The sequence below is a fragment of the Homalodisca vitripennis genome, chromosome 6 (assembly GCF_021130785.1).
Source record: "Homalodisca vitripennis isolate AUS2020 chromosome 6, UT_GWSS_2.1, whole genome shotgun sequence".
In the NCBI taxonomy this organism is placed as follows: Eukaryota; Metazoa; Arthropoda; class Insecta; order Hemiptera; family Cicadellidae; genus Homalodisca; species Homalodisca vitripennis.
Window position 1 is genome coordinate 136,610,622 of NC_060212.1, and position 288,358 is coordinate 136,898,979.

Genomic DNA, 288,358 nt, shown 5'->3' on the forward strand with positions numbered 1-288,358 from the left:
GATATATTGGTATAAATAATTGGTATCTCAAGTTATAAATAGTAACTACTTTGGTATATATATATACTCATTTAATTCCATGGTACGCACTCGTTTCTATCAGTACTTATACGTTAAACAAATAAATAAGTTAAATAAATGTACTAATGAAGATAATTTGAAAGAGTTTTAAAAATAAACATCACATAAGTATTTACTTTTTTAGTTTTACCTTTCAATAAAAGTGTTAATCCGTAATTATAGACTAAGTACTGAACTTATTTAAACTGAATCTGATTGACTAAAAATGAATTGGTAGCCTAGTTATGATCAGTGTATGTACTGAGCAATTAGAATAGTAATTTACAATATAATGCACATTCTAGGTTTGAGGAAAATTAACTGTGGCATAATTCTAATTACCTATCTAATTACACTCAGCAAGGTAATTGAATTTACCCAAATTCATAAATGTTGTATTATTAATTAACGCCTCTTTCCCAAGCGATTCACTAGTGGTTGAACGTTAACGAAGCCTAACACTTAGAGGGATTAAAGTAATTAGTTTCTCTCCTTCTGTACGTTATATATAACAAAATATATTATGTATATACCCTAAATCTTTCATGAAGGCTAATTTGTACATAGTCAGTATACAACCGCTAAAACGGCATATATACCTACTTTGAATTAGGCTGAGCGCTAATTTAATAAGTTTTTCAATAAATAGAATACAATCAGTATGTCTTTGTAATATGAGATATAGTGACGAGTGTAACATAAATGTCTTCAAAAAATATATTTAATTTGCACATTTTTATATTTTTCATAAAATATCATTCCTTCATAGACAAGAATGAGTATCATTACTCAGTAGGCTGTCATTCTTTGTTAAATGTAGGGAGGATGTAACGTTATTATTTATTCAATTGTTTCACTTTATGTACACTAGCCCTCTCAGTAATGAAAGTATCCACTTCAAATTTTGTATTCCATGTCAGAAAAATATGCTTTGCCCTACATTGATTTAGTTTATTTGGATACAGCTAAGTATAGTCAATTCATTTATATTTTGCAGTATTTAATACGGTTTGCCTGGTTTTTAGTAGATTTAAAACGATCAAGTAAAGCGACCTTTTCTTGTATTATTACTTATGCTATTATAATCGTAACTTAAGTTAAGATAAAAGGACAGATGTAATGCATATATGCATGAGCGTTATTATTTACAATGAATATAAATCATTTTTACTCCGTTTTTAGCTAGAAACAAAAAGGAAAAATAATTTTTATTGTGATGAGTGCTAAAAAATGCATTGCAAGAATGCAAGAATTGCAAGAATGCTGTTTGATTGAATGCTAAAAAATAAAGAATAATATAATAGTTACCCTGGAAGTTTCTCCTAAAAGATCAGTACACCATCGACTAATATGACTTTGTTTAAGAACCTTTCGGTCTATCTCGTTATTTCGTTTTTAAAGGTTATAACATTTGGCAAGCCTGTGACAGGCAGTACAACCTGTAATATTTTAAAAAGATGGTTTAATATATCCCCACGTTTTAATTGTTTCTTTGATGCGTCATTCTTGTCTTCTGTGGTTTCGATTGCCTCTCCAAATCATACTTTAGTGATTTTAACCGACGTCCATAGTTCAATATTGTGGGAGTACAACGTGTTAAAGTATGAAATTATAACTCAAATATTTTTATTTTAAAATATTTCCTTAACACTTTTTGTAAGCATAAAAAATGTCAAACTATAATAAAAAAATTTGGGGGATCCCAGAAAAAATTAAAAAACCTGATAATCAATATATGACAAGATGGCACAAATATCATTTTTATATCAACAGTAATAATTTTCTATATTTAAACCATTCCTGGTTCATTTTAAATTTACTATTTAGAATTGAACGTATAAAAACTGTATCAAAAACCACCTTCATTAAACAGAGTATAGAACAACTTATAAAAGATAATGGTATACTTAATTTTGGATATGTTTAAATAATATGAGATGCATATTTTTATTTATATAAGTGGAATATTGGAGTGAAGAAATATGTATTAATAGTTTACACTTTAATTATATTACAAGGAATGGTAAAAATAGATAAAAATAAACAATTATATACATAACATACTGAAATAAAATTCCCAAGCAAAGACTGTATAAAACTACGTTCTGCAGTAATTTTTAACATGCCCAACTGTGTGCGGATATTGAAGTCACGTGCGTATACCGGAAAGCGGGGTATTGGTTATTTCCTATATTTGGTTGTGAACCGTTCCTATGCAGGCATAGGGAAATGTTTGTTGTTCAACCCATGAAAGGAACATCATTTATAATTATTTCATATCAGGTTTACAGCGTTCAAAATGTAATAGTTTCTTCTGGTAATATTATAAACGTAATTAAATTTAATAGGTGTCTATGGATTCTTTGGATTCCAATCAGTTAATTTCAGGTGTAAACGTATAGATTAATCAAAGGTAGCTAATTAGTGATCACGTTCCAATAGGTATATGTGAATCGCATCCCTTATTGAGAGGTCAACATTGAAAATAAACGCATATGTAATAGTGTTAGTAATTTTTTAGATATCAAATAAAAATCGTCCCTCACGAATCTCTATATAGTTCTTGTTATAATAAATTATAAACCTCAATTACAACATATGCTGTATCACATTATTTATGTATGGAAGAATGTTGATAGTAACACAAAAAACAGTTCATCGTAGGATATAAGTTTTTAATACTAATGACTCCAACAGTACTTTTAAACATCAACCAAAACAATACTGCGTTACTTGTTTTGATGTTACAGGATCATTCACAAAGGGATAAAATATATACTTAGTTGATTTCTGAAATTCTAATACCTAAAGGTCTTCTTAATAAAAAAAAAAACAGGTACACACATTCATAACATATATAAGGCATTTAAAACAAATCCGTAGGCTTAGCTGAACTTGTCAGATATAGATAAGTAGTAGACGATACAGTATTATTAGGTTACATCGTTATCGAAGCTATTTTCACTGGTATAATCAGCTAGACAAGGTCAGTTAATTAAGATATTATTAGTTTTCCATTTATTAAAAATTTTAAGTTGTAGTATGGCTTAGTTTTTTTTTTCCGTTACGTTTAACGAGTGTATCTACAAATATTGAACACGTTTATAATTTTCTACCCTCTGAAAACATGTAAAAGCTCGTGTCTATAATAAATATTGTTCATTGCGTAATAAAAGTTCACCAGGTGTTGCACGAAAGTGGAAATTTGTTTGGTTTTCATTCGAACGGGCATATGTTCACTAAAACGCATTTTGTAACTAAGCCCTGTTTTACTGATGTAAAATTTAGGAAAATCTAGCTGTTTAATCTTATAAACTCCTGTATTTTCAGGACTGTTATATAACTGTTATGAAATGTTTGATTACGTGCGATCAGTTCTCCAGCTAAGTTGGATATTTAACACTTAGTCCATACTTCTTTGATACTTTTAAATGCATATTTTATGCATTAACTGTATATTATATCTCTGTTATTCTTGGTTTTTTGCTTGTATTTTGTGTGTTTTAGTGAGCTGCTCTACCAAAAGATTTAGATATCAATTTAAAAGTCTATCACTAGATTTGTTCTCGATATATCCAACGATATACGGACCAAAGAGCAACAGTCATTTTCGTTATGACCAGCTAATTTAGATCACCCGGTGTTGTCAGAATAATATATTTAGACATTCATGAGGAGCAATATAAATTAAAAGTTCAATAATAAAAACAATATAGTTCGTTGATGATTTGCAACTCAAACTGATTTAATGATATGTATTGTTCGAATTTCAAATAGATTCTTCTTTAAACTTTCTGTCTTGTACATAATTTATTACATAAGAACACATCACTGGTATTGAGTGAAAATTTATCTTAAGTAACACATTAGTGGATACTGGTATTACACATTGCATTATATATGGCGTATACTTTTCGATTTGTATTTTCTAATTACAACTAAATATTTAGTCTTTATGTGGCATTTTATTTATTTCGGAGATTCAATTTATGTGGCCGTATTAGTATATTTTCTTGCCTTAACATTCAAATAAAACCCAACTCATTAGTGGAATATAGTGAAATTGTGATTTTAGAATGTATTACTGTATGATAGTAGACTAGTTGGAAAAAGTGAAGTAATATATTATTAACTAATATTATATTATTTTTTTAGGACTTACTGAGCTTTTCTAATTTCCGCACAGGTTTTATTCACAATTTTTAGGATCTTTATACCTTCAATATGACTGTATGCAAGTAGGCTGCATAAAATTATCTGTCCATTTTATCAATTATTCTTTACCTTTATTACTTTTAAACCCTCACGAGAGCCCCAACACTGTAACTTCTTTATTTAGATATTTAACATGTGTAAAGTAATCTAAAGCGATATGGCAATCATCATCAATGCAATAAGCAGCTCAGTATTGATCAGTCGAATGACATGTATCTGTAACCCTTTAAAGTATGCATATTTATTGAATCGATTAAAAAGCCTATCTCTTTATACAAGATATTGATGTGTGTATTCATCTTATCTCTTAGTTATAATTATTTTGAGAGAATTCTGTTGTTTTTGAAGGATTTTTATGTAAATCGTGTGCAGTGTATATATTTGCGTAGCTTGAAAAGTTCATCCACGTAAAAAATAGGATTACTTAATATATTAGCTTAGTTGTATTTAGTAATAAAAATTATAAAATTTACAAATTCAAATTATTATAAGTATGATGAATACTGCAAAAAAGAATTAGAGCGTTAGAAAGTGTTTTCGATATAGGAAAAAAACATCTCTGTCTGTCTTTAGGATATTTCGAAAATGAACTAACTTACAAACTTAAATATTTTAATTAGGATTTGTTTCTATAATATGAAACTTCACGTTCAATGATGGTCACTCCATGGCATCTGGCTGAGTGTTAGTAAATATATTTAAATTCGTCTGATGCGAATTATTATTCTTTCAAAATATGTGAAAAATTTAAATAAATATTTTATTTTTCCTGTGTTTTATTTGAGTAGGCGCGCAGAATCGTAAAAGTCGGATTTTTACATTCTTTGTTGTCTACACCACACACTAAGATTGTGTAGCGCAATCGTTTTTTGTTTTATTATACTTTAATCTTCATCTCACAGTTATAAATAAGTTGAGATCCATACGCACCTTTTTGTATTGTAAGCTTATACCCTTTGACGACATCATTGTCTTATATTTATTTATTTACCTGGTTTGCTGAGCTTCAACAAAGCCTTTCTCTTATGCGGCTCCAGAAATTTCATGTCTGACAGTTTGTCTCTCTACCTGTCTTTTTTTCCACAATACATATTGAACGCGACCTGACTTATAAATTATAAATCTTACATGAAGCTTCGTTTATATACAAATATTAGCAATACTCAATTCGATAAAGAAGTGTTGAAATTAGCGTTAGTAAGAATTTTATGGGACATTACTCCTATGTGAAATGCTCCTTCCTGCATAGGGGTAATAATATAATCAAAACCATGACATGATCAATATTGTTCTTTCAAAGTCCTCATACATTTAGACGCATAATATTAATAAAAAGTCGTCATTTAGTTTAAACTATGAAGCTGTTAACCATGAATACTCTGTAATTAAAAATATGCCTACTTATATTTAAAGACTACATGGATGCTTACCATGTATTAAATCACGAGTGCGTTAAAAGAAAATCTGAGGATTTTCTGCGTTACCTCTCCTCAATGACATTTTCCATCAAAGGAACTTTGTTCGACTAATGCTATTTCCATTCCCAAGGTGTTGAAACTCTTATAAGTAATGAGCGCCTTTTAAGACTGGCCTCATGAATTTCCTAGTGAACCTTTCTTCCAAGTGGCCTTTAAGTTTAAATTTTGTAGAATAAAATACAGGGTGAGGCTGACCACCCGTACAGTACGTATATATAATACAATGTATATTATCCGTAAAAAATGTAGCTTATGGGAAATCCTTTATACTTAAAAGAGTTTGGATTTCCTGCAAGTAGCATTTTGTAACATAGTTTATTTTATTAGATGTCTTTTTAGATTTAATGAATGTCTTATGGTTTAAATTACCACCAATTACATAAATACTAAAATTTACTGTTTTAAATCGACTGAAGCCTTTCTTTGGAGACATAATCGTTCACGAAAAAAAACCTATCTTATCAGTTATTTTTTACTGGTCCTTCAACATCTAATTGATATACTGTTATAATACCTATCCTTTGCTAAATACGATATTTATATCTGCGCCACAAAGATCCTGCATGTTTATTTCAACTATTTTATATTTTAGCATACATATTTGCTTTGCAAATTTAAGTGATATTTAAATTTTGTTGGGTTATTTCTTATCTATTCTTTATTTATAAATGTACTACAAAAATAACGATTTATTGTTTTCAAGCTAACGGAGATGTTGCTACCTAGTCAAATCATGACTCTTTTGACCTTCTTCATTATTCACTTGGTTGCTTATATGTGACGGAATAACCTAATGTCTCTTAATATGGATGCATGTAAGGTTATTACTTTCAGAAGTTACGTTAGTGCTATTAATTTGAATACAAATATGTTTTTATGCGGCCTGCTTTAATAAATAACTTGTTATTTTTTTCTGCAAGGTGTATTTAGCTGATAATAGAAATGTATGTCTACTATAAGAGTAAATATTTCTTCACCATACTAACTATATAAATAACAGCCTATTACATTTTATTATATACATTACAAGGTAGACTACTATTAGTGCATAATTTCATTATGCGTAATATTTTTATATGCATTATGAACCTTCATTTTGATAATATATAGTAATTAATAATCGAGTCCATTATTTAATATTGCTAAAACCTTAATTGGATTCACGCCTATTATGACTTTCTAATCTTTCTGCCTAATTTGCAATTTACTCATTATTAGAAATTTATAATTTATTATTCATTGAATATTTATAGAGTAATCAAGTGAACTTATTTTCAGTTATTTTTGTAAATTTTTAGAATAATATCATATTTAGAATAAAATTGATTATTATATGCAAGTTAGTTATATTTAAGTTTTATTCAAGTTATATTTATTACAACCATCAAGCGTCTCTTGGTAGGGATTTATTGGCAATTTTCGAGTTCTCTCGTATCCAAGCTGTAATTATTACCCTTTTCAATTATAGTAATTATTGAATCGTTTGTACCTTTGTTGTGTAAATTTATATATTTACATAGAATGTTGAAATAGTTAAAGACCTCTACTAAAGCTGGACCAAAGCGTTTGGTATGGATTTTAATAACTACATGTATAAGCTGAGATTGAAAATGTTGGGGTGTAATTACCCTAATTAGTTTTACCAAAAACCAAATAAAAATTAAATGTTTTTAGCAGTGATATTTCATAACTCAGATCACTCGGGACGATTAATGTAAAAGTTGTTGAACTTGCAGGTTCTGTGAAGTAATCAACTGCAAGTCATTATCGGGTCATTATCATGTTTCGTTTATCACGATGCTAAGAGAAGCTTATAAACCAGAAAAACTGTAGTGTCCTCTGAAAACAAACCAACTGCAAGTAATTATCCATTAATTGCTCCTCTGTTATCACTGTACTAAGTGAACCTTAAGAACCAGCAAAATTGGATAATTTGTAAACAGGTAAAATTAAAATATAATTTGGTTCATATGGTTTAAGAGCTTCCATTGTAACATATGTTTTCTTATGTTACTATTAAATTTATCGCACCTTTAGTGCCCAAAAACTTAAAACAAATAAAATAATTATATGAGAAAATATTTATTAAAAACGTAGTTTGTGTTTAAAGTTATAAATGCAGTTTCAGAAGAAAACTGATAAACATACACATTAAACTCCTCGACTTTTCCAAAACACTTATTACACTCCACACACTAGAGTTAGGCACTACTATAAACCGATTTAATTATAAGAGAACTCCAAACTCAACTTCTTGTTGAGAACTGCTACCTACTCCTACTTCTAAACCGGTAAAGTTACTCGGTTCTTAACTTAATATTTTATTGGAACAGAAGTTTTATGAACAGACAGATTTAGATTTAATTATTTAGCTAGTGTGATCCTAAATATTACAAGTTAAGAGTATGTTACAAGGTAAGAACAAGATCACCATCTTTCAAATAAAAGGTCACTCAGAGATCTCACATTCAAGAATCCAAGCTCAACGTTGCTTAAATTGGTTAAACTCTATAGCCACTGTGTTATAATAGCAGTCCACGCTATTAGATTATTAGAAGTTTTACAAAATATCCATCGATAAAACAATATTTACATAAAAGGTATGTTAGTTTATTTCTTAAAAATAAACGTATTTTAATATACCAATAAAAATTCTTAACATAACATATAGATTCATTATATGAGGTTATTTTATTTTATATGCAAACAAGATAGCATTTCCAATTATTTAAAAGATAATAACAACCATTGTAATGTAATAAAATACTTTGTTATTACTTATTAAATAATAGCCTATAATAAAGAACCATTCTTTTATAAAGTCTTCAATAAAACATACACTATTTCATATAATAATATCCTCTTCCATCACTATCGTAAATTACTACATTGATGACACTAATTACAGTATTGCTGATACAAATTTATTGTTAGATCGTTTAAACCATTATACACATCGGGACATGCGTGAGCTTTATTTTAGTATTTTAAGATCGTGTACCAAATTGAGGAAATACATTGTTCAACTCCAGTATCAACAGTAAAACCAGGAAAGCAATACATAAGAGAATTGAAATACACGAGAGAACGTAACGAAGTGTTACCAAACAATCTAATAAAGAACTACACCATATACAATACATTCATTAGTTTTACTCAGCATTTTTACAAATATATTTACCAATACATTATTATTATTGTGTTTGATATAATTACATTGAATGATAAGTTTACGTTTAAAAACCAATAGATATTTACATTAGACCAAAAGAAACTAACCTAGTAAGTTTTTTCGTTTTTCAACACAGCAATTTATGACTATTATGAATTATTCCAATGTAGTAGGTACAAGGTAACCCTCTTATTGTTTTATTAACAATGTTTTTACAACAGAGTAAAAAAAACAATGTTTGCAGTTTGAGACTTTTAAACGTCTTGAAAGCCATAATGGAGCTCAATGTACATCCTTCGGTGTTTAGGTCTCCAAAATTGTTTAAAATCCACACCAAGTTTTATTACTCACTATCACATGAAGTGCAATATGGTCCTCACCGACTATACTATGAATCTTTTCTCAAACAATGTAAAACCTGATAAAAATAAAAATCTTTTAGAAAATTACACCTTTAATATAAAGCACCCTGCGATATATATTTACAGTAGAGTAACAAATTATGAATATGTAATCTCATAAATTGAGATATTTTTCTTACTGATGTCAAAGCATCACATATGTCCAGTTAATGAGGCATATGACCGGTTTTAAAGAACTGTTTAATAATTTTTAGATCCTAATTCATTTCTAAGGACTAACAAATATGTCAGAAGCTAGCGCATAATGTAGTATTTTCTTGATGAGAGTTAATAATATGATTATTTTTTAAAGTAAATAGAGATAATTCCTTAATGACATGAAAGCCTCCAAATTTTTCTAGTTACTGAGCTAAATGACCCCGGTTTAAAGCACTATTAGTTATTTTTATTGTCATAATTCGTTTTAAAACAAGACTGACAATTTTGTATTATTTTGTGGAGGAGAGCCAACAGTATAAATATGTAGTCCCATTAATAATATTATCTTTATATTTTGTACTGTTGTACAAGTCTCACATATTTACAAGTAATGAAGCTTATGGCCAAAATTTAAGACTATTAATCATTTCTACCATTCTGAACTAGAACCGTAATTATGTTAGAAGCTACGACATATTGCTGCTTTTTGTTAAGGAGAGTTAATAATATTAATATGATGTCCTATAAATATTGATATTTTCTTAATTATTTTAAAGTCCCCCATGTTTCTAGTTATTTAGGGACATGGCCTAAGTTTAAAAGGCTATTAAAAATTGTTAATATAATTACTCAAATTTAATATACAAGAATCGAAATTGTTTCAAAAGCTATAAATGGTCTTACTTCCTAGTAATAAATTGCTTATTTTGATGACTTTGTTCTAATAGCAACGATTTTAACTCTAGCGCATTGAAGCTCAGCTATTTTAGCCCTACTATCCATTCTGCCCTAGTTTCCGAGATAATTGCCATTGTTTAAAACGAAGTAGGACAGTAAAAATAACTAATAGTTCTTCAAACTGGGGTCATTAGCTCAGTAACTAGAAACATGTGAGATTTTCATGTCATTAAGAAAATATCTCTTTCTTTATTATTCTTAATTATAAAGCTCTGGCAGAACACTTTATTTTACCCAATATTGCCTTAATAGTTTATGTTACTTATCCAACTAAGTAAAGATTACATTACAGACCTCTAAACTTATTGTTAATTAAATTTTAAACAACATCAAATACTCAATAAATATCCTGCAACCTTCCTAACCTTACTATCAGGAATTATTAACGCAAAGGAATTGTTTAACGTGTTTTCTTCTCCATTTTCAACATATTTTCGTTCAGTTATAATATACACTGAGAGTAACCGAATTAGAATAAAACTATCCCCGTTTTGGTTTAATATTATAAAGCAATACATAAAACATAATCCAGTAATAGTTTAATTTTATAGTTTGCCACTGTACGAGTACAAAAAAAATATTGTAATTTACTTCTTTAACATAGTGCCAAAATCAATTACAGCTATTTTAACCTGTGCTAATTTTATCAGTAATAATTTTTATATTTCTATGGTGAAGCACATGTGTTACAGTTAGAGCACAAAATCGTATTTGTTTAAACAGTCTTGTTTACCTAAAAAGTCTATATCAACGCTGACTATGCCATAAGAACTACTTGTTTTGAAATCACAGTCGATTTACGAATAAATAAATTTTTCTTGCAATAATCCATGTTTACAAAAATTATTTGTTATAATCGTAAAAAAATTCTTTTTACTAATCTTTTTGGTTTTAAAGTACCAAACTTTAAAGCACTTAATATGATAATTAGCTGAAACCTATTAAGTATTATACGTATAAGGTAATTTCAGTACCTAACATAAAAACGTCATCACAGTAAACAGATTATTGTAGGGCAAAAGTTTATAACTAGTAAAATGTAATCTTAGAGATAGAAAAATATTTTCTTAGCATTCACATGTCATCTAAGTAGCACAAAGGGTAATAAACAATCTTTTTGGTTGGAATATTTCATACTCAAAATTCAAATCCAAAGTTTTTCTAAGACTTAATAAACAAATAAGTTGTGTCTAATGATTGTCTGCCATTCCCTTAGAACAAAGCTACTTGCAGGATTACACAGACTGAGACGAGGGGCTTTTAACTGATAACACTAACGAGCTTCTCGGTTGAATACAGCCCTTAATTATTCTTGCTGGTCACAACTTTTTTCAACAATTACTTTCTCCAGTTTACTCCTTATCTCAGTTTCTGTATTACGGTACTTAAGTATCGATGTACATAATTAGTGCTTACAAAGCAACACACTTAATAACTATGTAAATCGTACGTACCATTTATTTCTTTACGAAGGCAATGATTTGTAAATTGTATACCAAGAATACATTTTGTGATACGCAAACAATTATTAAACTACCAGAAATCAATTTCATAAGTTTCCCACAGTAATTTCTAAGTACAGTTAAATTTTTCAGAAACTCATTAAAACATAGTTTAAAAATTCTAGACTTAAATAATTACAAAAAGAAATAATCGAAAGTAATTTTTTAGCTAACATCTAATTGACTGCTATCGCAAATTGAATAGGCCAAAAACGAAATTTTTACGATTGTTGGAAAAAGTTTTAAGTTTATTTTGAGTATAATAAAGTGTATTAAATGAAACTCTCATAAATAGGTGAATACCCATAACTGCTGATAACGAGAAGAAGGCTCGCTCAGCCGATTAATACAGATTTTATAGTAGACATTAAATTTGATTACTTCTGTTTATGGCTAAAATTAATATCTACGTGTTCGTATATAACTTTTAACTTCCTCTATTAACAGCACTTTGTGATGTTTTTACTCTTGATCTTAAACAACGCAATTTGGTAGTAATCAAAACTGCTATATTATAATGAAAATAATATAATAGACATATAATATAATGAAAATATGTTTATGCATACGTAATTCCATATGTAAATTGTATATGTCGTGGTCGGTATTGTACAGTGTCAGTAACGTTGAATTAATATTTATATCATTATTTATTATACGTGTGTATTTTCTTAAAAATACGTTTTAGTAGGAGGTGAATATTCAATGAAATAGTTCACTGAAGTGTGAACTTCTAAGAGATATTAATCAATTTACGAATAAAACAATTTATAATTACCTACTATATTGAACTACATTTCTTGTTTTGTGGCTATGTTGGAATCAGTCTAGTTTTATTTGATACTAATATCAAATATTATTATTTTTTAATAACTAAGACTAACTAACAACTTATGCATTCATTACACATATTATATATCTATATATATATATATATATTATATATATATATATATATATATATATATATATATATATATATATATATAAATTAATGCTTAAATGTATTGTAAACGACCAGATCATTCTAAAACACTTTTTTCTGCAATAAAACATAACAATAATATATTACCATCCACTTCCAAACTTTAAAATTACCATCACCTTGAAATTATAAGAGATATTAATCAATTTACGAATAAAACCATTTATAATTACCTACTATATTGAACTACATTTCTTGTTTTGTGGCTATGTTGGAATCAGTCTAGTTTTATTTGATACTAATATCAAATATTATTATTTTTTAATAACTAAGACTAACTAACAACTTATGCATTCATTACACCTATTATATATATTATTTTTAATGTAATATTTTTAGGATAAGAACTAATGTACTTACTTATAAACATAAATATTGATATATTTCTGTAGTAAGTAGGTAATTTACATAAAAAATATATGAAAAAACAGAATTTTGGTTAAAATGGCAGTAATTTAAATTAGACGACAACTACTCTTTAGATTACTAAATGCTAATGTTGACTTAGTACCTGTAAGTTTGTACAGTGTTTAAGGAAAGACAGCCCACGTCTCCTTAAGCTTATTTTACAAAGAGAACAACTACATAATTGACAACGGTTTAATGATTTGTATATGAAAAAAAACATTAAAAGTAAGCTTTTCATATAGGTTTAAAACTGTTTGAACAATAAATCTTTGAAGTTAAAAAATCAATAATGAAAAGATATAAACATGCATGCTTGATTTCATTTATTTTTCACCATGTACTCATAGATTAGAAACGAAGTTTGATAATATTACAACGTAAAAAATAGTTGTGGTATTGTAGTTTTATTAAAATATAAGAAATATCCATGTTAAAATTAAACATGTATAATGTGATTTTCTGTGTAATTATTTATGATTTAGAGATTAGATTTAAATAATTTCTTATGCATATTTTGCTGTTATTTGAGGGAATGCAATAAAATTAAAAACTTAAACTCCTGCCTGGAGGATCAAACAATGTTAAATTCAAGAAATAGAAAATGACATCCAGCCTTAGCAGCACAAAAAATGTACAATGAGAGTAAAAATAAATTGAATATGTCAACTATTTTATGATTAATATTTTTTAGAAACGTTCAGAGGACCATTCAGGCTCTCCAGTTTCCAACGATTTCAAGGGAGACAATGTGGGGGTAGGATATTTCAAGGGATGGGTTAAAGAAGCTACTCATCAACAGATGTCTTTTTCTAGTACTACCACAAGAGTAGTCGCTATACCAGGCGTGCGAGATCAGAGGTGGACAAAACCAGAGAGAGCTCCATGGGGAGATTCAGAGGTCCTCAATGACGGATAGTCCACCTTCCCTGGATAACGTACCATTTAGCACGTATAGACATGGTAAAATAATGGATAGACAAGTTATAAAAAAAAAAATAGGAAAATCATTAAAAGGAGAATTGTCAGCTAGAAAAAGTGAGATAGGTTACTGATTAGAGAAGTGACTGCGTGCAAAAGACTCACAGGATAAAAACAAATAGTTAGTTTGTGTCGGGGAGTATTGATATTAAAATTATACAATACGTTGAACAGTAAAAGAATTTGGAAAACTGTGTTACCTGATGAATTATTAACAAGTTAAAGTTTTAGAAAATCTATCATATATATTATTGATTAATCATAAATGTTCATAGTTTTCAGCAAATTATACATTCTAAAAATATTACTTTTACGATACAAGAATCAATACAATTCGTTTCTATATAATCTTGCCAACGTAAAATTAAGGTATTACATTTACGTTATCGTGTTGGCATTACTACTAGACAAAACCAGAGTCACACCTGAACAGACATGGAACTATTAAGGGTGAAGTAATAGCAACAGCTGTCACACTAATGGCTCCATTTCCAATAATGTGTATTGTGTAGCTCAGATCTGTTCCGATTGGGTCTATTAGTATTGGAATGACTCTGCATTTTTCATTAAACTTTAGATTTTCTATCTTCTTACATTTCAATACCAAAATATATTTACTACATATGTGTATTAATTGTAATGGTATTGTAATTAGAAGCAAAATAAAATTTTTTATTAAATTTTTCCAACTTTTCTGCAATAATAAATTAGAAACTACTTTTATTCGTTCCTTGAACTGAAAAAAGAATGTAATTTAAAATATCACAAACCACATAAAAAACCACACTACATTTCTCCCAATATCTAGCAACCGATACAGGTAAATAATAATCTTAATTTAATCTCCTTACTAATGCTGTTAGCAGTTATGTCGAACATAATATACTGAACTGGTACAACAACAGTGTATAGACTACTCTCCTGATACTGGCGTGGGAGAAGTTGTTGGCTACCCAGAGATCAGTTTTGATCTTCCAAGATTTTTGCCCCAACTCTACTCATCTCTTGCAAGGCTTAAATATCAGGAGCGTGCATGATTGTGATATATTATTTTAGTAAATTTAAAAATAAACAATAGCTTTTCATAATTTTCATTTATAGTCCAGTGTAACAAATATTTATGTTTTATTCTCAGGAATAAAATTGTTGTTTATTTTCTCAGCAGTCATACCCATGTTAATAACCAATTTTTATATTAAAATATGTTGAGTAATATTTAAACCGCAAAAAATATGGACACAGAATCTCATAATTGTTTAAAGGTACACTATTATTTTTAAACTATTGTACCTAAGTGATTCTATCTTTGACCAACAGCCAAAAAATTTATTTGAACATATCTATCAATCACCACGTTAAGATCTCCAGGCTCTTAAGGGAGGGTATCTATTCGTTTTATTGTTTTTAATTAATGTATAAATTACCCACGCTGTAAAAAATATAAATACATGACAGAACTTAGCGAAGTCTTACCAACTTATCAAATAAAGTAACTCCACCACATTGCTAATATCAACATTTCATTTGATTCTACTCGACTTTTTTACAAATTTGTTTGTGAATTCTGTATAAGAATGAGTTACTTTCTAATATTGGTGGGATCTGTGAAAATTATGGTTTACCTCGTAGCTAAGGCAGCAGATTTTCGCTTTCCCAAACGTTACTTTTTATATGTAAACAAATCTTTTCCTATATTAACATCTTCTTCCCACTATTAAAATTGAAATCTTTATATTTTTACAGTCCTGTTTTCAAACAGCTGTTTTTACAGAAAACTTAGTTAAACATGTATTTCTCGTTTCTGTATGGAAAATTAATTTCCAGATTAAGATACGTCTGATAACATTTTAAAATATATATTGTAGTTTTTGCAGCTTAATTTAGAATATTGTTGAATAATCCTCTTTAAAATTCTATTACGGGGTTAAAATGTTCGGATTCACCTCTCGTGTAGATGCAATCTCCCTTCTCAATAGGTCAATTTTGAGACTAGTTATGAAATGTACTACTTTGATCAAGGCAACAATTCAAACTCTACTATGAAAATGGAATTACCTGCATCGTATTACTTAAGTTACGATGATAGGAGGATATAGCACTATAAATAAAGTTTTTATGGCAGCACAGTTTTATGTATTTGATTTGATTTTGTAGAACATAAAATCTTTTGTTTTAATAACTCCTTGATATCTATAAGAAAATTCTATTTTGTAGTGGAGGTAAAAGTTATAAATATGTTCATAAATAGAGGTATATTTAAATTGGTGTTGACATCCAAGATTTTATAATCCAACCTACAAATAACTTTTAATGTCTTGTTGAGAAGTTTCGAAAATCCCCTTTTGATTACACTAGGAGTTGTGAAAACATCAATGGAACTACTTTTAGGCTACTCATTCGGCCATTTGTTTCGTCTTAAGTGTGACAGATACTCATTGTTAGGTTTTGCCTGCTAACCTACTATAAACACAGCTTTTCCATCTACTAATGTGCAGTAAATTTACAATCCGTTGGCGCTAACATGTCCTTGACTACTTGGATTTAATGGCTATAAAAACAGTGTTTTACGACACCTTCTACCGTTGTGAGTTATAATAAATAATCACAGATAATGTCACACACACAAAAACAGAGGATAAACAAGCTTTCCTACCTAAATATTGGGAGCTGTAATGAAAAAAAATGAAAAGCTGCAAGATATTTTGTAAAATCTCTCAAAAATTATAGACTTTAGTTATTTAAGTTAATATACGTTATAATTTATAGCGCAACATTTTTACTTTTAAATAATAACTTTTGAGCAGCACACATATAAATGTGATTGGCGAAATTATTTGCGAAAATATTATCGGAAAATTAAACAATATTTCCAATAATGTTTCAATCATTTCCGTATCATGCAATGTGTATTGATTCTGTATTCACTTGTTCTTATAGATCATATTCTATAGCGTATTTAAATGCTGTAGCCAAGAAAAGAAATACAAGGAAAGGAAACAATGTGTTTGTGAACACAACAGATATATTTTAGAAATCATGAACACATTATGTGGCAATCGGATATGCCGGTATTCCCTAGGGATAAATGTTTATAGATAGTCCATTTAAAACCATAAGAAAGAAGTCAAATGTTATTATGTTGTATAGTAACAGAGAAGATCAAACAATAGTTATTTCTTTCTCTTACTTTAGAACAGATTCGTATTAACAATAAATTGTTTACACATATTTAACGTTATAATAATTATTATGTAGTTAAATTTGTTAATAAATCTGTTTCATGATTGTATTTACTACAAACCAGCAGCCTTAAACAATAATTTACTAAATTTGACTTTATTTATGTATAAGGCTTGATCTTGCAGACCGACTTTCTTTAAACCTAGTGGTAAGAGGAGTTACCTTATATAGCTCCTAACCTTATATTGTTAAGGATGTCTCTAAGATACTGGAAAGAAGTGATTAAATATTGTATGTGCTCAACAAATATATCTCCGTATACTTTTTTAAGTACTGCCAAATGTAACAAAATTGTCAATATATAACTTTAGTGACTCGTTGTTGTATCATAGTATTTATAATATATTGTAAGTATTTAACAGATTAATCATAACCAGGATTTAAATATTTACTTTTGGTTACCCTTGGCTCCGCAAACAGTTTTCAAAACTGCCGCCAAAAACTTACTTAGTAAAAAGAATATGGCTAATATGATGAAGGCCTATGATATTTTTAAATACAACCAGTTGTTCATAAGGTGCATATTATTTACACATAAGCTGGAGACATTGTACCGTTATTATAGTACATATATTAATTGACTTTGGAGCTAATATTCTATAAATCAGAACAACTTTTCGGAAATACTTAATTTATTCCGATTTAAAGTTCACCCAAAAATTTTACAAAGTTTATAAACTTTAGATTTGATTCTCTTCAAAAAACTTCTCACAATCGGTCAAATCTAATTAAGAGTCTGATAAAAATTAAAATGAAACTAAAAATGTATACTTCTCCAAAATGGTTTAGATTAACAAAATAAAATAAAAAGTTCTCTTCTCAAAATATTCAAAATCAAAATAACACAAAATTTCATATTAACTTTACGATTAAAATCTAATTTACAATGCTTAAAAAAATTGAATTAATTCTCAGACTCTGTAATATGGCAAACTTTAGAAATTTAAACACAACAGTATAAAATAAAAGATATTAAGTAAACACTGGTACGGGACTTACTACTTTGAAGACTATGGAGACTGAAAAGAAACTATGACGCACTTAAAGAAAATTTAAAAATATTTTTTTGGCCTATGATATTTTTAAATACAACCAGTTGTTAATAAGGTGCATATTATTTACACATAAGCTGGAGACATTGTAACGTTATTATAGTACATATAATAATTGACTTTGGAGCTAATATTCTATAAATCAGAACAACTTTTCGGAAATACTTAATTTATTCCGAGTTAAAGTTCACCCAAAAATTTTACAAAGTTTATAAACTTTAGATTTGATTCTCTTCAAAAAACTTCTCACAATCGGTCAAATCTAATTAAGAGTCTGATAAAAATTAAAATGAATCTAAAAATGTATACTTTTCCAAAATGGTTTAGATTAACAAAATAAAATAAAAAGTTCTCTTCTCAAAATATTCAAAATCAAAATAACACAAAACTTCATATTTACTTTACGATCAAAATCTAATTTACAATGCTTCAAAAAATTGAATTAATTCTCAGACTCTGTAATGTGGCAAACTTTAGAAATTTTAACACAACAGTATAAAATAAAAGATATTAACTAAACGCTGGTACGGGACTTACTACTTTGAAGACTATGGAGGCTGAAAAGAAACTATTACGCACTTAAAGAAAATTTAAAAACTCGATTTAAATTACACCCGGTAAAAATTACTCTATATCCCAAACTATAGGATTAGAGGAAGAACTACTGCTTCTAAACTCGACGTCTGTACGCTGTGATCGACACTCCAAAACTGCCCCCCTCTCTCAATCCAACGGGCTCGAGAACGTATCACCGATGACATCTCGATCAGCTGATTTCCTGGTCTAACCAACAAACAATGTCCACGCACCGCGTCTAGTTAACAATGGAGCCTACTTCCTACCGCGATTCAGCATAATAATTATAACTATGGTACAACATCAATATCAACTATTATCAAGGATTGTGTTTGAAAGAGAATTTCTTGTTCGGGAGAATACGGGTTTTTCATATTATAGCGAAGAAAAATATACATACTTAAGATTAAGCCTTTACCGTAAAAAATTATCTTGCTTAAGGATAAAATTCAAGTATATAAACAATAAAACTCGTACTTACTAAGCAACATCATTTCAATCATCGTTTATTGTATGCGTAGCGTTACAATACCTTATATTTTTCGGGCTGTACTCTGGAAAGAAAGGTTTATTGAGTTGCTTTCCATTCAACACTGTAAAAATGCCTTGTCACAATGTGAAGGAAGAAAATCTGTTTCAGTGTTAAAAGGGTTTTCTTATAAAAGTATTTAAATATTATATATAATACATTACACATTTTTAATTTATCAAGAAAGCAATCTTTAAAATTATTGAAGCAGCCCCGTTAGAAACAAATTATAAATGCAAGCATTATTTTTCTGCCTTATTTTTGAAATTGTTATCAAGTATTTAATACTATTACATACTCAAGCATTATAAATAGTTTATAATCAAACATAATCATATTGAATACAATAATAATATTGTATTCATATTATTACCATGGTTATTGCATATTATTTTTGAACAATTTAATCTGCTGGGTACAAAAGCAAACTATAGCATGTCAAAATAAATAATAAAATAGAATAATTTTCTTTAGGGTAATGTTTAGTTTCCAAATAACACTGGGTATATGAGTTGCCTGTGAACTTCAAAGTACGTAACTGGCTATCTTATTATTGATTTAGATTATGTTGTAAATGTTTAATAAAATTCAGTTATATAAAATGTTTGGGGTAACAACGTCTATATAAAAACCTAGATCTAAATAGATAATTTTAAATATTCACTTTCTAAACGTAAAATAAGATTTTTTATCATTAGATTAATATGTAAATATATAATGAGTATAAAGGAATAAGTAATTTGGTGTTAACAACATCAAGAAAGTAACATGATATTATGTATGATTCCGGGACTCTATTTCCTTGTTAAAATGCATCACATCAAGTTCCTAATATTGCACTTTAAAATATATTACTTAACTTATATCAGGTAATATTTAGAATAGCCCATTATAAAAATGTTCTATAGTACATTTGTAATATAATATTAGTTTAGGACCATCAATACAAAAATGACTATTATATTTTAATGGGAAAATGCCGATCTATTTTAGAGTATATTGGAAATTTCAACTGCATACACAATATAACGTTCATACACAGCCTAATACCTAGAGGGTCCTTGGCTTTTAAGGACTAAAAATATACTTATTACATTTTGTTATGATTTAAAGTGAAATTTTTCCTCTACCCTATTAGAATATCTGACTATCTTTCACAAACTTACAACCAAAGTATCAAAGGATTAAGAATGTACAGTTCCATGTTAACACTGAAGTTCTTGTAAATTTGCCACAAGGGCTATTCAAGTAATCCCCTACAACAATGGCTCTCTTCTTTTCTCTCATTCAGCTGTCTTGTCCGGCTGGCAGACTAACTGTTCCTTGCCCTTTATCTAAAATATGTGCTTACTGATAAACGTCCAGAAATACTATCCTTGTATTCCATTGTATATTCCTTTTGTGGAGTAAATTCTTTATTCGAAGTAAAAATTATTAGTTTTTTTATTGACTTACTTATAGCCGTTAAATAAACACTATAATTCGGTTTATTTGGAAATTTAGGTATTACTTATAAACTATGCCATTGGAATATGAATCACCTTTCAAATAAAAACAAACTTCCATATATTTCTTAGTTCTCTATATTTATAGTGAATTAAAATGTAAAGCGTTTTCTAGATAATATAATAAAAACATTCTAGTTTTTAAATATTTTTGGTCCTAAAGGGAACTGATTGATTTTAAAGACATGAATAGTAATATTAAGATGGTTTACAAGACGTTTACGGTATTTTAGTTTGAGAAATAATAACATTAAATTATGACTTGAAGGTGAATTAATCATAACTGTGTATAATCTACAGATGCAATATAGAGTTTCATAATTTATCTAATATGATATAGGCTACATATAATATTTCGGTAATCGAGTTTTCCCTTTATTACAAATATAGATTTCTCTATAAGTTACCTTACATTTATTATCATATTACGAAGTAAATTCAGTTTTTATTACCATGGGAAGTGTGCATTATTAGATATGCTGTGTAATGTTAAAGATATTGGTGCAATAATATAATAAGTAGGCTCATATAAATTTTTTAAGAATTCCATTATTTTAAAATTATGGAAACTTATAATATAAAGATATAAGCACAAGTTTCCAAAGTCGGTGACTTACTTTGGTTATAACAGCAGCTATAAATTAAATTTTTAAACATAGCCTATTCTCTTGAAATGGTTACATCTTATCGTATACCCACTTTCAATAAATTAATTATAGTTTTGGTTCTGTGAACGTTTCGTAAAATTGTTATGACCGCTATATTAAAACTATAGACACACGTAAGAAGATACATAATTATAATGGCTTTGTCATTTCAATTATCTGCTTAAATAATAATAGCGTAGCGCTTCTTGGAATTATATGCTGTCTATTGATTTATGGAAACTTGAAAGCAAACATGTCGAAAAACTTATGTTTTTTAATTTGACATTTTTTTAATACGAAAATACCATTTTTGGCACAAAAATTCACTCCAACCTTCCTGGATAGTTGTTGAAAGTTACATCATTATCCACCTGGGTTTCCAATAAATTGCTTATAATGTCACTATTATTTTGTTAACTAATTAGAAAGGCTTTGACTGTTTGCTTTTATGTAATTATTTTATTGGTATAGTAAAGAAATTAAAAAGTTATTGTGTATTGAAAATTAAAAGAATGGGCACACCGTTGTGAAATCTTGGGTCGGAAAAGGGAAGTAGACCTCTATCCGATAGTAACTCTATGAAAGGGGCAGTTACGTTCACTTACAAAATTATTGATGGATTTAAGGTCATTATTCTAAGGCAATTAGAGATAATACCAACAACATGGATGATATGAAGAAAGTAGTGTGAGCTTCTTATTTTCATCAAATGGAATCAGACAACAACCAATGTCCTTGGTTGTGTTTTGCACCTCCTGAAAACTTGTACAAATTCAAAAAAGCTGAAGTTGAACATAATACACAGTCACAATCACTTTATCTCTAAACCAATAATGATTGCCATTAAGCCTATTATCAAGCTCTCTCACATCCTGGTCTGCTCAGAAAACGTTTACACGGAAGGACACAAAACGCAAACAAGTCCTTCAACAATTTCGAATGAAGCAGAATGCCCACAAAAGTGTTTTTTGGCCTAGACTCTCAAGAGCTAGGTGTTAGGTATTTAGTTATAGTGTTTAATGATGGAAGGGTTAGAAGATTTAGAGTGCTGTGATAACTTGGAGTGAGTGACCTGAATAAGAACACGATTAATGCCCTACAAAAGGTTGATGTCGGTCGTCTACTCCAACCTGAACGCGCTGAAGAACGCGATGAAGAAAACCAACGAGAGACGAGTAAAGTGAAGGGGACAGCTTCTTGTAGATACAGCTGAGTATGATGACCAATATGTTCCAGACAGATTTTAAAAGTGTAAGTGGTGTTTTATCTATATTTTGGTACAAATAAGAAGGTTTATTATGGTTTTTCAAAAATCTCACTTACACAAGTATTTTTATCTCAAACAAATATTAAGCAGAATTTTTCACTGTTTACTGTAGACATAATATTTATATTGAAAGACACATATTTTTTATGTAATATGTAAAAATGTAATTGTAGTACAATAATTTTTTTTAATAGGAAGTTTATGTAATATTTAGTTTTTATAAACAATTATGTATTTTTAAATATTAATAGTGAAAATAGTTTAGTAGTCTTTTAAAACAACATATAACACCGTGCAAACATTCAAAATTTTTTTGCAGTTACACGATTGCTCAGATGGGTGGCTGTACGCTACTATCGTCCAAAAACAGCATTTAATTCATCCCAGATTTTATCCGAAAACTGGCACAATATTGCTTCTAACGGTACTGTAGAAGCTCCTCAATAACGAGACAGGTCTCTTCACAGTCGCCTGCACACGCTTCGCATAAATTGTTCTCCTCTTCATAACACTTTTATTTCAACTACGTTTTGTTACATCTTTACAAATCTACATAATTGTACATTTCTGAAATTTTGAGTTGCAAATGCGTGTATCATTTCAGTTCTAAGGCTTAGTTATGCCAGTTATAATCTATCTTCTCAAAAAGTTGAATTTCCCAACAAGAAATATTGTAAAGACTTTAATTTCCTCCACGGAGATATATTGGTCACTGATAGTATAAGTCTGATAATCTATATTCCTTAAATGTGAGTTGTTGATGAATAATATATATAAAATAAAATAAAACTAAAAGTTTAACAGGTATGAAATGAGTTCATTAAAAAATACTGTTAAACTCTACAAGCAAATAATGATGTGTTATTTGTTGAAAATATTTTTTTATGGAATAGTGTTTGACCCTATGGAAAAAACTACTCGTTTAGTTTTCTACAAGGTGTGGTTTAAATCTGAGATATCACCAACAACGTAGCCGTTTTTATTTCTTTTTGTCTATAGAACTTGTCTTGTCTTGTCTTTACAATGAAAATATATTCCATCGAATATTACTATCGGCCATTCTAGTGATATTAATATTATTAGGTCATTTATGATTTGCATACATAACAGAAAACCTTTTCATTATTTAGTTTTCTTCTATGTTATCTATGGAGTATAGATTTATATATTATTTAAATATTTAGCCCTAACTTAAAGTAACCTATTTGAACTGAGATAAATAAATAAGGAAGATTACAAGTTCTCAGAATATACATTATGGAAAGGAAGAACTGGATAAAAAGGATAAAACGCAAACATATCTTTCTCAACGGTGGACCCTGTATACAGTGCTGTGCGCGTATTGTGCAGTTAAATTAGTACAACAAAAATCGTTACGTTCTCAGTGAATGGAATTCTTTTGCTCACAGACTATAGCTCTTCATTAAAAATCGTGTGATAAACTACCCAATCAATTGGACAAACACGTATTTAAACGCGTTAAAATATATAGCAAGCAAAACATAAAAACGGGCCAAACAAGTTTCATATTAATTTCATGCCAACGATGTTAATAAATTTCATCATCTATTCTGAGTGTTTAAAAAAGTTTCTGGCTTCTTAAAAGCGAGACAAACGTTTTTGACGACTAAATAATTTGAGGAAAATGGTCCGTTACTTGTAAGAAAATGGAATGTAAGAAAATGCAGATTGTAAGATTAAAAATTATCATGTCTATAATAAAACAAGTGAAAAATATTAAAATGTAACGACTAGTATTCATCGATGAAACGTATTTCTGTATGTAAAGGCGTGAACTGAATGTGAAACGACCTTACCAATTACACCTATAATTGGAGGAGTAGTTGGGATTGGGATATGTGTTGAAATTGAAAAGAGTATATTTAAATATTATGTCTCAAATAAAGGAAGGGAATATTTAGTGTAACAATAAGTAAACCAATTAATTATAAAAAATAACATACATATTATGAATAAATAGGGAAGTTTCAATTAACTATGCTCTCTGCAACCAAGATCAAATAAAACCGGCGCCAAAGTTATGCTCTTTGAAAGCTGATACGGGGAAATGATTGGATGATTGAACTATTCCGTACTACACGGATAAAATATTTACAGTTTTATACACAACTCAAACCAATATGTCAAACTTAAAAAGGTTAGAAAATCCATACACCAGCTTTTCATACAAGCGAATCAGTCCAATAAAATACCACTGTCAAGTGTTACAAATACCATAGCCTCATTATATTATAGTAGATTCGTTGAAACAATTGGATCTAGAATATTTAAACTACATAAATAGGAAGAACAGTGTAAGCAATGTGTATACGATTAAACGTTGTGGGTTGAATACATCTTATGTATAGTGGCAATTATATTTAGAAGATATTGTAATAATGATCGGTAAAAGAGATTGAAAAGTTATATTTTGTTGGTATGCCATGATGGCGCTGATGAAGCTATATTTGATGATGATACCGATGAAACCATAAATGACAAAGTAATAGAACTAGGGAGAGACATTTTGGGATCAGAACATTTTAAACGTATGAATTCATCTCTTTTTGAATTTTTTTTTTATATTGATGAAAATTGCATATGTTTTAGTTATATAACGTATTCTGTATATTTAATTCAGATTAACATGTGTAACTGATAATCTTTGCAGACAATACTCTACTTGTATGAGGGCTCAGATTTTGTTTATGATTATAACGAAATGAAGACTATCAATAAAACGTGCACCAGTGAGAAGACTGTCACTGCTCCGTCTACCGAGAAAAAGTAACTAGCTGATATAGTAGTGCGATAGTGTTGCAGAAGTGATATTGTGAAGAGAGTAAAAAGAATAAAAATTACTGATGTTGAAAGCCAATTAAAATATTAAAGATAGTTACATCGTTGATTACTATGATCATACTGGATTGTAAGAGAGTTGGTTGCAACACTTCTCTTTAAAGTTTTCGCAACAGTTAAAGAGGATTTTATTTCGCAGGATTTTAATTTAATTTATACCACCCTATTGTATTTATCGTACTGTAACGCGTAACAGATTTGTATCTACAGACAGTCATTAGTAATAACTTTATATCTTTGGTTTATAAATTTTAATATATAGTTTCAGTAAAAATATTTCAATTATTGTTTGGTTCTTACTAAGGGATAACATGTTAGAAAGTTTATGATGTATTACATTCGAATTTAAGATTAATATGTCATGTGCGTCGATACTAGTCCTTAATTCGTAATAACTGTAGACAAGACATAACCACGAACCCAATAACAGGTTTACTGTAGCTTTCTACCTTTTTGTGAAAGATATATTAATACCGAACCGCTTTAAAAATTTTTTTAGTGTAGGTAATTCAGTTCAGTGATAATATTTGGTGACGACATAAACATAAAATACTTAATGTGGGTAAACCATTACTATTATCATTACTAACACAACAGGCAGTGCTTACTGTGGTGCCAGTTATAGTCAAAGTTAAAGGTTATATACTAGTTATTTGTTTAACTGAATATGCTGTATAATAAAAAAACAAATATACCACAAAAACTGGTTTTGATAATAATAGGACATTGCAAAAATGCTTTATAGTCTTAAAGAAATTTTGAAAAGAGGAAAAGGGTGCTGTAAATTGTAACAATAGACTAAATTCATGTACTATTATTTAGATTAACATGTTCAAAATAGCATATCAAAATACTAAATCAATACTTATTGGTTTTTTTATACTTCCTGATTTACTAACGCATCAATAAACTGGTTTATTACCAATTATTTGGTTATGGCCAATTAAATTTTCTCACCATTTACTGTTGAGTACTGAATCTAAAGCATATTCTGAAAGTTTTGTACTTATATAAATAAGAAAAAAAATATTTGCCAGATGAATCTTATAATCTTCAAACAGTCATCATCATACTGGCTCACTCGTCTCATATGATTATAACACAATATTTAAAGCGAGATGGTGATGTCGCTATTTTTGCATAACTTGGAATATCGTTTAAGAAACAGTGAAACATTTTTTTATGTACGGAAAACTGTTGTGGTTATGTTTTAAAGTCTCTACTTGTCATATAGCCTACCAAGGGTTTCTTCCACTAATCTAAAATATCCAGCTTTCTAATAGCTAATTGGAGATTATTAGTTTAAACGGTTAATAAGATACGAAATTTAAAGTATTGTAACGGAATTTTAAGTGCGGAATATATATTGAATATTTTGTTTAAAATAAAATATTTGTAATCATAACAAAAACGCAATTATACGTGTTTTATTTGCCGTCACCTCTACACAACACCATCATTATGATCACTACGATATAAAGCTCCTGACATATATTATATTATTATGTTTTGAGGACAAAATAAATCATAGATATATAATACAATTTATGTGGTTCCCCTGCCATGACCTGCTTGAATGACATGACAATAAGTCAATTCAAAACCTATTTATCCGTGCACTTAGTTTTTTTTATATAAAACTAAGTGTTATTTGATAGAAAACCGTTTAGTCTAGTAAAGTTTAAAAAGGAAAATGTGATGGATTTTGGTAATTAATTTAATGGTGTCGAACCATTTCGCGGTGGTAGGGAGTGGCCTGAAACGTCTTGCAAAGTGTAGTGGTATGGAGTTATGTAGTTTTTAAGCATAAAAAATAGAATATGACAAAAAACATTCACTTAATTGTGTGATTTGATTTAAATGCACTCATTTATAGTAAAAATAACCTTATGACAAATAGATGGAAGCTAGAAGATAACTCGTCGAAGGCTGCTATATATCAAGTTGGGATTAAAATTAATACTAAATGTTTTGTTTTTATTCACGAACTGTCATAAATCATGTAAATAACAATAAAAATAATGTAATGTTATTTCGTCGGAAAATCCATTTATCCGAAACGTTACAATTGTAACCAGGCTATAATATTCAGTTTAACAATTTTGTTTTGCGAGCTGATATTCCTCAATAATTCGTTTTTAACCACAATAACTTTTGTTATGACCAAAGATAAAAATGTCACATAAATTATTGTAAAGTTTCGTTATATTGTAGCCTATATGTAAATGAATAACGTACATCAGAAAACTCGTACAGGCGATATTAAAAACAGTATTGCGTTATAAACAGTACTAACGTTTGTGTTAAATCTTACTATTTGGGTCACACAATTGACGCCACCACTTACATTACTGATGCTCGTAGTGGCGGTGTTAAAACATCCTTGAGGCCTTGAAGCATCTATACATGAGGCCTTATTAAGACCAGCTGAATGCGACATTGCAAACGAGTCGGGACTAATGTTAGACAGTTGAAGGTCAGATGACACTTTATGTTCGCAAAAGATTTTTGTTCTACAACTTTCAGATCATTTAGTATTGTAACATATTAGAAATGAAAAAGAGTGTTGTTTGTTAATTTATATTCCCTAAGCTCTATACCTATTTTTTACCTTCATGGGTGATTACAATCCTACAGATACATACTTTAAATAATAAAACACAGTTATACTAGCTAAAAGTAGCAGAAGTATTACCTCATTTCATTCATCTACTTAAAGTATATAAGGAAATTTCTTGAACTTTACAATCGCAGAGGAAAATATCTATGCAAATCCTCAATTATATGTGTGAAATCAGTGTATCTAATCTTATTAATAATGGCATATTTAAAGTCAAACAAACAGCACAATCATTTCAGGGCCGATGCAATAACTTGTTGTGTATAACTTTATATAACGGGTAAGGAGACATTAATACGATCAGCATATGACTGATACTGATCTCTCATTAACCGAGAAAACTACACTTTGATGGGTGATGAGTACCACCATGGGTTGTATTGAGAAATGTTTGAAACAGCCGATGGGCACAGATCAGTTTCATTCTACTGATCTGAAACGTGCGTAAAGTTCATCTACATGGTTTACAGCAGGGAGAATCTATCAAACAATGTTGTGAAAAGGCACCGGTATGCATATTCATCTAATATCCATGCATATATTTCTAAATATACCAATAAACATTTAAAATATTTTTTTACTACCGTTAATTCAGTCTTTAATTTATTAACTTTAATAACTATAATGCGATCTTTAATATACATTTCTTTAAGCAACCAAATACTTCATTTGCTGACAAGATTACATACACGGTAGGGCTTTTCTACAACATAGTATAATACAGTTAATACTAATAAAATTTTATTTCATGACATAACTAATAACGATATACTTTTGTACAGCAATGAGTGAAAAATACATGCTTAGTAACCATGCGCAATAACTGATTGTGATCAGCTGTTTATTGCTTCATGAATTATGATATCGAATTCAACATCTAGGAATATGTTGTGAACGAATGCTAACTCTGCGTTAATGCAAGGTAACGCTCTAATAGCTATAAAGCGATATTTACAGTATATTTCATTAGGCAACTAAAATCTTCATTGACTGACAAGACAATGTACAAGGTAGGACATTTTTAAGACATGAATTAATACAGTTACTACGAATAACGTAACATTTTATAACATAACTAATCACGATGCAAATTTGTACATCATTGAGTGGAGAGTACATGCTTGGTAACTATCCGCAATAACTGATTGTGATCAGGTGTTTTATTGCTTCATTAATTAAATTCAACATCTAGGAATATGTTGTAAAGGAATTATATTTATACATCAATGCACGGAACGAGGGGATTTAAAAGCTACTGATAAACAATAAAACACAATGCTAACAGTTTCATTATTACTAAATGAAACTCGAACTTATCTTGTTTATCATATTGATTGTAAGGGGAGACACTATATTATTTCTTTCTGTATTCTTACTTTAAACCTACAGGTATAACTGTTACATGTATTACGCAAACCCAACATACTATGTAACAACAGAAGTTTATTACGCTAAGCAACATATTTATATCTGCAGAAATATTTTTCTTCATTTAATTAATTTTTACGTTTCATTTGTTTAGTATATGGACTCAAATCAACAAAACTATATAATTATCGATGGTTTTTCTCATTACGGACAAGAAAGTTGTATCGTAAGTGATTAGATATAATATTCTACTTCCATCGCTGTGAAGTGTGAAATTTCGTTCATTCATTTATTTCAACCTCCGTTCATATGAATTGGGATTGTAAATTTTTTTTAAAACCATACATTTATTATAAGTAGTGCATTGCTTAAACAACCCAACATAATTAATACTAGAACATGTTTTTTTCACTGCTCTATTTTATACATCAGTTGCACTTAAAAAATAATATTGGGGTTCACATTTAGTACCATTGCTAATAAAGAAATCAAATTTACCCTACCTTTATTACATATTGGTGGACTATGATTAATCAGTAAAACAAGATTATTAAAAATATTCTGAGCTATTTAAAGGCAATCCTATCCATAAACCCCCATGTTTTATACTGAACAAACCTTTAGACGGCTACTAAAACCATTTAGCCTAATGGTAAGCTACTCAAGTCACATTTACAGTTAAAAAAAGAAAGCAAACAATAACCTTAAAATAAAGATGAAATTTTTGAAGATACCTGTATTTCATATTAGTTTTGAAAGAGTATAGTTATATTTTCGAATTATACCCCTTTTCACATGACTCTCCATCTCTTACTATCATCTATGATAGTAATGTTTACACAGAAATGCATTGAAAATCTTGTTTTAATAATTATATTGGAATTTTGTTTCTGTCAGAGATTTCCTATACGTTTAACCTAGAATATAAGTTAATGTTCGTACTACTAAGTAGTAAAATTAATGTATGATATATTTTATGTACTCAAACGGTTTAGCAAAATCATAAGACAATTACTCGGTAACTTTAAAAATACCACTTATTATTGCTGAATAACAAGAACAAGTACTTCAATTTCAATTAAATTCATATTTTCGGTTGTCATCTTGAATACTATATAATTTAATGATATGTATATATATATATATATATATATATATATATATATATATATGTGTGTGTGTGTATATGTATTTAATATAAAGTCTGAGTATGTGATTAAATTAAAAGTTGGTAATTCCATACAAGATACAAATTAGATTTTATTACAATTTACTCGATATAAAAAAATGTACCTCAAGGGTCAGTTTTAGGGGCAGTACTTTTTATAATCTACATAAATGATCTTTGTGATTCAAATTTAAATGGAAATATTACATCTTTTGCAGATGATACAGCTTTATCGTATGTAAAAAATAATTGGGATGATATAGAGCAAGAGATGAATTCAGACCTTAAAGCACTGCAGTGGTGGTTTTAAAAAAATAACATGTTATTAAGCCCAGAGAAAACTAAGTACATCAATTTTAGTTTAAAAACAGATCAGCAAATTTTTAGTAATTCAATTTTGTATCGATGTGTCAATTGTTTGTGTAGTAACATTCAGTGCCAACAGAACTGTGCTGTAGTATCCCAGTGCGAAAATTTAAAATATTTAGGAATCATGCTAGATAGAGAAATCAACTGGAAAGACACATATTGAAATTTTAAAACGCAAACTAAACAATATTTTAAGATTTTGTTATTTTTACAATACATTTGCACCGAAGAAGTTTTAAGAATGCTGTACTTCTCTTTGGTCAATAGTAGGCTTGACTATGGAATATTTTGTTAGGGTGGAGCCTATGAAACAAATCTAAAGCCACTTCTAACTCAACAAAAGAAATTCATAAGGTTGATTAAACGAAAACGAAGAATGGAGAAATCTTTTCCTCTTTTTGTTGATTTAAATATTCTTCCCCTTAAATATAGGTTTGTTTATAAAGTTTTAAAAATATTTTATGTCATAAGTGGCAATTTACCTGAATTAAAAAATAGTTACAAAAACAAATTAAGAAAGCAAGAACCAATACCAGTTCCAAAGCCTTACTTAGCATTTTTTTCAAATAGTTATTGTTTTTTGGGACCTAAAATGTTTAGTATAATTTCTTCAATTATTAGTTGTGAGAATATAAAGTTATTTTCAAAAACATTAAAGAAGTGGTTATTGGGTTTTGATAAATTAGATTTTTTTCTCTGCATAGACTCCTAGTTAACATTAAAGAAGGTAACAGTAAATTTTAATTTGAATTTATTTAAGTATAGATTTTCATTTGCTTTGTAACTGCAGCAGCACACTTTTAATCAATTTTGTTTAGGAGCTTAAAAAAATCAAAGTTTTCTTGAAATTTTCTTTGAGCTGAAAAAGATTTTTGTTATAAAAGGTAACCTCTCCACAGGCACTTGCCTCTAGAGGCCCTAGTTATTTTTGAAAATATTTCTTTTAATTTACGAGTGTGTTTTGTTTTAATTTTATTTATAAGAATGTTAAATTTTTATTTAAGTTTGCTCATTAGGTTTGTACATTGTGTATACATTTGGTTGTTTAGGTTACTTTATTGATTTATTACATTGTGTATACTATTGTAAATGTGTTATTGTAATATTTTCAAAAATAAATCATATTCTATTCTATTCTATGTTGTTATTGATATTCATTCATCAGTTAAATGATTTTTATCATATTTTTTCCTTATCATTACATTAGGTTACTATCATCTTTAAAAAATCTTAGTTTGCAAAATACATAACAAAAAGCATATTTGAAAAAAAAATAATTGGTTAATAAAACTCACTCCTCAACAAGTAATTTAATAATGTATCACAACACTGTCCAAAATATGACATGAAGTTTCTACTATTATAATTTGCATGTTATTGTTTCATTATATAATAACCATTAATTAGTTATTATTTTGGCAAATATTGTTAAAATAATATTTATTAAAACATGTGTTGAGAAAGGCATTTATGAAGCGTAAAAATTTTCTTTTATATCAAAGAATGAAAAACTACATATATGAGAATTTTATCTAATCAGTATTAAGTTTTCCTTGATGGGCAGCCATCATGAATCTAAGTTCTCTACACGTATACCAGATACTATTATTTATTGCTGTTTATATCATAAATAACTATAAAAATTGGGTTCTGAGCTTGTACCAATGGCCAAAAGTGGTAGCTTTATGATTCATGGTCATGAACTTCGCATACAAAATAAGGCCCAAAATTATATTGGACCTAAGTTTACAACTTATCTTAACTACAGTCTACTTTTTAATTTCTCTTATTATAAATTGCACCTAAATGTAAACATAATTTAATTTTTGCAGAACAGTGTGCAAACGTTTTACAAATTTCCAAAAGGAATAGTAATAAAACAGGTTTCTTTATACAAAACTACAACAAGTCAACTCCTTATAGCTACAGCTGAGTGTTTGGAAAGAAATTTACTGTTTCCTACGTAAGACAGTTTTCGTGGCAGTATATCCACAAGACTGCGTGAATAACCCTTGTTTCTTTCACCATCAGTCAGCTGATATAACAAAGTACACTTTCACCCGAGACAGCCACTGGTAGTGGCCATTATTCCCCTCCACTTGGATATACGGCAGTCATCCACATGAGGGATATGGGCCGTAAGACTTCAGTCTTATTCCGAGTCTGGGTATGGATCAATCACAACTTGTGTAATCTTTTTTTATATACCTGTACGTGCATTTAGTGTTGGAGATTTGTTTTGAGCAATATTAAAAGCTTTCACACACAATATTATATTCGCTACAGGCCTTTACACAAAATTCTTTTATGTTTTAGAAGTTTATAAGCTGGTAATTTGGTCCTGATTTAGAGTAATATATTCTTGTCTAAAGATGTTAATACACATTTTACTACATACATGATAATATTTTTGGAGGATGTACTTGAACCCAACTTAACTTAAACATAAACCCGCTTTACACTGTTGCTTATTTTCTTACTAGTACTGAAATATTTTTAAAATTGTTATGTTAGGTCATCTGTAATACGGTAATTGATTACACTGTATATACTTTTTTATTCCGCAACAGCTTTTGTATTTAAGAAATGAAAATTATACCAAAATGATATACTAATTAATCGAAAAAAAAAAACGCTCTAGCAGTAGTAATTTCCAGTTTTCATTCTCCTTGCATTCAATATTAAGTTAGATATTGTACCTAAATATTATTTTAAAACTAAAAAACCATATATAATAAAACTGTTGAGGAAGTTTCTTTGATTTACGCTACGACTACCTTTCATTCTTATGTACTGCTTTACAAAATTTTGGAGGAATTGAATCACTAAAATTTATCCCTAGCAGACATCCTAGCAGTTTAAATAGGTGTAAAATTAAAATTTGGGTGATAATCTTAAGCTTGCAAGAATACAATATTTTAAAATTATTTTGTTTTAATTTTAAACGAATTACTTCTCAATAGCTTCGAGTAGCTAGATACAGTATATAATTAAAGCAATGAAGTTTTACAGTATTGTGTGCCTTTTATAGTGCTATTAATTTGTATAAGAGCATTAATTTTATGCTAATCAAATTAAAAACTTTATTGCTCGTAACAATTGCGCATTGTATTGCAAGCGTCATAATTTATTCTTATTATAAACACTCCAACCACATTATCACCAAATACAAACTCATGCAATTTGGTTAAACTGAAAAAACATAAACAATGTATATTCAGTATACATAAAACAATATTTCGAGTAAAAGTGTTCTTGTTCAACTATTTAGTATTAACACTACACATCAAACTTATATACGTATGCCATTTGCTTTTTAATATCTCCCCTCATAATTATCGCAGCTCGTTGGCTGAGTGTCAGTAAAGCCTATAGAGACTGGAAAGATTTCATGTTTAACTTATGAACGCCTTTCCGCACGATATCACCAGAATGAACTAACTTGTAGACTTGAAATGTTACAGTCTTGTACATACTTTTAAAATCACGTATAGTGATGAATCGAGTCACTATAATATGCGTGAATGTAAACGAATATTCCTAAATAGGTCTATTATAAGTAGAATAGGGATAACTCATTCAATCGAGCTTAATAGGCTTGTTTCTTTAAATTTAAATCACTTATACATTATTTATATAATTAACTCAGAAATCTTGTAATTAATAGTTGTCTATATAGGACAATTACTAGTATTGTTTAAAATGTAACTTACTTGATGTTCTTCTCTTGTTTTAAATCGATTTCTTATATTTTAATAATAGCAATGTTTTAAATGAGAAATTTAGATTTAAATACATTTTAAAAATCTTAACTTAGTTAATAAATCCAAATAGTAAAATTTATTCACTTACTTTAACGGTTACTTAGATTGACAACCATAATGCCCAAATATTAACTCCATAGGGATTTTTGTTTACTAAATTCTTGCTGTATGTTATAAACTCTGATTAAGCACGACCAAGCAGCTGATACAACGGTGAGCCTGCAGCCTGGCACCAAACAAAAGCATTCAAGACAAAACTGGAGACAACATTGAGGTTTAGAGGTCCCTAGTTATCTGCGTTATGGGTTTCAGAATCTATAGCCACTATAACTATATTTTATGATGATGTAATTTTTTTTAATTCGTTCATTTTACCCACCAAAATATATTAGTTCATATTAATCGCAGTTTGACTTAATGCATTTCAAAATCAATAATGAGACATAGTTCATATTATATTGATTTTAATTAATTAATTTTAACAATATTTTACATAACAAACGTTATAGTCATAAAGAATTAGCACAAAAGTAACATATCAGGAATAAATTAAAATTGAAGTATAATTAAAAAAAATACCTTTATATATGCCTTATATAAGGTAGCAGTCGGAATGCACTCTAAACTAATTAAAAAGTGAACAGGACTTACGGAAATGAATGGATCGTTTCATACCAAATAGTTAGAAATTAATACGTCAAATACGCCTTATTAAAGCATTCCATTAAAAAGGAAGTAATATAATACTGTATGTATGTAACGAGCGGAAGTCAATAGTACACATATGTTCATGGGAGATGTCAAGATAAGCGCTAAGCGTTTTGACCAGCTTTGTTGTACACTTGAGGTCCAATCAAATAGAAAAGCGGAAGAAATAGTAATTAGTAAAATTAGTACACGAATCTATATTAGCACTTCTATTTCAAAATGTAAATAATGTCAGTTTCACAGTTAGTCACGATAGTAGATAGTGATTATTTGCACAGTAAAACTGACAGTCGAAATCGTAAATCCAACCAATCAGATGACCGTAATGCTTCCATCGCTGATCCGAATTCATACTGAAATTGGCAAAGCTAGCTGTAAAATAGGTTGGTCAGCAATCCATACTGTTATGTCTCCGTATATATACGATAACGAAAAGATTTTTTGAGGGGTAACCTTAATGGGCATTATTGCCAAAGATTATTTCAAGAAATATTATATTTACACTTGGAAAATATTCAAGACGCAATAGGGGGAGGGGTCTTGGGGGTGGGTGAATTCTCATTAAAGACTATTTATAAATTATGTTAAATAAAAATAAAACCGACACTACTGCAGTATATTGATGTTAACACTTATATTTGAATTTAAGTACAATATTTAAACATTTTCAATTACAAATACCTGAGAAGTATGTCCCAGAAACATTTGAGAGTTTCTATAACAGTTTCTGGGGGCATGTATAAGGTATTAGTTTTTTTATATTGTAACTGTTCCAATATATGTAGTTAAAATTACATTTATAATGTATTAGAAGACGAAACGAGATAGGCTGCTAAATACAAACGTATAAGAAAAGATCAAGCGTAACGATTGAAGTGTCAATATACTAAGAGAAGCAGAGCGGCCATCAAGAAGAGATGTACATTATTCCCGAACTGTATGAACGGTAAGCCTCATTACTCGCTGACACATTGTCTTCGTTTATTTACTGTTGTCGTACATAATATTATCCGTGAAAAACATCGCTACTCTGGTTAATAGTTATATAATAATTAAATATTTCATAGCTTATGTAATGTTATATCAGCTTTAAATATATAACCCATTTGATGTTGTTCATCTTAAATTCTAGTCTTAGTTAAAATTAGAATTTTAAGTTAAAAACTATTGTAAAATTATAAGTAATATAGTGTTGTTTTATCATCAATCCATATTCATACTAGTTGACTTATATGTCTTGGTAATAGCATTAATATTACTGTATATTTACAAAGCAACTACTAGTTGAATTTATAGCTGATTTTGTATTTGACGTTATTTTGTTTACTGTTGAACTTGTGATTGAAATAGCTAAATTTTAGTTAATTACTGACAGCACCGCTTACTCTTGTATCATACATAAACAAAGACCTGATTTAACCTTCAATACGTATGTTATGAACGAACAATTAGCATTGAAACGTGTAAATTTGCAATTCTATCTAATTCACGAACGCGCCCTTTGTAACGTATTTACTTACTGGTTGATAATTAGTAGTGATATTTCTAGCACAAATTTTCAAATAATTTACTATATTTCCCGAGATATTTTCTTTCAAACTTGTCATTAGTTTTTTGGTATTATAAATATTTACAAATAAATTGTTTTTTCATCAATGTTCGATAATATGGGAAGACAAAAGCAAAATATTTTGTTGTACAATAAATTCGAGTGGTTTTATCACTTCCGGAATTAGGATAGGCCGGAAAGTTCTAAGGCGTTGGTTATTTAAGGATATTACTTATTTGCTGAATCATATACTTCGTGGTGTATCCGTAATTTAATTCATGAAGGAGGGAATCGGCGTCCTGGACTTTACGGCATTAAGTTATTAAAGCGCATAGGTAAAAAAAGAGTGAGACATCCTTATTATAAACAAAATTAAATTATAACATTTTATATCTAGAAGAGGAGAGGGTTGAGGCATGTGGAGTGGTTGACAAGTTGTGTAATATAGGAAACCTGACATACCGATATTCTCTTCACCTGCCATACAGCACGGCACAGGGAATTTATTTTATCTCCCTTCGAAAACATTGTAACAGGGACGTCACACTGCCTGGGACTTAATAATAGATATAATTTGAGTAATAGGTAAATAGTAGTAACTTTAAGTTTCACTTGCCAATGTAGTAGAGGGTAGAGGTGTAAAAATAAATTCACAACTCTGCTAAATTGAAACGCATGGCGAGGGTTACAAATTTCACACCTCGGAGGATATCAATTAATTTAAAAATTATAAGAGTAGTTGCGAAAAAGCACGTGCACGACACCTCACATGTTGACTGAAGTCTAGGTGGTCTCAAAATAATCAACCAAAAAAGGTACACTCCCGATTTCACGCTATAACAAGTTATACTATGGAGTTACGACTTCTTTCTCTCATCAGAGTCAAGTTAAAGTAAGTTAAACATACAGAAATTTCATCTGTTTGTATGCAGCTTCAAAATGTAGTTAATTGAGAGGTATATGTAAAACTACACATAGATTAAATTACTACAGTAAAAATCTTAAACAGTAAAATATAGTTTTAATTTATAACGGTAAATGTTATACATATAATTTCAAATAGTTTCCGGATATCATAAAAACCTGTTCCAAAATTTTAAGCTAAAAGTAACAGCACATGTAAGAAAAGCTTTTTAGCTCTCTTGGATCAAGACGAAGTATAAGACGTTCCAATACCTGTGTAATAATACATTATAATCGAGGTAAATCTGTTATCGTTCAGAAAATATTTTCAAATTAATAACTTTAAAGCATCATAAGCACTAAGTAGAAAACACTATCGGCAGGCATCGTAGTAATGACCACAGTGGAATTGTTTTTATCCCTCCGTGTGAGCTTTTTATCTCAGCTTTATTGAATATAAGAGAGAGATTGGAGAAATAATCTATAATACAGGCATACCATCAATTATAACTGATGTCGAAAATCAGGCAATTGACTATAAAGGGTTTAAAATTATTGAATTACGATTGTACAAGTAACATACCTCTTTGAACCATATCTCAAAACAAATGTTTCACCAGAAGAGTAACGAAAACTAAACCTATTTATTAGTTGTATGATGTAGGTTCTCAGTAGTTGACTGAACAAAAAGGAAAAGTTTGGTTAGGAAAGTACGCGGACAGCATTCAAGCAACTGTTTAAGAAGTTTCTACTAACTTAAAGTAATTCCAGACTGTGGAAATGAAGTAGCCCACTAGGAGAATAGACTGATTTACTCACTACTCTCACTCTCGTGTCTCTTACTTCATTCTATCTGAAACAATTATATTGTTAGTTTTAGGGGAAAATCTGAATATGGATTTTGGTATTTATCAAAGAATACAAATATTAATTTAAATTTAATTGAGTAAAATAATATCTCCATATTAATGATATATAAGTAACACCATTTTAGGTTGTACTAAGTATATGTTATAAGTTTTATATACTAATTTAGATAGATTTAAAAATAATTGTATATTTCAAAACTAAAATTAATATTTTCATGAAATATACTTAAAAGCTAGGGCATAAGAAACGAATATTTATGTATGCATTAACAAACATCAACCAAGCACTCCATGCCAAAAATAAAAATTCTGTGCAAATAATCAGAGCTACGATTATACGTATGTACCGTCCACGTAATCCAAGAAATCAGAATTTACAGAACCATCTGTCTACAAAATTGTTATTCTTCATTTACGTCATTGCTATCATGTTTAACCATACAATTAGTTTAAAGGTTTATAACTATTCCTATTTTCAAATACTACAGCTATTCATAATACTGTCCAATCACATTTTCTTAACGAAACTTGTTAGATTACATTACGATTGTATTTTAGTTCTTCAAATCATAGCAAGGAGTAACAAAATAGAATAAGATGCTGATATGTGTATTTATTTTAACCACCATTACTTAAATTACAGATGCCTGGATACACAAAGTCCTTCATACCTACTAAAAGTTTGTGTGAAATTTCTATTGGGAGGCATATTCAACCTGACAAAACAGCTATATAACAGGGAGTCCATAAAAAAAAGTTTTTAAATGAATATAGCTAATCCAACATACTCATGGGAAATATTCCTTTCGTGTACGAATTTCTTCATGGGATCTTTTTAATACAACAAAGAGCAACGAGATGGAATATGTGGCCGGGATAAAGTTTTTTTAGCTATAATTATCATTTACCTCATGGATGATAAGTAATATTTTATACAATAAGGAATATGTCAAAATCTTATTCTTAAAATTCTTTTATTATGCCCAGTACATGATTCAGCACTTTCTTTAGCAAAATGATATCATTTCTAATAAAGTCACCAAATTCCGTCTTGTAGTTCCTGAAAATCATAATTTGTGTTATAATTAGGGTGGAGAATACACGACATCAGCCATTAAAAATAAAAAATAAAACTCTATAATATAAATTAACCGACTTCAATAATTGGACGAATTGAAAGGAAAAAAATTGAAAAATATATTTATTTTGATATAATGAAAGATATTCTAAACAAATGCTAAGCAATTTTTTAATTTAGTGTCAAGTTTTATAAGTAATTATGTGATGAAGTAGATGCAGTTTGAAAAACAAACACGGTTATGTAAAGCAAGTTTAAAAAGATACAATTTTTCAGTACATGGTCTAATAATATCGTTAAACTACCCTGCTGAAAATAAAAAAGTAATATAAATAAATCCCTGTACTTATGATTTATATTTTTAAAGAGGGTAAAACCTGTTATAAGTATAGATAAAAAGTAATGTAAAAAAAGGCTTTTACACTAAAATCATTTTTACCAAATATTTTCTTTTCATTAATTCCCCTAATTTTGGAAATATAATTTAGATTAAACTTCATGGTATAATATGCAAACCTATCTAACTTTGTTTAAGATAGATCACGTAATGCGGCGTATATGAAGGGAACGTAAAATTTTATTACTAGAAACCCTCAGTACAGACTCTACAAGTTCACATTCGAAGTATCCTGAACGCCACTGAAGTTACAATCTCCTTTTATAATATCGGTTAAATTATTACCAAATAACAATAACATTAACAGACTGAAAATGCGTGCTTGCCTGAAGCCTTTTAACGTTTAAATTAAAAGCATCGTTACACCAAATGCCTACAGTTGTGATCGTTTAATAATCATACAATATGTATAATACACTAGAGGAGACCCATAAAAAAGATAGATTAAGTTACTGATGATCGCGTATCGACAGTGTCAAACACTGAAGAGAAATCAACACACAATTTAGTACAGCATTCCTGTATTATTTTCCAACTGCAGATTAATCATGCAAGACAGGTAAAAAATCGTTTTCATTGGAATATTTTTTAATCCGCCTTGAAATTGTCCATAATCCTTCACTTACTTACCTTATTTACGCAATCTTTTATTCACAAAATTGGAGAGTATTTTTGAAATACAATCAATAATATGCAACCTCCTATAATCTGTAAAACAACTATATCAACCGTTTTATATAATAGATGTGTGTAAGCTAGAAGAAAGTCTACGTTTTTAATAACATTAAAAATAAAAAGCATTTTATTTATCAAACTTGCAGTCTAATTCTAATGAAACTTACAGTTTAACCATTCGTAAACAAGTGCTTTGTTTACATAGACCCTACTCAATACGAATATAAATTCTTGCATAGAATACTTATCAAGGGACTGATAGCTACAATAAGGAAGTACGAATTCCACACTAGGACCAATCACAGATGGATTTAATGAGGTGTTTTTTAAACGGCTTACTCATCCGGTAAATGGAATATTTCGTAATTTATTTTCATTTTTTATTCTTAATCTATTATTTGCCATTCAACATTGTTTTACTTCTGATGCTTGATTTTAAGTATGTACTATTCTATTAATATACGATCTGTTTTTTCTTAGCACACAATCATAAAACTATGTAAATCTTCTAAGTAATTATTTCTAACATAAGGAGAAATTGAGTTCCTAAATAAATAAAACACCAAGCTTCGTTACATTTAAACGCTTTTAATCAAGCAATGGCTGCTTCTGTTTTAGATAATAAATATTACCACCAGCTTTAATTCTTCATGTGCAGAATCGGTAATTAATATGTGATCGTTATTAAAATAAATTCATTTTCTACTTAAATAATGAGGCAAACATATGCCAAATTTGAACTTTTTAGGATATTGAAAAGTTGGTTAGGAATTATTGAGTGATTGAGGATGTGAGAAAGTACTTCACATTTTGTAAACAGAAATTACGCACTATAAGGGTGCTCTTAGGTTCTAGTGGTGAATTTTAAGTCTGTTAGTTTTGCTTTATTTAAAACTGTTTAACATAGAACGTTTATACTAATAAGAGGATTTTCTAAATAAACTTTAAAAATAAAATGACCTAAAAATAACTACTTTTATTATTATTACTTCAGGTAAAACGTGCCGCAAATACAGTATTCAGAAATAGCTTGCTTGAGCACGTTAACCAGTGGTACCCAAGAAAATTTTCAAGAGGGCAGTAATTGATATTTGGGCAACATTTTTATCTTGGGTACATCATAACATGAATACATATTGACACACTTCTTCAAATCTCCAAGCAACTATGAAAAAAATTATTCTTACTTATGTGTCGATGACTGTTTCAAAGCATTGGACTTTTAAAGAGAAGAAGTAAACATTCAAACTGTTATTAGTTAATATGTTTACAGACACAACTCCCGGTTAATTGTAACTAAAATAAATCCACAATTTTAAAGAAATGGATATGTTTATAGTATTTTTTTATTATAAGGTATAAACACCATATTCTTTATTTATATGTCTTCTTTGATACATTTTTTGTTGTTAAGACAACGAAATTAAACAACTGAGTCATAATGTTATATTATCTTACTCTAAATTATAAAATAATATTTTACTCTAAGAAATATGTTGTAAACTATATTGCAAAGTACATTTAAATGATTTTTCAACCGTTGGTTGTTGCATATTTACAAAACTAAAAGCACCATATGAAAAGCAATTTCTTTAAGTCAACTGCACCTTATTATCATTACCGCTTATGTAATGTCGCTTTGTACTTAGAGGCAGCCTATAATACATTCTATGGTTAGATAAAACACTAAAAGTTCATTTATTCTGAATAGTATATATTACAATAGTAAATACAACTGTTTCAGACAACAAGCGTTAAGACCTGATTTTGATATACATAACAAATATATGCACATTACCTATTTCACTAAGTGTAATAGTTCATTAGTAGTTGATCTAAGAAATTTATATTAAAAGCATCTAAAGTGGCGTTTAAAATAAAACTTAATATATTTTGTTATCTTTGAATAATCTTTGTTTAAAAATTGGAACATGACATAAAACATACATTAAACCTTTAAGAATTAAGGTTAAGATTTATATATGAAGAAATATTAAAATTGTGTAATTCTTCTTGTGACTATTCTTTTTCTAAATAAAATCTTTGTAACTAATACAACTGAAAAATAAAGATATATCTCAAGATTGAGGAGATTTCGGTACATACTAAAACTCCTTCTAAAGAGCTTCTAATAAATTTTATTTCATGAAGGACATGTATGTAGAGATCCTAAAAGTTTTATGTAATAATAATAATAGATACTTTTATACAGTTATTACTATTATTAAACTGAACAATTTGATTTTAGACAAACTATGTTAAAAATAAACAATGATAGAACGTGTTTCTGTAATATTTAAGTATTAAATTTACAATTGAACCTATTTGTATAGTTTGGTATTTATTTGTGTAATTTTATGTACAGTAGGATTTGTGAACTCGTTTGAAAATTTAAATAATTTAATAATAAACATGTATCTAAAAATGTACAAATATTAAGGCAACACACTGATATGAAAATCATAACCAGAGACCTGACTGGGACATCGCTCTCCAGTCATTTGTAATGTGTCAAACCGTGTGCGGATATTGAAGTCACGTGCGGTTACCGGAAGATGGAGTATCGGTTATTTCCTATATTTGGATGTGAATCGTTCATGTGCAGACAAACTCAAATTCGGTTTAGCACAAAATGTGATACAATGTATGATGTTTTAAGTAAGCTTTATAGCGATAACAATTTCAGAATAGTATGTAATACGTATCATATATATATATATATATATATATATATATATATATATATATATATATATATATATATATATATATATATATATATGACTTACCCTGCATATATATATTCAGGGTAAGTAAGAAATATGGTAAAATATTTTAAGACGTGATTGTAAAGCTATAAATGAGAAAAAGTGTTATGTAAAGGTAGGTTCGTAAACATTCCATTAGTGAGTAATGGCTGGCGAAATATTGTGTTTTGTTTTCAGTTCACCTGGCGAAATTAAGTGATTCTGAAATGTTTTGTTCTTACTTTTTAACTCAAATTAAGTGGATTTATAAGGAAAAACTCCTGAAAAATTAAATAAAACCACTCTAGAGCTTGTAGTGTGAACAGTTTTTGGGAAAAAAGTATGAAATTTGCCCAAAAAATAAGAAAAAAATACCGTCTTAAATGTTTGATGTCCAATAACATTCTGTTAAATGACCAATAAACAAATTGTTTTTCCTAATATAGATTTTAGAAACTTTAATTCTGAAAACAACCATAATAAGCAAAGTTAACTAAATGTGTAAAAAAGCTAACTCCTCACGCATTACACTACACAGTAAACTCTTGCTTTTTAAAATAAGAAATGAGTATCTGATTGGTAGCAGCTGGTAATAATCATTTTTAAACAACAGCTGTTTAATCATTTTTAAATAATAAATAATCAGCTGGACATTTATAATTAGATGACATATGCCACCTCATTGTTAAATAAAACAAAAAACTGTAAAGATACTGTGTGTTTGTGTTAAGTATTTTAACCAGTTGTTTACATCCATTTAATAATTGATTTTGTGTTGCGTGTTTAATTTATTAAAAATGGAACGTAATATTCATGTGTATTCAAACTCTGAATTACCAGGCATGCATTTAATGTATGGTTTGGGACGCTGCAATGGTACTGTATCAAGAGAACTTTCCTAACCGCAGTTGTCCAAGTGCAATATTTCTTTGCCACTATTCATAAACGGCTATCTGAAACAGGTTCTGTGAAGTCTTCCGAGCATAGTAATGCAGATATCGCCCGATCATGTAGGACTGTTGAATTAGAAGAGTTGGTTCTTAATGAAATTTCTGATTATCCTGAAAAGAGCACTAGAGAATTACCACTACAGTTCAATGTCAGCCAATATAGTATTATGAGAATACTACACTAGTACCAGTTACACCTATACCACTTCCAGCATGTCAAAACTCTTTTGCCACAAGACTACGATCCCCATGTTGCTTTTTGTCGATGGCTTTTGTGGAAAATGTGCTGATCCAAACTTTTTAAATACAATTTTGTTTACCGATGCGACTCACTTTACAAGAACAGCTTTCATTAACTTCCATAACAACCACACTTGGGCAGACAGAAATCCTCTTACTATCAAACCTAATCGCCCACAACATCAGTTTTCAGTAAATGTTTGTGCTGGAATCTTAGCAGATCATTTAGTCATTTACGTGCTTCCTCCCAGGCTTAATGGCGTGGTGTACTTGAACATTTTAAGAGACGATCTACCTAACCTGCTTGATGACCTCTGCATTTGCGCCAAAACATGTGGTTTGTGCATGACGGAGCACCTGCGCACTACTCTCTGGCTGTTCGTGGATACCTAAATGAGAGTTTCACAAATCAATGGAAAGGCCGAGGGGGACCAGTTTTATGGCCAGCAAGATCACCAGACTTAAATCTTTTGGACTTTTACCTTTGGGAACATTGAAAAAAACATTAGTTTACTCTTCACCAATAGATACCATTCAAGAACTCCGATTAAACATTTCTAATGGAATAGAAACCGTTAAGCTGACACCTGGAGTTTTTGAACGGGCCCGAAACTCGATGAGAAGACGCCTGAACGCGTACATTTTGAACAACGGAGGTCATTTTGAGCATCATCTTTAATATTCCGGCGAGACTTAAAGCGATTGCAGATATGTTTATTGTATTTAAAAATAAAATGTTGAACTAAAAATATGTTTTTGTTTTTCATCAGCTGTTACCAATGAGATACTTATTCCTTATTATAAAACAGCAAAGGTTTGCTGTGTAGTGTAATACCTGAGGAGTTAATTTCATAACTTTTTTAAACATTTGGTAATTTTTTATTATTATGGTTGTTTTCAGTATTAAATCTTCTATAATCTGCATTAGGAAAAACAATTTGTTTATTGGTCATTTAACAGTGTTATTGGACATCAAACATTTAAGGCGGTATTTTTGTTATTAGTTTTTGGGCAAATTTCATACTTTTTCCCAAAAACCTGTTTCACACTACAACCTCTAGAGTGGTTTTATTTGATTTTTTAGGTGTTTTTCCTTATAAATCCACCTTATTTGGGTTAAAAAGTAAGAACAAAACATTTCAGAATCACTTAATTTCACCAGGTGAACTGAAAACAAAGCACAATATTTCGCCGGCCATTACTCACTAATGGAGCGTTTCCAGGCCTACCTTTATATAAACATTTTTTCTTAATTTTAGCTCTAAAATCACGTCTTAAAATATTTTACCATATTTCAGACTCACCCTGTATATATAAAGGTGTTTCATAAAGGTGTTCCAATATTGTGGTATTTTGTTCTAGACGTGAAAATGAGCAAAAAACTTCATTTGGAAGTATGTCCTAAAACTTTCAGTTTTCCGTCTATCTCTCTGTATGTGATTTTTACGAAAAAAAGTTATATCTTTTATACCAGTAAAGATAAAGTTATGAAACTTTGCAGTTGTGTTGTCCTTTTATATGCCTATTTTAGAAAAAAAATGAACAAATTATCTTTACCCGTTTCAAAATGGCAGCTAATCATAAATCTTGATGTTAAATTCCGCAAAATCTATACCCTGTATGAAAATTGTACAAGAATAATAACATTTTGCAAACTTTATACTAAATCTAACAGTGGTTGTTTCATTAAAATCTGATAAGAAACAACTGATTAGTACTACCAAACATAATACCATGTTTTTACACACTACACAACAGGAAGTATAGTTTTCTAAACTGTTTTACTCTGAACAGCTGATTTAAAGTCAATGAGCTGATTAATGTGAACAGCTGTTTATTTAAGCTATTAAAAGTTGTTTAATTATGAGTTGGTAAAATTGGTAATATTATTATTTGCCATTCCTGTTGCTAATGAAAAGAAACTAAATCATAAACACTTACTAATTAAAACAAACAATACTTTATACTAAAGTAATTGTAATGGAGACAAAAACAACTTTTACATTACGGAAGAAATAGGTTAAGTTAGTAATGAGTAAAATGCAAACCATGCCAGAAACATAAATAAGGACAAAATTAAGCCAGATTATATTGATTCCGTAATTTCAGCTGAAATTCCTGATGAAACAGTTGACCTAAAATCGCATGAAGCAGTTACCAAACACATTATATATGGATCTTACGGAGCTTTCAACCACAATTCACCCTGAATGGTCGACAGCAAATGTTCCAAGCGACACCCAAGAGACCTGATTCATGAAACTATCACGAGGAATTATGGAAACCCTTGGATCGTCGGCGATCGGTTGCGTACAATGGGCGATCGGTTGTGTGAAGTTACAGGACAAAATGTTGATATGCACAATCGTTGGATTGTGCCATAATCGCAAATATTGTTCAAAGCATTTGAGACTCACATCAATGTGGAATATTGTAACTCTGTGAAGTCTATATAGTACACATGTACATATGTTAACAAAGCTAGCGATATGGCCATGTTCGTTGAACCAATGCAAATGGTGAAGTATAACAGTACCAGAGGGGTCACTATGTAAGTAACAACAAAGCAGTTTGGCGTATCTTTTCATTTGCGATCCATGAAAGGACACCCTACGGTAGTCCATTTGGCAGTATATATAGAAAATAGTCAAACGTGTTTATTTTAATGTAGGGTACGCGGCAGACAGAGCGGCACGTCCACCGTCGACAACATTAACAAGTTTCTTAAAAGTTGTCAAACTGATGATTTTGCTTGTACTTGACTGTAGGCTGATATGCCACACTAATACACATACAATGATGAATGATGAATCGTTTCAGCGTCGAAAAAAGGAACACCAGTAATAGGTCATCAATTGTATTTGCTTCAGACGCTCAGGGTCGCGTCTAAAACGTGCATCCAAATAACGACGAACGTTAGTTGTTGTAAGTGAATGTTCGTGGTCCGACGTCGTTTTGAACAACTGAGAAAAGTTAATGGACATATGTGTGCGACTTACCGTTAGGCATTTCAACTATTACATATGTTCCAGAACGATTTGCACTAGGATAATACGCTAAAGCACTCCGTGATATCGTTTGCAATTATCCTAACGTTATGTTTCCCCTCGAATTCAAAAGATTTGTGGGTTAAGTATAGGGATGGCATGTCTGAGGATGTTTTTCATCGTGTATGCTGTCAAAAATTGAATCATATACCAAAAATTACTGCAGAAGTTTACAATGAGACATTGATAGTGACAGAAGGTATGTGTTTATTTAAGGCAAATAATCAAATCAAATCTTTTTTATTGCGAAGACAATATTTACATTGTATGGCAAAAGTCATGGGTTTTTTTAAATTTCTAACATTCATACAACAATACACACTCACACATACAATTTTGCAGTTACGCCTCTTTCATCCATCGCCAATGCTACCCACTTAGTACAGCGGAGTCAGTCTTCTAATTGGGCGGTCTCCCAGTCGAATGCCAAAAACTCACCTGCATTATAGAATGCTTGTAACACCAATAGGCGTTTAAGGCGAGTCTTTAACGCCTTAGGCGTTGGGGCATCTTTAATTGAATTGGGCAGTCTGTTGATGAAATGAACACCCGCCTGCAAGGGCAGGCGTTCATAAACCACCGTTCTGTGTCTCCCAGTTCGGTAGTTAGCACTCCCACGTGTCTCATACATGTGTATGTCTCGGCCTCTGGTTAAGGCACATTTACTCATACAAAAAAAAGTTGTTTCCAAAATGTAGAGGCACGGCAGAGTCAACAGCTGCAATTTCTTGAAAGCTTCCCTGCACGACTCTCTAAATTTGATTTTGGTGATTATTCGAATTGCTTTTTTTATGAAGTCTAAATACTCTTTGAAACTGTGTGTTTGCGCAAGCTCCCCAAAGGACCACACCGTAAGCCAGATGGGGGTAAATCAGTCCATAATACGCCGTAATCAGTACCTGACTCGGGGAGTATTTGGCTAAAGATCTCAGAACAAAAATTCCAGAGCAGACTTTGGCGCAAACATAGTCAATATGCTCATTCCAAGTCAGCCCTCATCAAGGTGCATTCCTAGGAATTTTGAAGAGCTGACTTCTTCCAGTGTGGAGTCATCTAACAAAATGGCAGGCCCACACTGGTTGCCTGCGGTGCGCAAGGCAAAATTCAAAACGTTGGTTTTTGAAGAGTTTGTTGTAAGATTGAGGCTGTGAAAGTATTGGACACAGTTGTTGATATCAACATAAGCCTGTTGTTCCACCACTTCACTTGATGTTGCATTGAAAAAGAGAGTCGTATCATCGGCAAACTGCACTAATTTTCCATGCAGAAGCGATGATTTAAGATCATTGACGTAAATCAGGAAAAGCACAGGACTGAGGATGGATCCCTGTGGGACTCCGTAACTCAGTTCTATTTGTTTGGACGACTTGCTAGATATTTGAACAACTTGGGATCTGTGAGTTAAAAACGAACAAAGCCATTTAAGAGGCACGCCTCGAATACCGTGGGACTCAAGTTTGTCAAGCAGTGTACCGTGGTCAACGCAGTCGAATGCTTTGGACAGGTCTAAGAACACACTCATTGAGTGGTTACGACATTCAATCCCCTCTACAACCATATCGACAAGACTCACGACTGCGTCTGTTGTCGATTTGCCCTTCCTGAATCCAAATTGTTCACTTGAGAGCTGATTGCATTTGTCCAAAAAACCGAAGCATTCTTATAAGAAAAAGCTTTTCAAAAATTTTGCTCAGCACTGGCAAAATTGAGACAGGCCGGTAGTTAGTGATTGAAGTTGGGTCGGCTTTCTTGAAAATTGGAACAACTTTAGCAATTTTCAGGAGAGAGGGGAATGAATAGTTTACCAATTGAGTTAAAGGTCTCACTAAATGCTTGCAGCATTTTTTTATGAGCCACGGGGACATTAGATTGAGGTCATTTGATTTTTTTGGCTGGGAGCTGCTGAATAATTCGGTGAAGCTCATCCTCAACGACAGGAGCCAACGCCATTGACAATGTGGGGCTCTGTCTTCGCGAGGGGCGTACTTGGGGTTCAGATGGCCGAGGACCCTGCCCACCAGCAACGGATGCGAAAAATCCATTGAACTGATTGGCAATCTCTGCTTCGTCCTCCACAAGCCTATCCCCAATTTTAATTTTAATTTCTTTGTGAGCTTTTGTTTTATTGTTAATGATGCCCCAAATTGTTTTTGAAACGTTTTTGGAAGAGAGAATGGATTTTGAGACATCATATGCTTTTGCGGCTTGGATCACTTTCCTGTATATTTTTTTATAATTTTTGAAAAAAATTTTGAATTGTTCGCTTGAAGTATTTTTATAAAGTTCGGAGAAGAATTTTAGTTTCTCTCTAGAAACTAAAATACCCGTTGTGATCCAGTTGTTTTTTTTAATTTGTGTGCAAACATTGATCGTTTTTGTAGGGCAGCAGATGTTAATGTGGAAATTTAGAGTGTCGTTAAGCAATTTAAATTGCTGCTCTACAGGTTAAAATGAATTTAGAAAATTTAATCTTTCGTTAGAAAGGGAAATGTTGAGGTGAGCAATGTTTTCTGGCCTTATGTCTCTTACTGTTTGTTTAATTTTGGGCTCCCTTTTGAATTGTACCCCACTAATGATGACTTCTTGGCCATAGTGGTCTGAAATAGCTGTATTCACCACAGACACTGCGACACTTGGGTGGTTGGTTATGATGTTGTCGATAGCCGATTTTGTTGTAGCCGTCACTCTCGTCGGAGTTTTGACTAGCAACTCCAGGTCAAATGACCTAAGTAAATCGACTAATCGAATTGTGGAATGGTGAGTGTTATCCAAGGCGTCTATGTTGAGATCCCCCATCACGACAAATTCTTGACGTTGTTTAGTCAGGCATGTCAATAATTTTTCGAATTTAGAAAAAAAGATGTCTTCATTACCACTGGGAGACCTATAAATTCCGATCACGAGTAATTTTGATTGTGTCGTTTGAAGTTTGATCCCGACTGCTTCAAAATCTTTTTCGGTTGATTGTTGGATCGGAAAAGGTGTAGCTAACAAATTTTGTTTAAGAAAAATAGCAACTCCTCCTCCTTTGGAGTGGTTTCGACAGAACGCGGAAGCCAATTTGTAATTTGGGATTTTGCACAGTGCGATGTTTCTCCATGTTGAAACCACTTTCGGTTACCACAAGCAGATCAGTTTTCAAATCCTCGCACATAAGTTGAATTTGGTCCAGTTTGTTGGTTGCAAATTGAGAATTTTGATGAAGCAGTCTGAATTCAGTTTGTTTTTGAGTGTTTGTTTGTTTTAATTGAGTTTTGTTAGTCAATTTTGTCCGCTGTTTCCAAGTGGGGTTCCTAAAAAAACAGCGTTTGATTGAATCCTTTCATCAGATGCATGACGTACATTTGGAGATGAAGATCTTACTGCATCTGCGTAGCTGTCGTAGGGTAGTGTCCAAGGTGTAGTCGGACTGGGTGGCACACAGGGAACCGCAGTGTCAGTAGTCAACCCCGGCGACAGTGTCGGCGGAGACTGCGGCTCCGCGGTGGCGATGCTCGGAGACCCAGCCGGGCAGCAGATGACGGCAGAGGCAAAGACGGTGGCGGCTGTGTCCGGGCCCACAGAGACGGAGCTTGCCCTCCTCAACCCATCCACCACAAGTCGAGCCAGTAGCCGCTTCCCTCCCATTGTCAGATGCTGCCCATGGCGAGTGAAGTGCCGCCTCCCGATGGTGTTGAAGTCCAGCAATACGGATCCTTCACATCTGGCACACAACTCCCTGATGTAGTGGTTGACCAGGTTAGTCTGCTTGTTTATGGGGTGGTCGGTGGAGAGGTCGTGGCGATATGGCACCGTCGACACCACGACCTTCGCTGTGGAGGTGCGCACGATGATCTGCTGCTCTAGGTGCAGAAAGATTGGAGATGATTCGCCGGCTCCGACGTCATTCGCTCCGGCAATGAGGACACAGCAGCTTCCCGGAAGAGGGGACTGCCCGCCCTCAACCACACCTAACAGGCCGGCCCCAGGCTTGCACACCCCGAACACACTCGTCTTCGCGGTGACGAGGGACTGGACAAGTCCAGCCAAAGAGCGAAACATGGCTATCCCCCTCGACAGTCACTGTTGAGAAGACCACTGGCGTAACAGATGTCTCGGTGTTGCGTGTTTTCTGCTTGGGTTGCTTTTTTTTGTCGTTTTTTGTTTATTTTTATTTTGGTCATGCTTTTTCATGTTATATTTTTTTAAAGTAGTTATTTTAGGAGTGATGGTTTCAATTACTTCCGCGGTTTTACTCAATATGTCATATTTGTTTTGTACTTTTATTGTTTGATTCTTGTTATTCCTGCAAACAGTCCATTGAGTGGAATTTTCCTCTTTCGCCTCTTTTACATGTGCAACTGCTTTTTTCCCGATTTCAGTACTTCGATCTCCGCTTCCAACACTTCGATGGTGGTTTTGAGGCTATTTACAAGGTCGCGAACCTCAGTGCACTGTTTGTTTTTGCATTCGGATGACCGCTGCTCGCCGGGTTCAATCGGTACAGTTTCAGCTTCGGAAGATGAAGTTGAGGGTGTCTCAATCCGCGAGGGATTCACAACGAACAGTTCACCAGTAAACTGTAGCAGGCGCCTATCCGACTCAATCGTATGGTCCAATACGTCATGCAACTGCTTGCGGAGTTCGGCTACCTGAGTCCTCAGAGAGGAGTTCTCCGCTTGTATCTCAGTCAAACAAGTTGATTTGTGCGTATTAGGGTGAGGGCCGTCTGGTAATGAGGATTCCACATTACTTGTAGTCGGAGTCTCGGGCTGTGTCGGCGTGACAACAGCGTTACTAGGAGCAGCAGCAGACGAAGGTGTGGACGCCGCGGAAGTGTGAGGCGAGAAGTTCGCATTCACAGACGACAGTGAAACATTGTGAAGAGGAACACTAGGGGAAGTTGACTGCGCGTTGCCCGGAGATTTCATCTGTCGCATCGTGACGGCATGCGCTCCAGTGTGTTTCTCATTAACAATTGACAGTCGAGTCAAATTCGCATCCGTTTTTTATAGACGCACCACAGTTCTTGCCAATCAGACAGCGCCAGCTTATATCTCCTGATTTTAAAGTTCTTTGCTGTCTATATTTGAAATCTTTAAATAAAATGCATGGCTTGCCCGCGGTTGTTTTTACAACTGTAAAGTCCATTTTCACAATTAAAAGTTTAAAATACTAAAACAATTTCTTAATAAATTAATATTAATGTCAATGCTTATTCAATAATAAAGCTATAATTTAACTAAAATATAAAATAAAATTATTTACAATATTTACAAAAGATCTATTAGTAGCAAAAATATAACTGATGGAAGCGAGATTTGAACCTAGAATCTTCGACTCCAGAATATTGTACGCTACCGATACCCCCAGCAGAGCTGATAAGTAAGCTTATCACTCGTGTCTGATAAAGTGCGGCGCTCCGTGATAACGTCAAATAGGGTATTACAATAGACACGTCAGTCCTTGTTAGTTAATTGTTTTGGTTATCTTTGTAGTTCGTGTCTACTTACAGTATAAAATTGGCTGTTTCTATTTACTAAACGTACGGCCAGATCAACTAAAATCTGTCACGTCCAAAACATTAATCACGAATTGGATAAAGACCGTTTCAAATTAAATTTTATCACGGAACGATATAACCCACTGTTTGTAGTGTAGGACCAGGCCTATAAAGTATTGTCGTGTTTTACAATGACAGCACGCAATCGTAATATGCACTATTACGTACAATGCACTAAAAAACTAGATGCAAAGAAGCATTGGCCGAAACACTTCATACTAATTTTCAACAATTAAATCAACAAAAATGAATTACGTACGCCACTGCGATTGAAGCTGTGAAAAGCGGATGTGGTGGAATGTATATCCTTGATGCTCCCGGAGGGATCGGAAAAAACGTTCTTAATTTCCTTCCTTGTTTTTGATACTATTAGAACTGTTACACTTCAAACTTTATTTTGTAAGCTCCTAATTTTCCAAGCAACATCATGTTTAATTAATAAAAATTAATAATAAAAATATTATTCGTAACAAGATTTTTTTCATAAATTGCGAATTCCTTTTGTTTGTTTGAAATTAATTTTATAAACAAGTTTAGCTTTTTATTTATAGATTGAGGTAGTACACTGTCATAATTTAGATTATTGCTTTTTAATGCAATGTACATTACATCGTTGCGTTGATCTGTCTAGTCGTAAGATTATCACAACCGACGCTCTGTTAGCACTTGTGAAAACCAGTTATCTATTACTGACACAGTAGTTCTTACACGTATAGCTTATAAAGGAATTGATAAACATCACATGTGACATATTGTTGTCAGGCATAGCTCTAAGAATCTTAATTGTTTGTATTAAAAATCACGAAATTTTAAATTTATTGCTTGCAATCTGTGCTTAAGACGTAATTCTTAGTAATGGGTTTAAAATACGTAACAATAATTGATAAACAAACTAATTGGGTACGTTAAATAATCATTATATTTTGTTACATTCATATGTTGATATTACTTTATTTTCGTAATTATGTGTATTTTTACTAAAAGAAGAGTAAACGTGATATTTATGTAAATTTTGAAAACAAATCGTTCACAAAACAAAATTAACTTACATCAACACTTAAACAAAATGATTACATAGCTAATCACCTTTAGGTATAAATGGAGTAAATGTTATCAATATCCAATAATCGTATCTCAGACGAACAGCATTGGTTACGGTACTACCACTGCGCAAGTTATAAGTATAACGTTTCTTCACTGTCATATTTTATATTATAAATATTTTACTGTTTATATTATAGTAGTGCTTTCACACGTGTTTTGCATGATTACATAGATTCTATTCAATTACAATTAGAATATCTTACCTTACTCTGCATGTCTTTTCAAATAATAAATTAGTAAAATATTTAAACTCACTATTAAGCTATTTTCCAGCGTTATATGTGAATATGTGAAAACATGTCTGAATGATCATAAGTAGTACATCCAACAAGTATTTAAGCGTACAATGAAATAGCGATAAGTGCTCTCCAATAATACGTGGAAACGTGGCAAGCGAGAAGTTGTTGCCGGGATTATTATAAGCCGACATTGCTGATACACGTTCTGTTGTAGAGTAAAGAACTGCTGTATTATATACAAGTATACTTTATACAAATATCAAAAAATCGTTAAAGATTATTTACATTTTGTACAAACAATATTGATGTAGGGTAAAAGGTACAGTTATAGATACTTTCAGAAAGATATATCACATGTAGTAATATTTTATATCTTAATATATTTAATAATATTCTTTAAATATTTTTTTAACTTAAAGGTTTGACATGGAAACCTTGCTTTAAGAATTTAGATCCATATTTGATTATTCTATTTCTTTATTTATGTTTATATATTGGTTGTCATGCCTTCTTTATTGGCACCTAAGGAGCACAGAAGTTAGCACTGCGTGTGTTATATACCTACTAACATTTATAAAGCTATATTAGTCCTACCTTCAGTTAATAAAATCGCAAAATAAATTTATTCATACACTATTATTTAATTTTAAATTTTAAGGTATAAATTTAAGGTTTATTGTCAATTTAGTATTATAAAAAGAATAATAATACTAAAATAAAAACTAAATACTGCATTCTAAAAAATGTGTGTAAAATACCAGTCGTTAATTTCCAAGATTAATAATAGTATGTGTAAACTTGAGTCAATTCAAATATCATCACGTGAATTAAAACAAGCCTTACAAACATATACTGCGTTACAGTTAATTTAACACTCATTTGGTGTGACACACGTTTTTACCAATATCCCACTCTACTGCGTCATCAAATTTTAAGTTACATCCCACATGAATAACAGTCCAAAAAAAAATTTTAATAGGTATAGGGAAGATTTAAAATCGATATCTCAATCCGTTTTGAATATATACAGGCGTATCAGGACTTAACTTACACCCGATATACACAAAAATACGAAAAAAATAATAATACGTATGGCCAATGCCAATGCCTTGCGAATATTACCAATATACATTCCTGATATCTTTTAGTAAGACTTTCAGGTGCCAGCTCATTCCTTTTCTTAGTATCTAATGTACAGTATCTGGTGTGCATATTTTTGGTAAGAATTGTATTTTTCTAGGTGGAATTACCATGTATGGGATTAATTTCCATAACTTTTACTAGGATCATCACAGAGACTAGAATGACATGTGAAAAGATAAAGGTTATGATATAAACATTTTAAATTACCTACTCTAGCCCCATTTAAAATGGGGGTGGGATAGTTAATTTATCAGAAAGTCCAACACAGTATTTTAATAGGTATGATTAATATTGTGCATATATTTTATATATATGTATGTATATATATATGTTAATCACAATTAAAAAATTCCCTACTCAACTTATTTTCGTTACCAAATTACGTGTTAACTTCGACACCAAACATTCTTGGAATAATGGTCGGTAACGGCTAAGATAAAGCTGTTAAAATCACTAAATTTCTAAGTTTAAAGACTGATAAATGGGAGTTTTGAAGTTAGAAGTAAACACGTTTCCTAGTGAGCACCGATAAGATAACAAACAAACTTTAATAGTATTGGTTTTAGCATTTTTTTTATTTTAAATAGTTTGTATCATAAAAGGTTTGTGATAAAATGCAAGGTTAAACTAGGTAACATGAACTGCTACAAAATATCATAAGTAATATTTTTGTTCTGCAGTGGATATACAAATATTTTGTAATAAAATTGTACCTTACAATCTTTATAAAATGTATCCACAAGTTATAAAATTGTTTCTTATTTTACTATATACGCCTGTATATATTCCAAACGGATATATATATATATATGCACAATATTAATCATACCTATTAAAATAATGTGTTGGACTTTTTGATAGATCAAATATCCCGCCCCCGCCCCTTTTAAAATGGGCTAGAGTAGGTAACTTTAAATTTTTATATCACAACCTTTATCTTTTGACATGTGATTCTAGTCTCTGCGACGATCCTAGTAAAGGTTATGGCCTATTAATCCCATACATGGTAATGCCACCTAGAAAAATACAATTCTTACCAAAAATATGCACACCAGATACATTAGATACTAAGAAAAGGAATGAGCTGGCGCCTGAAAATCTTACTAAAAGATATCACGAATGTATATTTGTAATATTCGCAAGGCATTGGCATTGACCATACGTATTATTTTTTTTCTTATATTGTTTCTTATATTTGTATATATCTGGGGTAAATGAAGTCCTGATACGCCCCTGTATATATTCCAAACGGATTGAGATATCGATTTAAAATCTTCTCCATACCTATTAAAATACTTTTTTGGACTTCTTGGAGGATATAAAAATTCGCTAACCTTTAATTCAAATGGGTTAGAGGTTAATAAGAGGTTAAATGAAAAAATTAATAGTGAGGGTCTATCAATATTTAGGGGATCCCAGAAAAATTAAAAAAAACCTGTTAATCAATATATGTCAAGATGGATGGTACAAATATAATTTTTATATCAACAGTAATAATTTTGTAAATTTAAACCATTCCTAGTACATTTTAAATTTACTATTTAGAATTGAACGTATAAAAAAATGTATCAAAACCACTTTAATTAAACAGAGTATAGAACAACTTATAAAAGATAATGGTATACTTAATTTTGGTTATGTTTAAATAATATGAGATGCATATTTTTATTTATATAAGTGGAATATTGGAGTGAAGAAATATGTATTAATAGTTTACACTTTAATTATATTACAAGGAATGGTAAAAAATAGATAAAAATAAACAATTATATACAAAACATACTGAAATAAAATTCCCAAGCAAAGACTGTATAAAACTACGTTCTGCAGTAATTTTTAACTTGCCCAACTGTGTGCGGATATTGAAGTCACGTGCGTATACCGGAAAGCGGGGTATTGGTTATTTCCTATATTTGGTTGTGAACCGTTCCTATGCAGGCATAGGGAAATTTTGTTGTTCAAACCCATGAAGGAACATCATTTATAATTATTTCATATCAGGTTTACAGCGTTCAAAATGTAATAGTTTCTTCTGGTAATATTATAAACGTAATTAAATTTAATAGCTGTCTATGGATTCTTTGGATTCCAATCAGTTAATTTCAGGTGTAAACGTATCGATTAATCAAAGGTAGCTAATTAGTGATCACGTTACAATAGGTATATGTGAACCGCATCCCTTACTGAGAGGACAACATTGAAAATAAACTCATATGTAATGGTGTTAGTAATTTTTTAGATATCAAATAAAAATCGTCCCTCATGAATCTCTATATAGTTCTTGTTATAACAAATTATAAACCTCAATTACAACATATGCTGTATCACATTATTTATGTATGGAAGAATGTTGATACTACAAAAACAGTTCAAAGTAGGATATAATTTTTTAATACTAATGACTCCAACAGTACTTTTAAAAATCAACCAAAACAATACTGCGTTACTTGTTTTGATGTTACAGGATCATTCACAAAGGGATAAAATATATACTTAGTTAATTTCTGAAATTCTAATACCTAAACATCTTCTTAATAAAAATAAAACAGGTACACATTCATAAACATATAAAAGACATTTGAAACAAATCCGTAGGCTTAGCTGTACTTCTTAGCTATAGATAAGTAGTAGACGATACAGCATTATTAGGTTACATCGTTACCGAAGCTATTTTCACTGGTATCATCACTTAGACAAGGTCAGTTAATTGAGATATTCTTTATTTTTCCATTCATTTTTAAGTTCCAGTATACATACATCCAAAAGTTTTAAGTTGTAGTATGACCTAGTTTTTGTTTCCGTTACGTTTAAAGAGTGTATCTACAAATATTGAACACGTTTATAATTTTCTACACTCTGAAAACATGTAACAGCTCGTGTCTATAATAAATATTGTTCATTGCGTAATGAAAGTTCACCAGGTGTTGCACGAAAGTGGAAATTTGTTTGGTTTTCATTCGAACGGGCTTATGTTCACTAAAACGCATTTTGTAACTAAGCCCTGTTTTACTAATGTAAACTTTAGGACAATCTGGCTGTTTAATCTTATACACTCCTGTATTTTCGAACTGTTATGAAATGTTTGATTACGTGCGATGAGTTCTCCAGCTAATTTGGATATTTAAAACTTAGCCCATACTTCTTTTATACTTTTAAATGCATATTTTATGCATTCACTGTATATTATATCTCTGTTATTCTTGGTTTTTTGCTTGTATTTTGTGTGTTTTAGTGAGCTGCTCTACCAAAAGGTTTAGATATCAATTTAAAAGTCTATCACTAGATTTGTTCTCGATATATCCAACGATATACGGACCAAAGAGCAACGGTCATTTTCGTTATGACTAGCTAATTTAGATCACCCAGTGTTGTCAGAATAATGTATTTATACATTCATGAGAAGCAATATAAATTAAAAGTTCAATAATAAAAGCAATATAGTTCGTTGATGATTTGCAACTCAAACTCATTTAATGATATGTATTGTTCGAATTTCAAATGGATTCTTCTTTAAATTTTCTGTCTTAGATGTTTCCATATGTTTGCGACAAATCAAAGTACATAATTTATTACATAAGAACACATCACTGGTATTGAGTGAAATTTATCTTAAGTAACACATTAGTCGATACTGGTATTACACATTGCATTATATATGGTGCATACTTTTCGATTTGTATTCCTAATTACATCTAAATATTTAGTCTTTATGTGGCATTTTATTTATTTCGGAGATTCAATTTATATGGCCGTATTAGTATATTTTCTTGCCTTAACATTCAAATAAAACCCAACTCATTAGTGGAACATAGTGAAATTCTGATTTTAGAATGTATTACTGTATGATAGTAGACTAGTTGGAAAAAGTGAAGTAATGTATTATTACTAATATTATATTATCTTTGTTAGGACTTACTGAGCTTTTCTGATTTCCGCACAGGTTTTATTCACAATTTTTAGGATCTTGATACCTTCAATATGACTGTATGCAAGTAGGCTGCATAAAATTATCTGCCCATTTTATCAATTATTCTTTACCTTTATTACTTTAACCCACGCGAGAGCCCAACACTGTAACTTCTTTATTTAGATATTTAACATGTGTAAAGGAATCTAAAGCGATATGGCAATCATCACCAATGCAATAAGCAGCTCAGTATTGATCAGTCGAATGACATGTACCCGTAACCTCTTAAAGTATGCATATTTATTAAATGTATTAAAGAGCCTATCTCCCTAATACAAGATATTGATAAGTGTACTCATCTTATCTCTTAGTTATAATTATTTTGAGAGAATTCAGTTCCCTTTTTGAAGAATTTTCGTGTAAATCGTGTGCAGTGTATATATTTGCATTGCTTGAAAAGTGTATCCACGTAAAAATAGGATTATTTATTATATTAGCTTAGTTTTATTTAGTAAATAATATTTAAAATTTCCAAATTCAAATATTTATAAGAATGATGAATACTGCAAATGAGTATTAGAGCGTTAGAAAGTGTTTTCGCTAAAGGAAAAAAAAATTCTATCTGTTTGTCCATCTTCAGGTTATTTTGAAAATGAACAGATTTATAAACTTAAATATATTTTTACTAAGCTTTATTTTTTTTCATATTTAACTTCACGTTCAATGCTGGTCACTCCATGGAATCTGGCTAGGTGTTAGTAAATATATTTAGACTCTTCTTATGGAAATTATTATTGTTAAGAAATATTATTATTCAAAATGTGTAAAGCATTTAAATAAATATTGTAATTTTACTGTGTTTTGTTTGTGTAGGCGTTCAGGAACATAGAAGGTATGATACTCAGAGAAGGTTCACGGAGAGAAGGTTTGTGAAAGTCAGATTTTTATATTCTTTGTTGCCAATACCGCACATTAAGATTGTGTATTGAAACCGTTTTTTTTATTATGCTTTAGTCTTCTTCTCACAGCTATAAAAATAAGGCCTAAGTTTGAGATTTATAAGTACTTTTTTGTAAGCTTATTACATATTGACAACATCATTGTCTTATATTTATTTATACCTGGTTTTCTGACCTTAACAAAGCCTTTCTTTTATACGGTTCCAGAAATTTCATGTCTGACAGTTTGTCTCTCTACCTGACTGTTTTCCCACAAGACATATTGAACATGAACTGACTTATAAACTATAAATCTTACACGAAGCTTCGTTTATATACGAGTATTAGCAACACTCAATTCGATAATGATGTGTTGCAAATAGCTTTAGTATGTATTTTACCGGACATTGCTCCTATGTTAAATGCTCTTTTCTTCATAGGAGTAATAAGATAAACACAACCATGAGGAAATAAATATTGTTCTTTCAAAGTCCTCATACATGTAGACAGCATAATATAAATAAAAGGTCGTAATGTAGCTCAACCTATGAAGATCTTAACCATGAATACTCTAATATGTAATTGAATTATGCCTACTTATATTTAAAGACTTCATTTAGCCCTACCATGTATTAAATCACAAGTGCGATAAAAGAAAATCTGAGGACTTTCTGCATTACCGTTCCTTAGTGACTTCATTTTCCATCAAAGAAACTTTGTTGCACTAATGCTATTTTCATTTCCAAGATGTTGAACTGTTATAAGTAATGAGCCTTTTAAGACTGGCCTCCTGAATTTCCTAGTGAACCTTTCTTTCAAGTGGTCTTTAAGTTCAAATTTTGTAGAATAAAATAAAGAGTATTAAAACGTAACTGGCTCGCTTTTACCTTTATATTGAACAACACATGGTTCCACAGATTTTATTTTTATTGGAATTTCAATCATTTAATTTAAAATACTTTTATTTATGGCAGGAGGAAAGGGGATTTTTGTCTCCTTCTAGTTCTATGGTTGAAAGGATGATAAATAGTTTAACTTTACTCGTATCGTTGAAACTATTGCCTAAAATATAATGAATCATTTTTGAAAACGCTGTATATATCACAGTTATTAAAAAAATGTTTAAACCGTCAGACCCGGGGCCATGTCTTTAGACTTTAATATAAATTGAATCTACAGATTAGAATACCTCTTTGTGACTTTTAAGATTGTTTGGATTGCCAATTATAAAGAATACGCACTTGATGTATCAGTTTATAAAACATAACCTGTGTGTGAAGACGTTGGTAACTGTTAATATTGTGTGTGTGTGTGTGTGTGTAATATATATATATATATATATATATATGTGTATAATATATATATATATATTTTTTAAATTCAAAATAATTCAATCTCCCTGCGAGAATTATATATTAGATTTTTTGTTGGAAAACTTTCAACTTACAAAGGCACCTTGTAACTTCAAATCTTATGACGTCTTCCCACCGGGATGTTTCATGCTGACACGAGAAGGTGTTTTTTTAGCCTTACATCTCAATCTAGTTTGAATTAAAGCAACTTTAGGGCTTATCAGACTTTGAAGCGGCTGAAATATTTCTAATAGCAGTATATATCTAAAATTATTTTAACAGCTTTAGATTATTGCCAAGCATCCCTAAAACCAATGTAAAGTTATAAAGAATTTTTACAAATTTACAATGAAATAAGTCATTGATTTAATGATATTATCTTGGAGTAATTATTACAAAGTTGAAGGTGGAACATATATTGGGTACTGTTAACTTAATAAAATTTAAAAATATAAAACCAATATTTAATACTTTTATTTTTGTGAGGGCCCTTCGATAGTCTTCTGTGATGTGTCTGACGAAAAATAGCCTTCCTATCGAAAGGCCTTACAAAAATAAAAGTATTAAATATTGGTTTTAAGTGTTTAAATATATAATTAAGTTAAATATGTGACAAGTTGCCGAGAGAGGAATTGTACTGTATACATAAATTATAGTGCAGTTACAAAAATGTTAGTTTTTCATTTCAACAGGTAATGAAATAACATAACATTCGTTCAAAATATAATATTATTATTCATGGTATACTATTTCATTACCTGTATAATGTAAAAATTTGTTAGTTACACCATATAAAACTCAGGAAACGACTGGATTTGGTTTTTTATGACTTTTGTCTTTTTGGAATTGGTTTTCATTTTGAAATAGGTTCATAAGTTTTAATATATAATTTTTTAAATCTAAATAATTAAAGGGAAAAACATCTGTGATAATAGTGATGTGTTATAACAGAAAGCAAGTAAAATGTATAATAATATTGTTTATTTATAAGCGAAAACAATCTTTGATAATAGTGATGTCTATATGAAACTAGTGTAACGATATGAAAAAACAGCCTATTTTATTTGTCTGATATACATTACGGCAAGGTAGACTACTAATATTGCATAATGTCATTATTATATTGGTATATGCATTTTAACCTTAGTTTTTGATACCATATAGTCATTAATAATCTAAACCATTATTTTAAAATTGCTGAAACCTTAATTGGATTCACGCCTATTATGACTTTCTAACCTTTCTGCCGTAATTTGCAATTTATTCATTATTAGAATTTTATAGTTTTATATATTCATTCAATATTTATAGAGTAATCAAATGAACTGATTTTGAGTTATTTTTGTAAACTTTTAGAATAGTATCATATTTAGAATAGAATTGATTATATTATATACAAGTTAGTTATATTTAAGTGTTATTCAAGTGCTATTTATTACAACCATCAAGCGTCTCTTGGTAGGGATTTATTGGCAATTTGCGAGTGCTCTCGTATTTAGCTGTAATTATTTCCCATTTCAATTATACTAATTATTTAATCGTTTGTACTTTTTTTTTAATTTATACATGAAATAGAATGTTGACCTCTACTAAAGCTGGCCCAAAGCGTTTGGTAGGATTTTAAATAACTACATGTATAAAGCTGAGATTGAAAATGTTGGGGTGTAAATACCCTAATTAGTTTTTCCAAAATTAAATGTTTTTTAGCAGTGATATTTCATAACACAGATCACTCGGGACGATTAATGTAAAAAGTTTTTGAACTTGCAGATTCTGTGAAGTAATCAACTGCAAGTCATTATCGGGTCATCATGTTACGTTTTATCACGATGCTAAGAGAAGCTTATAGACCAGAAAGACTGCAGCGCCTCTGAAACAAACCAACTGCAAGTAATTATCCATTAATTACTCCTCTGTTATCACTGTGGTAAGTGAACCTTAAGAACCAGCAAAATTGGATAATTTGTAAATAGGTAAAAATAAAATACAATTTGGTTCATAAGGTTTAAGAGCTCCCTTTGTAATATATACTTTCTTACGTTAGTATAAAATTTATCTTACCTTTAGCGCCCAAAAAACTTAAAACAAATAAAATAATTATATGAGAAAATATTTATTAAAAACATTGGTGTTTTAAGTTATTAATGCGGTTTCGGAAGAAAACTGATAAACTTACACATTAAATTCCTCGACTTTTCCACAACACTTATTACACTCCACATACTAGAGTTAGGCACTACTATAAACCGATTTAATTATAAGAGAACTCCAAACTCAACTTCTTGTTGAGAACTGCTACCTACTCCTACTTCTAAACCGGTAAAGTTACTGGTTTATTAACTTAATATTTAATTGGAAAAGAAGCTTTATAAACACACAGATTTAGATCTAAGTATTTAGGTAGTGTGATCCTAAATATTACAAGGTAAGAGTATGTTACAAGAGATGTCGTGAAACATGCCTTACTGAGCTTTCACGGACAATTAAAGAATAATATAAATAAATTAAAGTCTGTTATACCAGGAGAAGGTGCCTACAATTTTTCAATTTTAAGATGTTTTAAGAAAATACAGACGTATAATAAATAATGATATAAATATTAATTCAACGTTACTGACACTGTACAATACTGACACGACATTCAATTTACATATGGAATTACGTATGCATAAACATATTTTCATTATATTATATGTCTATTGTATTATTTTCATTATAATATAGCAGTTTTTATAACTACCAAATTGCGTTGTTTAAGATCAAGAGTAAAAACATCACAAAGTGCTGTTAATGAGGAAGTTAAAAGTTATATACGAACACGTAGATATTAATTTTAGCCATACACAGAAGTGATCGAATTTAATGTCTGCTATAAAATCTGTATTAATCGGCTGAGCGAGCCTTCTTCTCGTTATCAGCAGTTATGGATATTTACCTATTTATGAGAGTTTAAAAAAATATTTAAAAACTAGCGTTTCATTTAATACACTTTCTTGTATCCAAAATAAACTTTTAAATATTTTCCAACAATCGTAAAAATTTCGTTTTTGGCCCATTCAATTTGCGATAGCAGTCAATTAGATGTTAGCTAAAAAATTACTTTCGATTATTTCTTTTTGTAATTATTTAAGTCTAGAATTTGTAAACTATGTTTTAATAAGTTTCTGAAAAATTTAAGTGTACTTAGAAATTACTGTGGGAAACTTATGAAATTGATTTCTGGTAGTTTATTAATTGTTTGCGTATCACAAAATGTAATTTTTAGGAATACAATTTAAAAATTATTGTCTTCGTAAAGAAATAAATGATACGCACGATTTACATAGTTATTAAGTGTGTTGCTATATAAGCACTAATTATGTACATCGATACTTAAGTACCGTAATACAGAAACTGAGATAAGGAGTAAACTGGGGAACGTAATTGTTGAAAAAAGTTGTGACCAGCAAGAATAATTAAGGGCTGTATTCAACCGAGAAGCTCGTTAGTGTTATCAGTTAAAAGCCCCTCGTCTCAGTCTGTGTAATCCAGCAAGTAGCATTGTTATGAGGGAATGGCAGACAATCATTAGGCACAATTTATTTGTTTATTAAGTCTTAGAAAAACTTTGGATTCGAATTTTGAGTATGAAATATTCCAACCAAAAAGATTGTTTATTACCCTTTGTGCTACTTAGATGACATGTGAATGCTAAGAAAACATTTTTCTATCTCTAAGATTACATTTTACTACTTATAACTTTTGCCCTACAATAATCTGTTTACTGTGATGACGTTTTTATGTTAGGTACTGAAATTCCCTTATACGTATAATACTTAATAGGTTTCAGCTAATTATCATATAAATTGCTTTAAAGTTTGGTACTTTAAAACCAAAAAGATTAGTAAAAAGAATTTTTTTACGATTATAACAATAATTTATAAACATGGATTATTGCAAGAAAAATTTATTTATTCGTAAATCGACTGTGATTTCAAAACAAGTAGTTCTTATGGCATAGTCAGCGTTGATATAGACTTTTTAGGTAAACAAGACTGTTTAAAACAAATACGATTTTGTGCACTACTAACTGTAACACATGGGCTTCACCATAGAAATATAAAAATTATTACTGATAAAATTAGCACAGGTTAAAATAGCTGTAATTGATTTTGGCACTATGTTAAAGAAGTAAATTACAATATTTTTTTGTACTCGTACAGTGGCAAACTATAAAATTAAACTATTACTGGATTATGTTTTATGTATTGCTTTATAATATTAAACCAAAACGGGGATAGTTTTATTCTAATTCGGTTACTCTCAGTGTATATTATAACTGAACGAAAATATGTTGAAAATGGAGAAACACGTTAAACGATTCCTTTGCTTTAATAATTCCTGATAGTAAGGTTAGGAAGGTTGCAGGATATTTATTGAGTATTTGATGTCGTTCAAAATTTGATTAACAATAAGTTTAGAGGTCTGTAATGTAATATTTACTTAGTTGGATAACTAACATAAACCATTAAGGCAATATTGGGTAAAATAAAGAGTTCGTACTTAAGCTTTATAATTAAGAATAATAAAGAAAGAGATAGTTTCTTAATGACATGAAAGTCTCACATGTTTCTAGTTACTGAGCTAATGACCCCAGTTTAAAGCACTATTAGTTATTTTTACTGTCCTACTTCGTTTTAAACAAAACTGGCAATTATCTCGGAAACTAGGGCAGAATGGATAGTAGGGCTAAAATAGCTGAGCTTCAATGCCCTAGAGTTAAAATCGTTGCTATTAGAACAAAGTCATCAAAATAAGCAATTTATTACTAGGAAGTAAGACCATTTATAGCTTCTGAAACAATTTCGATTCTTGTATATTAAATTTGAGTATTTATAGTAACAATGTTTAATAGCCTTTTAAACTTAGGCCATGTCCCTCAATAACTAGAAACATGGGGGACTTTAAAATAATTAATAAAATATCAATATTTATAGGACATCATATTAATATTATTAACTATCCTTAACAAAAAGCAGCATTATGTCGTAGCTTCTAACATAATTACGGTTCTAGTTCAGAATGGTAGAAATGATTAATAGTCCTAAAATTTTGGCCATAAGCTTCATTACTTGTAAATATGTGAGACTTGTACATCAGTAGAAAATATAAAGATAATATTATTAATGGGACTACATATTTATACTGTTGGCTCTCCTCCACAAAATAATACAAAATTTTCAGTCTTGTTTAAAACGAATTATGACAATAAAAATAACTAATAGTGCTTTAAACCGGGGTCATTTAGCTCAGTAACTAGAAACATTTGAGGCTTTCATGTCATTAAGAAATTATCTCTATTTACTTAATATTCATATTATTAACTCTCGTCAAGAAAATATTACATTATGCGCTAGCTTCTGACATATTTGCCAGTCTTTAAAAATGAATTAGGATCTAAATATTATTAACAGTTCTTTAAAACCGGTCATATGCCTCATTAACTGGACATATGTGAGGCTTTGACATCAGTAAGAAAAATATCTCAATGTATGAGATTACATATTCATAATTTGTTACTCTACTGTAAATATATATCGCAGGGTGCTTTATATTAAAAGTATAATTTTCTAAAAGATTTTTATTTTTATCAGGTTTTACATTGTTTGAGAAAAGATTCATAGTATAGTCGGTGAGGACCATATTGCACTTCATGTGATAGTGAGTTAATAAAACTTGGTGTGGACTTTAAAACAATTTTGGAGACCTAAACACCGAAGGATGTACATTGAGCTCATTATGGCTTTCAACACGTTTAAAAGGCTCAAACTGCAAACATTGTTTTTATTCTGTTGTAAAAACATTGTTTATAAAACAATAAGAGGTTTACCTTGTACCTAATACATTGGATTAATTCATAATAGTCATAAATTGCTGTGTTGAAAAACGAAAAACTTACTCGGTTAGTTTCTTTTGGTCTAATGTAAATGTCTATTGGTTTTTAAACGTAAACTGATCATTCAATGTAATTATATCAAACACATTTATAATAATTTATTGGTAAATATATTTGTAAAAATGCTGAGTAAAACTAATGAATGTATTGTATATGGTGTAGTTCTTTATTAGATTGGTTGGTAACACTTCGTTACGTTCTCTCGTGTATTTCATTTCTCTTATGTATTGCTTTCCTGGTTTTACTGTTGATATTGTAGTTGAACAATGTATTTCCTCAATTTGGTACACGATCTAAAAATACTAAAATAAAGCTCACGCATGTCCCGATGTGTATAACGGTTTAAACGATCTAACATTAAATTTGTATCAGCAATACTGTAATTAGTGTCATCAATGTAGTAATTTACGATAGTGATGGAAGAGGATATTATTATATGAAATAGTGTATGTTTTATTGAAGATTTTATAAAAGAATGGTTCTTTATTATAGGCTTTTATTCAATAAGTAATAACAAAGTATTTTATTACATTACAATGGTTGTTATTATCTTTTAAATAATTGGAAATGCTATCTTGTTTGCATATAAAATAAAATAACCTCATATAATGAATCTATTATGTTATGTTGAGAATGTTTATTGGTATATTAAAATACGTTTATTTTAAGAAATAAACTAACATACCTTTTATGGAAATATTGTTTTATTGATGGATATTTTGTAAAACTTCTAATAATCTAATAGCGTGGTCTGCTATTATAACACAGTGGCTATAGAGTTAACCAATTTAAGCAACGTTGAGCTTGGATTCTTGAATGGGAGATCTCTGAGTGACCTTTTCTTTGCAAGATGGTGATCTTGTTCTTAAGGTTAAAAAAGGCTCCTTATCTTATTACTTATTATTTAGAAGTTCACACTTCAGTGAACTATTTCATTGAATATTCACCTCCTACTAAAACGTATTTTAGTTTTTTCACTTAAAAAATTATCAATGTACACCTTTATTTATGTATCTACGTTTATGTGTCTATATATTATGTATATATAATATGTGTAATGAATGCATAAGTTGTTAGTTAGTCTTAGTTATTAAAAAATAAAAATATTTGATATTAGTATCAAATAAAACTAGACTGATTCCAACATAGCCACAAAACAAGAAATGTAGTTCAATATAGTAGGTAATTATAAATTGTTTTATTCGTAAATTGATTAATATCTTTTATGATTTCAAGGTGATGGTAATTTTAAACTTTGGAAGTGGATGGTAATATATTATTGTTATGTTTTATTGCAGAAAAAAGTGTTTTAGAATTATCTGGTCGCTTACAATACATTTAAGTATTATTAAAACTCATAATATTTCTAGAAAGTGGGTGTATAAAGCTTTATGTAGAATAAAATATTGAAGGTTAATTGTGAATTGTACATTTGTTATTCATAGATGCAGACCAAACAAGGTACAGAAGCTCAATATATACATAGCTTAGTCAAGTTTGTTTACCAGTATTAAGGAATAAACTTTTAAAGAAGGCGACCATTCCCATTTCAGCAAATCTTTTATCTGGGACAATTCATAACAAAAAACTAACTTTTTCAGATTTTTTAATTTTTACCTGTGCCGAAAAACTGTTTTTTCTTGCATTTAATTTTCATATCTATAGATCAAGTGATTTGGTGTGTCTGAATTATTAGGTAAGTTTTCAAATCAATAATTGATTATTTTAGAATCAATAAAAAAATGTATAGAACTTTTATTTCAACAAATTAATTTTCTTTATTTATGGAGAATTCAGTCAGTCGTTCTAGCATATTAACTGCTGCCAACGTATTAAGTATGAGCTTGTGCATGGAGTAACATAAATACCCTAATAATACTATTCTTGGAAGGTGCAAGAAATATCAGACCTTACAACTTTTCATAATTTAGTTACAACTCTAAATCGTTACGTAAGAAAATAACTAAAGTTTTAACTTTGCTCTAATAGCATTATTTGATGAGATATTAAATTCTAAAACAATTAAATAGAAATTGAATCTTGTTACAATTCTGTAATATTATCATTAGACTTGTTTTATAAAACTTTGCCAATGTAAACGGAGACGTTACGAACAGTTTTGTAACGAACAATTTCATTCAATTCACCTGAACGTCAAGTATGAATGTTAAATTGACGAAAAGGTGATAATATTGCTAAATACCTAAATCATGTTTGACCTTTTACAGCAAACAGACAGTAAATTAACTGCATGCATTCTAGCAGGCTTGAATAATTCTTTTTAACACTTGACTGTATTATTACATTGGTATTTAAGATTTAATATTTCCCACTAATTGTACCTAACCTTGGAGGTGGGTAGGAAGACTTACCTTTAATAACTGTCAAGAATTTCTCTCCGATACTGTAAAGAAGAAGACGATGAAATATTTTGTGTGCTCAATAAATATTCTGCTGTGTACATTTTCAATATTGAAATCGGGCTTTCCTTGACAGACGGATAGCGTTTTCATAGTGATAAACTGAATCATTTCTTTAGATGTGCGTATTTCTGTAAGCATTATCTTCGTCGTAAAAAACTTTCAAGACTAAAATATTTTACTTTTTTAGTTTGATTAAGCTGGAACTCTTGGAGGATAGGTTTTGTGAATTTTCACTTAAATTTAGTATTAAAATAAATAATTAAAAATAATTTGTTTGAGTTATCTTAGAAATAATAAAATAATATTCACATAAAACACATACTGATTTTATATCCTGATGGATATGTGAAAAGAGAATATTAGCATTTTCAAAAAAAGTATGCTCATTGTAGGTATCTGTTTGTGACCACACTCACTTTTTATTTGAAACATATTTTTGTTAGAAAAAGGCTACCCATATGCCTGCAAATATTCGTAATAAATTCTTCAAAGAACTGAAACAATTGTGTGTACTTCGATTTTACAGCAGTGAATGTTAGATAAGTAGTAAATTGAGAAGAAAAGAGAAAGTTAATATCTACATTTACTTCAGATTGCTCCTTTTGATAAGATTTCGAAAAAGTTCCAGTTGTTCTCATCTAAGACACTTGCTACAGGTTGGCTTATTTCACATCGCCAAATGATATTTTTACAGTGGCTTAAGGAAAACACAGATGTCCAAAAATTAACATGTCTCGACAAGCTATTCTTTCCCGAACTATAGCTTGAAAATCAACATGACTTTCATGCCTACAATCTAGTAAACGATTATTTAAAAACATTGTATAAACCTGACATGTTTCTCTCCCTGTAAAAGAAGTATAAGCTTTTTGGCGGTAGTGGATTCTCAGCCGTACGAGTGTAGAGCAATTACGGCAAATTTATTTCTAACTGTATTTGTAACTGTCTTAGAGATGAGTGGATATGTCGACTCCTTATATACCTTTTATGCTTATATCATTCTTTTCTGCTAACATTAATTAATATTTCATCTTTTATATGTAATTAAAGCAATCAAGTACATGTATTTACTTAAATGAATTCTTAACGGAAGTGGATATGTCGGTTACCCAAAACGTGCTGTATTACTACACACCTAATCAACCACTCCCTAGTTAGAGTAAACCTCATAGTGCGAACATACCACAGTTTGGCTACCACATGGTGATTGGCTAACCTTTTGATAATAAGTATTTGAAAGCATGTGACTTCGAATGTCAGTCCAACAAATTATAGTACATGTTTGATTATAAATTATAGATAATTATAGTAAAAGGCTCAAAAACATTTTAAACTATAAACAGAATTTTATTCACATGTTCTAAAGAATATTGAATTAAATGAATATATTCACACTTTAATAAAAATATGTTCAAAGAGCGATTGAAAATTATGTAACATTCAAATGGGAAAATATGTGTTTAGCGTAGAGTATAAATGGGTAATTATTAGCAAATCTATATTTTAAATTATGTGTTTTTATATCTCTGAGTACACTTTTTCCAAATCTATCTGAACAATTATTGAAATATACATGTGAACATATCATTACTATATGCATTACAAGAATTTGTAATGAAAGGAAAAAATATGTATATTTAATAATGTATTTAATAACTCTGGTGTTATGTAAACCATATTTCACACAGGTAAAGCGTTATTTTAAAATAAATTAGTTTTACTGCTTGATATACGCATCTGGTGATTTGTTGTTAATTTCAGTATGCCATATGTTTTTACACCTAAAGAATATATATTCCAATCCTTAAACAGTTGTGCTTTGTTTTTTAACATACAACGAAGGGAAATTTTCGTATTATTGTTACCCTTTTAAATCGGTTTCCGTTCATATCTGCTAGGATAAAACAATAATCATAAAATTTCATACTAATACAATCAGAATTGAAAAGTGAAGTGTACATTGTCTTGTTTTACCAGGTTAGGATATACCTTTTCTAACACTTAACCGGAACAAACGACTTAAAGTAGGCCTTCAAACCACCACCAATATCCAAGTAGGCAGCAGGCCGTTTGCAAGGACAGGAACCGCATCAAAATAAAGTATTCGTACGTACTAAACCATGCAGTTAGGTAAAACATTATTTATGTGTATTTTTTTATTTGTTGATTACTATTTCTATAATTGAAAATATGTATAGTTAAATATACTGCACTAAAATATCCTGGCATTAATAGGATTATGAGCAAATTATTTAACCGGTAATTTCCCAGTTTTACGTAAAATTTCGAAGTAAAAATAAAATACATATCAAATATTTAAATTTTGTTAAACCTTTGAAGAGGTATTACATGTTACTTTATTTTTAATGAAATATTTTTATGATAAGAACTAATTTACTTACTTATAAACATAAATATTGATATATTTCTGTAGTAAGTAGGTAAATTACATAAAAATATATGAAAAAACAGAATTTTGGTTATAATGGCAGTAATTTAAATTAGACGACAACTACTCTTTAGATTACTAAATGCTAATGTTGACTTAGTACCTGTAAGTTTGTACAGTGTTTAAGGAAAGACAGCCCACGTCTCCTTAAGCTTATTTTACAAAGAGAACAACTACATAATTGACAACGGTTTAATGATTTGTATATGAAAAAAAACAAATTAAACGTAAGCTTTTCATATAGGTTTAAAACTGTTTGAATAATAAATCTTTGAAGTTAAAAAATTAATAATTGAAAGATATAAACATGCATGCTTGATTTCATTTATTTTTCACCATGTACTCATAGATTCGAAACGAAGTTTGATAATATTACAACGTAAAAAATAGTTGTGGTATTGTAGTTTTATTAAAATATAAGAAATATCCATGTTAAAATTAAACATGTATAATGTGATTTCCTGTGTAATTATTTATGATTTAGAGATTAGATTTAAATAATTTCTTATGCATCTTTTGCTGTTATTTGAGAGAATGCAATAAAATTAAAAACTTAAACTCCTGCCTGGAGGATCAAACAATGTTAAGTTCAAGAAGTAGAAAATGACATCCAGCCTTAGCAGCACAAAAAATGTACAATGAGAGTAAAAATAATTTGAATATGTCAACTATTTTATGATTAATATTTTTTAGAAACGTTCAGAGGACCATTTAGGCTCTCCAGTTTCCGACGATTTCAAGGGAGACAATGTGGGGGTTGGATATTTCAAGGGATGGGTTAAAGAAGCTACTCATCAACAGATGTCTTTTTCTAGTTCTACCACGAGAGTAGTCGCTATACCAGGCGTGCGAGATCAGAGGTGGACAAAACCAGAGAGAGCTCCATGGGGAGATTCAGAGGTCCTCAATGACGGATAGTCCACCTTCCCTGGATAACGTACCATTTAGCACGTACAGACGGGTAAAATAATGGATAGACAAGTTATAAAAAAATAGGAAAATCATTAAAGGAGAATCGTGAGCTAGAAAAAGTGAGATAGGTTACTGATTAGAGAAGTGACTGCGTGCAAAAGACTCACAGGATTAAAACAAATAGTTAGTTTGTGTCGGGGAGTATTGATATTAAAATTATACAATACGTTGAACAGTAAAAGAATTTGGAAAACTGTGTTACCTGATGAATTATTAACAAGTTAAAGTTTTAGAAAATCTATCATATATATTATTGATTAAGCATAAATGTACATAGTTTTCAGCCACTTATACATGCTAAAAATATTACTTATACGATACAAGAATCAATACAATTCGTTTCTATATAATCTTGCCAACGTAAAATTAAGGTATTACATTTACGTTATCGTGTTGGCATTACTACTAGACAAAACCAGAGTCGCACCTGAACAGACATGGAACTATTAAGGGTGAAGTAATAGCAACAGCTGTCACACTAATGGCTCCATTTCCAATAATGTGTATTGTGTAGCTCAGATCTGTTCCGATTGGGTCTATTAGTATTGGAATGACTCTGCATTTTTCATTAAACTTTACATTTTCTATCTTCTTACATTTCAATACCAAAATATATTTACTACATATGTGTATTAATTGTAATGGTATTGTAATTAGAAGCAAAATAAAATTTTTTATTAAATTTTTCCAACTTTTCTGCATTAATAAATTAGAAACTACTTTTATTCGTTCCTTGAACTGAAAAAAGAATGTAATTTAAAATATCACAAACCACATAAAAAACCACACTACATTTCTCCCAATATCTAGCAACCGATACAGGTAAATAATAATCTTAATTTAATCTCCTTACTAATGCTGTTAGCAGTTATGTCGAACATAATATACTGAACTGGTACAACAACAGTGTATAGACTACTCTCCTGATACTGGCGTGGGAGCAGTACGTACTTAAAGTACTCTACTTCTTCTCACAATGATTTGATGTTGTTTAACCAAACATTGGTAAAAGCCAAGTAAATATTGGAAATACATCGGCAATTTTTCCGGCCGTTGTTGGCTACCCAGAGATCAGTTTTGATCTACCAAGATTTTTGCCCCAACTCTACTCATCTCTTGCAAGGCTTAAATATCAGGAGCGTACATGATTGTGATTTATTATTTTAGTAAATTTAAAAATAAACAATAGCTTTTCATAATTTTCATTTATAGTCCAGTGTAACAAATGTTTATGTTTTATTCTCAGGAATAAAATTGTTGTTTATTTTCTCAGCAGTCATACCCATGTTAATAACCAATTTTTATATTAAAATATGTTGAGTAATATTTAAACCGCAAAAAATATGGACACAGAATCTCATAATTATTTAAAGGTACACTATTATTTTTAAACTATTATACCTAAGTGATTCTATCTTTGACCAACAGCCAAAAAAATTTATTTGAACATATCTATCAATCACCACGTTAAGATCTCCAGGCTCTTAAGGGAGGGTATCTATTCGTTTTATTGTTTTTAATTAATGTATAAATTACCCACGCTGTAAAAAATATAAATACATGACAGAACTTAGCGAAGTCTTACCAACTTATCAAATAAAGTAACTCCACCACATTGCTAATAATAAAATGTCATTTGATTTTACTCGACTTTTTTACAAATTTGTTTGTACATTCTGTATAGGAATGAGTTACCTTTCCAATATGGGTGGGATCTGTGAAAATCATGGTTTACCTCGTAGCTAAGGCAGCAGATTTTCGCTCTCCCAAACGTTACTTTTTATATATAAACAAATCTTTTCCTATATTAACATCTTATTCCCATTATTAAAATTAAAATCTTTATATTTCTACAGTCCTCTTTTCAAACAGCTGTTTTTACAGAAAAATTAGTTAAACATTTATTTCTCGTTTCTTTATGGAAAATTAATTTCCAGATTAAGATACGTCTGATAACATTTTAAAATATGTATTGTAGTTTTTGCAGCTTAATTTAAAATATTGTTGAATAATCGTCTCTAAAATTCTATTACGGGGTTAAAATGTTCGGATTCACCTCTCGTGTAAATGCAATCTCCCTTCTCAATAGGTCAATTTTGAGACTAGTTATGAAATGTACTACTTTGATCAAGGCAACAATTCAAACTCTACTATGAAAATGGAATTACCTGCATCGTATTACTTAAGTTACGATGATAGGAGGATATAGTACTATAAAAAAGTTTTTATGGCAGCACAGTTTTATGTATTTGATTTGATTTTGTAGAACATAAAATCTTTTGTTTTAATAACTCCTTGATATCTATAAGAAAATTTTATTGTGTAGTGGAGGTAAAAGTTATAAATATGTTCATAAATAGAGGTATATTTCAAGATTTTATAATCCAACCTTACAATACTACAAATAACTTTTAATGTCTTGTTGAGGAGTTTCGAAAATCAACCCTTGATTGCGTTAGGAGTTGTGAAAACAACAATGGAACTACTTTTAGGCTATTCATTCGGCCATTTGGTTCGTCTTAAGTGTGACACATACTCATTGTTAGGTTTTGCCTGCTAACCTACTATAAACAAAGCTTTTCCATCTACTAATGTGCAGTAAATTTACAATCCGTTGGCGCTAACATGTCCTTGACTACTTGGATTTAATGGCTATAAAAACAGTGTTTTACGACACCTTCTACAGTTGTGAGTTATAATAAAAAAATCACAGATAATGTCACACACACAAAAACAGAGGATAAACAAACTTTCCTACCGAAATATTGGGAGCTGTAATGAAAAAAAAGAAAAGCTGCAAGATATTTTGTAAAATCTCTCAAAAAATTATAGACTTTAGTTATTTAAGTTAATATACGTTATAATTTATAGCGCAACATTTTTACTTTTAAATAATAACTTTTGAGCAGCACACATATAAATGTGATTGGCGAAATTATTTACGAAAATATTATCGGAAAATTAAACAATATTTCCAATAATGTTTCAATCATTTCCGTATCATGCAATGTGTATTGATTCTGTATTCACTTGTTCTTATAGATCATGTTCTATAGCGTATTTAAATCCTGTAACCAGGAAAAGAAATACAAGGAAAGGAAACAATGTGTTTGTGAACACAACAGATATCATGCAATGTGTATTGATTCTGTATTCACTTGTTCTTATAGATCATTTTCTATAGCGTATTTAATTCCTGTAACCAGGAAAAGAAATACAAGGAAAGGAAACAAAGTGTTTTTGAACACAATAGATATATTTTAGAAATCCTGAACACATTATGTGTCAATCGGATATACCGGTATTCCCTAGGGATAAATGTTTATAGATAGTCCATTTAAAAGTATAAGAAAGAAGTCAAATGTTATTATGTTGTATAGTAACAGAGAAGATCAAACAATAGTTATTTCTTTCTCTTACTTTGGAACAGATTCGTATTAACAATAAATTGTTTACACATATTTAACGTTATAATATTTATTATGTAGTTAAATTTTTTAATAAATCTGTTTCATGATTGTATGTACTACAAACCAGCAGCCGTAAACAATAATTTACTAAATTTGACTTTATTTGTGTATTTATATATAAGGCTTGATCTTGCAGACCGACTTTCCTTAAACCTAGAGGTAAGAGGAGTTACCTTATATAACTCCTAACCTTATATTGTCAAGGATGTCTCTCATATACTGGAAAGAAGTGATTAAATATTGTATGTGCTCAACAAATATATCTCCGTATACTTTTTTAAGTACTGCCAAATGTAACAAAATTGTCAATATATAACTTTAGTGACTCGTTGTTGTATCATAGTATTTATAATATGTTGTAACTATTTAACAGATTAATCATAACCAGGATTTACATATTTACTATCGGTTACCCGTGGCTCCGCATACAGTTTTCAAAACTGCCGCCGAAAACTTACTTAGTAAAAAGAATATGGCTAATATGATGGATGCCTATGATATTTTTGAAATACAACTAGTTGTACATAAGGTGCATATTATTTACACATAAGCTGAAGACATTGTACCGTTATTACAGTACATATATTAATTGACTTTGGAGCTAATATTCTGTAAATCAGAACAACCTTTCGGAAATACTTAATTTATTCCGATTTAAAGTTCACCCAAAAATTTAACAATGTTTATAAACTTTAGATTTGATTTTCTTCAAAAAACTTCTCACAATCGGTCAAATCTAATTAAGAGTCTGATCAAAATTAAAATGAAACTAAAAATGTATACTTATCCAAAATGGTTTAGATTAACAAAATAAAATAAAAAGTTCTCTTCTCAAAATATTCAAAATCAAAATAACACAAAACTTGATATTAACTTTACGATCAAAATCTAATTTACAATGCTTCCAAAAATTGAATTAATTCTCAGACTCTGTAATGTGGCAAATTTTAGAAATTTAAACACCACAGTATAAAATAAAAGATATTAACTAAACGCTGGTACGGGACTTACTACTTTGAAGACTATGGAGGCTGAAAGGAAACTATTACGCACTTACAGAAAATTTAAAAACTTGATTTAAATTACACCCGGTAAAAATTACTCTATATCCCAAACTATTAGGATCTATAGGATTAGAGGAAGAACTACTGCTTCTAAACTCGACGTCTGTACGCTGTGATCGACACTCCAAAACTGCCTCCCTCTCTTAAGCCAACGGGCTCAAGAACGTATCACCGATGACACCTCGATCAGCTGATTTCCTGGTCTAACCAACAAACAATGTCCACGCACCGCGTCTTGTTAACAATGGAGCATACATAATACCGCGATTCAGCATAATAATAATTATAACTATGGTACAACATCAATATCGATTATTATCAAGGATTGTGTTTGAAGGAGAATTTCTTTTCGGGAGAATACGGGCTTTTCATATTATGGCGAAGAAAAATATACATACTTAAGATTAACCCTTAACCGTAAAAAGTCTTTTTACTTAAGGATTAAATTCATGTATATAAAAAATAAAACTCTTACTTACTAAGCAGCATCATTTCAATAATCGTTTATAGTATGCGTAGCGTTACAATACTTAATATTTTTCGGGCTGTACTCTGGAAAGAAAGGTTCATTGAGTTGCTTTCCATTCAACTGTTTTGTACACTGTAAAAATGCCTTTTCACAATGTGAAGAAAGGAAATCTGTTTCAGTTACAAAGGGGTTTTTTATAAAAGTATTTAAATATTATATCTAATACATTACACAGTTTTTATTTATTATTTATTATTATAAAAGCAATCTTGATAATTTCTGAAGCAGCCTCATTAGAAACAAAATTATAAATGTATGCATTATTTTTCTGCCTTATTTGTGGATATTGTTGTAAAGTATTTAATATTATTGACTTATTAGATATTCAAGCATTATAAATATTTTATAATCAAACATAATCATATTGAATACAATAATAATATTGTCTTTATATTATTACCATGGTTATTGCATATTATTTAAAAAAAATTTAATCTGCTTGGTACAAAAGCAAACTATAGCATGTCAAAATAAATAATAAAATAGAATAATTTTCTTTAGTGTACTGTTTAGTTTTTAAATTAAACTAGGTATATGAGTTGCCTGTGAACTTCAAAGTACGTAACTGGCTATCTTATTATTGATTTAGAGTATGTTGTAAATGTTTAATAAAATTAAGTTTTATAAACAACATGTTTGGGGTAACAACGTCTATATAGAAACCTAGATCTAAATAGATAATTTAAAATATTCACTTTCTAAACGTAAAATAAGATTTTTTTATCGTTAGATTAATATGTAAATATATTTTATGCTAGGATATTTAAATACACTTTATAATGAGTATAAAGGAATAAGTAATTTGGTGTTAACAACAACAAGAAAGTAATATGATATTATGTTTGATTCCGGGACTCTATTTCCTTGTTAAAATGCATCACATCAAGTTGCTAATATTGAACTTTAAAAGATATTACTTCACTTATAGCAGGTAATATTTAGAATAGCCCATTATAAAAATGTTCTATAGTGAATTTCTAATATTATATTAGTTTAGGACCATCATTACAAAAATGACTATTATATTTTAATGGGAAAATGCGGATCTATTTTAGAGTATATTGGAAATTTCAACTGCATACACAATATAACATTCATACACAGCCTAATACCTAGAGGGTCCTTGACTTTTAAGGACTAAAAATATACTTATTACATTTTGTTATGATTTAAAGTGAAATTTCCCTCTACCCTATTAGAATATCTGACTATCTTTCACAAACTTACAACCAAAGTATCAAAGGATTAAGAATGTACAGTTCTATGTTAACACTGAAGTTCTTGTTAATTTGCCACAAGGGCTATTCAAGTAATCCCCTGCAACAATGGCTCTCTTCTTTTCTCTCATTCAGCTATCTTGTCCGGATGCCAGACTAACTGTTCCTTGCCCTTTATCTAAAATATGTACTTACTGATAAACGTCCAGAAATACTATCCTTGTATTCCATTATATATTCCTTTTGTGGAATAAATTCTTTGTTTGAAGTAAAAATTATTAGTTTTTTTATTGACTTACTTATAGCCGTTAAATAAACACTATAATTCGGTTTTTTTGAAATTTAGGTATTACTTATAAACTATGGCATTGGAATATGAATTTCCTTTCAAATAAAAACAAACTTCCATATATTTCTTTGTTCTCTATATTCATAGTGCATTAGAATATAAAGCATTTTTTAGATAATATAATAATTCAATAAAAACATTCTAGTTATTAAATATTTTTGGTCCTAAAGGGAACTGAAATGATTTTAAAGACATGAATAGTAATATTAATATGGTTTAAAAAACGTTTACGGTATTTTATTTTAATAAATAATAAAATTCAAATATGATTTGAAGGTGAATTAATTTTAACTGTGTACAATCTACAGATGCAATATAGAGTTGCATAATTTCTCTAATATGATATAGGCTACATATAATATTTCAGTAATCGAATTTTCCCTTTATTACAAATATAGATTTCTCTATAAGTTACCTTACATTTATCATCATATTACGAAGTAAATTCAGTTTTTATTACCATGGGAAGTGTGCATTATTAGATATGTTGTGTAATGTTAAAGATATTGGTGCAATAATATAATAAGTATTCTCATATATTTTTTTTAAGAATTCCATTATGTTAAAATTATGGAAACATATAATATAAAGATATAAGCACAAGTTTCCAAAGTCGGTGACTTATTTTGGTTATAACAGCAGCTATAAATTACATTTTTAAACATATTCTCTTGAAATGGTTACATTTTATCGTATACCACTTTCAATAAATTAATTATAGTATTGGTTCTGTGAACGTTTCGTAAAATTGTTATGACCGCTAAAATTGTTAAAAAGCTATAGATTATTAAACACAAGTAAGAAGATACATAATTATAATGGCTTGGTCATTTCAATTATCTGCTTAAATAATAATAGCGTAGCGCTTCTTGGAATTATATGCTGTCTACTGATTTAAGGAAACTTGAAAGCAAAAATGTCGAAAAACTTATGTTTTTTAATTTGAAAATTGTTTAAATACAAAAATACCATTTTTGGCACAAAAATTTCACTCCAACCTTCCTGGATAGTTGTTGAAAGTTACATCATTATCCACCTGGGTTTCCAATAAATTGCTTATAATGTCACTATTATTTTGTTAACTAATTAAAAAGGCTTCGACTGTTTGCTTTTATGTAATTTTTTTATTGGTATAGTAAAGAAATTAAAAAGTTATTATGTATTTGAAATTAAAAGAATGGGCACACCGTTGTGAAATCTTGGGTCGGAAATGGGTAGTAGACCTCTATCCGATAGTAACTCTATGAAAGGGGCAGTTACGTTCACTTACAAAATTATTGATGGATTTAAGGTCCTTATTTTAAGGCAATTAGAGATAATACCAACAACATGGATGATATGAAGAAAGTAGTGTGAGCTTCTTATTTTCATCAAATGGAAACAGACAACAACCAATGTCCTCGATTGTGTTTTGCACCTCCTGAAAACTGGTACAAATTCAAAAAAGCTGAAGTTGAACATAATACACAGTCACAATCACTCTATCTCTGAACCAATTATGATTGCCATTAAGCCTATTATCAAGCTCTCTCACATCCTGGTCTGCTCAGAAAACTTTTACACGGAAGGCCACAAAACGCAAACAAGTCCTTCAACAATTTCGAATGAAGCAGAATGCCCACAAAAGTGTTTTTTGGCCTAGACTCTCAAGAGCTAGGTGTCAGGTATGTAGTTATAGTGTTTAATGATGGAAGGGTTAGAAGATTTAGAGTGCTGTGATAACTTGGAGTGAGTGACCTGAATAAGAACACGATTACTGCCCTACAAAAGGTTGATGTCGGTCGACTACTCCAACCTGAACGCGCTGAAGAACGCGATGAAGAAAAAAAACGAGAGACGAGTAAAGTGAAGGGGACAGCTTCTTGTAGATACAGCTGAGTATGATGACCAATATGTTCCAGACTGATTTTAAAAGTGTAAGTGGTGTTTTATCGATATTTTGGTACAAATTAAAAGGTTTATAATGATTTTTCAAAAATCTCACATACACAAGTAGTTTTATCTCAAACAAATATTAAGCAGAATGTTTTATTGTTTACTGTAGATATGTTTTATTATATATATGAGTATTTATATTGAAAGACTCACATTTTTTATGTAATATGTAAAAATGTAATTGTAGTACAATAATTTTTTTAAATAGGAAATTTATGTAATATTTAGTTTTTATAAGCAATTACATATTTTTAAATATTAATAGTGAAAATAGTTTAGTAGTCTTTTAAAACAACATATAACACCGTGCAAACATTCAAAAATTTTTTTACAATTACACGATTGATCAGATGGGTGGCTGTACGCTACTATCGTCCAAAAATAGCATTTAATTCATCCCAGATTTTACCCGAAAACTGGCAAAATATTGCTTCTAACGGTACTGTAGAAGCTCCTCAATAACGAGACAGGTCTCTTCACAGTCGCCTGCACACGCTTCGCATAAATTGTTCTCCTCTTCATAACACTTTTATTTCAACTACGTTTTGTTACATCTTTACAAATCTAAATAATTGTACTTTTTCTGAAATTTTGAGTTGCAAATGCGTGCATCATTTCAGTTCTAAGGCTTGGTTATGCCAATTATAATCTATCTTCTCAAAAAGTTGAAAATTCGCAACAAGAACCATTGTAAAGACATTAATTTCCTCCACGGAGATATATTGGTCACTGTCAGTATAAGTCTGATAATCTATATTCCTGAAATGTGAGTTGTTGATGAATAATATATATAAAATAAAATAAAACTAGAAGTTTAACAGGTATGAAATGAGTTCATTAAAAAATGCTGTGAAACTCTACAAGCAAATAATGATGTATTATTTGTTGAAAATAATTTTTTATGGAATAGTGTTTGACCCTATGGAATAAACTACTCGTTCAGTTTTCTGCAAGGTGTGGTTTAAATCTGAGATATCACCAACAACCTAGCCGTTTTTATTTCTTTTTGTCTATAGAACTTGTCTTGAGAATTAAGTATGCCGAAACGAATAGAAACTTAATTCTTAATTTCATTAACTGGTAATCTTGAATCATAAACCGTACACAACGAAAATATATTGCATCGAATATTACTATCGGCCATTCTAGTGATATTAATATTATTAGGTCATTTATGATTTGCATACATAACAGAAAACCTTTTTATTATTTAGTTTTCTTCTACGTCATCTATAGAGTATAAATTTATATATTATTGAAATATTTAGCCCTAACTTAAAGTAACCTGTTTGAACTGAGATAAATAAATAAGGAAGATTACAAGGTTCTCAGAATATACATTATGGAGAGGAAGAACTGGAGATAAAACACAGACATATCTTTCTCAACGGTGGACCGTTTATATAGTGCTGTGCGCGTATTGTGCAGTTAAATTAGTACAACAAAAATCGTTTGGTTAAGTTCTCAGTGAATAGAATTCTTTTGCTCACAGACTATAGCTTTTCATAAAAAATCGTGCGAGAAACTACCCAATCAACTGGACATACACGTATTTAAACGAGCTAAAACATATAGCAAGCAAAAGATAAAAACGGGCCAATACAAGTTTTATATTAATTTCGTGCTATCCATGTCTAATAAATTTCATCATCTATTATGAGTGTTTAAAAAAGGTTCTGGCTTCTTAAAAGCGAGACAAACGTTTTTGACGAATAAATAATTTGAGGAAAATGGTCCGTTACTTGTAAGAAGATGGAATGTAAGAAAATGCAGCCTATATAAAATTGCTAATTGTAAGTTTAAAAATTATCATGAATAAAACAAGTGAAAAATATTAAAATGTAACTACTAGTATTCATCGATGAAACGTACTTCTATACGTAAAGGCGTGAACTGAAAGTGAAACGACCTTACTAATTACACTTATGAAACACTTATGAAGGAGGAGTAGTTGGGATTGGGATATGTGTTGAAATTCAAAAGAGTATATTTAAATATTATGTCTGAAATAAAGGAAGTGAATATTTAGTGTAATAATAAGTAAACCAATTCATTATAAAAAATAACATACATATTATGAATAAATAGCGAAGTTTCAATTAACTATGCTCTCTGCAACCAAGATCAAATAAAACCGGCACCAACGTTATGCTCTTTGAAAGCTGATACGGGGAAATGATTGGATGATTGAACTATTCCGTACTACACGGATAAAATATTTACAGTTTTATGCACAACTCAAACCAATATGTCAAACTTAAAAAGTTAAGAAAGTCCATACACCAGCTTTTCATTCAAGCGAAATCAGTCCAATAAAAATACCACTGTCAAGTGTTACAAACACCATAGCCTCATTATACTGTAGTAGATTCGTTGAAACAATTGGATCTAGAATATTTAAACTCCATAAATAGAGAAGAACACTGTAAGCAATGTATATACTATTAAACTTTGTAGGTTGAATACATCTTAGGTATAGTGGCTATTATATTTAGAAGATTTTGTAATAATGATCGGTAAAAGAGATTGAAAAGTTATATTTTGTGTGAAATACCAAGATGGCGCTGATGAAGCTATATTTGATTATGATACCGATGAAACCATAAATGACAAAGTAAAAGAACTAGGGAGAGACATTTTGGGATCAGAACATTTTAAACGTAAGAATTCATCTCTTTTGGAATTTTTTTTATATTGATGAAAATTGCATATGGTTTAGTTATATAACGTATTCTGTATATTTAATTCAGATGAACATGTGTAACTGATAATTTTTGCAGACAATACTCTACTTGTATGAGGTCTCAGATTTTGTTTATGATTATAACGAAATGAAGAGTATCAATAAAACGTGCACCAGTGAGAAGACCGTCACTGCTCCGTCTACCGAGAAAAAGTAACCAGCTAATATTTAGTAGTGCGATAGTGTTGCAGAAGTGGTTACATGATATTGTGAAGAGAGTAAAAAGAATAAAAATTACTGATGTTGAAAGCCAATTTAAAATATTAAAGATAGTTACATCGCAAATACATTTTGATTACTATGATCATACTGGATTGTAAGAGAGTTGGTTGCAACACTTCTCTTTAAAGTTTTCGCAACATTTAAAGAGGATTTAATTTCGCAGGATTTTAATTTAATTTATACCACCCTATTGTATTTATCGTACTGTAACGCGTAACAGATTTGTATCTACAGACAGTCATTAGTAATAACTTTATATCTTTGGTTTATAAATTTTAATATATAGTTTCAGGAAAAATATTTCAATTATTGTTTGGTTCTTACCAAGGGGTAACATGTTAGAAAGTTTATGATGTAATACCTTCGAATTTAAGATTAATATGTCATGTGCGTCGATACTAGTCCTTAATTCGTAATAACTGTAGACAAGACATAACCACGAACCCAATAACAGGTTTACTGCAGCTTTCTACCTTTTTGTGAAAAATAGATTAATACTGAACCGCTTTAAAGATTTTTTTAGTGCAGGTAATTCAGTTCAGTGATGATATTTGGTGACGACATAAACATAAAATACTTAATGTGGGTAAACCATTACTACTATCATTACTAACACAACAGGCAGTGCTTACTGTGGTGCCAGTTATAGTCAAAGTTAAAGGTTATATACTAGATATTTGTTTAACTGAATATGCTGTATAATAAAAAAACAAATATGCCACAAAAACTGGTTTTGATAATAATAGGACATTGCAAAAATGCTTTATAGTCTTAAAAAAACTGTAAAAAGAGGAAAATGGTGCTGTAAATTGTAAAAATAGACTAAATTCATGTACTATTATTTAGATTAACATGTTTAAAATAGCATATCAAGATACTCAATCAATACTTATTGGATTTTTTATACTACCTGATTTACTAACGCATCAATAAACTGGTTTATTACCAATTATTTGGTTATAACCAATTAAATTTTCTCACCATTTACTGTTGAGTACTGAATCTAAAGCATATTCTGAAAGTTTTGTACTTATATAAATATAAATAAGAACAAAAGATATTTGCCAGATGAATCGTAAATTCTTCAAACAGTCATCATCATACTGGCTCACTCGGCTCATATGATTATAACACAATATTTAAAGCGAGATACCAGGGTGATGTCGCTATATTTGCATAACTTGGTATATCGTTTAAGAAACAGTGAGACATTTTTTTATGTACGGAAAAACTGTTGTGGTTATGTTTTAAAGTCTCTACTTGTCATATAGCCTACCAAGGGTTTCTTCCACTAATCTAAAATATCCAGCTTTCTAATAGCTAATTGGAGATTATTAGTTTAAACGGTTAATAAGATACGAAATTTAAAGTATTGTAACGGAATTTTAAGTGCGGAATATATATTGAATAGTTTGTTTAAAATAAAATATTTGTAATCATAACAAAAACGCAATTATACGTGTTTTATTTGCCGTAACCTCTACACAACACCATCATTATGATCACTACGATATAAAGCTCCTGACATATATTATATTATTATGTTTTGAGGACAAAATAAATCATAGATATAATACAATTTATGTGGTTTCCCTGCCTTGACCTGCTTGAATGACATGACAATAAGTCAATTCTAAACCTATTTATCCGTGCACTTAGTTTTTTTATATAAAACTAAGTGTTAATTGATAGAAAACCGTTTAGTCTAGTAAAGTTTAAAAAGGAAAATGTGATGGATTTTGGTAATTAATTTAATGGTGTCGAACCATTTCGCGGTGGTAGGGAGTGGCCTGACACGTCTTGCAAAGTGTAGTGGTATGGAGTTATGTAGTTGTTATGCATAAATAATAGAATATGACAAAAAAAATTCACTAAATTGTGTGATTTGATTTAAATGCACTTATTTATAGTAAAAATAACCTTATGACAAATAGATGGAAGCTAGAGGATAACTCGTTGAAGGCTGTTACATATCATGTTGGAATTAAAATTAATACTAAATGTTCTGTTTTTATTCACGAACTGTCATAAATAATGTAAATAACAATAACAATAATGTTATGTTGTTTCGACGGAAAATCCATTTATCCAAAAACGTTACAATTGTAACCAGGCCATAATATTTAGATTACCAATTTTGTTTTGCGAGCTGATATTCCTCAATAATTTGTTTTTAACCACAATAAGTTTTGTTATGACCAAAGAAAAAAAATGTCACATAAATTATTGTCACATTCATTATTCATTGGACGAAAATATTGCATGTAGAAGATTAAATATACAACCTGGATATGAACCACGATTTTAAATATAAAGCTGTCTATATGATTAAGTACTTAATTCATACAGGAAATACAGAAGTGCAGTAAATCCACTTTAGTAACTAAAACATCGTTTGAAGCAAACTCAAACTAAAAAACGTGCTGTTTTGGAGAGAATATTTTTAAGAGCAAGCCATGATTTTCTTAGCAATTGTATAACTTCAATAAATGCTGAGTAAAATATTTTTATACATTCCCAGTTTTAATTTTTGAAGGTTTTTTGAAATGGCTATACGCAATATAAAGAAAGTAGACGCAAAAAGATGACTGATATTGTAATAATGAACTAATTCTGAAGAAAGAGTTCATAAAAGATTTTGGAACTAGATTAATTTAATTGAAAGTTGGGAAACAAACAAATGTGATACTGATCTTTGTATCACACTAATAACTAATTTAACTACCACTCCACTATCACCAATCGTGTTTAGTTCAATCTTTTTGATTATTTACTTCTATTCTGATACTAATCTTTTCGTTCATATCAGAAACTAATTATCTTTTTCATTCCTAAAATACAAAAATTTTAATATGAATATTCAATTGTCTACTAGCTAAGAAACAGTAAACTAAACAAACTACCAGACACTTTTATGATCTATCGCTCTTGAGTAGAATATGCTATTGAGAAAAATTACCCAATTTAATAGCTTTTGCTACCACCTAACAATTACTTTAACAATAATTATTGGGTATTGCAATATATTATCACTTCTTAATTACTAAATATCTAACTTTAACTTTAAATCAAGCCTTGTATTCATAAAGATAGGCTACCGACAACCAATCATACATTTAACAACCTATGCACTCAAGTCTTATTGCTTAAAGATCGACATTATTTTTTTTCTGTAACAAAAATCTAGCAACATAACAAGGTCAATGGAATGATTTTACATTTATTTATAATTTTTTTGGTTATTGAAAATTATACTAATCGTGTTTCTTTCAATAAAATTTTCGTACCAGATTATACCGTGTTCGTATAATGTTATACCGTGTCGTACCGTGTTCTATAAACACGGGCTTTGAAGAGCTGTGTTTAGTTGTCGAGGATTTTGCTTTTGATTTTCTGGGTGTTACTAAGACATGGCTTACACCTGCAGTTTCTTCTGATTGCTTCAGGATTCCAGGGTATGGCTTGTTGCGCAGTGATAGACTGCTGGAGATTGGTGACCGTGGTGGTGGTGTTGCTCTCTATGCAAAAAATGAGTTGAGTTTAAACCAAATAATTCTTGGCAATGTCGATGATAGAGTTGAGTATGTCTATGGATCGGTTTTGTTGAGAAGTTTCAAGTTTTGTTTATGTGTTGTATATAAACCACCAACTGTTCCTTATTCTTGTTTGAGGTCGATCTTCCACTCATTGTTTGTAGATGAAATGCCAAGCTTTCACGGTGTAGTTCTATTAGGAGATCTGAATATTAATCTTCTTGAGTCTTATAAATCTGATAGTAAGTTTTTATTGAATATTCTCAGTTCTCTGAACCTTTGGCAGCTCGTAGAAAGTCCTACACGTATAACAACAACTTCTTCAGCCTTAATAGATCACATAATTTTAAATAATGAGATGGATGTCTCAAATATTGGCATTGTTGATACCTCGTCTATAGTATATCATAGGGGAAAACCTATGACGGATCACAAATAACTTATTGCGATATCCAAAACGAAGCCAAAAAAAGAAAGATATATTTCTTATAGAAACTTTAAAAAATTTGATACCTCAAGGTTTCTGAAATTGGCGGCTGAAGCCGATTAGGACAGCATTCTCTTGAAAGTTGATATTAATGATATTGTCGGCTGCCTGTCCGAAAACGTTGTAAGAATATTTGATATATGCGCACCAATGGTCAAAAAGAAAGTAACAAAAAAGAGAGCTCCATGAAGATGTGAAGCAATTAGGGAACTGGCTAGGCAAAAAAATAAATATAAAGCTATGTGTATCATAGATAATAGCGTGGAAGCAAGAAGACGATACTGCGAGGCAATAAATAAACTGAATGCATCTATAAGGAAGGCCAAAAAGAAATATTACATTGATAATCTGAACTTAAAAAACTCGAAAGCTTTTTGGGCTACTCTTCGATCCTCGGGTGCATGTGAATCCAAAAAGGCAGGTGATGTTTATGGTTTTCCACCTGATGATTTGAATGACTATTTTTCTGGAATGGGTTGTGAAAAAAAATCAGTGAGGAACAGCTGGAGTGTTATGGAAACAGTAAGTGTGATAGAATTAAAAACAGTTTTTCATTTAAGACCGTTACCGAACAAGACATAAAAAGAGTGATGAACAGCATATCCTCTACGGCCTGTGGAGCGGACGGTATAAATATTGTGATGGTGAAGAGTCTCAGTCCTTTCTGTGTTGGTGTTATCACTCACCTAGTAAATAGATGCTTGGTGACTGGCTGCTTTCCTGATTCTTGGAAGCGAAGTATTGTCTTGCGTCTGCCAAAATCTAACAATCCTTCATTACCCTATCACTTCAGACCTATCTCGATTCTTCCAGTGGTCTCCAAAATATTAGAAAAGATAGTAGTTGAACAAGTTTCATCCTTATAGAACAAGAACATGTCTTGCCTGAACCTCAATCTGGTTTCAGAAAGGATTTCAGCACTTCCTCTGCTCTTGTGGATATTCTTGATGACATGTATTCTGCAGTTGATAGGAATCTCTGCTGTAACTTGACGTCTTTAGATTATTCACAGGCGTTTGACTCTGTCAATCACCGAATGCTCATCGCAAAACTAAAATTTTATGGGTTTGATGATGGCTCTGTAAGATTCTTTGCATCTTATTTAAGTAGAAGATCTCAAATCACCAAAATTGGTAATTATTCATCTAACATACTGCACAGATCTGGTGGAGTTCCACAGGGCAGCTGCCTCGGTCCTATTTTGTTTTCCATCTATACGTCTGATCTCGCCGACACGATAAGGTTTTGTTCCCTGCACTCATATGGTGACGATTGCCAGCTATTGCTTCCTTACCCATCCTCAGAAGCAAAAACGCCACTAACAAAAATTAACAATGATTTGTCAAAAGTGCTAATGTGGTCGGAAAAAATGGGTTGGAGTTAAACCCAGATAAATGTACAAGTTTAAATCTGAGATTTAATAATACCGGCCAATCTCTTCCCGGTGACGTCATGTTGAAAAACTCGCCCCTGTCTAAAATATAGTGAAACTGTTAAGATTCTGGGTGTTAAAATAGGCTCAAAACTAGAGTTTACAAGTCATGTAAAATATAAATATCAGAAGGTCATTTGTAGATTGAGGATTGTTTGCAGGCTGAGGTCGTTCCTGCCGGTGTCAGCTAAGCTCCATATTGTTAAGTCATTGATATTACCTTTAATATATTATGCTCTCCCCGCAGTTTGACCAAAGAAAAATTAATAATTTTAACATTTACAAAACAGAGCCATAATATTTGTGTATGGTTTGAGGAAATATGACCATATAAGTTCTTATCGTAAATTGGCTCAAATTCCATCAATACAGGACACTTGCAAAATTCAAACTGTGTCTCTTGTCCACAAGGTATTGACAACCAGTAGGTCAACATATCTAAAAAATAAATTAGTTGCCCGGTCAACAATCAGGGAGCGTAAGACGAGACAGGATTCCCTGCTGGCGGTGCCGCGCGCGCGCCTTGAAAGAGGGAAAAAGGGCTTTTCTCACTTCGGTTCCCAGCGGTACAACGGCCTGCCGCCTGAAATGAAATATTTAAGTATGAGGGCGTTTAAAGACAAATTTTAAAAAATGTTAGCTTAAGGAATATTGTTAAGTTATTTTTATTGTTTGGTTGTATATTGTATGTTTAGTTTATACATGACCTGAGTTATTTTGTAAAACAACATCAATGTTGAAAATCGCTCATGAATAAAGGCCTTTTTATTTATTTATTTATTATTATTTAAAGGTCGAATGACACTATTAGAGACTATAAGTTATACTTATTTTATAGATTAACTTTCACAGATTACAATATAATTGCCTTTTAATAAGGTTGTTTTTTAGTTATCGTACTAAAGATTTTGCAATTTTGTTTTCACAGTCTCAAATTAATGGTTTATCCCGGAATAATTGTAATTGAACTAGCCTTAATTACGAGTAGTATGTTTGTATTTGAAATTGGGACACACACAGAGTCCCACTATTGTATGATACTCCTACCCTGTGTCATCTTGTATTTTTAATAAAATATATAAATAATCTGCGAGATATCTCCGTTTATGTGCAACATTGTAGAATAGTGTCATAAGTTTATTTATCGTCACAAAATATTAAATAAATATAAATTCTTGAAAATATCTTAGAACAGTTGGTATAACAATGTACCTTAGATCGTAATTAAATATATTAACAGTTTATTACACAGCTTGATTTTATTTTTAAATATGCATGTAGGAAGATAGCATCAAAACCAAAATTAAATTACGTAAAGTAGTTGATTACAACTCCATAACGCTATGAGGAGTGTGTATGGTATATAAATCTCATGATTATATGTAGACACGATCGCGCTTGACAACATTCGTCTTTCTATCTTTATTATTAATATATTTTCCATTTATTATTTAAATATAAACGGAAAGTTTATAAATGTAAAATATTTTTAATTAATCTATTTTACAGGATATATTGTATACGTATACATATATTAGTAATATATATGATAAAACATAAAATTAATCTAAGTAAATTTACATAGAACACGATACCTAACTCCTAATACGTATTGGCTCACCAAACTCTAAATTATAGGCTGACTCATTATTTGGGAACCCTATCACTCAAATGACTCAATTATTGCATGAAAGTTTTTCCATAGTAATGAATGTACTATACTATGGTGCATGTTAAATCTTAACTGAGTATTAGTTGTTATGCTTATCTATCAAAAGGCTGACATAATATTCACTTTTTCTGCCTGGGGTGTGTAAAAACGTTGTTTCTGTGTGATTTAATGTCTATCTAACTAAACAGATGACATTTCAGGAATAACATAAAGAATGTAATTTAACTGTTTAGGCAACATCAGCTAAGACTCTTACATAACTCATGGTGCTATGTAAATATATTTCGTGGTACATTATTATGAAATAATACCTGAAATTAGATTTCACTTTAAAATATTATTCTGTAATACTGATTCCGCAGAGTAAAATAAGAACCAATTAAAATTTTATTTTAATTTATTCTTAGCATTTATTTTAATTTTTACTCACAATGAAAAATAGAGTGTGTTATTCATCGAGATGAGTTAGTCAATAGATGTATCGCCTCGCCGCCCTGGGGAAGCTGTAAAGAGTTCAGAAGGTGCAATGCAATAAGGACTTGGTTCAAAGCCGAGCTTACTTTGTGAATTTTGTGAAGGCAGCTGAATCTTGGAAACTCGACTCAATATGTTACATATAATACTTTATATGTAATAAATCTTTCATGTTTCTCTGAAAAAGATATCAGTTATTTTCGTCAAACACTATGACGTAGATATGTTTAGGCACTTATCATAAGTTTATAAAACTTATATAAAAGTATTTTATTTATAAAACCAATCTATATTATATTAATAGTTTTAATGATTGGCATCAAAATTATTCTAAAACTGTGGGTAAAACATATAATGCACGATTATTTAAGATGTATAATTCATTCTGTTAGCCCAGGATAGATTTCAATGACTAAAAATATAACAGGTTATATCCTACCGTCAATGTCATCCTGTGCTTATGACCACATGTTCTTAAGGTTAACCTTCATCGTCAAACCTCAGTATCGTTGGTATGGTTTTGTCATAGAATTAAAATTACACAACACCACACACCATATATATATATATATATATATATATATATATATATATATATATATATAATTTCAATAAACATTGAATCACAAAAATACATGCAATAGCCGAATTTTTACATGTTTATAATACTCCGGTTCGAGTCCCGGCGGAGCAAGTACTTTTTGTGATTCAATGTTTATTTTAAAAAAAATTAAATTCGGCTATTGCCATTTATACAAATTTAATTAAATGTAAATAAAAGTCATTTGACAGGTATTTGGTCTTCCGATCATATGTTAGTTTGGTTATTTAAACACATATGTGACAGATACGGCCAAATACAAAATAATTGAATCGTAAAAAGTAAGGGCTCTGTGGTGTAATGGTAGCACATTCACCCGGCAAGTGAGAGATCCGGGTTCGAGTCCCGGCGGAGCAAGTACTTTTTGTGATTCAATGTTTATTGAAAAAAAAATTAAATTCGGCTATTGCCATTTATACAAATTTAATTAAATGTAAATAAAAGTCATTTGACAGGTATTTGGTCTTCCGATCATATGTTAGTTTGGTTATTTAAACACATATGTGACAGATACGGCCAAATACAAAATAATTGAATCGTAAAAAGTAAGGGCTCTGTGGTGTAATGGTAGCACCTTCACCCGGCAAGTGAGAGATCCGGGTTCGAGTCCCGGCGGAGCAAGTACTTTTTGTGATTAAATGTTTATTGAAAAAAAATTAAATTCGGCTATTGCCATTTATACAAATTTAATTAAATATATATATATATATATATATATATATTTTTATATTCAAATACTAAAATCAAAATATAAACAAACACGATCGCGCGATTCTTTCTGCAGGCTGAAGCGCAGTAGCGACAAGTGGACGTCTGGAATTAGATAACGCCACTCTCTGGTTCTGTCCCCGGATCGCTGATATTACTCCGATCAGCTATTCTGATTGGAGTTTGACCTTATACAAAGACAGTATATTGTGGTCAAAACAGGACATGGAATTAAGAACCTAATGCAGGATAAGATAATGCAAATGATGATATCATTCATGAACCAAGAACACTACACTTTAATGGGTGATGTGTACCACCTTGGGTTGTATTGAGAAATGTTTGAAACAGCCGATGGGCACAGATCAGTTTCACTCTACTGATCTGAAACGTGCGTAAAGTTCACCTGCACGGTTTACAGCAGGGTAGAATCTATCAAACAATGTTTTGAAAAGGCGCCAGTATGCATATTCATATAATATCCATACATATATTTCTAAATATAGAAGTAAACTTTTAAAATATTTTGTTTGCTTTCGATAATTCAGTCTTTAATTTATTATATAACTATAATGCGATCTTTACTATACATTTCTTTAAACACCCAAATACTTCATTTACGTACAAGGTAGGGCATTTCTATATATAATATAATACAGTTAATTTTAACAACATTTTATTTCATGACATAACTAATAACGATATACTTTTGTACAGCAATGAGTGAATAGTACATGCTTAGTAACCATCCGCAATAACTGATTGTGATCGGCTGTTTATTGCTTCATGAATTATCATATCGAATGCAACATATAGGAATATATTGTGAACGAATGCTGACTCTACGTTTATGCAAGGTAACGCTTTAATAAATATAATACTATAACTTTCATTAGACAACTAAAATCTTCATTGACCGACAAGATATCGTACAAGGTAGGACATTTTTAAGACATGATTTAATACAGTTACTACTAATAACGTAACATTTTATAACATAACTAATCACGATGTAGATTTGTACATCATTGAGTGGAGAGTACATGCTTAGTAACTATCCGCAATAACTGATTGTGGTAAGCTGTTATATTGCTTCATTAATTAAATTCAACACCTAGGAATATGTTGTAAAAGAATTATATCCATACATCTATGCACGGAACGAGGGGATTTAAAAGCTACTGATAAACATTAAAACACAATGCAGTATTACTAAATGAAACTCGAACTTATCTTGTTTATCATATTGATTGTAAAAGGAGACACTATATTATTTCTTTCTGTATTCTTAATTTAAACCTACAGGTATAACTGTTACAAGTATTACGCAAACACAACATACTATGCAACAAGAGTAGTTTATTGCGCTAAGCAACATAGTTATAATTGCAGAAATATGTTTGGCCTCTTAATTATTAAACACTTAGAAATCCATTATTTGTAAACGTATAAGAATATATCACAAAGGTATAAGCACATAAATAGTTTCCAAAATCGAGGACTTGCTTTGGTTATAATAGAAGCTAGGTATTATATTTGAAAACTATTTATCCGGAAATGGCTAAATTGTGTCAAATACCTACTTTATATAGATTATAGTATTCTCTCTGTGTTGATGAACACTTCTTAAAATTTTGTATGGCCAGTATCTATCAGGGATATTAAACGCGCTTAAAAAAAATTTTATAAATGCCTTGGTAATTTGAATTCTCTTTGCTAAAAGAATAATAGCGTAGTGATTCTTGGATGGATAAGAAAATGTCCTGTTTTTCAACAATACTTTACTGGTTGGAAAATAGGTTTTATATGGGTAGTATTGAAGATACTTACAAATTGTACCAAATGAGCCTACAAATCTTTTTTGAATGGCAATACATTGAAGTGATATAAATATTATTATTATGCGATTACATTGAAAGCCCCCAAAACATAAAGTTTTTACCAATAATATCAGTGCATTATATACTATGTCGTTATTAGCTCAAGCTAACCTTTATCCAAGAATTTGCATTGCATAAACATGTTTTATAACTATATAATGATTATTACCTACATAATAATGTGTGAAAGAATTTGTATTTTTAGATCAAATATTTAGTGAGTAACGTACGGTTTTTACTAAAGTATTCCTTTTTGAGAGTGAAACCTACAGCAGTAAACTTTTCTTGGCAGTGTTTCAGGTCTAACTATAAAGTACCGTCAAGCACTTCCTGTCCGAGTTGTATCCACTTAGTGAATAAGAGTAGGTTATATACAAATCTTAGATCCAGTAGATTTTGCATGAATATAATTCAACTAAATACACTAAAACAACTAATGTATTCATAAAAGATACTATTAAAAGAAATAAAATTATAAACTTGTAAAAGTATTGACTTGAAGTATTTTATTGTCTGTGAATTACCGAAACCCGTCACTGTATGGGCTGAACTATCTCTATTTGTCTCTTTTAATTCATGATGTCTCAAAAACTAACTGAGCTATAGACTTCCTGAATTATTACAAGATCGAGGTTTATAGTGCGTGCAATTTTAGCTGAGCATTTTCTACTAGCATCTGATAGTGCAGGTTCACCTAAACCTATAAAAGCATTTTTGTCCTACCATATCATCGTCTAATATGGATATAAATACTTTCATTACTGTATTAATTTTGGCCTTTAAGACACATTTTTATATGGTCTTTGTCAGAGACCCCATTAAGAATAGTTCAAGTGTATTTTAAAAATAGAGATATTTCAAAATTTAGCTATAGAGACCTAGCTTTTATTTGATGGCTACGACACGGCTGAAGAAACACTACGCTGCGTTTACTTTGTGGTAATTTAAAAAGCAATGAGTTATCGTTCATCGAAACACAGTGATATAGAGTAGCCAAAATGGAATAATTTTGTAAAAAATAAGCAAATCCACTACTAATGTGAAAAGCCAAAATTAACAACACAGCAGTCAAGAACTCAGTAGAACAGATGTTCAGAATTACAATACTGCAACAGACCCCAATCCAAATTAGCTGTCAGTTGAATTTTTTTTTGAAAAAAGAAAAATTGAAAGTAACACTATGGAATATTACAGTAAATAATAGTTAGTTTTTCTGCATTAGACAATATAGCAAGGACAAACAACATTATGACAAATAGTTCTCAAATGTAGTACATGTACAAGTAAAGAACTATTTTCAAAAGATTTGAAAATATACTAGTTTTGAAAAAATAACTATGTGTATTAAGGTTTTAAAAAGGCGTTTATACGATAATCAAGGCGATAAAGAGGTTCCTGTCAAGACTTTACTCTAGGAATCCTTCAGTACGCTTGTGTTTTATGGACCAAATATTACCTTTGCACTAACGTATAAGGTAGTCGGGATTAGGAAACTGAATACTGTATTAAAATAAAAATATCAGCATGCATAAACTATTTGTTTTCTATTGCCTTGGAACAGTGTTAAAAAATCTGGAGGTTGACGTATAAAATTTTTTGTAATCATAACAGAAGACAAGAATTTTTTAAAATTTGCTATTGTACAAACATTATTTGTGGTGCAAAGATACTTTATTATTAAGCTTTTACCCTTTGTATATTAAGACATAAGTCAGAAACATGACTCTTATTACCACATGGTCAGTCTTAATTGTAACAATATACATTAGTAATGTAGTCACGTGCCCTTTTACAATTATAAATTAACACCTTGTACCCACATACTCATTAAATTTGAAATAGTGTTTTATTCTATTTAATATATAAATAAAAATGACCAATGTTATAATGTTGTTATAATCTCTTTGAAAATGTATTTAATATGCCATTTTCTCCAACAATGGTATCGTGTAAACTGAATTTTAAAATATTCACTAACACTTAGCCAAATTGCATTGGATATAAACTACAATATTATTAATTTTTCCCAATCGCAAAAGAAGTTCCATGTGGAGTTTCAAGCCTTCAAGTCGGTTTATTTTTAATATATCGTTCAGACAGACAAAATAGAGATATTACATTCTTACAGCTCCTTGCGCAATAGGCATGGCGAAATCTAAATCAATTACTCTGCATACCACTCGAATTATGAACTATATAGTACTATATTGTGTTCATTCTCTACATTATCCACATTTATTTTATATTTCGTTATAGTGTATAAAGCTATTCAAATTGTTTTTTTCTCTTTTCTTTAAAATTAAAAAGTTAGTCTTCCCTTTGCATGTTTAGATTTAAATTAGCTTTACAGATACAATATCTATTATATAATATCAAGTGAACTAACATCTAAATTAAGGGGAAATATATTTATTAACAAGCGATTAACGTACGAAACTTTAACTGGACGGATCTTTGAATTTGATCATCGTTTCATACTTTCAATATGATAAAAGTTTTTTGCTTTATATCATGAGGTTTTCAAACAAAAAAATCATATTTACGATAGTATACTAAAAATTTTTACATTGCCAATCTTTTTCCTGTATGACATCTTTTAACCAGCAAGGTCCAAGCATTATTGGTTAGTAATTAAACGCAAAGTTTAGTGATTTGAACTTGGCTTTCAGTGTAACTGTCCAACCTCCATTGTGGTCTTTGGTAATTGGGCTACTTTGATAATGAAATCAGCAGAACCTTTCGATTTATTGATGCTGCTAACCAAATAATGCTAACCAGTTAATTTTGGACTCATTTAGTACAGTTAGAACAAATCTTTAATATATCAGTTCGATAAGTCAATAAATTTCATTCATTACTTAATTCAACTTCTTTAAGTAGATTTAAAATGTCTTTTTTTGCAGGATTTTTCCATTAGGAATATTTCTTTTAATGTTTGCATTGACAGAGGAATTGTCATACATAAAATTTTATACAAAATAAACGATTAAATTAAATCTTTTTTTATTTAACATTTTATAATTTGATAAGAAATATTGGTGCTATTGTAATTCAGTATGCAAACAACTGTCTTATTCGTATATGTCATGACAAATATAATTATGGAAAAAGGTAAATTAAATATGACATATCAGAAAGTCAGGAAGTGTTTCTAATTTCCGGTACTGCCCACAAATCCATTTTCTTGAAACGTTTATGGTAAATAAATAAAAAATTGTACGCAATACTGCATAAGTTACATCTTCAGAGATGATGTAATACATTGTCACAAGTGCAAAAATATATATTCTAATGTTGTTGTACAAATTATGATTTAGATTTGCAGCAATATATGCAACATGTATAAGGCTAGTGTACTTTAAAAAAGAATTCGTATTGAAAAATCGTCATTATTAAAAAAAAATTAAACTGTAAAGATAAAATAAAATAAAAATAAAAATATGGATATTCATACACCAGCAAGAAAGAAAATTTTAAAAAGAAAAATTACAACTCTACTAATTGTATTATGTATGCAGCAGATTTAGTTTTAATATCAAAATAGACTGAATATAGTTAAGGTTGTAAATATTTCAAATATTCTAATACTAATATAAATGCAAAAATGACTTTGTGTGTAATTGACTTTTACGGTAAACTATTTAACCGATGGTATTATACATTTATGTGGACATTCTTACGGTCCCTGGGATGAATACGCCTCTTATAATTCAGAGATCCTTTGGGCTACGTCCCACTTGTTCTTAAAATAGTAAAAAATTCCGTATTGGCCTCTTAAATTTGTGAAATATAATTAAAAGAGCATTTCTAATAAAATAAATCAATTAGAAAAATTGTTTATTATTTTCAATTTGTTCACTTTTATAGTGAGTATATTTTCAAAGAAATAACAATTGTTGTCACACACTTTTATATTTCAACTATTACATAATTACTCAACTATCTAAAATAATATCCTACAAGATAACATCATCAGAGTTTGAACACTGAGGACTCCCTTTTGAAGCATTCGGCAAGAAGAATGCTAGATGAAAGTTCTCTGGACAATGCTATTAAACTATGGTACCTACTCCAGCTCTAAATATTGTAACATATTAACAATACTTTTCAGGGTATAAAGTAAAATCGCTTGGTGTCATTGATTATGTACTTTTAACTGAAAATGTTTATCAAATATTAATCATTACATCTAAAAGGCAAGTTACCATTAAACTTTTACTATACATTTATAGACTGATATCAAACCAATCTTAGTTCTATTAGGCTTTTCTGATTTTAACATATATTCTTGATCAGTAATCGAGATAAAAATAAATACGGAACGAAACAAACAAAAAAAGTAAATTGCAATGGTCATAAAAATAAACTTTGTTCATATCAAGGCAATCTCTGCATCATCGTCGCCAATATTTACTCGAACTAGAAATGGTCATACAAGTACAATGCCTACTAAGTTGTGTGTAAAGTAGTGGGTAACTGTTAGTGGTGCAGATATGGAAATCAATGTATTATTTTACTTTACACTGAAACTGTTATAAAACATAAAGTTTTCGACTTAGACTAAAGTGCGATTCTCGGAATTGTGTTTGTATGCGTATTTTCTTAATCAGAACCCAGTTGTGGAAGAACAATACTTTCATCTTTTAACAATTAACTTGTGTAATATTATTTCATAATTATATTTAATATTATTTCGTTAACTGTAGAAAGTAGAAAAAAAATTTAAATTGGCTTGGTACTTATAGTTCACGGGAACCATAAGAACTAATACAGTAAAAAACTTCGAAATTGTGTGCGAAGTTACAAATACTGCTAGTAATAACTTTCAAAATATGTTATTATTTTCTTTCAGCCTAAGTTATTGGTAAAATATTTCAGCTTGCTTTTTTATCCCAAACAATAAAATATATACAGACGCAGTTATATGTACCCCACTTCTTTACCAACAAAAACCAATTTTAACAGTCTTTAAATACGTAACAAAAATAAATTATAGTACAATGTATTTTACATCTTTGTTACCCTAATTCACCTTAGTCACTTAATTCACACATGCATTGTCAATAAAGCTTTCTTTTTATTTTTCAGATAAACCCAACTGCGCTGAATTGTTGTTGAATGTTGAAACTTTGTGATTTTTAAACTTGCTATATGCTATAAAGTTATAAAAAAATAAATTATTTTAATGTGTATATATATAGTCTCTTAGAGCAGTTTCAAAAGACAACTACAATTTTTTAAATTAAAATATTTAGATGTAATTAACAACTTTGTCAAGTACACTTGTAAAACATAAACAGAATAAAATATACAAACAAAAGAAAACACACCTGATAATAAACATTCTAGGTGTAAATACAATTTTGACATGTAAACAAGTTTTGATTAGTTCTTAATTTAACTATAATAATATAATCTAATGTAATTTTGAATTTAGGTTAATTTGTATAACATAATCTAATTATTCAAGTGGAAAATAATAATTTAGGGAATGTTAAGTCCATATGGTTGTTTCGATTTTAGTATAAGTTGGTGTGCCAGTTCATTATTCCATATATTTAAATTTTTTGCGGAGCTGTTTTCACAAGGTGTAATTTTGCTTATAGCTGAGTTTATAACAATCTTCAAAGCTTTTGTTATGGTGAATAGCGTGTAAGGCTACTGATTTTTTTCGACTTTGTGATTGATAGAAAAACGGTGACCGGTCATTCTCACCCGCAAAGAATTTGAGGTTTGCGAAATGTGGTTCTTCGGAGAAAACCTACAGGTTAGCTGGTAAATTGAATTGTTGGAGGTACAGTCCAATTTACCAGTTATTGGATAAGTTTTGTTTGTGACGCTACTTTGGAATTGATCGGTCTTATCCATAATTTTGCAAATACCATAACGTGGTTATTACATGGTTCACAACCAAAAGATAAATTTTCAGAAGTTTTTTCAACATGAATATAAGTACATATACATTCCATACTGTAAAATTGAATGTTTGCTCATAAAGTATTTCTGTTTGTCGTTAATATTATATTTTGATTACGATAATTCGTGCTGATTTTTATACTGAACCAGTTCAATGATGTCTGATTCGTAATCCAATGATGTTGTATTAATTGTTTTTTTTTATAGCTTGACACTAGTAAAGCTAATGCAATTACACGATAGCATAGATAGGTGGCTGAAAGCTAGTATTGTCCAATAATAACTCATTTCATCCCAGTTTTTATCCATAAACTGGCACAATATTGCACTCGACAGTACTGTAGAAGCTCTAAAACAAAGAGACAGGTCTCTTCACAGTTGTCTGCACACGTTTCTCATAGATTGTTCTCATCTTCATAACGCCACTTTCATTTTACTGCGTTTTGTTACATCTTTACGAATCTAAATAATTGCACTTAAAAAATATGTTGCATTGCAAATGCGTGAGTTATTTCAGTTCCAATGCTTATTTATGCCAGTTATAGTCTCTCTAGTCACTCCTACCAAGCAAACGTTATAAAGACATAATTATTCTTTATGTAGAAGTATTGATCACAAAGTGTATAAGCCTGATAATTCATATTCTTTGAATTTGAGTTACCGAATATAATTATATTTGTTATCATATATAATTATATATGAAAACAAATATAATCCACTGTATGACTGGTATAAAGAGTTCATTTAAAATAATACTCTTCAACTTTAAAAGAAAACCATGAAAAATTTGATTTTTTTTGTGGAAAGTACTTGTTACTAGAACAGGTTTTGACCCTATATAACCAAATCATAAATTTCTCGGTCGGTTTTCTGCAAGGTTCGATGCAATTATGACGTCTCACGAACTGTTTTTATTCCTGATATTCCTATAGATAGAACGTCCCTTGAGAAGTGGGTTTGTCGAAACGTATAGAAACTTAATTCCCAATTAAATAAAAGTTTACTTTAATCATAGTTCGTTTAGAATTAAAAAAAAATTATGGTTGCCTGTAAAGTCGGTTTTACGGGCGAAGATTTTACGTGACGTCTTTTTCTCGGTAGAATATTTATTGATATGAATATTATTAAATTACACAATAGGAACAAGGAATTGAATGAAAATAAGAATTGCACAAATTTTAACTATAGAAATATATTTTGTTTACTAAAACATTGTACATAATTTGAAATTAATTAAAATTTTTTATTGTAAATGGTAAAGTTGAATAAAACATTTACTAAAATTGGAATTTGAAATTCTTGCTAAACACAGTTAAATTCTAACTCCGCGCGTGGTGATTGGTCGGTTTAGTTCGTTTGTTTGGTCGCACTGTTATGACAGGTTAGAGGATATAATTTGTTATTTTAAATGTTTGACTAGCAATACGCGCTGTTTCTTCTCAATCGACTGAATTACGATTGATTGCAGAGTGATTTAAACTAATAATTTACTTAACACTATCAACATTTGTCAATAGTATGACATAACCTATAAACTCAGTTTCAAAACTTTTGTGTCAATCTAACAATTAATCAATCAATTATAGTTTACGATAATGAAATATCAGTGTACAATTATTTACCTTTATTGTTGTAGTTGTTGTAAATGACGAATCTAAGCACTCCACATTTTCACGAATAAACATAGTTATCTGCTTTATCCCGTGCGGCGGACCCACAGTTATCTGCTTTATCCCGTGCGGATCCCGTGCGGCAGACCCACTGGACGGGCATCGTAACGTTACCGGGCGTTACACTTTTTCATGAGTGACTCCGAGCCGCAACCTAATTTAAGACGTTGTCACGTCAAAAAAAAAAAATAATAATAAATAAATAAATATATATATATATATATATAATATATATATATATATATATATATATATATACATATAAACAAATATTCTTAGTCGTAAAAAAACTTAATTTTTACGTCAGTTCAAGTACTGAAACGAAGAGACGGCTCTGATAAATACGTTACATATTTTAATCCGTGTTTATACGGATAACTTGTGTTTTAAAAATTCATTTAGGCAAAATTAAAAACAGTTTTGCCTTGTATATTACACTCATGGTTGTTGTAAACTGTTTTCTTTGTTAAAAAAATTTACCCCACTACTAATTTTCCTAATAGCGTTGTTCAAAAGGCTTTGAATTAGCCAGACATGAGGACTTATTGAGAGAAAACAAATGCAAATTAGCAAAGTGAGTAGGGACTAGTGTTAGACAGTCTAGGCTCACGTGAAACTACCTATTCGAAAAAGATTTATGATCACTCACGTAACTTTTTGATCACTTAGGTCTGTTACAAAAGAGGAATAAAAAATAATCTTATATTATAATGTTATAACCCGAAAGCTCATATTTTCCCTTCATTGGTCATGACAAACCTGCGGATAAATATTTAAGATGAAGAAAACACACAGTTTTACTAGCTGAAAGTAGCAGGATATATATCCTGCTATACATCTACGTGAGTTTTATAAGGAAACTAGCGGGCCCGGCGCGCTTTGCTGCGCATTTCAATAATTTTTTGCAAAAGTTGCCCGCGGCTTCGCACGCAATTTCCCGTTGAAAACAGTACACTATATTCACTTATTCTTTTTCTATCACATTCTAAACATTGCTGAGATAATTGATAGTCGTTCCATCGTGAGCCTCTTGGGCGTATTATGAAGGTATGTACCATATTCCTGCCTCTATCTAGCTGTTACCCACGGCTTCGCACGCAAATCTTAAGAACCGAAGTCCTTATATTACTTAGTAAATTTTTTTTTTACTATAATAAATTTTAGATTAAATTAGTTATATCTCCGATGCCACGATTGAGCTTGCTTTGTTGTCTCGATCGAGAGAATATGTACACACGGAGTTTTGAGAACCATACTTCTGTCAAAAAAAAACAACTAAGGTTGATTTTATAACATTCTTTATATTTGTAGCCAACGTAAGATAGTAATTATGATATCTGCATTACTCTTCTGATCAAGCATGAGCATGGTTTATATTAAACAATCGAGATGGCAGTGGCTGAACAGTATGTACGTATTCTTTTAGAGCTCCCTATTAAACCCTTTACAAATAGTAAAATACCAAACTAATGTTCTACTTTTGACTTTATATTACAACATAAGTAAATATCTGTGTCTATATCAAGTGGAATTTGCTACAGTTTCTTTTAAATTTGATAAAAGTGAATATAAGTGGTGCTTACGTCATCATAACCTCAAAATGGCGATGTGTGCAGTCTGTAACAGATCAATAACTGCTAAGCAGATAAAGATAACGTGCTGTGATTGTGAGAAAGACTTCCATGGGTCATGCGTTAAAGTAAGTAAAGCTGATATTGAGTATCAAACTGGTGCTGGAATTGTATGGAGATGCGATCCATGTAATGAGGCACGACGGCGCAGTATGTCATTTGAAGATGAGGCCAGTGATGGTAAGTTGACGCTTAATGATATCTTGAAAGCTATACAAGAACTTACAAGTGAGCATAAATCATCAGTTAAAGATTTCAACACTTCATATGAAGTATTAAATGATAAGCTAAACGAGAATACCTTGTTACTTAAAGAGCAGACTACAAAAATTACAGAATACATGGAGAAGATTGACCAACTCTCAATAGAAAATAAAATATTGAAAGATAGAATTCAAGTGTTAGAGGACAAGTTGGACGAGACTGACCAGTATTCTAGAAGAAATTGCGTTGAAATCCAGGGTGTGCCAGTTAAGGATAATGATGTGATGCAAGCAGTGAAGGATGTGGGTAGTGCCTTGGGATTTGATATTCAGGATACCATGATTGACGCATGCCACACTCTAGGAAAGAAACCTAATTCCAAGGATCCTCCTGGAATTATGGTCAAATTCGTGAGAAGAATGGATGCGGATACATTATTGGCAAAAAGAAGAGTTAAGAAGGACCTTTCTACAAGGCATCTGAACTTGCCAACGGACAGTCCTGTTTATCTGAACGAGTCATTAACCCCAATGAGAAGGAAGCTGCTAGCTATGGCAAGGGATGAGAAGAGAAAACAAGGCTACAAGTGGTTGTGGGTGCGGAGAGGAAACATTTTTCTAAGAAAAGTCGATAATGGACCGGTAATATTAATAAAAAGCCTCTCTGACCTTGGAAAAGTATAGGAAGATTATTGTTTCTTTTAGTAAATTTGAAGGTATGTCCATACTTACAATGCTGTATTCTTGTATGTTTCGTAGCCTATAAACTATTGAATATGACTATTAAACTACTAAATATGTATATTGTTATTAATTGATTTTTTTTCTTTTTTGTATGAGTTGTTATAAAAGTATTGAATTTATTAATCAAAATAATGCTATAGCAGTTGTGCATCAAAATATTAGAAGCATGAGGGCAAATTTTGATATATTTCTTTCTGAACTTTCTGTTTTAACATATTTTCCCAAAATAATAGTTCTTACCGAAATTTGGATAAATAATGATGAAGTACATCTATATAAAATTCCTAATTATATTCTGTACGTTAAAACAAATGAATTTTGTAAAGCTGGAGGTGTTGCTATTTTTATACATTCAAGTATCAATTCAGTCGAAGAGGTAACAATAAACTTCAAAACATCCGATGTAATAATTCTTACGTTTAATGAATTGGGCTGTGAAATGAGTTTAATGGCTATTTACCGAAGGCATCAGTACTCAAGTACTATGTTTATTGATGAACTAAGGGAACATTTGAGTAAACCAAGCATTAAAACATACAAATATTTTGTGATTGTTGGGGATATGAATTTGAATATCTTAGAGGATAATAATGTTATAGATGAATATAATATGATCTTATCTTATAATGGATTTGAATCGTTAGTCAACTTACCAACCAGGGTGTGTGGTAATTCCAAGTCTTGTATAGATCATATCTTAGTGAAGAATCACAATAAAAATAAGTTAGACATTAAGGCAGAGGTTATAGAGAGTTATGTAACGGATCACTTTATGACAGCTGTAATGATAAAAACAATAACAGCTGGGATGCCAGCTGATGCGTTCAAGGTCACAGTTGAGCGGCCGGCATATCGTGTCAACAATGATCAGTTGATGAGTAAACTCGACTCTCAAGACTGGAGTAGTGTTTACAATCAATCAAATGCCTCGCTCGCTTATGATAAGTTTTATGAACTTCTAATTTCTATAGTAACACAATCAAAGCAAAGTATTAACCACAAATTTCCTCGAATTGTAAAATTGAAACCATGGATAAATTCAAATTTATGCAAACGTATTAAAGTAAAAAATAACCTACTAAAGGCTATAAAAGCTAATCCTCACAACATTGATAAAATCAAGTATTTTAGAGAGTATAGAAATAAATTGCAAACTGACATTCGCAATGTAAAAAATAGTTACTATGCTGAGAAGTTCAACAATTATTGTGGTGATCATAAAAAAAACTTGGAGAACTATTAAGGAAATTACAGGACAGGAAAGGTGTAATGATTCTGCAATAGTATTACAAATAGAAGGAAGCACTGTCCATAATCCTGAACCGGTAGCAAATGAATTTAATAATTATTTTCTATCTATTGCAGGGGAACTAAGTGAAAAAGTGAAGGAGCCTAATCCTTTATTACACGTTAATTTAAAAAATTGTTTTAAGCGAAAGAGCATTGTTAGATCAATTTTTTTGAGACCTGTCACGGAAGTTGAATTAAGAACAGCTGTATATTCTCTTAAAACCGGTACCTCTCCGGGACTTGATGGTATTACTTCCTCGTTTATTAAGCTAATATATTGTAAGATATCACATGTTTTGTTGTATATTATTAATTTAAGTTTAGAAAAAGGAGGATTTCCTGAAAAACTGAAAGAAGCTGTTATTATACCTATATATAAAAAGGGTTCAAGGACAAGTTGTTGTAACTATAGGCCAATATCATTGTTGTCTTCGTTTGCTAAGGTATTTGAAAAAATAGTTAAAGATAAATTATTGCAATTTTTGGAAGAATCAAGTTTTTTTAGTAAAAATCAATTCGGCTTTCGGCAAGGGATGAGTACAGAGACAGCGTTGCACGATTTTATGGATACAGTAACGAAAGGACTTAACAACAAAAAGAAAATTACTGGACTTTTTTTAGATATTACTAAAGCATTTGACACGGTTCACCATGATATACTTCTAGATAAATTATACAATGCCGGAATCAGAGGAGTTGCCTATAACTGGTTTAAAAGTTATCTGTCTGGGCAGAAACAGTGTGTTAAAGTTAAAGATTCGAGAAGTAAATTTGGGGATGTGAAATTTGGAGTACCTCAAGGGTCGGTGTTGGGAGCAACATTATTTTTAATTTATATAAATGATCTTTGTGATGGGAGTTTTAGTGGAAAAGTAACCTCTTTTGCTGATGATACAGCACTATGTTATGTTGAAGATGCATGGGAAGATATAAGGGTCAAGATTGATTTTGATTTGCAAGCACTTAGATGGTGGTTTTCTAAAAATAACATGGTGTTAAGTCCGGAGAAGACAAAATTTATAAATTTTAGTCTCAGAGGAAATTTTAACTTTGAAAATAGCATAATTTACAAATGTTTGGACTGTATAAATAACGATAGTGCATGTAACTCAGAGTGTGGACTGGTAAAGAGTGAGAAATCTTTGAAATATTTAGGAGTTTGGGTGGACAAACAATTGAACTGGAAGATTCATCTAGCATACTTAAAGATTAAACTGAATAATGTAATTAGAATCTTTTATTTTCTGAAGAATATTTGTGATGAAAAACTCTTGAGAATGGTATACTTTTCCTTAGTCCATAGTAGGATAGATTATGCGATCTCGTGTTGGGGAGGGACGTACATATCAAATCTCAAACCTGTAATTACAATGCAAAAACATTTTATACGAATTATATTGAAAAAGAGAGTAACAGAGTCATCTTTTCCTTTGTTTTTGGAATTGAGGATTCTACCTCTCAGATATATGTATGTGTATAAGGTACTAAAATTATTTTATATAAGAAGCAAAAATAGTAAAGAAAGTAATGAATATAAATTGAGATTAAGGCATGCTGACAATTATACCACACCAATGCCAACAAACACCTTCTTTTTAAAAAATTATTCATTTTTAGCACCAAAATTGTTTAATGTATTACCTTGTGAAATTAGTAGTCTGTCGTTTATACCTTTCTTGAAATGTATTAAGGAGTGGGTATTTTCATTACAGAATGTTGAATGTTTATTAAATGTAAATTAAATGTTTTTAAATGTATTTTATGTACTGTTTTGATGTCCAGTTTTATTGTCCAAAACTAGTGGGAGGGATATGTACTGTTAATGGCCATGGTTTATAATAATAAACACTAATGCTGAAATAATAGTATTTTGTCTTTGTATTATGAGTTACGTATGAAATGTTGTATTGTTGGTTGATAGGGAAATGTATGTGTGGGTGTAGGAAATTGTACAATGGATAGTATTTGTTTAAAATAGATGTAGACATAATGATGATTATAATTATTTATAGTTTATTTTATATAATTAGTGTATGTGTGATTTATCTGTTTTATCTTGCAAGTATGAATCTAATTGAATTTTGTTATAAAGAGGGTTTTAGGATTATGTTATAATATTTGAAAATGTATAATTATTGTTCTATCACTGCTAGTTCTTTTATTTTTATGAATCATGTAAATGCCTCAAAACAGGCTTTGCCTTGGAGGCTAATACTTTATTTCTCGGTATATGTATGTATGTATGTGTGGCATGAATGTTAATGTGTCAAGGTCAGCCAGTACTGATATACTATGTAATCGCGTGCTATGCACAGGATTATTTTGCTATGTATGTGGTTTGCATTTATATTTGTTGTATATTTGTATTGAATATGTTGGAATGTGTGCATATTTATGAGAAATAAAGTTTATTCTATTCTATTCTATATTGCAGTTAAAGGTGAATTTTTACGTCAAATTTGAATTGTATTATCTGGATAGTAAAGTCTATGTTTAACAGTGATTGCAAAAACAGTTTAAACAAAATTTGTCGTTTCTCTTAAGCTTACTCTATGCTTTAAAACTATAAGTGTAATATATGTTTACAAAGAACAGCTGATTAAAAATTTGAAAAGACGTTAACATATGTTTGCTGCAATGCATTTCTTATGGGTATTTCTGTAACCAGTGGGGCGGAATCCTGAATCGGGAAAGGGATGGGCATAGCTTATAAACCTTCTCCGTGGAAAAATACATATACGTACAAATTTTCATCATGATCGGTCCAATAGTTCACGATTCCATAAAGGACAAACATACAAACATTCATTTTTATATATATAGATTCTAGACCATCTCAATAATGTTCTATGCAAATCCTCGATTACTATATATGTGATGGGAGCGGCGATGGGAGACGCCAGGCTGACCTCATACTCAAACCGTGTGGTTATGAAGCCTAACTAACAGACAAACTACTAGTTCGGTAGACCTCATAACTCTTCTCCTTATGAGTTATTATTTTTATGTGTTAATTCAATTTTAAGGAAGGGGAAATTTCGTTTGTCCGACTCGGACAGACAGAGGGTGGCAGATTACCGCGGTCACTTTTCATTCTTTCCAGGCCGTATTTTCGTATTACCTTGGTCGCCAACAGGGAACGTGGTCGTTGGTCGCAGTGACTAACCCACATGAAGTATGAAATTCAGTGCATTTAGTGTTTGAGCATGATCATTGTCGTTCTAGATTTAATAATTTTTAGCTTAAGATATCAATTATTTAGGTTGTTGTTAGCTTAGCGGGAGAGGTGATGTCAGGGTGTAGAAGTGGTCCAATGATGATGTATTTCTTTGGCTAATTTTACATTAAAACAGAAATTTAAAAATTCCTGGAAATAGTGGTACTATTTCATATTCTGAGTTTAATATAAGCCAATGCCTATTGCTCTGTCTCATACAATGCGTAGAAAAAAGTAGTACTAGTAATCCTTTTAAGCCAAAAATGTTTTAAATGTATATAATATTTTATAAATCCCAGAGGATAAGGATAAGTTTGCGTAGTTATTATACATCATGAATGTCAAACGAATGTTTGATACTATAATACTGTATTGGTCTCTTATAACAATAAACTGAGCAATCTCCTATTGCATTTAGTCCTGAAAGGACCTTTGAACGTGCTCCCGGTGTGACAACAGGATGTTCAGGTTGGCTAGTGGGCACTATACCTCAATTGTGATGCCACATTGAATGAAGGGGGACAGATACATATCAGTCTCTCAACTCAAAACGGGAAGTGATATTACGCCGGTTTGTCTAGGTGCCCCACCAATTTCAACAGTCATCCTCTGCATTAGAACAGATCTATCGATGCACCTTTGAACAATAATGCTCGTAATGTTTGGTTAAGGATGAGATATTCCTGGACAAGCATGTGGCCGTACAGTTTTAAGCGAAATGTATTAAGTCTGCTATATTTACAGATTATTTACATTATGCAGATTATTTAAAGCATATAAATCTAATAAGTTGGTTTTCTAATAAATAAACAATAGCATCCACCATAAACCCCTCATATTACTCGACCATGGTTTTAATGGTACACCCTACGAAAACAAATTATGCTCATGATACTCATTAGTTACTGTAGTCTCCACAAAAATGAGAAAGTCTTCATTTTCTCGTTTCAAATAGATTTTTTATCAATTTTATACATTTTTAATTTAGTACCAGTTGTGTTGCATAATCTTTTAAACTTTCCCTGTTATTTGCATATATGAAAGGTGAAGATCCAAAATTCGATTGTTTGTATTCCTCGTCAGTCAAATTTGGGCGAGAAAGAACGTCAGCAGGTAAATTCGAAATTCTTTCATCGCAACTTGTTTCTTAGACACACGAAATCTAGCCAGCTCAAAATTTTCACCCATAATATGTAGGTAAAAGCGGTATTTGTTTAACGAATAAAGTAGTGACCTAAATTATAGTTGTTCAACTCAGTTGCCTAAAGTTTCTTTATCCACAATACACCGGACAATTGGTTGCTAACTAAATTACCCAGATATTTGTATTACAATGATAGGCAAGTTAGAATCGAAGTTCATCACAGTGTCTTATGATCTAAGAACTTCTTTAGTTGGTTGAATACAGCAATGTCTGTAGTTGTTCATTGCCCTGACATGAATTTCTTCAGTATGCGATGTAACGAACCAGCTATACACTGTAGATTATGAAACATTTGTATAATACTCTTTGACTTCCAAAAAAGCTTTTACTTCTTACATACGTGATAGTGGTGGTATAGTTTTAATATCATTTATGTGTTGTCATTGAGATAAATTCCAATTGGATTCACATTTTGTCTCAATTAAATTACATATTTTATAAACACCAACATTTGTATTTTTTAACTCGTATGCTTAATAACTAGACCCGATTCAATAAATATTTAATGTTAATGTTAATATTTAATTAACGTGTTCACAGTGGCTTTTTCCAGCAACAATACATCTGCTTCATCCAGACCCATTAAAGCCTGCTTAATGTTGCATATAATAATCCTAGTGCCGAACCTGATGCGTTTAAGATAGCATTCTTATGTAGAAAAATAAGGAAATGCTATGATCATTTGGTTATTAATAATATTTCTTCTAAAACCTCAACTTTCATTTGTAAACTACTATTTATGAATTCAAGTATCATTTATACGTTGATCATACCTCAATTTTATTCATAATACCTTTAAAACGTGGTATTGGGTGCTGTAGAGTACTGATAAAAGAATTTATATTAAACTTTATTCCAACGGATACACTAACTTTCTCCGTAGTTTTTAAGAACGAAAACGCCAGGTAATCCCTAAATAATACATTATATGGTATGATCTAGTTGTTCCAATACTACCTCGCGATCTAGTTTGTTGATTTTATCTTTAAATTCTTATTGTATAGCATACGGGATTAGTTAGGGCTTGAAAAACTTTGAGGTATTATCTGGAATAGGCTTAATTGAACTTGTAAACCTTTTGAAATATGAAGATTACAATATAGTCTGAAAATAAATTCCTATCATGTTTTTCGGAACAGATATGACATGTTACTGAGACATTACACACTCAAAATGTAACTGGTAAATACAATGAAATTAAAGGAACCCAGTTCAGACGAAAGAACGTTAAATCAAAGCTCTCTACAAGAACTACGTTGGAATACCAAGTTAAATAAGATGCTATTAAATGCTTTTATAGTCTATTCATAAATTATTCCTGCGATCTATCATAATCAAAATTATAATTAGTGTTTTCCTTGTAACTAATTATATTTATATATGAGATATGATTTAGTCATTATTAAAAAATCGCAAATCTCTTATTATTTCATTTGATCGTATTTGAAATATTAAAAAATATAATTTGTAATATAAAATTATTTGTGATATACTTTTGAGATACTTGTTTTTTATAACAATTACCGTGTTTTCCTAGCACCAAGTCATGTTGGGTGCTGTAAGAAAACTTACTGTGCCACGATCCATAGTTCGTTTAGGTCGTGTGCAACTGTTTCATTGTTACAATACTTACAATCGAATCAAGCTTTGGGAGAGAGCGGTTAGACGAGAATACTACTACTGCCATTGAACAATGATACAATCAATTTATAAATTCCGGACAATGGAAATACCCAGTGTAAAAAGAAATACATGGTGTTGAAGAATTAAATGGAAAAAAAACTATTTGTTCTTGACTTTAGAAAAATCTGTAATTGCTGGAAATCTTAACCGAGTTATATACCTTTTTAAATACCTACTTACTTTAGAATAACAATCGAGGAGTTGTTGTATTCAGTTATAGAAATACATATGGTATTTTTCTATGAATTAAAACCCCAATTCAACACTTATAGGTGGGTTATATTTATAAACGAAATTGCAGTTATTTTTATTGATAATGCAACGTACCATTCAAAATAAATAGAAAAAATATGTACGGGGTAAAGCAATGAGGCCGATATCACAGAATGGTGGACCAAAAAGGAGCTCAGTCACTATTTCAGATATGAAAAAGTTGAACTTCTAGAGATAGTCAATCTCCACAAGCGTTAAAATAACATATAACGTTAGTGACCTTTATAAAGTTTTTAAACTGTCACAAAGTAGTTAGTTATACTGCTACCGTATCATGGCTAATTGTACGCGATAGAACTAATATGGGCTCAAATGATTGTTTTTGTTTGACGTCAGTGTTGGTTTTCTAGGAAATGAAGTAGCCATTGCATGACTTTTCTTTAATTAAATAATTACCATATTAAAAGCATACACGCGTAATTTAAAAATCTAACTGTTGTGGTTTGTGCAAAAACAAATAACCATTGAGAAGGAGAATATATCCTTCTTCTTAGTATCTTTACAATTTGTTAGAATCATTTGATAGGTCTACAACATAACACAACATTTTATTTAGATATTTGTAACGGATATAATTGTTCTCAATACATTGGAGGAACTAATACGAGCCAGAGTGTTATGACATGAGCTACAATTTGTGGTGAATTCCGTCAGGTTTGCAACTAAAGGGTGTACTGGACAAATAAAATATGGTTTTAGCTGGACAGCCCTTGTAAGTGCCCTTAGATGTTTCAGAATATTTTGTTGCATTACAAAAACATTGATAAATGATATGAGTGTATCTATTCAACAGTTTTCTTTTTAAAATCGATACCCCTTATCACTAAGAACAGAAGCGAAGACCCATTAGCTAGAACACACCACATGCTTGAAATTATTTGGTCGATTTCCGTTGGAGCAGCATCTGAAATGACTGTCACCTGAGTACACATACTGTGTGTGAGCTAACATGATAAATCAAGCAATGAGGTACGACAGAATAATTTCAATATTCGAAAATGTAGATTGTAATATACTTAGCTCATAAAATACCTATATACAGTCTTGCACGATATGTTCTAATTTTTTCATATACAACGTAATGTATTACAACAGGTATTACTACAACATAAGTAACCATCAAAGGTTTCTTATACGCAACCAATGGTTTTAGAGTAGTGTTACGTTATACTCCTCAATTTGGAATTTAAAAACAAAACTTATAAAATATCATTAATGAAAAAGTCATTATAATATCTTATAATTTTAAAACCCTATAGGAATCATAAAACAATTCGATATCAAATTTAAATCATGACTATTATTCATAAACAACCTTAGAATATCCCAATGTAATGTCCAGCCAGATACATTAACTTAATTTTGTAAATTAAGGTCCAGGTTTGGTGTATTGTATGCTTCGGAAATAGAATCCAATATATTCTTACACAATATCTATATTTTCAGGCATCAAGTTATAACCTTTGCCATTATGTCTTTGTCAAAATATTGTGAACTGGCACTAAGGAAAACCGATCCAAATAACAAAGACAAAATATATGTTGTAAGAAAATTAAGTCATGTAGTTACTTTATTTCAAACCTTTTTAAAGGAAATTAAATACTTTAAAATTTTTTTAATATATTATATTCTATTCATATAGGCATATTTTATTCATGCCAAATTATGTTCCTATACTATCAAATACTATCTTACTCTTTAACAGGCCTTCTACAGGTCGCGTTACCAAATGCCCTCAAATACTACATGTGCCTCAAATTACTCTTTGAATAATAATGTAATGTATTACTCTCTTTAGAAAAGGTTTATCACAAGACCACATCACGCTACAGTTGAATTATAATCGCGCAATTAACAAAATCTCATTGAACCACATCTGAACACAGGTCACCAGTAGGGTGACGAAAACTAAACAGATCTGTTTTTTGTATAAAGTAAGTTTTCAGTACTTTACTCAAAAAAGGGTAAAGACTTTTTTTAAGAAAGTACGCAAACGGAATTCAAGCAACTGTTTAAGAAGTTTCTGTGAACTGAAAGTAATTCCAGAGTGTGGGAATAGGGTAGTCCACTATAATAGACTTGTATACTATTTAGTTTTTCTCTCGTGTCTCTAATTTCATAATCATTCTGCTTTCCCTCTCATATATGTATATAGATATTATCGTTGATTTGATCAAACATTTTTGCTGTGTAAGCTTAACTTCTGGGATATTCGAGGTCTATTAAAGAATACAAATAATAATATACTATGGTTTGTTCCGTATAACTATTGGGGACACCACTTTGACACGGCTAAAATCAGTATTTTTGGTCTCAAAAGAGCTGTGATTATCTATTGACATCCTCATTTAAAGGTTTAATGCATTAGTGTTTGTGGTATTTTGCCTCTCAGATTGTATTTTAGTATTACTTGAGGAGTTTTCCATATTATAATCAGTAGCATTTAAGGTATATATTGTTATAAAATAATATTTCACCCTCTTATAATTTGGAGACAATTTTCTCGAGAAAAACGAGAAATAAAAAACATTTTAAATACACTGTCGTGATTGTTACAGTTAATGGAAATACCAAATAACTGTTATACGATTTGATTTTACTCCCATATTTATTAAGAATATATTTCAATAAGTAAATACCACACAAAAATTATTGTGATACTTATATTAAATATCAACACATTTTTATTGATATGGGAATTTTCTTTATTCCGAGTAAAATAGTGTTTTATATTTGGTCCTATGGCTAGGTTCGAACAATTATTTTACCAATAGAAGATAAAATATTGTCTAACTTGTCAGTGAAATTATCTACAAAGATACATCTTAAATACTGGAAGTGCCGTAAAATTTATAATTATTTTACCCTATTGATTTCTACTGTTTATTAATTTCAGCCGCTGAGCAAAGAACATTGAAGTCACAGATAGAGTTCTCAGATATCTGTTTGGTACTTAGGACCAACCAAGCTCCAGTAAGTAAACACACGTGTATTAACAAAATTTGGAATAAAAAATACTAATTAATTAATTTTGTCATGCACAATAATATTATGTAATGTTTAAACGTTTCTATACAATTAATTTATTGAAATATAATCACCTATAAATGGTTTCTTCTCTTTTAAAATAGGAAGTTCAGTACTATAAATGTTCAAACATAAGAACGTTATAAAAACTTTTATACATTACATTTCAGTATAGGGTATATTGTTGTTTTAATTCAAAGCATTTATCTATAATGTATTATATACCAAATATCATTGTTTCTAAGAAATTGCAATATTTTTATATCTGAATAAAATTATATAAGTATTTATTTTATTTTTAAAAGATTAAAGTTTTTTATTCACACTTTATAAACAATTTAAAGTAGATTTTAATTTTTATTCGTGTTTGAATAAATACGAGAGATAAGATATTGGAACAAACTGTATTTAGATATTTTAGTTTCCAACAATAACAATATTATTTTATACCTAAGTTAGTTATTAAGATCAGTACAGATAACGTCCACAATACTGAGTTCGATTTCAGACTATCAGATATTGCTTTACATGCAATTTAAGTTTCTTTAATTGAGTCAATTAAAACCGTAACTATTTAGATTGCTTTAATTTATTTTATATTACATTTATTACGTTTCATTATTTCTAGTCTCTTGCGAAACCAACAAAATAATCGTGCTTTTTAATATTTAACTATAAATAGTATTCAATAGTGTTTTGAATGAAACTTACAAAAAAAGAATGGAAAAGTAAAGTAATCAACTGAATTGGGTACTTCAAGTTCTTAATCTAGGTTTAAGTTTTAACCTTAATAAAGTTTTAACCTTAGTTAAGGTGTATTGATTAAACGTAGGCTACTGCTAACAAGATAGGATCTTGAAAATTCAATCAGTTTCCTCGAAGTTAGATGCTTTATAACTTTCTTTACTATTCTTTATCCTTTTCAAACATTTTCAAAAAGAAAGCTGCCAACACGTTAAAATGATTTTTAGATTGTTAGGAGAGATTCTACTTTGTTTTCCATCTCTAACTGTTTTATGATTGTATGAATTATAGCAACATTTACTCATTTAAATACATTTAAGTGATGAGGCTACTGGTCAAAGTTCGTTTCAAAGTTCTACCTTTTTATATTCTTGTAGAAGGGTAGACTTCTCATTAGTTACGGTTTGAGTCATCTATTATTCCAATATGCAGTACTAATTGATTTCATTATTACAACGATTGGCTTTGAATTTACTTATTAATTTCCTCATTACCTGGTCTTTATACAGTTTTTATCTTAAAGAGGAATGCATTAAAATCAAAAGACCTAATGCATTATTTACATATTTATTTTCATTAAATTATTTGAAACCCAACTGGCTGAACTACCAATTATGTTTGTAATAAGTATATTTATGTATATCTTGGTTACAAATATCTAACGTCAGATTATTTTCGGAGTAAAAATTAGTATTGATGAGTGATTTCCTATCACAAAAGGTTTACTGTCAGTCTGATTAATACCAGACTACTTTTATACATTTGCGTCTGTTAAAGATTGTGTTGTGTAAGAGAATATTGCAAAACCTAGCATTACACACACTTACCCAATTCCAGTAAAGTTGTAAATAAAGTGTAAATATCTTGGGTTGTTTCTGTCATTATTATATACCTTGTAATTTTTTATCATTAAACTAGCTGACCCGGTGAACTTCGTTTCACTTACCTCTTGGCCATGTCGCTACCTTTGTTAACATATGTACAAATGTACTTTATCTATTTGAAAGAGTTACAAAATTCCACATTGATGTGAGTTTCAAAAGTTTTGGACAATATTGGCGAGTACGTCACAATCCAACGATTATCTACATCAAAATTTTGTCCTTTTATCTTCACAATTACAGATCGCCCACCGTCCTCAACTGATTGCCGACGATACAACGGGTAACCATCATTTCCCGAGATGGTTTCAGCAATCAATGCTCTAGGGTATCCCTTAGAACACTTGCCGTCGACCATACAGGGTGATTTGTTGTTGAAAACTCCGCAAGGTCCATGTATTATATGTTTACTTACTACTGCATGCAATTTTGGGTCAAGTGTTTCATCGGGAATTTTACACGCTGAAATTATGGAATCAATGTCTTCTGGCCTTAATTTATCAACTAACCAAACTAATATGTGCGCATGTAGCAGACCACGCTTTTGCCACTCAACAGAGTACATCTAACAACGTAATTGGCTATACACACGATGCTTTATAATGAAATTCATTAAAGATTTTAATTTTTGCTTAAACACTCTGGCAGTGACGTCATGCCTATCAATTGGTGTTTGGCCGTGTAGCAATTCTTTCTTCATTTCCATCCATTGTGGGTTACAGGTGAATGTCATAAATAGGTCTGAACGGCCGTATTTCCTAACATACGACATCGCATCTTGCACGTATTCGTGCATGTGGCGCGGGCTTCCAATGTAAGTGGCCGTCAAAATTGTAATTTTTTCAACATTTTCTGCAATTGCAACGGCATTACTAGCATCACGAATCTGTATGAATAAAAATTCATAGAGGTGACTTTTTTGTTGGTTTCAGCACCTGGAATCAGAAATGATAAACAATGGCATTTTTGCATACATTAAATATAATACATTTATTGTCAAATTATCATCATTATCATATCGCATAAAAGGCAATCAATACAGGTAATCAATTTAAAGCTTTCTGATAAACTATATTTTTTGTCTTTTTTTGCGGTGCATAAACATATAAAGACATACTTTACCATGTGTAACAAAAATCTTTGACATAAAATATTGGGTGCTGTCAGGCCCAAACACAACAGTACTTTATTTTCCATCAATAAACACATACTGTATATACTATCATGATCAATGTCTAATTGTAAATTTCCACATTAATTAGTAGTGTAGGATTCGAAGTTTGACATCGCACACGACATGTCATCGCTATATTTCATCCATAAATCTTCTGGATTCGAAGGGAAACATGTGGATATTATAATCGCAAACAATTTTCGAATTTGATGTGATGAACATATGATGGAATCCTTGAGCGTATTATTCCAATGTAAATCATGTAAATCATTCTCGAGTAACTGTAATAGTTGACACGCCTCACGGTAAGTAGCACACAGATGTCTATCAACTGTTCTCAATTGTTGAAACGATGTCGGACCACGAACATTTACCAATAACAATCTAAGATAATGACATTCAGCGTTATTTTGATGTACTGTATTTGTGGGTCCTATAACCGATTTCTGGATCGTAGGAGAATACTGCTCGTTCCAGGTTCACAGGAGCATTGCGTCTGCGGAATCGGTCAATTTCCTTTTCCCGGGCTCGCTGCTGTTGTGATCGATGTGCCCGAACTCGTTGCATTCTTTGTCTACCCACTTCATTCTGATTTGGGTCTTAATTATTTCCACGAGTATAAATATTTAAAGAGTGGTTTGTGTGTAAGTATGTATTAAGTTGCATGAAATATGCCATACCAATACGACTGTTATCATTATCAGTCTCTTGCTGGTCATCAGTGCGATTAGCGCGTGAGGTAGCTCGCCGCACATTCGATCTACTTCGACGACCTATGTTAGGTCGTTTTCTTCTCGGCATTGTAAGCAGTATCTGATATTAATGTTTTCTTGCACGAATAATGTTAACCTATAAAGGCGACAGCTGTTTTACCCAAAATTGCATGCAGTATTAAGTAAAACAGTAGTAAGTACTGAGACACTTCGTCATTTGTATTTGTTACAGCTGTTAAACTAATTATCGATACATAAACATCAATCAAAAGTTTGACAGATAAGAACAGTTTGTATGGGAAAATCAAATTGTCGTTTTAGTATTTTTCTTGCAATTTTGTTATATTTTCTCATCGTTTAAACCTTCCCTGGACTTCCACGGACATTTCAAGACCAAAATTAGCCAAATCGGTTCAGCCGTTCTCGAGTTTTAGCGAGACTAACGAACGGAAATTCATTTTTATTTATATAGATTATTCTTCTAGTGTATCAGTGAACGATGGCATTTGTTCAGTAAAATCATATTGCCCTCAAGAATCTTCTATTATTAGAAAAGGTTTAATTGAAAGAAAGAAAGGGGAAATCTAAAATATTTGTTTGCGAAAGTGAATTTTAATGAAAAGAAAACTTAGTCACCTGCTATAATTGACATAATTTGTTTTAGTTTTAATATAACAAATAGATACAATTTCCGCTACGATATGAGGGAAATAATACTTGATATGCAATCATTATTTGTCATTTATTTACATTTCCAAAATTATTATTTTTATTTGGAAGTTGCCAAACGGAACTTAAAAAAAAAAACTTTATACACATTATTATGTAGTAATTTCACTAAATATATTATATTGAATTACACGCGGTAATCTATTCCTATTGAACCCTTGCAACAATCCATACTCCATTCAGACACATTCTGCCCAGGAGCTCTAAAAACAGAGGTTACTTAGCTACCCCCGCTAATTTATTCAATTGAAATTCAGGTTACCTTAATGTATATATAAGAGGAACAGCTAACTCAAAGTTACAATATAAACTTTGCTTTAAACATTTACTGAATTTCAGAGATCTTCAAACATAGTGTTATGGACCCTTAAGTTTAAAGAAAACGTTAATCACAATTTTCATTTTATAAAATGGGGAACTAGGTGTATAGTTTTATTTGTTTAGAATATACATGACAAAATTAATTTCTTTATTTAAATTTCTTCTTTCAGTATATCAAATTAATTATTTCCACGAGTATAAATATTTAAAGAGTGGTTTGTGTGTAAGTGTGTATTAAGTTGCATGTATATTAGCTTTTGCTAATACACCTCTATAAGTGTTTACTGGGCAAGATCCCATCAAGTGTGTATTAAGTTGCAAGTATATTAGCTTTTGCTAACACATCTCTATAAGTGTTTATTGGGCAAGATCCCATCAAGTGTGTATTAAGTTGCAAGTATATTAGCTTTTGCTAATACATCTCTATAAGTGTTTACTGTGTAAGATCTCATCACCAGTAAGTTAATTTATGTATTTGGGAGTATTTTGTAGATATATTACATATACTTAGCATAATATATTACAGAATATATTATCCTAACCTATTTAAGACTACCCAACGATTACTATAATTTAGCAATATATTATACTAAGTATGGACAATACCATTCAATCTTTTTACATATAAATGAAAATTTAGTAGACTCAAAATAATGAAATGCATATGAAACATTGGCAAAATAAGTGAATAAATATTATAATTATAAAACAATAATACGTTAAGAACTTCTAAAACTTAACTTAATAAATTGCACATTAAATTTGAAGTGCTCTCTATCTTTAATAGAGTCAAAGATTAAGAATTAAAATTAGTGTTAAAACAAATACGTCTTTCATATCAGTTAGATAAAAGACCGAAATAACTAGTACGTATTTTGATATATTTTATGATTAATATCTTTTTTGATTTATTTTTTTTTTGTTGAATGTTTTTGGTTAAACACATTTTATTAATGTAAAATACTCTTAAAAGAAACGTTTTATAAAAGGACAACTATTTCCAAGCTTTTATTTTAACCGGCTTTTTGAGAATGCCATCAGCTCAATCAAGATTATTAATGAGATTTATGAGATATCTGTTTGAATGAAACGTAATAACGGTTCTCGCTTTTCTTACAGACTACTATGATACTTTGATTATAATCCTTTAATTGTGTCCTGAAGTTTTTGGATATTTTACATTGAATAAATGATTGTTTTATGATGTATAAATATAAATTCTTTAAATAAAATAATTAGTTTTAAATTTACTTTGAAATAGTATACAAAAGTTGTTGCTCAATTGTTTTGACTTTAAGGTATTATTTAATTGAAAGAAATACTTTAGAAAATAGATCTTATTTTTCTTGGAGTATCTGGTAAATGTATATTTTTATGAATGTTTAATATAGTTTTGCTATGAACCGTATTTCAGTATAAAATTATATGTTTGACTTTCCTTGGTATAAAACGAATATTGAATTTATAAAAAAACCTGTAAGGCTTAGAGTATAATATTATTCTTTATAAAGAGGCTTTTAGATATAAATACAGTATATTAAACAATAAATCGTACTAGGGTAAATCGAGGAGACTTTTAAATTAAACTTATTAAAAAGAAGACTAAAGCTTACATAGAAGAACTATTGAACATTATTTTACACGTCATCTACCTTTTAAGATTTTATATTTTATTTAACAGTTTCAAAATGAGCCGAAAAAATGCAGAACATTGAATATAGAAATATTATGTTTTTAGTTCAGAACTTTATTTGTTATTTTATATGAAAGTAAAACAACATAGTTAGTAAAATAATGTCTAAAGATGTAGGTTATGGAACTCCAATAAATAATAAGTTACACATAATGTTAAAGTACTCGAAATTAACAAGGAATGTATAAAACTTAATAATTGCTACTCTATTGAATTGAATTAAAAAGTACAGATTATTTTCGGATATTCGCTATCGTACAGTGAAAGAATTTTATAAAGTTTTGGGATCTATAATTTGATCTCTCTTCAGTTATGTAAATAACATAACGCCAATTTAATTAGAATTAAATAAATGGTAACAATAAATTGTTACATCATAAATCATTAATTACAAGAAATATATTGGAGATATATTCCATGCGTTCTGTAATATATCTAGGACAAGCATATAGTAAGTAAAATACATGTTATAAACAGCAATAACCACCTACTAAAAGTATTCAATTCTAATCAATGAGCAATATTAATAAATTGTAACTGCCATGCAGAAACGGTATTGAACAGTAGAACGGAGCAAAATGTCTTTGATTCTAATGATTTCAACTTTATAAGACTGTAATTTTTCCTAATAATTGTGTATTATTAATCTCTATTATGTTGGATAATTTAAGTATATTTTTTATATACTTTTACCTATCGAATAACTGGTATGCCATACACATATAATGATGAAATAACATGAAACCCCACCTGAAAAAAACTACCGATGACCGGTACATGTCAATTTTCATATTTACTTCTGAATTATTAGAAATTAAATTTGGAGGACATCGTTTTGAGGACCGGAAGTATAATAGTAAATCAGAGTTTTATGAGTGCCGATAAAATGTATAAATTTCTTTGCAACATTTCATAGCACTTGAATAAATAACCTTTTCAGGAACATGTTTTAGGTACAAGTGTAAAAATAATAAGTCCTTATAAGTGGAAGCACCTATTTAATTTGAAGGATTTCTTAATAATTTGAATCTGTGAAAGACGTTTCTAAAATACATAGTATTTCCGAGTGAATAAGAGGTTAAAGGGTTATGAAAGTTAGCAGAGAATAGTTTAAGTTATTAGGTTTGTATAAAATTATTATCCCATTGTTACATCTTTATGCAGGTCTCAGTATGATTCAAGATAATAGAAATAATATTTCACATCAAAACGTGAAGTGTTGATGTGATACGATATTCTATTGATGTTTTGAAGGGAAGAGCCCAAATTTTTGGATATAACGGTAATTTTTGCTTTCAAACATTATGTTTATTGCTGATACTGTGTTATATTGTTAGTTTCATGATAGCAGTCTGAATATGCACTTTATAACCTGCGTTCAAAGGTATTATCGGGCGATGAAATGTCGATAATATGGCCTACAATTAAGGATATTGAGTAGTAAAACTAAATATCATAGACAACGTAATTTACAGAGTATTTTAACTCAAAACCTAGAAGTGGTTTACATTAAAAAAAAACGCCAATATTTATCAAATTTTACCACAGTCATTAATTAGATTATTAGTTATATTATTAATAATACATACATATTAGTGTCCGACTTCTTTTATAAATCTCAACTATAAAATGATGTTTGGATACTAAAAGTGATGTTTGCAGTAAATATATCGTACACAAGAGTTTTAAATACGTTTTAATATAAACTATGAAGTGAATATAAAAAGTGATTTTAAGGAAATTAATTTTGAAACTTTATGATATTAATAAACAAAAAATACATAATATGAGATAATTGTTCTGAATAATGATTAAATTGGCCCGCCTTGATGCAAAGATAATATTACTGCCACACCCCTATAACTCTATTACCTATCTGATATTTGCAATTACTAATTGCAATTAGGCTACAATTACGGTAGGACTATAAATGCCCCATAAGGTGGTATGTCACCTTGGTACGGTCGGTTGTGATTTTGTTTATAGAATATACTTCATTCCAGACCTTATGTATGAAATGCCTGTCATATCTATTTTATGCCTCATGAATAAAAAATTCAAACCAAATAATGATCTGAAAATTAACTACATATAGGTTAAAATAAGTTAGCAAACCTAAAATGAAATTATGTTTTTTATTTTTCAATGCCTTAAAACGATGAAAATGTAACTAAAAAGAGTTATTAGCACTTAAATAGATAATTTAAACATTTTAGTACAGTTTAACTAATGTAAGTAGTTTAAATGGGGTCCAAGCCACTAGAAAAAATATATATTTGTATTTATAATTGTTGCTATTCTACAAGAATTTCATCACTTCACTTAAGTGGGAAAACTAAAACACACATCAACTACCTATATGGGCTTCATTGTGTTACAAATCCTTTAAGAAATAATTTTGTTATTCAACTTTCCTTGAAACATGACATTGGAATAACATTCATATTATGCTCTCAACAGACTACCGGCACAAAAATACCGTAGACTGATAACTGGAATTCAATAACAGAAAATAATATTGTTAAGGTAGCTTTAAAGATTAATACAGGTGTATGTTGACATATTAATGTACTTAATTTACAGTACCGTAATCACCTTAGAACGGAATTATACTGCTAGATTTGTAAGTAGAATTTTCAGCCCTAGCATACGAGATGACCGGACCTATAAAATATCTACATTGTTAGCTATCGAAAACCTATTAAGATTTAAAAGCGTCTACATCTGGTGTACGATAATACTGATACTAAAATTTATTTTGAATTTTTATCACTGATCAAGAAGATATATGTACCAGTAAGCTTAAAATGACTACTTCAGTCAAAGATTATCTACATTTTGTTCTGCTTTATGTATAAGAGGTAATAAGATGATATAAAGGGAGAATTTATCTAAGTTGTTTTATCATTTTAAAATAATCATTTATATTAGGTTTTGCATTTTAGGAATCTTTCATCTTTTCAGACTTTAGCATGGGGAAAAAGGCTAAATGAGCCTTATGACCTATACATTTGAGATTTTTAATAAAGCTTCATTTATGCCCAAGCAGCCTAGATAATGGTGATTGTCACTCTATCTAATAATTATGAGCATTAGCGAAAGTTTTAACATTGATTGAATAGATAACCCTTTATATGTAATTGTATATGTAAATTTAAATTATGTACATTACGTATTTAATAATCCAATTATTGTGATATTTGTTATTTATGCTCTTATGATTTATTCGGTTTTGATATTTAACACACTTACATTGTATATATGATATGTACAAATAACATCAAAGAGAGCCAAATTGTACTTGTAAAAGTTCCGTATAAGAACTGCAGTCGGTAATAGTAAGTAAACCACTAAGTAATGGTGCAGTAAGGTTTAGATAGTTCGAAAAATTACGTCATCACAGCAGAGATTGGAGCACGTACACCGTTAACACCTCCGACTCTAATATGTGAGTCTTTTTGTCAAAGTTTCAGAGGTTTAACTACATCATAACTTGTTCTAACCTCACTGTGCCTAACTGTTCTACATTTACTTTATATATGAAATGTAATGGTTTGTTACATTGTATAGCATTTTGTCACTCTGAATTAAAGTATTTTCAAATTAATGGTATTTGTAACCATTAATGTCTTCACATCTCACTCCCAGCGTTAATAGTAAGTGGTCTCCGCTTCTTGTGTTTATTATGAACCTTAAATAATAAATGTTGTATAACTAAATATAATAAAATGATAGGATACGATATATGAGATACGCCAATTTTCTTGCAACATGCTCGGTTGAAGTTGCATGATCAATTTAAAGTTTTTATAGGGAATGTTTTTGCTCTCGGAAATGGTTATCTATTAAATCAGTGTAAAAACTTTCATAGATGCTAATAAAAATTACGTTGACGCACAATCACCATCATTGGGGTTGCTTATGAATAAATTAAGCTTTATTCAAAATCTCAAATGTATAGGTCATAGGTTCTCAAGATAACATGCGGAGAGGCAGACTGACAGAAATGATATTTTTGCAGACCCTTGAGTTATGGGTTCGCTAAGGTCCAGAAAATGGTAAAAAGGGAATTATATTACATTTTGTGTTACATTTATTTTATACCTTATGATATGAAAGTTTGTGTGATGCCATGCTTTAGAATAAACAAATGTTATAAATAGGAAATAGTCGCTACATGTGCTCCTAATCCATAGTGTAGAGAACGGCTGGGCCAAATTGGTCAATTATTTTTTTTAATATCTCAGTTGAAGTCCTGGGAAAATGTTGATGAGAAAATATAGGAAAGGCTTCCGGATTATTTAGGAATTCGTAAAAGTAATTATAATATTTTCGAAGCCTAATTTATAATTTTTTGACAGGAAGTAGCTTATGAAACGTTGAGATAAAATTCACTAAAGAGATAGCACTTGTTTAATTTTTTTATAAAAGTAAAATTTGTATAGAAAAGATGAAATTACTACCTAAATTTTACTAATTATAGTACCCGTGACGAATTTAAGTAATTTAACTCATTAGAAATACTATATAAACGTAGTTTTAAAACTCCAACTAACCTGGACATACGTTAACATAATGTTCATGTCAATACTGGCTGCCTCCCTTAAATATTTGCTGTGCATACACAAAACAAAGGGGGATGGAAAAATACGTCTACATGATCATTTGTTACCTGGCTACAGTCCGAAAACAAACACGTAAAAGGTATTCAGATGCAAAATTTGAGGTATAATAATTGATATATCAAGTAAAAAATAGTAACTACTTTGGTATATATAATTAAATTAATTCCATGGTACGCACTCGTTCTACATTAGTATTAGTATTAGATGTTAAAACAAGTTAAATAAATGTTCTATGACGATAAATGAAATAGTTTTAAATAAACATTATATACGTTTTTACTCTTTTAGTTTAAATTGTCACTACAAGTATTACTCCGTGATTATAAATTAAGTACTAAACCTATTTATAAACTGAATCTGATTAACTAAAATGAAGATGAAGCCTAGTTACGATCCGTGTATGTACTGAGCAAATAGAATAGTAATTTAAAATATAATGCCCATTCTAGGATTGAGGAAAATTAACTGTGGCATAATTCTAATTACCTACCTAATTACACTCAGCAAGGTAATTGAATCTACCCAAATTCATAAATGTTGTATTATTAATTAACGCCTCTTCCCAAGCGATTCACTAGTGGTTGAAAGTTAACGAAGCCTAACACTTAGAGGAATTAAAGTAATTAGTTTCTCTCCTTCTGCACGCAATATATAACAAAATATATAATGTATATACCCTAAATCTTTCATGAAGGCTAATTTGTACATGGTCAGTATACACCGCTAAAACGGCATATATACCTACTTTGAGTTAGGCTGAGAGCTAATTTAATAAATTTTTCAATAAATAGAATACAATCAGATGTCTTTGTAATATGAGATATAGTGACGAGTGTAACATAAATGTATTTAAGATATATTTAATTTGCACATTTTATATTTTTCATAAAATATCATTCCTTCATAGACAAGAATGAGTATCATTACTCAGTAGGCTGTCATACTTTGTTAAATGTAGGGAGGATGTAACGTTATTATTTTATTCAATTGTTTCACTTTATGTTCACTAGCCCTCTCAGTAATGAAAGTATCCACTTCAAATTTTGTATTCCATGTCAGAAAAATATGTTATGCCCTACATTGTTTTAGTTTATTTGGAGACAGCTAAGTATAGTCAATTCATTTATATTTTGCAGTATTTAATATGGTTTGCCTCGTTTTAGTAAATTTAAAACTATCAAGTAAAGCGACCTTTCTTGTATTATTACTTATGCTATTATAATCGTAACTTAAGTTAAGATAAAAGGACAGATGTAATGCATGTATGCATGAGCATTATTATTTACAATGAATATAAATCATTTTTACTCCGTTTTAGCTACAAACAAAAAGAAAAATAATTTTTATTGTGATGAGTGCTAAAAAATGCATTGCAAGAATGCAAGAATTGCAAGAATGCTGTTTGATTGAATGCTAAAAAATAAAGAATAATATAATAGTTACCCTGAAAGTTTCTCCTAAAAGATCAGTACACCATCGACTAATATGACTTTGTTTAAGAACCTTTTGGTCTATCTCGTTATTTCGTTTTTAAAGGTTATAACATTTGGCAAGCCTGTGACAGGCAGTACAACCTGTAACATTTTAAAAAGATGGTTTAATATATCCCCACGTTTTGATTGTTTCTTTGATGCGTCATTCTTGTCTTCTGTGGTTTCGATTGCCTCTCCAAATCATACTTTAGTGATTTTAACCGACGTCCATAATTCAATAACGTGGGAGTACACGAGTTAAAGTATGAAATATATGACTAAAATATTTTAATTTTAAAATATTTCATTAACACTTCTTGTAATCATTACAAAACTTAAAATTGTAATATTAACATTTGAAAAGAAATGAATAGTAAGGGTCTATCAATATTTAGAGGATGCCAGAAAAAAAAACTCTCAATCAATATAGGTCAAGATGGATGATACAAATGTCATTTTTATATCAACCGTAATAATTTTATATATTTAAACCATTGAACGCTTTAAAAACTGTAACAAAACCAATTTCATTAAACAGAATATAGAATAACTTATAAAAGATAATGGTATATTTAATTTTCTATATGTTCAAGTAATATGAGATGTATATTGTTATTTGTATATGTGAAATAATGGAGTACAGAAATATGTAAAAAATATTTTACACGTTAATTCTATTACAAGGATTGGTACAAAGAGTAAATAAAAATGAACAATTATATACAAAACATACTGAAATGAAATTCCCAAGCAAAGACCTGTATAAAGCTACGCTCTGCAGTAATTTTTAACATGCCCAACTGTGTGCGGATATTGAAGTCACGTGCGTATACCGGAAAGCGGGGTATTGGTTATTTCCTATATTTGGTTGTGAACCGTTCCTATGCAGGCATAGGGAAATGTTGTTGTTCAACCAATGAAGGAACATCATTTATAATTATTTCATATCAGGTTTACAGCGTTCAAAATGTAATAGTTAGTTCTGGTAATATTATAAATGTAATTAAATTTAATAGGTGTCTATGGATTCTTTGGATTCAAATCAGTTAATTTAAGGTGTGAACGTATCGATTAATCAAAGGTAGCTAATTAGTGATCACGTTGCAATAGGTATATGTGAACCGCATCCCTTACTGAGAGGACAACGTGAAAAATAAACTCGTTTGTAATGGTGTTAGTAATTCTTTAGATATCAAATAAAAATCGTCCCTCATGAATCTCTATATAGTTCTTGTAATAACAAATTATAAACCTCAACTACAAGATATGCTGTATCACATTATTTATGTATGGAAGAATGTTGATACTACAAAAACAGTTCAGAGTAGGATATACTTTTTTAATACTAATGACTCCAACAGTACTTTTAAACATCAACCAAAACAATACTGCGTTATTTGTTTTGATGTTACAGGATCATTCACAAAGGGATAACATATATACTTAGTTAATTTCTGAAATTCTAGTACCTAAACGTCTTCTTAATAAAAATAAAACAGGTACACATTCATAAACATATATAAGACATTTGAAACAAATCCGTAGGCTTAGCTGTACTTGTCAGCTATAGATAAGTAGTATACGATACAGCATTATTAGGTTACATCATTATCGAAGCTATTTTCACTGGTATCATCAGCTAGACAAGGTCAGTTAATTGAGATATTCTTTATTTTTCCATTTATTAAAAGTTTTAAGTTGTAGTATGACCTAGTTTTGGTTTCCGTTACGTTTAAACAGTGTATCTACAAATATTGAAGACGTTTATAATTTTCTACCCTCTGAAAACATGTAACAGCTCGTGTCTATAATAAATATTGTTCATTTCGTAATGAAATTTCACTAGGTGTTGCATGAAAGTGGAAATTTGTTTGGTTTTCATTCGAACGGGCTTATGTTCACTAAAACGCATTTTGTAACTAAGCCCTGTTTTACTAAAGTAAACTTTAGCAAAATCTGGCTGTTTAATCTTATACACTCCTGTATTTTCAAACTGTTATGAAATGTTTATTACGTGCGATGAGTTCTCCAGCTAAGTTGGATATTTAAAATTTAGCCCATACTTCTTTGATACTTTTAAATGCATATTTTATGCATTCACTGTATATTATATCTCTGTTATTCTTGGTTTTTTGACGTGACAACGTCTTAAATTAGGTTGCGGCTCGGAGTCACTCATGAAAAAGTGTAACGCCCGGTAACGTTACGATGCCCGTCCAGTGGGTCCGCCGCACGGGATCCGCACGGGATAAAGCAGATAACTGTGGGTCCGCCGCACGGGATAAAGCAGATAACTATGTTTATTGGTGAAAATGTGGAGTGCTTAGATTCGTCATTTACAACAACTACAACAATAAAGGTAAATAATTGTACACTGATATTTCATTATCGTAAACTATGATTGATTGATTAATTGTTACACAAAAGTTGAGAAACTGAGTTTATAGGTTATGTCATACTATTGACAAATGTTGATAGTGTTAAGTAAATTATTAGTTTAAATCACTCTGCAATCAATCGTAATTCAGTCGATTGAGAAGAAACAGCGCGTATTGCTAGTCAAACATTTAAAATAACAAATTACAACCTCTAACCTGTCATAACAGTGCGACCAAACAAACGAACTAAACCGACCAATCACCACGCGCGGAGTTAGAATTTAACTGTGTTTAGCAAGAATTTCAAATTCCAATTTTAGTAAATGTTTTATTCAACTTTACCATTTACAATAACAAATTTTAATTAATTTCAAATTATGTACAATGTTTTAGTAAACAAAATATATTTCTATAGTTAAAATTTGTGCAATTCTTATTTTCATTCTATTCCTTGTTCCTATTGTGCAATTTAATAATATTCATATCAATAAATATTCTACCGAGAAAAAGACGTTGTCACGTAAAATCTTCGCCTGTAAAACCGACTTTACAGGCAACCATAATTTTTTGCTTGTATTTTGTGTGTTTTAGTGAGCTGCTCTACCAAAAGGTTTAGATATCAATTTAAAAGAGTATCACTAGATTTGTTCACGATATATCCAACGATATACGGACCAAAGAGCAACAGTCATTTTCGTTATGACCAGCTAATTTAGATCACCCAGTGTTGTCAGAATAATATATTTAGACATTCATGAGTAGCAATATAAATTAAAAGTTCAATAATAAAAACAATATAGTTCGTTGATGATTTGCAACTGAAACTGATTTAATGATATGTATTGTTCGAATTTTAAATAGATTCTTCTTTAACTTTTCTGTCTTAGATGTTTTTATACGTTTGCGACAAATCAAAGTACATAATTTATTACATAAGAACACATCACTGGTATTGAGTGAAATTTATCTTAAGTAACACATTAGTGGATACTGGTATTACACAGTGCATTATATATGATGTATACTTTTCGATTTGTATTCCTAATTACAACTAAATATTTAGTCTTTATGTGGCATTTTATTTATTTCGGAGATTCAATTTATGTGGCCGTATTAATATATTTTCTTGCCTTAACATTCAAATAAAACCCAACTCATTAGTGGAATATAGTGAAATTCTGATTTTAGAATGTATTACTGTATGATAGTAGACTAGTTGGAAAAAGTGAAGTAATGTATTATTAACTAATATTATATTATGTTTTTTAGGACTTACTGAGCTTTTCTAATTTCCGCACAGGTTTTATTCACAATTTTTAGGATCTTGATACCTTCAATATGACTGTATGCAAGTAGGCTGCATAAAATTATCTGCCCATTTTATCAATTATTTTTTACCTTTATTACTTTAACCCACACGAGAGCCCCAACACTGTAACTTCTTTATTTAGATATTTAACATGTGTAAAGTAATCTAAAGCGATATGGCAATCATCACCAATGCAATAAGCAGCTCAGTATTGATCAGTCGAATGACATGTATCTGTAACCCTTTAAGTATGCATATTTATTGCATCTATTAAAGAGCTTATCTCTTAATACAAGATATTGATGTGTGTATTCATCTTATCTCTTAGTTATAATTATTTTGAGAGAATTCTGTTGTTTTTGAAGGATTTTTATGTAAATCGTGTGCAGTGTATATATTTGCGTAGCTTGAAAAGTTTATCCACGTAAAAATAGGATTATTTAATATATTAGCTTAGTTGTATTTAGTACATAAAAATTATAAAATTTCCAAATTCAAATTATTATAAGAATGATGAATACTGCAAAAAAGAATTAGAGCGTTAGAAAGTGTTTTCGATATAGGAAAAAAACATCTCTGTCTGTCTTTCTATCTTCAGGATATTTCGAGAATGAACTAACTTACAAACTTAAATATTTTAATTAGGATTTGTTTCTATAATATGAAACTTCACGTTCAATGATGGTCACTCCATGGCATCTGGCTGAGTGTTAGTAAATATATTTAAATTCGTCTGATGCGAATTATTATTCTTTCAAAATATGTGAAAAATTTAAACAAATATTGTATTTTTCCTGTGTTTTATTTGAGTAGGCGTTAAGATACTCAGAGAAGGTTTGTGAAAGTCGGATTTTTAAATTCTTTGTTGCCTACACCACACACTAAGATTGTGTAGCGCAACCGTTTTTTTGTTTTATTATACTTTAATCTTCATCTCACAGTTATAAATAAGTTGAGATCCATACGCACCTTTTGTATTGTAAGCTTATACCTTTTGACGACATCATTGTCTTATATTTATTTATACCTGGTTTGATGAGCTTCAACAAAGCCTTTCTCTTATGCGGCTCCAGAAATTTCATGCCTGACAGTTTGTCTCTCTACCTGTCTGTTTTTCCACAATACATATTGAACGCGACCTGACTTATAAACTATAAATCTTACATGAAGCTTCGTTTATATACAAATATTAGCAATACTCAATTCGATAATGATGTGTTGCAATTAGCGTTAGTAAGAATTTTATGAGACATTGCTCCTATGTGAAATGCTCCTTCCTGCATAGGGGTAATAATATAATACAAACCATGACATGATCAATATGGAATTACCTATGCATAAACATATTTTCATTATATTATTTGTCTATTGTATTATTTTCATTATAATATAGCAGTTTTTATAACTACCAAATTGCGTTGTTTAATATAAAGAGTAAAAACATCACAAAGTGCTGTTAATGAGGAAGTTAAAAGGTATATACGAACACGTAGATATTAATTTTAGCCATACACGGAAGTGATCGAATTTAATGTCTGCTATAAAATTTGCATTAATCGGCTGAGCGAGCCTTCTTCTCGTTATCAGCAGTTATGGATATTTACCTATTTATGAGAGTTAAAAAAATATTTAAAAACTAGCGTTTCATTTAATACACTGTCTTATATCCAAAATAAACATTACATTTTTTCCAACAATCGTAAAAATTTCGTTTTTGGCCCATTCAATTTGCGATAGCAGTCACTTAAATGTTAGCTAAAAATTTACTTTCGATTATTTATTTTTGAAATTATTTAAGTGTAGAATTTGTAAACTATGTTTTAATAAGTTTCTGAAAAATTTAAGTGTACTTAGAAATTACTGTGGGAAACTTATGAAATTGATTTCTGGTAGTTTATTAATTGTTTACGTATCACAAAATGTAATTTTAGGATACAATTTAGAAATTATTGTCTTCGTAAAGAAATAAATGATATGCGCGATTTACATAGTTATTAAGTTGTTGCTGTATAAGCACTAATTATGTACATCGATACTTAAGTGCCGTAATACATAAACTGAGATAAGGAGTAAACTGGGGAACGTAATTGTTGAAAAAATTTGTGACCAGCAAGAATAATTAAGGGCTGTATTCAACCGAGAAGCTCGTTAGTGTTATCAGTTAAAAGCCCCTCGTCTCAGTCTGTGTAATCCAGCAAGTAGCATTGTTATGAGGGAATGGCAGACAATCATTAGGCACAATTTATTTGTTTATTACGTCTTAGAAAAACTTTGGATTCGAATTTTGAGTATGAAATATTCCAACCAAAAAGATTGTTTATTACCCTTTGTGCTACTTAGATGACATGTGAATGCTAAGAAAACATTTTTCTATATCTATTTTACTACTTATAACTTTTGCCCTACAATAATCTGTTTACTGTGATGACGTTATTATGTTAGATAATGAAATTCCCTTATACGTATAATACTTAATAGGTTTCAGCTAATTATCATATAAATTTCTTTAAAGTTTAGTAATTTAAAACCAAATTAGATTAGTAAAAAGAATTTTTTTACGATTATAACAATAATTTATAAACAAGGATTATTGCAAGAAAAATTGATATATTCGTAAATCGACTGTGATTTCAAAACAAGTAGTTCTTATGGCATAGTCAGCGTTGATATAGAATTTTTAGGTAAACAAGACTGTTTAAACAAATACGGTTTTGTGCACTAACTGTAACACATGGGCTTCACCATAGAAACATAAAAATTATTACTTATAAAATTAGCACAGATTAAATAGCTGTAATTGATTTTGACACTATGTTAAAGAAGTAAATTACAATATTTTTTTTGTACTCGTACAGTAGCAAACTATAAGATTAAACTATTACTGGATTATGGTTTATGTATTGCTTTATAATATTAAACCAAAACGGGGATAGTTTTATTCTAATTCGGTTACACTCAGTGTATATTATAACTGAACGAAAATATGTTGAAAATGGAGAAACACGCTAAACGATTCCTTTGCTTTAATAATTCCTGATAGTAAGGTTAGGAAGGTTGCAGGATATTTATTGAGTATTTGATGTCGTTCAAAATTTAATTAAAAATAAGTTTAGAGGTCTGTAATGTAATCTTTACTTAGTTGGATAACTAACATAAGCCATTAAGGCAACATTGGGTAAAATAAAGAGTTCGTACTAGAGCTTTATAATTAAGAATAATAAAGAAAGAGATAGTTTCTTAATGACATGAAAGTCTCACATGTTTCTAGTTACTGAGTTAATGACCCCAGTTTAAAGCACTATTAGTTATTTTTACTGTCCTAATTCGTTTTAAACAAAACTGGCAATTATCTCGGAAACTAGGGCAGAATGGATAGTAGGGCTAAAATAGCTGTGTTTCAATGCCCTAGAGTTAAAATCGTTGCTATTAGAATAAAGTCATCAAAATAAGCAATTTATTACTAGGAAGTAAGACCATTTATAGCTTCTGAAATAATTTCAATTCTTGTATATTAAGTTTGAGTAATTTAATAGCCTTTTAAACTTAGGCCATGTCCCTCAATAACTAGAAAAATGGGGGACCTTAAAATAATTAAGAAAATATCAATATTTATGGGACATCATATTAATATTATTAACTCTCCTTAACAAAAAGCAGCATTATGTCGTAGCTTCTAACATAATTACGGTTCTAGTTCAGAATGGTAGAAATGATTAATAGTCATTAAATTTTGGCCATAAGCTTCATTACTTGTAAATATGTGAGACTTGTACATCAGTATAAAATATAAAGATGGTATTATTAATGGGTCTACATATTTATACTGTTGGCTCTCATCCACAAAATAATAAAATATTGTCAGTCTTGTTTAAAACGAATTATGACAATAAAAATAACTAATAGTGCTTTAAACCGGGGTCATTTAGCTCAGTAACTAGAAACATTTGAGGCTTTCATGTCATTAAGAAATTATCTCTATTTACTTAATATTCATGTTATTAACTCTCGTCAAGAAAATATTACAATATGCGCTAGCTTCTGAAATATTTGCCAGTCCTTAAAAATGAATTAGGATCTAAACATTATTAACAGTTCTTTAAAACCGGTCATATGCCTCATTAACTGGACATATGTTAGGCTTTGATATCAGTAAGAAAAATATCTCAATTTATGAGATTACATATTCATAATTTGTTACTCTACTGTAAATATATATCGCAGGGTGCTTTATATTAAAGGTATAATTTTATAAAAGATTTTTATTTTTATCACGTTTTACATTGTTTGAGAATAGATTCATAGTATAGTCGGCGAGGACCAAATTGCACTTCATGTGATAGTGAGTTAATAAAACTTGGTGTGGATTTTAAACAATTTTGGAGACCTAAACACCGAAGGATGTACATTGAGCTCATTATGGCTTTCAACACGTTTAAAAGGCTCAAACTGCAAACATCGTTTTTATTCTGTTGTAAAAACATTGCTTATAAAACAATAAGAGGGTTACCTTGTACCTACTACATTGGACTAATTCATAATAGTTAAAAAAATGCTGTGTTGAAAAACGAAAAACTTACTAGGTTAGTTTATTTTGGTCTAATGTAAATGTCTATTGATTTTTAAATGTAAACTGATCATTAAATATAATTATATCAAATATGTATGTTTTATTGAACTTCACTTTTCATATTCATAGATCAAGTGATTTGGTGTGTCTGCATTATTAGGTAAGTTTTCAAATCAATAATAGATTATTTTCCTAAGAAATTTATAGAACCTTTATTTCAACAAATTAATTTTCTTTATTTATTGAGAATTCAGTCAGTTGTTCTAGCATACGTAGTAGTACTGCTGCCAACGTATTAAGTATGAGCTTGTGCATGGAGTAACATAAATACCCTAATAATACTATTCTTGGAAGGTGCAAGAAATACCAGACCTTAAAACTTTTAATAATTTAGTTACAACTCTTAATCGTTACGTAAGAAAATAACCAAAGTTTTAACTTTGCTCTAATAGCATTATTTGATGAGATATTAAATTCTAAAACAATTAAATAGAAATTGCATCTTGTTACAATTCTGTAATATTACCATTAGACTTGTTTTATAAAACTTTGGCAATGTAAACGGAGACGTTACGAACAGTTTTGTAACGAACAATTTCATTCAATTCACCTGAACGTCAAGTATGAATGTTAAATTGACGAAAAGGTGATAATATTGCTAAATACCTAAATCATGTTCAACCTTTTACAGCAAACAGAAAGTAAATTAACTGCATGCATTCTAGCAGGCTTGAATAATTCTTTTAACAATTGACTGTATTATTAAATTGGTATTTAAGATTTAATATTTCCCACTAATTGTACCTAATCTTGGAGGTGGGTAGGAAGACTTATCTTTAATAACTGTCAAGGATGTCTCTCCGATACTGTAAAGAAGAAGACGATGAAATATTTTGTGTGCTCAATAAATATTCTGCTGTGTACATTTTCAATATTGAAGTCGGGCTTTCCTTGACAGACGGATAGCGTTTTCATAGTGATAAACTGATTCATTTCTTTAGAAGTGCGTATTTCTGTAAGCATTAACTTCGTCGAAAAAAACTTTCAAGAATAAAATATTTTACATTTGTAGTTTGATTAAGGTGGAACTCTTGGGGGATAGGTTTTGTGAATTTTCACTTAAATTTAGTATTAAAATAAATAATAAAAAATAAGTTCTTTGAGTTATCTTAGAAATAATAAAATAATATTCACATAAAACAAATACTTAATTTATGTACTGATGGATATGTGAAAAGAGAATATTAGCATTTAAAAAGATTATGCTCATTGTAGGTATCTGTTTGTGACCATACTCACTTTTTATTTGAAACATATTTTTGTTAGAAAAAGGCTACCCATATGCCTGCAAATATTCGTAATAAATTCTTCAAAGAACTGAAACAATTGTGTGTACTTAGCAGTGAATGTTAGATAAGTAGTAAATTGAGAAGAACAGAGAAAGTTAATTTCTACATTTACTTCAGATTGCTCCTTTTGATAAGATTTCGAAAAAGTTCCAGTTGTTCTCATCTAAGACGCTTGATACAGGTTGGCTTATTTCACATCGCCATATGATATTTTTACAGTGGCTTAAGGAAAACACAGATGTCCAAAAATTAACATGTCTCGACAAGCTATTCTTTCCCGAACTATAGCATTAAAATCAACATGACTTTCATGCCTACAATCTAGTAAACGATTACTTAAAAACATTGTGTAAACCTGACATGTTCGTCTCCCTGTAAAATAAGTATAAGCTTTTTGCCGGTAGTGGATTCTCAGCCGTACGAGTGTAGAGCTATTACGGCAAATTTATTTCTAACTGTATTTCTAACTGTCTTAGAGATGAGTGGATATGTCGACTCCTTATATACCTTTTATGCTTATAGTACTTTTTACCGCTAACATAGATTAATATTTCATCTTTTATATGTAATTAAAGCAATCAAATAATGTATTTACTTAAATGAATTCTTAACGGAAGTGGATATGTCGGTTACCCAAAACGTGCTGTATTACTACACACCTAATCAACCACTCCCTAGTTAGAGTAAACCTCATAGTGCGAACATACCACAGTTTGGCTACCACATGGTGATTGGCTAACATTTTTGACAATAAGTATTTGAATGCATTTGAATATCAGTCAAACAAATTATAGTACATGTTTGATTATAAATTATATATAATTATAGTAAAAGGCTCAAAAACATTTTAAACTATAAACATAATTTTATTCACATGTTCTAAAGAATATTGAATTAAATGAATATAATATTCACACTTTAATAAAAATATGTTCAAAGAGCGAATGAAAATTATGTAACATTCAAATGGAAAAATATGTGTTTAGCGTAGAGTATAAATGGGTAATTGTTAGCAAATCTATATTTTAAATAATGTGTTTTTATATCTCTGAGTACACTTTTTCCAAATCTATCTGAACAATTATTGAAATATACATGTGAACATATCATTACTATATGCATTGCAAGAATTTGTAATGAAAGGAAAAAATATGAATATTTAATAACTCTGGTGTTATGTAAACCATATTTCACACAGGCAAAGCGTTATTTTAAAATAAATTAGTTTTACTGCTTGATATACGCATCTGGTGATTTGTTGTTAATTTCAGTATGCCATATGTTTTTACACCTAAAGAATATATATTCCAATCCTTAAACAGTTGTGCTTTGTTTTTTAACATACAACGAAGGGAAAAAATCGTATTATTATTACCCTTTTAAATCGGTTTCCGTTCATATCTGCTAGGATAAAAAAATAATCACAAAATTTCATACTAATACAATCAGAATTGAATAGTGAAGTGTACATTGTTTTGTTATACCAGGTTAGGATACCTTCTCTAACACTTAAAATGACTTAAAGTTGGCCTTCAAACCACCACCAATATCAAAGTAGGCAGGCCGTTTGCAAGGACAGGAACCGCATCAAAATAAAGTATTCGTACTTACTAAACCATGCAATTAGGTAAAACATTATTTATGTGTATTTTTTATTTGTTGATTACTATTTCTATAATTGAAAATATGTATAGTAAATATACTGCACTAAAATATCCTGACATTAATAGGATTATGAGCAAATTATTAAACCGATAATTTCCCAGTATTAGGTAAAATTTCGAAGTAAAAATAAAAAACATGTCAAATATTTAAATTTTCTTAAACCATTAAAGAGTTATTACACGTTACTTTATTTTTAATGAAATATTTTTATGATAAGAACTAATTTAATGACTTATAAACATAAATATTGATATATTTCTGTAGTAAGTAGGTAAGTTACATAAAAATATATAAAAAACAGAATTTTGGTTAAAATGGCAGTAATTTAAATTAGACGACATCTACTCTTTAGATTACTAAATGCTAATGTTGACTTAGTATCTGTAAGTTTGTACAGTGTTTAAGGAAAGACAGCCCACGTCTCCTGAAGCTTATTTTACAAAGAGAACAACTACATAATTGACAACGGTTTAATGATTTGTATATGAAAAAAACATTAAAAGTAAGCTTTTCATATAGGTTTAAAACTGTTTGAATAATAGATATTTGAAGTTAAAAAATTAATAATTAAAAGATATAAACATGCATGCTTGATTTTATTTATTTTTCATCATGTACTCATAGATTCGAAACGAAGTTTTATAATATTACAACGTAAAAAATAGTTGTGGTATTGTAGTTTTATTAAAATATAAGAAATATCCATGTTAAAATTAAACATAATGTGATTTCCTGTGTAATTATTTATGATTTAGAGATTAGATTTAAATAATTTCTTATGCATCTTTTTCTGTTATTTGAGAGAATGCAATAAAATTAAAAACTTAAACTCCTGCCTGGAGGATCAAACAATGTTAAATTCAAGAAATATAAAATGACATCCAGCCTTAGCAGCACAAAAAATTTACAATGAGAGTAAAAATAAATTGAATACGTCAACTATTTTATGATTAATATTTTTAGAAACGTTCAGAGGACCATTCAGGCTCTCCAGTTTCCGACGATTTCAAGGGAGACAATGTGGGGGTAGGATATTTCAAGGGATGGGTTAAAGAAGCTACTCATCAACAGATGTCTTTTTCTAGTACTACCACAAGAGTAGTCGCTATACCAGGCGTGCGAGATCAGAGGTGGACAAAACCAGAGAGCTCCATGGGGAGATTCAGAGGTCCTCAATGACGGATAGTCCACCTTCCCTGAATAAAGTACCATTTAGCACGTACAACGGGTAAAATAATGGATAGACAAGTTATAAAAAAAATAGGAAAATCATTAAAGGAGTATCGTGAGCTAGAAAAAGTGAGATAGGTTACTGATTAGAGAAGTGACTGCGTGCAAAAGACTCACAGGATTAAAACAAATAGTTAGTTTGTGTCGGGGAGTATTGATATTAAAACTATACAATACGTTGAACAGTAAAAGAATTTGGAAAACTGTGTTACCTGATGAATTATTAACAAGTAAAAGTTTTAGAAAATCTATCATATATATATATATATATATATATATATATATATATATATATATATATATATATATATATATTATTGATTAAGCATAAATTTACATAGTTTTCAGCCACTTATACATGTTAAAAAAAGAATCAATACAATTCGTTTCTATATAATCTTGCCAACGTAAAATTAAGGTATTACATTTACGTTATCGTTTTGGCATTACTACTAGACAAAACCAGAGTCGCACCTGAACAGACATGGAACTATTAAGGGTGAAGTAATAGCAACAGCTGTCACACTAATGGCTCCATTTCCAATAATGTGTATTGTGTAGCTCAGATCTGTTCCGATTGGGTCTATTAGTATTGGAATGACTCTGCATTTTTCATTATACTTTAGATTTTCTATCTTCTTACATTTCAATACCAAAATATATTTACTACATATGTGTATTAATTGTAACGGTATTGTAATTAGAAGCAAAATAAAATTTTTTATTAAATTTTTCCAACTTTTCTGCATTAATAAATTAGAAACTACTTTTATTCGTTCCTTGAACTGAAAAAAGAATGTAATTTAAAATATCACAAACCACATAAAAAACCACACTACATTTCTCCCAATATCTAGCAACCGATACAGGTAAATAATAATCTTAATTTAATCTCCTTACTAATGCTGTTAGCAGTTATGTCGAACATAATATACTGAACTGGTACAACAACAGTGTATAGACTACTCTCCTGATACTGGCGTGGGAGAAGTACCGTACTCTACTTCTTCTCACAATGATTTAATGTTGTTTAACCAAACATTGGTAAAAGCCAAGTAAATATTGGAAATACATCGGCAATTTTTCCGGCCGTTGTTGGCTACCCAGAGATCAGTTTTGATCTTCCAAGATTTTTGCCCCAACTCTACTCATCTCTTGCAAGGCTTAATTATCAGGAGCGTAGATGATTGTGATATATTATTTTAGTAAATTTAAAAATAAAAAATAGCTTTTCATAATTTTCATTTATAGTCCAGTGTAACAAATATTTATGTTTTATTCTCAGGAATAAAATTGTTGTTTATTTTCTCAGCAGTCATACCCATGTTAATAACCAATTTTGATATTAAAATATGTTGAGTAATATTTAAACCGCAAAACATATGGACACAGAATCTCATAATTATTTAAAGGTACACTATTATTTTTAAACTATTATACCTAAGTGATTCTATCTTTGACCAACAGCCAAAAAATTTATTTGAACATATCTATCAATCACCACGTTAAGATCTCCAGGCTCTTAAGGGAGGGTATCTATTCGTTTTATTGTTTTTAAATAATGTATAAATTACCCACGCTGTAAAATATATAAATACATGACAGAACTTAGCGAAGTCTTACCAACTTATCAAATAAAGTAACTCCACCACATTGCTAATATCAAAATGTCATTTGATTCTACTCGACTTTTTTACAAACTTGTTTGTACATTCTGTATAAGAATGAGTTACTTTCCAATATTGGTGGGATCTGTGAAAATTATGGTTTACCTCGTAGCTAAGGCAGCAGATTTTCGCTTTCCCAAACGTTACTTTTTATATGTAAACAAATCTTTTCCTATATTAACATCTTCTTCCCACTATTAAAATTGAAATCTTTATATTTTTACAGTCCTGTTTTCAAACAGCTGTTTTTACAGAAAACTTAGTTAAACATGTATTTCTCGTTTCTGTATGGAAAATTTATTTCCAGATTAAGATACGTCTGATAACATTTTAAAATATATATTGTAGTTTTTGCAGCTTAATTTAAAATATTGTTGAATAATCGTCTTTAAAATTCTATTACGGGGTTAAAATGTTCGGATTCACCTCTCGTGTAGATGCAATCTCCCTTATCAAAAGGTCACTTTTGTGACTAGTTATGAAATGTACTACTTTGATCAAGGGAACAATTCAAACTCTACTATGAAAATGGAATTACCTGCATCGTATTACTTAAGTTACGATGATAGGAGGATATAGTACTATAAAAAAAGTTTTATGGCAGCACAGTTTTATGTATTTGATTTGATTTTGTAGAACATAAAATCTTTTGTTTTAATAACTCCTTGATATCTATAAGAATACTCTGTTGTGTAGTGGTAGTACAAGATATAATTTTGTTCATAAATAGAGGTATATTTAAATTGGTGTTGACATCCAAGATTTTATAATCCAACCTTACAATACTACAAATAACTTTTAATGTCTTTTTGAGGAGTTTTGAAAATCTCCTCTTGATTACGTTAGGAGTTGTGAAAACAACAATGGAACTACTTTTAGGCTACTTATTCGGCCATTTGGTTCGTCTTAAGTTTGACACATACTCATTGTTAGGTTTTGCCTGCTAACCTATTTTAAACAAAGCTTTTCCTACTACTAATGTGCAGTAAATTTACAATCCGTTGGCGCTAACATGTCCTTGATTACTTGGATTTAATCGCTATAAAAACAGTGTTTTACGACACCTTCTACAGTTCTGAGTTATAATAAAAAATCACAGATAATGTCACACAAACAAAAACAGAGGATAAACAAGCTTTCCTACCGAAATATTGGGAGCTGTAATGAAAAAAAAGAAAAGCTGCAAGATATTTTGTAAAATCTCTTATAAATTATAGACTTTAGTTATTTAATTTAATATACGTTATAATTCGTAGCGCAAAATTTTTACTTTTAAATAATAACTTTTGAGCAGCACACATATAAATGTGATTGGCGACATTATTTACGAAAATATTATCGGAAAACTAAACAATATTTCCAATAATGTTTCAATCATTTCCGTATCATGCAATGTGTACTGATTCAGAATTCACTTGTTCTTATAGATCATGTTCTATAGCGTATTTAAATCCTGTAACCAGGAAAAGAAATACAAGGAAAGGAAAAAAAGTGTTTGTGAACACAACAGATATATTTTAGAAATCCTGAATACAATATGTGGCAATCGGATATACCGCTATTCCCTAGGGATTAATGTTTATAGATAGTCCATTTAAAAGTATAAGAAAGAAGTCAAATGTTATTATGTTGTATAGTAACAGAGAAGATCAAACAATAGTTATTTCTTTCTGTTACTTTAGAACAGATTCGTATTAACAATAAATTGTTTACACATTTTTAACGTTATAATATTTATTATGTAGTTAAATTTGTTAATAAATATGTGTCATGATTGTACGTACTACAAACCAGCAGCCGTAAACAATAATTTACTAAATTTGACTTTATTTATGTATTTATATATAAGGCTTGATCTTGCAGACCGACTTTCCTTACACCTAGAGGTAGAGGAGTTACCTTATATAACTCCTAACCTTATATTGTCAAGGATGTCTCTCATATACTGCAAAGAAGTAATTAAATATTGTATGTGCTCAACAAATATATCTCCGTATACTTCCTTAAGTAATGCCAAATGTAACAAAATTGTCAATATATAATTTTAGTGAGTCGTTGTTGTATCATAGTATTTATAATATGTTGTAAGTATTTAACAGATTAATCATAACCAGGATTTACATATTTACTATCGGTTACCCGTGGCTCCGCATACAGTTTTCAAAACTGCCGCCAAAAACTTACTTAGTAAAAAGAATATGGCTAATATGATGAAGGCCTATGATATTTTTAAATACAACCAGTTGTTCATAAGGTGCATATTATTTACACATAAGCTGAAGACATTGTACCGTTATTATAGTATATATATTAATTGACTTTGGAGCTAATATTCTATAAATCAGAACAACCTTTCGGAAATACTTAATTTATTCCGATTTAAAGTTCACCCAAAAATTTAACAAAGTTTATAAACTTTAGATTTGATTTTCTTCAAAAAACTTCTCACAATCGGTCAAATCTAATTAAGAGTCTGATCAAAATTAAATGAAACTAAAAATGTATACTTCTCCTAAATGGTTTAGATTAACAAAATAAAATAATAAGTTCTCTTCTCAAAATATTCAAAAACAAAATAACACAAAACTTCATATTAACTTTACGATCAAAATCTAATTTACAATGCTTCAAAAAATTGAATTAATTCTCAGACTCTGTAATGTGGCAAACTTTACAAATTTAAACACAACAGTATAAAATAAAAGATATTAACTAAACGCTGGTACGGGACTTACTACTTTCAAGACTATGGAGGCTGAAAAGAAACTAATACGCACTTAAAGAAAATTTAAAAACTTGATTTAAATTACACCCGGAAAAAATTACTCTATATCCCAAACTATAGGATTAGAGGAAGAACTACTGTTTCTAAACTCGACGTCTGTACGCTGTGATCGACACTCCAAAACTGCCCCCCTCTCTCAAGCCAACGGGCTCGAGAACGTATCACCGATGACATCTCGATCAGCTGATTTCCTGGTCTAACCAACAAACAATGTCCACGCACCGCGTCTAGTTAACAATGGAGCCTACTTCCTACCGCGATTCAGCACAATAATTATAACTATGGTACAACATCAATATCAACTATTATCAAGAATTGTGTTTGAAAGAGAATTTCTTGTTCGGGAGAATACGGGTTTTTCATATTATAGCGAAGAAAAATATACATACTTAAGATTAAGCCTTTACCGTAAAAAATGATCTTTCTTAAGGATAAAATTCAAGTATATAAAAAATAAAACTCGTACTTACTAAGCAGCATCATTTCAATCATCGTTTATAGTATGCGTAGCGTTACAATACCTTATATTTTTCGGGCTGTACTCTGGAAAGAAAGGTTCATTGAGTTGCTTTCCATTCAACACTGTGAAAATGTCTTGTCACAATGTGAAGAGAGAAAATCTATATCAATATCAAAGGTGTTTTTTTATAAAAGTATTTAATATTATTCCTAATAGGTTACATGTTTGTAATTTATGAAGTAAGCAATCTTGAAAATTACTGAAGGAACCCCGTTAGAAACAAATTTTAAATGTATGCATTATTTTTCTGCTTATTTTTGAAATTGTTATAAAGTATTATTAATATTATTGACTTATTAGATATTCAAGCATTATAAATAGTTTATAATCAAACATAATCATATTGAATACAATAATAATATTGTCTTCATATTATTACCATGGTTATTGCATATTATTTTTGAACAATTTAATCTGCTGGGTACAAAAGCAAATTATAGCACGCCAAAATAAATAATAAAATAGAATAGTTTTCTTTAGGGTAATGTTTAGGTTCCAAGTTACACTAGGCATATGAGTTGCCTGTTAACTTCAAAGTACGTAACTGGCTATCTTATTATTGATTTAGAATATGTTGTAAATGTTTAATAAAATTCAGTTATATAAAATGTTTGGGGTAACAACGTCTATATAGAACCTTAGATCTAAATAGATAATTTAAAATATTCACTTTCTAACCTTAAAATAAGATATTTATCATTAGATTAATATTTAAATATATTTTATGCTAGGATATTTAAATAAATTTTATAATGAGTGTAAGGAATAAGTAATTTGGTGTTAACAACAACAAGAAAGTAACATGACAATATGTTTGATTCCGGGACTCTATTTCCTTGTTAAAATGCATCACATCAAGTTCCTAATATTTCACTTTAAAATATATTACTTAACTTATAGCAGGTAATATTTAGAATAGCCCATTATAAAAATGTTCTATAGTACATTTATAATATGATATTAGTTTTAGGACCATCATTACAAAAATGCCTATTATATTTTAATGGGAAAATGCCGATCTATTTTAGAGTATATTGGAAATTTCAACTGCATACACAATATAACATTCATATACAGCCTAATACCTAGAGGGTCCTTGGCTTTTAAGGACTAAAAATATACTTATTACATTTTGTTATGATTTAAAGTGAAATTTTCCTCTACCATATTAAAATATCTGACTATCTTTCACAAATTTACAACCAAAGTATCAAAGGATTAAGAATGTACAGTTCTGTGTTAACACTGAAGTTCTTGTTAATTTGCAACAAGGGCTATTCAAGTAATCCCCTACAACAGTGGCTCTCTTCTTTTCTCTCATTCAGCTGTCTTGTCCGGCAGCCAGACTAACTGTTCCTTGCCCTTTATCTAAAATATGTACTTACTGATAAACGTCCAGAAATACTATACTTGTATTCCATTATATATTCCTTTTGTGGAATAAATTCTTTGTTCGAAGTAAAAATTATTAGTTTTTTTATTGACTTACTTATAGCCGTTAAATAAACACTATAATTCGTTTTTTTGGAAATTTAGGTATTACTTATAAACTATGGCATTGGAGTATGAATTTCCTTTCAAATAAAAACAAACTTCCATATATTTCTTTGTTCTCTATATTTATAGTGCATTAGAATATAAAGCATTTTCTAGATAATATAATAATTCAATAAAAACATTCTAGTTATTAAATATTTTTGGTCCTAAAGGGAACTGATATGATTTTAAAGACATAAATAGTAATATTAAGATGGTTTATAAAACGTTTACGGTATTTTATTTTGATAAATAATAACATTAAAATATGACTTGAAGGTGAATTAATCATAACTGTGTACAATCTACAGATGCAATATAGAGTTTCATAATTTATCTAATATGATATAGGCTACATATAATATTTCGGTAATCGAATTTTCCCTTTATTACAAATATAGATTTCTCTATAAATTACCTTACATTTATCATCATATTACGAAGTAAATTCAGTTTTTATTACTATGGGAAGTGTGCATTATTAGATATGCTGTGTAATGTTAAAGATATTGGTGCAATAATATAATAAGTAGGCTCATATAAATTTTTTAAGAATTCCATTATGTTAAAATTATGGAAACATATAATATAAAGATATAAGCACAAGTTTCCAAAGTCGGTGACTTAGTATGGTTATAACAGCAGCTATAAATTACATTTTTAAACATATTCTCTTGAAATGGTTACATTTTATCGTGTACCACTTTTAATAAATTAATTATAGTATTGGTTCTGTGAACGTTTCGTAAAATTGTTATGACCGCTATATTAAAACTGTAGATTATTAAACACACGTAAGAAGATACATAATTATAATGGCTTGGTCATTTCAATTATCTGCTTAAATAATAATAATAGCGTAGCGTTTCTTAAAATTATATGCTGTCTACTGATATAAGGAAACTTGAAAGCAAAAATGTCGAAAAACTTGTGTTTTTTAATTTGACATTTTTTTTTTAAATACAAAAATACCATTTTTGGCACAAAAATTTAACTCCAACCATCCTGGATAGTTTTTGAAAGTTACATCATTATCCACCTGGGTTTCCAATAAATTGCTTATAATGTCACTATTATTTTGTTAACTAATTAGAAAGGCTTCAACTGTTTGCTTTTATGTAATTTTTTTATTGGTATAGTAAAGAAATTAAAAAGTTATTATGTATTGGAAATTAAAAGAATGGGCACACCGTTGTGAAATCTTAGGTCGGAAATGGGTAGTAGACCTCTATCCGATAGTAACTCTATGAAAGGGGCAGTTACGCTCACTTACAAAATTATTGATGGATTTAAGGTCATTATTCTAAGGCAATTATAGATAATACCAACAACATGAATGATATGAAGAAGGTAGTGTGAGCTTCTTATTTTCATCAAATGGAAACAGACAACAACCAATGTCCTCGATTGTGTTTTTCACCTCCTGAAAACTGGTACAAATTCAAAAAAGCTGAAGTTGAACATAATACACAGTCACAATCACTCTATCTTTAAACCATTAATGACTCCCATCAAGCCTATTATCAAGCTCTCTCACATCCTGGTCTGCTCAGAAAACTTTTACACGGAAGGACACAAAACGCAAACAAGTCCTTCAACAATTTCGTATGAAGCAGAATGCCCACAAAAGTGTTTTTTGGGCTAGACGCTCAAGAGCTAGGTGTCAGGTATGTAGTTATAGTGTATAATGATGGAAGTTTTAGAAGATTTAGAGTGCTGTGATAACTTGGAGTAAGTGACCTGAATAAGAACACGATTACTGCCCTACAAAAGGTTGAGGTCAGTGGTCTACTCCAACCTGAACGCGCTGAAGAACGCGATGAAGAAAAACAACGTGAGACGAGTAAAGTGAAGGGGACAGCTTCTTGTAGATACAGCTGAGTATGATGACCAATATGTTCCAGACTGATTTTAAAAGTGTAAGTGGTGTTTTATCGATATTTTGGTACAAATTAAAAGGTTTATATTGATTTTTCAAAAATCTCACATACACAAGTAGTTTTATCTCAAACAAATAAGCAGAATGTTTTATTGTTTACTGTAGACTTAATATTTATATTGAAAAACTCACATTTTTTATGTAATATGGAAAAATGTAATTGTAGTACAATAATTTGTTTAAATAGGAAATTTATGTAATATTTAGTTTTTATAAGCAATTACATATTTTTAAATATTAATAGTGAAAATAGTTTAGTAGTCTTTTAAAACAACATATAACACCGTGCAAACATTCAAAAATTTTTTGCAATTACACGATTGCTCAGATGGGTGGCTGTACGCTACTATCGTCCAAAAACAGCATTTAATTCATCCCAGATTTTATCCGAAAACTGGCAAAATATTGCTTCTAACGATACTGTAGAAGCTCCTCAATAACGAGACAGGTCTCTTCACAGTCGCCTGCACACGCTTCGCATAAATTGTTCTCCTCTTCATAACACTTTTATTATAACTACGTTTTGTTACATCTTTACAAATCTAAATAATTGCACTTTGTCAGAAAGGTTGAGTTGCAAATGAGTGCATCATTTCAGTTCTAAGGCTTAGTTATGCCAATTATAATCTATCTTCTCAAAAAGTTGAAAATTCGCAACAAGAACCATTGCAAAGACATTAATTTCCTCCACGGAGATATGTTGGTCACTGTCAGTCTGATAATCTATATTCCTGAAATGTGAGTTGATGATGAATAATATATATAAAATAAAATAAAACTAGAAGTTTAACAGGTATGAAATGAGTTCATTAAAAAATGCTGTGAAACTCTACATGAAAATAATGATGTATTATTTGTTGAACATATGTTTTTATGGAATAGTGTTTGACCCTATGGAATAAACTACTCGTTCAGTTTTATGCAAGGTGTGGTTTAAATCTGAGATATCACCAACAACCTAGCCGTTTTTATTTATTTTTGTCTATAGAACTTGTCTTGAGAATTAAGTATGCCGAAACGAATAGAAACTTAATTCTTAATTTCATTAACTGGTAATCTTGAATCATAAACCGTACACAACGAAAATATATTGCATCGAATATTAATATCGGCCATTCTAGTGATATTAATATTATTAGGTCATTTATGATTTGCATACATAACAGAAAACCTTTTTATTATTTAGTTTTCTTCTACGTCATCTATAGAGTATAAATTTATATATTATTGAAATATTTAGCCCTAACTTAAAGTAACCTGTTTGAACTGAGATAAATAAATAAGGACGATTACAAGGTTCTCAGAATATACATTATGGAGAGGAAGAACTGGAGATAAAACGCAGACATCTCTTTCTCAACGGTGGACCGTCTATATAGTGCTGTGCGCGTATTGTGCAGTTAAATTAGTACAACAAAAATCGTTTGGTTACGTTCTCAGTGAATGGAATTCTTTTGCTCACAGACTATAGCTTTTCATTAAAAATCGTGCGAGAAACTACCCAATCAACTGGACATACACGTATTTAAACGAGCTAAAACATATAGCAAGCAAAAGATAAAAACGGGCCAATACAAGTTTTATAATAATTTCATGCTATCCATGTCTAATAAATTTCATCATCTATTATAAGTGTTTAAAAAAGTTTCTGCTTCTTAAAAGCAAGACAATCGTTTTTGACTAATACATAATTGGAGGAAAATGGTCCGTTACTTGTAAGAAAATGGAATGTAAGAAAATGCAGCCTATATAAAATTGCTAATTGTAAGTTTAAAAATTATCATGTCCAGAATAAAACAAGTGAAAAATATTAAAATGTAACGACTAGTATTCATCGATGAAACGTACTTCTATACGTAAAGGCGTGAACTGAAAGTGAAACGACCTTACTAATTACACTTATGAAGGAGGAGTAGTTGGGATTGGGATATGTGTTGAAATTGTAAAGAGTATATTTAAATATTATGTCTGAAATAAAGGAAGTGAATATTTCGTGTAATAATAAGTAAACCAATTCATTATAAAAAATAACATACATATTATGAATAAATAGCGAAGTTTCAATTAACTATGCTCTCTGCAACCAAGATCAAATAAAACCGGCACCAACGTTATGCTCTTTGAAAGCTGATACGGGGAAATGATTGGATGATTGAACTATTCCGTACTACACGGATAAAATATTTACAGTTTTATGCACAACTCAAACCAATATGTCAAACTTAAAAAGTTAAGAAAGTCCATACACCAGCTTTTCATTCAAGCGAAATCAGTCCAATAAAAATACCACTGTCAAGTGTTACAAACACCATAGCCTCATTATACTGTAGTAGATTCGTTGAAACAATTGGATCTAGAATATTTAAACTCCATAAATAGAGAAGAACACTGTAAGCAATGTATATACGATTAAACGTTGTGGGTTGAATACATCTTACGTATAGTGGCTATTATATTTAGAAGACTTTGTAATAATGATCTGTAAAAGAGATTGAAAAGTTATATTTTGTGTGGAATGCCAAGATGGCGCTGATGAAGCTATATTTGATGATGATACCGATGAAACCATAAATGACAAAGTAAAAGAACTAGGGAGAGGCATTTTGGGGTCAGAACATTTTAAACGTAAGAATTTATCTCTTTTTGCATTTTTTAAAATATTGATGATAATTGCATATGGTTTAGTTATATAACGTATTCTGTATATTTAATTCAGATGAACATGTGTAACTGATAATTTTTGCAGACAATACTCTACTTGTATGAGGGCTCAGATTTTGTTTATGATTATAACGAAATGAAGACTATCAATAAAACGTGCACCAGTGAGAAGAACGTCACTGCTCCGTCTACCGAGAAAAAGTAATCAGCTAATATAGTAGTGCGATAGTGTTGCAGAAGTGGTTACGTGATATTGTGAAGAGAGTAAAAAGAATAAAAATTACTGATGTTGAAAGCCAATTTAAAAGATTAAAGATAGTTACATCGTAAACACATTTTGATTACTATGATCATACTGGATTGTAAGAGAGTTGGTTGCAACACTTCTCTTTAAAGTTTTCGCAACATTTAAAGAAGATTTTATTTCGCAGGATTTTAATTTGTTGTATTTATACACCCTGTTGTATTTATCGTACAGTAACGCGTAACAGATTTGTATCTACAGACAGTCATTAGTAATAACTTTATATCTTTGGTTTATAAATTTTAATATATAGTTTCAGGAAAAATATTTAAATTATTGTTTGGTTCTTACTAAGGGATAATATGTTAGAAAGTTTATGATAATACATTCGAATTTAAGATTAATATGTCATGTGCGTCGATACTAGTCCTTAATTCGTAATAACTGTAGACAAGACATAACCACGAACCCAATAACAGGTTTACTGTAGCTTTCTACCTTTTTGTAAAAAATAGATTAATACTGAACCGCTTTAAAAATTTTTTTAGTGCAGGTAATTCAGTTCAGTGATGATATTTGGTGACGACATAAACATAAAATACTTAATGTGGGTAAATCATTACTATTATTATTACTAACACAACAGGCAGTGCTTACTGTGGTGCCAGTTATAGTCAAAGTTAAAGGTTATATACTAGATAATTGTTTAACTGAATATGCTGTATAATAAAAAAACAAATATGCCACAAAAACTGGTTTTGATAATAATAGGACATTGCAAAATTGCTTTATAGTCTTAAAAAACTGTAAAAAGAGGAAAATGGTGCTGTAAATTGTAAAAATAGACTAAATTCATGTACTATTATTTAGGTTAACATGTTCAAAATAGCATATCAAAATACTAAATCAATACTTATTGGTATTTTTATACTTCCTGATTTACTAACGCATCAATAAACTGGTTTATTACCAATTATTTGGTTATGGCCAATTACCTTTTCTCACTATTTACTATTTAGTACTGAATATAAAGCATATTCTGAAAGTTTTGTACTTATATAAATATAAATAAGAACAAAAAATATTTGCCAGATGAATCGTAAATTCTTCAAACAGTCATCATCATACTGGCTCACTCGACTCATATGATTATAACACAATATTTAAAGCGAGATGCCAGGGTGATGTCGCTATATTTGCATAACTTGGTATATCGTTTAAAAAACAGTGAGACATTTTTTTTATGTACGGAAAACTGTTGTGGTTATGTTTTAAAGTCTCTACTTGTAATATAGCCTACCAAGGGTTTCTTCCACTAATCTAAAATATCCAGCTTTCTAATAGCTATTTGGAGGTTATTAGTTTAAACGGTTAATAAGATACGAAATTTAAAATATTGTAACGGAATTTTAAGTGCGGAATATATATTGAATAGTTTGTTTAAAATAAAATATTTGTAATCATAACAAAAACGCAATTGTACATGTTTTATTTGCCGTAACCTCTACACAACACCATCATTATGATCACTACGATATAAAGCTCCTGACATATATTATATTATTATGTTTTGAGGACAAAATAAATCATAGATATAATACAATTTATGTGGTTTCCCTGCCTTGACCTGCTTGAATGACATGACAATAAGTCAATTCAAAACCTATTTATCCGTGCACTTAGTTTTTTTTATATAAAACTAAGTGTTAATTGATAGAAAACCGTTTAGTCTAGTAAAGTTTAAAAAGGAAAATGTGATGGATTTTGGTAATTAATTTAATGGTGTCGAACCATTTCGCGGTGGTAGGGAGTGGCCTGACACGTCTTGCAAAGTGTAGTGGTATTGAGTTATGTAGTTGTTATGCATAAATAATAGAATATGACCAAAAAATTCACTAAATTGTGTGATTTGATTTAAATGCACTTATTTATAGTAAAAATTACCTTATGACAAATAGATGGAAGCTAGAGGATAACTCGTTGAAGGCTGTTACATATCATGTTGGAATTAAAATTAATACTAAATGTTCTGATTTTATTCAAGAACTGTCATAAATAATGTAAATAACAATAACAATAATGTAATGTTGTTTCGACGGAAAATCCATTTATCCAAAAACGTTACAATTGTAACCAGGCCATAATATTTAGTTTAACAATTTTGTTTTGCGAGCTGATATTCCTCAATAATTTGTTTTTAACCACAATAAGTTTTGTTATGACCAAAGAAAGAAAAAGGCACATAAATTATTGTCACATCATTATTCATTGTACGAAAATATTGCATTTAGAAGATTAAATATCCAACCTGGATATGAATCACGATTTTAAATATAAAGCTGTCTATATGATTAAGTACTTAATTCATACAGGAAATACAGAAGTGCAGTAAATCCACTTTAGTAACTAAAACATCGTTTGAAGCAAACTCAAACTAAAAAACGTGCCGTTTTGGAGAGAATATTTTTAAGAGCAAACCATGATTTTCTTAGCAATTTTATAACTTCAATAAATGCTGAGTAAAATATTTTTATACATTCCCAGTTTTAATTGTTGAAGGTTTTTTGAAATGGCTATACGCAATATAAAGAAAGTAGACGCAAAAAGATGACTGATATTGTAATAATGAACTAATTCTGAAGAAAGAGTTCATAAAAGATTTTGGAACTAGATTAATTTAATTGAAGTTGGGAAACAAACAAATGTGATACTGATCTTTGTATCACACTAATAACTAATTTAACTACCACTCCACTATCACCAATCGTGTTTAGTTCAATCTTTTTGATTATTTACTTCTATTCTGATACTAATCTTTTCGTTCATATCAGAAAATAATTATCTTTTTCATTCCTAAAATACAAAAGTTTTAATATAAATATTCAATTGTCTACTAGCTAAGAAACAGTAAACTAAACAAACTACCAGACACCTTTATGATCTATTGCTCTTGAGTAGAATATGCTATTGAGAAGAATGACCCAATTTAATAGCTTTTGCTACCACCTAACAATTACTTTAACAAAAATTATTGGGTATTGCAATATATTATCACTTCTTAATTACTAAATATCTAACTTTAAATCAAGCCTTGTATTCAAAAAGATAGGCTTCCGACAACCAATCATACATTTAACAACCTATGCACTCATGTCTTATTGATTAAAGTTCGACATTATTTTTTTTCTGTAACAAAAATCTAGCAACATAACAAGGTCAATGGAATGATTTTACATTTATTTATAATTTTTTTGGTTATTGAAAATTATACTAATCGTGTTTCTTTCAATAAAATTTTCGTACCAGATTATACAGTGTTCGTATAATGTTATACCGTGTCGTACCGTGTTCTATAAACACGGGCTTTGAAGAGCTGTGTTTAGTTGTCGAGGATTTTGCTTTTGATTTTCTGGGTGTTACTGAGACATGGCTTACACCTGCAGTTTCTTCTGATTGCTTCAGGATTCCAGGGTATGGCTTGTTGCGCATTGATAGCCTGCTGGAGATTGGTGACCGTAGTGGTGGTGTTGCTCTCTATGCAAAAAATGAGTTGAGTTTAAAGCAAATAATTCTTGACAATGTCGATGATAGAGTTGAGTATGTCTGTGGATCGGTTTTGTTGAGAAGTTTCAAGCGTTTTTTTATGTGTTGTACAGTATATAAACCACCAACTGTTCCTTATTCTTGTTTGAGGTCGATCTTCCACTCATTCTTTGTAGATTAAATGCCATGCTTTCACGGTGTAGTTCTATTAGGAGATCTGAATATTAATCTTCTTGACTCTTATAAATCTGATAGTAAGTTTTTATTGAATATTCTCAGTTCTCTGAACCTTCGGCAGCTCGTACAAAGTCCTACACATATAACAACAACTTCTTCAGCCTTAATAGATCACATAATTTTAAATAATGAGATGGATGTCTCAAATATTGGCATTGTTGATACCTCGTCTATATTAGATCATAGGGGAAAACCTATGACCGATCATATCTAACTTATTGCGATATCCACCCAAAACGAAGCCAAAAAAAAGAAAGATATATTTCTTATAGAAAATTTAAAAAATTTGATACCTCAAGGTTTCTGAAATTGGCGGCTGAAGCCGATTGGGACAGCATTCTCTTGAAGGTTGATATTAATGATATTGTCGGCTGCCTGTCCGAAAACATTATAAGAATATTTGATATATGCGCACCAATGGTCAAAAAGAAAGTAAAAAAAGAGAGCTCCATGGAGATGTGATGCAATTAGGTAACTGGCTAGGCAAAAAAATAAATATAAAGCTATGTGTATCATAGATAATAGCGTGGAAGCAAGAAGACGATACTGCGAGGCAAGAAATAAACTGAATGCATCTATAAGGAAGGCCAAAAAGAAATATTACAATGATAATCTGAACTTAAAAAACTCGAAAGCTTTTTGGGCTACTCTTCGATCCTCGGGTGCATGTGAATCCAAAAAGGCAGGTGACGTTTATGGTTTTCCACCTGATGATTTGAATGACTATTTTTCTGGAATGGGTTGTGAAAAAAATCAGTGAGGAACAGCTGGAGTGTTATGAGAACAGTAAGTGTGATAGAATTAAAAACAGTTTTTCATTTAAGACCGTTACCGAACAAGACATAAAAAGAGTGATGAACAGCATCTCCTCTACGGCCTGTGGAGCGGACGGTATAAATATTGTGATGGTGAAGAGTCTCAGTCCTTTCTGTGTTGGTGTTATCACTCACCTAGTAAATAGATGCTTGGTGACTGGCTGCTTTCCTGATTCTTGGAAGCGAAGTATTGTCTTGCCTCTGCCAAAGTCTAACAATCCTTCATTACCCTCTCACTTCAGACCTATCTCGATTCTTCCAGTGGTCTCCAAAATATTAGAAAAGATAGTAGTTGAACAAGTTTTATCCTTTATAGAACAAGAACATGTCTTGCCTGAACATCAATCTGGTTTCAGAAAGGATTTCAGCACTTCCTCTGCTCTTGTGGATATTCTTGATGACATGTATTCTGCAGTTGATAGGAATCTCTGCTGTACCTTGACGTCTTTAGATTATTCACAGGCGTTTGACTCTGTCAATCACCGAATGCTCATCGCAAAACTAAAATTTTATGGGTTTGATGATGCCTCTGTAAGATTCTTTGCATCTTATTTAAGTAGAAGATCTCAAATCACCAAAATTGGTAATGATACATCTAACATACTGCACAGATCTGGTGGAGTTTCACAGGGCAGCTGCCTCGGTCCTATTTTGTTTTCCATCTATACGTCTGATCTCGCCGACACGATAAGGTTTTGTTCCCTGCACTCATATGGTGCACTAACAAAAATTAACAATGATTTGTCAAAAGTGATAATGTGGTCGGAAAAAAATGGGTTGGAGTTAAACCCAGATAAATGTACAATTTTAAATCTGAGATTTAATAATACCGGCCAATCTCTTCCCGGTGACGTCATGTTGAAAACTCGCCCCTATCTCTCAGTGAAACTGTTAAGATTCTGGGTGTTAAAATAGGCTCACAACTAGAGTTTACAAGTCATGTAATATATATATATATATCAGAAGGTCATGAGGATTGTTTGCAGGCTGAGGTCGTTCCTGCCGGTGTCAGCTAAGCTCCAGATTGTTAAGTAATTGATATTACCTTTAATATATTATGCTCTCCCCGCAGTTTTACCAAAGAAAAATTATTAATTTTAACATTTAGAAAACAGAGCCATAAGATTTGTGTATGGTTTGAGGAAATATGACCATATAAGTTCTTATCGTAAATTGGCTCAAATTCCATCAATACAGGACACTTGCAAAATTCAAACTGTGTCTCTTGTCCACAAGGTATTGACAACCAGTAGGCCAACATATCTAAAAAATAAATTAGTTGCCCGGTCAATAATCAGGGAGCGTAAGACAAGACAGGATGCCCTGCTGGCGGTGCCGCGCGTGCGCCTTGAAAGAGGGAAAAAGGGCTTTTCTCACTTCGGTCCCCAGCGGTACAACGGCCTGCCGCCTGAAATGAAATATTTAAGTATGAGGGCGTTTAAAGACAAATTTAAAAAAATGTTAGCTTAAGGAATATTGTGAAGTTATTTTTATTGTTTGGTTGTATATTGTATGTTTAGTTTACACATGACTTGAGTTATTTTGTAAAACAACATCAATGTTGAAAATCGCTCATGAATAAAGACCTTTTTATTTATTTATTATTATTTAATGGTCGTATGACACTATTAGAGACTATAAGTTATACTTATTTTATGGATTAACTTTCACAGATTACAATATAATTGCCTTTTAATAAGGTTGTTTTTAATTATCGTACTAAAGTTTTTGCAATTTTGTTTTCACAGTCTCAAATTAATGGTTTATCCCGGAATAATTGTAATTGAACTAGCCTTAATTACGAGTAGTATGTTTGTATTTGAAATTGGGACACACACAGAGTCCCACTATTGTATGATACTCCTACCCTGTGTCATCTTATATTTGTAATATAATATATAAATAATCTGCGAGATATCTCCGTTTATGGGCTACATTGTAGAATAGTGTCATAAGTTTATTTATCGTCACAAAATATAAAATAAATATAAATTCTTGAAAACATCTTAGAACAGTTGGTATAAAAATGTATCTTAGATCGTAATTAAACATATTAACAGTTTATTACGTAGCTTGATTTTATTTTTAAATATGCATGTGGGAAGATAGCATCAAAACCAAAATTTAATTACGTAAAGTTGTTGATTACAACTCCATAACGCCATTAGGAGTGTGTATGGTATATAAATCTCATGATTATATGTATACACGATCGCGCTTGACAACATTGGTCTTTCTATCTTTATTAATAATATATTTTCCATTTATCATTTAAAAATAAATGGAAAGTTTATAAATGTAAAATAGTTTTAATTAATCTATTTTACAGGATATATTGTATACGTATACAGATATTAGTAATATATACGATAAAACACAAAGTTAATCTAAGTAAATTGACATAGAACACGATACCTAACTCCTAATACGTATTGGCTCACCAAACTCTAAATTATACTCATTATTTGGGAACCCTATCACTCAAATGACTCAATTATTGCATGAAAGTTTTTCCATAGTCATGAATGTATTATACTATGGTGCATGTTAAATCTTAACTGAGTGTTAGCTGTTATGCTTATCTATCAAAGGGCTGACATAATATCCACTTTTCCTGCTTGGGGTGTGTAAAAACGTTGTTTCTGTGTGATTTAAAGTCTATCTAACTAAACAGGTGACACTTCAGGAATAACATAAAGAATGTAATTTAACTGTGTAGGCAACATCAGCTAAGACTCTTACATAACTCATGGTGCTATTTAAATATATTTCGTGGTACATTAATATGAAATAATACCTGAAATTAGATTTCACTTTAAAATATTATTCTGTAATACTGATTCCGCAGAGTAAAATAAGAACAAATTAAAATTTTATTTTATTTTATTCTTAGCATTTATTTTACTTTTTACTCACAATTAAAAATAGAGTGTGTTATTCATCGAGATGAGTTAGTCAATAGATTCAATAGATGTATCGCCTCGCCGCCCTGGGGAAGCTGTAAAGAGTTCAGAAGGTGCAATGCAATAAGGACTTGGTTCTAAGCCGAGCTTACTTTGTGAATTTTGTGAAGGCAGCTGAATCTTGGAAACTCGACTCGATATGTTACATACCATACTTTATATGTAATAAATCTTTCATGTTTCTCTGAAAAAGTTTCAGTTATTTTCGTCAAACACTATGACGTATGAAGGTTATTTTTGACGATGGAAGGATTGTGAAGGAAACAGGATTTTTCCGGACATTTTCCATCGTTCAGTGAAACAAGAAAACAGTAACACTACGTTTCGAGATCTGCAATCTGATCTCTTCTTCAGGTAAAGAACTAACCTAATACATAATTACAAACTAGGTTAAATAAACAAATCTTACTAAAGCGTTGTGGCACGCCTAAGTCAGGAATCACAACCTACATGTTGTTTGTCAACTTCACTAACACTAAAGACATGCACTTAATACAAAACTATACAAAACACCAATCATTAAAACTAAACTACGGAATACAGGTCACAATACGTCTTCACTCGTCTACTAACCACCTACGACTGACCAGAGGGACTAGCCAATGGTAATCGTGACGGCTGGCTAAAACAAGATGGCGGAAATACAAGGGAAGAGGAACAGGAATGGGCCCTTTCGTTATTATTGGTTCATGCGAGATGAACTTCTTAAAACCATATTGTGACTCCGCATTGGTTTATTACAAATATCCGATACTTTTGGTTTTCTGTTTAGTTCATTTTTTAGAATTGGCAACCAAAGCGGCCTAATCTCGAGTGATGGTTGACTGATTGGTTGGTCTGCCAATTTTATGTATGTTGCCTCAATTAATTTCCTTTTGAAGAAATGTGGTTCCCAATGTATTATGTGGGCTTTATCCCAATTCATACGATCAGCTATTCTGATTGGAGTTTGACCTTATACAAATACAGTATATTGTGGTCAAAACAGGACATGGAGTTAAGAACCTAATGCAGGATAAGATAAGAAAAATGATGAGATAATTCATGAACCGAGAAAACTACACTTTGATGGGTGATGAGTACCACCATGGGTTGTATTGAGAAATGTTTGAAACAGCCGATGGGCACAGATCAGTTTCACTCTATTGATCTGAAACGTGCGTAAAATTCACCTGCACGGTTTACAGCAGGGATAATCTATCAAACAATGTTTTGAAAAGGCGCCAGTATGCATATTCATATAATATCCATACATATATTTCTAAATATAGAAGTAAACTTTTAAAATATTTTGTTTGCTTTCGATAATTCAGTCTTTAATTTATTATATAACTATAATGCGATCTTTACTATAAATTTCTTTAAACACCCAAATACTTCATTTACGTACAAGGTAGGGCATTTCTATAACATAATATAATACAGTTAATTTTAACAACATTTTATTTCATGACATAACTAATAACGATATACTTTTGTACAGCAATGAGTAAATAGTACATGCTTAGTAACCATACGCAATAACTGATTGTGATCAGCTGTTTATTGCTTCATGAATTATTATATCGAATGCAACATATAGGAATATATTGTGAACGAATGCTAACTCTACGTTTATGCAAGGTAACGCTTTAATAAATATAATACTATAACTTTCATTAGACAACTAAAATCTTCATTGACCGACAAGATATCGTACAACGTAGGACATTTTTAAGACATGATTTAATACAGTTACTACGAATAACGTAACATTTTATAACATAACTAATCACGATGCAAATTTGTACATCATTGAGTGGAGAGTACATGCTTGGTAACTATCCGCAATAACTGATAGTGATCAGGTGTTTTATTGCTTCATTAATTAAATTCAACATCTAGGAATATGTTGTAAAGGAATTATATTTATACATCAATGCACGGAACGAGGGGATTTAAAAGCTACTGACAAACAATAAAACACAATCCTAACAGTTTCATTATTACTAAATGAAACTCAAACTTATCAAGATACGTTTACCATATTGATTGTGAGGGGAGACACTATATTATTTCTTTCTGTATTCTTACTTTAAACCTACAGGTATAACTGTTACATGTATTACGCAAACACAACATACTATGCAACAAGAGAAGTTTATTACGCTAAGCAACATATTTATATCTGCAGAAATATTTTTCTTCATTTAATTAATTTTTACGTTTCATTTGTTTAGTATAAATGGACTCAAATCTACAGAACTATATAATTATCGGTGGTTTTCTCATTACGGACAAGAAAGGTGTATCGTAAGTTATTAGATATAATATTCTACTTCCATCGCTGTTAGGTGTGGAATTTCGTTCATTCTATGTATTTCAATCTCCGTTCATATGAATTGGGATTGAAAATTTTTTATAAGTAGTGCATTGCTTAAACAACCCAACATAAGTAATACTAGAACATGTTTTTTTCCACTGCTCTATGTTATACATCAGTTGCACTTAAAAAATAATATTGGGGTTCAACATTTAGTACGTGATTAGATATAATATTCTACTTCCAGGGCTGTTAGGTGTGGAATTTCGTTCATTCTATTTATTTAAATCTCCGTTCATATGAATTGGGATTCAAAATTTATTTTTAAAAACATTAAAGACGTGGTTATTGGGTTTTCATAAATTAGATTTTTTCTCTGCATAGACTCCTAGTTCAACAGGTTAAAGAAGGTAACAGTAAATTTTAGTTTGAATTTATTTAAGTATATTTTCATTTGATTTGTAACTGCAGCAGGACACTTTTAATCAATTTTGTTTAGGAGGTTATAAAAAAAAATCTTATAAAAGTTTTGTTGAAATTTTCTTTGAGCTGAAAAAGATTTTTGTTATAAAAGGAACCTCTCCACAGGCACTTGCCTCTAGAGGCTCTAGTTATTTTTGAAAATATTTCTTTTAATTTACGAGTGTGTTTGTTTTAATTTTATTTTCAAGAATGTTAAATTTTTATTTAAGTTTGCTCATTAGGGTTGTACATAGTGTATACATTTGGTTGTTTAGGTTACTTTATTGATTTATTACATTGTGTATACCATTTTAAATGTGTTATTGTAATATTTTCAAAAAATAGATTATATTCTATGTTGTTATTGATATTCATTCATCAGTTAATTGATTTTTATCATATTTTTTCCTTATCATTACATTAGGTTACTATCATCTTTAAAAATCTTAGTTTGCAAAATACATAGCAAAAAGGATATTTAAAAAAAAGTGGTTAGCAAAACTCACTCCCCAACAAGTAATTTAATAATGTATCAAAACACTGTCCAAAATATGACATGAAGTTTCTACTATTGTAATTTGCATGTTATTGTTTCATTATATAATAACCATTAATTAGTTATTAGTTGGGCAAATTTTCTTAAAATAATATTTGTTAAAACATGTGTTGAGAAAGAAATTTATGAAGCGTAACACTTTTCTTTTATATCAATGAATGAAAAACTTCATATATGAGAATTTGATCTAATCAGTATTAAGTTTTACTTGATGGGCAGCCATCATGAATCTAAGTTCTCTACACGTATACCAGATACTATTATTTATTGCTGTTTATCATAAATAATTATAAAAATTGGGTTCTGAGCTTGTACCAATGGCCAAAAGTGGTAGCTTTATGATTCATGGTCATGGACTTCGCATACAATATAAGGCCCAAAATTATATTGGACCTAAGTTTACAACTTATTTTAACTACAGTCTACTTTTCAATTTCTCTTATTATAAATTGCAATGTAAACATAATTTAATTTTTGCAGAATAGTGTACAAACATTTTACAAAGTTCCAAAAGGAATAGTAATAAAACAGGTTTCTTTATACAAAACTACAACAAGTCAACTCTTTATATTGAAATAAAGCTACAGCTGAGTGTTTGGAAAGAAATTTACTGTTCACTATGTAAGACAGTCTTCGTGGCAGTATATCCACAAGACTGCGTGAATAACCCTTGTTTCTTTCACCATCAGTCAGCTGATATAACAAAGTACACTTTCACCCGAGACAGCCACTGGTAGTGGCCATTATTCCCCTCCACTTGGATATACGGCAGTCATCCACAAGAGGAATATGGGCCGTAAACTTCAGTCTTATTCCGAGTCTGGGTATGGATGACAACTTGTGTAATCTTTTTTATATACGTGCATTTAGTGTTGGAGTTTGGTTTTTAGCAATATTAAAAGCTTTCACACACAATATTATATTCGCTTTAGGCCTTTTTACAATTTTTTTTATGTTTTAGAAGTTTATAAGCCGGTAATTTGGTCCTGATTTAGAGTACTATATTATTGTCTAATGATTTTAATACACATTTTACTACATACATGATAATATTTTTGGAGAATGTACTTAAACCCAACTTAACTTAAACATAAACCCGCTTAACACTGTTGCTTATTTTTATACTAGTACTGAAATATTTTTTAAATTGTTATTTTAGTTCATCTGTAATACGGTAATTGATACACTGTATATACATTTTTATTCCGCAACAGCTTTTGTATTTAAGAAATGAAAATTATACCAAAATGATATACTAATTAATCGACAAAAACACTCTAGCAGTAGTAATTTCCAGCAGTTTAAATAGGTGTAAAATTAAAATTTGGGTGATAATCTTAAGATTGCAAGAATAAAATATTTTAAAATTATTTTATTATAATATTAAACGAATTACTTCTCAATAGCTTCGAGTAGCTAGATACAGTATATAATTAAAGCGATGAAGTTTTACAGTATTGTGTGCCTTTTATAGTGCTATTAATTTGTGTAAGAGCATTAATTTTATGCAAATCTAATTAAAAACTTTATTGCGCGTAACAATTGCGCATTGTATGGAAAGCGTCATAATTTATTCTTATATTTTAAACACTCCAACCACATTAACACCAAATACAAACTCATGCAATTGGGTTAAACTGAAAAACATACACATTGTATATTCAGTATACATAAAACAAAATTTCGTGTAGAAGTGTTCTTGTTCAACTATTTAGTATTAACACTACACACCAAACTTATGCCATTTGCTTTTTAATACCTGTTTTTGTTTTTTGTTGTACCTCCCCTCATAATTATCGCAGCTCGTTGGCTGAGTGTCAGCAAAGCCTTATAGAGGCTGGAAAGATTTCATATTTAACTTATAAACGTCTTTCCGCACGACATCACCAGAATGAACTAACTTATAGACTTAAAATGTTCCAGTCTTGTACATACTTTTAAAATCACGTTTAGTGATGAATCGAGTCACTATAATATGCGTGAATGTAAACGAATATTCCAAAATAGGTCTATTATAAGTAGAATATGTATGAAGTATAACTCATTCAATCGAGCTTAATAGGCTTGTTTCTTTAAATTTAATTCACTTATACAGGGTGGCGCAGAGAAACGGGAAATTTTGAAGTTGTTGTTGGTACACCTGTAAGTCTCGTAGGAGTGGGGGATGGAAGTTATGATGCCAAGTGGTAACGGTCATTTAGTTGAGATGGAGCAGTGGAGTGGTGCAGAGGGTGCCGTTGCCGTGAGAGCGTATTAAAAAAATGGCGACAGTGTAACAGCTGCACAACGAGTGTTCCGACGCCATTATGATATTCCTCCCCGCGGTCGAGTTCCTTCTTCACATGCAATATCATCATGGGTTCGGAATTTCAAAGAGACTGGTTTGGCCTTAAAGAAAAAAACCTCCTGGGCGTATAGTGACTGTTCGAACCCCAGATAATATTGATGCAGTGCGAATCACAGTGGAAAGGAGTCCGCGTCGTTCTGTACGAAAAATCGCCTCATCATTGCGACTTGAGCATCGGAGTGTGCAAAGAATATTGCACGGCCTGCAGTTTCATCCTTACAGCTTCAGATTGTTCAAACTCTAAAACCAAATGACAGTGAATTACGCTTACAGTTTTGTAAACAGCTACTGACTAAAATCAGTGAGGATGCACATTTCCATGAAAATCTTCGGATATCTATGAGGCCCACTACCATTTAAATGGGCATGTCAATAAGCAGACCATGCGTTACTGGGCTCGTAGAAATCCCGGTGAACTTCATCAACGTCCGTTACACAGCCTTAAAGTTACTGTATAGAGTGCAGTGTCTTGTTGAGTGATAATTGGACCTTACTTCTTTGAGGATGGTACTTGTTCCACTGTAATTATTGTCACATCTGAACGTTACATTCATATGCTGGAGGCATTTTTTGCTCCACGGCTTCATGCTTTTCCAGATATTGACCTTCAACAAACCTGGTTTCAACAGGATGGAGCCACCTCACACACTGCCAATCTGTCAATGACAGCACTGAGGCGTATGTTTGGGGAGCGCATAATTTGTAGGAACGCTAATGTCACTTGGCCTCCACGGTCTCCAGACCTCTCAGTATGCGACTTCTTGCTATGGGGACATCTAAAGAGCGTTGTGTACCAGACTAGGCCAAGAAATCGTCTTGAGATCAAGACTAAGATTGAAGAACACGTCGCCAACATCCAAGAGAACACTGATAAGTTTTCGAAAACGATTAAATGAATGTGTACTTTAACTTTATTGTTATTTCCAACATTTCTCATGTAATTTCCACTCTTACCTAACACATTTTAAGTATAAAAAAGTTGTTTGTACAATTCATTGGAAAATTATATTTTTAAAAATTTCCCATTTCTCTGCGCCACACTGTATATTATTTATATAATTAACTCAGAAATCTTGTAATTATTAGTTGTTTATATAGGACTATTACTTGTATTGTTTAAAATGTAACTTACTTGATGTTCTTCTCTTATTTTAAATCGATTTCTTATATTTTAATAATAGTAATGTTTTAGATGAAAAATTTAGATTTAAATACGTTTTAAAAATCTTAACTTAGTTAATAAATCCAAGTAGTAAAATTTATTCAGTTACTTTAACGGTTACTTAGATTGACAACCATAATGCCCAAATATTAACTCCATAGGGACTTTTGTTTACTAAATTCTTACTGTATGTTATAAACTCTGATTAAAGCACGACCAAGCAGCTGATACAACGGTGAGCCTGCAGCCTGGCACCAAACAAAAGCATTCATGACAAAACTGGACAACATTGAGGTTTAGATGTCCCTAGTTATCTGCGTTATGGGTTTCAGAATCTATAGCCACTATAACTATATTTTATGACGATATAATTTTTTTAATTGGTTCATTTTACCCACCAAAATATGTTAGTTCATATTAATCGAAGTTTGACTTAATGCATTTCAAAATCAATAATGTGACAGTTCATAAAATATTGATTTTAATTAATTAATTTTTACAATATTTTACATAACCAAAATTATAGTCATAAAGAATTAGCACAAAAGTAACATATCGGGAATAAATTAAAATTGAAGTATAATTAAAAAATTACCTTTATATACACCTTATATAAGGTACCAGTCGGAATGCACTGTAAAATAATGAAAAAGTGAACAGGACTTACGGAAATGAATGGATCGTTTCATACCAAATAGTTATAAATTAATACGTCAAATACGCCTTATTAAAGCATTCCATTAAAAAGGAAGTAATATAATACTGTATGTATGTAATGAACGGAAGTCAATAGTACACATATGTTCATGGGAGGTGTCAAGATAAGCGCTAAGCGTTTTGACCAGCTTTGTTGTACACTTGAGGTCCAATCAAATAGAACAGCGGAAGACGTAGGAATTAGTTAAATTAGTACATGGACGTGAATTAGCACTTCTATTGCAAAATTTAAATAAAATCAGTTTCAAAGTTAGCCACGATAGTAGATAGTGATTATTTGCACAGTAAAACTGACAGTCGAAATCGTAAATCCAACCAATCAGATGACCGTAATGGTTCCATCGCTGATCCGAATTCATGCTGAAATTGGCAAAGCTAGCTGTAAAATAGGTTTGTCGGCAATCCCTACTGTTATGTCTCCGTATATATATACGATAACGAAAAGATTTTTTGAGGGGTAACCTTAGTGGGCATTATTGCCAAAGATTATTTCAAGAAATATTATACCTACACTTGGAAAATATTCAAGACGCAATAGGGGGAGGGGCCTTTGGGGGGGGGGTGAATTCTCATTAAAGACTATTTATTAATTATGTAAAATAAAAATAAATCCGAATCAACTGTAGTATATTGATGTTAACCCTTATATTTCAATTTAAGTACAATATTTAAACATTTAAAATTACAAATACCTGACAAGTATGTCCCAGAAACATTTGAGAGTTTCTATAACAGTTTCTGGGAACATGTATAAGGTATTAGTTTTTTTATATTGTAACTGTTCCAATATATGTAGTTAAAATTACATTTATAATGTATTAGAAGACGCAACGAGAGAGGCTGCTAAATGCAAACGTATGAGAAAAATCAAGCGTAACGATTGAAGTGTCAATATACTGAGAGAAGCAGAGCGGCCATCAAGACGAGATTTACATTATTCCCGAACTGTATGAAATAGCAGGTGACTATGAACGGTAAGCCTCATCCCTCCCCGACCCATTGTTTTCGTTTATTTACTGATGTTGTTAATAAAATTATTCTTGAAAAACGTTACTGCTCTGTTTAATAGTTACTTAATAATTAAATATTTCATGGCGTATGTAATTTTATATGAACTTTAAATATTTAACCCATTTGATGATGTTCATCTTAAACTAAAGCCTTAGTTAAAATTAGAATTTTCAGTTAAAAAACATTGAAAAAGTATAAGTAATAGAGTGTTGTATGATAATCAATCCAAATTCATAACATTTGACTTATATATCTTGTTGAAAGTTTTAATATTACTGTATATTTACATACCAACAACTAGTTGGATTTATAGATGATTTTGTATTTGACGTTATTTTGTTTACTGTTGAACTTGTGATTGAAATAGCTAAATTTTAGTTAATTACTGACAGCACCGCTTACTCTTGTATCATACATAAACAAAGACCTGATTTAACATTCAATAAGTATGTAATGAACGAACAATTAGCATTGAAACGTGCAAATTTGCAATTCTATCTACTTCACGAACGCGCCCTTTGTAACGTATTTACTTACTGGTTGATAATTAGTAGTGATATATCTAGCACAAATTTTCAAATAATTTACTATATTTCCCGAGACATTTTCTTTCAAACATGTCATTAGTTTGTTGTTATTATAAATATTTACAAATAAATTGTTTTTTCATCAGTTAAATGTTCGATAATATGGGAAGACAAAAGCAAAATATTTTGTTGTACAATAAATTCGAGTGGTTTTATCACTTCCGGAATTAGGATAGGCCGGAAAGTTCTAAGGCGTTGGTTATTTAAGGATATTACTTACTGTATTTGCTGAATCATATACTTCGTGGTGTATCCGTAATTTAATTCATGAAGGAAGTAATCGGCGTCCTGGTCTTTACGGTAATAAGTTATTAAAGCGCATCGGTAAAAAACCAGTGAGACATCCTTATTATAAACAAAATTAAATTATAACATTTTATATCTAGAAGAGGAGAGGGTGGAGGCATGTGGAGTGGTTGACAAGTTGTGTATTATAGGAAACCTGACATATCGATATTCTCTTCACCTGCCATAAAGCACGGCACAGGGAATTTATTTTATCTCCCTACGAAAAAATTGTAACAGGGACATCACTCTGCCTGGGACTTAAAAATAGATATAATTTGAGTAATAGGTAAATAGTAGTAACTTTAAGTGTCACTTGCCAATGTAGTATAGGGTAGAGGTGTAAAAATAAATTCACAACTCTGCTACATTGAAACGCATGGCGAGGGTTACAAATTTCACACCTCGGAGGATATCAATTAATTTATAAATTATAAGAGTAGTTGCGAAAAAGCACGTGCACGACACCTCACATGTTGACTGAAGTCTAGGTGGTCTCAAAATAATCAACCAAAAAAGGGACACTCCCGATTTCACGCTATAACAAGTTATACTATGGAGTTACGACTTCTTTCTCTCATCAGAGTCAAGTTAAAGTAAGTTAAACATACATAAATTTCATCTGTTTGTATGCAGCTTCAAAATGTAGTTAATTGAGAGGTATATATAAAACTACACATAGATTCAATTACTACAGTAAAATCTTAAACAGTAAAATATAGTTTTAATTTATAACGGTAAGTGTTATACATATAATTTCAAATAGTTTCCGAATATCATAAAAACCTGTTCCAAAATTTTAAGCTAAAAGTAACAGCACGTGTAAGAAAAGCTCTTTAGCTCTCTTGGATCAAGACGAAGTATAAGACGTTCCGATACCTGTGTAATAATACATTATAATCGAGGTAAATCAGTTATCGTTCAGGAAATATTTTTAAATTAACAACTTTAAAGCATCATAAGCACTAAGTAGAAAACACTATCGGCAGGCATCTTAGTAATGACCACAGTGGAATTGTTTTTATCCCTCCGTGTGAGCTTTTTATCTCAGCTTTATTGAATATAAGAGAGAGATTGGAGAAATAATCTATAATCCAGGCATACCATCAATTATAACTGATGTCGAAAATCAGGCAATTGACTGTAAAGGGTTTAAATTATTAAATTACGATTGTACAAGTAACATAACTCTTTGAACCATATCTCAAAAAAATCTTTCACCAGAAGAGTAACGAAAACTAAACCTATTTATTAGTTGTATGATGTAGGTTCTCAGTAGTTGACTGAACAAAAAGGAAAAGTTTGGTTAGGAAAGTACGCGGACAGCATTCAAGCAACTGTTTAAGAAGTTTCTACTAACTTAAAGTAATTCCAGACTGTGGAAATGAAGTAGCCCACTAGTGGAATAGACTGATTTACTCACTACTCTCACTCTCGTGTCTCTTACTTCATTCTATCTGAAACAATTATAATGTTAGTTTTAGGGGAAAATCTGAATATGAATTTTGGGATTTATCAAAAAATACAAATATTAATTAAATTTAATTGAGTAAAATAATGTCACTATATTGATGATATATAAGTAATACCATTTTGGTTGTACTAAATATATGTTATAAGTTTTATATACTAATTTTAATAGATTTAAAAATATTTGTATATTTCAAAACTAAAGTGAATATTTTCATGAAATATACTTAAAAGCTAGAGCCTAAGAAACGAATATTTATTTGTTGTTTGTTTTTTTATTTGTTTGCATTAACAAACATCAACCAAGCACTCCATGCCAAAATAAAAATTCTGTGCAAATAATCAGAGCTATGACTATCCGCATGTACCACGTAATCCAAGAAATCAGAATTTACAGAACCATCTGTCTACAAAATTGTTATTCTTCCTTTACGTCATTGCTATCATGTTTACCCATAAAATTAGTTTAAAGGTTTATAACTGTTCCTATTTTAAAATACTACAGTTATTCATAATACCGTCTAATCACATTTTCTGGACTAAACTTGTTAGATTACATTACGATTGCATTTTAGTTCTTCAAATCATAGCAAGGAGTAACAAAATAGAATAAGATGCCGATATGTATATTTATTTTAACCACCATTACTTAAATTACAGATGCCTGGATATACAAAGTCCTTCATACCTACTAAAGGTTTGAGTGAAATTTCTATTGGAAGGCATATTCAACCTAACGAAACAGCTATATAACAGGGAGTCCAGAAATTAAAGTTTTAAATGAATATAGCTAATCCAACATACTCTTGGGAAATATTCGTTTCGTGTACGAATTTCTTCATGGGATCTTTTTAATACAACAAAGAGCAACGAGATGGAATATGTGGCCGGGATAAAGTTTTTTAGCTATTATTATCATTTACCTCATGGATGATAAGTAATATTTTAGACAAGAAGAAATATGTCAAAATCTTATTCATAAAATTCTTTTATTATGCCCCAGTACATGGATCAGCACTTTCTCCTGCAAAATGATATAATTTCTAATAAAGTCACCAAATTCCGTCTTGTAGTTCCTGAAATCATAATTTGTGTTAATAATTAGGGTGGAGAATACACGACATAAGCCATAAAAAATAACAAATAAAACTCTATAATATAAATTAACTGACTTCAATAATTGTACAAATTGAAAGGAATAAAAATGGAAAATAGATTTATTTTAATAACATAAAAGATAGTCTAAGCAAATGCTAAGCAATTTTTTAATTTAGTGTCAAGTTTTATAAGTAATTATGTGATGAAGTAGATGCAGTTTGAAAAACAAACACGTTTATGTAAAGCAAGTTTAAAAAGATACACTTTTTCAGTACATGGTTTAATGATATCGTTAAACTACCCTGATAAAAAGAAAAAAGTAATATAAATAAATCCCTGTAATTATGATTTATATTTTTAAAGAGGGTAAAACCTGTTATAAGTATAGAAACTAAGTAATTTAAACAAAAAGCTTTTACACTAAAATCATTTTTACCAAATAATTTCTTTTCATTAATTCCCCTAATTTTGGAATTATAATTTATATTAAATTTCATGGTATAATATGCAAACCTATCTAACTTTGTTTAAGATAGATCACGTAATGTGGCGTATATGAGGGGAACGTGACATTTTCTTACTAGAAACCCTCAGTACAGACTCTACCAGTTCACTTTCGGCGGATCCTGAACGCCACTGAAGTTACAATCTCCTTTTATAATATCGGTTAAATTATTACCAAATAACAATAACATTAACAGACTGAAAATGCGTGCTTGCCTGAAGCCTTTTAACGTTTAAATTAAAAGCATCGTTACACCAAATGCCTACAGTTGTGTCCGTTTAATAATCATACAATATGTATAATACACTAGAGGAGACCCATAAAAAAGATAGATTAAGTTACTGATGATCGCGTATCGACAGTGTCACACATTGAAGAGAAATCAACACACAATTTAGTACAGCTTTCATGTATTATTTTCCAACTGCAGATTAATCATGCAAGACAGGTAAAAATCGTTTTCATTGGAATATGTTTTTTAATCCGCCTTGAAATTTTCCATAATCCTTCATTTACTTACCTTATTTACGCAATCTTTTATTCACAAAATTGGAGAGTATTTTTGAAATACAATCAATAATATGCAACCTCCTATAATCTGTAAAACAACTATATCAAACGTTTTATATAATAGATTTGTGTAATCTAGAAGAAAATCTACGTTTTTAATAACATTAAATATAAAAAGCATTTTATTTATCAAACTTGCAGTCTAATTCTAATGAAACTTACAGTTTACCCATTCGTAAACAAGTGCTTTGTTTACATAGACCCTACTCAATACGAATATAAATTCTTGCATAGAATACTTATCAAGGGACTGATCGCTGCAATAAGGAAGTACGAATTCCACACTAAGACCAATCACATGTTGATTTAATGAGGTGTTTAAAGGGCTTACTCATCCGGTAAATGGAATATTTCATAATTTATTTTCATGTTTTATTCTTAATCTATTATTTGCCATTCAACATTGTTTTCCTTCTGATGCTTGACTTTAAGTATGTACTGTTCTATTAATATACGATCTGTTTTTTCTTAGCACTCAATCATAAAACTATGTAACTCTTCTAAATAATTATTTCTAACCTAAGGAGAATTTGAGTTCCTAAATAAATAAAACACCAAGCTCCGCTACATTTAAACGCTTTAAATCAAGCAATGGCTGCTTCTGTTTTAGATAATAAATATTACCCCCAGCTTTAATTCTTAATGTGCAGAATCGGTAATAATATTTGATCGTTATTAAAATACATTCATTTTCTACTTAAATAATGAGGCAAACATATACCAAATTTGAACTTTTTAGGATATTGGAAAGTTGGTTATTAATTATTGAGTGATTGAGGATGTGAGAAAGTACTTCACGTTTTGTAAACATAAATTACGCACTAAAAGGATACTCTTAGGTTCAAGTGGTGAATTTTAAAACTGCTAGTTTTTGCTTCATTTAATACTATTTTACATAAAACGTTTATACTGCCAAGGGGAAATTCTAAACCTTAAAAAATGGTGACCTGACAATAACTACTTTATTATTATTACTTCAGGTTAAACGTGCATCAAATACAGTATTCAGGTTGACCACGTTAACCAGTTGTAACCAAGAACACCTTCAAGAGGGCAGTTATTGATATTTGTGCAATATTTTTATCTTGGGTACATCATGAATACATATTGACACACTTCTTCAAATCTTCAAGCAACTATGAAAAAAAGTATTCTTACTTATGTGTCGATGACTGTTTCAAAGCATTGGCCTTTTAAAGATAAGAAGTACACATTTAAACTGTTATTAGTGAATATGTTTACAGACACAACTTCCGGTTAATTGTAACTAAAATAAATCCACAATTTTAAAGAAATGGATATTTATAGTATTCTTGTATTATAAGGTATAAACACCATAGTCTTTATTTAGATGTCTTCTTTGATACATTTTTTGTTGTTAATTCAACGAAATCAAATAACTGAGTCATAATGTTATATTATCTTACTCTAAATTTCAAAATAACATTTTACTCTCAGAAATATGTTGAAAACATAGGAAAAAATTGAAATGATTTTCCAACCGTTGGTTGTTGCATATTTACAAAACTAAAAGCACAATATGAAAAGCAATTTCTTCAAGTCAACTGCACCCTATTATCATTAGCGATTATGTACTGTAATGTCGCTTTCCACTTAGAGGCAGCCTATAATACATTCTATGTTGAGATAAAACACTAAAAGTGCATTTATTCTGAATAGTATATATTACAATAGTAAATACAGCTGTTTTAGACAACAAGAGTTAAGACCTGATTTTGATATACTTAACAAATATATGCACATTACCTATTTCACTAAGTGTAATAGTTCATTAGTAGTTGCTCTGAGACATTTATATTAAAAGCATCTAAAGTGGCGTTTACATAAAAAATTAATATACTTTGTTGTCTTTGAATAATCTTTGTTTAAAAATATGAACACGACATAAAACATACATTAAACCTTTAAGAATTAAGGTTAAGATTTATATATGAAGAAATATTAAAATATTGTAATTCTTCTTGTGACTATTCGTTTTCTAAATAAAATGTTTGTAAATAATACAACTGAAAAAATAAAGATATATGTCAAGATTGAGAAGATTTCGGTACATACTAAAACTCCTTCTAAAGTTCCAATTTTATTTCATGAAGGACATGTATGTAGAGATCCAAAAAGTTTTATGTAATAATAATATATACTTTTATACAGTTATTACTATTATTAAACTGAACATTTTGATTTTAGACAAACTATGTTAAAAAGTATTAAATTTACAATTGAACCAATTTGTATAGTATCGTATTTATTTGTGTAATTTTATGTATAGTAAGATTTGTGAACACGTTTAAAAATTTAAATAATTTACTAAGAATCATGTATCTAAAAATGTACAAATATATAGGCAACATACTGATATGAAAATCAAAACCAGAGACCTGACTGGGACATCGCTCTCCAGTCATTTGTAATGTGTCAAACCGTGTGCGGATATTGAAGTCACGTGCGGTTACCGGAAGATGGAGTATCGGTTATTTCCTATATTTGGATGTGAATCGTTCATGTGCAGACAAACTCAAATTCAGTTTAGCACAAATTGTTATAAAATGTATGATGTTTTAAGTAAGCCTAATAGCGATAAAAATTTAAGAATAGTATGTAATATGATATATATATATATATATATATATATATATATATATATACAGGGTAAGTCAGAAATATGGTAAAATATTTTAAGACGTGATTGTAGAGCTATAAATGAGAAATAAAGTAATGGCTGGCGAAATATTGTGATTTGTTTTCAGTTCACCTGGCGAAATTAAGTGATTCTGAAATGTTTTGTTCTTACTTTTTAACTCAAATTAAGTGGATTTATAAGGAAAACACCTAAAAAATAAAATAAACCCACTCTAGAGCTTGTAGTCTGAACAGTTTTTGGAAAAAAGTATGAAATTTGCCCAAAAACTAATAAAAAAAATAAGTTTTAAATTTTTGATATTTAATAACATTCTGTTAAATGACCAATAAACAAATTGTTTTTCTTAATACAGATTGTAGAAACTTTAATTCTGAAAACAACCATAATAAGCAAAGTTAACTAAATGTGTAAAAAAGCTATGAAATTAACTCCTCACGTATTACACTACACAGTAAACTCTTGCTTTTTAAAATAAGAAATGAGTATCTGATTGGTAGCAGCTGGTAATAATTAATCATTTTTAAACAACAGCTGTTTAATCATTTTTAAATAATAAATAATCAGCTGGACATTTATAATTAGATGACATATGCCACCTCATTGTTAAATAAAACAAAAAACTGTAAAGATACTTTGTGTTTGTGTTAAGTATTTTAACCAGTTATTTACATCCATTTTATAACTGATTTGGTGTTGTGTGTTTAATTTATTAAAAATGGAACGTAATATTCATGTGTATTCAAACTCTGAATTACCAGGCATGCATTTAATGTATGGTTTGGGACGCTGCAATGTTACTGTATCAAGAGAACTTTCCTAACCGCAGGTGTCCAAGTGCAATATTTTTTTGCCACTATTCATAAACGGCTATCTGAAACAGGTTCTGTGAAGTCTTCCGAGCATAGTAATGCAGGCATCGCCCGATCATGTAGGACTGTTGAATTAGAAGAGTTGGTTCTTAATGAAATTTCTGATTATCCTGAAAAGAGCACTAGAGAATTACCACTACAGTTCAATGTTAGCCAATCTAGTATTATGAGAATACTACACTAGTACCAGTTACACCCATACCACTTGCAGCATGTCAAAACTCTTTTGCCACAAGACTACGATCCCCATGTTGCTTTTTGTCGATGGCTTTTGTGGAAAATGTGCTGATCCAAACTTTTTAAATACAATTTTGTTTACCGATGTGACTCACTTTACAAGAACAGCTTTCATTAACTTCCATAACAACCACACTTGGGCAGACAGAAATCCTCTTACTATCAAACCTAATCGCCCACAACATCAGTTTTCAGTAAATGTTTGGGCTGGAATCTTAGCAGATTATTTAGTCGTATACGTGCTTCCTCCCAGGCTTAATGGCGTGGTGTACTTGAACTTTTTAAGAGACGGTCTACCTAACCTGCTTGATGATGTACCTCTGCATTTGCGCCAAAACATGTGGTTTATGCATGACGGAGCACCTGGGCACTACTCTCTATAACTAAATCATAAACACTTACTAATTAAAACAAACAATATTTTATACTAAAGTAATTGTAATGGAGACAAAATAACTTTTAAATTACGGAAGAAATAGGTTAAATTAGTAATGAGTAAAATGCAAACCATGCCAGAAACATAAATAAGGACAAAATAAGGCCAGATTATATTGATTCCTTAATTTCAGCTAAAATTCCTGATGAAACAGTTGACCTAAAATTGCATGCACCAGTTACCAAACACAATATATATGGATCTTACGGAGCTTTCAACCACAATTCACCCTGTATGGTCGACAGCAAATGTTCCAAGCGACACCCAAGAGACCTGATTCATGAAACTGTCACGAGGAATTATGGATACCCATTGGATCGTCGGCGATCGGTTGCGCACAATGGGCGATCGGTTGTGTGAAGTTAAAAGGACAAAATGTTGGTATGCACAATCGTTGGATTGTGCCATACTCGCAAACATTGTTCAAAGCATTTGAGACTCACATCAATGTGGAATATTGTAACTCTGTGAAGTCTATACAGTACACATGTACATATGTTAACAAAGCTAGCGATATGGCCATCTTCATTGAACCAATGCAAATGGTGAAGTATAACAGTACCAGAGGGGTCACTATGTAAGTAACAACAAAGCAGTTTGGCGTATCTTTTCATTTTCGATCCATGAAAGACACCCTACGGTAGTCCATTTGGCAGTATATTTAGAAAATGGACAACGTGTTTATTTAATGTAGGGAACGCGGCAGACAGAGCGGCACGTCCACCGTCGACAACATTAACAAGTTTCTTAAAATTTGTCAAACTGAGATTTTGCTTGTACTTGACTGTAGGCTGAAATGCCACACTACTACACATATAAATGATGAATGATGAATCGTTTCACCGTCGAAAAAAGGAACACCAGTTATAGGTCATCAAATGTATTTGCTTCAGACGCTCAGGGTCGCGTCTAAAAAGTACATCCAAATAACATCGAATGTTAGTTGTTGTAAGTGAATGTTCGTGGTCCGACGTCGTTTGAACAACTGAGAAAAGTTAATGGACATATGTGTGCGACTTACCGTTAGGCATGTCAACTATTACATATGTTCCAGAACGATTCGCACTGGGATAATACGCTAAAGCACTCCGTGATATTTTAATCCCGGCATGAAAGTTTTACATCGTTTGCAATTATCCTAACGTTATGTTTCCCCTCGGATTCAAAAGATTTGTGGGTTAAGTATAGGGATGGCATGTCTGAGTATGTTTTGCATCGTGTGTGCTGTCAAAAATTGAATCATGTACTAAAAATGACTGCAGAAATTTACAATGAGACATTGATAATGACAGAAGGTATGTGTTTATTTAAGGCAAATAAAGTATTGTCGTGTTTTACAATGACAGCACGCAATCGTAATATGCACTATTACGTACAATGCACTAAAAAACTAGATGCAAAGAAGCATTGGCCGAAACACTTCATACTAATTTTCAACAATTAAATCAACAAAAATTAATTACGTACGCCACTGCGATTTAAGCTGTGAAAAGCGGATGTGGTGGAATGTATATCCTTGATGCTCCCGGAGGGATCGGAAAAACGTTCTTAATTTCATTGTTTTTGATAATATTAGAACTGTTACACTTCAAACTTTATTTTGAAAGCTCCTAATTTTCCAAGCAACATCATGTTTAATTAATAAAAATTTATAATAAAATATTAATCGTATCAAGAATTTTTTCAGAAATTGCGAATTTGTTTTGTTTGTTTGAAATTAATTTTATAAACAAGTTTAGCTTTTTATTTATAGATTGAGGCAGTACACTGCCATCATTTAGATCTTTGCTTTTTAATGCAATGTACATTACATCGTTGCGTTGATCTGTCTAGTCGTAAGATTATCACAACCGACTCTCTGTTAGCACTTGTGAAACCAGTTATTTATTACTGACACAGTAGTTCTTACACGTATAGTTTATAAATGAATTGATAAACATCACATGTGACATATTGTTGTCAGGCATAGCTCTTAGAATCTTAATTGTTTGTATTAAAAATCCTGAAATTTTAAATTTATTGCTTGCAATCTGTGCTTAAGACTTAATGCTTGGTAATGGGTTTAAAATACGTAACAATAATTGATAAACAAACTAATTGGGTACGTTAAATAAACATTATATTTTGTTACATTCATATGTTGATATTACTTTATTTTCGTAATTATGTGTATTTTTACTAAAACAAGTTTAAACGTGATATTTAAGTAAATTTTGAAAACAAATCGTTCAGAATGTCTTAATTCACAAAACAAAATTACCTTACATGAACACTTAAACAAAATGATTACATAGCTAATCACCTTTTGGTATAAATGGAGTAAATGTTATCAATATCCAATAATCGTATCTTAGACGAACAGCATTGGTTACGGTACTACCAATGCGCAAGTTATAAGTATAACGTTTCTTCACTGTCATAATATTTTATATAAAAAATATTTTACTGTTATATTATAGTAGTGCTTTCACACGTGTCTTGCATGATTACATAGATTCTATTAAATTACAATTAGAATATCTTACCTTACTCTGTATGTCTTTTCAGTTAATAAATTAGTAAAATACTTAAACTAACTATTAAGCTATTTTCCAACGTTATACGTGAATATGTGAAAACATGTCTGAATGATCATAAGTAGTACATCCAACAAGTATTTAAGCGTACACTGAAATAGCGATAAGTGCTCTCCAATAATACGTGGAAACGTGGCAAGCGAGCAGTTGTTGCCGGGATTATTATAAGCCGACATTGCTGATACACCTTCTTTTGTTGAGTATAAAACTGTTGTATTATATAGAAATATATTTTATACGAATATAAAACTCGTTAAATATTATTTACATTTTGTACAAACAATATTGATATAGGGTAAAAGGTACAATTATAGACACTTTAAGAAAGATATATTATGAAATGTAGTAATATTTTATATCTCAATATATTTACTAATATTTATTTAATATTTTTAACTTAAATGTTTGACATGGAAACCTTGCTTTAAGAATTTAGATCCTTACTTGATTATTCTATTTCTTTATTCATGTTTATATATTGGTTCTCATGTCTTATTTATTGGCACCCAAGGGGCACATTAGTTAGCACTGCGTGTGTTAAATGCCAACTAACATTTATAAAGCTATCTTAGTACTACTTTCAATTAATGAAATCGCAAAATAAATTTACTAATACACTATTATTTAATTTTGCATTTTAAGGAATAAATTAGAGGTTTACTGTCAATTTAGGATTATAAAAAGAATAATAATACTAAAATAAATCATACATATGGCATTCTGATAATTTTTTTGTATAAATACCATTCGTTAATCTCCAAGATTAATAATAATATATGTAAATTTGAGTCAATGCAAATATCATAACGTGATTTTAAACAAGCCTTACAAACATATACTGCATTACAGTAAATTTAACCCTCATTTGGTGTGATACACGTTTTCGCCAATATCCCACTCTACTGCGTCATCAAATTTTAAGTTACGTCCCATATGAATAACATGGACTTTGTTATTCATGTGGGTGGTTAGTTTTCTACAAGGTTTTACCTAGCTGGTTATAATACTGGACGTAGGTGATTTATTGGTAAATATCCTTTCATTTTCTGAATTGATGGACAGTTCTTTAAACATTTCCAACATTTCTTTCCTAATCTTAATCATTGTTCTTTAGTAATTTAATACTTTAATTTGTATTAGATTTTTTCCTCTATTATACTTTTAGGACTACTTTACATACGTTTTCTATCGCTTTTACCATTATAACCCATTGGATGGGTAGTCTTGATGATAATTATATCAACAGACATAAATTAAATTGTAATATTTTAGTTTTTTGGGTTAATAATAACTATAAAATTAAGTTTCATATTTAGAAATTAATTTTTTGGTATCCTTTCTCGATAAATTTGTATCTTCTCTTTTTCTTATGTACTCTAATTTTGCTAAACCTTCTTATTTGTTTTGTTCCCTTAAAATGATACAACCAATCTAATTCACTGTTTCATACACTCATAACTATTTCTTCAATGTCTCGAAATCCTTGAAAGGATAAGTTTTGCACACGTATGTTTCACATGCTAAAGAGGAAACTATAGCATTTATATATGTATAAAACATCTATACGGGTTTTAACTGGGTAAATATCCCCTAGAAAATATATTTTGTATGTCGTTTCTCAATTTCTCGATGTCCTACACAGATGACATCTTACAAACATAATCCTCACAATCTTCATAAAAAAGTAAAAAAATTTCATAAACATTAACCACTACATGTTTCAAAGTTGTAGACAAAAAACAACTGTGTTTGAAGTTTTACAATTTACCATTGTCTAAGAGAGATGAAATTTGACGCACACGTCTATTAGAGAGAGTGAAGGAAATTGTTACACAATAGTATAGACTACAATTAACACAAATAAAAACTGTTGCTTCATTAAAACTTTTGATTATTTGAGTAAAGCAAATAAACTATATAATCTATGTGAAAAAACTATACTCATACCACGTTTAGATTTCATCGGTGTTAAGTATTATTGCATTAAATAACTTGTTTTTTTTTTATTGCCTAATATGAAAAGGCTACTTTTATTGAATAATAATTATGTATATATTTTTTGTGCAACTTATACTCTATATTTGCCTTTATTTACTAAACTGTATATACTACATTAATTCTATATCTCTTTCTGCGGCCTAGTGCCTACAATACGATTCCTTACTGGATTAAAATATTCACGTACAGTGACAGACCAATGAACCATTGTTTCCCGAATCAGCTGTTTACTGTAAACTCACCAACCAATCACAACGGTTGACTTATCAATTGCCCACCTTGCAAGCGTAGGCACGCTTGCTCGTTATACTCTCGGTCCCGCCTGGGGCACTTATGTACTCTCTAGCCACTGCTTACCATACTTACTCTCTCCCCCATGTGTTACTCTCTCATTTAAATATTAGTTTATCTCTATTTGTTGTACATTTACATTTACATTAAAGTCAGTGCTCTGGATTGGCAATCTCTACCAGAACGTCTCTGCTCCCGGACACCCGCGTCTACCGTGCTCTACAGGACTGGCCACAGTGTTATGAACTATTCGTTTGCGGTCGTATTGTGCGTGAGTGAATCCGTGAAGGACATCTTCCGTCTTCACGCCTGCCTACAAGACAGCAGCCTATTTCCACACTTACTGATCACAACCTGGCCCTCAACAACAGCAGTCTACGGTTAGGTACCTCTCATGAAAACAAAGGTAACTGTTTATTTTCTGCACTTTATTTGAATATGCACTGTTCATAAACTCATTATGTGTAACCTAGTGAACTCTTGTTAAAAACAGTGTGTTCGGCGTCTTCACTGCCTAGTGTGAAGTGGTCCTTCTCAATCGAGCCTCTAAAATATTATCTAACGGTTCTCATAACCAAAATTCATTCTTTTCAATCGGCGTGCATAAATATAGAAGGTAAGAGTGAGCGGGGAGTGAACGTCACTCTTTTAGTTTCTCTTATGCAAACATTACACATTACTTGGACATAGTATAATAAAGTTTTTTGTGTCATACCCTTTTTCTCAACACTATTTATGTATATATATATAAGTGTATATATATATATATATATATATATATATATATATATATATATATATATTATGTATAAATATATATATATATGTATATATATACAAAGTTCGACTCCCGGCGGAGCAAGTACTTTTTGTGATTCAATGTTTATTGAAATTAAATAAGGCTATTGCCACTTATACAATTTAATGTAAATACAAGTCGTTTGACAGGTATTTGGTCTTCCGATCATATGTTAGTTTGCTTATTTAAACCCATATGTGACAGATACGGCCAAATACAAAATAATTGAATCGGAAAAAGTAAGCGCTCTGTGGTGTAATGGTAGCACATTCACCCGGCAAGTGAGAGATCCGGGTTCGACTCCCGGCGGAGCAAGTACTTTTTGTGATTCAATGTTTATTGAAATTAAATCAGGCTATTGCCACTTATACAATTTAATGTATATGGATATATATATATATATAATATATATTATATATATATATATATATATGCACAATATTAATCATACCTATTAAAATAATGTGTTGGACTTTTTGATAGATCAAATATCCCGCCCCACCCCCCCTTTTAAAAGAGGCTAGAGTAGGTAACTTTAAATTTATATATCATAACCTTTGTCTTTTGACGTGTCATTCTAGTCTCTGCGACGATCCTAGTAAAGGTTATGGCCAATTAATCCCATACATGGTAATCCCACCTACAAAAATACAATTCTTACCAAAAATATGCACACCAGATACATTAGATACTAAGAAAAGGAATGAGCTGGCGCCTGAAAATCTTACTAAAAGATATCACGAATGTATATTGTTAATATTCGCAATGCATTGGCATTGGTTATACTTATTATTTTTTACTTACATTTGTATATATCAGGGGTAAATTAAGTCCTGATACGACCCTGTATATATTCCAAACGGATTGAGATATCGATTTAAAATCTTCTCCATACCTATTAAAATACTTTTTTGGACTTCATGGAGGATATAAAATTCCCTAACCATTAATTCAAATGGGTTAGAGGTGGGTTACTTTAAATTTTCTTATTGCAACCAATATCTTGTGACATGTTATTTGAAAGGTAAATTGAAAAGAATGACATGAACAAAACTTCTTTATTACGATCCTAGCTAAACACATATTAACAATTAACAGCAAAAGCTACTCAAAAAGATGCCTAAAAGCGAGTGTCGCAGGTATTAAAACCAACCCCTTCCAATAAACAAGATAACTAAAACTGACGCCTTTGCTTAGCCTCCAAATATCCAATCACAAGGGTCAGAATGAAGAAAAGTCACCTCTTATGGTAAAAATTTTCAAAAACAGACTAAAAGAAAGGTTTTTGGCATATTTTATTATCTTATATCCGCAGACCCTTTTTGAGAAATTACATAATATAATTAACCTATAATTTGACATCATTAATTAAATTCTAATATATTTTCACGTGCAATTTTTTCTATATCTAGTACATAAATTTTACAGTGTCTATGTAGCAAATGCTAAATAAGGCACGCTGTTTTAGTAAAAATGAGTTTGCTTTTAAAAATAAGTCCAAGATACCTTTAAACAGTCTGCCAAACTTATTCAACCCATAATAACCCTCACGCCACTATCATTAAAGGCCACTAAGGGGCACGATTCTGTGTAAAACCACGTACAATCCATTGATAATTGACGATTAGAAAACGCCATTTAGGTCTGAATTCAGCTGATCAATGGATGTTTCTATCTAGCAAGACTCATAAGAGATATGGGTTTGATAGTTATCTGCATATAAATGAGCATTGCATCTCTACAAATAAACTTGAAAATGAGCTGGGAACTAGTTATGCAAGCTTGGTAAATTGCAGTCTGTCATTCAAATAAGACTTCAACCAATCGACCACTTTATCACTAAATAATTTAACCTCTATATCTTCCAAAGTGTTTGACATAGGTTGTAAGTTAGAAATAGTCTTTAAGTTTTAAATATACGTTGGTGTAGTAGTTTTTGGGAGTGGCAGTATTATACTTAATGTTTATGATTTAGAAAGACTTCAGTATTGTAAAGACTTAGTTAAGGGATTATCTATTGCAAAAGATCTAACAGTTTTTTATCATTTAGATCTATTTGTTGTCACTTCCGATAGTTTTTTTTATTTTTGTCCATTCATGGCTCCCAAAACATTTTTTCAGTCAGGGTAATAAAACTGATTCCATTAATCAGTTACTTTCGTTTGGTAGTAAATAAAATGTTTTATACGTTACCTTAAATATTAATAAACGGGCTTATTCAGAGATTAGTTTCATAAAGCATTTTCGAGAGGCATCTCCTTTAGTCTAGTGTGAGTTTGTAAATAGTTTCTTATAAATTATAGTGCTTAAGACTAATATACATGACACCGAGCATAACGTTTTATAAACAATCATTCCCCACCATGCTAATAATGACCTGCATAATTTAAAGTAACATGTTTAAAAAAAGAAACTTTTCCACTCACCCTTGGAATGTACAACACATAAATACAACGTGAAAGTTTTCTAAAAGTATAAGACTAACTAATATATTTTTACTTACCATCACACTTAGAAATCGTTTTACTTATACTAAGTAGTGTAAAAGATTCCATAATAATATTTTAATACATTTTAAACTAAGGTATAAGTGTCTTTACAACAACAAAATGGTGAAGAAAAGTAACAAAGTTCGTGTTCAAAATAAATTTATGGACAGTTCATAGAAGTATTTAGAGCTGTCAGTTTATAACAGACGCTAAATCCTAAAGTATCATAATAAGGCCACATCCAGCCCTAAATCTCCCTTAATCTCCTTTATGGTTTGAAGTGACTCCATTACAGGCTAAACTACAGTTGCTTACTCTCGACATAGCTGCGGTCCATTCATAGCCATTTCCTGTGTAACCGGTTACTTCCCGAGTGACAACAGTACGCTTCATACAGCTTGTTTCATTCATCGTTCAGTAACTGGTAGTATTTACAAAGCTGCATTCTCTGTTGGTAATTTTAAATGTACTTTTTTGGTTAGCCTCAGTCTATTATCCCGTATTTCCATCTATTTTCGTTTCAGTAAAAAATAGTATCATCTAATACTCGTATTTTCTCAGAAGTTAAAATATTACATCAATATCTGAAATCATTAGTATTAATCATCAAGTAAAGTCAATTAAATAATACCAATAGCCACCAAATTTCGTGTAAATAGATATACGAAATATAAATATATTATGTATAGTTATATATATATATATATATATATATATATATATATATATATAAATACATACATATATACTGTATATAAAATATATAAGTATATATATTAATAACGGATAGAGTATTTGGAGCAGAATTTTGTATAGCTATACAAAATTCTGCTCCAAATACTCTATCCATTGTTAACATTTTTAAGAATTCTCAATAACTTTATATTATAACACTTGAATTATTATTTGATACAGAAGTAATTATATACGGTATATCACATATTCAATTCAAACAATGGAATATAGAAAGAACCGACAGAACGTAAAAATGGTTATAACAAAAACTAAGAAGGTTTTATATGACAAATTTAACCAACGCTAAACAGCTGTTGTTAATTTCAGATAAAGTTGCATAAATTCAAATTACAACCCATCATCTCTTAACTTTTATTTTAATAAGAAATGTAATTTACTGATAGTTTAGTAATATGATGTAGGTAATAAATGAAATTTTAATTCCTACATTTTACTCCAGCATAGACTAATGACGAATTACTAACTTACAAATAGAACTTAAATGATTCTATAAAACAAATCTTAGTGACTAAGCTGAAAACTTTTTCACTTAAGGTACTGCAAAAAAACCTGTACAGGTTTACCGTACAATAAATTAAATGTGAAGGAATGTTTGAATGGTGTATTTTGGCATTGCCTTTATGAAGTTAAAATCAACATGGCCTCCAGTACGGCTAGGTCTTAATAGGATTAGATCGGTTTGATATATTGCTTTGCTTGACGATATGTGAGTTACTATAGAGAGTTTCAAAAATATTTATTTATATCTTTCCATTAAACGAATTATGCCATAAATATGAACAGACTGCTTTATTTAACGTTCCTCTAAATTAATAATTGTTTTAAGAAATAAATGTTATACTGGTGATAAGCATACGGAACATGCATTATCCATTTAGCAGTTGGATTAAATAATCCATCTAATTGTTTATATGGGTTTAGTTTAGTTTTAATAAAATTTAGTGGTATAATTTTAGTCTCCATACATTCAAAAATTTTAAGATACCTTTATTTATAAGCAAATAAATGAGTATTGAAAAAGTTATAATAATAGTGGGAAATAAAATTTTAAATATACTATCCAAAATTTATTTGGTGTTATACCTACTGTACAGTACATAAAAGATTATTATATCATCTATGTCAAACAATACGAGTTTTCATTCGTATGACTACGAGAAAGAAAACTTACATGGTAACATAAATACATAAGAACAATCATTGTTGTAAATTATCTCGCAATTTTTTACTCGTTTTGGTTTAAAATATTTAATAACTCTAAGGACTTTAAGGAGTTATACTTTTAAAATATTTTATTAAAAGAGGCAAACCAATTTTTAACGGAATATCACTTTAGAAATTATTATGTTTTAAACGATATATTACGTAGAAAATATATAAGACTATTAATTTTTTTACAAATAATTGAAATGAGAGAAATATGATTAATATTACCTTTAAATTTCACCTGTAGTGATGACCTCATAGCTTTATTTGTGGTAATAATTAGAATGAATTTTTGGCTACATTATAAATTTTGTGATTATTTTATAAGTGTATACTGGCATATTTCTATTATTTAAGAATGGGAGTGAAATTAATTAAATATTTTAATTACAATATTTACCGCAAAATACCTGTTTGAGAGTAGAAACTACACCAGCGGTATAGTACGTTCTCACCTGAAGTAAATCGTCTGGCAATATTCCATCTCTACTTACAAGGTAACCGTCAAGCACTTCCTACTCGACTTGTATCCACCTACAGAATGTAAGTTTATACAAACCTTATATTTACTGGATTTTGTATCTGTGTATTTCTTTCTATTTTTAGAAAAGCTTGTTAGAGCTTTAGAAAGTGTACACAAATCCTTTTTAACCAACTATATATATATAGTGTTATAACACCTATCAAACAAACCGTATTATTTGTCTGACTATAATGAACGAAGCACTTTATATGAATAACTTATTGTAAAATAATACAAATACTTTTTTATAAAATATGTTCCGTAACTAATTTTGAAGCTTCATTTCTATAAGAAACTCACTCGGATCGGGCAAAACATTTGTAATCATTCTTAAATTGGTATTATAGTTAACCATCGTTCAAAGAAAAAAAATTCAAAATAAACTGTGTAAGAATATGATAATTATCTCGAGACATATCAACACATGAAGCTGTAGATATTAAAACTTGCATGCAACTTCAGTCGGGCATGCTAAATGTGGCATTCAAAGTACTATGTCGTACAAAATTACTCTATTTGAAACTAGATTTTGGGTCTTAATAGGACTAAATTTTGTATCGGCATCATGTCCACTTGTAGAAAACACAATAATATCAAAATAACAAAAAAATTTTCTTCTCCCTCGTAGAAGTAAAAACAAATAGGTTCACCCCTCAATTATTATTGTTGCTGAAGTTATTAAGTGCGAAGTATAAAATAGACATGCTGGATATAAGTGAAATTCTAATGATACTATTTTTACTTCACCAATATTGTGTAATAAAAATTATGATGTTTTTAAGAAACATCATTTTATGTGCCATTATACTCATGACAGTAACTTTACCACATTTTGTTGGACTCAGTTTATGCAATCTAAAAGTAAACGGCAAAAAAAACCTCCAGCCGGCCGGCCGGCCGGTATGTGATCGGCGGTGTGAGGCCGATTACATAGAAAAATGTCAGGGATCCAAGGCTAACAATTATTTACCCAACTATGAAGCTATGGACCATTTGTAATATAATTTATTTAACATAATTTTAAAATGCTATAAATTTAAGCAATGATATCTCCAAACTACCTTTGATGTTCTAGCACAGAAGTAATCAAGCAGGGAAACAAGGGCATTTAACTACAGAGTAAACTAATCCACACTGAGTTCGTCACTCCATGGGATTTGGCTAACCGTTAGGAAATAATTTAACATTAGTCTTATGGGTATCCTTGATGGACACGATAAGGTAGCATAGTTAACAGTTTGTTAAACAAAGTGACAAAAGATTTTAAAATTTACATTTAAAAATATAGATTATTAATAAAGTTAACATCAAACAGCAGATTGAAAGTAAATATGTAAATTTAGTGGTATATTTTTAATTCAGTGAAGCCTTGCGTTGTAGAGTTAATCAATAAATATAAACGTAAGGTTTCAATGGCAAGATATCTTTATGAAGAGCATTTGCAGGTTTTAAATTAGACATTAAGTTCAATTTTAGATAATCAAGAACTAGCTTCGTGATGGTTCAAATGTGAACCGTGGAATTGAGCTGAGCTTCAAGTTTATCGTTCCATAGGATGATAAAAGTTTTGTTGCTTACCGGGTGTTGACTAATTGTTATTCTGCCTTTATAATCACAGGACATTTTGAGAACTAAAAGAGTCATAGGCTAAAACTTAGCGAAAATACTTAACGGAGCATATTACTTGACACATGGCGTGGCGTAGATTTACTTTCTATTTTAGATAAGTAACAATGTAATTAAATTACAAATATATCACAAAATTTGTCAAGCAAACCAAAACATAGTAGGTCATACCCGACCATTGTAATAATGTGTTCCTTAACAAAGTTAAATCATTTTCATCAATGTTATATGCTTAATATTGCCTAATATTCCATTTTCGCAAACACAAAAAAACAATAAAATGTGCAAAATATTATTGATAAATACAAATTTGACAAGTTTTCATCCATTTTAGTATGAATAACTAACATTTTTGCAATATTATGGTAATATTTGAATTATAAATATGTTGTAGAGGAACACGGTAATTCTAGTACAAACTGTATTTTAACCTTTAAAATTATATGCACAGAGAAAGGAATCACCACTGATAATGGTTTAAACTCGTAAACTGCCAGCAAATATTTATAAATCCCTCGGCACGATGACAGTATTACATGTCAGTGATAGTGACACACAATGTATTTGACCCAATATGTGACGTCAGATTATTGTAGCTAGTATTTTGTTTGTGAACCTGAAAACTGAAATAAATAAATGTATTTATTCAATATCCCTTCGTAAATACAGGTATAAGTATCATGCTTATGTAAAATTTTTTCGAGAATTTCTATTTTATGCAAAGGATTGATTCAAAGATTTATTACGTGCTGCAATCATTCCAGAACTTGCCTCACTACAAAAAACAGTTGGTTAACTTACTATTCTTTATTTATGATACAAAGTAGATAAAATATGTTTTTTTAAGGTAGGTGCAACTATCTCATTCTTATGAATATTGCGTTAACAATATTTGTACGCATTATGATACAATGTGAACTCCTTGTCATCTTGATTACACTGTGTAGCTGCTGGCTAAAGCAGAGGGAACTTTATGGTAGTGTTCTCGAAGTGTCTCTAATGTACAGACGATGTAAAATGATATTCGTCCCCACCTTTTTTGTCTCTTAATGCGGACGTTGGCTCTATATTCTAGGAGCGAAGTCTGAGACTAAGAAATGTTAAGTAGATGTGGTGGATTTAAACACCACGTTAACATTGAATCATCGTTTCCCACCATATTGCAATGTAATGTATACAATGTTTAATATGAGTTTTTACAGTTCTAAACCATATATATTTCTAAGGCTATTGTCTGGAATACAAAACACAGAAAAAAACTGAAACTGCTGGAATAATTGAGGCTGCGGTGAAGAAAGGTCAATTATGGACGTTCTGGAAGTTTCCTGGGTTAGCTACAATAGGTTTGCGAAGGTAACTACAACTTCGTAATATTTTTGTTTGATGTATAAAGGTAGTCTTGTTGCTCCTTGTTTATTTCAATAATGAAAATCTATCAGGACTAGGTTGTAAAACATAGGACATAAATAATTAATTTTAATAGAATCTGCAATGTATTTCTAATACAATGTTATTATATCGAGCTTTTATAGGCTTGTAACTGTTATGGTAGGATAAAGCGAGCTGTCTTACGTAACGCCGGTCTACCAACAAGCTTTAATTATTCTGTCTGATGTGCATACTGTATACACGTAATGAAGCACAATCATCCCTTTGTTATGTTATTTACATTTAATCATTTATTTTTAGAAAAATAGATAGATAAATGAAAAATACCTTACATTTCCCTTGTATCGGCTTGTTTTGAACAAGCTATATTATTTTAATTGTTTACTTTTCTTTAATGCTTACTACGCCTTTAAAGTGAGAAAGTATTTTACATGAATTTATTTTAGTTGCTACTGTTATATTCTTATGAAGCTACAGCATAGATCAAAAATATGTTATAAACTCATTGGAAGAATTTTTTTTATTATGTATTATAAATTAGCGCTTTTCACACTCATACAATGCAATGCTTTTTAAATTTCTAAATAATTTAATAATTTATATATTTATTATAATACACAATTGAATATGTATAAAAGTATAAAGAGACTATATGACTGAAAGTTCGGTTACCCTGCGAGGAATTACTATATACTGCATGCAATTGAAATAAGTACTACAAAATTTCAGTTTTTTCCCCTATAAATAATTTTAATAAACTTTACTTTTTACTGTGCTATTCGATGATTTAATATTAGTAATATTTTGACTTAATAAATGTAACCTTATATATACTTTAATCTTCCACTTACATGAACACATTAATGTGTTACAAAGTTTACAAAATTCCAAAATTTTATAAATTGATTTTGGATACAAAAAACTATAAAACACAAATAAATTACATAAGGTTTATCCATTTTGGAAACTATACTTGTAAGTAAAATTTAAGATTACGAGGCTATATCTTATGTACATACCATTAAAAATCAAAATTTTTATTTTAAGTACAACTCTTTTTGGCTGTTCAGTATCAGAGTAAATTTGTTGATTGTATGGTGCCTTTTATAACAATAGTTTTGATAAGATATAATATATCTTCTTAAAACTTCCTTTTAAAAATGTAAACCTTAATATTACTATAATTTATAAATAATATATTATGGAGTCCACAAGAAAATTTAATAATTATCTAGTTACACCTACACATGTAATAAAATGTTCTCTTCTTATCGTAACCTATTTATTACAATAGTCTTTCTATTCTATTAATTGTTATAAAAGTTTTATTTTACGCAAGAATTACCTTTACTACCGTTTTTTACTGAAGTAACATAATAAGAAAGATTAAATTTAAGTCGGAAGGCGTTTGAATTGAAATTGGGTCAGATGGTGTACCTGAGTGTAATTATATATTACTTTTAACAAAAAAATTCAATTCAATAAAGTCCTGACATTAACAGTCCTAATTACTTGTTTATGTAAGATTTAAAATATACAAATATTACACAATTAATAATTAGCTCTTACCTACGGTTTTTCTCACACTATGCTGTTCATAAAGCGTGTTTATTTGTTTAAATCCATGAAATCAGGAGTATATAATATTTAAAATATCATAAAAATTCCCGCTGTTTTGAAGTGAATGAAAATAATGCATTTGATCACAGTGAACTATTGTACAATAAAATAAACTAGTCTTTATGAATGGTTGTATTTCTAATCAGTAGTCTTTAACGTAGAGTAAATTAAAATTACAAACCGTTAAACGGTTTTTATACCTTAAAGATGTATCGTCAATTTTATATTATAATCTTGTTACAAATTTTACTATTTCTGTTAATGACATTTTATTTCAGTACAAAAAATGTATCAATAAATGCTGATTATTGGTACCAGAGTTAACTTTTCAAGTATAAAAAGAACTTGAAACTGAGTCTTGTTAATATACAGTGTGTTCCAAACCTCATACATTCTGTAGGAATCTTGGAAACTATAAGAATACAGCAAAGATCGAAAGACAAAACTGTGCGTAGTAATAGAACTAACTAATCAATTTTGTTTTGTTAATTATTGGTTGCGTTGTTCGTTTGCTGCGTCCGAAAAACTTTATTTGGTCAATAATTTAAAACTGCCGCTGATGCGTTATTAGTACTTACGATACAACGCTTTTTCATGAAATCTGCAACATATCTATTAAATATTGATCTGAAAGGTTTGTTTAGACAAAAAGAATAAGGCGTAGGATTCAAGTCGTATTTTTATGTTTGAACTTTTTTATTTTAAAATTTTTCTTTATTTGAAAAATACCAACGAATGGAAAACGCAGGCAATAGTTAACTGCATTGATTTGTTGATCTTGTTGTTATATACAACTTTATCAGTAAATTTTTGCTGTATCTCTTATATTTTCCAAGATTCCTTTGAGGTGCGTAAAATCTGGAACACATTATATAGCTATATTTAATTATAACAGAAAATTCCAAATTGAATATTAAAATACAATATATATAAAGATTTATTTTCATTATTCTATATACTATAGGGTACCTTTATATTCGCTAATTATCTTAGACAACTGAACAGCAAAATAAATATTGTATGATACTATGAGATTATTATTAGTATGTGAAACATAATTTATAACTTTTGACTAAACCAAAAACGTTTACAATGATCAAACAAAAGCCTTAGGAGGGAACAGAAACATAAATTATACATTACTATTAAGACTATTAAAGTGATAACTAAAGCTATTGTAGACAATCTAAAGGTATTAAATAACTTTATTTATTTAAATTGCAAATGACATAATTTTCTACTTAAAATTCTTTAAATGTGCAATAGTGTTATTACTGTGAGAGCAACTTAATTTTAGATTCTTTTCGACTTTTCTTAGTCGTGTAATCTAGTTTATAATAGCTTCGTAAATTCGTGAGGTTTAAACAAAATATTATATAGTTACGCAGGTTATTTGGCTATTTTTATATACAAGGTGTTTATTAAGAGTAATGCAAACTTTAAACCGTACACATTTAACCCAAGAATATGTATAGCTCATAGGCTAAGCTATTTAAGAATTTAAGTTATCCGAGCTACAGCTCCTTTAATAGCACGCAAGGTTTCCTAATATTGGTATTTTTCAAATTTAACATAATTTTTCTTTTTTATAAAGATCAGAAAATAAACTGTCCAACGATGTTCAGCCTTTAACCAATTTAAAAATGTACATAAAAAATTATGCGGTAAACCCAATGTGTTAGCATAAAATCCAGAAAATCAAATAATGACTATTAACTGTAATATTTATCAGTGAGGAACGTGGTCAGAGTTAAGCCAGTGTACAGTAGTGGCTTAACTCTTATCCCAGTAACAAAGGCTGGTCTGCCATGTTCTTTACAAGATTATCAAGTAGCTTGACGTGAATTATTGTGGTATGAGAAGCTCTGTGTTACCTTTGCCAAGATATCGATTAATACCATTCCGAATAGAAATAAAATGTTTACATATATATTTTACTGTAGTTGTAATTATTTTTGCCGAATCACGGTAGGAAGTAGGCTCTTTTGCTAACTAGACGCGGTGCGTGGACATTGTTTGTTGGTTCGAGACAAGTAAAACGGCGATCGAGATGTCTACGGTGATACGTTCCCGATCCTGTTGGTTTGAGAGAGAGGGGGCAGTGTTCGAGTGTCGACGACAGGGTGCAGACGTCCAGTTGAGAAGCAGTTGTTCTTCCTCTAATCCTCTAGTTTGGGATATAGAGTAATTATTTTTATCGGGTGTAATTTAAATCAAGTTAGTAATTTTCTTTAGTGCGTATTAGTTTCCTATCAGCCTCCATAGTCTTCAAAGTAGTAAGTCCCGTACCAGCGTTTAGTTAATATCTATTATTTTTATACTGTTATGATTAAATTTCGAAAGTTTCCCATATTACAGAGTCTGTGAATTAATTCAATTTCTGAAGTATTATCAATTAGATTTTGATCGTAAAAGTAATATCAAGTTTTGTGTTATTTTGATTTTGAATATTTTGAGAAGAGAACTTTTTAGTTTATTTTGTTAATTCAAACCATTTTGGAGAAGTATATATTTTTAGTTTCATTTTTATTTTGATCAGACTCTTAATATTAGATGTGAGCGACTGTGAGAAGTTTTTGAAGAAAATCAAATCTAAAGTTTGAAAACTTTGTTAAATATTAGGGTGAACTTTAATTCGGAATAAATCAGGTATTTCCGAAAAATTGTTTTTATATGTAAAGTATTAGCTCCAAAGTAATATAATATATGTACTATAATAACAGTACAACGTAATTACATAAAAAGGAATCGTATAGTTTTTATAAAAATGATTTTTTAATCGTTTTCCATTTAATCGAGCAATACAACAGAACTAATAATACTGAACTAATGCAAATATACCTCTGAGAAGGAACACATTGTTTCCCGTTTCTGAATTGAGTAAGCATTTGTAGCGTGATACTATACTAGCTTTTAAGAATCACTGCAGAATAAAGAAAATGGCTTATTACTAAAAAAATTAATTTAATTTAAAATTTAAACATTTTTATAACGAAACGTCTATTGAAATATTATTGATAATTATAATAATAATGAATAAAAAAATTAATTAATTTTTTTATTTAATTTTTAATTTTTTTTCGTTGATTATTTATTATTTTGATAATTATTGATTATTGATTATTTTATTATTATTATTGTTATTATTATTAACTATCAATTTAAATCATAATTATATGTTAAACACATTAAAGACATAACACAACAATCGTACATTTGGAATATATTCTCTTCTTCAGTCGGGAGGTTATTCGTAGAAGGGAAATAGAAGAGTTTAAACATCCCCGAAAGCTGCTTGGTATCCCTCCAGGTATTTTTACTGCAAAGTATTGCAAGTCGCAATCACACATCACTAGTACGAGAAATCAAGAGCCTATCACAAGTCATTCGTCACATGATCATAGAGGAAGTGGGAGAGTAACAAGAATTGTTTTTTTCTGTTTTGTTCTTTATTTTGTTACGAAGTAATACCCCTTTCCCCACATGAAGAAGAGAATAGATTCAAATACTCGAAACGTTGTTTTTTTTACCTTTTTAGGATATACTGATGAAAAATGTACTTTTATCTTTTCAAACATTCCATGTTCACAATTTTAACAAAGCATATACAACTGTGATATTTGAAACTACTAAATAAACGCTGTAATCAGGGCGATGAACAGTGTCACGACAAGTTAAGACTTTTACATAACTATTTCTCCTAAAGTCTAAGTTAAAACGTGATGAAAGTTAAATAAAACAATCTACGTATTCATATAGAGAAGACTTTATCAGTTTAAGTGTAGGAAAAGATGAGTGGTGAGGTACTTTTAACTTGCTAATCAAAGTAATACAGATCGTCACTACAACTATTCACTGTTTTTTCCTCATTGCAGACTTTGATTAAACACGATAGAAGTGTAATAAACAAGGCATCATCGTAGAAATTTAGGAAAGGTATTACCAGTGTAAGGTTAGACGAGGTTTTGAGACTCTCATATATATGTTAATTAAGGCGATAAACAGGACCAAAACTGGTTTTCACTCTAGGGATCGTTTATCCTTCTGACATCTTCGTTAATACTTGATAACAAAATTAAACGAAACAAAGCACTTTTTCATTAACAGATTTTTTGTTAAAATATTTAGTTTACTTGAAAAAATTTTAATATATTACATAGTTTGTCTACATCCATATTTATGTTCAATGTTTTCGTATAATGCAAGAAGAATTTAATAGAATAACTTTAAGGTGTGCTATTGTTGACAGCGAATTATTATTTATCCTCAATCATTGTATTTATTTATGTTGCAATATACAATTTTTATTGAACTAAATTCCCACCTATTTCAAACTTGTCAAGCTGTTACCTCGGTCAAATGTTGCATCCTGAATCTCACAATAGTTTTACATGCTGAGGCCTTAGTCAGGTGTAGCTTGTGTTTTGGTGCATGCAACCTCAGTCAAGTGTAGATTAGATTTCTAGGTCCTTTAGTCCTAATTTGATTGAAATATTTCTCATTGTGTTTCCCAAAATAATTAAATAATTTGATTGTTTATATGACAATTTAAAACTTTATGTTTATATTTAGTTTTTTTAATGTGTGTAGTCTGTGGTTCTATCATTTTAATTTCGTTAACACATACGAAAAATTTAAAATTCAATCAAATGCTCATTAAGATTTTGTTTTTAGCATGAACAAAAACATAATAGTTAAACGCAACAATACATATGTATAAATGAAATTTCATGTAAAATTTTAAGTCTTTAGATTACCCAGTAGATTTAATTAAAATTATCGTTCCTAGAGAGCATGATTTTGGACTTACTTCATTTAAATATAAGCTGCATTTTAGGGTTATCGTATGAAATCACTATGTCAAATTGCATATGAGATTTTTATCAGGACAAAAAGCATAATATATGTAAAAAAGTTGTTTATCTTGAGGATTAATCACCATAATGGGCGGGGTAATGAACTTACATTAACAAAATGAATACAATAGTAATTGACTAATATAGATATAACTTATTTACCTTTTTAGTTGTAATATGGATCCATATAATACTGTGTTATATTTTTATGTTTGAAATGTTTCTGACGTAAAAAATATAAATATGAGTTTTCTCAATGTCTTCGTGAATTTATGTGATCAATTAATTTTGCAGATTTAATCTATCCTACACAAAACCATTAGAAATTATATCTAAATTATTAAAGCTTAAATTATGGTCATAGTGGAACGGAACGGTAACTTATCTAGATTTTGTAATAAGTAATTTTTATAGATTTTTTATGATCAAAGATATTACTATTATTGTCGTAAACGATAAAGAGGTTTTCGAATAAATATTAAGATATTTACGGTGGTATAGTCCTTTAAACACAAATGACTTCAGCTATATGACAGCTTTGAACCAGCAAAGTCCATGTACTATTGTTTGGATTTGAACATGGCATTTATTATAACTGACCAAATGTCATTACATCCTTAGTTATTTAGCCTAACTTGATCATGAAATTCGCAGAACCTATTGATTGACTGATGGTTCTCCCTAAGTAATGCTATGTCAATTATGGATTTATGTTTTACAAGTTAAGCAATTTATTCAAATATATGTCCATAAACTGATTTCTTTACCTTTGCTCAGTAGGTTTTTAAAACAAGTCGTTTTGTACAATGTTATTATAACATAAGAAATAAAATTTAGTATTATTATTAAAGTAGGGATAGCCTTAATCCGCGTTTTATTAAAAAGGAACTTATCATTAAATGATAAAATATGTGAATTCGGCCATACTATATGTGTTTTAATAAAATATTATTGATAATGACAGATCTATTTATTTGAATTAAGATATAACTATAAATCTAATTGTAATAATTAGAAAAATATAAAAATGGAAAATAGGAGGAATAGGAATATTTAGCAGAAAGGCAAGAATTGTATAAAATGTTCGTAACCACAGGCATATAAATTTGCTTGAGCATTCTTATAAATTTTAATTTACATTTTCTAAATATTGTTCAGTTTTATTTTAATCTTAGATTTTCTCGTTTTAAGTTATGAAATAAATAATATAAAACCAATTTGTCATGTGTTTTTTCACTACCTTGGTGGCTAAATTTGTTGTATTTAATTTTATGTGTGATCATTGTATATTGTTTAAGAGTCTATTGAATAATAAATGTTTTGTTAGAAAATATTTGTCATTTAATAATATATTATGATTAATTTTGGCACTTTTTTAGATTTAAAAATGTTCTAAAGTAGATAATAAACGACTTTTATTGCTTGTGTGTAAAATTTCAAGATTGTTTTCGATGTTAGTGTATGTATGTCCGGTGTTATTTAAATGGTCTGCATATTTTGAGTTTGATGATGTTTTCAATGCTTTTATGTGTTCATTAAATCTAATTTTGAAGGATCAGCCGGTTTGTCCAATATAGTGGGATTCACAATCGTTGCAATTTAATTTGTATACTCCACTATTGTTGAATTTTTAATTTTTATTTTGGTTTGTTGAATTGCTTTTGTTTTTGATTAGAATTCCAAGGTTGTTCGAGGTTTTGAAAGCCAATTGATATCCTTGTTTATAAAATGATTTGTTAATTTTGTGACAATGTTTACCAAGGTAGTCTGATTGAATGTATTTGATATCTCTTCCTTTTTATTTTCTTTCTTTGTGTAGTTCTTCGTTAATACATCAATCATGCTTGGTTTATATGCATTATTTTGGGCTATGTATTTAATAATGTTTAATTCTTTATAAAAATCTTCAGTTTTCATAGGAATTTTGTGAAATTTGTCGATCATTGATTTGAATGCAGCCATTTTTTGGTGATGTGGGCGATTCGATGAGGAAGGAATAACTAAATCTGTGTACGTCGGTTTTCTGTAAATTTTTAAATTGTGCTTTCTGTTTATCTTGGTTATGGTCAAATCAAGGTAGTTTATTGTATTATTTTCTTCAATTTCATTGGTAAAATTTATATTATGATGGATTTGGTTTAAGTAATTTTTGAACATGTATATTTGTCTTTCATTTCTTTTGAATAGACATATTATATCATCTATATATCTGTAATAGTAAATGATTTGTGGTAGATGTTTGTTTGTATCGCATAGTATAAATTTGTCTTCTATGTTGTCAAGGAATATATCAGCCCATAATCCGGATAGTGGGGATCCCATTGGTAATCCTTCATGTTGTATGTAGTAATTGTTGTGAAATGTAAAGTAATTGTGTCTTAGAGTTACTTTTGTGAGTTCAAGTATTTATTCAATTTCTTGTGTATTTAGAATGTTCTGTTCTGTTAAATTATTTTTAATTATAAGCATTGTTTCTTGGATCGGAACATTTGTGTATAAATTTGTTATATAGAATTTCTTACATTTTTTGTACTTAAGGAAATGTTTTAAATAAGTGACATTATAATAGTATAGTATATTTACACCATAATGAACATTATCTTTCTCCATAAAGTCCTCTCTACTAGTTGAAATGTTGAATCTGCAGCATTCTAAAGTAATAAAGAAAGAACTGTGAGGTCATTATTATGAGAAACGTGGGCACTTGTTCTAATTTAAAACGAAACACCTGTTGTAAAGGTAGAGCATTACCTGAATTGCATTTACAGAAGTAATTCCTTATGCTCCCACAAAGTAATATTTTAGTTAATTATTAGTGACTAATAATTTTTAAGTTTGAAAATTCTTTGTTTAGAACATATATATATATATATAATGTTTTGTTATGTGAAACAAAAGAATGTTGTAGTAATTCACCAATTTATAATTGATCAGAGTTTCTATATTATACAACAATTATAAAGTACCAATAAACGAGAAAACACAACTTTATTAATAAATATAGTAATTGTAATTAATTGATAAAGTTCCCACAAATTTATATTCAGTATTGTGTTTTCAGTGCCTAAAGCACCAAACGAAATATCCTTAAGTCTGTTAAGAAAAGTGAGAATCTAAATAATTGAAAGGTTTTTAATAATTATTGTATAAACAAAAAATAATATTTATAAACATTGTACTGTTACAAAATATATCATTGAAAGTTAGGTTTACGGTTTTTAATTGTTGGGAATGAGTACAATTCAATTAAAATCACGTTAAAACATTTATATTTGCAAATGTTTCAAATTAAAACTTTGAGGATGAATGGTAGCATTACGCCTCGTCTCTATTACATTTCAGTGGTTGAGCATTTAAAATGCTATTCTTGAATTCCGCGAAAGGCAGACAACAATGCAGGAAATAAACTATTACACCCTACCAGCAGACAAAAGAGAAATTTAGGTATATGAAAATTATTAAAAAATATTACAGTTAAAAAAAAGCAGTAAATAAGGGGTCAAATGTCTAGTAACCTCCATCGTGTCACAGTAAAAGTTTTATAATTATTTGGAATAATTTTATATAGTTAGTTATTGGAAGATTGTGTTCTATCATTTTTTATTTGTATCGGACGGTTTACTATCACACGTATTTTGTACGGAAGCGTATAAACACATTTTATGTCAAAATAGGTACTAAAATAATACTTCAGAATAAACCGCAAATACTGTATTTAGACATTTTTTTTTTTTTTGCTTTAGGGTATTGGGGTGGATTCACAGATCCTCACACATCAACCTGAGCGTATTCTGTGCCCCTGTGATGTTAGAGGGGTAAGCCTATCTTTGTGCCCTTAATTAGGCTAAGAAGCTTTTCCCCGATACTAGCATCTGGTTCGTCGCCTGGTTGTTTATCACCGAAAAGAGCCCTTCTCCTTGCTCCCAGTCTCTCACAGTCCAGTGTTTTGCAGTCTCTTCAGACTTATTGCAGAGTCTACACTCCGAGTCCTCATTTCATAAACCTAGAGTGTTTAGGTGTTTCCTGAAGTGGCCGTGTCCAGTGATCAAGGCAATCACTTGCTTAACCCGATCCCTGCCCAGCCCCATCAGCCATCTGGTGAAGCCGGAGCTAGAATCAGTGAGCAGTCTTTTGCCGAGTGCTTGTCCTTGGTGACTCTGCCACCGCAAGCGGTGTGTCTTCCTGGACCATTTGTTTGTACTTTGTTAAGCGGCTGACTTGCTTATACCACAACTCGGTTCTGGACCTGTGTATGGCATGCTTGCTCCCCTTTTGGCAAGCCTGTCGGCGTATTCGTTGCCACCTATGCCTGTGTGGCCCGGTCCCAACCAAGACGCACAAAGTTGCGTGATCCAAGCTTGCAGAGAGTGTTAAAGCACTCCCACACAAGCCTGGATGAAATGCTGTTGGAGTCAAGAGCTTTAAGAGCTGCCTGACTGTCTGACATTATACAGATTTTCATTCCCTGGTACCCTCTGGTGAGGCCTAGGTTGGCACAGGCTAGGATACCATAGATTTCGGCTTGAAATATGGAGCAGTTCCGACCCAAACTGCCGCAAAGGGCAGTTCTAGGGGATTGACTAAACACTCCATATCCAGTTCTTCCCTTAATAAGCGAGCCATCCGTGTACCAGACAAAGCTCTTTCTTATTGTTGGGATATTATCTTGCGATTTCCACTCATCTCTGGAGTAGAAGTCAACAGAGAATGGCTTATTGAATACGAACTCCGTTCTCATTATGTCGGAGACCATTTCGAGATTAGCGCTTGGGTTTACAGCTTCAATGATGGCGCCATGGCTCGCGTTAGACGCGCCATTCCTCCACAAGCCAGCAACCATCAGCCGATAAGCTGACTTACGTGCTTCAGCTTTTATATGGACATCAAGAGGTAGAAGTCCTAAAGCCACCTCGAGGGTCGCTGAGGGACTGCTCCTGAATGCTCCGGTTGCAAAGATTGTGCCAAGCCTTTGTAAGCTTTCAAGCTTGGCTTTGGCAGTTACCTGATTCGCCTTTGTCCATCAGACTAATGAACCATAAGTGATTTGAGGCCTTACAACTGCTTTGTAAAGCCATAGTGCTATATGGGGTTTTACGCCCCATGAGATTCCTGCAAGTCTCCTGGACGTCATGAGCGCCCACTTTTCTTTGTGCAGGATATTGTTAAGATGATCATTCCACGTAAGCTTATGGTCTAGAGTCAGTCCTAAATATTTAACTGTCTTTGACCACTCAAGCTGTGTGGATGCGAGTTTCAGCCTAGAAAGAGACTCTAGGTTCTTTTTTCTAGTGAATGGTACAACTACTGTCTTAGAGGGATTTACTTTTAGTCCCTCTCCCTGACACCAGTTGTGTACATGTTGAAGGTTGGTATTCATGATATCAACAACAAGATTTGTATATTTTCCCTGTACCATAAGGACTATGTCGTCTGCATATCCTTGGACATAGATTCCATTGTTAGTAAGGTCCTCAAGTAGACCATCTACTACTAGATTCCACAGTAGAGGTGACAGGATGCCTCCTTGAGGACATCCCCTTGTAGGTGAGATCACAAGCGACTCTTCATTGAGATCGGCCCTGATCCGTCTGGAGCACAGCATGGCCCTAAGCCACCGGCACAGAGCTGGCTCGAGGCCACGTCGCTGTGCTCCACTTACCATCGCAGTGAATTTAGCATTGTCAAAAGCTCCTTCGATGTCTATGAAGGTGCACAATGCCAATTCCTTGGCGAACAGGCTATCCTCAATCCTACTGACTAGTTGGTGCAGTGCTGATTCACAGGATTTGCCTTGCTGGTATGCATGTTGGTTGCGATGAAGGGGAGTGTTTGAGAGAACTCCCTTTCTCATGTGCCTCTCCACCAGTCTTTCTAATGTTTTCAGTAGAAACGAAGATAAACTGATGGGACGAAAAGATTTAGGGACAGAATAGTCCGCTCTCCCTTTTTTAGGGATGAAGACCACCCTGTTGAGACGCCAGACTTGTGGTATGTACCCATAAGCTAGGCTCGCCCTGAATAGTTCACATAGAAGGGTAAGGAGATTCTCCGGCCCTTGTTGAAGCAGGGCCGGAAAGATTCCATCCCCTCCTGCAGATTTGAAAGGGGCAAATTTAGAAATTGCCCATTTGGTTTTAGAGAGAGTGACAATCCTTCTGGCAATGGCCCAGCCACCACGATAAGCTCTTGGCCGTGAGCCTGCCTCATGGTTACCAGACGTTCCAGTGTCGTCATTCTCAAAGATACAATCAGGGAAATGAGTCTCAAGGAGAAGTTTGAGGCTATCACTAGACCCGGAAGTGTGTTGACCTCTCTGGGACGTTAATGATCCCAAGTGACCGGTTGGACCTGAGGATAGTAAACGTTGCAGTCTAGCTGCCGCGCTTAACTCATTTACCTCCTGTGTAAACTGCCTCCAGGAACTTTGTTTTGCCTTTTTAATTGCTAGGCTGTATTCTGTTAGAGCTCTATGATAGGACTCCCAGATACGGCTCCTTTTGCATTGATTGTACAGCTTCCTGACATTAGCCCTTTTGCGAGCGAGGTCCGCAGTCCACCACTTAGTATTGGTTCGACTCTTCCCCCGTCGCACTGGACAATTGTCGTGGAAGCTATTGATTATAGCATTCTGCAGGTCAGAAGCTATCTGATCTATGTCTGTAAAGCATCGCACCCTTCCGCCTACCGATCCCAACTGTGACTGAAGGTCAGACTTATATCCCAACCAGTCAGTCCTCCTGGGATTGCGATAGAGGACCTCTGCAGCCTCATCTTGCAAGTTGAAGCGGATATACCTGTGATCCGATAATGAGGCCTCTTCGCTTACGTGCCACTTATCAACCATTCCAAGTATACCTTGTGTGCAGATTGCTATATCAATAACTTCTTGTCTAATTCGTGTTACGAACGTAGGGCGGTTACCTTTATTACATATAAATAGGTCCCTACTTAGAAGAAATTGTAAAAGTGCCTCACCTCTGGGGTTAGTGTTGGTGCTGCCCCATCCAGCAGAGTGATGGGCGTTGGCGTCACAACCTAAAAGAAGTTGTTGACGTCTGGCTTGTGCTTCTTCCACCAGGAGCTCTAGGTCTCTTGATGGAGGGAGTTCCCTGGCATCATATGGCAAGTATACGGAGCCTGCAATTGTGCTCTGCACTATGCCTCCATTCTTCCAGGTCAGTGTGCCCACAGTGAGATCTCTGGAGCAGAATTCGTTGAGGGTTAGAAAATCCAAGCCTCTCTTCAACAGGATGCAGGTCCTGACATTCCTTAGAGAGGTACAGTAAATTAACTTACCTTTGGTTTGATTTAGGCCCGCCACTCTCCCTTGGTGAAGTCATGGTTCTTGAATCAATGCCAGATCAAATCCCTCCTGGAGGAAGAACTGGCAGAAGGCTGCCGAGGCAGCCCTACTGTGCTGGAGGTTGATTTGTAGAACTCGTGGCATTGTCCTTGACTGTCGAGGAGACAATTGAGACGTGCCAGAGTCCTAGGTTGGCTCTACAGTTGGAAGCCTTCACAGCCTTGTAGCAGACCTCGTCCAGGAAACAGACGAATCCGTAACCTTTCGGATCTGGCTTGGATGGAAGGATTTTCCGCTCGTTTACATTTAGGTTGGGATTCTGCGTTTTGAACATTTCAAGTACCTTTTCAGGTGTCTTCTTCAGAAGCTTCGGGTGAGCTCTGAAAAACGCCCTAGTGGACCTCAAGATGTCCTTACGCAGACCCACTCTCAGAGAGATGTCATCTCCCAGAGGTTTTATTCTTTGAATAACTTCTTCCAGCCAACGTTTGGTGTGCTCGTTGATGCAGGAAGCAACGAGACATGGGTTCGTTGAGCTCGTTAGCCAGTCGCAACCAAGAAAACGTTTCTAGAGAGCGGTAATTTATATTTTGGCATTATTTTTATCTTGGCTAAATTACAATATGGATAAAAGTTAAGAATGTTCTTTAAATCTTCAAGCAATTATAATAGCATTATAACATATTTGTCGATATCTCGAAAAGTTTCAAAACAGTTATCGTTTAAAGTTAAGAAGTGTGCAATTAAACGGTGATAAGTGAATATGTTTACAAGCATAACTCCCGATTTACTGTAACTAAATCAATTCCAAATCTTTGCAAGGAAAAATATATATGTTTATAATAACTTTAATTTAGATTTTTCAGTGAAAAAATTTCGTGGTAAGTTAATGAAAGTAAATAACTGAATTATTATTTCACTAATAATTATCTCACTATAAATTATACAAAAGGGTTTAACCATAGAATAATGTTGAAAAGTATGTTGTAATTTAAATTTCCAAGCGTTGGTTTTAGCCTATTTCAAAAACTAAGAGTACCATATAAATACTTATTTCTTCAAGTTAACTGTTCCTTATTATCATTTGCGCTTCTGCAATGTCGCTTTCCACTTAGAGGCGGTCACTAATACATTCTATGGTTGGGTAAAACAGTAAAAGCTCACTTATGCTGAATAGTTTTATCCTGTCATTTACGGTTATATATTTTTAATACATAGTCATAATGAGCGCTAAGAAATTATTTTGGGTTACTTAAACAATACACGAATGTCACCTATTTAATTAGCTGCATTTTATGTACCTTAGTTGCTCATCATACAATTTACTATTAAAAGCATTTATTATCAGGTTTACAACAATACTAACTCTATGTTTTTCATTTTCAATATTTTTATAAAAATTTAGGAACATGACAGAAACTACATTAAAAATTAAAGAATTATGGTTGAAATTTAGACATGAAAAAATATTAATTTTGTGTAACTCTTTCTGTAAGCATTTGAAAAAAACGTTGTAACTATTTAAAGTTAACAATTAAGGTCTAGCTTAAATCAAAATTAAGAGTTATCTTGTACATGCTAAAACTCCATCTAATGAGTTTCTAATAGCATTGATAACACAATCAACATTTGTGTATGGATCGTAAGAGTTTTATATACTAATACTAGGTAAGTTTATACAGAAATTACTTTTAGTATACTGAAAAATTTGAGGTTTTAGGAAAACGATGTTCAAAAAAGACTATTAAGAAGATTGTTTCAAATATATTTAATGTTGTTAAAGTTAAATTGAACTTATTTGTATAGTAGGCTATCATATTAATATGTGTAATTTTAGGATTAATAGGGTGTGGGAAAACTTGTAAGACACGAAATTAATTACCAAGAATTATATATCTTAAAATTTAGAATTACATAGCCAACGTACTAAAACGAAAATCGAAACCAGAGTCCTGCCAGAGACTCCGCTCTGCAGTCATTTGTAATGTGTCAAACCGTGTGCGGATATTGAAGTCAAATGCGGTTACCGGAGGGTGGAGTATTGGTTATTTCCTATATATGGCCGTGAACCGTTCTTGTGCAGATAAACGCAAATTCAGTTTAGCACAAAATGTTATAATATTTATCATTATTTAACCCGAAGTTGATAACGATGAAAATTAACCGGTTTAAACGAAGGCATAATATTATAAACTAAGAACTATAATAGCTGTTATTTGTGGTTTCGTTTTATTGCTTATACCTAATTTGAGGTGCTACCCCATTGATTAGAGATAATTGGTGCTGAAGATTAAACTTTCCATCGACCAAGTCCTTTATAGATAGGACACAAATGATGATAAACAAGCTCTTTTTATAATACGGTTAGTAATGATTTGCTGTTCTGCGAAAATCGTCATTCATAGATACCTGAATAGCTTTTTGCTGTAAAAAATTACAGATCTGAATAAAAAGATATCATATATTTCATATAAGTACACGGGTTTAAGTCTTCGTTCGCTACTCAAGACGCTTTAAAAAGGTTATGAGTGCAATGTAAATATAAATTGTTGAGTATACAACTATTATTTTCAAATTAATTCATTTCTGAGGATCACTGCCTCAATCAATAATGGGTTGTATGCTTATACCCAGCCGCAACATGGTATAGGGCCTCGGAATTTGGGTCCTAGTTAAGCGTTTATGGAAAACGTTATGAAGATTAAAAGAAGAAGTAGTAATAACAAATTCAAAACATCTGTTAGCAAATTTTTTGGATATAGCGATACTGCAAATCCTGGCCAGGACAATAGGAATATATGAATTATAAACCTATGTTACAAGCTTATTTAATAACAAATTATAGGCATGAATGAAGAGATATCATATATTTCATTTTCCGGACTGTCATCAAACCCAGACAATTTGACACAGAATAGGGATTTTTAATTTTAAAAGCATCACTATTTTTATTGTGTTCGCTTTATGTTTTCAATATGCGACGAATGTTTACGAAATTCATTCCTGAGACTAAAAGCATCCTCGACAATCAATTAAAAGAATAAATCCCGTGGCAGCAATGTTTAAGATGTAGGATCTTTTATCCCAGTTAAATATTTATAAAAATCATTATCAGTATTAAAACAATGTATGACAATAATAATAAAGTGATCACTTGTCACAAAATTTATCTAGCAGTGCCGCTCCTCTTCACCATGTAGCGTAGTGTGATTACGTTTAGGGAGTCCGGATATAGACCTTTTCGCAAAAAGTTTTTTATTCGTAATAATATTATTTTAAAGTAAATGATAATTTAGTTTTCCTCGTAATTCCTCTAAAATACAGTAAGTTTTCCTATAATATTTTTCATGTGCTACGTTTAAATAAATGTTGATATTTTATATTTATAATTAGTGTAGTTGGTAGACATATGTTTATTATCTGCAACTGTACAAAAACAATAAATTAGGAGTTTATAAAATGACATTTTAATTGTGCAACAGTGTTAGAGATACATATAATTTTATTACGTGACATAAACCTATTTCTATTGTGGTTGCCACTTTTAACCTACATGTGAAATGTGATCATTAGAAAATTCCTATAAATATGCTCTCCTTTCAATTTCCCTCTGCAGTGTTCATAGTGTTAAAAAAAAATTTTACTACTTGATGTAAGTCTTTAACTTATGAACAAGTTCCCTTTGCAAGAATATATTAATTTCTAAATAATTTCAATTGTAAAATAATTCAAACTCATTTGAAAAGGTAATGGCAGCAGGTAATAATCCTTATAAAGAATATTGAGTAATAATTATAGTAATTATAAAAATATCTCTGCTAAAATGTTTATTTATTTAAAAATTAAATACCAGTGGTTTAAATATTATACATTTTACAAATGTATGCAGATATACTCACCTCTAGTATTAGCCTCCATTCTTTTGATAAAATGAAATGCGTATTTTTCTAAAATATTGCTATTCATATTTTAGCATTGCAAGTAAATATGCTTAGGTTTTTTTTGTATATGATCACTATAAGTAGGTTCAACGTGGAATATACACCAAGTTTTAATTTGAATTTTTAATTATTTTACATACATAACATATTATTATATACCTTATCATTTGCGGGTTTTTTCAATAACTGCCTATTGTGTATTCTTATATAAAAAATAATATTTTAATTATTTACATTATACGTAAACGTACCGTATGCCTGAGGTAATAATCCTCAAAACGCTTTAAAAATACCTAATAATAATGGATGCAGAAAACTAGTTAAACTAAAATAACATACATTAACGCCTCAAAATGGTTCAATATTTAATCGCCTTGTAGGATAAATGTAGTAAGTGTTTGCAATAACTAATAATCGAAACTCAGATGAATTTCATTGGTACGGTATTACCATTGCGCAAGATATAAGTAAGACGTTTCTTCGCTGTAATTTTTAATATACAAAATATTACACTGTTATGTTACAGTAGTGCTGTCTCACGTGTTTTTCATATGATTACATACATGGAAGCAATTTACTCTATATTTAATTTAAAACTAAGAAATTAGCAAAATATTCAAACTCACTTATAAGTTATTTTACAATGGAACATATAAAAAATGTATCATTTAAAATATCTTCATAATTAGTACTTCTACAATCGCTAACCAGTAATCTCGATAAGTACTCTCCAATGATACGTGAAAGCATGGCAAGCGAGTCGATGTTGTAGGAATTAGTTTAAGACGATATTTTTGGTACATTTCTGTAGTAAACTATTATTTTTAATGACTTACATTCAATATTTCATATAAATATTAGTATATATTTAAACATCAGTTACTTTACGGTACAAGCAATATTGATCTAGGTTATGAGGTGAAGTTGTTTGCACTTCTTGTAGAGTCTAAAAAATAATTTTCTAATATATTTATTTTGTTAAAATTATTTTTATCTTATAGGTTTGAAACAGAAACCTTATAAAAATCATCGAATGATATGTTATTATTCACTTTCATTATTTATTTCTATATCTAGATATGTATATGTATACTCTTTCTATTACTCTTGTTCCTTTTTTGTTTTAGTTGTCTCTGGTCTATGAGAGGATATCAGCCGACACTGAGCAATAATCTATACTTCTTGTTACATTCATAGACGCTACTTGAACTGGTTTGTATTATTGGCTTTCTTGGTGTCTTGTAATTATGTTCACTGGGTATTGTTTTAATACTTAAAATAGCATTTATGGTTGTTTCAGTATAATCTTCCGTTTGCGTTGTCTGTTCTGTACTAGAGGATCAAGATGATTTATTTTAGTATGACAGGTAGGTTTTATGACCACCCACAAATAAAATCACAGGAAGAGCCACCTCTTGTTCAATAGGATGCTGGTTAAATACTCTTCCTATATATTAAGTAAAACATCTTCATAGTTCCCTAGTAGTTAGGAACTCATCTAACTATATCAGCAAGTATTCTTTTGTAGTGAGGAATATATAATCATGGAAGGTTTCCGTTTGCCCGCACTTATTCAACTTCAAAAACGTTTTATGCACTCTCTGAAGCAAGAAAAAAATGAGTTTTTTTGGGGAAAGTCAAACGTATTTCCATCACCATTAAAATCTCGTTTAGGGTGTTTAAGAATTTAAAAAACACTCCTTCTCTCAAAAGAGCCGAAATTTCCCCAAATCAGTTTCTTATATTCGTTTTACCAATACATACACTCGTACTAGTTATTGCTTCATATTTTCTCTCCACTGTAACTGGATTACGTTTTTAAAGTATATGTACTAACCTCCACCTACATAAATGTTTAGTGAAGTTAGTCTTCCTGATGTTGATGTTCAACATTATTGTATGATGTCCAAGATATCATCTTTCCTCATAGGGAATAATTTCCTACAAGATTCAATCGGCTATTTAACTAAAAATTCTTCTTGTTCTTTACGTAGATTTTTTTCGATCTTCCTTACTTTCACAAATGTTATGGTTAATAACACTTGAATTGCATGGCGGGGTACATTACATATAACTGCTGCTTAATTATATAAGACTCCTCTTCGTACTGAACTCACTGCAACCTAGACATTAGCTTCATTGTATTGCTTCTTTGGCCTGACGGAGTTATAATAACATGAGCCTCGATCTGAAGTTAATATAACACAGCTTAAAAAAATTATATAATTTTTATCTAATATATTATAAAAATGCACTAATTTAAATAAATTGAATAGGAAAATATTGAGCACACTAATTGCTAAAACAGGTTTTAATAAAGCATGACACTGTTATTAAAATTTGGATTACCAACTACCAAACTTGAGCTATTTTTCGATACATCTAATGGTATCTCCATAAAGTTAAGAATAATGAACTTAAAGTCCTATACATAACCTGAAACTTTTCACTGAAGGTTTTATGTTTGAAAAGATTAAAACGATGCTCAAATGGGAATTATTTTTCTTCAATTCTCACTGTCTTGTAAAATTGCAAAACTTCTCATAAGAAGTGAGTTACAGCAACCACATTGCTGTAATAATAATCCATTATTGAAAGTATTGAAATGTTATAAGTAAACATTAAAATAAGACAAAACAAAAATACGAATATTTACTTATATTATTTTTAGTTCCTTTAAAATTGCGGTTGAGACTATAAATTAATAATAAAAGTAACCCTCCTAACTTTTTAGTAATTACTGTTAGGCACATAAGTTATCCAAATAATCTAATTGTAAGGTGCAAAAAAAAAGATTGTTTTACTTTAAATTTTAGTGAATATTAAGTGTATTCAATAGTATAACATTATTTATTATTTTTTATTATGTTTTATTTATCAAGACAAACTTTATTTTTTAATTATTTTATGAATTTAAAAACAGCCCTAAAATAACAGTGTAAAATTTGGTTTTAACTGAATTATGGTTCTCATACTTGCGTATTTGCCGGTATATACAACAAAGCAAACCTAATTGTAACACCTGCAATATTATTAATTTCCAATGGCTATAAATAGAAGTTTTATGAGCGAAATAAACAAGGCAAGCTCAAATGCATTTTTATAGGGATCAAACCATCATAAGGGTTTAAACTGGGTTACAACCGCTAAAAAGAATATACAGTATGTCGTTTCTATGTTTCCCGATATCCTTGACAGATGAAATTTCATACACATACTCCTTATTATCTACGTAACAAAAGTAAATTATGTTCCTAATGATGAACCACCAAGTTCCATCATGATGTATATGCTTGAAATTTAACATTTTATCATTGTCCTGAAAAGAATAAATTTGATACACAAGTCTACATACGACAGTATAAGAAATGTTATAATACAATAGTATAGATTACAATTTAGCACTAAACCAAATTGCTGCCACATTAACACTTTTTATTATTTCAGGCTGGTTAAAGATTATATAATAGATGTATAAATACTATATTTTTACCATGTTTTTATTTCATGGGATTTGTGGGATTCATGGGATACGTAGAAGGTTATCGACTCGGAAAAGATCCATCCACTATGAGCAACTGACTATCGCAGTGAATGTCACTCTCTCGTTTTCTCTTATGCAAAAAACACACATTACGTGATCATAGAGTGATCTCATTTTGTAGTTTTATGGTTTAGGATATTAAATTTTAAATACACACACACACACACACACACACACACACACACACACACACACACACACACACAAATATATATATATATATATATATATATATATATATATATATATATATATATATATATATGTATGTATGACAGGTACTTGGTCTTCCGATCATATGTTAGTTTGCTTCATTAAACGCATATATGAAAGATACGGCCAAATACAAAATAACTGAATCCGAAAAAGTAAGTGCTCTGTGGTATAATTGTAGCACATTCACCCGGCAAGTGAGAGATCCGGGTTCGACTCGCGGCGGACCAAGTACTTTTAGTGATTCAGTGTTTATTGAAATTAAATAAGGCTATTGCCACTTATACAATTATATATATATATATATATATATATATATATATATATTTATATATCAGGTGTATGTTTAAGTGATTAGGTGTTTGGGAGTGCCGATGGCCGAACGGTCTAAGACGTCGGACTTTGAGTCTGAGTTAGAGATAGCGCAGGTTCGAATCCTGTCTGTGACCCTTGCACTTTTTATCAGTACCATTGACCTTGTACTTATTATCGACTCTCCCCCTTATTCTGTTTGATAAGATCCTCGCACAGGCCAGTGGCCCATGAGGACGGGCAGAGTAAGGCTTAAATGGGATCGGCTTCTCCTTAAAAAGAAACAAAAATTGGAATTGTACAACTTTATCCCTCTCAATCTTTTACTTTGGTGAGTTCATCTCTATATATTGATTTTCCTGTTTCTCCATATTTATTACATTTATACGCTCAAAGAATATGAGATTTTCCAATTTAGTTGAGAAGAATTCTTGTAATTTTTTAAAACCATTTTTAAATTATTAATTTCGAACATGAATTTTTAAAATGAAATATTTTAACCACATAAATTTTAATGGAACGAAATAAGTACAGTTTATCATTTACTTCATATGTCGGTTATAGTACACTATTCACAGGGGTACAGTAGATGGAACAGTAGAGATAGTCTGTACCGCCGAGCCCACAACGTATGACGCGGTGCGGTATACCACAGAACTGGCAAACCGGAAGCCACCTCTCTAGCCCTATATGGATCAGCACTCGGTCTGGTTTGGTCATACATTATCTATAACTGGGATACGCACTGTTTGCTTCGATTCAACGTTGCAGTAAACACGCCATTTATAAAGTGTTCTTTGTTTACCACGTGCCCAGAGACAAAGCCCAGTAGTGGTATTTTTAGGATTAACTCCAAAATTATTTTATCCTCTGCCTCCAATAAAATTTAAAAAAATTATAAAAACGAATATGTGCCATATCAAAAAACAAATTAGCAACCAGCTGACACATATTAGTAAGGATTTAAAATCCTTTTTTTCCGAGGTTGCCCTATTGCCGGAAATAAAAATCTTCATTAACCTCACCCTACCATGCAAATTCTGGCTATGCCAATGCTTGTAGCAAGTAATGGCAAATCGAATGAAGTGGGATTTAAACATATGGTACTAATTTTACATTAACTGTAATCCATTATTTCTCAACATACGAATGGTATGCTCTTTACTACTTAATTGGAGAGTCGGAATCCTTCTCTCCTGCCCAGCCTGATGTGGATTATCCTTTAATTGTTTGTGGCCAAGATGATGAGTAACTTCCTTGATCAGAATACTTTTTTTACGAACATCAGTGACTAAAATTTATATTTTTAATATAATATATTTAATATAGCTATTAATATATTTATGTATATGAGAGAAGAGTACTTTTGTCACAAGAGAAATAAAATAAGCTTTATACAAATCTTCAAATTTAAAGTAAAACTTTGTAAAATATTTAACTACATTCAGAGCTGAAATTGGTGTATTAGTTCAAAAGACAATGCAGAAAAATTTCATGTAGCATAGTTGTTGTTGACTGCTTCAAAGGAAGTCTTCTAGAAAGGCAAATTTTCAACGTATTATCTTTTAATATATATATGTATTCTAGTTCGGGAAACAAAATAAAATATACCATGGAACAGAACATACTAAAACAAAATACATTTTAATGACCATAATAAACTTCTTTTGACATATTTTCTTGCCCATAGTAAGAAGGCACACTTAACATTGACGTCGGAAGTATATTTCACACGAACGAGCAGTGATCATAAACCACGCCTACTAAATTTCATGCAAAGCAGCAGGTAGCTGCTAGCAGTGTAGATATACAAGACAGTGTGGTATAAATTATACTATACATTTAAAGAATGTTATGAAAGGTATTTTATTTGTCTTTTGACAAAAGTAGACTTCTCAGAATCGTGTATGTATATAACTTATCTTAATAGGAAGCGAGGACAAATCAGATTTGGTTAAAAATTACTAAGAACGGAGTAAATTAAATTGACCATTTTAGCCAGACCATAAAAACTTTTTTTGACATTTTCTAGATTGTGACAAGAAGGAAAACACAACAATATCGTCCGGAATGTAATTCATAATAATGCTCATACAAGTTCAAAAACTAACCAAACCACGTGAGAAGCCGTGGGTAACTTTTGTTAATATTAAAAGGGACTTTATTTGTTTGTTTTACTTTCATACATAAAGTGTTGAAACGATTGTACTGAAATTTTACAAAGACATTTTTAGTGTCACTGGGATAATTATAGGGCAGTTTGTATTTCAAAAGTCCCTACTGGCTACGCGCCACTGGAGTCTAAATCTGCCAAAAATTCCACTGTTCTTAAAAGTTGTGTAATATGAGTTAAACTAGAAACAATTTTTCACTGTAACCATTTTATTATAACAACATGACCATACTATTAATTTATTCAAATAATATTTCAATTCTTTTACATGTATAGTGTAAATGCATAACAAAAGTAACAACCATTTTTATTTCAATATCGAAGCAGCAAGGCAAATCAAATAATTTATGAGGATTTACATTATGAACTAAACTTGGAAATATTTCATGAAAGATATTGAACTTGATATCCTTTATCATTGAGGGACGGAATATTTATAGTACCTGAAGGATGTGTAATCACAAATCAATATACGACGCCAAATGCATTATTTATGACATACTCGTATTTCTCATTAATGTGGTGTAAGATATTGATTACGTATACAAATACTGATATAGTTCCTATACTGGACGTAGGAAATAATATGATATTACGAACACGTATTTGGAAGCAAGAACCTGTATGTTAAAGCATCATCTTTACTTTCGGATAACAACCGTCATATTGTAAGTATTGAAATATGTTAGTTATTACTATTGCTCATTTAAAATTTTAATGGTCAATAACAAAATACCCATTTCTATACAATTTAGTAAATTGTAATGATTTGAATTCAACCTAATTACATAATTATATAGAGGTCTTTTATATTGTTTCTCGGAAGAAAATATTACATTCCATTTTTGTGTTAAAATTTCGATGTTAATCAGAATTCATAAATTATATAATCAACGTTACTTTATTTTAGTTACCAAATTACGTTTTAACTTGGACACCGAATATTCTGGAATAAGTGTTGGTCACTGCTAACAAAAACCATTTGAGAATCACTCAATCACTCAGTTTAAAGGCAGATAAATGGGAGTTGAGAAGTAAACCCGTTTCTTAGGGAGCACCGATAAGATAACAAACAAACTTGAATTGTATTTGCTATAGTAGTGTCTGATTTGAGATACTTTATATCATAAACAGTTTGAAATCAAATTGCAGGCTTCAATAATGTAACAAGAACTGCTAAAATATTTCATAAGTAGTCTTTTTTCTGCAATATTTGAGATATAGAAATGTCGAATAAAAACTTTCTGCATTTATGTGGTATCATACAAATGTTTGTTAAATTTTATGTTAGAATTTGAAACTGTCTTCATTTTACAGAAGATTGTATAAATATATATTACACCATCAAATTATACGACCAAATTTATTTAATTCCGTTAAGTAATATTTAGTGTGTTCTAAGTCTAGCCTAAATTTCTTCGCATGTACTTACTTTTATCGTGAGCAAGAGATTTTAGAAGAGGAAATGAGTACAGTTCTCTAACCCTACTAGTGATTATTTTATATATATTAATTTCAGGATAACATGTTTAATTTTAAAATGTTTATGAAAAAGTAAAAGTAATTGTTTGAGCGCGGTTCATTGTAGGACTTATTTAAATATGGCTAATTAAAAGTTTACTATCGTTATATGCATACAATACTATAACGAGGAAAACCGTTGCTAATTCCTTATACATACCATCTGGTAATGATTAACGTAAAAGTTTGCAAACTTGCAGTTTCTCTAAAGTAAACTAACTGCAAGTCATTATCGAGCAATTACGTTTCACTTATCATGGTCCTAAGTGAAACTTATAAACCAGTATAAGAGGATAAGTTGAAAACAGTTAAAAATAAAGCACAGTTTACTATGTCTTATATGATTATTGAGATACTTTACTTTATTTATATTTAATAAATTAATAGGAAATATTATAAATTGCCTAATGTTTCAAATTTCTTTGAAGCAAATTCTCATACATATACTCGTGAAAATTCTTTTGTGGTTTTTTTTATAAAACCATTAAAGGCATTAAACATTCTTTAGGCTTTAATCTAAATGTCATCATCAGAAAAATATAGGTGTTCTAGGACAAATACTGTTACTTGTACTATACCGTTATAGTTTAATGATACATCACCTGTATACATAGCTGATCCTTATCGAAGCCAATTACTCGATACGTTGGAAATTTTCATTCTGTTTGTCCACAAGATATATCACGATAGACATATATATGAAGCTTCATTTCTTTATAAGCAACACTATGTACGATTATGTTGCATATCATCCTATGGGATTAGGTGAACGTTATCGAGTATTTTAATTTATGAGTAACCATGAATTATCTAAATAACCGTGTACATTCGAATGTGATTTGAGCATTTGAAATTTTATTTTATGATACAATGAAAAATAAGTGAAAATCAGTGTTTTGAGTACAAAAAGATTTTATTTCAACGCAAAATTTCATTATATTACTCATTTTACCTTATTTGACATTTAATATTTGAACATCGTTATGAAACCTTATCTTATTTTTAAAACATTTATAGAATTTGTGGCTGAAATATTTTATCCAAACACTCTACATTTAGCATGAAATATAATTTATACATATACAACAATTAGTTATTTGATGGAAAATGTCAAACCATTAGGGTAACCGTAATTTATGTGTCAATTTCAAGGAAATGAGTTTTAGAATTAAAGTTGTACATGCAACTACAGCGAAGCCTGATGTAATGTACTCCTACCTTGTAAAATTTGTGTAGACTACAGAAGGGACAGTACATACAGGAACTGATTAATATCGACTAAAGCCTTTAACGCGCCTATCACTGACAAATGAAAACTGATTGCGCCATATTAAACTTACATTTACTACTAAGCAAGTTCTTCAATTGGTTCTGCGTTAGCAAACCCTATAACTTGTGGGGCTGAAAAAGGTTAATTTCAGTTGATTTTTTGTCCGCATATAATCTCCAAAAACCAGTTGACCAACACACGTGAAGTTTTTAAAATTGCTTCCTTTTGGAAGGTAAACACTATATTTTTTTAAAGGTGCATGGCATCAATCGGCTTTAGCTTAACGTTAGTGAAAATATTTTAATTTTCTTATGGGTAAATATAATGTAAACGGGAAAACAGCAAAATAAGTAAACCTCTAAACAAATGTCTTACATTCATAGAAGATTTGAAAATATTTAATACTGAATTAAATAACTTGTAGCCTATATTTTTAATGCAAAAAAATGTAAATACATTATATAATGAATATTAATTTTAAAATTTTTAACAATTTTAATAAATATAACTAACCACTGCATCTGTAGCTTTTTAACTAATATGATGTTAAGAAATTTTATTATTTTAGTATGAGGGTGCAAGATACTATTTTAAAGTGCAGGGCTTCGTAAATAAGGTGTAGAATGAAAATAGAATGTTGATAATTCTATATAGTATAAGATTGTAATAATAAACATTTAAACAGATAATTCAAGTTCCTGTTACACATTCTTATGGCAAAGTCAAATCTTATAATTTTTGGGTCCAACTTCTTAAACTCCACTCTCAAAACACGAACGTTTCTAAAAAATATTCGCTTGTATAGCTATTCCTTTTATTAGATTTACGTTTACTAGGGTTTTGATTGCTCATAAGTTTTGAAATATACAGATAAAAATTAATACAAAATAGTGACTTTGTTGTATACAAAGTGAACACTACAAACCTTATACAACTAGAATGCGATAGTAAAAAAAAAATACTTACATTGTTGCTTAGTCTTATCACAGTGCATCTGCAAACTTAACATTAATATATATGTTTTGGTCTACAGTGTGTTTATTATTAATAGCAAAGCAAATAAATAATGGAAAACTATTGCGTGAAATTCATGGTCTTTCAGGACAAAATTTGAATTTAAAACTGCCATTGGACTTTCATATAAAAACATTTAACTCTTATCTGTTATTTTCTTTTCGCTATGGTTTTATCATAGTGCATTTAAAATTAGAATTTTGTGATGAATTCTTAGTGCTGCGTTAATGTTGACATATTAGTTGGCAAAAAACTATCCATACCTCATTTGAAATAGAGATATATCCTGCTGCTTCCTAAATTTTATTGCCAAGTAAAAATCTAAAGTTTATAAAATCTAATTAATATATACAGAATTTACACATGAAATGGCAATGGTGAGAAAGGTTTATTTAATTTGAATGTTTGGTTTCACTTCAGTTTACTTTTCTGGAATCTGACACTTAAATAGACTTGAGTCTTGGAATCTGGAGTGATGCTCGTTTAAAGAAACGAAGAAACTCAAAATAAAATCTTTACATTATTTCGACATCTGAGAAATCTATGCAACGAAATATTATATTATCTAGGTGAATACCTTCATCGCTATAGTTTTGGATCTCTCCATATGAATATATCTCCGGATTCTGTATTTTAGACGCTGCACTACAAGGATAGTAAACCTTACATATTAGTTAACATGTTCAGGGGTAGTGCATCTTGGTTCTTGAGTAATGTTATAACTAATATTATAATAAATGATAGTTTTACTTATAAAATGCCATAACGAAAAGATATTTGGAATCATTTGCAAAATACAAATATCTAACTAACTTATAAATAGTGACTTAAGTGCTCGGGTTTATGATTGATTAAGAGTAGGGTAATATGTAGTCTGTGTAGAGTGCGGAATGGGAAGTAAAATTTAAATATTAGCTTCCTGTGATATTCTTTTGAATACGTTAAAATAGTTGGCACTATGAAAGGTTGTACATAAAGATGTTAACATTTTTTAATATTTATTGCTGTAGATGATAAAGTTTCAACTTTTAAGCACATTATATAAATACATCACACACACAAAGACGGTCGAATTCACAGTAAAATACCTGCACAACGAAATAAATGCATTTTTCATTTAAATTATTTTAAATTACGATTAATTATTTTTAAAGTAATTCTTCATTGTTTTCTTAAAAATATTTACTATTAATTATACAGTTATAAATTTACGGAAATAAATACGAACGCATTTGTGTTTTACACTTATGCATTTAATATAAACTTTGACTAACGCTATAATGAAATAAGATATATTATAGAATTTAAGAACTTAACTAATTAATAAAAATCACAGGAATAATTATTATTATTTGGTTTTAAATAAGGAACAGTTAAGAAAAAGGAATGTCACCTGTGTTGGTTCAGGAAATTCATACAACATAAACGCAGAAATGAACGTATTCTTTATATTATTATCACATGTATTTTATCTACCCATATACTTAGTAATATATTTTAATTAAGGTCTAAATCCGTCCTCTCTGTCCTAACAGTTATATTACTATAATGCGTCAGTTTATCATAATACTACTATACTGATTTCGGGACCTAAGTAACTAACAACGTCTTGACAAAATTACGATTCACCAGGTATTTATTTACAGGATTCCGTGGCAATTATGCTACTTTTCTAATAACACTAGTATTGTTTCTTTCTCTTACTTCAAATTTTGTTCGAAAATCAATGTTTAAAATTATAAAAATTCTATGAATGGTTTTTTATTATTAACACTACACCTAAAAAGTCCATGTAGACCCTTGAATAATTTCCAGACTAACGATACAAACCCAATAGGGTTGCTACGCCAGATTCACTGTTATAAAAGTGTGTGTTACAAGACTGGGATACCATCCATAAATAAATTATAATTTATCATCTTTAAATATTTCCATGCACATATAAATCAAGTAGCATCGGGCTATGTTTAGCTTTAAAATAAGACTCGTTTATTTTCTACTAATCTGCAGCTTTAAAACATTACGGCAATTATAAATTGAAGCTCACTAGGATAAAACCACACACTACAGAAAGTTGTAATAGAGGATTAATTGTTTAACATTAAAATTGTAATATTGACATTATATATCATAAATACCTTCGAAAGTTTTCCAATACATTTGGCTCAGTTAATAAACACACTCAATGATTAAACAGATTTTTTCATACAAAACACGTTCCCGGACATACATAACGTGTGCATTTTCATCGGCAAGAATGCAGTAAACTGTGAAAGATACGTGCACTGTGTTGAGACTAAGCAACTATGTTAGTTTGTACTTTTGTCCTTCTAGGTCTATAAAGCCTACGTGCACACTTCGTAAAGAACAGAGTAAATCTTTTGGGTCCAATTTGATTTGCTCATTTTATGATTTATGACCAATCACAACCATTGTAATCTTAAATTCAAAATAATATTACATAACTAAACTAGTAGGGTCTAAATATTTCAAAGAAACTTTGGTTTTTTTGAGTTTGAGTAAATGTAACTGAAGGAAACAATTTAACATGCAGATTACAAACCTCAACTTTGTCGCAACAGTTATTACGCTCCATATACTAGCGGTAGGGAACTACTCTAAACCGATTTAATTTATAAGTGGAACTTGAAACCTGACTTCTTGTTGAGAACTTCACAACCCACTCTCTCTCTCTCTTTTACCCGATTACGTTACTGGTTTGTAAACAACATATCTGATTGGTAAAGTTTTCATGAGGACAAAGTTGAGATGTTTTATTATATTTACACATGTTAAGATTTGGTTCAAAGTATCTGTAATATGCTTAAGAACATATGATTTTGTTTAGTAAGTACGTAACATGACTGATTAATATATTTATACTGGTTTATGGTTATTTTAAGTAAGTAGTATCGGAATGGTAAGTGTTTCATCTCCATATTATTCTTGTTCAACAGTATATTTTTTATATAATGATCCCAATATCCATTCCGAATGAATATTACATTTTCTTCCAAACGAATCCTATGTCAACTTTTATAAAATAAATGAAAATGTCAAGAAACTAATAAAAAATACGATAACCACATTATGAGATCACCGCTGAAAAATATTTTCCTTCTTGATTACTTATGAGTTTTCTCTCGTTATCTCTACAGTATTCCCTACATCACGTACAAACGTTCATAGGTTTATTAATGAATCTTTGTCATGTTTTGATTATTTAGCAACGCCTGTAATGTTTTAAATATATTGAATGTACCAAAACATGTATTATGCATAGGTTATTTCTGTGTTCACTAGAAAACTAATCACACGCGTATAATTTTACACCAAGACTAACTCTACCTTTAATGCAAACAAACGTCTCTTAGGCTATTTTCAGTACCTCCATAAAATTATTGAATAAAACAATTAATCTTTAATAAGACTCTTGAATAGGTTACTGATATCATGACAAATTTATTTTTAGCGGTACAGTACATTTTAAAATTAGACAACTTTCATATTTATAACATTAACTAAACTTATGAAAAATATGTTACAGCTTAAACAAATTTTAATTGTTGGATGAGTTTTACGGGTCCCTGCGAGAGGATTTAGATGAGTAATGTGCTTTAAAGTTGGTTTTTGTTGATTGAATTATCGTGAATGAAAGAAGATTTTACTGGATATTTTCCATAGTTGAGTAATATAAAATATCAGTAACAATACGATTTGTCATATTCATTGTGATCTCTCCTTCAGGTGAATAATTAACCATAAAAATAACTACAATCTAGGTTAAAATAAACAAATCATATCAGAGCGTTTTTACACGCTTAAGTCAGGAATTACAACAGCCACATTGTGTGTAAACTCCATCCTATCCAATTCATGCACTTAAAAAACAAAGCAATAATTTTACAAATTCAATAAAAAAAGACGGGCCACGTATACATGAATCAACCAATTATTCACAAAGAATGATCAAGAAACACCAACGAACTATATTTCGGAAATAATTCATTGAAACTAGTAACAAGAATGATTCCTCTGAAAGTACACAATTACTTTGTTCCTGGTAAGGATATCTATCCGAAATCACGATAAATCTAAAATGCAGGAGTAGATTTTCATATGATTTGAGATCATAAATTTACACGGAAGGGATGTTAATACTCAAATACCGTTTTCCCCTTAGGACAAGAAACTGTAAAAATGCTAATTGAACTTATTCCTAAATTTATTGACCTTTACTCTTGCTTGCAAAGTGAATGAATGTACAAAACAGTTAAGTTTGGAGATAGTTGCCTACTATCCATATCCATGATTAGTGAGATAGGGGCCACTATTTCTTACTCATGTCAACTTTAGAAAGATGGAGGGCAGCTCTGTACTAGGCCCTCCAATACAAGTGTTCAGGAGTAGCATTCATGAATTGTCACATCGTTAATACTGTATTCCGTGTAGATTCAGCTAGAAGGTATAAAATCTCCTGAAGAAATAATCCCCTCCGAAGATACTCATAAGATACGTGTGCAGTTTATCTTAAAGTCAAACTCAGGTAACCACAACGGGTAGGATAATATACCTTATAGATAACCAAACCTATTTGTTACTACGAAAAACATGTCACATACCATGTTTTTTATAAAATATGGCCAAGGTATTAAAAAAGGATAGAAACCCTTCCTTTCCTCTTATTAGTTCTAAAATTAGTTAGCTTGTTTAAATTTTATATATTAAAAAATTATTACCAGTTTGCTAAATACTAAATTGAATATTATAACTGCCTTATTTAATATCACTTTATGGTTAAAAATTAAAAAATGGAAAGTTATTACGAGTATCGTACAATGATTTAGTTAAGAATTGCGATACATTAAAAGAGGCCAATTTAGAATGAGGCTCTTTGAATATCAAGGATCCAATTACTGTATTCCCTGGTGTATCCGGTTTTAACATATCGAGTAAACCCTCTCCCTTTATTGTTATCTCCCAGACAAGAGTTGGATTTTACAATACTGTTACTAATTTCACTATTAAAATTTTCCATCACCGCTATAAAAAACCAACCCCTCCATGTTTTTAATAGCTAAATGAGTAAGGGCTTTTGAAGGCTATCACTTGAGGGATTATCAAAAATCTATTTCTGTCTGAAAAATATTATATGGCATATTGGCATGTGACATAGTAAAACATGTACCTAATTTAACTGTGGGCAAGATATCTTGTACAGTCCTTTGTACAGCAAAAATATGTTTTGCATAAACCTGATTTAAAATTTTAATGGTTTCTATCTAACAATGTTATAGTTCCATCGCTAGAAATTAGCTTAGCATCATGAGGTAAACTTTAGGCATAACATCTTGTATACAAAAATTTAACACATAAATTAGTGTGGTTAAAAACACCTACTAAATGTATATTGCAATGCGTATCAGACAGTAAAATACTACTTCAGTGTATTCTAAAACTATTTTTTTACTACGTTTTAGATATTACCGTTATTGTACCGTTATTTAATTTTATTTCATAACACACATACATTACACATAAACCACATACATTTATTATTTATTTTGTTTTTTTTTTTTGTTTATACATTTCTTTAACCCTTTTACTACTTACTGATGTCCTTGGAACTAAATCCTTGGTGGAATATTTTATCATATTTGGCACGTGTATTATTTTTTTCTCTGCTAAACTTTGTTGCTTGCCATTTTGCTGCTGAGAAACGACTTCGCGCGCTTGTTCGTATGTAGATTTTATATATTATTATTATTATACATTAGCACTTTCATGTGAGACATCCAGTTTTGAATGTTATATAAAGTAAAGTTGTAAATAGTAAAGTCACTTACCTTATTTATTTTTTATTTGTGAGATTAATATTGATAATGATAAATCTTTATTTAATGAAAATAGTGTGGCGATGTCCTTCTGACGAGATCATGTTGTTATAAATCTTAAATGGTCTCGATAAATGGCTAATACCGTCGTGATTATGTTATATGCGAGTTCAACTCCGAGTCTCTTTTTTTTAACTTCGAGTCTCTGATTTCAACATCGAGTGCTTCCAGCATTAATGTTTTAGACTTCTAATCAGCTAATCTTCACATTTTTCGACTACAGATGCAATGTCGAGCCAATATGCCGACGCCCGCGCATTTGAGCCGCATATCAACGTACGGGGAAGTCAATTTTAAAGTTTTATAATTATTAAGTTCGTATGCAAAACTCCCATAGAACATTGGAACCATTAGACCCATCCCTATGATATCATTACTTCATTATTACTCTATTTGGCAGCAACGCGGCAATATATTATTTTATTTTTAACACCTAGAAGTGGTGCTTTTATGATAATCTGGCACAATTAAACATATAAGTAAACTTTGCAATCGAGTATTCATTTCTACGAACTCAGCGGTAACCAACTCCATGTGTTTCGTCCATTCGGTAAAGTAAATTACTATACTGTACAAATCAACAGATTTTTAATGGGATACGTTATCATGAATCTGAAAACTCTAACATATTTAAGCAAAATTTTGTAATAAGTAGTAAGAATATCCAATTTTTAAGACTAACTAAATAACAATCCAAAGATATTATATGAGAATATAATTAGTAGCTTATAAAATTCTGGTTGAAAATAAATATATTTTGGGCGTTAAGGAAATGATATACGAGTATTGCAATTGAACGGAGCTTATACAGTTTTGTAAAGGTCATATAAAATAACGCAACAAAATATCAATGAATGCAATCAACATATATGATGAAGTTTTCATCGATCTAATAAAATATAAATAACATTTTAATCTCTTACTGTATATGTTAAGCCTATAGTTGCACAAAAATAATGAATGTTTTGGCCAGTACTTAACCGGGTTTTCCTTTGTAATAAAATATTATGTTACATACTAAACTGATTATAATTACATATGTTTTCTTACAATCGTATGCTTTCGAACGGATTGTCTTTTAAATAGACAAAACTTAGTAAAAATGCAATAAATATATCATTTCACGCTATTATAACAGATTTTATTTCTTAATCATTATTACATAATTTACAAAATACAGGAAGACAGTTAGTCACGTTTCTCAGTATAAATGCTAGAGAGCACTAGCAGAACATACTTACAGTTTAGTCTCAAGGTAGTTTAGGTTTTCTGTAACTAATTACTAGTAGTTACCTTTTGAATATTAATTAATTTCTTTAAAATACGTTTATATATTAATATAACTTAACACCATATTCACAGCCACACTTATACGAATATAACGTTGCCAAACTCGGTTACTAACATATTTATGATCTACTAAAGTTATTTCAGAGTTATACGTTGCCAAACACATCCAATAAATTTAGAGAGTTAAATGTACGTCATATTTTGTTACTAATCCATGTTTTGGCAATTTGAAGTTTGGTCAGTGATCTCGATTTCAGGAGAACTTTTACTAAATATTGGATGTAATCCATAAGGTCCATTCTCTGCTATCCTCTAGTAAACGTGCAAAAATTAGTGCGTAATTAGTGCAATGTGCATGGGAGTGAGAATCAATGCTATAAACCTGCTCATACTAACGCACAGTGCTTAAAAAAATACTGATATATTTTTTACATCGATTGTAAATATCCCTAATCTCCATATTTTCTCAGTTGTATCCAATAATATATTACATTATTGAAATCAAATTTAGAAACCCTGTACTTTACCTTACTTTCGAATATTATTTACGTACTTTATTGGATTAAATACTATTATTATATATGTATTTTTCAGAGTGTGTATAAAGCAAAATTATATGCACTAATAAATAAGGAATTAATTAAAAACTAAAACTAATAAATAAAGAAGTAATTAAGTATATCTTATAGGTTCTGTAATCTTTTACTTTTACATCTAGTCTCCTTAGTTACTGTAGTAGTAATTACTGAAATAAATTGACTCTAATCTATCTGCTGGGTTGGTTATTGCTGTTTGTACTTCATGGCAAGATAAACTAATGAATAAGAAAAGACTGTTGTATGGCTCTGCGTTGAACCCCTCTCAGATTGCTGCTATCTATCATTTAATTTCCACCTCCCTCTCCTCAACATCTTATCAACTACCTTGGAACATAAACCTTTCCTTCCTCTAAATCACAATAATGTACTTCCTTGTCACAAGATAACTCTTCCCAGAATTGTCATTTAAAAATAAATATAATAAATACCTGGAGAGGATTCGTGTTAAACTTAAACGGATATTTATTTGGGGATGGTCATACGGTACATTGCATTTAATAAGGTTACGTCACGTATTTTAATACAATTAGAGGTAATTATTTTGGTCTAAATTTATTGTATTTTTGCTAAATATTTATAAGTATAACCAATTGTAAAACCGGGTCTACTCTTATTTTTGGTTCTGACATAATTTAAAAGGGTTTATTGCCGTATTATAGAATACTATTTTCTCTTAAGTACTTGCTTGCAAAATATTTTTTAAAGTGTTATATTTGTGATCCCAGCCATCGTGGTAAACCATACCCAAAGTATACATAATTATCTTAATAACAATTTTTCATCTATATCATTCATATAAATTGTAAAATCACTTGTGTGATATGAAAAAGTACTTCCAAAGTTGCATATTGCTATATTAAGTTAAGGTAAACATTACTGAAAGCGAATATTTTATCATGATATCGAGGAGACTCTCCTTGTTATATTCAGAGTAAGTAGAATTAAACTGTTACTATAAATAATAAAAAACGCCTTTATTTATTCGAGGGTTTCTCAGGTTCACCGATATTCAAAGCAGCTTATGTCCTTTTAAGAGTTTAATATTATACATTTAAATAAAATATAACAACAATCAATAAGCTGAAATGTATTTAAATAATCAATACGAGGAATAAATAAATAATAGTAAATATATTAAGTATATACTTAAAATTTTAATTTCTAATTCAAAAACTAAAGAGATAATTTTTTTACATGCGAGGATATGTCCTATTTGAGGCACACAGGGACTTAATTGTACACCTTCTGGTCAAAGAATAAAACAACTTCTTTTTCCGCTTTCCCTTATCACTCTGGGAAAGTAAAGGCCTGCCAGTATCTATATACGCGAGTGAACCTTTTAAGATTGAAATTGATCCGTATGCTACTGTTCTGGAGATTTCGATTTCACCCATTTTATTTTGAGATGCTAATAACATATGGAGGATTTCAGTAAAGAAAACTGATACGACCAGAGACTGTGTGAACTGCAGTTTTGCTGTCTCTGGCAGTAGATGCTTAAACCTGTAAAGGCCTTTGAGCCTACCTAAGGGGGGTAGAAAGCGTGCAAGACATGGTCAGTGAAATTTAGTTTTCTGTCCAACATAAGACGAAAAGTGTTAACCTTTACAAAGACTGCTAAACCCCTTCCACCCAGGATAACCCAGCAACGCCAGTTAAAGCTCACTAAGGGTCGCGGTGCTGTATGAAGAACATTGTTAAAGAACATTAAGAATCAGTCCAATTGTAACCAACCATTCAAAAATTCCCTATAGGTCTCAACTCAGTTGAGCAATGACTACTTCTATCTGGCAAGACTCGTAATAGACATGCAGTTGAGTATAATCTACACATAAATGAGTAGTGCAACTCTGCAAACAAACAGGTGTATGAGATGACCATTGGTTCCGATTGCAAAAGGACTAAAAGATTCAATCATTTGGATCAGTCCCTGCCAAATGGTTTGGATTTTATCGCATTCATAGCTTCTTTTACTTCTTATTCAGTTACACGTGCTACACGTAGTGTCCAAACTTACTTCCATCTCTACGTTTATAGACGTGTGGAAATAAATAAAGATGATCTTCATGCGACAAGTAAATATCAGATATCTTCAATGGCCGTCATTCTAGGTGGTACTGAACTAAAAGTACTATATACCTGAACTTTTTTTACTAAGTGCAATTTATAAGCTTCTTATCCTAAGAGAACAAAAAAACCTGAACTTTTTGATCCGAAAAACACGTGCTTTGTACAGTGAATTTTTCTTGATAAACCGTGTTATTGCGTCCCTCTTTCAGTCTCGAACAACATATCCTGTCCCACAGACCATTTAGCGTTTGATAATCTCCATGAAATTAAAGATCAACATAATTTAAAATATATATATATATATTTTACCGAATATATATATATATATAAGATATTTTACCGAATATATATATATATAAAAGAAAAAGAAATACTTTACATAAATCCATTAATATTTCGACTAATATTCTCGTTAAAAAAATTGTATATAGGCAAAGAATTAAAATATAAGCAAAAAATATTAATTCTTTGCTTATATACACTTTTTGTATCCTTTTTGAAAACGACAATTTTTGTCGAAATATTAAAGGATTTATGTGAAGTCTTTTTCTTTTATTGTTTAAATAAGTCTCTGCGCATTTATTTTCTGCATACAGTATATATATATATATATAAACATTGAATCACAAAAAGTACTTGCTCCGCCGGGGTATATATATAAGGAATAAAAGCCGGAAAAAACTATAAAATTTAAAAAGGGATTTTTAAAGTAGTATATGTTTTCTACTATACGGATATATATATATATATATATATATATATATATATATATATATATATCTGGTATATATATATATATTTCATAATTTGGTTCACTTGGTTGCAAGACCCAGGACTGGTATATGCAAGGACCATATATATATATATATATATATATATATATATATATATATATATATATATATATATAATTTCAATAAACATTGAATCGCAAAAAGTACTTGCTCCGCCGGGGAGTCGAACCCGGATCTCTCACTTGCCGGTGAATGTGCTACCATTACACATTATATATATATATATATATACATATATATATATATATAAGGGATTTTAAGCACCATAGTTGGATTGACTTGTGTCCCGATAAACAAAATATATACAAAGAAAACCAACTTTTATTCAAACAGCGTCCACATATTAATTCATTTTCTGTTTATTTTTTTAATTTTTTATAACGACAGATTGCTTTTTCTTCTGATAAAGATAAATATATTTATTATGCACGACTAAAAAGTTACTTCGGTCCAAAATAACCAGATACGACCTGTTTTATTTATGTCCGCACTAATTTATTTACGGATCCATATTTTAATTGTATTACTGCATGGACTAAGAAAATAAAAGCGTATGTAGATTTTGGAATTCAACTTTGATTTAAAACCTTTTATATAAGGTCTGCCATGTTTCAGGTGCTATAATTGATATCGATTTTACCCCGATCATGAAAATATGTGCATACGTAAGCAAAGACTAATTTATATTTCCGTGGATTTTATTCTGGTTATAATATACAGGAGGAGCCATCCCTTTGCTCTCCTATAGCTACAGTAAAATTGTTAAAGAAGAAAACCAGTTTGGAGAACCTTATGTACAAAACATTCACACCTTTGTTCATCAACGTGTTAAAGAACACAGTTTAGTTTTTTTTTTCTTTCCATTAGACAGTTTATTCGTCACTAGTGCAATATTAAATAAATATTTGGTCATTTCAATCTGAATACCACCACTGATCAAGACATTTATAGCTGTTCATTATTTTATAAAATTGAAATGTAACGAAATCTTTCTACCACTTTTGTGAACTTTAACTTACAGGGTTATCAAATATTTAGGGTAAGTTAACTTTAGAATAAATGTCGTAATTTTTTATAATTATTATCCAGATTTAATAAATATACTGAGAAAATTGTGTCTCACATTTTAAACCCTCCTTGGACATCTACAAATATTTCAAAACGAAAATTAGCCAAATCAGTTAAGCTATTTTAGTGAGAAAAACAAACACCATTTCATTTTTTCATTTTATAATGTACTTCGTGTGACTGATGGAATTGTACCGGAGAGAGTGCATAATTCAATTCGCTTTACACTCAGCTATGTTGTTTATTATTTTTCTACTCTATATATTTTGAACCAGTCATCTATACCTATAATTTTTATATGTCAGAAGGATGCCATTCCTTTCTTTGACGCATAATCTGGGTCTTACAACCAAGAGAACCAAATTATGAAATTATAAAACTAATCTTTATTACTAATTGATAAGTATATTTTCAACGTAATGTTTCATACCTGTATGTGACCTGAAATAACGATAAACGTGCTTACAGAGAGAATACTTTTATAAAGTATGTTCGAGATGCATTTGGTCTAGTGTGGGTTTATTCAAATCCTCTTTTAAATTATAGTGCTTAAGGTAGTGCTTAAAGTTAGCTTAAAGTAGTGCTTAAAGACATCGAGTTTAAAGTTTTATAAAGGAATATTTCCTACTCAGTCATAATGTAAAGTACCATGTTTTAAAGAGCTTTGTGCACTCACTCCCCTTATGTAAAACACATAAAAAGAACATCTGACTTTTCTAAAATTATGTGATTGACTAGGATATCACCTTCACACTTAGACATAATTTTACTTATACTGATTAGTTTAAACAGTGTTATAACAATATTTTAATATGAAAGTTTTATATAATATAAGGGAAAAAATAGTAATAATTAATAGAAAACACTAAAGAGTTGAAATAAACTTTAAAATAGTTGACAACTTATGTAAAAATATAATATAAAAATACAGAAGCGAAGTAGCCATATTGATGTTAAAAATAACTGGAGAATAGTTCATAGAAGTATTTAGAGCTGTAAGTTTGTAACAGACGCTAAATCGTAAAGTATCGTAATAAAGCCACACACCCAGCCCCTAAATATCCCTTAATGCCCTTTACTGTTTGAAGTAGTGACTCCCTTAAAGGCTAAACTACAGCTGCTTACTCTCGACATAGCCGCAGCCTATTCATAGCCATTTCCTGCGTGACTTCCTGAGTTAAGTCAGTATGATTCATTCAGCAGGTGTCATTACACGTTTACTAACTGGTAGTATTTACAATTATAAAAATTATCTGGTAATATTAATTTTTAATAGCCTCAGTCTATTATACAATGTTCTATCAATATCTAAAATAATTACTACTAGTTATCGTTTAATGTTAGTTAAATTTTACCAATAACAAAATTTCTTGTGTTTATATGTTTAAATATATAAAAATGGACATACAAAAATTCCGGTCCAAATTGTTCTATCATTATTAAAATTAAGCAGAAGTCCAAATAACTGCATATTACCACACTTGAAATAGATTTGTCTACAAAGCCAAATATAGTCTGTAGATTTTTACAGACAACAAAGAAACTTATAAAACAGAATATAGAACGACCTGACAGAACATAAGTAAATAGTGATAGCAAAAACAAGGGTCAAAGAGGAGCCTATGTTATTGCACAGATTAACAGGCACGCGCATGAAAGTCTTTACAATCGTAAATCTGCAGTGTTATTCCTTGAGCCAGGAGAAACCTACCTTCGAAAGGAAATGGAACTGGAAGGACAAATGGAATAACAGACAGATGAAGGAATTAGGGATTGATTGCCGTTTGAACTTTTTATTCCGAAATCAATATACTTTTTTACACAAAACAAATCTATTGTTCCAAATTTCAAGTCTTCAAGGTCCATATAATATGATGTACTGCACAGATGCACAGAAAACGGCACAGTTTAAGAATTACCTTTTGGTTTTTTAATACATTGTTTTCAAGTAGAGACAGTTGTAACGTGACAACTCTCCGAGGGATATTCTAAATAGTGTGGAGTGAGCTGCAATGGTAAAGTTCTGCCTGACTTTATTGTAAAAGAGAACTTTAAGAAAGACTTACTGGCAGAGTAACCAGTATAATATAACTTACTGTAAACATTGTAATGCCTTTCTTGCTAACCAAATCATAGTAATTACTAAAGGATTACTGTAAACCATTGGATCATCCCGTCATCCAGGTTAAAACATAAAGTATTCAATAACATTATTTTATTTTTAATGCAAAATGTTTTTATTAGATATCATTATATAAATTATAGCTTTCTACCTTTAAAAACGACTATCTAATTTTAGTTAATTAAACTTTCTACTGCATATAAATCAAAATATTAATACACATTTCAAAACTTAAAGGTTCCTGAGCTGTTGATTTTTCATGATATATTTGCTTTTTTCAAACGTTACATGTGCGATTTCTTTTGAGAACAATTTATTCACTAGCTATCCACTATACACTTCTGCAATCAAAGTATCAAAGAGGTAAAAAGTTTAAGTTGTATTTTAAACAGTGAATTTCTTAGAAATTTACGACAATGGCCGTTCAAGTAATACCGTACAACAAAGGTCCTTCTCTTCTCTCACTCAGGTATCTTGCGCCGCTGCCAAAACAACTAATTCTAACGCGGAGCAGACCACTTTTACTACACCTATCTCCGCTATGTAAACTTATGCACCTATTACTCAAAAACTATGAAAGATAGAGGATTGAAACTTTGCTTGTATTAATATTGACCATTTATACATCTTGATACTTGAGGATATTGTAAATTATGCTTTCGTTTTGTATTTATAATTTTTTTATTTTCTATAATGTTAAAAAAAATCTAAAAGATAACACTTTTTTGTTACACTTCATTTTGTAAGCGATATTCTTACAAACCCTCTGATTGAAAGTTGTATTATGGTAGCCTTAAGATGTGCAAAAAGTGCCATGTCTTTGCTACTGACGGTTACTGCTATAAAGGTTCATATACAATAAAAAGTACAGTAGGGGAAAACCAATCAAACGTGGAAAAAGTAACGTTTAAAAAGTTTTAATGAACAAGCGAATAAACAAATACTGCCTGAAGTTTCTCTATTGGATATGTATTCGTAATTCTTAGCTTTTACTGTTATTCTTTGCTGATACACCTCTTGTAAAGCTCTCTTAAGGCTTTTCTCGTTCTTTGTCTTTTGCAAGGTTCTAAAACAATTTGTAAAATATATTGAGAAAGATTCTAGGCTTAAGTTTTTTGCCTATTGCATTTTTTTGCAATTGTTTACTACAATTGCTCGATAAGATGTAGGGCTTGCTAACACTTATATTTTTTTAATTAAATACTATGTGTCTCTAATATAAACAACAGAAAAGAAAGATCCGGCATAAAAAAATTTAAATTAAATCACACAATGAAAATATTCAACATAATATTTTTACAACAATAAGCAACACAAAATGTGTTAGGCGAAAAACCTAGAAAATTACGTAACGTCTATTAACAGCGGTTTACCAGTAGAGTTGCATTTCGAGAATAGTCTACTATACTGGCTGAAACACTAATCCTGGTAACAAAGGCTAGTCTGCCATGTCCTTTTCAAGATTATCCAGCAGCTTGACGTGTAATTATGGTATAAGATCCGCTGTGTTACCATTGGAAGGGTATCGATGTATTCCTTTCTGGAATTAATAATTTCCAAAACATAGCTTTAAATACTCGCCAAACATATTTACTGGTATATGAATACATTTTTCGTAGTTATTTTATGTACAAGAGGATCTGATAAAAACATTTCTGTTTGGTAATTTTTACTAATCACGTTTCTACCCACAAAATAAATTCTCCTGTTAGTTAGTTTCTTCTCCTAGAGTTTACTTCGGATAGGCTTATATCAAGTTCAAAAGTGAAGAAAAGATTTGATACAAACCTATCCCTTTGTGAAGTCCAACACGAAACTATAAAATCATATACAGTGAGCATAACCCAGTTATAAACAAAATTTCCTTAAAAATATTCACCGGTAAATGTTTTTAATAATCCAACCTTCTGTTCAACAAACGCTTTTGTAGGTTCAGCAACCAATATAAGATATTACGTTTACATCATATAAGAATAGATTGCAGTTACCTACGATGCCGTAGTATGTTATAAGTAAACGGAGTTTGCAATATTGAATGTGAAGAGATGTTTATGGCTGAAAGCCGTTGTGTTTGAATTTTACTAGGAAGGTTACCTAAATTCATATTGTTTTACTGCTACTATTGGTACGGACCGTATGATATTTTGTGCATACACTTTCAGTCACATGTCTGTAGTATGATTATGTTTAAAACAAAACACGTGGATAAGGAAACATATGTTTCAGCTGAATATTTAACATGAAATTACGAAATGTATTTGTGTTTTAAGGTATAATAAATAATACCAATAAAGATCTAAACAATTTTTTTGGAACTTAAAATAGTATTTTTCTATGGTACTGAGTAGTACCTTTAGTACTAAAAGTAGTCACATAGTTTTTTACACAATATTCAGATGCTTTTTGTATTTATGTTGTTATATTTTTCACTACCAATTGTACAGACAGTTAATAATTATATAGCTTTATGTACACCAGCTATTGTTATAAGCACTTATAAATGTTTATCATTACTGCAATAAATAATTAACTTATTTTTAAACACTCCGCTTCATTATCAGGCTACTCGGTGAGAAGCTTAATCAACTACAAAGTAATTTATTATTAGTAATAAATAATTCCCTACAGATAACAAATTTGGGTCGTCAGTATAATAGGATGAACATAATAATGAGAAGTGAAACTATTAAAGCGTAATTACCTAGATAGTGAAATTACGTTAGCTGTGTACAATAATTATTGCGGCCTATTTATTAGTGTGGTTCGCTAAAATATTACTCAGTTTCCATATATATATATATATATATATATATATATATATATATATAAACACACCACACACTTTAGTACCTCCTTTTATTCAGTTTCCCTTTAGATTTATTTATATTTCTTTGTTTCCCTGTCATTTAACACATACGCTTACATTAATTGAGTTTTCCTTTTTCGTGCCTGGGTCCTGTTCAGTGATAAATTAATTTTATTAAATTAAATATTAAATTAATTATTATAAAATAAATTATCGGGGCTTTTTTGTGTTAAACGAATGTTCCGTTTAATGTAAGCCACAAATATTCCACGTCAATTTGTTACTCTTAATTATGTTGGAATAATTTCTTGGAAACAATTTGTTTGGAGTATCTCTTGTTTTTTAGATGGTTTTTAACATTATAAAAATTTTTTAAACATAACTCTATACTTTATCAGTTTATAGAACTATATTGTACGCTTACGCCTTATAACGTTTGTTTATTACTTTTGCTAACACATTTTGTTTCTAAAACCAAAATAATTTTACCAAATTAAATGCTCAACCCTTTTTGTTACTGTGGGAGACTTCGGGGTTGTTCCACAGTGGACATATTGAACCACAGAGCGACTTCCATTGGATCAATGTTTACCATTTTAAATAAAGACACAAAGGTAGAGTGTCAAATGAAAATGTTTTGTTTATTCAAACACAGACACGCAAAAAGCGGTATCTGTTTTCATTAAAACAGGAAAGTCTACGCTAAACGCTTAAACAGCAGACTTTGTATCAGCTAATTCAATTTATTGTAACCCTTTACACGAAAGAAACATGAAAACTGCAATGATTTAGATATAAAACAATATTTCTTCTTATATAAAGCGCGTTAAATTATAGACTTGTGAAATTTATTTAATCTTTATTTTCTATATATGCAACACTAATTATCTCTCTGTGTAGAACTATTACAAAGTAAAAAGGAAGACCTGCCTATGTAAGTATTTTATTATTTAAAACCTGTAATTAAAACTTATACTGGTGAAAAAATTTTACAATAATGTTAATATAGTAATAGATTAAGATTTTGCTTTTTTGATAGACAAAATCCTGGAAATTGTCTAAGATTTACAAAAGCTTATCACTCGGAAGGCAGACGTGGTGCCTTTGGCGGTGGGATGTACAATTTAATATCTTATATGACATTACCTTTCTGTTTGCATGGTTACAGAGTTTTTTCAGAAGGAAATGTTTCAAGGTATATAAATGTTGAATGCGACCCCAATGATGCATGTTATGCTACAAGTGGTTGATATACTACTACCTTATTGAGAATAAATGAAGAATAGATAAATTTATTATTTAAATATTATTTAAAATGTACTTATTTTATAAATATAACTACTCTCATAATTATATAATTTCTGGATTTAATTTAAACGACTTAAAATTTTAATTAGGAGTATAACTACTGTTCTTATACGTTAAAAAAGTATAATATACAACGTTTCGAGGTTTGAAAACTATAATGTCCGTCAGTAGGAGGGATAATAATGCATACAAAAACAAAGAGTAGAAAGAAGAAAAGGATGTAAGGAAAATGGCTCAAACACACTCCAAAGTTTCTTGGAGTTCAATCCAGACCTTGCCTGCAAAGGATGCATGTCGCGAGTACATGTGACGAGTACGAAAATTTAAGATCACAATCATATGCCACACCAGCAAGGGCGAGAGTAGAATTTTAACTAGAATTATTCTGTTTCTTTATTTTTGTATGTATTAATAAGCCCCCTCCTCCTCCTTAACTGACGAAGAGGATAGATTCAAATCCTGTATTATACCTTTTGTAACATGTAAAAATGGCAAACGTCTGATATCCCACTATCCTTTCAAACCTTTCAGCGTCAATAACAAACTTTAAACAAAGAAATTCCCACTGTGTAAATGAGATTATTACATACAAGGTGTATTCTTGGCGATAAACAGTTTAACTACAAGAAAAGACTTTTTACATGACTATTAATTTAAGTTAAAATACGATAAAAGTAAATTCAAACAATCTACGTATACATGTAGTGAGAACATTTTTAGTGTAAGAAAAGTCAAAGCTGAGATGTAACATGCTCTCAAATATGCTAACCAAGAAAATACACAGGGCCACACACAAGTGTCTACTCTCGTGATTGTCTATCTTTTTACTGGTTTTGGTTAAAACGCGAGGATGGGTATTACCTGTGTAATGTTAGCCAAGGCTGTGAGACGCTCATATATATACTAATTAAGGCGATAAACAGGACCGAACAGGTTTTTACTCTAGGGATCGCTTACACTTTTGAGATTTTGGTTAATACAGATTACTCTCGATAAAGAAGGAAAATGAAATAAGAGGCTTTTTCCTTCAGATATTTTGTTTTATATTCCTATTTATAATTTTTTTTAATGTTCTCTATGTCTTTTGGATGTCGAATAGTTTTACAGTTTTAATACACCTTACATAAAACTATGAGACAGGTAATTAAATTATCAAAGTTTAAATTAATTTCATAGTGGTATTGGTGAAAAAGTGTTTACATGAATTCAATCGTCATTGATTTATAAAATAAACGGTCTTAGGAGATTCTGTATGATCAATTTTTGTTGTTATTAAACGTTAGCGTGGTTAAAACAATATTAATAAATTTATTTTGGTATACTACGTAAAACTTTTTGCATTGCAAATACTTTACCTCTATGATGTCTTTGAACCAGCAAAGTGAACTCAATACTATTGGTTAGCAATTAAACGCAAAGTTTAGTGATTGGAACTTAGCTTTCAGTGGAACTGGCCAAACTTCATTATGGTCTAGGGTATTTGGGGCCACTTTGATAATGAAATCCGCAAAAACCTATTGATTGACTGATGTTGCTTACTAAGTAATGCAAAGCCAATTATGGAATTTTGCTGTACAGGTTAAGAAATTGTTTTAATAGCTGTGCATAAATTAATTAACTTACCTTTGCTCAGTAGGTTTTACAAATCAAGAGTCATTTTGTACAACGTTATTCCTTGTTACATACGATATATAATGTGTGGTATCATACTTTTAAGTTTTGTGTTATGAAATGTTTAATAAGCATTTGTTTTATCAAAACTTTGATTAGACACAGCAAATCATTAAATAACTTTTCCTTTCCAAACATACCTTATTTGTAAAAATATGTTAAGAAATAACCATTTTCTGTAATGTTTTGTGTTAGACATGCACACTAAATCGTACATAATTTACCAGTATGTAAACAATCAGCTGTTACTTTAATTAAAACAGGGTAGCGTACGATATGCGGACCCGGTTATTTATATTGAACAATATAATTATCCATACCTAATATTCGAATCTCAAATCCTAGACTATCAATCGATATAAAAGTAACTATAGTCCTCAATAACAATCAAATGTTTTAAATTCATAAACGAATTCAATATTTACAGTGTTTAAACAAATTATTATAACCAAAATTAGGGAAAACTGAAGACGAATATATTTGCTCCCCTCGCAGTTACAGTTGTTCCTTTCCCACAAATTTCACATAATGGTTTATTCGGTACTAGTCCAACATGTTGAAGCCACGAAAAACGTGTCTTATCATCTTTCAAAAGACAATGTCATGTAGTTTGACTGCCATTTTTAATAATCAAATGTTACTTATGTAAAATGGGAATATTACCTTACGTGTACTATTTGAAAGTGTTTACAGCTGTTGATTTGGATTATTTAAGTAAACTGTTCAAAATAACTCATCAGTATCGATTGATTATATCGATTGTTATGGTTAACTAATATCGTTTGCCAATTTCGATATAAAAAACCGGGTCCGCTTATTGTACCCTACCCTTAAAATACAACACTGAAACTGACTATACACCTTTAACAACCGATAAATGTAAACATAACCAAACTAATAAGTTCGTAAAATAAGTTTATAATTGGTAGTGTTGTGGAATTACTTTTTATTACATGTTGAATGTTTAATAGTTTCAGTCCATTTCTATGCTTTTTCCATGGTTTTAGTCGATATTATAGATTTTTAAAAATATTTGGAAAATATTGTTCCAACAATCTTACACGATCTCCGTCACTCTAGCGCATTTTAACCTAATCACATTACGTGACTCACTGGCAAAACATATAAAATATAAAACATCATTTAAAGAATATTGCAAAAGCCGGCCAATACATAATTATTAATAGGATGAATTACGTTAAATAAATAAATTTACTAACCAGTATAATATAAGAAAGTATATATTTATTGATCAAATACAATCGGTATCAAATTTTGTTGTTCCATTTGAGACTGTTACATTTTGGTTAAAATACATTTATGTCAGATATATATGTCATTAAAAGGTTTTTCTGTATGTAAGATATGACTTATTTATAAATATAATTTGAAGATTTAAAGCGTTTGATTACACTTCAATGTACATTCTTGTTTAAAGTAAAAAAGTATCAGAAGCAATATTATTACTTTCAAAACAATTCCATTATACTCTTTTAATTATTTCTTTATTCAATGCCGTTCTGATATACTATTACATTGTCAACCTCTATAAGTATCTAATATTTTCAAAGTATTTTTTAGTTTAATTGTGAAACCTCAACGTTTACAATTATAAACATGATGTTGTTGTAGCCAATATTAAACATTTTAATAGTGATGAATACCCTTCAAATTGATATTTTTTTATATTATGTATTATTTGTAACAAAAGTTTATTTATTTATTTTTATGAATAACACCAGCATTACAAGATGTTACGACTGTTTTAAAGCATGTAAAATTGTATCTCTATATTTATATACATTTAAAATGTTTGTATTATTTTCTAACTCAAATTAAGAATCGTCTAATAATAGTATCCATTCCATCTGCGTTTTATCCATCAGATGGAGCAATATTCCATTAAACTGTATTATAGAATCTCCACAATAACGAGACAAGTCCCTACACAGTCGGCTGCACACGCTTCGCATAATCCGTTGTCCTCTTCACAACAATATTTTCATTTTAACTTTGTATTGTTAGAACTTTACATAACCAACAAAAGTAATTGTTATTTTATCGGATACTAAGTGCGTGCATTGTTGCATTCTAGTTCTCATTTATTTCCAGCTATCCGCTCTCTACTCTAAAACTCATAGGAACGTAACGTTTTTACGTCATAAAGAATGTTTTTCTTCCCCTTAGAAGTTGCATTAGTTGTTCACCCACTGCACATACATGAACATAAATTATGTTCTTTACTGTCAGTTTCTGATTACAGAAATGTAAAAATAGCTAAAACTAGAAATTTTACCATCATAAAAAAGTTCTAATGTAGAATATTGTTTCATTCTACAAACTAAAAGTCTGATGTGTCGAAATAATTTTGTATTAGGTATAAGGTTTTTTTCCGTGATAAGAAAACTATAAACGTCTCCTTCGGTTTCCTGCGAGATTTTACCCACATCTGATAAATAACTATATTGTGTTGTATGTTATGTATATTAATGTATAAAACAAGATTGTGTGGAGTATACTTGCCGCAACGAATCCATACATTAAATTCAATTTTCTTGATTAAATATTCAAATTAACCACATTCTTTAAGTTTTATGCAAATATTATATAACATCTTCTTTGAAAAGGATTTTTTTACAGCTGAAATACTGATAATATTGTTACAGGTGTGCTTGAATAAAACACTCACCGAGTGCTAGAATCACTAAATATTTATTGATCTTATAATCATGATTATTATCACTATAAAATAAATCTAAATATAATATATACTTAAAAGTAGGCTATTACTGGTATCAGAAATAAAAAAGAACACACGCAGATAGATATACAGCAAACCACGAGAATTTGAAAATTGGATTAATTTCGTTTTTAGATTTTCCTGCTCAACGTAAATACTAGCTAAAGTTTGTGTTGAAAGTTTTGTTACACGGTGTATATTAGTGTATAAATGCACTTAGTTTTAAGAAAATCAAAAATGCTTAAGTTACCCTTCGTATTATATTGAATGTATTACAAGTTTTGATGCCATATTAAAATGTTTGACAACATATTCTGTAGGCATTACAATTTCGTAACTCAGTAAGTATTATGTCTTATACTGCTAAGGCATATCAGAGCCATGCCAAAACAGACATATAACTATTAGGGTTAAAGTATTAGCAACAGCTGTAACACTAATGGTTCCATTCCCGCTAATGTGTATTGTGTAGCTCAGATTGTTCCGATTAGGTCTATTAGTATCAGAATGACTCAACATTGTGCATGGAACATTGCATTATTCTTATATCTCATCTTCTAATTCTTCGTATTTTGCTACGAAACTAGCTTTATTCCCTTGGACTGCATAAAATGATTAATATAAAATAACTCTCTAAGGTTGCAGTTATATCATTCTGTCTTATTAAAATACATTTTAAAGCCTTTTTTATTAATTTTAATTGGATTTATTGTCATTATTAGTTATAAGATTTATAAATATAAATGTATGTGGACTTTAAAATTCAACCCCGTAATGGAGGAGGATATTGTACTGTTTAGTATAGACATAAAAATTATTATAAAATTGTATTAAAATTTTTTCTTCTGAATGTCACACGAGTATTGTGTAGCTATACAGTTGTTAAGAAATAAACATAATATAATTCTGAACTAACTTGAAAAGCTGCAGAAACCGTCAACAACATCGCGGAAACCGATATGAGAGTGGAAAAATAAAGCTAAGTTAAGTAATCTATTTGCGTTTGTTAGGTCATATTACTACAGACAGAATTACCTGGCTGGAAACTTGATTAGGTCTTGCGTACTCTAAAAGTAGTGTAATAACCTACGTATCAATCCTTTCTGCATTGTTTAGTGACACTTCTAACATGGAAATGCCTGTGTTCGGTTAATGTATCCATTTTAATGTACATGTTAAGATTTAATGGAAATGCTTTATGGCTAGGAAGTAGGTCATTTTGCTGACCGTGTTTGAAGTTTATGTGGTGTTCACTTTAGTGCGTTGAAATGCTGTCTCATTTTAGGATCCACCTTTCCAGTCTACTAGGCAGTAGATAATTTACTTTACGTTAGCTGTGAAATGTCAAATACTACAAAGATGTTTAAAAATAGTCTTATAATTTAACGTATATTCTGCATTGTAATAATATAGATATATTTGTTAACTACAACAAATCTATATGTGAAGTTAACAAATTTGGCAGGTGATATATACAATTGTAAAGTTAATATTGAATCATAAAAGTAAAGCGTTTCTGATTTTTAATAACTGTTCCTATAAAGTAAAATCTCAACATGACTATAACCGAGCAAGACTTTTAATGTTATGTACGAAGAAAACTTTACTTCAAAAAGCTTTGGAGTTGTTAAAAAATGTTATAAATGACGAAGTATGAAGTTACAAGGTCTGACAAATTCTGTACTCTCTAAGAATTGTAATATTGGGTGATTTAGTTTACTCTATTAACTAATACAAACTAGTTACTACGGTATTAACTTATCTGTTAAGCAACAATATAAGTCATTACGTGTCATGTCATGAACTATAATTACAAATATTTTTAAATTATAAAATTAGTTTTTTTAATGGTTTTATAGAATATATTTATATCAAATGATAATGATGATCGTATTATTTAGTTTTACAACATCTGGTCCTGCAGACCAAGATTTAAATAATTTAACTAAGAAATATCAAAAGAACAGTTTATGGAAACAAAGGCGTCTCTGTTGAATTGAAAATTGTTTATCAGTCAGTTATCAGTTTTGAAGTCCAAGACAAATCAGGTTTTTTGCGCATACGAGTATTGGCAATTTATAAATTTTAAAAGGTAATCTATTTTAACAGCAGAAGGAATGCAGTGAAATGTTATCGTACAGCAAAACGACATACATAACACATTAAGAATGGATGAATGATTGTTTGTAAATGTAATACACATACGTGTTAAAAATTAATGGATTATCTAATATCAATACTATTAATTTATTTGAGAATAAAGTACGTACATTTCTGATTTATAAACAAATTTTTATAGTTATTGGACCTTTTACATACCAGCAGCCCTCATAAATTCATTACAACATTTGACTGCATTATTGAATTGAGATATAAGATTTAATCTTGAAAACCAATCTCTCCAAAACCTGGATGTAGGGAAAGTTACTTTTAATAACTGTCAAGAATGTCTCTCTGATATTGGAAAGAAGACGATGAAATATTTTGTGTGCGCAATAAATATTCTTCAGTGTAACTCATTCAATATTGAAAGGCGGCTTTTTCGTACTAGAAGGAAAGCGTTCCTAAAAGTTCAATTTAGTAACTAAACAAGACGTTTTTCCTAATCCAAAAATTCATACAAAATATCGTGAAATAATGATGATATGTAGAGTAAAAGCAATTAAATCAGTACCATAATTATTTTGTAATATATTATGATATATTTAACCTATAATTTGAATTTAATGTACTTAAGTATACTTAATGTATTTGAATATATTATTAAACGTGAATTAATCACACACACACACACACACACACACACACACACACACACACACACACACGCGCACACACACACACACACACACACACACACACACACACACAAGACCTAATTACCTGTATTTAAAAAAAAAAACATAAAACTTACAACAAATTCCAATACAGTTTTTTTTGTCCGTGCTTTTATAACAGCTTTTAGTTGTAAACCATTATCAGATCTATCACAGCAGAGAGAAACGCAGTTGGTCACGTTTCTGAGTTTAACCGCGAGAGAGCAGTAGAAGCACGTAGCCACAATTTAGTCTCAATGCGGTTCATTTTTTCTGTAAATTTATGCTATTCAATTAATTTAGATATGTATTTGTATATGTATATGCAACTCAGGTAATTGCGTTCCCAGTACCGCCTATATTTTACAGAAAATTTTAACTCGCATTACAAACTGTTGTTTGGTCTAAGTTACTTCTGAGTTAGTCGATACCAGAACTATCAATAACTGAACAGAGATTTATATGTCATATCTTTTTTTACGAATCCAAGTATGAAATTTTAACTATTTTGTCCGTAATCACAATTTCAGGAAAACGTTTCTTACTGTGAACTCTATTCTCTACTATTGCCAGATACACGTATCAACAATTACTGAATAATGAGGCCATTGAGCGCGGGAGTGATAATAAATATTTATCTTAATTGTAATAAATAGTGTATGTTCTGCCAAAATGCTTACAAAATCTTGAACCGAATTGTATGTATCCTTAAGCTAATTCTTTCACCATCGATTTAAGTAATGCATTGCTGAATCTTAATGTATGTACAATTTAGTAACCGTGTACTATACCTCACATTGTAATATGATTCTGTTTTATTTAATATTTTTTATTAAATAAAAAAAATATTGTTGTTGTGTTTTCCTTTTTATATACACTAATATATAATGAAAGAATTGAAAACTGTAAAGAGTAAATAATTATATCTACTATAGTTAGGAAACATGTATTTTTCAATCCAGTCTATTAGGCTATAATTTTTGGAATAAGTTACTGTAAATTATTAGCCCAGTTAGTTAGAAAAGTACTTCAAGGGAAGACACAATATGGAATATGACAAGACTGTTGTAGGACTCTGTGTGAAATCTTACCTCCTTGCTGTTATCTGTTATTTAATTCCTGCCGCCTCCCACATCTTACTGTCCAAGTATTTTATCTACTCCTGAACATAAACCTTTCCTTCCTCTGAATCACAATAATGAACTTCTATTTCACATCCCTATTCTTCTAAGACTTGTTATTAAACAATAAATACAGCTCAAGAGGATATTTGGAATCCTCAAAACTGACCTATTTGGCTGACCTTATGATACATTTTTTAATGATGACTACCCATTAAAATTGTATATTTTTACATATTTTATTTAGTGAACTCTCTTTAAAGCATTATTAAAATATCCAAAAATATTTCCTAACCAAAATTTTATTTTCATTTTGTCATTTTATGTTAAACTATTAACTGAATGGAACAACAAAACTGAGATAATCAGATTATGTCCTGAGCATATCTAATTAAGATACAGTACATATTATATAATTTACAATATTACGGAAGGGACTGGGGATATAATGGATATAGAGGTCGTGAAGAATCAAGAGGGTGAGTCTTGTGTCTGCAATACCGATCAAATTTAATTTACCCAGCTCAGACAAGTGAGTGGGAGGACGTACCAAATGACCCTTCGCTTCTGTCATTCCGGCTAAACTATTTCAATTTATTCAGTGTTCCAGATTAGATAATATACAATATTTTAGATCTCTAGGAATCTGTTCGATAGACATCCATGTAGAACAGAACGATGTTTTACATTTATACATTTTATAAATCAGACAGACTCTGTTTCAATGGCAGTTTCTATCTGTAAAACTATACTGGGCTACGTACATAAATATCGCGATCGTAATAGTGAGTTTCGTATATTTATTTTGCGTAGCACATGTAGATATCATCATATCGGCTTTCGCAAACAGTGGATAATGTTCATTGCATAACCACTACTACTCTCAACTTATTTAGGATAATGTGACAAAATTTAACCGCCATGCCTTTTATAAAAGTCCTTGTAGCCATTATTTATTCACTGTGGAAATATTTGAGAGATATGCATAACCTACTATTTCTAAATAAAGGGGTAACATATTTGAACAAACGGATTTGGGTTACTGCTTTGACGGATCAGAAAAAATCCGACATTAGAAGAAGAATTTACAGAAAAACTTAATTTAATGTACCGTCTATGCAAAAGATATATTAAATGATAAATATGATATTTTAAATATTTGCAATTCAACAACCATGGATGAATCAGCTGACTTTGTTATTTGGTGAACATGTATTGTATTTGGTTCTGTAAAATTTGTTATAAACTTGCTTTTTTCTCGTGAAATAGTTCACAAACTGATAATAAGGACTGTTATTAATTGATTTCACTTATTTTGATAATAGTTTTGATGTAGTTTACTGTTCGTAATGTAATGTTTTTTGTTCTTCCTGTTACATAACCTTGTCTTGTTTGTGTTTATGTTTTGATTGTTTACGTTTTTGTAGACTCTCATGATGCAAACAGGTTCCAGTTGTGAAAATGCTTTCACTGATGATAGTGCTCATGTTCTACATGATCACAGTTATAATCAGACAGCAGTAATATCTACAGGTATTCCAAACTCCCGAACTCTGAGGAGAAAGAAAGTAATGACGGCATCCACTGGCAAACAGTGACTGGTTCATTCAAAAGACCTAGGAAATCGGTCTCGAACGGTCCCGACATATCGAAGAAATTGTGTTCAAACCCAAGTTGCTTCTCATTAACTACAAATAATCGTTTCGATGCTATTGGAGGGTCAAATACGATGGATGAGAGCACCACATCGACGCCGCCGTCTCATGTTGGCGAGGATAAACCACCTCCGATCTTCGTACCCAACGTTGTAAACGTTTAAGAGCATGTTAACCGCTATTGAAACTGTTATCCCAAATGACAACTACACATTTGAATGCCTCAGCCAAAACAAATTCAAAGTTAATATAACAACTATTGACGGTTATCGGAAGCTGGTGCACAAACTAAAAGAGCTGCAGGTCACCCTTCATACCTACTAAATCAAACAAGAGAAAGCATATCGCGTGGTTTTAAAAAATATGCACTTTTCCACTGATGTTGCGGATATTAAGATTGCTATTGAATCCTGTGGGTTCCAGGTTCGCAACGTAATGAATATGAGACAGCATAAAACCAAAGCACCTCTTTTAATGTTCTTTGTTGATCTGGAACCAAATCCGTGTAACAAAGATATATTTAATATCGAGTACCTCCTTAATGCAAAACTTACCTTTGAACCACCGCTCAGGAAATCCGAGATCGTTCAGTGTAAGCGATGTCAAAGTTGTGGACACACCAAAACGTATAGAAACGCTGGCACCCTTACAGGTGCGTTAAATGTGGCCAGAACCATGACACACAGGCATGTTTGAAATCCAGTGATACCCCACCCACCTGCGCTCTATGTGAGGGGAACCACCCGGCGAACTACAAAGGTTGTTCTGTGTACCGCGAACTTAAACAAAAATCGTTTCCTCCGATCAGACCCAAGGTACCTGAAAGTAAAACTCATGATCAATCACCTCGGGGAGCCCAAGAAGTGGTAATACCTCCCAGTCCATCCAATGTTCGAATCCTGCCGGGACGATCATATGCACAGGTGGCATCCAACTCGATGTCTGAAGATGACAGTACTCAAAACGCTTTAAGTAAAACACTTAAGGACTTTTTCAGCAAATTTGAAAAAAATAATGATACAACAGGCTGAACAGATAGGTACTTTAATGAACCTATTGTGAAGGAAACAGGATTTTTCCGGACATTTGCCATCGTTAAGTGAAACAAGAAAACAGTAACACTACGTTTCGAGATCTGCAATCTGATCTCTTCTTCAGGTAAAGAACTAACCTAATACATAATTACAAACTAGGTTAAAATAAACAAATCTTACTAATATTTGGTACTAAAGGTGGATGATACCTTTGTTATTTTTTCTCATGGAGACATTGAATTAAATAATTTTTTGAATCACATTAACAGTATTTCTCCTTCCATCCGCCTCACAATGGAAGTGGAAGTCCAAAACAAGCTTCCCTTTTTGGATGTGTGTGTATTAAGAGATAGGGATGTCCTTAAGACAACTGTTTTTCGAAAGATAACACACACAGGAAAATATTTAAATTATCAATCCAACCATCAAAAATCTGTCAAAGAAGGAGTAGCCTACTCGTTGTTTGATAGAGCAAAGAGCTTGTGCTCAGATAAAGATGGACTAAAAGAAGAATTTAAGAAAATTGAATCGGATCTCAGAAGCAATGGATACCCTCAATTAGTAATTAATAAGTGCAAACGAACCAGAAGAATCATTCCTGAGTCAGAAAAACAGAATTGTGATAAATTTGCGTTTATGTCAATCCCCTATGTGCCGGGATTATCGGAGAAAATTAGAAGAGTAGGTAGAAAGTACAACATTAGAACCGCGTTTAAAACACACAACACTCTTAGACAAAGTCTCGTAAAAACAAAACCAAAAAATGGCACACAGGATTCCAAAAACTGTGTTTACAGTATAAAATGTAGCTGCAATAGGGAATACATAGGCGAGACAAAAAGACCACTAAACATAAGGATAAAAGAACACAAAGAAAACACGAGAAAGGGTTTCACAGAAAAGTCAAAAATTGCACACCATTGTTGGTCCGAAGACCATCATATGAATTGGGATGAAGCCCACATAATACATCGGGAACCACATTTCTTCAAAAGGAAATTAATTGAGGCAACATACATTAAATTGGCAGACCAACCAATCAGTCAACCATCAGTCGAGATTAGGCCGCTTTGGTTGCCAATTCTAAAAAATGAACTAAAGAGAATACCAAAAGTATCAAACGGATCGGATATTTGCAATAAACCAATGCGGAGTCACAATATGGTTTTAAGAAGTTCATCTCGCATGAACCAATAATAACGAAAGGGCCCATTCCTGTTCCCCTTCCCTTGTATTTCCGCCATCTTGTTTTAGCCGGCCGTCACGATTACCATTGGCTACCCCCTCTGGTCAGTCGTAAATGGTTAGTAGACGAGTGAAGACATATTGTGACCTGTATTCCGTAGTTTAGTTTAATGATTGGTGTTTTTTATAGTTTTTTTATTAAGTGCATGTCTTTAGTGTTAGTGAAGTTGACATACAACATGTAGGTTGTGATTCCTGACTCAGGCGTGCCACAACGCTTTAGTAAGATTTGTTTATTTTAACCTAGTTTGTAATTATGTATTAGGTTAGTTCTTTACCTGAAGAAGAGATCAGATTGCAGATCTCGAAACGTAGTGTTACTGTTTTCTTGTTTCACTTAACGATGGCAAATGTCCGGAAAAATCCTGTTTCCTTCACAATCCTTCCATCGTCAAAAATAACCTTCAAACAAAGAATTGATTCTCGGTACGGACCCGGAACCAGTAAACAAATCAAAGACCTTGAGAGCTTGCATCTTAAATTAACTAAACACATTAATCATTTAACTTTCTTGCATAAATGTAAGGTTGAAGACCTTATGCCTATAGGGTTAACTCTAAAAACTCCTTTTCATAGTAGGAAAGCCAGTAAAATTTTGTCTTCTGCTTCTAAATCTTTACTTAAAGAAAGAATTGCATATCATCATCGTGAAAAATACCTCCTCCAAAATAGTATTGAGTGTAAAAAAACTGAATTAAAAACACTGATCGGTACAGAATTCAACAACATTCTCGAAAGCATCCAAAATAGATGTATAAAAGTTTCTGAAACAGATAAGAAAAAGAAAATCTCCAAACTGGAAAAAATTAGGCCTAAAAAATGTGATTTGCCTAAGGATGGCAACGTGAATACGGATGCAAATAATAAAAACGTAATCAATCTCTCTTCGAAAATCCTGAATGAAGCGGAAATATCAGTATTATCCAAGGGTTTAAACTTTTCTGTGGCACAAAAATCGGTTAAAGGCACTGGATTTCGTAACTGGAATTGAGTCGGCTGTTTCACAGTTACCTGAGGAACAGGGTGACCGCTTCCGCTGCGAGGCCAGTCTTTTACTCAGAAAAATTCCTCCCACAAAACCCAATTTAACAATAGAGGAGAAAAAGGCCAGGTCGATCCTTGGGAAAGATGACACGGTCAAAATCTTACCTGCCGACAAAGGCAACGCTACTGTGGTACTTGACTCAGTAGCGTATAAAGAAAAGATTGCGGAAACTTTAAATACTGGCAAATATACAGTTTTAAATAAAGACCCGACTGATTCATTTGAACGCAAAGTAGCAAACACCTTAAGAAAACATAAAGAATTTTTTTCAGATAAATTTAGATCTAAATTAACTCCTCACCACTCCAAAATCCCCCATATGTATGGCCTTCCCAAAATCCACAAACCTACCATCCCTCTCCGGCCCATCATTAGTTCTCGTGATTCACCTTGCAGGGAATTGTCTAAAGTCCTCTTGGACATCTTAACACCATTGGTAGGAAAAACTGACTCTTTCATCAAAAATTCCAGGGATTTCGTAGAGAAGTCAAAATCCCTAAAGTTGACTGAAACTGACAAACTGGTAAGTTTTGATGTCGAAAGTCTATTTACAAATGTACCAGTTCCAGAAACTCTCGGAATTATTAAATCACGTCTCAAAGAAGACCAAACATTAAAGGATAGAACTAAACTTCCCGTGCCAGTAATTATGGAACTGTTAGAACTATGCACTCAATGCAATTATTTTGAGTTAGAGGGTAAAATTTACCGTCAAGATGAGGGGATGGCAATGGGTTCTCCACTGTCTCCTATTTTCGCCAATATCTTTATGGAGGAATTCGAGCGAAAAGCTTTGGCTTCAGCTCAGTTCAAACCGAAGATTTGGTGGAGGTATGTGGATGATACCTTTGTTATTTTTTCTCATGGAGACATTGAATTAAATAATTTTTTGAATCACATTAACAGTATTTCTCCTTCCATCCGCCTCACAATGGAAGTGGAAGTCCAAAACAAGCTTCCCTTTTTGGATGTGTGTGTATTAAGAGATAGGGATGTCCTTAAGACAACTGTTTTTCGAAAGATAACACACACAGGAAAATATTTAAATTATCAATCCAACCATCAAAAATCTGTCAAAGAAGGAGTAGCCTACTCGTTGTTTGATAGAGCAAAGAGCTTGTGCTCAGATAAAGATGGACTAAAAGAAGAATTTAAGAAAATTGAATCGGATCTCAGAAGCAATGGATACCCTCAATTAGTAATTAATAAGTGCAAACGAACCAGAAGAATCATTCCTGAGTCAGAAAAACAGAATTGTGATAAATTTGCGTTTATGTCAATCCCCTATGTGCCGGGATTATCGGAGAAAATTAGAAGAGTAGGTAGAAAGTACAACATTAGAACCGCGTTTAAAACACACAACACTCTTAGACAAAGTCTCGTAAAAACAAAACCAAAAAATGGCACACAGGATTCCAAAAACTGTGTTTACAGTATAAAATGTAGCTGCAATAGGGAATACATAGGCGAGACAAAAAGACCACTAAACATAAGGATAAAAGAACACAAAGAAAACACGAGAAAGGGTTTCACAGAAAAGTCAAAAATTGCACACCATTGTTGGTCCGAAGACCATCATATGAATTGGGATGAAGCCCACATAATACATCGGGAACCACATTTCTTCAAAAGGAAATTAATTGAGGCAACATACATTAAATTGGCAGACCAACCAATCAGTCAACCATCAGTCGAGATTAGGCCGCTTTGGTTGCCAATTCTAAAAAATGAACTAAAGAGAATACCAAAAGTATCAAACGGATCGGATATTTGCAATAAACCAATGCGGAGTCACAATATGGTTTTAAGAAGTTCATCTCGCATGAACCAATAATAACGAAAGGGCCCATTCCTGTTCCCCTTCCCTTGTATTTCCGCCATCTTGTTTTAGCCGGCCGTCACGATTACCATTGGCTACCCCCTCTGGTCAGTCGTAAATGGTTAGTAGACGAGTGAAGACATATTGTGACCTGTATTCCGTAGTTTAGTTTAATGATTGGTGTTTTTTATAGTTTTTTTATTAAGTGCATGTCTTTAGTGTTAGTGAAGTTGACATACAACATGTAGGTTGTGATTCCTGACTCAGGCGTGCCACAACGCTTTAGTAAGATTTGTTTATTTTAACCTAGTTTGTAATTATGTATTAGGTTAGTTCTTTACCTGAAGAAGAGATCAGATTGCAGATCTCGAAACGTAGTGTTACTGTTTTCTTGTTTCACTTAACGATGGCAAATGTCCGGAAAAATCCTGTTTCCTTCACAATCCTTCCATCGTCAAAAATAACCTTCAAACAAAGAATTGATTCTCGGTACGGACCCGGAACCAGTAAACAAATCAAAGACCTTGAGAGCTTGCATCTTAAATTAACTAAACACATTAATCATTTAACTTTCTTGCATAAATGTAAGGTTGAAGACCTTATGCCTATAGGGTTAACTCTAAAAACTCCTTTTCATAGTAGGAAAGCCAGTAAAATTTTGTCTTCTGCTTCTAAATCTTTACTTAAAGAAAGAATTGCATATCATCATCGTGAAAAATACCTCCTCCAAAATAGTATTGAGTGTAAAAAAACTGAATTAAAAACACTGATCAGTACAGAATTCAACAACATTCTCGAAAGCATCCAAAATAGATGTATAAAAGTTTCTGAAACAGATAAGAAAAAGAAAATCTCCAAACTGGAAAAAATTAGGCCTAAAAAATGTGATTTGCCTAAGGATGGCAACGTGAATACGGATGCAAATAATAAAAACGTAATCAATCTCTCTTCGAAAATCCTGAATGAAGCGGAAATATCAGTATTATCCAAGGGTTTAAACTTTTCTGTGGCACAAAAATCGGTAAAGGCACTGGATTTCGTAACTGGAATTGAGTCGGCTGTTTCACAGTTACCTGAGGAACAGGGTGACCGCTTCCGCTGCGAGGCCAGTCTTTTACTCAGAAAAATTCCTCCCACAAAACCCAATTTAACAATAGAGGAGAAAAAGGCCAGGTCGATCCTTGGGAAAGATGACACGGTCAAAATCTTACCTGCCGACAAAGGCAACGCTACTGTGGTACTTGACTCAGTAGCGTATAAAGAAAAGATTGCGGAAACTTTAAATACTGGCAAATATACAGTTTTAAATAAAGACCCGACTGATTCATTTGAACGCAAAGTAGCAAACACCTTAAGAAAACATAAAGAATTTTTTTCAGATAAATTTAGATCTAAATTAACTCCTCACCACTCCAAAATCCCCCATATGTATGGCCTTCCCAAAATCCACAAACCTACCATCCCTCTCCGGCCCATCATTAGTTCTCGTGATTCACCTTGCAGGGAATTGTCTAAAGTCCTCTTGGACATCTTAACACCATTGGTAGGAAAAACTGACTCTTTCATCAAAAATTCCAGGGATTTCGTAGAGAAGTCAAAATCCCTAAAGTTGACTGAAACTGACAAACTGGTAAGTTTTGATGTCGAAAGTCTATTTACAAATGTACCAGTTCCAGAAACTCTCGGAATTATTAAATCACGTCTCAAAGAAGACCAAACATTAAAGGATAGAACTAAACTTCCCGTGCCAGTAATTATGGAACTGTTAGAACTATGCACTCAATGCAATTATTTTGAGTTAGAGGGTAAAATTTACCGTCAAGATGAGGGGATGGCAATGGGTTCTCCACTGTCTCCTATTTTCGCCAATATCTTTATGGAGGAATTCGAGCGAAAAGCTTTGGCTTCAGCTCAGTTCAAACCGAAGATTTGGTGGAGGTATGTGGATGATACCTTTGTTATTTTTTTCTCATGGAGACATTGAATTAAATAATTTTTTGAATCACATTAACAGTATTTCTCCTTCCATCCGCCTCACAATGGAAGTGGAAGTCCAAAACAAGCTTCCCTTTTTGGATGTGTGTGTATTAAGAGATAGGGATGTCCTTAAGACAACTGTTTTTCGAAAGATAACACACACAGGAAAATATTTAAATTATCAATCCAACCATCAAAAATCTGTCAAAGAAGGAGTAGCCTACTCGTTGTTTGATAGAGCAAAGAGCTTGTGCTCAGATAAAGATGGACTAAAAGAAGAATTTAAGAAAATTGAATCGGATCTCAGAAGCAATGGATACCCTCAATTAGTAATTAATAAGTGCAAACGAACCAGAAGAATCATTCCTGAGTCAGAAAAACAGAATTGTGATAAATTTGCGTTTATGTCAATCCCCTATGTGCCGGGATTATCGGAGAAAATTAGAAGAGTAGGTAGAAAGTACAACATTAGAACCGCGTTTAAAACACACAACACTCTTAGACAAAGTCTCGTAAAAACAAAACCAAAAAATGGCACACAGGATTCCAAAAACTGTGTTTACAGTATAAAATGTAGCTGCAATAGGGAATACATAGGCGAGACAAAAAGACCACTAAACATAAGGATAAAAGAACACAAAGAAAACACGAGAAAGGGTTTCACAGAAAAGTCAAAAATTGCACACCATTGTTGGTCCGAAGACCATCATATGAATTGGGATGAAGCCCACATAATACATCGGGAACCACATTTCTTCAAAAGGAAATTAATTGAGGCAACATACATTAAATTGGCAGACCAACCAATCAGTCAACCATCAGTCGAGATTAGGCCGCTTTGGTTGCCAATTCTAAAAAATGAACTAAAGAGAATACCAAAAGTATCAAACGGATCGGATATTTGCAATAAACCAATGCGGAGTCACAATATGGTTTTAAGAAGTTCATCTCGCATGAACCAATAATAACGAAAGGGCCCATTCCTGTTCCCCTTCCCTTGTATTTCCGCCATCTTGTTTTAGCCGGCCGTCACGATTACCATTGGCTACCCCCTCTGGTCAGTCGTAAATGGTTAGTAGACGAGTGAAGACATATTGTGACCTGTATTCCGTAGTTTAGTTTAATGATTGGTGTTTTTTATAGTTTTTTTATTAAGTGCATGTCTTTAGTGTTAGTGAAGTTGACATACAACATGTAGGTTGTGATTCCTGACTCAGGCGTGCCACAACGCTTTAGTAAGATTTGTTTATTTTAACCTAGTTTGTAATTATGTATTAGGTTAGTTCTTTACCTGAAGAAGAGATCAGATTGCAGATCTCGAAACGTAGTGTTACTGTTTTCTTGTTTCACTTAACGATGGCAAATGTCCGGAAAAATCCTGTTTCCTTCACAATCCTTCCATCGTCAAAAATAACCTTCAAACAAAGAACCTATTGTCTTCCGTCATTTCGAAGCTAAAATGAATAATTTTTATAGAATAGCACTTTGGAACGCCAATGGCTTGAGTAACCATACTCAAGAGGTTAAAATATTTCTTGGTCTTCATAAAGTTAATATTATGCTTATCTCCGAAACTCACTTCACAGATATGACACATTTCAAAATTCCTTTTTACTCTCTGTATCACTGTAATCATCCAGATAATACTGCTCATGGTGGTAGTGCGGTATTAGTTAAAAATAGTATAAAACACCATGCCATACCTGCTTATAAGTATAATTATATTCAAGCTTCCAGTGTTGTGATTGAAGACTGGTCAGGTCCACTCACGGTATCTTCTGTGTATACCCCTCCTCGTCATAACGTTTCATACCAGCAATACAGCGACTTCTTCAATACCTTGGGTTGTAGATTTATTGCGGGGGGTGACTTTAATGCGAAACACACCATGTGGGGCTCTCGGCTGTGCAATCCCAGAGGCCGTAATCTCCTTAAGACTATCAACGATAATAACTATCAATATTTTTCTACGGGAGAACCGACTTATTGGCCTACTGATCCCTTAAAAATTCCTGGTTTGCTTGATTTCTTCGTGACTAAAGGTATTTCCCAAACGTACACACGTGTAGAATCTTGTCTTGATTTATCCTCAGACCATTCTCCATTGATATTCACTTTAAGTTCATCTGTCATTACTACAGAGGGTCCACTGCGGTTAAGTTCTAAATATACTGACTGGGACCAATTTCGATCTCTTCTTGATGAAAACTTGCATTTACACGTTTCCTTGAAGACAAATGGTGAAATAGATGAAGCTGTTGAATTGTTTAACAGGACAGTCCAGAAGTGTGCTTGGCAATCAACGCCGCATCAACGAAATGGAACCACTAATGGCCTGAACTACCCTCTTAGCATCAAGAAAAAGATTGCTCAAAAAAGAAGACTTCGTAGGATTTGGCAAAATTCCAGGAATCCTCGTGATAAAAACAACTTCAATAGAGCGGCGCGGGATTTGAACCGTTTGTTATATAACTTCAATAATGAAAGGTTTCAGGTTTTTACTGCAAATCTAACTCCTACAGAAGACACGAAATATTCAATGTGGAAAACTACTAAACACATGACTAGTACAAGAGTGCCGATTCCTCCGATTATCTTGCCAGGTGGTGGCTGGGCCAAGAACAACGAGGAGAAAGCTGAAGTATTCGCTACGCACTTACGCGATGTGTTCAAGCCCAGTGACTCAGCTCAAGCTCCTGACCCAGAAATTGAATACTTATTAGAATCACCTACCAAACTATCACTTCCTGTTCACCCCTTTACTCCCTCTGAAGTAACTGAAATAATTGTGAAACAATTGAAGCCGTACAAAGCTCCTGGGTATGACCTCATTACAGGAAGGATTTTAAAAGAACTGCCGAGGAAAGCTATTATGTTTTTGACTTTTGTCTTCAACGCAATATTGAGAATTGAGCATTTTCCAGCACAGTGGAAAGTATCGGAAATTTTCATGGTAGCTAAACCTGGGAAGCCTCCACATCAGGTTAGTTCTTTTAGGCCCATAAGTCTATTGCCTGTGACTTCAAAAGTTTTTGAGAAGCTTTTTCTAAAACTATTTCAGCAAGTTATTGATAGCGGCAACCTTATCCCAAACCATCAGTTTGGTTTCCGCCAGAAGCACTCTACCATTGAGCAGATTTATCGTGTGGTCAATGTAGTGAAGGAAGATCTGGAAGCAAAAAGATACTGCTCGGCTGTTTTTCTTGATATCAGTCAGGCTTTTGATAAAGTTTGGCATGAGGGTCTCCTCTATAAATTAAAACTACTAGTTCCTCATTCTTTCTTTAATGTCATCAAGTCCTATTTGTCAAACAGGTTTTTTTCGAGTCAAATTTCAAGACGAATATTCCTACCTCCACAAAATTGAGGCGGGCGTTCCACAAGGCAGTGTATTGGGTCCCATCTTGAGAGGGTGTCTTCACATCTGACATACCTGTACGAGCCGATGTCACCATAGCCACCTTTGCTGATGATACCGCTATACTAGCCTCTCATAAAGTCCCAGGAATTGCATCCCAACGACTACAATCTGAGCTGGATGACTTGTCGGAGTGGCTTGTGAGATTGAGGGTGAAGGTTAATGAAACCAAGTCCACTCATGTAACTTTCACAACAAGGCCTGCTAACTGCCCACCTGTCTCTCTTAATAATGTCCTCCTCCCCCAATCTGAAGAAGTGAAATATCTGGGTATGCATCTAGACCGAAGACTAACTTGGCGTTCTCATATCTGGCACAAAAGATTATTTTTAAACTCAAAATTCAAAAAAATATCCTGGCTTTTAAACAAGAGGTCGAAATTATCATTAAGAAATAAGTTGTTAGTATACAAGGTGATTTTGAAACCTGTTTGGACTTATGGTATACAGCTTTGGGGTACAGCCAGTAACTCCAACATCGAAATTCTCCAAAGTTTTCAGTCTAAAGTCCTTCGGAACATAATGGAAGCTCCGTGGTATATAACTAATCAATTAATACATCAAGACACCAAAATTCCCACAGTAAAAGAGGAAATAACTTGCTACAGCAAGAAGTACCAAGACAAGCTGTATTCTCATCCGAACTATCTTGCGATGAACCTGTTGGATAATAGTGCGTCAGTTACACGTCTGAAGAGACACTCAATCCTGGACTTACCTCTTAGGTTCTAATTTCAAACTTTCTTGTGTATTTGTGTTAGCTCTAATGCTGGATAGAGTCTAACTCGTGTTAATTTATTATTTTATCTAATTTACTTATTGTTCTAAGAATGTCTGAACAGATTGTAAATAAAATTGTCAAAAATAATTAAAAAAAAAAACCATAATTAACATACTATTTATTGGGATTTCTTTCTTACCGAGGCCTATTAATGTCACTACCTAGTGGTTGCTACTTAAACATTTTGATTTATCCTCAATATACTCCAATTATGGAGACGGAGGCTTTTAACAGTTTTTACACATATTCTCAATTGGTCATATAATCATCCGCCAAAGTTAATCACTTCCTCTCCATTTATTCATTTATAATAAAGTTAATAGAAGGGAAGTTTGGACTTTTAAGACACCCAGTATATTATCTTTATAGAGCCTAGAACGTTTACAGATACATTTCTTTAAACCAAAGCGTTGTTATTTATTTAATTACTTTTATCAACGATTTATTTACTCCTTTTCTATTATATACGTAAGGAGACGTGAGCTACCTGACTTACAGGTAAGACATCACCCAACTAAATCGACAACTTAATATAAACACACGCTTTTTCTAAATATGTTTATTTGGGAATGATTTTCATTTTGATGTGTTTGGTCTCAAAACGTGCCTTAAACCTGACACTCCTCCCTCAGATAACTATAAAATATCAGTGTATTCCTTGGTACGTTGTAATAGCTGTACTAGCACACAAGGAAGTCAATCGGTGGTGGATTTTCCATTTACATTAAATATAGCATTATCTATGAAAGATACAAATATGTGTCGTTCTCATGTTCAAAGGGCAAAGGGTAGGCTTGTGCGTGGTGTACAGATCGCCGGGTTTTAGATATGGCTGCCTATAACGATACATCAAATATCAAAGACCACAGAAAAATCTAGATTTGGATCATAAACTTGTATATTGTGTAATAAAAGGTGAGCAGGAAAAACCTAAGCGGAAATACTTAACTTACAGATACTTTTCAAATTTTGATAATCAAGGTGATGTTAGCCAGATTGTGAACTTAAAGTGGCAAGATATTTGTAAAATGAAAAATATAAATGGCATGACTTCAATTTTAATATACAAAGAGTATATTTAGAACAAGCGCCAATTGTATGCAATAAAGAAATCAAAATAAAAGCGTCCCGAAAGAACCCAGAGATACAGAATTGTAGTAAGATCAAAAATAGACTACATAAATATACCGGAAAAGAAGGACCAAGGAAAACTGTTTTAATACTCTACTACCAGAGACATAAAAACTTCACTTCTGGTTCGAGTGAATTATATTTCTGACGTCAATGTCGAGTTAGCCTTCTTCCCTCGATCAAGAATATATTCCAAAAATATGTATGTAATATATATTTGTACATATATATATACATATATATATATATACACAATTCTGAAAGGTCTACTTTGTCACTATACAACTTAGATAGTGTTCATAAGTCTTTAAATGTAGTGGATGTTAGAGCACACTATCTCTTAGCATTTGCTACCCTTTATCCGCTATTTTATACGTAATCTAAGAGGCGTTGCACTTTTACGACTGGTGCGGGTTCCAGTGAATTATATTTCCGACGCCAAATTTGAACTTACCTTGTTGCTACGGTCCATGATAATACATTATAAAAATTATGACTAATTTATTTTACTTTGTTTTTATAATTTTTTGTTGCACAGTTGGTTTTGTTCTTTTTCCTGATCAAGAAAATTTATAACACAGATTACAGAAGTCTATCTCTGTGAAAAGAGAAGTAAGATAGGTTTTATGTCAGTCTATAAATTTATATTAAAAGTCTTTAAATAGTGTAAAACATTTAAAGCTGGAATTCGTACATTAGTTAAAAAACAGTCCAGAGACATTTAATTTACTTGTAGTCGACAATTCTTGTAGCCTTAGGTGTCAAATCCTGACCTTCTGATGTTTTAGAACATTTTCTAAGGTAGATTAGTACTTAAGTAATTGATGAGATATATAACGCTGTTAAAATTTATAGTTACTTATTAGAACATTTACTCACTAAAAGTTTTTACAAATCGAAAATAATAAATAACGTTTACACAGAAAAGTTAATTACATTTGACGGGCTCATTCAATTAAATTAATATTACACATATTTAGAGTGGAGCGTAGGCCAAAGGGATCTCAAAATAAAAATAAGCCTATGTTCATCCCAAAAACTGCAAGAATGTCCATGTAAAATTTAATTACAACGGTGGAGTCGTTTACGTTTAAATCAAAACAAAAAAAGGCACTTCAGCATTTATAATATTATGAGAATTTGATCTAATCAGTATTAAGTTTTCCTTGATGGGCAGCCATCATGAATCTAAGTTCTCTACACGTATACCAGATACTATTATTTATTGCTGTTTATCATAAATAAGTATAAAAATTGTGTTCTGAGCTTGTACCAATGGCCAAAAGTGGTAGCTTTATGATTCATGGTCATGGACTTCGCGTACAAAATAAGGCCCAAAATTAAATTGGACCTAAGTTTACAACTTATTTTAACTACAGTCTACTTTTGAATTTCTCTTATTATAAATTGCAATGTAAACATAATTTAATTTTTGCACAATAGTGTGCAAAAATTTTACAAAGTTCCAAAAGGAATAGTAATAAAACAGCTTTCTTTATACAAAACTACAACAAGTCAACTCCTTATATTGAAATAAAGCTACAGCTGAGTGTTTGGAAAGAAATTTACTGTTCACTATGTAAGACAGTCTTCGTGGCAGTATATCCACAAGACTGCGTGAATAACCCTTGTTTCTTTCACCATCAGTCAGCTGATATAACAAAGTACACTTTCACCCGAGGCAGCCACTGGTAGTGGCCATTATTCCCCTCCACTTGGATATACGGCAGTCATCCACATGAGGGATATGGGCCGTAAACTTCAGTCTTATTCCGAGTCTGGGTATGGATGACAACTTGTGTAATCTTTTTTATATACGTGCATTTAGTGTTGGAGTTTGTTTTGAGCAATATTAAAAGCTTTCACACACAATGTTATATTCGCTTTAGGCCTTTTTACAAATTTTTGTTTGTTTTAGAAGTTTCTAGGCCGGTAATTTGGTTCTGATTTAGAGTACTATATTATTGTCTAAAGATGTTAATACACATTTCACTACATACATTAATATATTTTTGGAGGATGTACTTGAACCCACCTTAACTTAAACATAAACCCGCTTTACACTGTTGCTTATTTTTATACTAGTACTGAAATATTTTTAAAATTGTTATTTTAGGTCATCTGTAATACGGTAATTAATTGCACTGTACATACTTTTTTATTCCGCAACAGCTTTTGTATTTAAGAATTGAAAATTATACCAAAATGATATATTAATCGATAAAAACGCTCTAGCAGTAGTAATTTCCAGTTTTCATTCTCCTTGCATTCAATTATAAGTTAGATATTGTACCTAAATATTATTTTAAAACTAAAAAACCATATATAACAAAACTGTTGAGGAAGTTTCTTTGATTTACGCTACGACTACCTTTCATTCCTGTACTGTTTTACAAAATTTTGGAGGAATTGAATCACTAAAATTTATCCCGAGCAGACATCCTAGCAGTTTAAATAGGTGTAAAATTAAAATTTAGGTGATAATCTTAAGCTTGCAAGAATAAAATATTTTAAAATTATTTTGTTATAATATTAAACAAATTACTTCTCAATAGCTTCGAGTAGCTACATACAGTATATAATTAAAGCGATGAAGTTTTACAGTATTGTGTGCCTTTTATAGTGGTATTAATTTGTATAAGAGTATTAATTTTATGCAAATCAAATTAAAAACTTTATTGCTCGTAACAATTGCACATTGTATGGAAAGCGTCATAATTTATTCTTATATTTTAAACACTCCAACCACATTATCACCAAATACAAACTCATGCAATTTGGTTAAACTGAAAAAACATAAACAATGTATATTCAGTATACATAAAACAATATTTCGAGTAGAAGTGTTCTTGTTCAACTATTTAATATTAACACTACACACCAAACTTATATATGTATGCCATTTGCTTTTTAATATCTCCCCTCATAATTATCGCAGCTCGTTGGCTGAGTGTCAGTAAAGCCTATAGAGACTGGAAAGATTTCATATTTAACTTATGAACGCTTTTCCGCACGATATCACCAGAATGAACTAACTTATAGACTTGAAATGTTCGTCTTGTACATACTTTTAAAATCAAGTTTAGTGATGAATCGAGACACTATAATATCCGTGAATGTAAACGAATATTCCTAAATAGGTCTATTATAAGTAGAATAAGTATAACTAATGCAATCGAGCTTAATAGGCTTGATTCTTTAAATTTAAATCACTTATATATTATTTATATAATTAACTCAGAAATCTTGTAATTAATAGTTGTCTATATAGGACAATTACTAGTATTGTTTAAAATGTAACTTACTTAATGTTATTCTCTTATTTTAAATCGATTTCTTATATTTTAATAATAGCAATGTTTTAGATGAAAAATTTAGATTTAAATATTTTTTAAAAATCTTAACTTAGTTAATAACTCCAAATAGTAAAATTTATTCACTTACTTTAACGGTTACTTAGATTGACAATATTAATGCCCAAATATTAACTCCATAGGGACTTTTGTTTACTAAATTCTTGCTGTATGTTATAAACTCTGATTAAGCACGACCAAGCAGCTGATACAACGGTGAGCCTGCAGCCTGGCACCAAACAAAAGCATTCATGACAAAACTGGACAACATTGAGGTTTAGATGTCCCTAGTTATCTGCGTTATGGGTTTCAGAATCTATAGCCACTATAACTATATTTTATGATGATGTCATTTTTTTAATCCGTTCATTTTACCCACCAAAATATATTAGTTCATATTAATCGCAGTTTGACTTAATGCATTTCAAAATCAATAATGTGACATAGTTCATATTATATTGATTTTAATTAATTAATTTTAACAATATTTTACATAACCAACATTATAGTCATAAAGAATTAGCACAAAAGTAACATATCAGGAATAAATTAAAATTGAAGTATAATTAAAAAATTACCTTTATATATACCTTATATAAGGTACCAGTCGCAATGCACTCTAAAATAATGAAAAAGTGAACAGGACTTACGGAAATGAATGGATCGTTTCATACCAAATAGTTATAAATTAATACGTCAAATACGCCTTATTAAAGCATTCCATTAAAAAGGAAGTAATATATTATGTATGTAACGAACGGAAGTCAATAGTACACATATGTTCATGGCAGATGTCAAGATAAGCGCTAAGCGTTTTGACCAGCTTTGTTGTACACTTGAGGTGCAATCAAATAGAAAAGCGGAAGAAATAGTAATTATAAAATTAGTACATGAATCTATATTAGCACTTCTATAGCAAAATGTAAATAATGTCAGTTTCACAGTTAGTCACGATAGTAGATAGTGATTATTTGCACAGTAAAACTGACAGTCAAAATCGTAAATCCAACCAATCAGATGACCGTAATGCTTCCATCGCTGATCCGAATTTATGCTGAAATTGGCAAAGCTAGCTGTAAAATAGGTTGGTCAGCAATCCATACTGTTATGTCTCCGTATATATACGAAAACGAAAAGATTTTTTGAGGGGTAACCTTAGTGGGCATTATTGCCAAAGATTATTTCAAGAAATATTATACCTATACTTGGAAAATATTCATTTATTCTCATTAAAGACTATTTATAAATTATGTTAAATAAAAATAAAACCGGCACTACTGTAGTATATTGATGCTAACACTTATATTTGGATTTAAATACAATATTTAAACATTTTAAATTACAAGTACCTGATAAGTATGTCACAGAAACATTTGAGAGTTTCTATAACAGCTTCTGGATATAAGTATAAGGTATTCGTTTTTTTCATATTGTAACTGTTCCGATATAAGCAGTTGAAATTACATTTATAATGTATTAGAAGACGCAACGAGAGAGGCTGCTAAATGCAAACGTATGAGAAAAGATCAAGCGTACCGATTGAAGTGTCAATATATTGAGGGAAGCAGAGCGGCCATCAAGACGAGATATACATTATTCCCGAACTGTATGAAATGGCAGGTGACTATGAACGGTAAGCCTCATCACTCGCTGACACATTGTCTTTGTTTATTTACTGTTGTCGTAAATAATATTATCCGTGAAAAACATCACTACTCTGGTTAATAGTTATATAATATTTAAATATGTCATAGCTTATGTAATGTCATATCAGCTTTAAATATTTAACCCATTTGACGATGTTCATCTTAAATTCTAGTCTTAGTTAAAATTAGAATTTTAAGTTAAAAACTATTGTAAAATTATTAGTAATAGGGTGTTGTTTTATCATCAATCCATATTCATACTAGTTGACTTCTATGACTTGTTAATAGCATTACTATTACTGTATATTTACAAAGCAACTACTAGTTGAATTTACAACTGAATTTGTATTTGAAGTTATTTTGTATACTGTTGATACTGTTGAACTTATAATTGAAATAGCAAAATTTTAGTTAATTACTGATAGCACCGCTTACTCTTGTATCATACATAAACAAAGATGTGATTTAACATTCAATAAGTATGTAATGAACGAACAATTAGCATTGAAACGTGTAAATTTGCAATTCTATCTACTTCACGAACGCGCCCTTTGTAACATATTTACTTACTGTTTGATAATTAGTAGTGATATTTCTAGCACAAATTTTCAAATAATTTACTACATTTCCCGAGACATTTTCTTTCAAACTTGTCATTAGTTTGTTGTTATTATAAATATTTACAAATAAATTGTTTTTTCATCAGTTAAATGTTCGATAATTTGGGAAGACAAAAGCAAAATATTTTGTTGTACAATAAATTCGAGTGGTTTTATCACTTCCGGAATTAGATAGGCCGGAAAGTTCTAAGGCGTTGGTTTATTAAAGGATATTACTTAATTGCTGAATTATGTAATTCGTGGTGTGTCCGTAATTTAATTCATGAAGGAGGTAATCGGCGTCCTGGACTTTACGGTAATAACTTATTAAAGCGCGTCGATAAAAAAGAGTGAGACATCCTTATTATAAACAAAATTAAATTATAAAATTTTATATTTAGAAGAGGAGAGGGTGAAGGCATGTGGAGTGGTTGACAAGTTGTGTAATATAGGAAACCTGACATACCGATATTCTCTTCACCTGCCATACAGCACGGCACTGGGCATTTATTTTATCTCCCTTCGAAAAAATGTTAACAGGGACGTCACACTGCCTGGGACTTAATAATAGATATAATTTGAGTAATAGGTAAATAGTAGTAACTTTAAGTGTCACTTGCCAATGTAGTAGAGGGTAGAGGTGTAAAAATAAATTCACAACTCTGTTACATTGAAACGCATGGCGAGGGTTACAAATTTCACACCTTGGAGGATATCAATTAATTTAAAAATTATAAGAGTAGTTGCGGAAAAGCACGTGCACGACACCTCGTATGTTGACTGAAGTCTAGGTGGTCTCAAAATAATTAACCAAAAAAGGGACACTCCCGATTTCACGCTATTATAACGTCTTAATCGGGTCAGGGATAATTTATAAAAATATATAACCCTAAGACACCGGATAGAACAGTCGAGAGGGGTAAAATCCAGGGTTCGAAAGGGAGAGGTAGTTTCCAAGTTCAGCTCAGAACCGAATTAATGTGAAACCAAAAGCCGAAGCAAATACAGCACCGATGATCAACGGATCAACATGCTTTCATCATCGCAGACTCGGAAACGAAAGGGAATAAAGGGAAGGCGTCAGCATTTGCTTTAGGATGACTGTTCCACTACCTAAACGTCCCCTAATACGACAGTCGTTAGTTCAACTGAAGCTCGAAAACGAGAAACGCTGGAGCCAACTTACGACAAGCGACCCAGCGGCCAAAAAAGAGAAATGATAACTAAATAAATCTAAATGCAAACACTAGTTCACTCGAAATCACACATAGCTCGACTAGAGCCCGAAAGTAAGGAACGCTGGTGCCAACGTACGTCAAGCGACCCAGCGGCCTCGAAAAGAAACGATGAACTAAATAAAAACTAAATGCGAACACTAGTTCAATCAAATTCGGGCCTAGCTCGACTCGAGCTCGAAACTAAGGAACGCTGTTGCCAACGTACGTCAAGCGACCCAGCGGCCTCGAAAAGAAACGATAAACTAAATAAAAACTAAACGTAAACACTAGCTCGCTCGAAATCGCGCCTAGCTCGCCTAGAGCTCAAAACTAAGGAACGCTGGTGCCAACGTACGTCAAGCAACCCAGTGGCCCCGAAAAGAAACGATGAACTAAGTAACACTAAATTAAATTACGCCTAGCCCGAAGTTCAGGAACACTGGTGCCAACGTACGTCAAGCAACCCAGTGGCCTCGAAAAGAAACGATAAACTAAATTAAACTACGTTCAATCCTAGTCCAAAATTCAGGAACGCTGGTGCTAACGTACGTCAAGCGACCCAGCGGCCTCGAAAAGAAACGATAAACTAAATAAAAACTAAACGTAAACACTAGCTCGCTCGAAATCGCGCCTAGCTCGCCTAGAGCTCAAAACTAAGGAACGCTGGTGCCAACGTACGTCAAGCGACCCAGCGGCCTCGAAAAGAAACGATAAACTAAGTAAAACTAAATTAAATTACGCCTAGCCCGAAGCTCAGGAAACGCTGGTGCCAACGTACGTCAAGCGACCCAGCGGCCTCGAAAAGAAACGATAAACTAAATAAAATTAAACTAAATTTAACCTAGTCCGAAGCTCAGGAACGCTGGTGCCAACGTACGTCAAGCAACCCAGCGGCCTCGAAAAGAAACGATAAATTAAGTAAAACTAAATTCAAAGTCTCCTTTACTAGTAATAAAATCTAATCCTATTCGTCCTGATCTATTTTCTTGCTACACTTTATATCTATAATTATATTCCGTTAGCAGCTTAAGTACGTAATGATGCGTACTTATCCTATCGTTAGTGACTAGGCAAGTTCAGGTAAAAGCGTGTTTTGGCAGGTAAATAAGTACCTACTTACTTGCACCTTATCGTGGCGTGTGTGGGGGCAGTGACTCCGACTCGACGACTTCGACTGCAATCACCGACCGAAAGACAGCGACCGAGAGACAGCGACCGAGAGAGCGAGGAGGCCAGGCACAGCGTACTTACGTACTGTAGTACTGGAGTCGTCCGCTGTAAGGCGCTTCAGCCCTTGAAGCGAACTCCGGCGGATGTATCCTGAAACTCCGCGTCTTACCCGGTCGAGCCGGACCCCGCCAGCTGACGATGGTGTTGAGCTACTGGAGTATAATTGTAGGTGGAAGAAATAAAAATCATAACATGTCATTAAACTAAAAACATATTTTCCTCTCAAAACAATAAAAATTGCCTTATTTAAACCCCCTGTAAAAATGACATGTTACACTATAACAAGTTATACTATAGAGTTACGACTTCTTTCTCTCATCAAAGTCAAGTTAAAGTAAGTTAAACATACAGAAATTTCATCTGTTTGTATGCAGCTTCAAAATGTAGTTAATTGAGAGGTATATATAAAACTACACATAGATTAAATTACTACAGTAAAATCTTAAACAGTAAAATATAGTTTTAATTTATAACGGTAAATGTTAAACATATAATTTCAAATAGTTTCCGAATATCATAAAACCTGTTCCAACATTTTAAGCTAAAAGTAACAGCACATGTAAGAAAAGCTCTTTAGCTCTCTTGGATCAAGATGAAGTATAATACGTTCCAATACCTGTGTAATAATACATTATAATCGAGGTAAATCAGTTATCGATCAGGAAATATTTTTAAATTAACAACTTTAAAGCATCATAAGCACTAAGTAGAAAACACTATCGGCAGGCATCGTAGTAATGACCACAGTGGAATTGTTTTTATCCCTCCGTGTGAGCTTTTTATCTCAGCTTTATTGAATATAAGAGAGAGATTGGAGAAATAATCTATAATCCAGGCATACCATCAATTATAACTGATGTAAAAATCAGGCAATTGACTTTAAAGGGTTTAAATTATTGAATTACGATTGTACAAGTAACATAACTCTTTGAAACCATATCTCAAAAAAAAAATTTTCACCAGAAGAGTAACGAAAACTAAACCTATTTATTAGTTGTATGATGTAGGTTCTCAGTAGTTGACTGAACAAAAAGGAAAAGTTTGGTTAGGAAAGTACGCGGACAGCATTCAAGCAACTGTTTAAGAAGTTTCTACTAACTTAAAGTAATTCCAGACTGTGGAAATGAAGTAGCCCACTAGGAGACTAGACTGATTTACTCACTACTCTCACTCTCGTGTCTCTTACTTCATTCTATCTGAAACAATTATATTGTTAGTTTTAGGGGAAACTCTGAATATGGATTTTGGGATTTATCAAAGAATACAAATATCAATTTAAATTTAATTGAGTAAAATAATATCTCCATATTGATGATATATAAGTAATACCATTTTGGTTGTACTAAGTATATGTTATAAGTTTTATATACTAATTTTAATAGGTTTAAAAATATTTGTATATTTCAAAACTAAAATGAATATTTTCATGAAATATACTTATAAGCTAGGGCATATGAAACGAATATTTATGTATGCATTAACAAACATCAACCAAGCACTCCATGCCAAAACAAAAGTTCTGTGCAAATAATCAGAGCTATAATTATACGTATGTACCGTCCACGTAATCCAAGAAATCAGAATTTACAGAACCATCTGTCTACAAAATTGTTATTCTTCATTTACGTCATTGCTATCATGTTTAACCATACAATTAGTTTAAAGGTTTATAGCTGTTCCTATTTTAAAATACTACAGTTATTCACAATACTGTCCAATCACATTTTCTGAACTAAACTTGTTAGATTACATTACGATTGCATTTTAGTTCTTCAAATCATAGCAAGGAGTAACAAAATAGAATAAGATGCTGATATATATATATATTTATTTATTTATTTATTTTAACCACCATTACTTAAATTACAGATGCCTGGATATACAAAGTCCTTCATACCTACTAAAGGTTTGAGTGAAATTTCTATTGGAAGGCATATTCAACCTGACAAAACAGCTATATAGCAGGGAGTCCAGAAATTAAAGTTTTTAAATGAATATAGCTAATCCAACATACTCTTGGGAAATATTCCTTTCGTGTACGAATTTCTTCATGGGATCTTTTTAATACAACAAAGAGCAACGAGATGGAATATGTGGCCGGGATAAAGTTTTTTTAGCTATTATTATTATTTACCTCATGGATGATAAGTAATATTTTAGACAATAAGGAATATGTCAAAATCGTATTCTTAAAATTCTTTTATTATGCCCCAGTACATGAATCAGCACTTTCTCCTGCAAAATGATATCATTTCTAATAAAGTCACCAAATTCCGTCTTGTAGTTCCTGAAAATCTTAATTTGTATTCCTAATTAGGGTGGAGAATTCAAGATATCAGCCATTAAAAGTGAAAAATAACACTATTTAAGATAAATTTACCGACTTCAATAATTGGACGAATTGAAAGGAAAAAAATTTAAAAATATTTTAATTTTGATATAATGAAAGATATTCTAAACAAATGCTAAGCAATTTTTTAATTTAGTGTCAAGTTTTATAAGTAATTATGTGATGAAGTAGATGCAGTTTGAAAAACAAACACGGTTATGTAAAGCAAGTTTAAAGTGATACACTTTTTCAGTACATGGTCTAATGATATCGTTAAACTACCCTGCTGAAAAGAAAAAAGTAATATAAATAAATCCCTGTACTTATGATTTATATTTTTAAAGAGGGTAAAACCTGTTATAAATATAGATACAAAGGAATTTAAACAAAAGGCTTTTACACTAAAATCATTTTTACCAAATAATTTCTTTTCATTAATTCCCCTAATTTTGGAAATATAATTTAATTAAACTTCATGGTATAATATGCAAACCTATCTAACTTTGTTCAAGATAGATCACGTAATGTGGCGTATATGAGGGGAATGTAACATTTCCTTACTAGAAACCCTCAGTACAGACTCTACAAGTTCACTTTCGGCGCGTCCTGAACACCACTGAAGTTACAATCTCCTTTTATAATATCGGTTAAATTATTACCAAATAACAATAACATTAACAGACTGAAAATGCGTGCTTGCCTGAAGCCTTTTAACATTTAAATTCAAAGCATTGTTACACCAAATGCCTACAGTTGTGTACTTTAAATAATCATACAATATGTATAATACACTAGAGCAGACCCATAAAAAAGATAGATTAAGTTACTGATGATCGCGTATGGACAGTGTCAAACACTGAAGAGAAATCAACACACAATTTAGTACAGCTTTCCTGTATTATTGTCCAACTGCAGATTAATTATCTAAGACAGATAAAAATCGTTTTCAGTGGAATATTTTTTTTAATCCGCCTTGAAATTTTCCGTAATCCTTCACTTACTTACCTTATTTACGCAATGTTCACAAAATTGGGGAGTATTTTTGAAATATAATCAATAATATGCAACCTCCTATAATTTGTAAAACAACTACATCAACCGTTTTATATAACATATTTGTGTAAGCTAGAAGAAAATCTAAATTTTTAATAACATTAAAAATAAAAATCATTTTATTTGTCAAACTTGCAGGCTAATTCTAATGAAACTTACAGTTTACCCATTGGTAAACAAGTGCTTTGTTTACACAGAACCTACTCAATACGAATATAAATTCTTGCATAGAATACTTATCAAGGGACTGATCGTTACAATAAGGAAGTACGAATTCCACACTAGGACCAATCACATGTGGATTTAATGAGGTGTTTAAACGGCTTACTCATCCGGTAAATGGAATATTTCATAATTTATTTTCATGTTTTATTCTTAATCTATTATTTTCCATTCAACATTGTTTTGCATCTGATGCTTGATTTTAAGTATGTACTGTTCTATTAATACAAGATCTGTTTTTTCTTAGCACACAATCATAAAAATATGTAACTCTTCTAAGTAATTATTTCTAACCTAAGGAGAATTTGAGTTCCTAAATAAATAAAACACCAAGCTCCGTTAAATTTAAACGTTTTAAATCAAGCAATGGCTGCTTCTGTTTTAGATAATAAATATTACCCCCAGCTTTAATTCTTAATGTGCAGAATCGGTAATAATGTTTGATCGTTATTAAAATACATTCATTTTCTACTTAAATAATGAGGCAAACTTGAACTTTTTAGAATATTGGAAATTTGGTTAGGAATTATTGAGTAATTGAGGATGTGAGAAAGTACTTCACATTTTGTAAACAGAAATTACGCACTATAAGGGTACTCTTAGGTTCTAGTGGTGAATTTTAAATCTGTTAGTTTTGCTTTATTTAAAACTGATTAACATAGAACGTTAATACTAATAAGAGGATTTTATAAAAAATAAAACCTTAAAAATAAAATGACCTAAAAATAACTACTTTATTAATATTATTATTACTTTAGGTAAAACGTGCCGCAAATACAGTATTCAGACATGGCTTGGTTGAGCACGTTGTACCCAAGAACATTTTCAAAAGGGCAGTAATTAATATTTAGGCAACATTTTTATCTTGGGTACATCATAACATGAATACATATTGACACACTTCTTAAAATCTTCAAGCAACTATGACAAAAATTATTCTTACTAATGTGTCGATGACTGTTTCAAAGAATTGGACTTTTAAAGATAAGAAGTAAACATTTAAACTGTTATTAGTGAATATGTTTACAGACACAAATTACGGTTAATTGTAACTAAAATAAATCCACAATTTTAAAGAAATGGATATTTATAGTATTCTTGTATTATAAGGTATAAACACCATAGTCTTTATTTAGATGTCTTCTTTGATAAATTTTTTGTTGTTAATTCAAAGAAATTAAATAACTGAGTCATAATGATATATTATCTTACTCTAAATTTCAAAATAACATTTTACTCACAGAAATATGTTGAAAACATAGGAAAAAATTGAAATGATTTTTCAACCGTTGGTTGTTGCATATTTACAAAACTAAAAGCACAATATGAAAAGCAATTTCTTCAAGTCAACTGCACCTTATTATCATTAGCGCTTATGTACTGTAATGTCGCTTTCCACTTAGAGGCAGCCTATAATACATTCTATGTTTAGATAAAACACTAAAAGTTCATTTATTCTGAATAGTATATATTACAATAGTAAATACAGCTGTTTTAGACAACAAGAGTTAAGACCTGATTTTGATATACTTAACAACTATATGCACATTACCTATTTCACTACGTGTAATAGTTCATTAGTAGTTGCTCTGAGACATTTATATTAAAAGCATCTAAAGTGGCGTTTAAAATAAAACTTAATATACTTTGTTGTCTTTGAATAATCTTTGTTTAAAAATAGGAACATGAAATAAAACATATGAAAAATAAAGACATATGTCAAGATTGAGAAGATTTCGGTACATACTAAAACTCCTTCTAAAAAGCTTCTAATGAATTTTATTACATGAAGGAAATGTATGTAGGGATCCTAAAAGTTTTATATAATAATAATAGATACTTTTATACAGTTATTACTATTATTAAACTGAACAATATGATTTTTTAGAAAAACTACGTTAAAAATAAACAATGATAGAACGTTTTTCTGTTATATTTAAGTATTAAATTTACAATTGAACCTATTTGTATAGTATCGTATTTATTTGTGTAATTTTATGTATAGTAGGATTTGTGAACACGTTTAAAAATTTAAATAATTTACTAAGAATCTTGTATCTAAAAATGTACAAATATATAGGCAACATAGTGATATGAAAATCAAAACCAGAGACCTGACTGGGACATCGCTCTGCAGTCATTTGTAATGTGTCAAACCGTGTGCGGATATTGAAGTCACGTGCGGTTACCGGAAGATGGAGTATCGGTTATTTCCTATATTTGGATGTGAATCGTTCATGTGCAGACAAGCTCAAATTCAGTTTAGCACAAAATGTTATAAAATGTATGATGTTTTAAGTAAGCCTCATAGCGATAAAAATTTAAGAATAGTATATAATATGATATATATACAGGGTAAATCTATTACCCTGTACGGAAATATGGTAAATTATTATATTTATGTTAAAATTAAGAAAAAATCAATGTTATTGGACATCAAACATTTAAGACGGTATTTTTGTTATTAGTTTTCGGGCAAATTTCATACTTTTTCTCAAAAACTGTTCACACTACAAGCTCTAGAGTGGTTTTATTTGATTTTTAAGGTCTTTTTACATATAAATCCACCTTATTCGAGTTAAAAAGTAAGAACAAAACATATCAGAATCACTTAATTTCACCAGGTGAACTGAAAACAAATCACAATATTTCGCCAGCCATTACTCACTCGTTTTCTAACTTTATATAAATTTTTTTTCTTAATTTTAGCTCTAAAATCACGTCTTAAAATATTTTACCCTATTTCAGACACACCCTGTATATATACAGGTGTTTCATAAAGGCGTTCCATCTGTCTGTATGTGAGAATATTATATAATTCAAGAATATTCAAATTTTGTAAAATTTGTTCTAAATCTAACAGTGGTTCTTTCATTAAAATCGGATAACAAGCAACTGATTAGTACTACCAAACATAATACCATGTTTTACAAACTACACAACAGGAAGTATAGTTTTCTAAACTGTTTTACTCTGAACAGCTGATTTAAAGTCAATGAGCTGATTAATGTGAACAGCTGTTTATTTAAGCTATCCGATAGAAAATTTAAATTATGAAACTCAAGTACAATAAATCGTATAATATTACATTTACCTACACGGACCTAAGTCACCGATCCTGCAAACCCAAATAGCTCGATAATGAATATTAATTTTAAATGCTATCAACATCACTATTTTTATTCGATTCGGTTTAAGTTCTTAATATGAAAATTTTATTTATGACATTCATTTCTGAGCTTAAAAGCCTCTCTCTACAATGAATTGAATAAAAATATCTGGTGGCAGACATTTTTAAGGTGTATGATCTTTGATCCTAAATAAATATTTATGAAAACTGTTAACAGAGTTAAAAAAATCAGTAAGAAGAGTAATCAAATTATAGGCACATTAACAATAATCAATTTTATAAGTAGTTCTCACGAAACTCATCTAGCAGTACCGATTCTCCATGCCATGCAGCGTAGTGCGATGACGTTTGGGGATTACTTATACACAAATGTTTGCAAAGATTTTTATATTCGTGATAATATTGTTTTAAAGTAAAAGGATAACTTTTATCTACACAATTCGTCCATAATGTAAAAAGATTTACAATAATATTTTTCATATAATACATTTTTAAAACAATTATTATATTTTTTACTATTATAGATTAAGTAGATTACTTGATATACGACTTTAAGCATTAATAACATTCCCGTTTTCAAGAATAAATTAATTTCTTAAGAGGGATTTCGTTTGTTTAACAAACAGAATAAAACCAATATTAAAAAGTATGGGTAGCGAATTAAGGTTGTAAAGAATATCGGGTGATAATTATAATAAAAATAAAATACGAATAAGTTTGTCAACTAACTTTTAAATATTTAATTTTTGCAAATAAATAATGATATATTGACCTCTAGTACTAACCTCCTGTAAAAAAAATAATTTTCTGTTATAATATTGATGATAATAACTTTTTAGTATTGTAAAACGCCATTCACTACATATATTCATGGAAAAATATATACAAACTTTAACGCAGAATTTTTTATTCTTTTACATGCATAAGACATTTTTATTTTCAAATCCCTTTTCAATAAGCCGGTTTCCTAGAAATTACTGCGTTTTGAGTATTGTTATATAAAAATTAGATTATTAGGATTATCGTATTTATACAGTATACGTATACATCAGGTTCAACATATTAATAAGTTTTTACGTTAAGACTACAACGGAGATTGCTCCAATTAAAATTTTAAAATGCTAACAATCAAAAGTATAATGCCTTCTTCATTTAAAAAACATACAACTTAAAATTACAACTGAATTGCCGTTCGGTAATCTCGTTAAAACTCTAGAACGTCTGGACCGATTTTGCTCTTGAATTATTTTTGGAAGTATAGAAAAAGTGTAAAAGGTGAGTAAATATTATAAAAATGCTATGATTTTATTGAAAAAAACAATCTTTCAATTTTGCCAAAGGCGCAGTGTAGCGGGTACGGCGGTTATCGCAAGATAACCAGATCAAGCAACGTCGAACGTGGCCGCTGCTTGGATAGGTGACCGCTGAGCGATCCAGTCCTTGCAAACGGCCCCGCCTGCCCGGCCATTGGTGGTTGTTCCGTAGTCACCTTTAAGCCGTTGGTCCCCAGGTTAAGTGTTAGAGAGGGCTTCTTAGCCCTAACTTCGCCTGGTAAAGTAAGACATTCCTTACTTTTTTACTTTTAATATTGTTTTCCTTAGGAATAGGGTTGATAGGTTATCATTGATTTTCGATGATCATTAATGGTGGACAATACAACATTGATGTTTTAAAATATGTTTTGCACTATTCAAGACATTTCTTGAATTTAATAATTTCTTACAGTGAGTAGGACGCGAATTTTGCAAGAAACACCGGTGCTATCAAATAACACTGATGTTTAGAGCTCGATAAACATACAGTATCAAAGTTTGGCTATCGGTTGAATAATATTTTAAATTTTAATATATCTAAGTAAACATTAACAATTGAAGGTGCTGAAACAAACAAAAAAGTTTGTGCTGTGAATTTCTATTCATTCAAACTCATTATTCGTGAAGTTGAAGTAAATCATATTTTGATGTGCCGACGGCTTTTCCATCAGTTTTCAGTTGACATGTATGTAAAAGTGGAGATAAACGATTGACGTACATCCGTTTCTACCCACGACAGCTTTCTGAGGAATACATTCATCTCCGCGATGCTATAAATGCCGATGGCAGTGTGAATAATGCTGGAAAAATGACAATTTTGGTAGCCACTTACATAGGAAGCCCGCGCCACATGCACGAATATGCTTAAGATTCTACGTCATATGTTAGGCATTACGGCCGCCCAGACTAATTTGTTACATTTACCTGTAACTTACAATGGTTCGAATCAAGAGAGAATCGTTACATAACTTACCAGTCGACCAACAAGACATTATTGCAAGATTTTTTAAACAAAAATTGAAATCACTCATGAATTTCATCATAAAGCATTGCGTGTACGGCCAAGTCCGATGTTGGATATTCTCTGCGGAGTGGCAAAAGCGTGGTCTGCCTCATGCGCATATTTTAATCTAGTCAGTGGACAAAATAAGGCCAGATTACATTGATTCCGTAATTTCAGCTGAAATTCCTGATGAAACAGTTGACCTAAAATTGCATGCAGCAGTTACCAAACACATTATACATGGATCTTACGGAGCTTTCAACCACAATTCACCCTGTATGGTCGACAACAAATGTTCCAAGCGACACCCAAGAGACCTGATTCATGAAACTATCACGAGAAATTATGGATACCCATTGGATCGTCGGCGATCGGTTTGCGTACAATGGGCGATCGGTTGTGTGAGGTTTAAAAGGACAAAATGTTGATATGCACAATTTTTGGATTGTGCCATACTCGCAAATATTGTTCAAAGCATTTGAGACTCACATCAATGTGGAATATTGTAACTATGTGAAGTCTATGCAGTACACATGTACATATGTTAACAAAGCTAGCGATATGGCCATCTTAATTGAACCAATGCAAATGGCGAAGTATAACATTACCAGATGGTTCACTATGTAAGTAACAACAAAGCAGTTTGGCGTATCTTTTCATTTGCGATCCATGAAAGACACCCTACGGTAGTCCATTTGGCAGTATATTTAGAAAATGGACAACGTGTTTATTTTAATGTAGGGAACGCGGCAGACAGAGCGGCACGTCCACCGTCGACAACATTAACAAGTTTCTTAAAAGTTGTCAAACTGATGATTTTGCTTGCACTTGACTGTAGGCTGATATGCCACACTACTACACATATAAAATGATGAATGATAAATCGTTTCACCGTCGAAAAAAGGAACACCAGTTATAGGTCATCAAACGTATTTGCTTCAGACGCTCAGGGTCGCGTCTAAAAAGTACATCCAAATAAACGACGAATGTCAGTTGTTGTAAGGGAATGTTCGTGGTCCGACGTCGTTTGAACAACTGAAAAAAGTTAATGGACATATGTGTGCGACTTACCGTTAGGCATGTCAACTATTACATATGTTCCAGAACGATTCGCACTAGGATAATACGCTAAAGCACTCCGTGATATTTTCATCCCGGCAAGAAAGTTTTACATCGTTTGCAATTATCCTAACGTTATGTTTCCCCTCAAATTCAAAAGATTTGTGGGTTAAGTATAGGGATGGTATGTCTGAGGATGTTTTGCATCGTGTATGCTGTCAAAAATTGAATCATGTACCAAAAATTACTGCAGAAATTTAGAATGAGACATTGATAATGACAGAAGGTATGTGTTTATTTAAGGCAAATAAAGTATTGTCGTGTTTTACAATGACAGCACGCAATCGTAATATGCACTATTACGTACAATGCACTAAAAAACTAGATGCAAAGAAGCATTGGCCGAAACACTTCATACTAATTTTCAACAATTAAATCAATAAAAATGAATTACGTACGCCACTGCGATAGAAGATGTTAAAAGCGGATGTGGTGGAATGTATATCCTTGATGCTCCCGGAGGGATCGGAAAAACGTTCTTAATATCTTTGTTTTTGATACTATTAGAACTGTTACACTTCAAACTTTATATTGTAAGCTCCTAATTTTCCAAGCAACATCATGTTTAATTAATAAAAATTAATAATAAAATATTATTCGTATCAAGAATTTTTTCATAAAATTGCGAATTCCTTTTGTTTGTTTGAAATTAATTTTATAAACAAGTTTAGCTTTTTATTTATAGATTGAGGTAGTACAAACACTGTCATCATTTAGATTATTGCTTTTTAATGCAATGTACATTACATCGTTGATCTGTCTAGTCGTAAGATTATCACAACCGACTCACTGTTAGCACTTGCGAAACCAGTTATCTATTACTGACACAGTAGTTCTTACACGTATAGCTTATAAAGAAATTGATAAACATCACATGTGACATATTGTTGTCAGGCATAGCTCTTAGAATCTTAATTGTTTGTATTAAAAATCACGAAATTTTAAATTTATTGCTTGCAATCTGTGCTTAAGACTTAATTCTTGGTAATGGTTTAAAATACGTAACAATAATTGATTAACAAACTAATTGGGTACGTTAAATAAACATTATATTTTGTTACATTCATATGTTGATATTACTTTATTTTCGTAATTATGTGTATTTTTACTAAAACAAGTGTAAACGTGATATTTAAGTAAATTTTGAAAACAAATCGTTCAGAATGTCTTAATTCACAAAACAAAATTAACTTACATGAACACTTAAACAAAATGATTACATAGCTAATCACCTTTTGGTATAAATGGAGTAAATGTTATCAATATCCAATAATCGTATCTTAGACGAACAGCATTGGTTACGGTAAGTTATAAGTATAACGTTTCTTCACTGTCATAATATTTTATATAAAAAATATTTTACTGTTATATTATAGTAGTGCTTTCACACGTGTCTTGCATGATTACATAGATTCTATTGAATTACAATTAGAATATCTTACCTTACTCTGTATGTCTTTTCAGTTAATAAATTAGTAAAATACTTAAACTAACTATTAAGCTATTTTCCAACGTTATACGTGAATATGTGAAAACATGTCTGAATGATCATAAGTAGTACATCCAACAAGTATTTAAGCGTACTCTGAAATAGCGATAAGTGCTCTCCAATAATACGTGGAAACGTGGCAAGCGAGCAGTTGTTGCCGGGATTATTATAAGCCGACATTGCTGATAGACCTTCTGTTGTTGAGTATAAAACTGTTGTATTATATAGAAATATATTTTATACGAATATAAAATTCGTTAAATATTATTTACATTTTGTACAAACAATATTGATATAAGGTACAATTATAGACACTTTAAGAAAGATATATTATGAAATGTAGTAATATTTTATATCTGAATATATTTACTAATATTTATTTAATATTTTCAACTTAAATGTTTGACATGGAAACCTTGCTTTAAGAATTTAGATCCTTACTTGATTATTCTATTTCTTTATTCTTGTTTATATATTGGTTCTCATGTCTTATTTATTGGCACCCAAGGGGCACATTAGTTAGCACTGCGTGTGTTAAATGCCAACTAACATTTATAAAGCTATCTTAGTATTACTTTCAATTAATGAAATCGCAAAATAAATTTACTAATACACTATTATTTAATTTTACATTTTAAGGAATAAATTAGAGGTTTACTGTCAATTTAAGATTATAAAAAGAATAATAATACTAAAATAAATCATAAATATGGCATTCTGATAATTTTTTTGTATAAATACCATTCGTTAATCTCCAAGATTAATAATAATATATGTAAAGTTGAGTCAATGCAAATATCATAACGTGATTTTTAAACAAGCCTTACAAACATATACTGCATTACAGTAAATTTAACCCTCATTTGGTGTGATACACGTTTTCACCAATATCCCACTCTACTGTGTCATCAAATTTTAAGTTACGTCCCATATGAATAACATGGACTTTGTTATTCATGTGGATGGTTAGTTTTCTACAAGGTTTTACCTAGCTGCTTATAATACTGGACGTAGATGATTTATTAGTAAATATCCTTTCATTTTCTGAATTGATGGACAGTTCTTTAAACATTTCCAACATTTCTTTCCTAATCGTAATCATTGTTCTTTAGTAATTTAATACTTTAATTTGTATTAGATTTTTTCCTCTATTATACTTTTAGGACTACTTTACATACGTTTTCTATCGCTTTTACCATTATAACCCATTGGATGGGTAGTCTTGATGACAATTATATCAACAGACATAAATTAAATTGTAATATTTTAGTTTTTTGGTGAATAATAACTATAAAATTAAGTTTTATATTTAGAAAAAAATTTTTTTGTATCCTTTCTCGATAAATTTGTATCTTCTCTTTTTCTTATGTACTCCAATTTTGCTAAACCTTCTTATTTGTTTTGTTCCCTTAAAAATGATACAACCAATCTAATTCACTGTTTCATATACTCACAACTATTTCTTCAATGTCTCGAAATCCATGAAAGGATAAGTTTTTGCACACGTATGTTTCACAAGCTAAAGAGGAAACTATAGCATTTATATATGTATAAAACATCTATACGGGTTTTAACTGGGTAAATATCCCCTAGAAAATATATTTTGTATGTCGTTTCTCAATTTCTCGGATGTCCTACACAGATGACATCTTACAAACATAATCCTCACAATCTTCATAAAAAAAGTAAACAATTTTCATAAACATTAACCACCACATGTTTCAAAGTTGCAGACAAAAAACAACTGTGTTTGAAATTTTACAATTTACCATTGTCTAAGAGAGATGAAATTTGACGCACACGTCTATTAGAGAGAGTGAAGGAAATTGTTACACAATAGTATAGACTACATTTAAACACAAATAAAAACTGTTGCTTCATTAAAACTTTTGATTATTTGAGTAAAGCAAATAAACTATATAATCTATGTGAAAAAAACTATACTCATACCACGTTTAGATTTCATCGGCGTGCATAAATATAGAAGGTAAGAGTGAGCGGGGAGTGAACGTCACTCTTTTAGTTTCTCTTATGCCAAACATTACACATTACTTGGACATAGTATAATAAAGTTTTTTGGTGTCATACCCTTTTTCTCAACACTATTTATGTATATATATATATATATATATATATATATATATTGTGTGTGTGTGTGTGTGTGTGTGTGTGTGTGTGTGTGTGTGTGTGTGTGTTTGTGTGCCTTGTGCGTTTTGTGTATATCTTTTACCACCAGACATCTTGATAATAAAGTGAGCAACATTTTAAAATGTTCCATGTTACCTCAGAGAAACCTGTTATGTACAGTTGTGTGGCTTACTCTTACTTTCTTTATATGTTAAGATAAAATACTACAGAAAAGTTCGAAACATTATAATGTTTTCATATTACATGTATTGATAACTTACTGAAAAATTTATTGTTACAAACATTTTTAATAACTAAAAAATAAATTTAATTAATTATTGTTAATATATTTTAACATATCAGTTGAATACGTGTTAAAAATCATTCAATATGGTTTTATAGAAGAAATAAAAATAGTTTTTATTTCTAATATTAATGGTTTATATATATATATATATATATATATATATATATATATATATATATTTCTATGTTAATCATAATTAAAAATTCGCTACTCAACTTTATTTTCGTTACTAAATTACGTGTTAACTTGGACATAAAACAATCTTGGAATAATGGTCCGTAACGGCTAAGATAAAGCTGTTAAAATCACTCAATCTCTAAGTTTTAAAACTGATAAATGGGAGTTTTGAAGCTCAGAAGTAAACCCGTTTCCTAGCGAGCACCGATAAGATAATAAACAAACTTTAATAGTATTGGTTTTAGCATTCTCTGATTTTAAATAGTTTGTATCATAAAAGGTTTGTGATTAAAATGCAGGGTTAAACTAGGTAACATGAATTGCTACAAAATATCATAAGTAATATTTTTGTTCTGCAGTGGATATACAAATATTTTGTAATAAAATTGTACCTTACAACCTTTATAAAATGTATACACAAGTTTATAAAATTGTTTCTTATTTTACTATATACGCCTGTATATATTCCAAACGGATATATATGCACAATATTAATCATACCTATTAAAATAATGTGTTGGACTTTTTGATAGATCAAATATCCCGCCCCACCTCCCCCCCTTTTAAAAGGGGATAGAGTAGGTAACTTTAAATTTATATATCACAACCTTTATCTTTTGACGTGTCATTCTAGTCTCTGCGACGATCCTAGTAAAAGGTTATGGCCAATTAATCCCATACATGGCAATGCCACCTAGAAAAATAAAATTTCTTACCAAAAATATGCACACAAGATACATTAGATACTAAAAAAAGGAATGAGCTGGAGCCTGAAAATCTTACTAAAAGATATCACTAATGTATATTGTTAATATTCGCAATGCATTGGCATTGGTTATACTTATTATTTTTTTTTCTTACATTTGTATATATCAGGGGTAAATTAAGTCCTGATACGCCCCTGTATATATTCCAAACGGATTGAGATATCTTTTTAAAATCTTCTCCATACCTATTAAAATACTTTTTTGGACTTCATGGAGGATATAAAATTCCCTAACCATTAATTCAAATGGGTTAGAGGTAGGTTACTTTAAATTTTCTTATTGCAACCAATATCTTGTGACATGCTATTTGAAAGGTAAATTGAAAAGAATGACATGAACAAAACTTCTTTATTACGATCCTAGCTAAAACACATATTAACAATTAACAACAAAAGCTACTCAAAAAGATGCCTAAAAGCGAGTGTCGCAGGTAATTAAAAACCAACCCCTTCCAATAAACAAGATAACTAAAACTGACGCCTTTGCTTAGCCTCCAAATATCCAATCACAAGGGTCAGAATGAGTCACCTCTTATGGTAAAAATTTAAAAAAACAGACTAAAAGAAAGGTTTTTGGCATATTTTATTATCTTATATCCGCAGACCCTTTTTGAGAAATTACATAATATAATTTACCTATAATTTGACATCACTAATTAAATTCTAATATATTTTCACGTGTAATTTTTTCTATATCTAGTACATAAATTTTACAGTGTCTATGTAGCAAATGCTATATAAGGCACGATGTTTTAATAAAAATGAGTTTGCTTTTAAAAATAAGTCCAAGATACCTTTAAACAGTCTGCCAAACTTATTCAACACCCATAATAACCCTCACGCCACTATCATTAAAGGCCACTAAGGGGCACGATTCTGTGTAAAACCACGTACAATCCATTGATAATTGACGATTAGAAAAACGCCATTTAGGTCTGAATTCAGCTGATCAATGGATGTTTCTATCTAGCAAGACTCATAAGAGATATGGGTTTGATAGTTATCTGCATATAAATGAGCATTGCATCTCTACAAATAAACTTGAAAATGAGCTGGGAACTAGTTATGCAAGCTTGGTAAATTGTAGTCTGTCATTCAAATAAGACTTCAACCAATCGACCACTTTATCACTAAATAATTTAACCTCTATATCTTCCAAAGTGTTTGACATAGGTTGTAAGTTATAAATAGTCTTTAAGTTTTAAATATACGTTGGTGTAGTAGTTTTTGGGAGTGGGGGGGCAGTATTATACTTAATTGTTTATGATTTAGAAAGACTTCAGTATTGTAAAGACTTTGTTAAGGGATTTTCTATTGCAAAAGATCTTACAGTTTTTTATCATTTAGATCTATTTGTTGTCACTTCCGATAGTTTTTTTTTTTTTGTTTTTGTCCATTCATGGCTCCCAAAACATTTTTCCAGTCAGGGTAATAAAACTGATTCCATTAATCAGTTACTTTCGTTTGGTAGTAAATAAAATGTTTTATATGTTACCTTAAATATCAATAAACGGGCTTATTCAGAGATTAGTTTCATAAAGCATTTTCGAGAGGCATCTCCTTTAGTCTAGTTGTGAGTTTGTAAATAGCTTCTTATAAATTATAGTGCTTAAGATTAATATATATAACACCGAGCATAACGTTTTATAAACAATCATTCCCCACCATGCTAATAATGAACCTGCATAATTTTAAAGTAACATGTTTAAAAAGAGAAAACTTTTATCACTCACCCTTGGAATGTACAACACATAAATACAATGTGAAAGTTTTCTAAAAGTATAAGACTAACTAATATATTTTTACTTACCATCAACACTTAGAAATCGTTTTTACTTATACTAAGTAGTGTAAAAAATTCCATAATAATATTTTAATACATTTAAACTAAGGTAAAATAAGTGTCTTTACAACAACAAAAATGGTGAAGAAAAGTAACAAAGTTCGTGTTCAAAATAAACTTAAGGACAGTTCATAGAAGTATTTAGAGCTGTCAGTTTACAAACAGACGCTAAATCCTAAAGTATCATAATAAGGCCACATCCAGCCCTAAATCTCCCTTAATCTCCTTTATGGTTTGAAGTGACTCCATTACAGGCTAAACTACAGTTGCTTACTCTCGACATAGCTGCGGTCCATTCATAGCCATTTCCTGTGTAACCGGTTACTTCCCGAGTGACAACAGTACGCTTCATACAGCTTGTTTCATTCATCGTTTAGTAACTGGTAGTATTTACAAAGCTGCATTCTCTGTTGTTAATTTTAAATGTACTTTTTTGGTTTTTGGTTAGCCTCAGTCTATTATCCCGTATTTCCATCTATTCTCGTTTCAGTAAAAAAAATAGTATCATCTAATACTCGTATTTTCTCAGAAGTTAAAAAATATTACATCAATATCTGAAATCATTAGTATTAATCATCAAGTAAAGTCAATTAAATAATACCAATAGCCACCAAATTTCGTGTGTAAATAGATATACGAAACATAAATATATTATGTATAGTTTTATATATATATATATATATATATACATACATATATACTGTATATAAAATATATAATTATATATATTAATAATGGATAGAGTATTTGGAGCAGAATTTTGTATAGCTAAAGATTTATATATATATGTATAAATCTATAGCTATACAAAAATTCTGCTCCAAATACTCTATCCATTATTAACATTTTTAAGAATTCTCAATAACTTTATATTATAACACTTGAATTATTATTGGATACAGAAAGTAATTATATACGGTATATTACATATTCCATTCAAACAATGGAATATAGAAAGAACCGACAGAACGTAAAAAATGGTTATAACAAAAACTAAGAAGGTTCTATAAGACAAATTTAACCAACGCTAAACAGCTGTTTGTTAATTTCAGATAAAGTTGCATAAATTTCAAATTACAACCCCATCATCTCTTAACATTTATTTTAATAAGAAATCTAATTTACTGATAGTTTAGTAATATGATGTAGGTAATAAATGAAATTTTAATTCCAACATTTTACTCCAGCATAGACTAATTGACGAATTACTTACAAATACAACTTAAATGATTCTATAAATCAAATCTTAGTGACTAAGATGAGAACTTTTTCACTTAAGGTACTGCAAAAAACCTGTACAGGTTTACCGTACAATAAATGAATTGTGAAGGAATGTTTGAATGGTGTATTTTGGCATTGCCTTTATGAAGTTAAAATAAACATGGCCTCCAGTACGGCTGGGTCTTAATAGGATTAGATCGGTTTGATATATTGCTTTGCTTGACGATATGTGAGTATAACTATAGAGAGTTTCTACAATATTTATTTTATAGCTTTGCATTAAACGAATTATGCCATAAATATGAACAGGACTGCTTTATTTAACGTTCCTCTAAATTAATAATTGTATTAAGAAATAAATGTTATACTGGTGATAAGCATACGGAACATGCATTATCCATTTAGCAGTTGGATTAAATAATCCATCTAATTGTTTAGATGGGTTTAGTTTAGTTTTTTAAAAAAAACTTGAGTGGTATAATTTTAGTCTCCATACATTCAAAAATTCTAAGATACCTTTGTTTTATAAGCAAATAAATGAGTATTGAAAATTTTATAATAATAGTGGGAAATTAAATTTTAAATATACTATCCTGAATTGATTTGGTGTTATACCTACTGGACAGTACATAAAAGATTATTATATCGTCTATGTCAAACATTACGTGTTTTCATTCGTATGACTACGAGAAAGAAAACTTACATGGTGGTAACATAAATTACATAAGAACAATCATTGTTGTAAATTATCTCGCAATTTTTTACTCGTTTTGGTTTAAAATATTTTATAACTCTAAGGACTTTAAGGAATTATATTTTAAAAATATTTTATTAAATGAGGAAAACTAATTTTTAACGGAATATCACTTTAGGAAATTATTATGTTTTTAAACTATATATTACTTAGAAAAAATATGACTGAAAAATAAAATAACTATTTATTTCTTTTTTTAAACAAGTAATTGAAATAAGACAAATATGATTAATATTACCTTTACATTTCAAACTGTAGTGATGATCCCATAGCTGTATGTGTGGTAATAATTAGGATGAATATTTAGCTACATTATAAATCTTTTGATTATTTCATCAATGTATACTGGCATGTTAGAGATGTAGCCTTGAAAAGTGTTTTATAAATATGTATAATACAATATAAATAAACCTTTTAACACTTTTTGTAAAACTTTTATTTCTGTTACTATGTACATTTTGAAATCTGTGATTTCATCTTCAGGAACAAAGGTTAAGTTATGAAAATAAAATAATTAAAACCAATTTGTCATGTGCTTTTTCACTACTTTGGTGGCTAAATTTGTTGTATTATACATATATACTGGCATATTTCTATTATTTAAGAATGGGAGTGAAATTAATTAAATATTTTAATTACAATATTTACCAAAAAATACCTCGTTGAGAGTATAAATTAAACCAGCTCGGGTGTAGTACGTTCTCACCTGAAGGAAATCGTCTGGCAATATTCCAGCTCTACCTACAAGGTACCCGTCAAGCACTTCCTACTCGACTTGTATCCACTTTACAGAATGTAAGTTCATACAGACCTTAGATTTACTGGATTTTGTATCTGTGTATTTCTTTCTATTTTTAGAAAAGCTTGTTAGAGCTTTAGAAAAATGTACACAAATCCTTTTTAACCAACTATATATAGTGTTATAAACACCTATCAAACAAACCGTATTAATTGTCTGACTATAATGAACGAAACACTTTATATGAACAACTTATTGTAAAATGCTACAGAAACTTTTTTATATAAAATATTTTTCCGTGACTAATTGCTTTCATTTCTATAAGAAATTCAATCGGATCAAGTAACCCATTCTTAAATTGGGCATTATAGTTAGCCATCGTTCAAATAAAAATAAATTCTGAATAAACTGTGTAAGAATATAATAATTATCTCGAGACATATCAACACATGAATCTTGTA